This window comes from Pezoporus occidentalis, unplaced genomic scaffold (genome assembly GCF_034315485.1).
Source record: "Pezoporus occidentalis ecotype Australia unplaced genomic scaffold, CSIRO_AGI_Poc_V1 ctg76, whole genome shotgun sequence".
Classification (NCBI taxonomy): domain Eukaryota; kingdom Metazoa; phylum Chordata; class Aves; order Psittaciformes; family Psittacidae; genus Pezoporus; species Pezoporus occidentalis.
The window spans coordinates 601,064-889,421 of NW_026916115.1; the positions used below are offsets into that span (position 1 = coordinate 601,064).

Sequence of the window (288,358 nt, forward strand, 5' to 3'; positions counted from 1 at the left end):
TCACTCTGTCACTCATCTTGCCCTATTATATTTAGTGATTAGAACTTGGCCTCAAACACATGAACAAAGTGTCTTCTGTGACAAGTAACTGTTGCACAGGAGATGGCAGTGCATGACTTAAAGTCAAAAGCAGAGAACAAATGAAATAACACTGTTTTTTTCTAGTCTAATGCAATGCTTTCCTTGCTTGGGTCTACTCAGGTCAGTATGACATCTTGGGAACAAAAGATTAAGTTTGCAGAAGTCTGAGTTGCAAAGGAAACAGTTTTCATGACACATTCCCTTACTGACTCTGCTGACAGGTAATGAATAACTTGCAGAAATTTGCTTGGTAAGGACTTGTGAAAGGGTAAAGTTAGGGGAAAAAGTAAAATAGTAGGAAATCAGCAGTAGGGGAAAGTACATGGAAAAGGTATGTATTCTGCTGTGAACTGTCTCGGAGCAGTGCTAAGGAATAGCACACCAGGTTGATTGGTCATCTGCAAGTAGACCCTGGGGCTGAGGGGGTTGACTTGAAGGGCTGCGTATAGGCATTATGCAGTGACCTCCCAGAAACTGTTTAGGGCCAGGCTGTTTGAAGGTGTGAATGATGTTAGTGTTGCGGGCATTTTTGGATCCCCAGCTACCGTATCGCCCTACCCAAATATGGCCTCAAGGCCTCAGGGAGCAAAACGTGTTGATGGTGACCTCTCTGCCTCATCTTCATACACGGACAGCTTGGAGGCTGAGTAAAATGGTGAGGTTGCAGTCATGGCTCAACTCGGTTGAGGTTCCTGATGGCTGGAGGGTAGATATAATTGAGCTAATTTCAGGATAACCTAGCTGGGTAGCAGTAAATAGGTATGGCAGCACAGAGCTCAGATTTGGGCTGAAATGACTCTACCTGGTTATGGTTTTAAGTTCAATTCATGTCAAGCTTAGCTTTAGACTAGCTACTGTGAAGAAATCACAGCTTTTGTGTGCACACAATGTGCCTGAACACCTTTCATCTTGCCACAGAGCCATGACATTCTGGTAAAGTGAAAAACTGCCTCTCACCCAAGATTAGTGCTGAACTCTAGGCACTCCCATGTCTTTTTGGCCTGGCATGGTAAGATGCTGTTGGCCTGAAGAGCTATCTGAGGGATGAGAGTCACATCCATGGCACACCTTTATGGAATGGAAGTTACCTTTCCACTGCAGACAGAGTGTGGCTGGCCTTGCTCAGCAGCAGCTTGGCTTCATCTCTCCTTACGTATGACAATTGGAGGGTTACAGCTTGAGGTAGGTCAACTTGGGAAATTGCTGATACTCCTGACACAAGGCTCATTTCTCTAGTGTTTCTCAAACGAGTGCTGGTGGGAGAAAAGCCTTGCAGCCCTGTGGCAGCATCCCCATGTTTCCTGCTTTGGGGTAAGGCTGTCCATCAGAGGGCAGAAACATTGTCTGCCGCACCTGAGCCTTGTGAAGGTTGTGATGCTAATACCAAACATGCTTTTCTGCCTCACCAGCACTTGTGTTGGGCTATACCTAGGCATGGGGCTCAGCACTTCTCTGTAGTTGGTGGTGAGGGGACAGATGGCCCAGATTAGGAGCTCTCCCTATGCCAAAGAGAAGTTAAATTTGGGTGTAGAAATTTAGAAGGAGACCTCAGTGGGGAAGAAAGGGAGAAATGACAGCTGTAATAGGCACCTGGCGTGCTTCTACCCCATGCCCTGATGCAAAGCAGGGTGAGCTCTGTGCTTGCCCAGCCTGCACTATTTTCCAGTGACCAAGACTACAATGGTCTCCTGGAGCTGCTATTTGGGAACTTCCCCAAGCCTTTTTCTGTGCTCCCTTCCTCCTTGTAGCAAGAAAAAGGAGACAGGGAACAAAACCAAGGAGAAAGCTCCCTGCTGAGGAGGATAAACTGCAGAGAGGGGAGTCCTCTCTGTGCTCACCCCTGTGGCTGGGGAGTCCAGGAAGACCTTTTCACCTCTTCACTGGGGCCCAGCTCTAGGGGTGACCCGGGGTTTGCAGCACTGGTGAAGAACCTGGCGCTGAACCATCCCATGACCCTGGGCTTTTCCAGCCTCCTGGTGCCCCTTTGCCATGAGGATGGCACCACAGCTGTCCCTCCCTGTGGCACCTCCACTTCAGAGGTGGCCGCAGTAGCTTGGTACCTGCGTGTCCCCTTCCTCCCTCTCCTTCATTAAGGCACTGATCTCTTCCCAATAACAAGAGGGCTTCTGTTCGACAAAACCTGCCAATTAGTCATTCTGGCTGGGTATAAACGTGGCACTTGAACAGCTGAGGGGACGGCAGGCAGTCCTGCCCCTTCTCGCGGTGTTGCCAAGCTTGCCATTAACACAATGTGACAACTAATCTCTCTATAGCATCTGACTGAGCAATTTTAATTAATAGCTCTGTACGCTTGCACACACACCCCTACCCCCTCTGCTTCACACAGGTACCGCATGCCTTTAAAGCTCCTTCTCTTGCATAGCAGCCATGTGGACAAAAGGAGGGGGCTCATATGTGGTGAGCTTGGATGCTGCTTTAAGCAAAACTTAGCTGGAGAATGCCTGGCTTGGGCCTCTACTCTGTACTGCAGTCACTGCTATGGCTGTAGGAAGAGTGGGTCCAGTCCCCAACATGGCCAGGTGGGATGCAGGAGCCTGGAGAAGCTATGCTGGGCTGTGTGGGTTGCTGCAGCAGGAGCAACATAAATCCCCCACAGAGGGGGAGAAATTGTTGTGGCTGGAAAGAGAACTGAGCCTTTCTGCTAAGGACTGGCAGAAAAAGGTGGATACAGGAGAGAAAGTGGGAAGACTGGCAGAGTGCAAGGCTATGGATGGGTCCCCCTGTTCTCCCTTCAACACCTTAACTTCAGTATTTTGATGCTTCTGATCCAGGTGCTGCTGGCTATCCAAGACGTAAGGTGGTATCAAGTGTCTGAATATCCTGAGCATGATAAAATTGATCAGGCTTTGGGCCCTTGGATAACACATGGAATTGTCTCTTCCCATGGTGATGTGGCTCCATCATCACCCATTTGCAGCTCCCTTCTGTTCAGGGTCTGCTCAGCACTCTTCCTTCAGATCACCAGAGCAAGTCCTCAGTGGTAGTGAAAAAAGCACCACAGGGTGTTTGGGCAGAACATCCATGCTTTCTGCAAGTTCTTGCTCCCATGGCACACGTGGGGGGGGGTGTCTTGCACTGTCACCTTGGCAGAACAGCTGCAGTGGGTCATGCCATGGTATTGGGAACCCACAGCCTTGAGCAGCGACCCCATAAGAATGTGGGGAACAGAAGCCACAACTGATGGTGATCTTGCTGGTTCAATTTGATGCTTAATAAATGGGTAGAGCCCTTGCACTCAAGAGGGAGCTATACTGTTGCAATACTGTTGGATAACACATTTCTCTCTGGGAATGCCCATCTATCCTGGAAGCATTGCTTATTATGGACAAATGCAGGGTCTTGTACTTTGCTTTGTTCCTGTCAAAAGCATAGGCTTGTGTCCCCCGGAGAAATGCCTCCCACCCTGGAAAGATAGGAGCTATATGAGACACTGGGGTGGTGTGTAGGAATCACTTTCCTGGAGGTGGGATCTGGGATGAAATGACCAGCTGGCCTCACAAGCCTTTTGTTCTGTTTGTGCTCCTCCTTTCTGGCTTGGTCCTTGCTGGTGACACCTGGCTTGGGCTCATGTTTTTCTTGGTCCCTCTCCTGACTTTGGGGCTGCCCAGGCTGTATCCCAGAGCTCTGGCTGCTGTTGCTGGAGGATGTCTCTGCTTTGCTCTGGCAGAGAACACATCCTGAATGTGGTAAGGGTTGGGACTTTCTAAGAGTACTCTTGGTTTCTAAGGTGACTTCTTGTGCACAGCATCCTTGGGCAACCAAAGCACAGCACCAGGCTGCCTCACAGTGAGATGTCTCCTCATCCTAGGACGCGGGCCTGGCTGCTTTATGCTCGGTAAATCTGCCTGCGTGTTTTGAACATCTTGGCCCTGCAACAACCACTGAGGCTGCTGCACTGCACAGAACTGTAAGCACTTTCCTGCCTCCTGCTCATCCTCCTGGCTGAGACACCGAATGCCAGGACGCAGTGGAGTTGCCTCAGCCAGGCAGCTGATGAGCGCTGCCACCCGTCTGCAACCTGGGAAACACGATGTGGACCAGCCATGCCCCCAGCCAGCCCTGGGCAGAGCATCTCTGCGCTGCAGTGGAGACCAGCGGATGTAGGAGGAGCGGCGCAGAAGCCGATGCTCTCTGGCACCCCCCAAGCGCGGCAACGGCAGGAGAACATGGGACCTGCCCATCTGCCCACACGGCAGCGCAGTGGGGAGCTAATGAGAAGCAAGGTGAGAGGCAGGAGATGGGCTGACAACTTACTGGCTCCGCAAGCTGCTGGTGGCATGCGGGCGGCAGAAGGACGGCATCTGCCCCTGCTCCTCCCCAGCATCTCCAGCCTCATAATGAGGTTATTACTGGCCCGCTGCTTGACGGCCAGCACCAGCAGCTCTTGCCTCTTCATCCTCCCAATTCCCACTTGTGGCTACGGGAGCGGTGAGTCAGAAAGAAATCACCATGTGCTTGTGCTTTGGTTTAGCCCAGGGCTTCTGTGGGAGGGAGGTATGGTTTTGACCTTGCTTGTGGAGGAGATGGTGCTCCTGTGCTCACTGCCTGTCCGTCCCTGTTATATTGCTGGAAGGTTTCTGGCCCGTTGCAGCCTGGTTTGACAGGGGGAGAAATCTCCAAGATAATTAAGTTCCTCCAAGTTTTGTGAAAATAGGCAGGTAAAGGAGGGATGTGATGAGGGCTTCTGCAGTGGGGAGGGCTCCTGATTGGGAGGCTGAGCCAGGGAATGGCAGCTGCCTTGCTTGTGGAGCTGTGGAAAGCCATTCCTGAGACCTGACTCAGGAAATTAGGGAATGATGCTTAATTAGGTTTCTTTCCCACTTTGGGTCTGCTTGGGGAAGAATGGGATTTCATAGGATATGCCCAAGGGTGGTGAAATCCCAGTGCATCCAACGAAGGAACTTGCATGGGGATAATGAAGGCAGGACTTGTCCCATCAGCTCCCTAAAATTTTCTTAAGGATAATAAGCTATGTCTGGGTGAATGCTAGTTACCAGTACAGCGCAGTGTGTGCCAGCCATCTTTCTGCCTGCAGAGCATGGGCTAAAAGGCTCCAAACACTCTTCATCTTCCCATTCCATCTAACAGCAGCTGCACACAGCTTTGCTGAGCCAATCACCCCCAGCATGCTATTAACATTTGTATTAATCACTAATGCAGCATGAGAAACCAGTGTGTTACCAAAGTCCTCTGACATCCAAAGGTTTTGCAAACTGGGGTGCAGAATGGCTGCTGCTCACCTGGCTCTGCTCCTCTCCTAACATGGTGTAAGGGGCCCACTGGGAGGGACATGTAAGTGTCACTGCTTGCTGCTCCTGACCTCACAGCTGATCATGGGGATGCACTACCAGGTACCCACACAGTGCCATTGCAGGCGCTTCTGCAGTCAGGGTGCTGGACAGGGACTGGCCGGTGGTTTTGCCTCTCAGAGCAGCTGGCACAGATGTCGCAGCCGATCACATCGGGGAAGGAGGTGAGCAGGAAAGTGGTGACACCTCACTTATGCCGCCCTGCTGTCGAGGGGAAGATATGGAAGCAGACACATGTTTGCTACCACTGCAGTGCTAATTAATCGCCTCCACCACAGGGCCACAACGGCACCCTTCCCCACACAAAGGATGAGGTGGCTCTGCTGGGGTGGCAATGGGTGTTTCTCCCTGCACTGTCCCTTTGAGCCACACTGTCCCATATGTGAGAGAGCGGGATGATGGGTCATGCCAGCAAATGTTAATGCCATTGGCTTCTGCCTACTGAAAGAGGTTGGAAAGTTAGGGTGCTTCATTCTTACCCTTTTCATGGATGTAACTACTCTATAAATCAGTGGAATGCCTCCCCACTACCCCAGCTTGAGCACCCATGTGAAATTGGACATCCTGAGACCCAAGCACATCGACAAGGCAACAGGGTGTTTGTACTTGAAGCAACATACAGGAAAGAGAACTCCCTTCTCCCTGGAAGGACAAGCAACTTCTAAATCATACAGAGAGCAGGTCCTTTTTTCCTTTCTCTTCTTCTCTCCTCTCAGAAAAATGATGATCCAAATGGGACTTCGCTGTGTTTTCCTGTTTGCTCTGACTTGTGTGGCAAAAGCCAGGCATTGTTCCAATTCATCTCAGTGAAGAGGCACAGGAATAGCAAGCACCACCCAAGACCACTTTTCCACAATTTTCCTACTAACCGGCTGGCAGAAAATAAGAATAATTACAAGTGGGGAGTATCACCATTTCGCTGGGAATGTCTCACTGAATTTCCTGACAATTTTGCCCTAGACTGAAGCGTCTTGTGGGGAGTTGACCACACCAGCCCCACCTTGCATGCCCAGCATAGCTATGTGCTCCCGATGGGGACAGTGGTGCTGAGAAGAGGGGCAGAAGCCCCCTCCTATCTGTTAGCTTCAGCTTTCCACTGAGTCAAACAACTGGCCTTTGCGGCAAACCCTCGTAGCGGCCTGGCTTCGGGAGTGGAGGATGCGGATACAGTGGTCACCTTCGGGCACGCTCCTAAACCAGGCCCCAATCCCTCCACCGGGCAGTGCCCGCGCAGGAGACAGGGACAGCGGCTGGGGATGCCGCAACCGGCCGGGACCTCCGCGGGGGCTCTGCGGGCAGCCCGGCTGCTCTCCGCGGGCAGAAGCCTCCATCTCGTGGCCGAGTCCCGAACGACAAAAGCGGGGCGGGACGGGACGGGAGCGGTGGCGCCCAGGACCGTGTCCGAGCCCCGCTCATCGCTGACCGTACCATTGGCTTCCGCCGCTGCAAAATCATCCCCTATTTGAGCTGTTTATTTCTATCACTCTTGATCTCTTCTGTGCGTGTGTTATTTCAGCAGCCAGAAGTTTTCAAGGTTAAAAAGTCTTTTTGTTTTGTTTTGTGAGGGTTTTTTTTTAACTAATTTTCCTACCCTCTTCCCCTCCTCCCCCCTTCTAATTCTTATTTCTGAAGCTGGGCTCAAGGCACCCAAGGAGGCAGCAGGGTAGGATTAGACAGCAGAGCATCCCACCTCTCCTCTGCCTGCTCCTGGGTTATGTGCTGAGGGGTGAGAGGAGAAGGGGGGAACCTCCATAAGCATGAAATAACTTTTCCCCGTGCTGAGGTCCCTATTGGGCTCTGCTGGCCCTTGTTGGGAATCGGGAACTGGGTTGTGCCTGGGCAGGATTTGCCCCTTGTTTAACAGCCATGTCCCCTGCCCCAGCATTCCTGCTCTCTCATCCCTTAAATGTTAATGCGAGCAGAGCTTTATTAGCCCAGGGTGAGGCAGGCCTGCATGCCTCTGTTTCCTAATTTCAGGTGACCTTGCTCTGCCTTTACTTCTCTCTCAGCCTGCCCCTATTTCAACTCCTTTAATTAACACAGGGGTAGCTCTGCCCTACAGCATCCAGCAGGTTTTTCACCTAAAACCCTCAGCTCACTTAACTAATGAGCTCTCTAGCTTTTGTATTCTAAAGCAATGGGGCAGCTATTATAGGGCAGCTCATGCCTGACTTGGCCACCTGTGTGGCTTTTGCTGTGTGGCTCTCTTGGAGCTGATTGGAGCCATCTCAGTGGCTCTCAGGAGGGGTCACACTAGCAGGAATGTTTGTCTGACCACACTTGCAGGGGAAGGAGACCATGGTGCTACACATTTTCTAGCCTAATTCTCCCTTGCAATTCTCCCTTTGCCTCCAGATTTGGCAAACCTGGTTAGGTAAAGGACACTCCCATGGCCCTGGGAATGAAGGAGCCTGTACTAACCTCAGCAGCTGATTTCTGCCTTTCTTCTTCTTTTTGACCTTTGATGGAACGAAGAAAATCGGGAGAGGTGATCCAGGTTTTGTGGTGCTTTTACGGAGAAGCAGTGTCTCCTGGTTCTCACTTTTCCCCATCTGTTACCAGTGGTGCAGGTACAGCACATCTGCCCAGGTGCTTCCAGGATGTCATTTCATTTAAACAGTTCCCAACTGCAGTTCATCAGTTTACCCACTGACATTGGAGATGGCTGCAAGAGACAGCACTTGGCTGGGAAGTCCATTTTGCACAGATCAAGGACAAAGTTTGACAGAAAACCAAAGAGACGTGGCAGCAAAAAGCTAAGCCTGCTGACCAGAGCCAGGAGCCTCTGCCACTCATCAATTAAAACCCTAGAGTCCTGGGGGAATAACCCTTTTGTGGCCAGTGAGGACCATGGGTAACATAAGGTGACTTGCAACAGGCCAAGCACCACCTTGCCATGGGAAACGTCTTGCATGTGTCCTCGAGGACCATGTCCTACCCCAGGGTGGAGATCTCATCAGCTGTGTCCCCACCATCACTGCAAAGCTCCAGCCAGCAGTGCCAGTCCCATGCCTGGAGCTCCTCCTCACCGCATTTTCCCAGGCAAGTGTTCAGAATGATGGCATTTCTCTCCATCTCTTTCATTTTCTTGCTTTTCAAAAATTAAGATCTTATTTCAGCATCAGGGAAGGATATTTTTTTTTCCAGTTTCAGAAATTCCACAGGGAATTTCAAGAAAAATAGAAACATTTGACATGCCCCAGGACAGAGAATTGGGCTGTGAGCAGCTTTCATCTGGTGCAGCATTTGCTTCCTGCCCTGTGGGATAAAAGTCACAGCAGAAGTGACAAAGACTCATAAATTCTGCAGAACAATTTAGCTTGTTCTGGAAAAAAACTGGTTGTTCCCCGAAGTGAGAACAACCAAGAGCTGGGTGCGACATGGGGTAAAGAAAGTTACTGCAAATGTCTGTCTCTTAATTAATATTAATACCTCTCCAGCTTTTTATCTCTGCTTTAAATAAAAGGAATCCAGCCATGGCAGAGTTCCCACCACATTAAGAAACTCATGAAAGTGGAGTGATGGATGCTTTGGAAGATGGCTTTCATTAATGTCTAATCCTTTCCATCAGCCCCACTTCTCCCTGACACTCAGAGCTTGTTAACCATTTTGGAAATGGTTTCAGGGACTTGTGAAACTGGGAAGGAGATGGCATTGTTTCCTCCCCTTTGGTGACAGTGCAATGAAAAGCACGAAAAAGTAGTTTCTGGTTTGGGTGCAACTAGCTGCTGCTCTTTCCATCTGCCTGACCCAAGTTTATTGCAGGAGGTCTCTCCCAGGCACATTGTGAGGCCAGAGCCTGCTGGAGGTACTGAAAAATGTTTCTGTTTCTTTATAGGCTAATAGCAATCATTTTTGAGGCTGTGTGTACTTTATAGCAGTTGTTTCTGAGTGCAGGGCCGTAGGGTGTTAAGGGGCCAAGGACCAGGGCCTCTGCTCAGACTGTAACTGCTGCCTCTTGCTGCTTTGCTGTGGTGAAGGGCAGTCAATCTGGGGACCTTTCGGAAGGCACCAGCTCTTGGATTCATGGAATAAGTAAGTAACTTTTTTTTTCTTTTTTTTTTTTTTTTGACACAAAACCACTTTAGTGCATGTAGAAAATACAATAGGTTTTGAGGCTAAAAAGGAAGAGTAAGTGGATTTGGTCTTTATGGGTTTACACCTAGAAAATCCAGTGAAGGGGCCTCTCCCCTGGGTGCAAATAGACCACCAAAGAACTTTGCCGGGAGAGGAAAACTTGTTGTGATTGTGTGTCCTGGGTTTAGGATGGGATAGAGCTAATTTTTTCTTAGTAGCTGGTACAGTGCTGTGTTTTGGATTGACTATGAAAAGAATGTGGGCGTTTTTAACTCTTTACAACCATGCATCTTTGCAGCAAGGGTGTGCTTATTGCAATGGTGATAGTGAAGGCTTCTCTGCTGAACAGCATTTTTCCTCATTTATATCCAGGTTGCAATGCTATTTGAGAATATGTGGCTTGTGGTAGCACAGATGCTCAAGGAGAAAGGTGCTCATCCCTCTGTGCCAGTCTTGCTGAGTGTTCTTACAGGGAAGTCACAGAGCCCTGCCAGACCTCAAGGGATGCAGTCACCTATGCTATGTCCCAGGAAAATGGGCCTCTGATCCTGCCTTTGGTCCTGCAAAAAACCCTGGCCACTGCTGAGGAGGTGCCTGAGATATCGGACTGTCAGGAGCAGCTCACTGAGGTCTTGCACAACACGGACCTGCTACACCCAGCTCGACTATGCAGGATAAGCAGGTCCTGGCCTTTCTGAAAGGCCCCCAAAACCAGGACAGTTGCTAGACTCACTCGCATACACCTATGTCTGGGCTCAGAGTGATGGGTTGTAGTGTTTTACTCAGCTAAATATTGCAATAAGGATTCCCAAGTAGGTGGAAGCGCCTTGGAGTTGACGAAGCCCTTGAGGAAACGGTACAGCCGAGGGCGGCCGCTTCTGTCTGCTTTCCACTAGAGGTAGCTGGAGCCACGCACAACCCTCCCAACAGCCCCGCGATTTGCACATCTCCAGCCCTAAATCAGCATCGGTATAAGTGATTAGCCTGCCATTAAAGGCATATATCCCAGCGCAGGGGTTGTTCGTCCGCAGGTCTCCCTTTTCCTGCGTGTCTCCTCTCCCCTGCCTGCAGCCCCGCATACCCTGCATCACGAGAGCTGCAGGGTATGCAGGCTGCATCAACACTTTCTTGATGCAAACCCTGTAGTTTGGGGGCTTTTTAAAAGCAGAGGCAAAAATCCCCACTGCTGCTGCAATTCATCACACAGTTTCTCAGCCTTGGGGACAGATGTCTGCCACTCTGGAGAAGAGTAAACTGCTTTTAGCTCTTTATTCTGCAGAGGGGCAATAGGATAGAATTTTGGTGGTTTAAGGCAATTTTTTCCCCCTTATCCTCCCCCCCCCCCTTTTGCCCTTCTGGTAGGTTTAAGATGTATATTGCCAGCTGACTCTTTAGCTGCTGTTTAGGGAGAGGCAAGGAATAACCCCTCAGGCTGGACGGGGGGCAGTTGGTTCCAGCCACAGGGACCCCTCTGCTTGAAGGGATCTTGGGGTGGAAATATCTTTTCCTTTTTTAGTTTATTTTCTTTTTCCTTCTTTTCTTTTTTTTTTTTTTTCTGGAAGGGAAAGAGTGTCTCATGTAGAGCAGCTATTTCTGGGGAGCTGCAGTAACCTTGCAATGCAAGGAGGGAAAGAAGGTCAGGAGGAGCAGGGATTATCTGCCTTCTCCACTCCCAAAGGGATTTTAGCCCTGACTTTTAATAATAGCCTAGAAAGAGGTAGGCTTCATGCTTACCCAGAGGAAAAGGCCCTAACAGCATAAAGGATTTACTAGAAAAAGGACTTTTTATCTCTCTTTCCCATCCCCGTGGAGACTGCTGTGCTGAGGACCGCAGTCCCCCACCCCAAGCTTGCCCTGGACCCTCTACAATGGGTCAGGGTCCTGGCTGGCACAGAGGATTCTTGTGCCACTGTGCTCTGATGATGGTGATGGCGTGACTTCCCTGGACAAGGTCACTGGTACAGCTCTGTGTGACATGAGGGGCTCACGCATGGGATGGAGGGAGAGCCCCTGGGGCCCCCTCTGTAGCCACCATGTTTCCCAGTCCTTGAATGGGCTTAGCACATATGTCTCAAAACAAATGAGGTTTCATGGAACTGAACGTATGGGAGGAAGACTAAATCAGGGTTGCATGGTTGGGGCCATCTGTAGCTCCTCAGAAGTCTCCCAAGCCTGCAGCATGCCACATCAAGAAGGGTTCCTTGTCTTTTCCTGATGCCACTTAAAATATGGCTGCAGGTCCTTAGCTGCATCTTCCTTTTTGGTAAGGTCTGTTGGTCATCAGGTCTTGTTTGGTTTGGCCAAAGCCAGCAGCCACCTTGGCATTTCCCTGGTCCCTCAGGCAGGAGGAGGCTAATGAGTCAGGAGACTTTCTGAATGGGGAGGGCTGTTACCTTCTTATGCTTCAAACTTCTAAACCAGCGCTGGAAGATGATCTCAAACCCATCCTTAGCTTCTTCTCCAGAGGGTTTGCTGAGGTCTGATGGGTGGCATTTGGGGACGGTGGAGCACATGCCCAGCCCCACAGGATGAAGGCAGACATGTGCAGGTGAGCCTTGACAGATGAAGACCGTTAATATTGAACGTATAATTATGCTGGCCAAGGCCGAGAGTCCTTCCGCAGTGATGTGTATGGAGGGCATCAATATTAAGGTGAGTTACTAAATGTATCTCAAAGGTGAACTGAAAGGCATTTTGGAGGTCCAGGGCTGAGTTTCAGGACTCTGCTGTGCTGTGGCCAGTGCTGAGAACGTTCTTGCTGGCAGTGTAGTGGAGAAAATAGCTGCTTTTACTGAGCCTCTTGAGGTATCTTTGTGTTTGACAGTTAAAAGAGGAGACAGGCACAGTCACCCCATGCTGCCGAGCTCAGCCTTTCTGAAATCAGTGAATTGGCTTAAAATGCTTATTTTTAAAGACTGCATGATATAAATGAATCAACCTAATTAAAATAAATCCTCCCAGGGTTGGGGCTTTTAGGGTGCTTAGCTTTCTTCTTCCACCATACCGCTGGAAACTTTGTCATGGTTGATTTCTAATGCAAGTTATTCTCACTTAAGCCCTTGGTTCCCACTGCTGGGATGCCAAAAGGCACTTTGGGTGCCATGGGGTGAAGCTAGGGGACCTGGAAATTGTGCTGGTGAGCTCCCAGATTCCTAGTGAGAACTTTTTATATATACTTATGGAGGAAAAGGAGTAATTTCTCGCTATCAAAAATGAATGAAGTCTTGAAAAACCTCTACCAGGTTTATTTATTGCCTCATCTATTAAAATAGCCACATGTCTGTTCAAGTGTGGGGGCTGTGCTTTACCTTACCTTTTCCATGAGTCGCAGAATATGTTTTTTTTTTCAGGGAAAAGATACTGCCGAGTTTCTCGCAAGGGGAAAATGAGCTGTAGGACACAGAGAGCACAACTTGTCATTGAAGGAGCCAGGCAGCACCACTGTCCTTCTGACACCTCTGTTCCACAGCCCTGCAAATGCCTCGGTGGCCAGTGCCAGCCTGACAGCCCCTCTCCATGATCACTGGTAAGCCAAATCCAGGGTTTTTCTCACTTCCAAAACAGGAGCCATCAACTGCTGGTGAGTGTTGGTTGAGTTAAAGAAGGCAGGGATGCTCTGGGACCCCTGAGACAGCAGCACACCTACCTGCACTGAACATCTCAAGGGACTGACAGGCTGTTTGTAGCACATTTGACCATTTGTGCCTGTGTTTCTTCGTGGTGGCATGAAGGAGACACACACATGTGTACATACAACCTCCTGTACCTTTCTAGCTTTGCATTCAGTGAAACTGCTCATATTCAGCATAAGCTCCAAGTTTCTGCTAAGCCAACCCAATGCAGGAGCTGATCTATTTGTGCTGGAAAGGACATGCTTTATTATTCGAGCACCAGATGCCCAAAAATATGTTAATTCAAACCCCAGAAGAGAAATCCCCTCCATGTTTTTTTCCCACTTTGTCTCACACTGAATTACAAGCTCACAGCAGGACAAGAAATTAAACCTGCTTCCCACAACTGTATCCCTGTGCGTGACTCTGCCTAGGACTTAGCTGCACACCTTGGCATCCTGGGCTTTCCCTCTGTCCCCAGAAGCCATCGCACTGAACAGATGCCACAGGCTGGTGGGTACCTGCCAGAAAAACCTAGCGTGGGAGCTGCTGTTGAACCAGAAAACTGATGGAGGTGTTTAACAAGGTGGTGACAAGGAGGGGCAGCCCCCAGGACTCCTGCCAAGCAAGCCCTTCTGGGATGCTCTGTTCAGGAGTCTCCTTTCCACTCCTTACTGTGAACAGGTAGGGACACCTTGGTGAGGGATACCAGCAGATTTACTGGTCAATAAACTTTATTTAGAACTTATCCACAATACTGCAGATACTATTTGCTGGGCTTGACATTATTCATGTTTTTTACTGTGTGCAGTAAGTGCCAGTTTTGGAAGAGTTGTGAAGACCCTGGCAATCCACAGGGATCCGGTACCAATTTCCATTACATGGGGCTGGTTTTAACTTTTCATGGTATTTTTTTTCTGCATGAGCCAAGCCACAGGCATGGCTTGGGACCACTGGGGCCAGTGAGTGAATGTGGCTTTTCTGGGGCTGGAGGGAAGCCAGGGTCACATTGATGGAGACTTTATTCCTTAGGGAATGGCAGGAGGGGAGGCGTGGGGCAGAAGTCATCACTTTATTAGTATCTTTGGTAAGCACATCAGCCTGGGGCTGGTGAAGGGCCTGGCTCAGCAGGACGGACAGTGCTTTCTCCTGCTGTGGGTGTTTTCCCATGGGATCCCCACAACAGTCCCATGAGCCCCTGCTCCCCCCACACTCTTCCTGCCCATTCCCTGCCACTGCTCAGAAAAAGCTTTATTTATACTCATTTAGCTGCTTGCCTTCTCCCTAATTGAAATCATTAACCTTCTCGCTTAATGAAGAAGAGAACCAGGGGGACGGGGGGGTGCCAGGGCCAGCAGACCCCCTCCCGGGCTGCTCTGCTGACTCCCCCGACTGGCTGAAAACATGATTTTGAATTTGGCCACCGGGAGCTAAAGAAAAAAGCCCTGAACAACTGCGCTTTGGTCGGGGGGCTGGCGAGGTACAGCTCCCTGTGCCCCCAGGGCCGCAGCGGGGCTGACGCCGGCATTTCATCTCGGTGGAGAAGTCATTGGCTCTGACCACGGGGGGACTTTGCCCGCCAGGTCCCACTTTGCTCCCCTATATTTAGCCCATTATGAATATGGAGGAGCGTTGAAAATGATTCGCCCAGACATCCCTCTGTCCAGCTGAATAACGTCAAAAGTGGGAGCAGGGACGGGAGTTGCTCTCCCTGATGGGGCCCTGGCCCCCGCCTGGCCTCATGGGGCGCAGAGTGGGGTCTGTGCAGCTGCATGGGGGGAAATTCACTCTTGTGGCTTCAGGGATGCCCATCACAGGGTGCTTTGGGGGTGCTTTGGGCGGACGCTATGAGGTGCTGGGTGTGGGAGAGCTCCCCCCGCCACAGCGTGCCAAGCAGGCGCCCGGGGTCTCAGCTGGCTTTGGAAGGGGCTGCGGCGGGGACGCCGCACAGTGCCCAGCTGTGCCCAGCGCTCTCTGAGGGCACAGCAGCCCCATCCCTCCCTTCCTCCTACCACCCGACACCCCCTGGACAGCTGGGCACGGCCAGTGAAGGGCCATGCAGCCTGGGAACTGCTGGTGCTTGCTGCTTCCCATTGAGCTCCCTCTTGGAGTGGAGAAGAAGGATGCTGCAGTCCTGGCTGGGTTTGCCGATGCCCCAGCATTCCCACTACACTGTGCTAGGTTCTGGCATCAAAAAGGTGCTGAGTGTCCTGGATGTGCAACCCAATAGCACATGACTGCTCCTCCACTGCGCTTTGCTGGGCCACCCCTAGCATTGAACACCTTTTTCCAAGGAGAGTCTGTCTTCCTGCCCTTTGGGAGCAACAACCTGCCCCAAAATCATTTGAGCATCCTCCTGCTCTGCTCTGTGGCATGGATACCCCTCCTTGGACATCTGCCCCTTTTCAGCCGCTATTTTCCTTGCCTTTGCTCTGTCCCAAAAGCCATGCCCTGATAGGGAGAGGATGTGGGGGGCAACACCGTCCACAGATGTGCTCCCCAGCTTGACTGGGTTGGGTTGGGGTTTGAAGAGCACTTTGTGCAAAAGATGACTGTTGCTTTTGGGCATAGCAGGAAACAGGGAAAACAGCTTTATTCAAGCTGTTAATGAAATGTCATTTGCAATTCACTTCCATGCTGTCACGTGGCAGATCCACAGCACTCCCGGGTTGCACCGGTTCACTTGGATAAGGGGGGGAGGTGCTAATTCAGAGAGAGGTTTGGTACAAAATGCACAAAAGCATCAGAACTCAATTGCCCCATCCATAGAGTCTCTGTTTGCCATGGGTGCTGCTGCTGGGTGGCATGGCTCAGCCTTCCCTGCTGGCTCATGGGGCAATAGGTGGGGTCAGGAAAGACCTGGCAGAGCAACGCACCTTTTCTGTGGAATCTGACCCCAGAAATATCCCTGGATTTAATTTTTCCCCTCCTCTCATCACATATCTATATCCCTCATGTAGCATGTGGGCAGCCACCAAAGTCCCGCTGCCTTCTCCCCTCGGGGCTTGGTGGCGCTGTGTGGTCTCCCTTTTCCATCCTTCCTCCTGTTACCTGCTCCCACTCCTCTCCTCCGCCCTTCCCAATTTCTGAGCGATCCTCCGCAGCTGTGAGCACGTTTAACTGATCTTTCTGTCAATGGGGTACTTTATGGAAATTGGAAACTAATTAACGTTCATCTCAGCAGCTAATCGCATAGAAAACCCACCACCTTGGCCTCCCTCATCTTAAAATCATAATGGCGCATGAAAGGGAGCAGGGGAGATCATGATCAAGCCCACAGGTGAGGATGGTCCCAGAGACAGAGCTGGGATGCCTCCAAGACCCTGTACCTGGGGATGGGTCACCTTCTGCTGGTGCTGGAAATGGCTCCAAACCTGCTGAACCCATCTTGCCTATCCTTCCCTATGGTTAACTCAACCCAAAAGGTGGGGAAAGTGCATTTTGGGGCAATTTAGGGACAGGGGGTGGTGTGGGGCTGGGGCCAGGAAGGAGGTGTAGATGTGTGGTCAAAGATGCTCTCTCCCGCACTGACTCATTCAGCTTTAATTGCTCTCTGAAGTTGTTGGCTGCTGGCGGTACCACATCAGAGATGTCATGTTACAGTCATGCGTGAAAAGCTAATGGTCAAGGGTGACACCATCAACAAAACATCCTCCGGGAAGCTGTCAGCGGCAGGGGGGATCAAAGGGCAGGGAGAGGGGAACATCCCACTGCCAAGGGTCAGGGATGCTGCTGGAGATGCAGGTGCCCAGCACAGGGGTGATGGCAGTGCTCATGGGGCTTTGTGGCCAAGAAATGGTCCTGCCACATGAGGAACAATGCAGGTAGTGCCTGAGCTGAGGGTCCTGGCCCCCTTAGAATGCCTGGGAAAGATTTTCCTTGCCTTTGGAGCTTCACACCAGCACGATTTGGGAAGGCTCATGCTGGTGGTGCTGTTGAACCAGTGGTCTCTGCTGTCTTCTGTGCCAAAGGGTACATACCCAGCTATGATAAACCAGAACATGAAGGTGGATCTTGAATGCACAGCTCCTGTGTCAGTGACGGGGGTACCAACCTGTCCCTTTGGTCATCTCTACCTTTCTTTGCCTTGGTTGGGATGCTGCTGTGCCCAGGCTGGTTGGCACCTATCAAGAGTTGAAGGGAAGACATGGATGAGACCCCATCTCACCAGTGCAAGAGGTTAAGTGGTACAGCATTGTGGGGTTGCTTTTTTGGATGCTCTCAACAGGACAGGTCCCAGCACACAGGTTCACAAACTGTGCTGCACTGGAAGCAAGGTGCTCTTTCCGATGCCCTCTTCCCCAAGGGCTGCAGAAGGACACAGGCTGCTCCTCTGTTTCACAGCAGTTCTAGGATAGTCCCGGTTTGTATTTGGCTCAGCGGTCCCATTTCCAGCTGCTTCCCACTGTGCTGCTGTTTGGTCCAGCATCTCTGCCCCCACCATTGCTCCAGCAGGATGGGGCAGCATCTCCCTGCCCTCCATCATCAGGAATGGTTTGCAGAAAGTCAGGCGAGACTGCCACAGCGCCGGGGCACACAGATCAACCTGCCGGAGAAGAAGCCCTGGCTGCAGCCATCCCACCGAGGAGCACAGCACGGGAGGAAGAGTTATTGCTGCAGTCACACACCAGCTATTACCTCCCAACAAAAGGCAGTGTCTGCACAGCCGGGAGAAAGCCTGAGGACAGGGACCACCCTGATGACCTTCAGAGGACACGCAGCAGACAGGCCGAAGCCCTGATCGCCCCAGACAGGTATGCCTGCAGGCGCCCCTCCACCTGGCCCTGCGCAGCAGGAGCCTCCCGGGATGCTCCCCACAAGCCTTCAGCCGCTATCAGCTTCAAAAGCTGCTCTGCAGCCCCTGGCCTCGGTGGATTTTTTATCCCTTCCAGCACATGTCAAGATTTCAGGTTTCTGAAAGAAGGCAGAGGCGAGGTTGTTGTTGGCGCTTAGCTGCTGTGAGGTGCCAGTACCCAGTACAATGATGGAGTTTGGATACAGCCCTGCAACCCTGCAAAGCAAACATTTTCCAGCCCCTGCCTGGCAGCCAGTGCTTAGCCAGGAACCTGCTTATAATAACTAGGGATCAAGGGTAAGGTGACAGCACCAAAGTCCTGGGGGAGCGAGCCAGGGCCATTAGTGTGAGACAGTGGGTCAGGATCTGCTGGTTGTATCCCCAGCCTGAAACGCCAGCACAGGTCAGAGCTCTGGGACTGGAGGGTGATGTCCTTGTACTGCCTCTTGCCCCAGGAGTGAAGGTACCCGAGGGCACCCTCATGCCATGGTGAGAAGCCGCCTGTAAACAAGGAAAAATGACTGCCTAGCTGGGTTTTGGGTCTCTGCCTTTAAGTGGCCCAAGTTCACCTTGGGAGGTGTTGGGGTGTGTGTACTATTTCACTGCAGTTCCCTCCTGTTTTTCCAAGCATTAAATGCATTGCTTGTGCTCACCAGGATTACAAATCTCAGGGGGTTTATAGGTCCTGGGAGGTAGCACACTACCAAGTCACTTCTACCTACACATGTATGCACATAAATACATTATATAGATGATTATGTCTTCTATTTCATACAGAGGACACAGCTGTGTAGCCGCCAGCCCTCTTGCACAGCAGACTTTTCCACAAGTTCAGCCATGCTGGAAGCACAGGCGATTTATTGAGACCCCTGCTTGGCACTGGGCAGCTGGCAGCAGTGGTGGCTGGGAGCCCTTGTCCCAGCACAGCCCCATGGTGGCTGGGCTCCAGGCAGTGCTCCCCACTTCCCTCACAAACCTCTTAGTCCCGGGTTAATTAATCACCATCAAATAACCTGCATGGCTGCAGCTGGGACAGCAGCTTCTCCTTCACTCCTGCTCACGCCTGCAAGGCTGGACTTGGTCCCAGGGGTGGTGATACCTTTCAGGGGCCACCTGGGTGTGCGTGCCCAGTGCCTGGGGTGGCTGTTGCTGAAATACAGCTCCTGGAGGGGGGTTCTCGCTATGAGAGGGGTCTCAACAGAAGAGGAGGGGTCTTGAGAGGACAGAGGTCTTGAGAGGAGCAGGGTCTTGGTAGTTGGGCCCTTTTTATTTAGCTCTGAAAGGCAATAGCTCAAAGGATGAGTTTTGAGGCAGCTCAATGGCATTAACCACCTAATGCCGCAGTCAGGCTCAGGAAATGCTGCAGACCATGGACACAGCATTCAGGAGCTGAAGTTCCCTGTGTTTTGCGGCATCTTCCCATTGCCCCAGGGGCTTGCAATAGCTCTGCACTAGCAGACACTGGTGGGGACCCTCCATAGGGTGTCCCGTTACAGTCCTAGAGTCTTGCTGCTGGCCGCTGCCTGGTAGAGGCTAGCAGGCAGGAGAAGCAGCACAATGCCTGCATCTGTCTGCACCACGCTCTGCCTGAACAGATGCTTCTGGGCCATAATAAAAGGTTAAATATTTTAATAAGCATTAGCCACATGTTGAAGGCAAAATGAGCTGCTTGCTTTTCCTCTCTTTCTTTTTTTTGTATGCAAATGAACTGGAAGCTTATTAACAAGATGAGAGGCTGGAGTCTAATTAGCTGCAGGATGAGGGAGCTGCGCTGGAGCTGAGTCAGCGAGTGGGAGAATCGCTGGCGTGGCCCTTAGCAATCACTGCAGCGGTCCCTGCCATGGCCGCTTCCAAATCACTCCCAAACCCAGGAGAATTGGGCAAAACCCCCATGTGTCTGGAAGGGTTGGGGAGACGAGCTTTGCTGAGGGTCTTGCTCTGGACAGAGCTGTGTGGGTCACCTCCATCTTTAGGTTCTTCTCCGTGCTGGGTGCACTGCAGCTTGGATTTTACAGGTTGAGCTAGGGCAGTGTTTCCAAGAATATATTGAATATTTAGGGGCAACGCCACGAAGCCATGTCGTGATGGATGGAGCAGAAATGAGGTATTTGTGGCGTGGGCTCAAGAATGCCTAGTGCCGCCGGCAGGGGACAGGGCTGCTTTAGTCCCTGTGTAATTTGTTTTAGCAAGTATTTGCCTAGGATGTTTCTTTTTTTTTTCATTTTGAAGAATTATTTTCATACAAAGAGGTGGGAATGAAACAAAGGAAAACAGAAACAAAAACCCCACCAAAAAAACAGGTAAACTTTTTTTTTTTCCTTCTTTTTTTTTTAATCAACTTTATTTCCCCTCATCCTTCCTTCTACCCCCTTTTCCCTGCTCTGGAGGTTGCTTCAAGGGGAGGAAAGACAGAACCTGTTTCAGCTGTCGGGTGGTTGCAGTGGTGAGGCAGGGGCTGCCCGTCCTTCGAGGCCGGTGGCTGTGGGAGACTGGGATGAGGCTCTGAATGAGAACCTGCCAATAAACCCTCCTTGTAATTTGCACCTTCGGAAAGTGACAGCAGCCGCGGCCCCATCGTTCATTTGCATTTTTAATTAGCTCGACTCTCCCAGCCCCACTCAGCTGCTCTGCCCTGGGGCCAGCGACAGCTGCAGGCAAACTGGGCTGATTCTGGGGGTGAACGAAGCCTTTTGGTGGCCGCAGGACCTGGCAAGGAGGTAATTTTACATGTGCATTTCTTCCACCAGGGCTCCGTCGAGCCCTGCCTCTGTGCCATCAACACCTGTGGCTGTGCCGAGCCAGTACCCATCCATCTGACCTTTCTCCGGGCTTCTTCCTCACCACCCTCCTCCTCTGCCAGCATCAAGCACCCCTGCACCACTGTCCCTGGGTTTCCCCTTCCTGTGCAGCTCCCAGGGCAGGGCACCTTGAACAGCCAGCACAGAGAAGGCCACCACAATTCCCCTATAAAGCTATTAAAACTCTAGCTCATTAGCAATAATTAAAAGGTGTAGCACACATTCCCAACAGCTCATGCCTGTAGGCAGGGTTATTCTGTTTTATTTTATTCTACTTTTTAATCTTAATTATTTTAATTAGTTTCTAGGCTGCTGCACCCACCATGCCCAAAGAATGGGCAGCATCACCCCTCCACACCATTCCCATGGTGCTGGCAGAAGAGGGACCCAGGGATGGCCACCATCCCTCTGCCCGCCCGGAGGCAGGGGGCTGCTGCATCTAAGGCACAATAAAACATTTTACTACAAAGCAGAATTACTTCAGAGACTGATGGGCTGACTTGTGAGACCCACTCACATTTATGGAGGTTGTAAGTTATAGACTCCTGGTGAACTGGAAGAAAACATAACCCTTGCCTTTTATAGGTGATACTTCCTGCTGTATATTAAACTCTCCAGCGAATGGATAGGTGCTTTACTGCAAGCAGTAACTTTAATGCCTCCCAACCACTCCGTCAGTTTGGAAGGATTATTAACAACTGGGCTGCGATTGGCCAGCCCCAATACACCGATGGTTTGCCCCAGTGATGGCAGTGGCTGGTGCTGTCTCTCGGCTGGAGCCCCCAGCATAGGGCTGGGTGGGAGCAGGCAGGCAGGAGCCAGGGCATGCTGGCAGCTGCCTATGAGGAGAAAAAGCTGCAAGAGGCATTGTGTGGATCAGGACATGTTCAAGGGAGCTTGCGGGGACTCAGAATGTCCCAGGCACTGTCACCAAGCTGCTGGTTTCTGCTCACCAAAAGCATTTTGAAATTTCTATGGTGGAAATCTGAGGGCTGGGTCCATGCCATGTCTATGCCATGCCTTTCCCCACCCTTTTTGTCTAAAATATCATAAATATTATAATGTGAAATAGAAAAAGTGCAGGAGCCTGCCTCAGGGTTTGCTCTCACCAAACTTCATTGCCCAAATGTGGGGGAATTAAGAAAAACAAAAATCCTACTGATAAGGGAATGGGAGGGGGAGAAGGAAAAGGTGTGGATGCAGAGAGAGTTAACAAGATGATAGCAACAAAAACACAAACAATCAAGTCTGGCTCCTGTGGGTTTAGTTTCTTTCAGCCACAAGCAACCCGCAAGGGGGGGATGGAGGGAGGAAGGATGCTACACCCAGTCAGGCCCCTCCAGCTGCCCCTGAACGCTCCAGGAGGTCCCATGTGCCCTTTTCCCATCATAAAATTATCTGCTTTTGCAGGGAAGGGGAAAGACTCGAGCTGGGAGAGGTGCAACATGCTCAAACCCACCCTGGCACCGAAAGGATGTGTGCCAGGAGCCACCAGGCCAAACAGCATCATATCCCCTCCTCCCAGAAGCACCTCCCGCCATCTGCCTTTCTGGGGCAATGTTCTCACTGGGCCCGGTGTGACTTCTTAGCATTTCTCTGTTTGGAGCTGGGATGAGCATTTATTAGAATTAAACAGCTGGGAGCAAGATGATATTTAAACTGGTATTAGGAGAGCACTGGTGGAGAGAGATAATTCCTGGGGCGGTCTGGCAGCGCAGCGGCCGGGGATCTCCTTGGGTCTCCTGCTGGAGGGCGATACAGTTAATTTGCAGCCGGGGCTGGAGGCTGGCCCACGTTGATATTGCCATGTTATTTAGAAGAGAAAGGTCAGTCTGGAGATTGAATAATCATTGACAAGAAATCCAGCATCCCTGTGCTGCCTCCCCAGGGGTTTGTTCCCTCTGCTTTGCTCCCTGTGGGGTGTTGGAGGCATTTGTGGCAGGTTCTGCCGTTCTCCAGGTTGGAGCTGGGGAATCACAGCCACCCACTTTTTCACCTAATACCACCAGGAACACGGCAGAGCTGTTCTGGTTTTTGTTCCATGCACAGGCTCTTTTGAATTGCAAATTATTTTTAAATGTAAAATGGGGTTTTGCTCAGAAATGTTTTCAAATTCTTTTATTATTTTTTTTTTTAAACTAAAACCCCCAGGGAAACAGAAGAAACCACCAACCCTTCCCCTGCTCTCCAGCCCTGCCCCGTGCCTGGGTGTGATAGAAAATCCCCATTGCAGCTTTTTTGGAAAGAAGTGCACTAAGAAGTCCAAAAAAGCAGCGAATGAGCAATGAAGATGAAAGACTGAAAATGTGTTTTGCACGGACAAATGTGTGTGTCCAGCAGCACTCGCTTCCCCTGGCCCGGGAAACTGAGACATGGGAGGAGGCGCCGGGAGCAGCAGGAATGCTGCACATCAGGCATCACCCCTGAATCGCATCCCTCCAGCTCCCAGGTTCACACCACCAGAAGCAGGACCAACCATCAGGCTATTGCCTTTGCTCCCGCTGCATCCCAAACCCTTCCTGCCCCCCCTGCACCCCCATGGGGAAAAGCCCCAGGGAACCTCGCGTTCCAATTTTTCCTCCCCAAAAAAATGCCAGGTTTGATTTCTTTTTGTTTTGTTTTTTTTTTTTGCAACAAAAGAAACTATTTATTTGGAATATGCATTACCAGTACAAATCAGGAAACTGTAAAACCTACACCTTGTTAGTATCGTCATAGAACATAAAAGTCTCAATTGGGATCAGAAAGACAGAGGCCTTTTTTTTTCTTTACAGAAGCAGAAAAGCTTAAAGTTTCAAAACCAGGTCGGAACAGAGGTGTTTTTTTTTTAGGGTTTTTCTTTTTTTTTTTTTTTTTTTCTTTTTTTAAATATTTGGAATTTATTAGGTAGAGAAAAAAAAATGGGGGAAAAAATAGAAAAGAAAAAGCAACTCAGAACAACTGGATCATCTTTACAAGGGATAGAAAGGGCTTTGCAAGAACAAAAAAAGCAAACCGACAGAACCAACCCCCCAGGCAACGTCTGATTTACATAGTCTTAATAATAATAATAATAAAGGTGTATGAAAACAAAAGGACTCTAGGAAACCTTGGGATTAAAAATTATACCCCAAACCCTAAACCGTTCAGTGATGTGAAAAGCTGTTTTTTTGGGGGGAGGGGGGCACAGAGAGCCTGTTTTTAAGAGAAAACTGAAGTGGTGCCCACCAGCATCTTCCTTAGCACTTCTCCTTGAACCCCACTCTGAAGCCACTGAGATTTCAGGCTATATTTGGGGGGCATTTTGGCTGTGTCCCACCATGGCTGGGAGGCTGCCATGTCCTGTCCCTTGTCCCTTATCTTTCCCAGCAACCCTGTGCCACTGGGCCTTGAGGCTAGGCTGTGAGACCCCATCCTCAACAAGGTCCATGACTGAAATGAGGTTGGTACCTTCTTTGCTCAAAATTAATTTTTCAGCCAAGAGCTGTGGTTGGGCTCATGGGTGCCTCCAATCCCAGGCTCTTGCAGCAAACCCTTGGGTGCCACTGGGATTCAGGGCAGAGCATGAAAGCATTGAAGCCCACTGTCTACATATTTGGGGGAGGATTCATGCCCTTTCATCACTTCCAAGCAGCTCAGCACCTGACTCCCCATTACCCCACAGCATCTACTCGCCAAAACCCCACGGGACTACATGCTTCTCTGGAGACGTAACTCCCCAACTCAGCCCCAAAGCAGCCGCCTAAGGATCTTCTGGGTTGGGTATCAAAAGGAGTGGGGGCCTCCTGGAGGAGAGACAATTCCCCCCCCAAACACCACCATCACTTTTCACATCACTTGGGGCACAGCTCAAAAGCGCAGGGGAAGCAGCAAGGCTGATGTCTCAGACAGGTCAAAATAAACTCAGCATCATCATCAAAGCCCCAACCCCCCCCTCAAATAATGCCAAAAAAAAGGTAATTTCTGGGTCTCAGCGTTAAGAAACATAAAGTGTTAGACTGTACCTATTAATGCTCACTATTCCAACCATTTTTTTCTTTTTAAAGTTTTACAAAATGAATTACTGTCACTTTTTAAACATTGTGTAAGAAGAAATGAGTGTGCACAACTCTACATTTTTCTAGCATTCTTGAACTAATTCACAAATGCGAGAAAATGGAAAAAAATAATGGGAAAAACAAACAAACAAACAAAAAAAAGATGAATGTAGGTAGTTCGATGTTATAAACTATACAGGAATGAAGCGCTTGTTGCCACAGAAAGAACAGGGATGGGACCTTCCCCCTGTTCAATTTTGCGTGCTAAGAGGGTCATTTTTTATTCTTTATTATAAACACTATTAAATTCCGACTGCGTTTTTGGTTTGTTTTTTTTCTCCTTTATCTGAATATACAAGAACATTCATTATCAAATGTTCGTTATCATCAATACTACAAAGAACGAGACACAAATCGCAAGAAACAATGGAAAATGTTAATAAAGCTGAAAGAATCGTCGAGTTTTTTTTGTGGCTTTTTTTTTTCTTTTTTTTTTTTTTGTTTCTGCAGGTTTTTTGATAGTTTTTTGTTTGTTTTTGTTTTTTTTGTTTTGTTTTTTTGGTATCGAAGTCAGGTTTTTCTGGGCAGAAAAAAAAATTAAAAAAGAAAGAGAAAAAACCCCACAACACTTGGGGCTGGGGGAAGGGGTGAAAGGGGAGGAGAAACAAAACCCAAAAATAAAGAAAGCAAAGGAAAAGGCAAGCAAGCAGCTACGCCAACACAAACCGGAGGGACCAACTAGGGAACCCAGGAGGTGATCCACAAAGTACCATGGAGGAGCAAGCACCCTGCCTGCAACAGGGGTGCTGTGGGCAGGGAGTGCAGGCAGGAGGGGCAGCAGTTGCAGGGCAGGGGAAGGCAGCCCTGGCATGGGCCGGCTCCAGTCAGTGGGTGGTTCTGGATTGTTCCCGGTTTATTTCCAAGAGGTACCATGGCATTCCCACAGGCACAGCACTGCTGCCACTCCCCAGAACAGACCTGACCCAGTCCTGTATCCCTGAAATGCTTTGCCAGAATGGTTTCATATAAAATAACCTAGAAATGGTGAAAAGGCTGCACTGGGGGAAGCCACGGGAGGAGGAGAGCAGGAAGGTGCACAGCTTGGGAAGATGGGCAACACCTCCTAACCATCCTCTTGGAGAAACCAGCTTCTCATTGCTCTTAAGATATTCCCAGGTGGGAAGCAGCCCCAGACCTCACCTGTTGCATTATGCTCTGCAACACAGCCCCCAACCCCAGACATAGGACTGAAAGGAACAGAATGTTTCAACTGGAGATATAAAAAAACAAGCAAAAGGCAGCTTGTGCTGTTTCTCATCTACCTTTTGCATCCTACTCTGACCCCACCAGCTCAGAAGGAGAAAATCTAATGAATTGGCACCTCTCATATCTGGGGAAAGGTCATAAATTTCAGAGCAGATGTTTTGAAGCCTTCTGGGCTTGTTCCCCATGGAAAGGCAGGCTTCATCTCCACTTCAGGCGAGTCACACTGCTGGCCCCAAGCTGCAAGGCGACAGCATGTCAGAGCTGTGGGCATACCACCGCTGTGGCCTGCAGGCCAACCATCGTTTTTTCCACCAGAAGGGTAGAAATTTTTTTGGCAGAGCTGTAATTTTATGTGGTTCCTGCTTAAGGCTGCTCTGCACTGGCAGTTCCCATCTTGAGATGGCTGGCACCAGCATTGGCAGGGTGGGCATAGATGCGCAAGTGCATGAGATGTAGCCAAGAGGTATTCAGATCCATTACAAGGTGCTATCTATGCTGCACCCACAGTGACCCCTATGACACCCAGGATCTTGCCACAAGACAGCTGAACCTGCTCGCATCCACTGGAAGAACCAGTGGCCAAAAGTACGACTATGGCACAAAGCTCAGCCCGTTGCCAGAGGCGGACTGGTGCCTCCTCACCCTGTTCTTCAATGAAAGCCATGTTCTCCCAGCATCAGCTGCCTGAAGGAGTGTTTCAGCCATCACCAGCTGTTCAAAGAGCAGACCAGAAAAATCTGGGCAGAAAATCCCATGAGTTTTCCTATGGTATCGAATGCCACTGTCCAGAATAACTGGGATAAAACCAGGAGCTTTATCAGAAAGATACCCCCAAGAGGGGCACCCCTTGTCCTACAGAGCTGTTGCTTTAACCATTACTGAAAGCACCCACTGTGCTCACCCCACCACATCAAGCCCCTTGAATCCTGCTGCCCAACCCTTGCTGCTTGCCTGGCAGGGCTTTGGGAATACAGCAGGTGCCACCATCCTCTGAGGGTCTTGCCTGCACTGGGGAACCCACCTCCTCCTCTTTTGCAGTGTGGCACGGTCCCAGAAACACACGCAAACAATCCGTGACACTTTCACTGCCAGGAACACATCCACCACCAGCCTCCCTAGGTGCTGTGAGAAAACTGATTAGTGTACACCACCGTGGAGGTGCTCAGTGCCTTCGTAATTAGTGACGGTCATTTCTCACCTGCCTCTGCCTCATTTCCTTCTCTCCTCTCCTCCCCTCCAACAGCGGGCAGAGAGGATGGGAGGGTTTCATGGCTCATTCAGCCCACAGCAGCCAGTGAGATTTGTGGCAGGGCAGGGCAGGGCAGGGACCAGGAAGTGCTGTCAGTTTACCCAGGGCTGGGAATGCGCTGGTACCTTTTGGAAGCAAAGGGAAGCATGCTGATTTCTTCTACATGCACAGAGGCTGTGTCCACCCACCCATCACCAGCAGTGCACAGCAGTCAGCTCACCGAAGCAGGGCTGGGCGCAGGGAGGCGAGGTGCTGGCTGTGGCCAGGGCCGGCGCAGATGAGGTGGCAGCAGGGCTGCGGTGGCGTTTCCCTACGGAGAGGTAGCATGAGACAGGAGGAGTAAGGGAGGCTGCCTGCTAGTAAAGGAGTGAGAAATGACAGAGGTACATTTGTGGCTCCTCAGAAAGATGCCCAGCATGAGGCTGTACACTGCTTTGGGGTTGTTTTGTGTGGTGGCAGTTGATTTTTGCTTTTCCTCCTTAAAATCCTTCTACCTGTTGACATATCCTTCGGTGGGAAGGGGTGAGGGGAAGGGAGTGGTGTTGTGGCGGTGGCAGGGAGGGAGCGGCTTCTACCCAGAAAAGAAAGGGAAGAGAGTATAAAGAAGTGTCCAGATTGGCTGAAAAAAGCATCCCGACGAAGAGGAGAGAAGAGAAGGAGTCTTCTTGTGTGTGCTGATTGGGTTCACCTCCAGTCTGACTGCTGCGGTGTTAGGAGAGGCCCCCTCCCCTCCTGCCCCGCCGGGACTGGCTCAGCCAGGGATGCAATTTGCTGGGAGATCAGTTGGAGGTATCAGAGTGAACGCTGCCAGGGCCTTCTGTGGGGGAGGTCACCGACGATGGGGTAGTAGCGTCTTGCCAACCTCCATTAGCCTGCAGGAAGGGAGACATGAAGATGTCAGTCACCCAATAGCACACCCAACCCTGCCCAAGCCACCTATCCAACTCAGACTCTCCTGCTTCTCCCCTAGCAGGCACTGATGTAGGAGGCAAAGCTGTCCCCTCTGGGTTCCCCATCCCACTGCGGACAACATGGCTCCATAAGTGGGATGGGGAAGAAACAATTCTGTTGAAAACAGAGGTTTTGCTAAATGGCAAGTGCTCATGAAAATTCTGGCCCCTAAAAAACACATCTTTCTGCAGAAACTCTGAGTTCTGGTTGTATGATTTTTTTTTACCCCCAAATATGACACTTTCCCTTATGCAAGGAGGAAAACAGCAAACACCACACTCCAGAAACACTGTCCTGAGATATTATCTGGACTCAGGTGCTATGAACACAAAGAACAACAGGTCCCAAGAGACTGCTGAGCTGTGCTATGTTCTCCAGCACAGCTCCATGTTCCCCTTCGCTGCCTTTCTAGGCACCCCTCCTGCTGCATGACCCTTGTGCAAGCGAAGCCATCAGCTCCCAAGCCTTGTTGCAGGAAAGACACATTGTTCAAACACCTCTCTTGCCACTGTGAAAGTTGTATTCTGGGATCTGGGCCACATCTCTGCTTCTAATGCAAAAGCATTACTCTCCTCACTTTGTAAGAAAACCAGAAATATATTTCTGCCACCCGGGGCTGACCTTCCATGCTCCCTGTAACCACTCCTTGAGGCATCCTAAGCCACAGTGCCACAGAGGTGCTACCACCATATCCCATCCCAGGGTTTGTAGAGCGAAGTGTGGCAGACAACTTGTTTCCTCTCCTAAAAACAGATGCAGAGACAAATTCTCCCATTTCTCAAGTGCAGAGCTACTGGAGGGCTCCACTGCTGCAGGCAGTGCACAGAAGCTGCTCCTCCACAGTTGCCATCCACTTTAGAGAGGAGCAGATGTCGCACCCAACCTCCTCTGCTCACTCTGACATTGATTCAGTGCTCAGTTAATGAATCCTTTCCAACCACTGCCCAAGCTCAAGTCAGCAGCAGTTGCTGTCACAGTTCAAATGTGCTGTGGCTGCTTTGTCCTCTCTGGCTGCCTGTCCCACTGCCTCCTGGCACAGGTCATCCACCACCAGCCACACTAGTTGGGGTCTTGCAGACCCTGAAGTGGGGTAAGGGTAGGAAAAGCTTCATGGCCCTAAGGCACAGAGCAACTGTCTAGGACTTGCTGGTGGGCTGCCCATGCTGCTGACCAGCTCCTGCCTGCCGGAAAGGCAGCTGAAATGGGAGGAAAGAGCTGGCCACAGGTGGACCATGGGAACCCATGTTTTGAGGAATGAAAACACCGCACAGCAGGGCATGCACAAAGCAGAAAAGACAGAGGCGTGCACACACACAATGGGCTTGCGTGTTCTTCCATGCATGCACAGAGTTCCAGCAACAGCAAGTAAGACAGGATATCGTGACCTAAGCCTGCTAGCAGGTTAGCAAATCCCACTGCACTGTGGGCACAAGCATGAAACCAGACTATGCACAAACATTACCAGCCCCAGGCACCCCCTGCCTGCGCAGACCACTGGCTCACTGTGCCCACAGCCCATGTGTACCCAGGCCCTGACCCACCATCCAAGCACTCGTGAGATGCAATATCCACCCTTACACATCTTGGACCGCTGCAAGAGGCAGCAATTACTGTAGATTATCAGCCTGACAATGACAGGCCACGTAAAGAGAGACACAGAGCCAACTCCACCGCCCCGAGACTGGCATATTCAAGTACACTTAGGACATTAATAGCAATTTACGTGCCATCAGTGAGAGAGAACCACAATAGCTATGCTGGCAGCCTCTTATTACCAAGCCTGTTATTTGTTGGAGTTACAAGCTATAATCACAACAGAAACTTTCAAAACCCTTATCTTCCATGACGCACCAAATCTATTTCAGAGCTGTAATTGCTATGTCACCGGAGAGTTTGCTGCTTAATGCACTCAGATGCCATTTAGTGTTTGCAGGGTCATTACGGCAAGCAGGAGGGGGGAGAGTGGAGGGGGCCGCATGGAGCAGGGCTCTGTCCCTATTGTGCTTAACTATTTTTAGTGAGGCTTTGGCGTGCCAGCCATGGCTGGAAGGAATGAGAGGCAGAGTGTCTTGCAGGCAGGGACTGCAGTGCCTCAATGCTTAGCACCCTGCCTCCCACAGTGCTGGGGAGCCCCATGGCTCTCCAGATTGGGAATCAGCCTTCATGTGTTGTGGGAGTTCATGCCGTCAGTTACCATCTTGGTTGCATTCAGTTAGAAGCCAAGAGGATGTTGGGGAAAGGCTGACCTAGATTAGGAAACCTTCCACATATCCCACACTCTCCTGCTCCCTCAGCCTGGGAAGGCCCCAGGGTTGGCCATGACCTTATCATCTTAATGCTATCTTCTGGTATGGACAAGCCTTCCATGAGGAGGCAAGACTCTTCCCAAAACAGAGGGCATATAGGCACCATTTACACTCCCCTTTCCTGGAGCTCACCCTGTTGCTGCATGGACCAAGACACATTCAGGATGCATCCTCAATGCATCCCAGCTGGGCCCTGCCTCCTTCTGGAGCAAGAAGATGCCATTGGGATCTGACTGAAGTAAATGCTAGGGATCTCCTTCAAAAATGAGGGAGTCTTCTGAGAAGGCTGCTGCTCCTCACAGACTTTTCTGAGCAGCCCGTGCATGCAGCTGTGACTTCTTCAGGAGACAGGAACAGAGCAACGGTCTCTGGGACATCTCTTCATATGTCAGCTTATGGTGCCAAATCACAGGCAAGGCCTTGGTGGCTGTCCAAGTGATGGAGCCTCAGTGATGGATGGCTGAAGCAACTCCTTTTGCTGCCCATTTCCACAAGGTTTCCCAGAAGTTTGGTCACCTCCAGCAAGGCTGGATGGCTCTCTGCCTGGGCCTCCAGCATGGGCTTGGGAAATGACTCTGCCAGTTTTTAAAGGCACCTCCTGCTGTGCACAGAGGCTGTCTCGCCATCCCACCTTCTGTGACCAAATCCTTGTCCCACCATCAACAACACAGGGTGTTAGGTCAGCTTCCAAACACAGCAGACATGAGCAAGTCTGACAGACAGGCAGTAGCCTCAAAGAGGTTTCAGACCTCTGCACTTTTAAGAGCTTGTATCAGAGTCTCCTTATGATACACGCTGAAACTCTTATTAAACACCAAAGACTCCAGCTTTGTCTGGCTATCACTTTCCGAAGTTCACAGCAGCAGTCTTCAGAACACACCAAGGCATCCCTGATGGATGGAGCTTGGGCACTGAAGCCCTGCCAGGCAAAACTTAACATATCCCAGGTTGTGAACATGGTCATGAACCATAGCTTGATCATGATGGTGAACTGTAGCTTGCTGAGGAAAACAGAAACAACTTTCATTTCAAGGCTCAAGTTCTTAGTAGAAAAGGGTCTCAGCATATGTGAGAAGGTCTCACCTCCTACAGGTGCCAGAGCCCAGAGATCCTCATCAACAACAGTGGATGCAAAACTCAACAGCACACCCTGCTGCTGACCCCCACCATCATGGTCACAGACACTGCTCTGTAAATAGGCACAGATCTGCATGACAACATTTTAAATCAAAACCCTTGTACTCTGATGACCTTTAAAAATTGCCTCTCATTTAATTTAAATGATCTATAAATTAAATTAAATAAAGTCCAAAAAGAAATTTCTGAAATGGTTTTTCTTTAAGATTACTATAGCTCATTTCATTCATTGGGAGATAGGGGAACTAAAATGCTTGGTGGATTTACAGCCACAAGGCAGTGGCTAAAAGGGTGATGTTTTGGGTTGGAACCCTCCAGAGAACTATGGTACTAAAGATCTAGCTTCCACTGGAACCCACAAAAATCTGGACTTCTAAATGCTTTGAAACCTTTATCTTGGGACCTCCAGCTGGGTACAAATGCAGGACACCCCTCTGTGGAGAGGGACCAGACACTTAACACCTCTCACTTTATGGTGCAAAATCCCCCAACCTCAAAGCTTGCAAAAAGGGCTGGATAAGGCTCCAGTCACCCCTTCCTTTCAGGTGGGAGGGTCCCTCCTTCTTCTCAGTGCTACCCAAGGCTGGGTATCCTGAAGATGTCTCCAGCCTCTATCAGCCATGCATCACCAAGTGCATCCCTGTCCCTTGCCAGTACAGGTGATACCTCACACTGTCTCCACCTGTGGAGTAGAAGGCGCCTGCTCTTGCTCTGCCTCAGTCATCACTGTGGGTTACGGGGATCGTGATGGCTGGGACATCACCCATTATCCTGCTAACGATGCAGAACTGGCTCCAGCCCTTTTTGCCCCGCAGAGCGGTCTGTCAGCCGTCAAGCAGCAGAACCACAGAGGGAACTGGGCTTTGGGTGCATTCCTGCTCTCAGCTGTCATGACTTACACGCATTTAAAAATTCATCCTCCATCAAGTAAGGCAAACCCCGAGCATTGTCTCCCCTGCCAAGGTTTGCAGTGGTGGAGCTGGGCAACCTGCCGCTGACTTCTCAGCCCTGACAGGCTCTGGGGATGACTTAACCTCAGCCCCGTGCAGACATCGTTGTGACAGGGCTCTTGACTAGGTTTCGGCTCATCTCCTTCCAGCAGCTCACGGGGATGCTCAGATGACGTGGGGATGGCAGCTTTCTGTGTCACTAGCAGGTTTCCTCCACATCCTGCTGCCCTTCCTTGGCAGTTAACGGGTTCAGGGGAGAGGCAGGGAAGCCCTGCATGGTACGAGACAGCCACCCTGCCTGCACTAAGCAGGCACCCCAGGACATTGCCAAGAGTCAACACTTCCTAGAGGATGGCCACACTTGAGGAGTAGACAATCTGGGGTCCATCAAGAGACCTAGCTGGATAGGAAACCATTAAATGACAATAAAAGCTACAGGCAGGAGCATGCTGGTCAGGATAAGGGGGAAGAAAAACATCTGGGGATAGAGAGACAACCCAGAAAATACTTCCTAAACTATGCACTTAGCTCTGGACTCCCTGCCTTCCTCCCCATGTCTACTACACATTTACGGGAAAATGAGCCATCACCCCTGAACCTGAGCTGTCTCTTTGCCCACTTGCTACCCTGCTCCTCTTTGAACAACATACAATTTGAGCCTATTTGGCCTCCTGCCCCTCCTGAGAACCAGCCTGAGGAGCCAAAAGATACCACCATGCTGGATCCCCATTTGGGAAGCACAGGGGGAACCACTGAGCCCCTGACACTCTCAGCTCACCAATTCCCAGTGCTGGTAACACTGGTTCTCCCGTTACCACAGCCAGAAACACCAGCCCAGCTCTCCTTGTCCTATACAGCTTCTGAGTTTTTACTACCTCTTTCTTGTTCTTTTCTCTATTGCCCCCGCCCTGCCTTGTAATCCCCAGCAACAATCCCCCCCCCCAAATTTTGGCTTACCCAGCCCACTGTGATTTTTGAAGCCAACTGCAGCTATAATCTGCTCAGCCTCTTTCCTTGGGGGTATTTTAATTTATACAAAAGTATCATCTCTTATCATGATCAGCCTGCGATTCATTTACTCTCCAAGTATTAAAAAGCCAGAAAGGGAATAAATTCAGCGCATGGAGAAATTAATGCAGAACGATAGGCTCTTTCATGTGGCATTTCCAAGTGCCGTTTTTGCAATGGGCTTATGTAATGAGACATAATTATCTGCACATGTTCAATTACATTACTTCACAAATCCTCCTGCCTCTGCCTCCTGACGTCAAGCCACCCACTAAGCCCCAACACCCGCAGGACAGGGGAGCACAGTCCCCCACCCCACTGCACCCCTCTCCCTATACCCTCTCCCTGTGCCAGCAGTGGCTGCTTGCATGCCAATGGCCCAAAGATGGTCACACGCAAGGTGACGTATGGCATAAGCCCTGTCCAGGATGGTGATGGGACTGGATGGTGCACCCTGCTGGGGTGCTCACCCACAGGACCACCGCCCCACCTGGAGGATCACTGCCTTCCTGCCCAGTTTGAGACCACACCACCTCAACCTTTAGGCTCCTAATGGGGACTGCAGCAGTCAGCCACCCCCTCCTCTGTGCCATCCCTGGACACCTCTGCCACCACCCACTTGGCGCTCACAGCCTCCTTTTCCAGGCTGCCCTCTTCTCCCAGCTTGCTGTCACCACTGCTGAGATGGCAGACGATTGATCTGAGAAATGAAGTTGGATTGCTGTCCCGAATCTACACTGGGTTCTCCTTGTGTGTGTCTGATCGATTTCCCCCTGTGCGACACAGCTTGTCGCTACGAATTTTCATGCTAGTCAGAACCCGCCAGCACACCCAAGAACAAGGAGAAGATGCTCTGGAGACCGCCCTCCCCCTCACATCCTCCCCCAGCCCAGTTGGATGAGGTTTTCTTGGGTTGACATTGGTTGGCTTTGTTGTTTTGTTGTTGTGGTTTTTTTTCTCCTTTTATTTGCATTCGTTATTGCCACCAACCCCATTGTCGCCGTACTTTCGGATGCTGGCCAGGGATGGCTTATTTTTAGACGGTAGCTCAGGGATGGTGCCATTGGCCTCTGCGTGAAGCCATCTCTGGACTGGGCATCAGCGGTGACATCCTTCACCACAGCTACACAAGGTGTCACCTGTTTAGCAGCTCCTCTCGGCCGAGCGCGTGTGGCCGCAGGTGCCAGGCAAACGCTGATCAGCTCTGACAGTCCTAGACGCCAGCTGCCTGCACAAAGCCTGCCCGGTCGCCACTTTTTTTGTGGGCAAAGCTCTGCCGTTGGCGTGACCGATACAGAAGCAATAAACTAGGTGACCGTAAAAGCAAAGACAAGTCCTACTAAGTGGCATTCTGAGCCCTATGGCTTTGAAATAATTGGCAGTGAGAGAACAAAAATGAATAAAAAAGCCACCCAAAAAACAAGAACTCAAGCCTATTTTTTTTTTTTTCTTACACTGATGCCCTGCGGACTATACATCTGACTTGCTGCGAGTCCATCACTGTATCCTCCTGTCTGGCTGATAACATGGCGAAGGGTATCCACCTAAACAGACCAACGACAACAAAGACACAAATTAGAGTGAATGAAAGGTTAGTGGGCAAAGATGCTTTGGTTCAACTTTGGCAAGATAAAAAAAAAAGAGTCGTAGTAGTAATAATAATATTTATACTAATAATAACAATAATAACAATGGTATATATTTAAAGAGGGCAAAGAGAACCACAGTTGCTCTTGAAGCCAGAGCTGAGCCAGACGGCTGCTCCTGCCTCCCTCACCATGACCCCCTGTCTGCCCTGGTGGCCCCATCATGCACTCCTCAGTCCCAAGTCTTTCAATAGAAAGAGCAGAGAGGGAGAACAGCATGGCAAGTGTGGGGTGGGACCTCCTGGAGCACACTGATGCAGCCAGTTGCACCATTGTGCTCAAGGACACACTTTCTTACCCCTTCCACCCTTTGGCCCCAGGCACTGGGAAGCTTACAGCAGTGGAAGCTGATCCTTGGAGTCAGCTGACTGCCTTCATTTTGGAGGGCCCAGAAAGGCAACATACCTACCATGGCAAACGCATTGGCAGCTCTCCTCTGGGCACCCCATTACTCTCCCTTCTCTCACCCAGCCCAGCCCCAGCAGCAGCATGCATGGTGAGCGCGTCTCGCTACCCATGGATGGCATGCTTGCTCTGCACCCAGCACTGTGAGTGGGGCAATCTTGGCTTTAGAGAGCTTCCTTGCCCAATGCAGAAGTGTCAGAGTAGCTGTTGTCTCACACTACAGAGCCTTAGATGCCAGAGAATAGACTCATGGCACATCTAGATACTGGATGGGAGGTGAGAAATCTGAGTGACTTCGTGGCTATTTTAAATTCTTTCTTTTTGCCCAAAGCATGGGTTGATGTTTTAGTAATGCTGTTCAAAGCTCCCATGCTCCGTCTTGCTGGTGTGTACACGGGTGGCATTGAGTGCCTGTGCTTTGGGGAGGTGGTGAAATGTTGAAGAGTGCCTTTTAATTTAAAAAAAAACAAAATAAACAACAAAAATCCTAGCTGTGTATTTGAATGTTTCTTGCCTTTCAGCAGACACCTGGTTTGGCACCAAAGGAGTAAGTGGAAGCCTTCCTTGCAAAATGAGACACCAGTCCAAACATCTGGGCCCTTCCCTTGGAAGAATAAAGCAAGCACAACCTAAACCTCAGGTGCTTTCATTTGAGTTCGTGCCTGTTCTCCTAAACCTCCTCTCCTTCTAGTACAACTATCAAGCCAGAGCCAAATGCATTCACAAAGTGTGGGCAAGTCTCCTCAAGACCATGGTTGTTGGTTTGGTTGGGTGTTTTTGTTTTAGTTTTTGTTTCTTTTGGATTTTTTTTTTTTTTGGGTGGTTGTTGCTGTTGCTTTTTTTGGTTGGTTGGTTTTTCAGTTTGGTTTGCCTTTTTTAAGTGTTGGTTCATTTGTGCTGGTTGAGATTTGTTCTTTTCGGACGGGAGGGAGAAGTGCCAATACAGTCAAAGGCTCCTCCAACACTAATGCATTCACTGGCAGTACATCGGATGGGTCCCTACCTGTGACTGCACGTTGGCTCCAACCTGGGCCCCTTGGTAAGAATCCCCATTGAGAGACTGCACGCTCATGAACAAATCTCCAGAGTTTGACATGTTAAAAGAACTGGAAGAACCTGGAAAGGAAAGAGTGAGGCACCTGAATCACAGAAAGGAAAAAGATCCACCCCATGACTCTCAGCCAAGAGGAAGGAACAACATGCAAAGCAACCACAAAAACAAAACACAGAGTCAGGTTAGTAGCATGAAGAACAGAGCAAGCAAAAAACAGGATGCACTCTTGAGGTTATTCAAAGCCACATGTTGTTACAGCTCAATGCCAAGAACATTCTTCAACAGCTCCTCAGCTGGAGGAAGGATTCTTCATGCTTTTGACCAAGACAAACAAAGCCCAGCCTGGAGGACTCAGACAGCCTTTCCCTTAATTTCTGGGCATCCAAATCCTCCAGGCAGCTTTGAAAAATCCTGGTTGCTGGAGGTGTCCACCCGGCAGACTGCACTGGAGAACAGTTACCCAAACAAGCCTCACTATCAAGAGCAGGAGACTGCTCAGCCAGGTGAAGCAGACCCACATTACTGCTGCTTCTGAGCTCAGATCAGGGTGGGTTAAGTCTACACTGCGCTGCTCTCTGCAGGGTGAGCACATCCAGTTGCACAGCTGGAGCTCCCACTGAGCCATGGGGAGCTCTGCAAGGGAGTGGTGTGTAGGGTTTGCCTTCAGGACATAAGGAACCCATCACTGGTGCGAACCAGGAGCGAAGGCTCGCAAAAATGTGAAGACACCTGGGCTAGACTCCCAGTACCCACCATGCTGGCAAGTGTCTTTCATCATGACGGGCCATGAGAGAATGCAAGGGTGTCACTTCCCTTCTGGGCCAGCTGCCCCAGAAGAACGAGCTCTTTAATGAAATTCCCCACTGCACGCACCAGTTGTCAATGTTACACTAAAAAATTGTCACAGTGAAGACAACTGGGTGGGATCATGAGGAAGAAAATCCACAAAAAGAAAAAAAAAAACATCTTTGCAGAAACAAGGTTTTCTGCTTCCAGCTTTGAGATATCTGAGCACCTCCTCAGCTACTGAATGGGAGAAACAAACCCATCACATAACTGGAAGGCAGGGAAGGGGATTAAAAATAAATAAAAAGGTTTTATGGGATTATTTCAGATTTTATCGTGCAGATCAGCGCGTTAAGTGTGAGACAGCTCAACGTGCAAGGTTTGGTTATATACATGACGTTAGCTTTGGAAAGGAGAGACTTCAGGGGCCCAGGTCAGCTACGTTTTCAACTCCAACCCCAAATACACTCTCATCATCTCCACTGCCACTCCCAACCTTGAAGACTGGCAACCATAGTCCTGGTGGAATTGCCCAACTATGGCTCATGCGTGCACTCTGAGAAACACCTGGCAATCCCCCTTCCTCTGCTGGACAGGGAAGAAACACTCTGGACAGACACTAGCTTAGTCCTGGAGGTGGATCAGGAAGGCTCCTCTGAAGGAATTCACCTCCAAAAAGGGCAGGGAGGAGGTGGGAGGTCTATGCTGGAGACTTCAGGTTCACTAAACTCTCTGCTGCTCTCTTTGCAACTGGCTCTTTGTCAGGTGCTGGTAATTCTCAGCATTGAAGGAAAGCAGAAACATCACTGCTAGATACAATGTCCAAGACAGTCAAGAGAAAGACTCATCTTGAGCACAGTCAATCTTGGATCCGGACCCTCCCACTGGTGCCTTAAAAGAGCAGAGCCAGGAATAGCTTATTGTCTGTGCTCATTGTGAACTCTGCCCAACCTGTTCCAGAGATCAATCCCACAGTGCTGCTGCGTAAAATAACCGGGACTAGTCAGAAGGCAGCTGTAACTATCACCTCCTCTGCTCAGCTGGCAAAGGCCTCCTGTCATTTCACAACCTCTCAGGTTACTTGCTGTTTTAAAAGCAAAAAACCTAGGGAAATGAGCTGGCAGACTGAGGATAGCCCACCCTGACACTGCTCAACTTTAAGCACAAAAATGGGCACTTTTCACATACATCTTTGGATGCTTCCTACTCAGTTTTCTGAACGATCAGTTTGACCACTGGTATAAAAGCAGAGGTCATGAATTAACTGTGGCTTCATACTCCCGCAGTGGCTGAGAACCAAGGGACTTTGCAGCTACTGCTCGCAAGAAGCAAAGAATACTCTCCTGTTCTTTTAAGGTGAGCAGAAACCTTTGAGATCACACAAATGATCAGTGACAGAGCTGGGAAGAGGACTTGGGAATCCCTGAGCACCTGACAGGGCACGGCTATCACTCTGCCCCCAGCAGAGCAACATCTTACCCCACCTTCCCCTACCAAAAGAAAATTGTAACAATAATAACAGATAAAAACGCCATAAAGTTAACTGGTATTTTATTGAAACTTAACAAACCTGCCTGTGAAATTGAGACTGGGAGGGAGGAAATAAAAGTAAACAAACAGCCACAGATTCTAGTTCTGTAGAACGCTGGTGTCTTGGAAATCATGAGGAGCGCTGGAGATGTCACTTACAAGATATACACTGCTATTGGCACAGGGTATTTTTACAATATATGTGCATATCTAAACAGTGAATATGTCTTGTTGCTGATGTGGATGCAAAGATAAATATGCGCATACCAATGGCCCTGAATGTATGGATGCATTTGTATCAGAGCTGTAATTGCAGAGAGCCCTTCACGCTGCCACTCTGCTGCTTCAGCACTCTGCTATGTACCTGCCATGTATGAAAATTATGATGGCCCAAAGTCTGAGAGACACAGCTAAGAGGGGCTGATGCACTGGCGTGGGAGAGGGGGCAGGAATGTGAAGAGCCCTGAAAATTAAGATTGGTATATTCCACAGAGAACACATCTGGAAATACAAATCAAATCCTTCGGTTAGAGAAGGCTTCACCATAAATGTAATCTGTCCCTCTGCAAGGCTCCACTGTGAGCACAGTAAAGGTTTTCAGTGGTCATAATTTGATTGGGGACTCCTTAACAACCAAGAAGGAACAACCACCTTTGACCTTGGGAAGCCAGAAGGAAAAGGCTCTGATCTTGGCATGGAAGTCCCCTGATGCTACTGTGTGCAGACCAACCCCCCCCCCCCCAAAATACCAGAAACCCCAGCACTTTTTATGACTTGTAGCAGTGAGGAACAGTGGATCATTTTCAGCATCCAGATTATTTTACTGAACCAAAGACCTACCACCACTATTCCTTAGTGATGAATTTCTATCATTTCATCACCAGCTTCAGAAAGAGTGCTGGAATGCTGTGGCAGTCAGATCTTGTTACTGGATGAAATCCTACATCAAAATAATGCCCACAAAGAGGTTTCTTCCATCCCTAACATTTCTGATGAGCACAACCCACTTCAATTTTGCCTCCAATTCAAAAATCTTCACAAGCTTGTCTGCTGGCATTTCTTGCACCACTTCTCCAACTCTTCAGAGAGTTTATTCTTCTCTGATGTCTTCTCTAGCGTTTTGTCAGTCTCTACTTCCACCTCAGATTTTCCAGGAACTCTAGTAAGTACTTTTCTCTAACATACCTGACAAGTCAAATGGCACCATGGATAAACAGACAGTAATTATGTTCATTGGAGCTGAAATCAAACCATCCTCATCTGATGCCTCATACCACCTACCACTAATGAGACACAGATACAGCACACTAAAGCATTTAAGTAGACTGTGGTCATGTATAGAAGGCTCCTAGTTGAAGACAATGGCAATGACATATAAGCATTGAGAATACCCCTCCTGTAACTTTTTCCTTGTGTTTGTACCATGGCCAAAGACAAGGGAGGAACGTGATGGACCATGTAGCTCCTCAGCTGGACAAAGCCACTGAGTTTGATAGCAGGTCTAAAAGCCAGGGATGAACTCAGCAGTGCATTTGTTCTTTTTCACTTGCTAACCAACACTTAAGACAGTGAGACTATAAGTAGGGCAGCTTCTCTACTGACGAAGGGTCCTCTCCCATGCTGTGCTCTGGAAAACTGACTGCCACAAATGGAGGAAGGCAGAGAAGAGAAGATACAGCCATCAGGCCTGTGCCTGATGACATACATACACTTCCAGACAGCACAATCCCCTCCATCAGCAGTTTTGCGCAAGATATTCACAAAATAAAAGGGTAAGCAGGAGCAAAAAACATTTCAGGGCAATTTTGGTTGCTCTGCATGGAAGATTTCACTGGATGTCATCACCTGCATGTGGTCCTTGAGGACCCTGGTTGGCAAAAGGGTCTGCCCACATAAAATAACTTGAATTTGCCATGTGTTTTTTGTGCTGAGATTGTCCAGGCAATCAAAGTGAGGATGGGGAGTTGTTAGCCCAAATGAGCCAGACATCTCAGCTTATTTGAACATCTGGCTGATAAAGCCCAACTGTGCGCATTCAGGATGAAAAGGTGTTTGACATTCAGGCCTGGGTGACTGAGGATGGGGGACCCTGCTTTGAACGTGCCAGATGGCTAGACAGATGCAATTCTTGCCCTTGTCAATGTGTGGCCAATCTCTTTGACTGACTGTAGCCATTCACCGATCTCCGGTAACATGGGCATCAATGCAGAGAACAGATGGGCCTGCGCAGCCATGGCAGAAATGAATTTAACTCCTGTCCCAGGTCCCATCACACCCAGTTCCACCTCCTCTTCCAACATCATGGCCCTCCAGGGACTACACTGCTGGTCACTTCTTTCTCATGCCCTGTCCTCTGCCTACACTCTTTCTTTCCACATGCCCTACAATGTATTTAAACCAGAAGGTCTACATACTCTCATCAAATCCCATTATTTGTTCAGGTTCCTTCCTCAAAAACCTTATAGCTGATGATCTGAAAGAAGACCATGGTGTAAAAGGAGACGCGTCATCTATCTTAGTCCTTCACCTCTTCATCCACTTCCACATTCCTCCCAGGGCAATTCAGCACAACTGGATGGCTCACGGCCCTCGACAGCATCCTCCAAATTTTTCACAGACAGGTATTTCAGACCTAGCATATACAGGTGTGCTTCTTGCTGCTAGCGCCTACAAGACAACCTGCAGCAGGGGAGGTCACTCGACTCTAGATGTCCTCAGAATGTGCCTTTAACCCACAGCTTGACTGAGCTGTTACATCTGCATGGTTCAGCTGGGGAGATCTCAACCTGGGATGCCACTGTTGGACATAAAATCCTGAGGCTCTTCCAGTATCCAAATGCACTATCTCTGCAAGCTGCCCTAGAGACTACTGCAGTGCTGACAGCAAGGCCTCGCTGCTGCTGGATACAGGGAAGATGGTGGGATCTGGGCGAGGTTACAAACACTTCTAGCAGAAGAAGGATCAATATGGCCTGCAAGCTCCCCCCACACTGATGTGCTGCTTTAGAACCACCACATTAGACACCTGAAAAGAAGTCAGTGTTTCTAGAGTGCAGACAAGTGAGCCAGAAAGAGGATCCAGGATCTCAAGTCTTACTCGTTAATAACAAGACTGTTTGTCCTTCGTTGAAAGCATAGTGTTATCCAGGGATTATCTTAGCTGTTTACTGCAGGGTACTGGCCAATTTATCTTTGAAACAGCTGTCTTACTGCCTGTGGGGAAGGCAAAGAAACAACCTCACACCAGAGCACTATTTAACTGGGCAGGCACTGGGAAATGCCTCTTCCACTGCATGCAGGCCAGACCCAAAGCCATTTAAACAATTGGAAGCTTTTCCCTTGCCATTCCAGACCTTTGGATCTGACCCAGTATAAGAAAGAGGAAGAGAAGAAAAGCTGTGTCTAAGCTGATGTGGACTTCAGGACAGCATCACAGGCAGCAGGCATCTCCCCTCAACACACACCATTCTGCTCTCTACTCTCCAGCTTTTTCTACAAGGGGGTGTCAACATCAGGAAACCCCACCTGAACAGGTATTTCGAGTGAGCTGTTTGGAAAGGACAACATTGTAAAAACTTCAGCTAAAACATCAGCAGTTCAAACAACAGAAGGAAAAGGGGAAAAAACCTAAACAAAACAAAAATAAAAGAATCAAACAAAACTCCTGCAAACCATCTGTCCCTAGAGAACTCTGCTGCATCCACCAGAGCCTTCTGAGCACCTCAGTCGAGCTGCAGCAGGCAGCCCTGTGTGAGGAGATACCCCCCAGCAGTGTTTCTGACTTGCGACCAAAAGCTGCACCAGCTCTGCTCTAGGTGGCTCTGGGGGGGCAGACCCTTAGCACGTAACATGCCCTCTGGAAATGAAGAGGTTGTGTGTAGGGACTTCACTGCCCAACTGAATAAGACCTCTACCACTTGCTTCTGTGCAAGCCATCCACATGAGTCCCTGCAAGGTGTGGATGAGCTCCCCAGCACAGAGCAATGAACCACCATTTACTACATTAGCTCACAGATAATGGACTGCCTTTGCCTTCCCACTGAGGGACTGGTTTGGGAGATCTGCCAGAGACTCATACCACTGGTTTCTCTCCTTGTATGACCCCTGGGTCTCCACTTTTCACTCAAATCTTACAGATCTGGGGGTGCTTCTGAGGTGCGATTCCTCTGCTACCTGCCACAGGCAGGACTGTGCTCACTACAGAAGCATGTCCTGATAGTAACCAGCATTTGCACAGTGTACCACTAGCACTCTAACATCTAGCTTCTCCTGCTCCCCACCATTCTCTTTGCTCTTCCACCATTTCCTTCCTCTTAGTAGCCTACCTCATAAGAGCAAGGTCCACACCCATGTGAAAGGGTACCATGAGCTGACACCAAACTGACACCAAGCATGGCACATTCCCACTCTCCCTCCCACCCCTAAAAAGAAAACAGGCACATAGATATTTGCATCGATAACAAAGTACATGGCACGCATGAAGTTCAGGTTTTTTCTCTCCTTTTCAACAAATTCCAATTTTGCATCGCTCCTGGGAGCAGAGCACAACCAGTCAACTGCAGCCCAGGATCATTTTTGGGTCGGCCATCCTTGTGGCAGGCACCACGCATGAACTAAGCATCATTCTCTAGCAGAGGAGTTGAAATCTGGGCCAAGTGCTCTGTGCCTTTGACCCTCAAAACAAACAAATGTAAACCACAGCAAATGGGCAGGAAAGGGGGAAAGGGAAGGGAACGACCCATGGATTTCCCTGGATCGTGCTGACACAGAAGGAAAATAAAATTCAAACAGAGCACACACTCTTGCAGATGATCCAGACACTGTTGTCACGTAAGCAATCAAAGGTAACCACAACAGAAAGAAAACCAAAGATAGACCCAAAACAACCCTCCAAAGTTCATGAATTAGGACATCCTAAAAATGCTGGGGTTTAGCCATTCGGGCCACTCATGCTTCCAGCCCCAGCAAAATAAAATCATTATGCAACGAGTTCTTAATTATTTTTTTTTTCACCTCAAAATGCAAGCAATTCCAGCAACATTTTATGGAACATATTTCTGGTTTTGTGTTTACCATCCATGCATATAACCCCCAAGGTGACATCAGTTACAAGGTCTTATCACATCATTTTCCCAATGAAAACGGAACAGGACAGGGGAAGAGAAAAAAAAAGAGAAAAGAAAAAAGAGGGGGGAAAAAGGCAAAGAAAATAAAGTACCCCCCAAAACAACCCTAAAAAACACATCCCATCTCTGCCTTTTTTTAAAGACCACAAAAGTGAGCCAACCAAAACCAGAAAATAAAAATTCGAATAACCAGAAGGGGAAAAACAAGAGAGAGATTAGGGGGAGGGGGAGAGCAAACAAAAAAACCAAACACTAATGACCCAAAATAAAAAATAAAACAAAAACTAACCAGCTGAATTGGGAGTTGAGGGTGAGTTAGCCTGGCTTCCATGGGCTGACACATTGGTAGCCGTGACAGCCGTTTTGGCAGCATAAATATTGGCTTCCTCTTGAAATTTACCTATGTTCTTCTTGTACCGGATTCTCTTATTTCCAAACCAGTTTGATACCTAGAGCAAGTTTAAGAGAAGACAAAGACATTAATGTTTCAGCTCTGGCAAGTGCGGCTTGGTAAGGAAGGTGGATTAGTTCACGTTAAGTAGTGAATATTCTTTTTTCCCCTCCCACTTTCCTAGCTGTGGAAGGAAACACCTTCTACCTGTGTGTGCTATACCAAGCTCAGGAAAGGTGGTGAGACCCTCTTGGGAGGACTGGGTTGTGAGAATATATCTGGTTCCTCTATGAATGGGACATCCACTAAGGGGATGTTCTACAGGAAAAGCTAGAGCCACCCCATAAAAATACGAGACGAGTTTAAAAAAACTGAGGAAGTCAAATGACTGTAAAATTGCACAATATCTGAAAACAGGTATGTGTCATTTTGGAACTTTTTATTTGCTTCCTCCTCAGTATCCCTTTGACAGGGACAGATCCCCTGATTCCCAGCTGCCCCTTCTCCTCCCTTTGGACAGTGTGGTTTCCAGGGAGAACACTGAATGAATTTACTTGGGCCTGGCTGACGCACAAAAATACCTTGGTATCACTGAAGCTCTGCTTTTGATCCAACTGAGTGAAATTGGTGCAAAAGGCCAGAAGTGGATGCTCTTCCTCTAGCTCATCTTGGCTTTGTACGGTTTAGCATGAGCCACTACATAAACCAGGAATGCCAGGGGAAGGCTAGAGAGGGAGCACAGGGCTCACTCTAAGACCTAACTTTGGTCCCAGGGAACAAGTGTGTTCCTTGGAAAGGGGCAGGAGATTGTGTTTGCCCAGAGACCAGCGTGGGCCTGCCTTCAGTGCCTAGAATTGTGCTGAAAGGGATTAGGGGATTTATTTAAAAAAAAATTAAGAAGCTGTATGAACTTCTTCTCAAATCATGGGGATGGCTGAAAATTATGGGCCAGATCTGAAGGCAGAATGAAGCTGCGCAGCTCTGGTCATGCCAGTCCTGGTGAAAGCTGTTTCCCTATGCCTGCAGCAGTACAATGCATGAACCTCAGAAAGCCCCAAGGTGACGTCTGAGCAGTGATCTCTGCAGACTGTCAGAGTGATATCCTGGGATCAGAAGTATGAATGTTTGAAAGAAAAGATTGCTTGGTCAACCTGTCAGGTGTCTGAATAAAATACCCCAAAGTTTGCATGTCAGAGATTCAGCACAGTGATAGGGTAACTCTGAAGTCTGTGGAACCAGGCTGTGGTATCTGGCCAGAACTGCTTCCCAGGGAAAGTATCAGGGTACCTCCCAAACCACCATGAACTCAGTGTTCCCCAAATCTACTCAGTACCCTGCTGATGATAATCCTGTTCACATGTGGGCACCATGTCACACTGAACAATTTCAGAGATGTGGGAAATATTCAACCTATGGTTGGGGAAGCAAATCTCAGCTTCTTTTTTGACAACACCAAATACAGATAACCAGGGGTGTGTCTTCCTACATGCAGCTCTCTAAGCAGAAGACAACTTCCAGTCACTACTGACCTTGTTTGGAAAAGCTCAGCAAGATGAAGAGAATGAGCAAATGCCAGAGGATGCTGCAACTCTAATAAAACACTCTAATAAACCACTAGCTGTTCATTCTGGGAAGCTTGTGATTTTTATCTCATCTTAGGAAAATTGTTTTAGCTTGGGCGTTTATAACTGAAACCCATATGCTTTCATTCCTACGATACTTTCTATCTGCAGTGATCCTAGAGCATTCAGCAGCTTCTATGCAGAAATGGCTTCTTCTACCAGTTTACCTGCTACTGAACTGCAGGTATTCAAGCCTGTGCTGCTGCAGAGCAGGAAGAAGAAAACATAACCGTCAGAGACTCAGACCAGCACCCAACCCAGATCTGGGAGCGAACATTTCTATGGCACCATAAGGTGCTGTGTGCAAGGAGCTCAATTCCATTTCTTGGTCCAGCTTTCCCATTACTGACAAAGTGCTCCTTCGTGAACTTCCCACCTGGCCATCTCTGCAACAGCTCATCCAGCTTCAAATACTGGAGCCAGTGGCTGAACTATGAGTACCACAGGGAAGGAAGCTGGGATAGATGACCACTACAATTGATCTTCACCTTGAAACTTGTGAAGCAAAGAACCTGTCTACCCCTGTCAGCCTTTGATTTCAGATAAACTCTGCTTATGACTTGCACAGATTCATATTGTCCCATGGTCCCACTTAGCCTCAGCAAAAGCAGAGACCCAGATGAGTGTTTGTTTCTACCTTCTCTGGATGAAGAAGCGAGATTCTGAAGACAGACAGAAAGCAGCTTTGATATAGCACAGCCAAAAAATATCTTAAGTGCAGCATTTCTCCTGGGCATCTTCTCTTTGCAAGGTAAAAGTTGTTAAGTGTGAATAGAGGAATTAGAAGTAAGAGAGGAAGCATCAGGACAGCTGTAGTTTTACTTAAGCCACTATCTGCTCTTTCTCATCGGTAACTCTGGGCAGAATCAATGTTTGGGTCTTCTGACCCAGGGGATGCAACTGGACTCACTCAGCAAGCATTCAACATGGTGACAACACCTACCCTTGGATGCTGTTGCTCCTGCTGAAGGCAGACATGCTCTCACAAGGACATCAGATGCTACTGCTGTCTCCAGTTTACTCAAGTAATGAATAGGCATAGGTCTGGGGCTGGAAAGCGGCCCAAGATGGGGAAAGCAATGGGATCCCTGATGGCACACTAAGCTCACATGAGGACAAGACTATCAAAGGCTGCACAGATTTGCTTTCAATCAGAAAGCTTGCCCCAAAAAGAGAGAAAATAAAGAGAGGCAGGCATGGCCAATGTACAGCTGAACACTTCAAGGACTGACTGCACTCCTCACAAATTCCAGCAGCTCCCAAGTCAAAGCTCCAGACTCCAGGAATTACATGGCTGCCTTGAATGTATGGAAATACTTCCATTTGTCTTTACTGACCACTTTTCTTTGAGGGTTAAGCAAGTCAGGGAGATGTCATGTTCTGCAGCGCAAGCGTAAAAACAGAGGGAAATCATCCCGAGAAAGCCCACCCTCCTTGACCACAAACTATAACCATTAGCCTGTTTGACCCAAACCATTCCCATCAGGACCTTGTTGATTATACTTTATCGAGCAAAATCTGCACAACTCTTTTTACTGCCTTCAAATCCTTGGCTCAAAGAATGGACTGTCAGCTCAAACAAGCTCTTCTTGCAAGCCAGCTCAGCACTAATTCCCTCAAGAAAAGACTTTGACCCTGTGGCTCATGCCACATCATTTCTGGGTTGTTAACACCTTGGCTTCACACACAGCCATCACCCTATGTAGTCTTTATCCCTTCTGAATCTTCTCTCAAACTCTCCTTTTTCATCAATGGCTTCAAACTGCAAGCCTGCTGTCTCCTTCCCCATCCACTTACACAAACTTGTGCTAAACTAACTTAGAAATGAAATGCTCAACACTGGGACATGACTGACTTGACTGAGGTCTGGAGTGTCCTTCACTATGCTAAGGCTTCCCAATAGCAGCAGCCACCTTTACTGTATTTCTGAGCTTTCTCACCTGTGAGACTGTGATGCCACATTTCTTGGCTAGCTCTTCTTTGGCTTCCTCACTGGGGTAAGGGTTGCTGAGATGGGAATAGAAATACTCATTCAGGATTTCCGTAGCTTGCTTGTTGAAGTTTCGTCTCTTCCGCCTAAGAAAGAGGGGGAAATAGAAGGAAAAGAAATGCAAATCAGTGTCAGGGATCCAGAAACAGGAATGCAATTTTAAACACTCTTGACTTTCCTTGCTTCCCTCCCTCCTTCCCCTGCTCCTGGGAGCATGGAGTGCAACAGACTCACAGCCAGGAAGCTTCTCATCTGCCCTTTGCTGGCGACTCTTCTCTCAGCACCTTCCTCAGCAAATCTCTGTCTCAAATTCCTACTGCAACACAGAAGAGTCTCAAAACTGGCACCCAGCTCCTCCACCTGGGAAGGTGACTCTCGACACCTGGCTGCCCTGGCCAAAGACATCACTGCTACTCTGCAAAGCTCCATACTGAGAAAGCAGTGCTGGGGATATACCCCTGGTGAGGACTGTTCCATTTGCACTTGGGAATTACTTGACTGTTCATCCCCCAGTGTAACTGCCTCTCCTCCCCATCCCAAACTGCAGCCCAAGCCACAGCCTGCATACAACCAGCTTGGGCAGTGAAATAATTCTACAACAAATAAAAAATCTGGGAAAATGGAAACAGAAGGAAAAGAATAGGAACTAGAGAGGATAGGATGGGGTGGAGGATTAGGTTTCATCCCTAACTGAAATGCACATTTTCATCACAGAGGTTTGTTGCAATATGCCACAGAATTCCGTTCTGCCACAGCAAAGCCTGGATGCACAATTCTCAAGGTACAGCTGGAAGCCTCCCTGAGACAGAGGCTGGATGTCTGGAATTGCTATCCTCTCCCCTGCGGAGCCATAGACAACTAAAGGATAAAGAAAGTAAATGGCCTCTGTGCCTCAAGACCAAGAGACATGGTCCTTCATATGAACCTGAATTCACTCCAGAACCTCAAAACACCTCTCCTAGGCTGCAACAATACTGCACAGTGGGTGGGGAGAAAGGTTTGGTGGGATGAACTCACCGTGCATCCAGAAATCGGGAGCGCAAGATCATGACAGCTTCACACGTGCTTTGCTTCAATTGCATCTGGATGGAGCTGAACTTGCGGTGGATGATGCTCACCATCCGCTCTATCTCCTTTGGTGAGATAGGTCGGGTCCGGCTCTGCTCACGCAGCAGGTTCATCACGTGGGTGGTGAATTCATTGCATGCCTGGGATGGCAAGAAAAGCAAAAGAAACCCCAGGATCGGAAGGTCATTCGATAGCGTCAAGGACAGTAGAGAGGCAACGCTGCTAAGGAAGGAGATGAAAATGGAGACCTCAACGGCTGCAGCCTTTTAGGGCAGACTCAGATCAAGAGTGTGCTGGCTCTCAGGGGAGAGAAAGCAGAGGGCATGAGAGACTCCCAACAGACATGCTGAGAAAGGCAGGAGCCAATTTTGTTGCTCTCAGGGATCATGGATGGAGCTGAGGCACATGAAGTCCTAGCACTCATGTAAAGCATGAAGAAGTCCCAGCCACTGGTTTTCCAGATAGGACTGGAGGAGCTATAGACGTCTCTCTCTGAGGAGGACCATGAATCTTTTGACTCACCTCCCTTCTCCTGCTGCCCCAGCTGGACCCCAGCACCATGCGTCCCAGACACAGCCCTACTTTGTGCTCTTAACACATCAGATAAGAAGTAAATAATGATAATTAATTAAAGTTTGAATGAGGCAGGAGCCCTGACAAGTAAGGGCAAGCAGGTAACAATCCCAGTTTGCTGCTGGCACAGCACTGTCTGGCTGTTCCTGCTGTCCCCAGGCTGTGCTGTGAGGACACAGCAGTGACAGGAGTCGAGGGGACAAGGGAGGGATTTTAAGGCTGGATGGAGGCCACTTCATTGCCCTCTCCTCCACCCCTACCTCCTCCATCCTCCAGTTCCCAGCACCAAGGCCTGAAAACCAGGGGGCACTGGCGCTGGGAATCACATCATTGCACTGATGGTTCAAGAAGCCTTTGGTGCTCCTGGGACATGGGCAGCTACTCTAGGGGCAACGTCCACAATTCCCACCCCATGATGGAGAAAAATGGGCTAGCAGGGGAAAGAAATACTGATTTTGTGGACTGGCGACATAGTCTTGACTTACCATTTCCAACCCAACCCTTCCAAGCTGAATCCCCACCCATGGCTCAGACCCGAGGAGATATTTCCCAAGGCCAGCAGAGCCCCTCCAATTCATCACCAGCTTCAGCTGACAGCTCCCAGGGTAGAAGAGCTCTCAGCTGGGTACCTCTTCGCTCCCAGACACCCAAGCAATTTCAGATTGTCTCCTTCCTTTTGGTGTGAAGTAAAGAGCATTACAGGAAAAACTGCCAGTGAGCGCTGTGCTGTCACAGCAGCAGCCCAATGCCATGAGAAGCCAGGCACTGAGCTCCCCCAGCCTCCAGCAATGGGACCGGAGAAAGGAGGGTGGAGGCTGAGAAACCCTGAACCCTGCTCTTTTGCAGGACTGTGGGTGATGATACAAGAGATGTGGACCTACACAGCCATTTGCAAAGCAACTCAGTGGCAAAACCAACCCCCTCACTGGTTTCTGAGAAGCAAATATGTGGCCCACCTCACTCATGGGGCTGGGGTAAAGGCTTCTCTTACCTGTGTGCCCCTTTAGGCAGCCAAAATGATGCAGAAACAAAATCAGGAAAGCAAACAAACAAAACTCCTGCCCAAGAGGAGGAAGGAGCGGAAGGTCCTTCCCTGAAGCATGTCCTTGGCTGTGCCAAGGGTTTCTCCTTGGGCTTGGGTGGCAGAGGACATGGGGTATCTCTCCCTGCCTCTTCAGCCTGGGAGCTGAAAGATAAGCCATGAGACCCTCTCCACTCCTACCCATGTGAGAAGGCTGAGGCTCCCTCATGCCACACTAACCCATCTCCATCACTCAAGGGAGTGCTAGCAAGGGCTGAGGACAGCCACCAAAGGTCAGCCTGCTCCCTGGGCCCTGCCACCTCCTCCTTTTCTAATGCTCTGTCAAAATGCCTTTCATGGTATGACCACACACAGCTTCTCCAACACCAGAGCCCTACCTGGCCACTCTGGCTTCAGCTCCAACCCAGGGTCATCTGAGGCAGCTCCACACCACCCCTGGGTGCAGGTCTGAAGATGCTGACCAGCAGCCTCAGCTTGGCCAGTGTGGCAACTGAAGGGGTGACACATCCCCCAGCCCCATCCTGCACCATGCATCCATTTAGCCAGGTATAATGGGAGCCAGGCTGAGGCTGCTCACAGCCCTATCACATCAGCAGAGATGGCGCTAAACCAGAGACCTGAAACCCCGCCTGGCTCCTGCATCCTGCACCCAAAAAGGAGGGATGTTTTTTTGCTTGCACTCCAGTGCAACCTTGGGGTAGAAACCACATTCATCACAAAGGCAAGCTGCGCAGTGGCGACAGGAGGTCTGCAAAACATCTGGAAGCCTTCGCAAAAAAAATTGTTTTGAGCATCAGCCTGCGAAGCTTTTCATGCAATTGAATGCAGCTATTGGTAACGCCGACATGACCCAAATAGTTTTTTGTTTTGTTTAAGAATCATTTTTCACAATTAAAAAGAAACTTGCTTGGTTTTGTTGTTTTTTTTTTTTCCTCTGGAAAAGGAACTCTTCAAGCAGAAAAAGTATTCAAGGAAGATTTTGATTCAAGCCCTGCTTGGAAAACTGCCTTCACTGAGGCCAGCACCTCAAAGAGGACTCCCACTTCAGAGGGCTAATTTTTGGCAAGGTATTAGGGGACGACTGAAAAGTGAAAGTCAAAGGGGCAACCCATGCCAAGCCTATTCTCGTGCCACGTTCCAGTGCAAAACCCCAACCCTTCCAACCCTTAAAAAAGTATGTTTTCACTCCAGTACAGTCTGCATTTGCCTGTACACTCCTAACAATAGATGTCAGTAGCGATCCAGGCTGTGCACATCCACTCCAGCTGCTCTCCCAGCCTCTTATCTCCTACTCCCACCACCCCACCACAACCACCACTGGGCAGCCCTGCCTTCTTCCACGAAAGAGCCTGTTACCTGCTCGTACTTCTCCAGCTCCGTGTGGTAGATCTGCCGGATCTGGGATAGTTTAGCTCTGTAGTCAGAGTGCTCCACTGAGTTGTCAGAGCCGGCTCCTCCTGATGCTGCAGCAGCAGCTGCAGCAGCGGCTGAGCCACCTCCTTTTTCGGGGCCTGCTACCCCCTCAGCCAGGAGCATGTTGTCTAACCGCATCAGCTGGGGATCCGTGGGCTCCTCTTCCTGCGCTCCTCGGATGCTCAGCACTGCATGAGACACAAAGCAGAGAGGAAAGCCTGAGCTGTGCCCGGGTCTTAACTTGGGGAAAGGGATGTTCATCTAAAAGGGGATGCTCATCCCAGGTTGCTCAGTCCCCATCAACCAAGCTTTTCTTCCTTTAGAAAGGGTACCCCAACAGGTAATTTGCATCCTGGTTCTCCCAAGTGCTCATCACCAGGCACGGTTCCTCGGCTCTCCAGCCAAGCAGCAGCGACAGGGGTACTGCAGCTTCCTGCTCTCCTCCCTGCTTCTTCCCCTCCTTCCTGCAGAGAAGAAGTAGGGCAGAACTGGCAGAGAGCTCACCACAGAGGTAACTCAGAAAGCCATGGTTTGTGTTCAAACACACTGCAAAACTGCTATCACTGGTCAAAAAAAAACAATGAATGTACTCATTCTTGCTGCTACAAATGATAGGGACTCTATCCCAACCCAAGCATAGCCTAGGAAATTGGGAATCTCTAGCCCAGGCTTCAGATCACCCAGATAGCCCACACTCATGTCACCTAACAAGTAGTTTACAGCTTGATATTGCACCATTTGCACCAGCCATCAAACCCAGATGGTAGACACACAGATACCAGAGCTAAACATGCCTCAGTTTTTCCATCTTTAAATGCAGGTGGAGAGTGCTTGCAAGGCCATGCTTTTAGCCAGTACAGTGGAAAGGCAAGTAAGAAATGTATGAAATAAATTTTGTTGTTCCAGTCATTCCAGTGAAGTCTAAACCATGGTAATTAGAGGGGCAACAATAAATTAATCCTCCTGAAGTAACTTTCCAAGGAGAGAAATTTCTTCCCCTCTTTGTACTCTCCCCATCAATTACTGCTTCAAGTAAAAGTCCTTCTCCTGTGAAGGCTTTCCTGGAAAAACATATGGGAACATCCTGCCTGCTGGGAATGTCCCAGGTTGGAAGGATGGAGGTGGCCTAAGTGTCCCTGTGTGACACCTCTGCATGCACAGGTGTGCACAGCTGCAAAGTAAATAAAATAAATCCTTAATAAGTGAACAAACAGGAATTTCTTAAGAGAAATTAACTGCATTTCCCCGTTTTGTCTGGCACAGGAGCTCAGAGCATTTTGCAAACACACACACCCCAAACACATCCAGAGCTGGGTAATGTGGGGATTTTACTAGAGCCATGCCCACTTACACCCAAGATGAATCTGACCCCCCAAATCCGCAGCACAAACAAGAGCTAGTCTAAAATTAGTTCACAATAGGAAGTAAACTGGAGCAGCTAAAAAATGTGGGCAAAACACCAAGTATAGCCTCCCTCACTCTGAAGTAAGTTAAAGACATAGCTATTATCAGTATAAAATGGAAGCAAAAGACCCTGTTGAGCGGTTTAGCTAACACTATAAAGACTTTTTTTAAAGCCTCAAACTCTGCTGAAATCCTGATTTTTAGGACTCCAGGATTTATTGGTGTTTTCTGTGATTTAAACATTCATTGTCAACAAAGGAGCAAAGTTCAGGGGGAATGAAAAGACAGATAAAAGCCCAATAATGGTACATTTGCCAATAAGATGAGCTAATAATAAGTAATTCCATGCTAGAGAGGATTGTTTCTTTATGGAGGGATGGGGGTAGAGTGCCAAATTTGGAGCCGGGTGCAGCTGCTAAGCCCCAAAGAGACAGTATCAGCATCTCCCCTCACTGTAGGAGGCCTCCCATGGCACCACCGGCACCTGGCCACATGCTTCGCCGATGAATAAATCTGAGGAGAGAGGTCAGACTTCATCGAGAAAATGGTTTGAGGTCTGTGGCCCATAAAAGAAACAAGAGGTAAAAGTGGCCAAAATCTTTACAAAGAGGAAAGGTGACAGGTTACAAGGGGGAGGGAAAATTGCTATGAAAATAAAAGATAATAAATTCCTTTTTTTCCAGGAAAAAAAAAACCAACCCCCCAAAAAACCACGCACTAAATTAAAGCACATCAAAAGCCCAAACACAAACGGAAAGCAACACAAGTTAAAAAAAAATAAATTAAAACCCCTCAAATAAACAAATCAAAAGCGGAGCTGCCGAAACAGGCGCATCTGGATTTCAAAGGGGAAATATTTTTAGATTAAAAATCTCAGGAATCATTGACCTGACAGGTAGGCACCAGTGATTAATTAGTTTATGTTTAGAGAGCTGCTTCCTGATGAAAAGCGCTGTATAACCCCTGAGCTTTATTACCGTGCCACACGCACAGACCAGTGCGTGCATCCTGAGCATCCAACAGACGTATGTTCCCACAGCAGACACCCAAACCCAGCCTTGAACTGCGTGGAGATGGCCTGGGCTCGTCTGCTCGTTAGGAATAAGGCTAGGGAGTAAACAGATTGAAAGGCCAATGTGTCTTAGCAGAACTGATGCTGCCTATTTATCCCTGGAAGGCTGTGCTCAGATGAGGGAAAGACAAAATGATTGTTTAAAAGCTGCTTTTTTATCTTCCCGGCGCTGTCCCTGGCTCCAACACACAACTCTTGCCAGGATGCCTGGGACACTGGGCTCCTTGGAAGCACCAACCCTCTAAAATGCCCACTGAGATGGGATGTGGCCCCTGCTCCCCTAGCTGGGGAGCCTGGGATGAACCAGTACAGGCAGCACTCAACCTGCAGTGCCTGCGCAGCCAATTGTGAGTGGCCCCCAGTCTCCCCAGGCTGATGTTTTCACACCAAATAAAAATAAAATAAATGAAGCAGAACGATCCTCAGCAGTCTGGCAGCAAACCGGAGTCAAGAGGCTGCGGGCATCCTCCTGCCTGTGCCTCGGAATCCCCAGGACCTGCCATTTACTGCTCCCGATTAAAGAGAGAGGGAAATAAAGGAAGAACAAAAAGAAAGATAGCGACTGGCAGCTGGGGGGAGGAAAATTCATGCAAGACTTTCTGTCCTTGGCCGCTTTCCTGCTGGCTCGGCAGCCCCCAGAGCCATGGCAAATGCCGCTAGAGGGGGCTCGGACCCCACAAAGGTCCCCCACTGCCTCAAAATGCAGTTTTTTTATATATATATATATATATATATATATATATATAGGCACAGATGAAAATACATATATACGGGTTTATTTAAAATGCAAAGACAAGCCACGCACCTTGTCCCCGCTTGCACCGCTGCGAGACACTGCCTGGCTGACCGCAGAGGGGAACTGAGGAGCACAGCCATTGCAGGGTCACTGTCACCAACGCCAGCAGCAGGAGCAGCTGGGGACCGTGAAGCCACCAGCCTGCGGTCTGCTCATGGGTGCCATTAGGGTCACAGGGACCTGTTCCAGCAGCTCAGAAACGGCTCTCAGCTCACCCACTCGCTCCTTCCTCCCTCTTGAGGAAGGTATCACAGCCATTGTGTGCAGAGAACACCATCCAGGTCCCAGTCCTGGGCTGGCTCAGTGGTGTGGCTGTGGTGCACAACACAGGGAGAGTTGGCAGGACTGGCCTCGGAGAATCAGGAAAGGAGACAAGCTGAAAATAGCTCCTTGGCTCCTTGCCTCTCCTGCGATTCAGGGACGAGGAATGGAAACTGCATCGAGTTGCCAAAGGTTTCAGCTGCTCCAAGATGTTTCCCACCAACCTGGGCATCTCTGAGGAGCACCTGCAGAGCAGCCAGATTCACACTCAAGTAAGATGGGCAACCAGCACCCCACATGTGTCTGTGTCCTTACACTAAAGTACCTGTGCCTGGTGTCCCCACATGGCAGGGTGTCCACACAGCCTGACATACAGCCAGGGTGGGGGGCACAGGGCAGGAGAAACAGCCTTTGCCAGACACGGTGCTGGCAAGGCCTTTGAAAGAGACTGTACCCTGCAGATGTCCTGGAGCTGTGAAGACACCCAAGAAATCCACAAAGGTGGATACCAGACTCCTCCTGGTCCTCTACACCACCATCCCCTCCCTTATTTACTCCATTTTCCTGACAGCATTTTTCCAAAGGGACCTAAGAAGCCAGCTCAGTGCAACAGCTGAGCACCCAGCCACTTCTCCTCCAAGGCCACCCCAAAAATTCTTCAGCTTAGCAACAATTTGCTCTCTACCCATTCCAAACTCTCCAGATGAGAGGTGCACAGTCAATACAGGCAGAATAACATCCTGAAGGTATTCAAACATAATGAGGGTGAGGGCAGCTGTTTATCAGGAGACTGTGGCTCAGCAGTGACAAGAGAAAAGGATGCTCAAACCTCCAAGCTCTACTTTCCTTCTAGAAAGGGCAATTTTTCCTACTGTGGTCAGCTTCCTCAAGCTGAGGAGACGCAGAAAGCAGGGGCTTGTCCCAGACAGACTTCCCAGCATAGGATATATCCACTCACAAGGGTATGTAGGCTGTGGTGGTACAATATTCCCCACCGTTTTTCATCCTCATGTCTCCTGTCATGCATGTGCAAGAGCCCATTCCCAGTTACGCATCAGCCAGGACTTCTGAGATGGAAGCCGAAGACCAAGCAGAAGACACTGGAGGAGGCAAAGGCAAGGTGGAGCAGTGGGAAAAGCCTCTTCAGGGATGCAGTGGGGACATCTTGGAAGACGATGAGACATTGAAAGACAAGAAGCCAACCCAGGTTTGCGATGATGAAAGAAGAGATCCCCAGAACTGGTGTGGCCTTTGGTTCCTCAACTCTCCACTGACTTCAGCAGTCAAAAGCGTGGTCCTGTGAAATCTGCTGAGACTGCCCAGCCAAGATCCCCTCCATCTACATCAGCGGGCAGTTCCTCTACAGCTCTGTTTGCTGACACCACCAGCCAAGGACTGGTCCCAGTACCTGGATGCCTAAACAAATCCACCCTAAAACAAAACTTGCTGTGTGGTTTTAATGAGTACTCGAGGAGTGCTTGCCCTGCCACCCAAGCTGGGCTGTGTCTGGATGGGTTTTCTCATGGTTGTTTCTGCCCATTCCCAACTTGATGAATTGCCTTTCCAGGGGGACATTTTAAAGAAGAAGGAGATTTCAAGTAAATGATTGCAACTTATCGAAAATAATATGCTACTTAGCATCGGAGACAAGCATCCTGGCAGGCAGAAATGGGAAGCAGTGCTGGAGCAGATGGGAGTAATTAGGTTGTGATTTTCAGAAGGGTTTTCTTTCCTGCCTCCACTGTGCCTAAGATGTATTGGGGCGGGGTGAGGGTGGGAGGGAAACAACCTACTCAGCAACAGCTTCAAGAGGCGGACAATTCCTCTGCCAGGCTGTGAGCTGGCCTTTGGCGCGCCTTTCCCATTGAGAAACCAGGGATGCCCAGCATGGCAATGCCACTGGTGGGCCACTGCTGGCTGCCCTCACTGTCCTCTTGGCACAGCCACATGCAGGGCAAGATGCTTCCTTCCCCACCAAGGTGCTCTTCTGCCACCAAATCACAGATGCCTTACCTGTGTATTGGATAAACAAGGTCTAGTCCAAATCCATTCCTGGACCAGTGTATGCCCCTGCAGGGTGCTATGGACAATGATGGCATGGCAGCTCCTTCCCAGGAAGCCCAAAACTCCTGTGCAGACACATGCAGCAAGCAGCCAAGCTTTAAAACACATACTGAACATCAGCCCTCTTCAGACCTTTTTCAATTTAATCACCATCTGCAATATTTGCTTGAAGTCGTGGAGACCCAGCTTCAGGAGTCGCACGAGCTCACCAGTTTTCTTTAAACAGATATTTTTACACCTCTGGATCTGAAACAACAGCCAGCAAACAGAGGGACAGCCATGGTGCCCCTGCTAACAAGACCAGTAACTAATCACATCATTTTAAGCTGATCTCAATATTCCCTTGAGCCTAAGTCTACATTTGTGGACACTGGAGTTCAACAGCACTGGATATACAAAAATACTTCCATCTGCCTCTTACTTGAGGACAGTTAGGCATTAAGTGGCTTGTGGCTGGCTAGCTGCATCTGCCTTGTGTGTAGTCACAACCAAGTCAGGACACCTGGGGTTTGCTTCCTTGGCCGATCCATGATGGCATGGGCTTGAGCTGCTCTTCCCAAGCTTTCTTTGTGCAGGAAAGCTCCCACACTCCATTCACCTACCTGAACTCCTGTCTTTTTTCCTATGAAAGTGTATTTGCAGCACACTTTCTTTTCCAACAGCAGTTCCTTCCCCCGCAGGAAAATACAGTGTATTGGATCTCATCTTTGAACACAAAATCACCTTCAAGACCCTATGCTCAGAAGGAATAAACTCTCAGAGCTTTGTGAAAGCTAGTAAAGCACCTCCACCTGTGCCTTCACACGATCACTTCAAGGGTCCATGTGACAGCAATTCAATGTCTGCTCAGCAAAGCGTATGGCGTCCACCTTAAATGGGTATCAACAATCACAGTAACCAAGGTGCAGCACTTCAATGTTAAGTAATCACAGGGAGTTTTAAACCTTGGTTCACCATGTTTACATAAAGCCACTGAGAAAAATCAACATCAAAACACAAATACCTACTTCCAACATCAATGGAAGCTGGAATTTCCAAACATGCTGACATACACCCTTCCAGGATGCGGGAATTAAGAGAAGTTGCGTTTTTTTCCTTACAACTGACATAAAGGTTCCTCTTCTCACTCCAACCTTTCCAAATCTTACAAACGGATGAACAGATTTTTGCTCAGTTTTTCCAAAACAGGCTGCCGTGAGATGAGGCATGGAAAATTTCAGCTGGCAAAATGGCTTTATGTGCATCTACTTATTTATTTATTTCCCAGAAAAGGGAGGAATATTGTGAAACTGATGGGCTGTTTCTGCCACCAATTTTCATTGCCTAAAGCCATAAACCAAGCAAAAAATCCCAGCCACAAATCAAGAGAGAGGCTTGTACCCATAAGCATTGCAAAGCTACCCTGGACCCTCACAAATCCACCTCCTCTCCCAGCACAGGAGTGTCCATAAGGGCTGTTTGGAATAAAAGGACTGAAACTATTTTGTGAGAGATGATCTTCATAGAATCATAGAATCATTAGGGTTGGAAAGGACCTTAAGATCATCTAGTTCCAAACCCCCTGCCGCGGGCAGCGACACCTTACGCTAAATCATCACCCAAGGCCTCGTCCAACCTGGCCTTGAACACTGCCAGGGATGGAGCATTCACAACCTCCCTGAGCAACCCATTCCAGTGCCTCACCACCCTAACAGGAAAGAATTTCCTTCTTATATCCAATCTAAACTTCCCCTGTTTAAGTTTTAACCCATTATCCCTTGTCCTATCACTACAGTCTCTAATGAAGAGTCCCTCTCCAGCATCCCTATAGGCCCCCTTCAGATACTTGAAGGCTGCTATGAGGTCTCCATGCAGCCTTCTGTTCTCCAGGCTGAACAGCCCCAACTTCCTCATCTTAAAGGTAAAATGCTCCTTCAGCCCATAAAGCACACAAAACTGTGACATGAACTCCCCCAGAGATGGGAACAAGTCACATCAGTTCAGAGTAATGGTCCATCTAGACTCAGAGGCCAACTTCAGCCATGGCCAAAAAGGTCTAGTGGAGACCCAACCAAGGCCATGACCAACAGCAGAAGCATCAGATTTTCAAGGCAGTGGCACTTCCCCAGCACCCTCTTACCCAAAACCAGTTTTGTGAACTTGCATTACAACCCAAATTCGGATCAATCAAAACTGTTTCCTGAATCAAAACCGAAATCTTCTCCTCCCATTTCATGTTTTCATTTTCCCCCTTCCTCTTTTTTTTCTTTTTCAGTAAAACTTTGCGTCAATTGCATAACAACCAAACTGAATTAAAAAACAGTAAATTCCCATCTTTCTGGGGTGGAAGAGTCCAAATTATTTGCTGAATCCAACCCACATGAAAAAAATAAATCTTAATTACCCTCAAACCACAATTTTGGGGTTGGAAATGGGCGAAGGGAATTTATCACATGCCAGAAAGTTTCTCAGCTCCCAGCAGCAGCTCTCCATCACTTCAAGAAGATGCAGCTTGCATGTGCCATGGAAGCTACAGAAGAGAAACATATTTCATAGCACTGGCAAAGAGTCTGCACCAGTTTTCTCCTAACCCCATCCCAAATGCCAAATGGGTTTCCATAGTGAGTGAGGATCTGGCAGCAAAATGATCAAAAGGTCTGGAAAATGATCACAAACACACTGGGGTGGGAAAAAATTCCCCCCAAACTGGAAAATTACCTAAAATAGCCACAAAAATACGGCCCAACGTTGTAGTGATTACTGAAAACAAGATTCCCTGGGAAATGTGACCCCCCGGGAAGCTGAATGAACACAGATGAGCTCCTCTTTCCAGTCCTTCCCAGCATCCTGCTCCTGCCAACCAGTTTAGCTGATGGCTAGTAACCAATGCGAGTACAGAAACTTCTGACCCTGTCCCTGCCTGCCCAGCTGTTGCTACGTTATCGTCAAATGAAACACTGCCGATCAAATTTAAACGTTTTCTGGTTTTCTTTTCACAGTCCTGATGCCACAAGCTGTGTCTATTCATGGGTGCTTCACTGCAGGCTGGTGGTCAACTCCCATCAGCTTTGGCAGCAAAACTCTTAGCTGTAATTTCTGGGGCAAGCAGCACTCAGAAGCCAGAGCTGATTGAACCTCTTGCACCACAAACACTGAATAGAAGCAGTTTAGTGGCAAAAAGCAGGCTGGAAGTGCTTGCAAGCATGAAAAACCACTCAAAGCCAAATGCCCCACCGGTGGACAGATCACTTTCTCCCTTCCCAGTTACAGCAGCTTCAAGCCCACCTTTGCTATACCCCATGGAGCAGTAAACCCTCACAACTCATTCTACTTAATCCTCACCTCCCCCAGTAACTCTGCAAACAACCCATCAGAACAGAGCCAAACTCTGGGTGCTGAGGGGTCAACCCTGTCTTATTGGCACTCTTCCCTTGGAAGAGCTTGGATTAATTTTGGTTGCACACACGTCCCCTCCCCACCCCACTGAACACCTCACACATCCCCAGGCCAGACTCATGGTCTGGCCACAAAGCAGGCTAACACTGGGGATCAATGCTGAAGAGGGCTGCAGCAATCCCACGTTCAGTTTATCTCACAGAGCAGTTTTTTTCCTTCCTAAGCAAGGCAGGATTAGCAAGCACCAGTTTTACAGCTGTGAAGCGTAATCAATCCCTTATCTGCATAGTCAAGCCAGGCACATCTCAAATTCTCCAGCTGCATGGACCACACTGTAAGGGAGAGGTTGTCTGCGGCCACCCACCCTCCTCCATCTCACCCCAGCCTTCACAGCAGGCAGGGATTGGGGACCGGGACTGATCTCTAGCTGCTCAGAGCATCAGCTGAAGGAGGCAAAAGGAAAGCAGAATGAGATTGAGCACTGCTCTGCTGCTGAGCCAGACTTGAGCAGAACATGTAACCCAGCTAATTGACCATAGGCTGACCTGGCTCAGGGGAGCAGCATCTACCATGGGGAAAAGCCAGTAGCTGCAATGGCAAATTGGCAGTGGAGAGGAGAGGGATAACACAAGCATGCACATGTGACCCCATTCTCACACCTCTTGGAGAGCGTTTGGGGCATTTTCCAACCCCAGATTGTGATATAGGGCAAAAGAATCAGATTTTGCTATTTTGATGACAAGAACAAGTGGTTAAACACAGGGCTCTGCCTCAGTGCTTCCAAAGGCAGCACCTACTGTGCCAGGACCTCACCTCATGGAGTTTGGTCGACCAGAGTCCCCTCTGCAGCACCAAGAGAGCAAATTGTCACTGAGAGACAAAGTAAGCCATTGTCCTTATCCTAGGAGATGGCTCAGACCTGGCATTGGTCATGCCTGGAGACATATCCCAGTCTGGAACATGGAGGCGAAGCGGGGCTCCCTAAGCCTGCATGAACAAATCAGCAAACAAAAGATAGGATTGCTCCCAGGACAGGTTTAGGCATAAACACATGCCTTCCTACAGCCAGTTGGGCTGGGATCCGTGAGATGCTTTGCATATGAATTCTCCTTGCTGAAAAGAAAGGGTCCTTTGAATGAGCTGAATCTGTTAATGAGAAGCCAGGGCCTCCAGAGCCTCTCTGAGGACAAGGGTCCCAATTTGACTGCCCCAGGCCAAGCCCTGAAATCCGAGAACAAACAAAGAGAGGTTTTTCCCCAGAAGGAAGCTGCTTTTCCAGCTTGCTCCCCTCTCATGAAAGGTCATCTCCCGTGGACACACAGCGCCTGCGATCTGCTGTTCAATGCACAAAGCAGACAGGACAAGAAAGTCATAGGTGAAAGGACTGGCAAGAGCCCAAGCTGAAAAGCTGTATTTCAGACTGCTTTCTCCTGCCTGCTTTCAAAAAAGATGACCTGTGAGCCTCCATCCAAGGAAAGCTGGTTTAGAGCTCATTAGATAGCAATGTCCCACTCAAATCTCAGGTTTGCTAAAGAATTTGAGGGTACCCACTGCCCATCATGCAGGCTACAGCACTGCTGCTCTTTTGCCAAGTTTGATGGCCTTGCCATGGGCTAGACTCATGACTTTGTGCAACACAGGAGAGATTTTCCAGGTCTCAGAGCCAAGTCACTGTATGAAATTAACTGTTGTTTTACTCCCTTTCTCCCTCACAAAGGAGGCAGTGCTGAACCATAACAGACGTCTTTACCAAAAGCTAGGGACAGACATGTAAGAGCCTCCCACTGCAAAGTGCCCTGGGCCATGTCCTCTCCCTTCACTGCCAAGGGACATCCCTGCCTCCTGCTTACTGGCACACTCTGCCCAGAACCATGTTCCCATGAAAAGGTTGAAGTAAGCTATATGCCTATGATACATGTGAGTCCAAACCACAAAAAAGCAATCATAACCAACGGTATCAGAAAACCCATCCCAACTCCTCTAGTATAGCCACCTTTTAGATACAACACTGGGCAAATTCAGGCACCTACTTTCAGTGATGGCCTGTACTGGGACAGCATTAGACCACTTCACAGTGTTATACATGTAACCTCGATGACAGGACCAGAACCAGCCTCCCTGGAGCCCATATGCGTGTCACCCTAGTGTTTTTCTGAAGTACCACAGCTCTCGTGGACTAAATGTTCCTCTAAATCCTTGCAGACATTCCTTACACATAAGGTCTTTCTCTCTATGCTTTACACAGATTACACCAAAGCTCCGCTTCCATCTGCTTGGTTTCGAAGCTTGCCCCACTCCTGGCACTACAGAGAGGTCAAGTCTGCCCAAGCCTAGATGGTCCATCAAGCTCCCGCGGCTAAGACATGCTATCTTGAACCCAACCTTGCTGGGATTCAATGATCTCAGGCAAATAAATAAGCATGGTTTTTGCACGATGCTCAGTCCCTCACGCTACTGTGCCGACCTGCGGAGCCTGGCTTCAAACCTGGTCCTTGAGCGTGGCAGACAAAGCCCGACTATTTGAAAGGCAACAGCCGGTCGGCAGTGTTTTAAGGCCAGAAAACAGCTCTGAATGTTCAGTTCCTTTTTTAAATAGAGGCCCCTTCTGTAAACGATCTGTTTGGACAGGAGAGAGAGTGCTGTAAGAGTCCAAGAGCTTGTGAAATAGGATCAGCTGCCTTCATTCCCGCTCCATTCAAAACACATGGGGGGAAGAAAGAAACCCAAAACTGGCAAGGCAAGAGGGGAGGAGAGAGCCCAGCAGAGAGTGCTGCTGGAAGGGTGTGAGACACCAGAGAAAAAGGGAATAATAATTAAAAAGGATCAATTAGGGGCATTTCTGTTTTGAGGCATCTGCATGTGTTCAATTATAATCCATGCAAGAGGTTGCTGAGACAGATTTCCATGCTCTGTGGTGGTGGTGTAATGGGATCTGTCTCTGCCTCTACCTTGGACAACCTTGCCCAGGACTTTACTATCAAGCTTACCCTCACTGTTCAGCAGCACCCTCAAGCAGAGGAGGGCTCACACCCAGCCCCACAGCACTAGCCAGAGGGCTGGCTGCACAGCTCCCCCCTGCTCCTGCGAGAGAGAGGCCTCGGCCATGAACAGAGAGAAGATTTAAAAGGGAGCAAAAAGAAAAAAATATCTTTGCCTGACTCCGGCTGTGCCCCAGATCAAAGATCATCTCCAGCGAGGCCATCTGGTCCTTGTAAATGTAAAACCAAATTGAAAGCCCTGCCCTCACCTCCTCCGACTCCCTCGGCAATATTGCTTTTACCATCCGGGAATGGTGAAGGAGCTTGCAAAAGGCATCTGTATGTAATATAGAGCCCCTGTGCAGCTGGGCTATAGGGTTAGTGACCCCCCTTTTTATTAATCATGAAGCAGAGGTAAATGTTTTCTTTGGAGCTCCAGGAGCCCTGTTACTCCCAGGGGTTTTGGGAAGAGCTTATAGCAGCAACTCTGGAATGGATGAGGACTGTTCTGCATCCCCATCACTCCTTTCTCACTAAAGATCAGGTTGTCACCTCTGTCCTAGTTTAGAAAAGGATTCACCAGGAGCAGAAGACGTCCCCACCATCCCAGCAGTGTCCTGACCATCATGAAAGCCATGCAGCACACTCCTTCCTCAGCTTAAGCATGTTTCTGCTACCACTGCTCCCTGCCTGACATGCAAAAGGGGATGCAGAGGCCAGCAAATAAACAGAGAGAAAGAGGAGGACTGAACAGAGCATTTCCAAAAGGGGGATACAATGTATCTGAGGCAAAAACAACTTGTGAAAAACACCACCACTGCCAACCCAAACACTCCAGACCCGACTTGAAAGGCAGGTTGGATCTGCTATCAAGAGGAGAAAGCTACACCGGAGACATCGCAGGCAAAGAGAAGGCAGCTTGAGGAATTCCTACCCATCAAGCTTTATTGTGTTATTTCAACTAAGCAGAGACAAAAAGACAAATCTCAGCTCCCTACTTTCATTTATAATTGAACCCAGTCCAGAAGGATGGAGCAAGTACCATCTGTAATGCACAGTGCATTAGCAGCCGGCAGAATGAAATATTCAAATTACTGTAGGCTACCTCGCATTTCAATGACAGGGTTACAAAAACCTGACTTGTAAGTAGAGATTGGACTGGAAGAACAGAAAGTTTGTTTTTCCAATGCATGAATTAACCTAACAAAATGTTACTTTCAAGGAGAAAAAAACTACCAAACATTTGCATAGGTAATTCTGCAACATATTCCAACAGGCTCATGAGAAAAAGAATATTACCCCATTTAGCCATACTAATTGATATATTGTCCAGGGAGATGAAGAAACTCAGGAAAAAAAAAGCTTTTTCCTTTTGGTTGAAGATACTAAATAAATAGACTTAGGTGTGCATGAACCTTACCGACATGTCCAGGTCCGGTACACAGGGATGAGTGGCAGCACATATGTGCATCCATAGGGTATGTTGGTGCAATACTTGCATGAGCCATAGTCTTTGGATGCCATGCACCATTTAAATATGCAAATCACCCCTTGATTTTCCTGCTTGTGCCTGAGCCGGGATCCATTCGTTTTGATATCGTTAATCAGGGCTGCCGAAAAGCCTGACACAGTAAGTGGCTGTAGCCCCTAGCAGTAGTCAAGATAGAGTGACAGGCTCCATTTAAGATGTCACAGCATATAATAAAGTGTAAAACTATACTTAAAATAAACGAGATAGAAACAATAAACTTGGCTCTGGGTTTGAACTTTTGGGGAGAGTGGCAGAGAGATGTGAGCACATTCGTGAACAAGCGGGCACAGGGCTGGGGTGGCTGGAGAGGATGGCCCCCCACCAGCCTGCCACCAGATGAACGTGAGGAAGGCTGCCTTCTACATGCTCCAAAAGAGCAGAGTGCCTCAGCAGCCCTACGATAACAACCAAGTCTGCATGTGGGACATCTCTGGAGCTTCTGGAGGTAGATGCTAAGGAGGAAGAAGACATGAAGCTGTAACTGGGATCTGCTGGGGACCAAGGGGATGGCCTGGCCATGACAGGCATTGCAATTCAGGTGATGAGCCCACCGAAGGGGCTGAGCTTTGCTTCCAGCAACTCAGTAGAGAAGAAGGGACATACCCACCGCAGGTGTCACCTCCAGGCACCTGAATGAAGGCTGAGAAAACCCAGCTCAAATCACCCTTTCCTCCTGGGCACCCAGGGAGCATCATCAGCTCCTGGCCACACTCCTGAGGTGTCCCTTCCTTTCTCTCCATCCCCCCAGGTGGTAGTGCCAGGATGGGATGGAGAGGAAGCGATGTCCTCAGCATCTCCAGCCTGGGCATGGCCATATGCCCCAGGACTAGGAAGCACAGGAGACACTGGAGCCCTTCCCTGGCAGGATGAGGATCAGGATCTGGCCCATGTAACCCCCTTCTCCTCTCCCCCCACCCCCTCAATACTAACAAAAGCCCTATTTTGCTCCCAAAATCACTCCTCTGCCCCTCAAAAGCTCCTGCGTGCCCAACAGCAGCTCTCTGTGCTGAGACAAACCAGCCACTCTCCCTCCTGTTAAGCAGTTAAATTAGAGAGTATTCAATTAATAACAGCTGAATATTCTGTCACATTTAGGAAGATGTATGGTAAGACAAGCGAGTTGTGATGTCTGTGACAGAAATGATAAAAGTTCTCCCGACACAGCCTGGCAGATACTTGGCTAGAGGAACTGCTTGCTCTCATGGACTCCAACGTCAGCACAGACACCAGGCCCAGCGCCACCTTCAAAGGAGAGACACTCCAAATTGAACAGAAGAACCACTGCCAAATGGTTTGCAGGCAGCTCCCTCCCATACTCCTTCTGGGATCCATCTGAGATGGAGGGATGAGACCCTGGAGAAGACTTTGGCTAAGAAAATTCTGTGACAGAGCCTGTCAGCCCACCACGTGGCAAACATCAGTTAGCAGAAGCTCAAACCCTTCCATGTCACCTAAATGACATTCCATGACTCTTCCACACTTCCCTATGCTGCCTCAGTTTACCCATCTGCAAAAGGGACAGTGATCACACCTTAAGCAAACCCAGCCCATGGGGGAATTCAGGGCAGCACTTGCATGGCATCACAACCATGAGCAAATGCCTAGCATCCAGCAAGATGTTCTCCATCTAATTTACGGATGCAGCACGGGCAGGGGACATGCGGGAGCAGTGCTCTTGAGGCCGCCTCCTCTTCTTCTGGGGGGTTGTTTTTCACCGGTGTTGTTTGCGAACACAGTTTTGTTGCTAAGAAACTACCTTCGTATTGCTCGGAGAGCAAAGACAAAGCAACCATCAAAATAACACTGTATTTTGACAGTAGCCAGATCATAACCATAAATGATCCATTTTTCCTGCTCTCCTGTATGCTCATTAAACGTGGTACAAACACCATATTCCCATACATAACCCACACCTTACATGTACACAGGCAGGCACTGGGGACCTGTGCCCCATGTGCAGGGGGCTTCATCGCATCCATTCATCCTCATGTGAAAGCTAAAGTAATCGGACCTGGGAAAAGGAGCAAGCTCCCAGGGGAGGCCCCATGGCTCCCTTCTAGGCAGGAAGATGGCACAAAATCTTTAAGCAAGATACAAGAGAAATAACAGGAAGAAGGCAAGACCTCTGCCCATGTCCACAGCAGCTAGCCCTGAGCATCAGCCCTGATTTGGGGTAAAAAGTAACTATCTGGCTTGGCATTTGGTGGGTGGGTTGGCGTTGCTTGTTATGGGGGAGGTTAAATCCCAGGGAGAAATGTGAAGGAAAAATTAGAATCCTTCACTGTTCAGCTTCCAAAGTGCTCTGTGCCTCTTGGTTCTTTCAGGATAAGAGATCCTGCCACACAGGGAAGATCAGAACATACCCTCACCATCACCTTGACACAGGTATGCTCCCAAGCCAAGTCCTCGGGATCCTGAAAAGCAGTTTGCCGACACATCCACCTCTTGGAGCAGGAGGATCTCTACCTTTCCTGCCTGAGCACTTCTGGCCCCTCTGCTGGTCCCACTGCCTCTGTAAAGATCTGGATGTTGTAAAAAGCAACATATCTGACCACCCCCAAGAGGTAGGAAAGGGGCAAAAGCACCTCCAGGGCAGCAGCAGCTGCAGGAAGATACTTCTTGTGCTGGTCCAGGACCATCCAGGATAATGCATGAAGCCAAAATACTTGGTGGATGCAGTGGCACAGTGATGTCAGCAGTGCCCTACTTGCATCTTAACGCTAGAAGAAAGCAAAAGGCCTGCTTGCAGACATCCCATTTGCCCAGATGGCCTTGTGGTAAAGGCAGGGGGAGAATAAAAGACTCAGACTATGCCCACCAACAACTGGGAATGAAAATTGCTTCCCTAGAGAGCTTTGGTGTCATGGGAGGTGCCCTGAACAGAGAAAGCATGCCGCAGTCAGATGCCAGTGAGACAAGTGGAGCAGAAGGCAACCACCACACAGGGAAGGACACAGACCTCACCACCCTGTACCCACCCTGCTGCAAAAGCCCCCTGGGGCCACAGGCCTGCTGCCACAAACTTGCCGCAGAGAGAAAGACAGATAAAGGCAAGGCTGAAATTGCAACTGCAACCTGTCATGCCAAAACAAACCAAGGGCCCCACGCTTTTGCAAATCCCCGGTGTAAGAAAGGATACCCAGAGTCACAGCGTAACTGCAGCAGCTCTGACTGCCCCAGAACAACAACAGACCTCATGTCTTTGACTGAGACCCTCCCATGGCAATCACCAGCTCAAGAGCTGATCAAAAACATGGACTTACTGCCAGCAACAGGGCTTGGGACAGCAGTGCCCTGCCTTGGATGCTTTTTAGGGCAAATAAGGAAGAAAGCTGAAGCTGAGAAAAGTGACCCTGCAATATCTGCATTGTTTTGACTCTACCCCTGGGCCAGCTGGATCATGGCTCTGGCCAATCCCTTGCTCAAGCACAAGATGCTTCTGCACATACCCAAAACACAGCCCAGGACTGAATGGCCCATCTCCTGCAGAGCAGCAGCTTGCCACGTGTGCTTTCCCTGCCAAAAACCCGAGTTCCACCCCACAGTGGAAGGGCAAAGAAGAGCTCTGTTGAAATACACCAAATGCCAAACAATGTTTCTCCACAGTAGAACAAAGCCTTTGGAAATCTATTCTCTGCTTGGGTCCCCCGACCCACATGAAAGCAGCATTTTTCTGGGCTAATTACACAGCCTGCTCTGAGCTCCTGGCAGAATACGAGCTGCAAAGGCAGACATCAAAGGGCTCCCAACTTTAAAATAAATAGAGCGCAAGGACGGCGTGGTCCGCAGGAGATCTCTCCCCATTGCCTGCGCTGGCTGCCTGGGTTGAATGTTGGAGGCTACCTCATTCATGAGACCCCTGACAAGGAAAGCAGGAGGGCAGCTGTTTTTTATTTGCATGGCACATTCCCAGCAGGCACAGGCAAGAAAAGGGAGGTTGGTCCTTGCAGGACCAGCCATGGCCACAGAAAAGCTTTCTGAGGCCTCCATCCATGGGAAGGACCTCCTATGGAGCCTGTCTGCTAGCTGGCATGGCATGCTGGATGGAGCAGCCAAGGTTGGGTTGTGGGAGACAATGGGACAGGAGTCACTGCCACATGCCAGTAGTGGCAATGGTGGCTGCCATCACAGCTGGCCTGAGCACCAGTACCGGGCTCATGCCTCAGTTTCCCCAGAGCTGAAGGCACACACTGCACCTGAAGCTTCTGAGATTCGATATTTCAAACAGGCTTCTTCTAAAGGAAGCTCAATCCTGCTCAAGCAGAGTCACAGCCTGTGCTTGCAGCTCCTGATGGACAAGAAACCTGAGTTCTGCTGCTTCCTGTTCATTTAGGAGAGAAAGAAGATGCCTTTACTGTCCCTCCCCAGGAAAGGGGCACCAGCCCCAAAACACCAGCACATCACAGCCATCCATCACCCCTCCTGGACCAGAAAGCAGCAGATTCTCTTGGTTTTCAGCAGGACACCCTGATGCGCCAGACACAATTTGCATCAGAGATAAGATGAAGCCATTTTACCAGCACCTCTGCCCCCCACCCCTCACCCTCTCCTTTGGGCTTCATAAGTCCTTGCAGCAAAGCCAGTACATGCTCCACAAAGCAACCAGCCCTCACTCCTTCTTGCTCATGAGCTCACAAGAGACACCTGCAAAACAGCAAGGCAGGACCAGAAATCATCTGGGGCTTCAGGTTCTGGTCCTTCCACGGGCAGCAATTACCCAGCAGAGCTGCCACAAAACATTTCTACAGTGCCTTGGAAAACGACAGGGGCAAGGAAATCACAGGGGGTGCTCCAACATTCAGGAAGATCAGTACACGCAGAACTGTCACACAAGGAATGCCAACTGTGATCCTGAACCCAGGCTGGTCCAGCCCTTGGTCCTCCCACTTTTCCCTCAGCTTTGGCTCCAGGGGTGCAAAGGAGAGCTGGACTGCACCCCGCTTCCTCCTAGGGAGGAGAAGGAAGGTGAAAGGAAGGGTGAGGCTGGGATGGCTGAGCGTGGGATGCGAGGGGAAGGTGTCAATTAAAACAATGAGGCCCTTCCCATCCCTGCGCCTGACAGCCAGGCTGAGCGGAGCTGACAGCTGGAGCACCGGCTGGTTTCCCCGTCTCGCTCACCGGAGCACGATTCCCCTGCACACCCCTGCCTCCAAACCTGCAAGGCCGGGACACACGGACACCAGCAGCAGCATGGTGTCCTTACCCCTCCCCCCAGACTTGCTCCTAATCATGGGAATTACCATGATTTGGGGCTTAAGCAGGCTACAGCCAGCCTGGAGGTGGATGGCAGTGATGCAGTCGGGGCTGGGTGGGATGGCAGAAAGAGGCGCTCGATCATGCAGAAGTAGCTAATGAGCACTGCAAGGTCTCAGCCCCTTTGCAGGGGGTGCTGGGATACAGGGAAGGTGGCAATCCAGCAGACACCTGCTGGGAACTCACCCTCCAAAGCCTCCCTGGGTGGCCAGCCTGCACCTCTGCTCCTCCTTGCTTCCCCTTCGGAATTGCTTCTCGGGAGCCCCTGTTTCACCCCCTGCCTGCCCTCCCTGCAGGCTCAATCCGATTACCACTGATACACATCTCCTCCTGGGCTCCAAAACACGCTCTTCCCAGCTGAAGGATTCGCACGGACACGGAAAACTTGTCCTGATTGCGGCGTTAATGGTCATGTGGCCCATGTCATCACCGAAATGGCCTTAGGGGGAGAGTTGATGGGTCTCTGAAGTCATCAGGACTACCCCACCTCATCTTGCTCCCCTTATTAAAACCATTCATCCTAGGAGCTAAATGAATATGTTTCATCTTCAAATGCTGAGACACAACAGCAAGCAGGCAGAGATCTAATAGAACAATACCCATCTAATCATGCCGATTTTTCTCTCCCCATCCTGCCTTCATATTACACACACAGCCATGAGACCAGCTGGGGCCGCAGGCAATGGGTGAGGATGGGGCACAGCCTGCTCCCGGCTTTGCCACTGCCACTGCACCTCATTACCCCCATGCCAGGGTCTTCCTCCTTTTGCTGCGGTGGAAAAAGCCCCAGGACTTCAAAAACTAATAAGCCCAACAGATAATGAGCCTAACAACTCTAAGGAAGCCAGGGAAGCAGGGCAGGCCCTCTGCCCCCAGGAATACTGCACGCTGTACTGTCCATGAATCACTTTGGTGCTCCTGTCCACACCCACTGCAGGTTTTCCATGCTCCTGTTCCTTTAGATACAGGGCTCATTTCTTCTCTTCTTTGCTAAAGTATATTTTGCACAGATGATGCTGGGGGAAGCATAACAATTTTGTGTCTCCTGCATAATAAAGGTCTCCAGCAAAGTCCCTGACTGGGAACGAGTAGTGAAGGACATGACAAGTGGGAGCATCAGGAAGGGCTGGGAATGGGAAAAGTGGCTAATCCGCTGCATCTTTCAAGAGCCTGTTGGAGACGCTGCTGGCCTCCCCTCCCTAGCCAGAGTTTGCACAGCAAATCCCTGCTCTATCTAATTATTAACAATAATAACGGTGGCTGGCTTGCTGGATGCCATCTGGAGCCCTGCCACGTGTGCCCGCTGGCCCCGGGAGGGCCGGGAAGGGGGTGACCCGTGGGGCAAGGGCCAGGGCTGGGGGCAGGGCAGGCGGTGGGTACCAGCTCAGGATCGCCCTGAGGACCTGGTGGGCCCACCCAAGCTGCCGTGCTCATGTTCGCTGCTGTGGCAGGCTTCATAAGGCTCCGCTCTTTGACTGGCGTTGAGTTTATGTGAAAGTAATTAACAGTAATTAATCCTTAATTACAGTAATTAGCCAAGTCGCAGTAAATTAAACCACATCTGGAGCAGATGAGGGCTTCCGAATGGGAGGCTAGTGCAGGCGACAATCGGAGAGATGCTGAATTCATCTGACAGTATCTGATTAAGGCTACCTGTTGCAAACGGCTCATTTACATCATGTTTTTGTTTGTACTTGGCAGTAACCCTTTCAGCCAGGCTCCCACTCCCCACCTCTGGTTCCCCCTGCCCTCTTCTACCTCTCATGTGCCCCCATACAGCTGCATGGATCTGTGAGGAGGAGGGAACAGCTCCAACCCAAGAGGCAAGGGTCTCCCCATTGTCCCTCCCCCAGCCAGTCCTGGCTACCCCAGGGTGGTGGGGATGAGGAGCACGGGGCCAGGGAGCCATCAGCCTCTCTTGCAACCCATCAGAGAGCAGGAGGAGGTATATAAACTACCCACCCCACAGGCAGGGGAGGACCAAGCAGGATGGAGGCAGAGCAATGGAGGCACTCCTCAGCTTCCCTGCGGCCTCTGTTATAACAGCTACAATAATATTAACAATAATAATAATAATAAAAGATCTGGACTACAAAGGGGAGCACATTAGCAAGAAGGGGCAGGTTATTATTAATACCACTCAGCATTTACCCAGTGCCGCGCAACCTTAGAGACCTTTGCTGATGTTTAGCCTTGCTCACAGGGAGAAGGCAATCCTTCCTTTCCCTTTCTTTCTACAATGGAGAAACTACAAGAGTTGACAGGTGAAACAGGGCACAAGAGACTCAGTTACTGCTTGTCATGTTTGAATGCTGAGAGAAAGAGCCCAGAGAGCAATTTGTGCTGTCCTGACTTGGTTTCATGCCTTCATCCCATGTGTCCAGGATGCATGGTTGGCTCTGACCGATCAGAAAACCAAAAATATCTTACACTCCTCTGGTCCTCTAACTGTACCACTCACCAGCACCCCCAACCTGGGATAAGGATTTCCATCAAGGCAGGGAGATGCCAACAGGATTTCAGGAGCAGAACGACAACCATAATGATCCAAGAGCAATTGCCTGATTTCAGTAAGCATCACAAAAGCTTCAGGGCTTAATTGCAGGCAATTAATGAGCATGAAGGTCCTGTGTGTCTTGCCTTTTCATCATACAGTACAGAGTGTATGGATGGTGTACGTAGGCTACCGAAGCCTTGGCAGGGAGTGTTAAAAAAACCTTCAATACTGAAATACTGTCTCTCCTCTGGAACTAAAACTGCTCAGGACTGCCAAAGCAAACAGCTGCAACATGTCCTGGAAATGATCAGAAGAACCTCATTTTATGAAACACGGATAAAAGCTACTTTTGCCCCCTGACTGCAAAATACAAGCAACCTTTCGAGTTTCCTGTGCACACAAGAGCCTTGCAGAAAAAATCTGTGGTTTCCCCAGCTCTGCTTTGACTCCGCAACAGGCAGATCCCCCATGTACTGTTGAAACCCAGCCTGAGCACTGCAACAGCTCCTGACCAGCTGACGTCTAATGCACGTTCGGACCAGAAACTCACTTTTGTATCTGTGACTCAGCAGGAGAAAAGCAAATTCACAGTTTGCCTCCCCTCCCAAGGAGAAACACGGTGTCCCTCAGCCCCAGGGCCACCAGCTGCCAAACACAGAAGGAAGAATTACATAGACCGAAGTGATGCTACACTAAATCTCACCTGATCTCAGCAGGTCTCTGAACATACATGATACCTTGAGATAGCTGCACCTGGTGCAGGACCAATGTGTGCCCACCCTGCGAGGAAGGATTCTGTAGTCAATTTAAACTAGTGGGGAGGGTTCCTGATTCACACCCCAAAAATGAACTCACACTGTCCTTTCTGCACAATTTTGCTGTCATTTAATAGTTTTCTAAAAGGCTGTTCCAAGAGCTTTGTAGTTCAGATCCTTCACAGCTATGGCATTTACAGCAAATCACATTATCTTTCTGCAGCCAGATTTTTGGCTTAAAAAAAAAAAATTCATATGAATAAAAGATTCCCTCACAAATGTCTTCAAGAAATACACCCTCCGAATCCACAATGCCAACATTCTGTCTGGAACAAAAATAACATAAATTGGGAAGCTGTAACCAAATAAGCAAAGCTTACTACAGCCAGGCAAAAAGATTATCCAACATCACTCCACTACAGAAGCAGCAATGACCTGCTGCAGTGGTAGAGGCAGAAAGCCTGGTTGGGCCAACAGTTCATACAGACCACAGATGATGAAGATTTGGCCCCCTAAACTGCAAACTATTCAACATCTCAACTTCAGTGAAAAAACAAGTTTTCACTGCATGGGCAGCTCAACGCTCTTGGGAAGACAGAAATTTTGGACCCAAACAGGTGTTTTATTTCAGCTTGCATGTGTCTTTGTATCCAAATTTCATCCAATCTCTCTTGGTTACAAAGCTGCTTCTCTGCGCACACAAGGAAGCTCCTTCCCCATGCACTGAGACACTTGAGAGAGATGGCTCCCAGGACAACTGCCAGCTGTCTCACCTTGGATCAGGATGTGATGAGACCCCTTTCCCCAGGAGACAGTGCAGGTGAAGTGGTGCAACCTCCCCTGCTCACCTTCCCATTGCTCCTCTCAATGCTAGCAAAGGCTTAACAGGAATATGAGGACTAGGTCAGTGCCTCCTACATGATGGATCAGTAATGTTGCTGTGGGTCCAACTAGACCCAAAGCTAAAAGTGCCCTAAACCTCCAGTGTTGCTCAACGCAGCTGCCCTACCTGCTTGTAACTGGTATATCTCAAACTTCCAAGCCTACGTCCTTCATGGTGGCTCTGACCTGCCTAAGTAGCGACATGAGCCCTTTTGGCTTATACTTCTGTGAATGGGAACACATGTCCCTGCTCTTTGTAATAAATTACTAGGAAACCCTCCCATGTTGGTGGGGTGACTATTTACTCCATCAAGTTGACCCCTTCCACCTTTTCAAGCAAAAACAACCCCTTGGGACTTTTCACTGCACAAATCCTTCAAAGAGCAACCCAGTGGTTGCTCCATTTCCCATCATTTCACAGCAGACCAAATGAGAAAACAAACAGAACCACAAGAAAACTAATGACAGCATGAAGGGTGGAGGCATATCTTGCTTCTCTCCAGGGGAATGGAGACATGGCCATAGCCAGTTAGGTGGCCAGGCAGGCTTCCCCAGACATCAAATAACATTTTTGGACCAACGCTAGTGTGGAAGTTTTAACCTGAAAACAGAATGTGTGAGTGGGGAAATTCCCCAATAAAACCAGCTGAAACCAAGCCTCTATGCCTTACCATCCAGAAAGGCAATATGGCCAAGGACCTGCAGCTGGGAGGCAGATCTGCCCAGCCTTGCCCGGGACCCAATACGGATGTGCCCCTCAATGCAGATCAACATGAACACGCACGTTTCACAGACATGTGTGCGCTCCTTTCAGGCCTAAGACTCATGTCCCTCCTCATCTGCACAGTTCGAATTAATTATACACTTTAATTTCATGAATTATTAATTTGATTCTGACTCGGCAGCTTACGATTATCCAGCGCTACAGACTACGCAATTCCAGCTTCATTAAAACATCACCAGCTGCCTGAGAGACAGACATTAAATAGCAGAGAGTAATAATAAAATTAAGCTCCCTGTGCATAGCAACAGTCTTCCCCAGCCGCACGCAGCGAAGGCCCAACTGGTAAATAGTTCCTTTCCAGGAGCTTTATTTTCTTCCCAAGGCTGGTTCCATCCTGTTTCCTTGCCAGGAGAATGCTACTGCCAGGACGGATGGCAGTGGAGGACCAGGGGTTTTCAAGAGAATCCCTGAGATGGAGGGCATGGCCAGGTGATGAGGACCAGCAGCATACCCCTCCCAACACCCTCCTCTGCACCCACAACAAGGACAGGGAAGGCTCCAGGGCTAACATCACCTCCAAATAAATAAAGCTGGAGTGCTGCCTCTCATCGTCTCCCTGGCAAAACAATTTATAGAGGGAAAATGTCGGAATTTAGACATTCCATTTAGCTGCTTCAGAAATCTAAGGACCCCAAACCTTGTGGGATTTGAGAAATCGATGGAATTAATTAAGGGAGATGTCCAGCGGTCTCCACTAAGTAATCAGCAGGTACAGTAGACCTGAAATTCTATAAAGAAAAATGGGAAGGGATGACATTGAAGGAGGCAGTGGGGATTAAAAAATGAGCATCCAAGTGGTAAAGGCGCACACCCATTGATCGCTGCATTACGGATTAAGGCTTCAACGAGCAGCCAGAAGATTCTGTAGCAGAAAATGGTTACAGAGGATGAGCATGAACAGAGCAGATATATATAACCTCTGACAGTTGGGAACAACTGAGACAGAGGACAGCTCTGCAGTGAACCCCAGAGCAAGAAAGTTTTGGGGTAGGGGGGGAAGGGGAAGCAGGGGGGAGTTGGAGGGAGCCATTTTGTGCGAGGGAGACCTTCCCAGGAAGAGGGAGCAATGTCTCCTGCCCAGCCAAGAGAGAAAAGGGATACCCAGAGCCAGTGCCAGAGAGGGGGACATGAGGGTGGGCAGTGAGGTGCGGAGGAAGCACTTGTGTGCTGGCCTGGGAGGTCATTCCATCAGCAAACAGTTAACGCCTGGGAACGAGATGCAGCCCAAGCAGACACATATTCACAGACAACACCTGCCTGCGTTGCCTGCCTGCGTCACAGGGCTCTCCAGGCCGTACTTCACCTCTCTGCGCTGCCACGAGCTCTCCAGGGGACCACCACTTTTAATTCTGTGCTCCTTAGCAGTCCTGTGCTTTGGTCTCCCAACCATCCCACCCTTCCATGGGATGACCATATCTGAGCGCAGGAAGGTACCATCACCACTTGGACCATGTCCATGTGGCAGCAGCTTTCCCAGGTAGCTCTGTCCCACAGTACAGCCCCCGGATGCGCAGGTACCTGCTCCTGAAAGCCAGGCTGGACCCTCCTCAAGAAGGCAGCTGCAGCAGCAGCACTGCATTGGAGGGCAGGTCACCAGCGAGCACCATCCACCCGCAGGCAGGAAACAAGTAGGGCACAATAGTGTCTTCAGACACTCTAGGTATGTATGGAAGAGGGATAAAGCAAGATCACCCAGGAGCTGCTACTGTTAAAACCTCCAGCAGGCAAGCACCCAGCTTCACTACACTAGCATCAAAGTTCTGTCACCATCTGGGACCAATACAGACAAGATACGCTTCTCCAGAGGTTCCAGGCATCACCCAGACCACAGTACCCGACAACATTTCATGCTGTCATGTTGGCATCTGGTTCAGCAATGCGGTGAACTCAATTTTCTAAGCTTAAAACAGATCCTCGCTGTGAACATTACAGCTGCATCCAATGCCTTATGTAAACAGAGCTGCTACCTGGAGGAAACCCTTGGGAAGCAGCAGCACTCCACCCAGCTATCCAGCCTTTCAGGCCAAAACTGAATTGGGATTGTTAGAAGGTTTCAATCAGAAATTTCAAATACAAAACAAAACCCTCCAGAGCCACAAAGCAGCAGCTCCATATCTGCGAAGGTCGTGAGACCAGGGCCAGCCCCCTGTCACACTCCCGTCTGCTTCTCATACATATGCATTGTTGTAAGCCAGTGCAAGCTAAATGTCAGCGGTGCCAGCATGTGAACACAGCCAGAGGGGACCCTCCCTTGCAGGACAAAGGCAGGTATTCTGGGGTACAGGAGGCGTGGACTGGCCTGGCACAGCAGGGAGAAGGGCTCACTCCATGTATGGATGCAGCCATGGGCACTCGGCTGCTCTGGGAGGCAGCTGCAAGCTGGCAAGGCTGGTGAAGCTGAAGCAAGTTTCCAGCGAAGGGCTGTTTGCATCCCTACACGTGCATGGATAGCTCCAACAGCTCCTGTGCCACCACTGCTGCTCCCACAACCACGGCTCATACACACAGGAGTATCTCACCTTTCACCTCTTAAACATCTTTCAAAAATCTGGTAGTGACCAAAAAAACCATGCCTGAAGGTCATGGGCATTTTGAGCCAAACACAGTGAGAGCATCATGGCTGGGGAAGGGTCTGCAAAAACATCTCCCCTTCCCACTGTGAGCTGGCCCACCTTCCCAAGCCTGCAGGAAACACAGAGCTGTGCTTAGATGTGCAACCTCCATAAAGCATCTGGGTCATCCCTCTTGTGTGGCTCTGGGAGACACAGCAGGTCACCAAGTGGACCTTGTCCCCTTTATCACGGGGAATACAGGGTCACCTTCTCCACTGCTGGTTAAGGGACATGTAATCAAACCCTGGTCTCTGCCATGCAAGCCACAGGGATCAGGGGACACAGGATGGGCAACTGCCTGTTCCAAGCTGAAGTGAGATGTTCCTGCATGCAGAAGGCTGAACACCATGCCTTCAGACCCACCATGACAAGACACCAGCTTAAAAGGCCATGACCACATGAGAAAGTCAGGTTTATGCAGCAGCATTATCACAGCTCATCCTTTCTGCCCAGGAAGACTTCCTTTGTGTCCAGGGTGAACTTTGAAGGCTCTCTCTGCCTCCACATCTCTGCACATACTTGGATCAAGCCCTTCCAGCTCCAGCCCCAGTTTCCTCAAGCCAACCCCAACCTGCCCCCCGTCAGGAGCTGCCAAACCCACCACCCAAGCAATACCTTCAAATCACACTGGGGAGGCCTTACGGGTGCCCAGCAACACGCCAGGCGATGCGTGTTTTACAATCTATGTGTTGAAGAGCCCTGAGCAAAGGCTGTAGCAGATGCAGAGTGTTCAGCAGATTCCCTCCCCTGGCTGCATGACAGCGGGAGGCAGGGAGCAGCCCCAGCCCTCTGCCCCCCGCCTCCCTGTCTCCCAGCAGGCATTTGGCATCCAGCACCACGAGCTCCCAGGGCAGGCACGCTCATCACCACAAACATCCTCCCTCAAAGCAGGACGCCTTCTCCCATGGGGCAAACATTAGTGGGACAACTGGAAACGTTCAACTTGATTATAATGCTTTAAGAAAAGGTCACGGTGAAATTTCAGTGCTTTACCTTGAGCTCTGTTTGTTCTCTGTGGGATGAGATGGGAAGAGTCAGCTTGCCCTGGCTCGTGGCATCCGCATAGCTCTGATTGCATTTCACGGGCCGGCAGCCGGCTGTTGAGCCACAGCAAAAGGCCCAGCCCTGGGGACTGAGATAAGTCACTGCGGTTGCTCTTGTAGGGGCAGGCACTAGGCCACTGCACCACAGCTGGACCACCACACAACTGCTGAAACACGTTTTCACTCAAAAAGCTGTCCAACCCCTAGCTGATTGTGCACTGTGCTTGCACTTCTGCTGTCAAAACAGGCCAAATACACCCAAAATGCATGTGAAAGCAGCCAGTGATTCCTAGACAGCATCTCCCTTGGAGTCAGGAAGGTTTTCCAGCACATCATTTGGCTTCATCATTTCAGGACTCAAAAGGAGCCATGGCCAAAATCACAGTGAGGCAGGGGCACTGCAGGACTCAAGAATCACAGATCCATCACTGAGACCATGGGTGACCCTCAGCCAACTATGCCAGCCCCACCAGCATCTTACCCTGCTCCTAGAGAGGAGGGCGAAGCAAGGGCAGCCAGTACTTCAGGGCTGACAGGCTACTGCCAGCACTATGAGCAGGACCAGGTCTCAGCCTCCTGAGAAGCATGTAGCTCAGGAATATTCCTAGCTTACCCAACCCCTATCTTTGCACTCTGGCAAGGGTGTTTTGTGGCTCATTAACAAGACATTTTGTTCTCCAAGCTGAGGTACACAAGGACAATCCACCAAAAGTCCACAGCTGATACAGAAAGTGGCCAGCATTCCCTCAAAATGGATGGGCACTGGAGAAAAGCAGGCTAGCATCCCTCCTCCTCTGTGCATTGGAGTGGGAGCAGCTCTGACCCGCAGCAAAGGGTTTGCTATCAGCTGGGTAAGGGGAAAACCAAGGTCAGTTTTATTTGTGGCCAACTGCCCCCAGCAATGTTCCTGTTGTAATAATTAAAGCTGTCGTACAACTATTTGCTGCCAGGGGAGTTCTCAAAAGGTCTCCAAGAACAGCCAGGAGACAAGTACTAGTGGAGATGGAGCCTGCTGTACCCACTGGGATCCAGGCTGCCAGGCCTAGGTGGGTAAAGGGAGGAGTCAAAGCCATCAGAAATTACCTTCAGCTGGGACGTCTCCCCAGGAAAGGGCAGTCAGCAGAGGGATTTTTGGGGAGATTTTAAAACTGTCACTTCCAGTGAACTGGACCAAAAGCCTGAGCTGCCTAGTGCTCCTGCAGTATCTGAAGATGGCTGGAAAGAACTCAGCATCCTTCGCCCAAGGCAGCTGCACAATCCAGCCTGCAAACCATTTTCCAAGGGGAAATGGCTTGAGATGCTACCACAGCACAAACAATTGTTTCCTAATGCCTGCTGATGCAGCTGGAGTGGAGGGCAACCATGACACTTCTCCACTAGCTAGGATGCAGCTGGCTGCATCCTTCCACTGAAAGCCAACTTCGGCAAAACAATGCCTGCTTCAAAGCCAGGGAGGACAGAATCATTGCTCTGGTTTGTCAGTGGGGCCATGGTGGACCCAGAAGGCAGACAGACCCTCATCCCCACAATGCTTGCTCTCACTTTTCCAGAGCATGCAGACACACCTGCTTGAAGAGCCGGGATGCTGTATTCCCACCACTCTGGCAGTGCCACTCGCAACAACTCCCAGCTGCTGCCAAAAGGTATTTTTAGCTGCATTATTTATTTGAACACCTGCCTGAGACTTCAAGGCAGAGTACAGAGCCTGAGCAGCAGAGGGAGGGAGGGAGGAGCGGCACTGGATGATCTGGACCATTTCCACTGGAAGATTCGAGAGCAGAGACACAGGCGCAATGGAGCAAGGCTGTGGCTAAGCTGAGAAAGAGGGTGGCATGGCAGGGATCACACATCTGCATAGCACCAGGGTAACCCAGCTATTGAGAATAGCCGAGTACCAATGAGCACTGGGAAGATGCTCTAGCCACCCACACTGAGGGGCCACATTTGGGTAAATTGGGCTCACTAGTTATCCAACTGCATGTAATTTCAAGATGTTCTGGCCCAAACATGGTTTCTGCAGCAGGAATACTAAGGTCTTGCTGCCACACATCATCTTTTCATGTAACCCCATTTTTTTGAGAAAACTCAGAGGAAAATGCCCTCTTTCAAAATGCCTATCCTCTACACAAGACCAATTCTAGCCCATTTGCCCTTTTTTGGAGAGCCAGCCCCAGAGAAAAGAGGACGAAGTGAGCAGAAAGCAAGAGAAGGAAGGATGCTGTGAGGGAGGACAGACATACTTTCACACTCTTCTTCCCAAAGATGGAAATGCCCTCAGAGGTGTAGGGTGGGACCATGGGGTAAATTGAGGGGCACACGGAAAGCAATGCAACACCCCTGCACTGTTTTTGCGCTCCCTTCTTGCTACCCCATTTACAGATGTGAACAAAACCTGCCAGCTCCCTCCCTCCCCTTCTTCTGAAAGGATCCCCCTTTTTTCTCTGAAATCAGCCAGGAAAAGGAGGGGAAAAAAAAAAAAAAAAGAAACAAAAAAGAAAGAAAAAAGAGAAAAGAGCATCTAAAAATAAAGGCCAGGCCATAGTATACGCCTCTTGGTTGGGCTCCTGTGCTCACAGATCTGCTTATTTTGGCCTATCTCTCCCCAGCGATAAGGCAGCTAACAGCCCGTTATCAGCCAGTCGGTGAAAATGTGCTCCAGCCTGATTAGGGCTCAGTCTTTGCCAAGGTTATAAACAGCCGTTATCGTTCTCCCAAACAGAATAATCCGGACAGTATCAGCTCAGAAACATATGGGCCACACAGCGAAGATAGCCGCTGACGGACACTTCATTTTAATTGTAACGAGTGGTTAGCAGCAGCCTCCAGACAACAGACACAACTGCCCAATTGGCAGTGGGTTCACATCTCCTCCTGCATCCCTCCTCCCTCCTGCTCGCAGCTAGTTTTCTCCTCTCCCTGCTGTCCTCCTCTCGACTCTGTAAACCCCTGTGCGAGCACCCCTGCAGTGCTGGGAGAGCCCTGCCCAGTCCCCACGGGGCTTAAGAGAAGCAGGCAGGCAGCATCCTCTTTATCTCTGCAGGCAGAAAATGAGCAATTGGTATTAGTGCCATGAATCTGGCCATGTCACACCTGATGTGCTTACGGCCACACTGGCGTGGTGTGGCATGGTGGGGAGCAAGCACAAGGCCACAGTGAATGGAGACAGTGCAATGGGTCCCCACCAGAGAGCACGGCACCCAGGCGCGTGGGTCCCCCCTCCATGGAGCATCCCAGCGTTTCCTTGCTGCTTGCCCGCGTGCCAGCTCAGCAGCAGGCAGGGCGCAGGAGGAGGGGCAGCAAACCCTCATTTCACATTCTCCTGGTGTCCCTTCTGTGTAATACTTTTTTTTTCTCCCCCATTTCCCCCCCTCCTTCTTTCCAAAAGGGGTGGTTTAGCTCAGAGTCTTACACACATTTGCATTCCCAAGACAAGCTCAGGCATAAATTCATCTCGGTGCAGGGGTCTTTTTTTTTTTTCCCTTTTTTTTCCTCCCTACCCTCCTTCTTTTCCTAGTTTCTCCTTTTCTCTCCAAAGCCACAATGAATTCGGTGAGAAACCTTGCAATTCCGGCACCGTTGTGCTGCGCAAGGCAGGATTACAAGGGATCTGAGGGCTTTCCTTCCAACTCATGGCGTGCAGTGTTGCAGCTTGGTTTTGTTGTTAACAATATGCAGGGATAAGGCTGTTAGCCCCATTAGCTGCACTAACATTCTTCCCACTTTCTTCTCCAGCCAGCCCTGGCTCCCAGAAATTGCACCCAAGCTCCATCCCCTTCTGTAGGGAAAAAGCAGGAAAAAAAAAGGGAACCCCCCTAAAAACCAACAGCAAAATGTTAATATGGAGAGGCAAAATGTTAATATGGAGAGGCAAGCTAAAAAACCTTAGGAAGACCCAGGACTGAGCTTCAAGTCACAGATGCTTTCTCAGATAATCTGTATTCCTATCTCGGTGCAAGCAGAGCTGTGATCAGAATATCCAAAGTCTCATAAAAGATTCAGGGCTTATTGACTTCCTTGCCTTCACTGCCTGTTTGTGGTGCTCCTGCCTGCTCCTGCTCAGCCTCCAAAGCACCCGCTGCACCTTGCAAGTTGCCATCACAGATGCCAAAGTTGAAGGCATCTGCTTTTGTGTCTTTGCTGGACCAGCAGAGCAAAGTGGTGGAGACAGGCTCTCCTCCTGAGCTGGAGGATGTATTCCTGGCCACTAGTCCTGGTGAGAGGTGCTTCAGGAGAGCCTCTGCCCCAGTGGACATGCCACCACAGAACAAAACCCTCTCAGATGTCCCCCAAGCCTCCCAGCAGCACCAGCCACCGTGGTGGGCAGGCAATGCTCTACACACAGCATGCAGAAGAGCAGATTTATGAGTTATTTTAATTCAAGTCACACATTTAGGTAAAATCATTCTCAAGCTGGAAAAAAAAAAATCTATAGCAGGGACCCCTCAAGAGCAGGTTTCTCCCCAGATTGTATGCAGGATGAGCTCTCCAAGGGCTGTCTCCAGCAGCACTGCATCCTGGTTTTGCTGCATAAGCAGTCCAGAGCAAATGTGCCAACCAGAGAATCTGGTCCCAGCAAATTTATGATCAGTGTTACTTGGCCACAGCCCAAAGGAAAAAGCAGAGGATGGGGGCAGGCATACAGCCCTTTGGAAACTGCCATCCCACCACCACTCACATGCTCACTGGTTTTAGGCACAAAATACCAGGTGAATGGTGAACACGGTATAAATTGTATAGTTTAGATACTGGAGGTCTTCATACATGAGTTAAAATGAGGTGCCTGTGAACACCACATAAAATCAAGCATGATATAACCATCACATCCACTCAGATACCCCATTAATTGTATTTCCATATCAACTAAAAGCCTTACCTGTGCACTAAGACTCCATACTATAAGGCACTGCACAATACAGGAAAAAAATCCATATAAAAATAAAATAACTACACAGGAGCACACAGGTTTATATATACATATATGCTCAAACACACATGCTTGTCTGTTCACATATTGTATGTGCACACACCCTCATACAGCACATGTGCACATACCCCTGCAAAGACATACCCAGACACGTACATATATGTGCATCTGCACACAGATATGGACTACTTATACATACACAAACTATACAAACACTCTACACACCCTACCCAGTGACAGCTCAGATTTTCAGTAATATCATAATATTATTTTTTAGCTCAGTTAAGGTATAAAATGCACGCTCTCTCAGTCTTTAATATTAATAAGTCTTGTAACTAGCAGTTTCTCGTAGCTCCGAATTCTTGAGCACAACTAGAAAGGGCACTTATCCTGAAAAATCTAATAAATTTACAGTTTTATATACTTCCTTCAATTGTAAAAGTCTTGTTCAATAAACTTTAAAATGCCACTATAGAGCAATAACACAGACAGTATAAACCCAGCCCTGGGAAAGCTGTGCAACCAGAAATTGTTCCCCTTTCTGCTACAGCAATAAAGTTTTATATGTTTGAACTGACTGTAAAAAGGTTTGAATGTTGGCAACTGGGGAATAATCTGTCTTCTTTATAGTTATTATCATATTTCCCACAAGACCCTTTGGTCTGTGTCAATCCTTCTCGTATATGACACCTTTGTACTGTCAGCGAAAGCAAGAATACTTAACTTTTTGCGTGCATGCATGGCTGTGACTGGAGGTCTTTCACTCTGCTTTTCTTCAGATTACAGCACCCAGGAATAAATTCCCTGTGACGTGCTGTAATAGATGCCATTTACCAAATCAAGCTGATTAGGAGCACAAAGCTAAAAAAAAAAACAACAAAAAAAACCACACAAAACCCCCACCAACCCAAACAAACAAATCCAAGGGGATTTGTGGACCAGTTCTCATAGAGCCAGGAAATAAGAGTGGCTGCCACCACCAAACAGGAATGCTGACATCCCCACAGCTACAGACCACTGGGGCTCCACCTGTAGGGCAGGCAGTGTTCCCCATCAATGGCATCTCCCCATTACTCTTTCATAAGAAAGAGATTTTGGTTTGAGATTGGCTCCTTCTGCCTCTCCCCCACTGCCTGAAGGCAAGAGCAGCTCCAGCGGTTGGAGCCAACACACCCAGATGCCTCCTGAACAGAAACGTTTTGGGGAGTCTCACTGTATCCCAAAGAAATCTGACCCAGACCCCAAACAAGCAGCAGACAAATACAAGGAAATTCCTCAAGCTCACCCATTTCACAAACAGATGATGCTTTAAGTGGTAGCAATTTTTAACTATCTGGGAGCTCACAAACCAAGATGAAGATGATTTTTGTCACAAGACGTACAGCAAGCCTGGCCCTTGCCATCACCCCTACAGAGGTAATCTCTGGAGGAGCTGCTGTAGTAGATGCAGGGAAACATAGTCCTCAGCCTTCAGCAACCCAACACTATGCCATCTCTGACCATGGGCCATCTTTCAGGTGGAAAGATGAGACTCAAGCAGAGATTGAAATGTCAGAAGAAGTGATAGTAAAGCACGCTTGGAAAATGAAAAATGAGGAGTCACCAGGACCAGATAATACCTGCCTAAGAGTTCTGCAGGGACTCAGAAATAAAATGATTGCATATTTTCATTAGCAGCTCAATCTCTCATTACACTAGAGGACACGAAGTGTCATACCCTATTTTTAAAAAATGGAGTGAGATGAGCCACAGATTCACCGACTTGTGAGTCTCACTTCAGTACCAGCTAAGATGATAAATAGATAGGATAAAGACTCGAGATGGACATGATACCACTGAGATTAACTAGCCATGCCCGTAAGGAAGACGAAATTGTACCTCACTAATCTATTACAATTGCTGCACACCCAGCAACCGAAGGCACAAAGCACACTTGGCCTTGTTTGGAGTCCCCCAGGTTTCATCAGCTGACAAATGTAACTCTTCTCCCAGCAAAAGCAATGACTAAGGGCTGGTTAAGATGTGGAAAAGAGTAGAAATAAATGGCTTTTTCAATAATGCCATGGGTCTATGAGGCTGACCCATTGCTGCTTAGTAAATTTATTGCCAGGTGAAGAGCATGAGCAGCAGTAGGTTTGAGGAGAACATGAGCAGTAGAGGTTAGCAAGGACCCAAAAATGCTGAAACACTCCTTCAAGGATGTGTGAACGAAGCTCCATGAGCTGGAGATAAGATGATGGGTAAAAGTCAGCGAGGGTAAAATGCACAAGGAAGTAATTTAATTACTCACACACACTGACTAGGACAAACTTTGCGCACTCAGGCCGGACGCCTAGTGATGCGTGAAAGGAAGGGGCAGTGAGAGCTGCCAGGGCTGCACAACGTCCCACATCTAGGCTGCCCCCTGCCCTAAGGCTTCTCACCCACTGCAATCCCATCATCCTTGTAAGGAAGATGGAGAAAGACTTTTTACCAGGGCCCGTAGTGCTAGGACATGGGGTTACAGTTTCAAACTAAAAGAGGGTAGATTTAAATCAGATGTAAAGATTAAATGTACGATAAGGGTGGTGAGACACCAGAAGAGGTTGCCCAGCAAAGCTGTGGATGCCCCATCATTGGAACAGTTCAAGGTGAGGTTCAACAGGGCTTTGGGCAGCCTGATCTTACGAAAGGTGCCCCTGCCCATGGCAGGGAGGGGGACCAGATGATCTTTGAAGGCCCCTTCTCCAACCCAAACCACTCTGTGATTCTGTGGTCCTGCAGGCAGGAGGTAATACTGCCCATGGGGTCTCCCTGTGGGGTTGCTACAGAGAGTCTGTGAGGAGGAGAGAGGGAAACAAGTACCAAACACTAATTAGCCTTCAAAATACAATTTGATAGTTAAGTGGATGACTGGAAAACCCATCAGTGTGAACCAGAAGTGTTGAGACATGCAAACAGCCTGCCTTCCCCAGACATAAACACACAGCTGGAAGGGCACCAACCACCACAGCTTCTCCTTACCCAGCCCTCCCAGTGATGAGAAACAATGTCTGAAGTACAAACCAAGCACCAAAACCATGGGACTACAGTTCTGGACCCCAGTATAGCACCTTGTGCAAACAGTCACAAATGAAGGTGAAGCTCCTCAGCTTCCCATCACCTCTGCCACCAGTGAAAGGGTAAGACCAAGTTGAGGGCCACCTCTTCATCTCGCCATCTGAGCACCCAAGACTTCTGCACCCACACTTAGAAGGACCCTGAACCTGAAGCCACCCCAAATGAGCCATCAGGCTGCTGCTTTTTCAAAGCTGCATCCATTTGCACCTCTGAAGCAGCACAGGTGCCTTTGCTAATGAGCAATAAATAAATCTCTTGGTGCTCACCATGAAGATGCCCCTTCAGGACTTGTGGCAAGCCCAGCAAGCACTGCTGTGCAGGATGAAGGCCTGTAGAGACTAGCCAGTACTCTCCTCACTTCACAGGGACAGCCTGGCTCTTCCTATCACACCTCAGCATCCTACAGGGCCAGAAACAAGCAAAGCATGTACCCCGCATCCCACCCCATCCCAGCAGCAGAGTGGCAAGGGTTAAGTCCAGCCAGCAAGGCACATCTCTGTTGCAAGAGTCCATTACCTCCCGCCACATTACCTCATTCATTTCTTACATGCGGATGGTTTATTCTCCCATGAGCACCCTCGCTGGCAGACATGGCTAGTGTAAAGTCCCCTCCCTCCCCTGTATTTCTCTATCCATCACATTTAACACTCTGACAGTAACAGTCTATAATGTTTCTATTCTACAAAACCGCTCTGTCAACTCCGGGCTTCCAGAGCAGCAACTGAGGAAAATAAATAACATCAACGCCAGGCCCGACAGTATCACAGCTTGCTTTCTGCTGGGGGTTTATTTTGGATGGTTTTTTTTTTTGCTTTATTTTTTTTGAGGAAGAGAAAGGAAGGGAATGAGAGTAAGTAAGAAAGGGGAGAAAGTGCAGGCATGTACTATGCAGAGAGACTAGCAGGAGTTTCCTTCCCACCCAAATGAAGGGCTGGGAGACCCTCACAGAGATGAGCACAGCACTTCCCATGCAGAGGAAGGAGAAGCCTACACCCACCGATACCCCTCACCCCTCTCACCGTGTGCCAGTATTCCCCATTGACACAGTGGCTTAGGGGAGGGGAAGGCAGGGGACCATTTCCCAGCTCCTCTTCAACAGCAGTCTGCCTTCACCAGCCGAGGGTGAGCACAGGCAGGCAGGCAGCTGCCCGCACCCAAGTCCAGGAATGGGCTGGGCAGCTTGCAGAGGCTATATGGGGGATAGGGGCTGCAGCTCTTGGAGGTGGAGGATTCAACCCACCATCACCCACCATAACCCTCCCACAGACTCTGCAGCAGGCCAAACCCCATCTGTTCCATACCAGCCCCGGGTCAGAAATCACTAATCCACTTAAATAACCCACCCCGTCTCATGGCTTAGCAGCTTCATGGTGTTTTCCATCTCCTTTCACTCCTGTGAAATTCCCTGGGGTCAAAATCAGGCACATCGCCACTGCTCCAGGGTCTACCTGCTCCTTTCTGCAGCTGCACGGGTGACACAGCACCCAGCGGTAGGGAGGGTGAAGGGGTTACTGCACCCAAATAAGTACTGCCAGCAAATCCTAATACTAAAAATAATAACTAAAAATAATAAAATAAATACAACAAGAACCACCTTAAGAAATTGCCTGGCACTTTAGAAAGTGAAAATCAAGCAGAAAGCCTCCACTTGTATCAATATCTTTGTTTTGCCTTCAAAGGACTATGTTGGTGTTTAAGTCCCTATGTGCAAGCTCGCCTGCCTTCCGCTTAAGCTGCACAGGCCTGACAAACAGAGACCTGCTCAGGTGGTGGTTTTCACTGGGAGAAAAAAAAATAAATACATGCACAAGAACTTTTCCAATCAATTGGAGAGAGACACAGCCCTTGACAGCCCTGCAGACTGGGGGTGGGGGGGGGCTGTGCTCAGCAGGCAGCTTACAGAAACCAGCAGAGATGCACCCACCCGTGGCAGAAAGATGAGGAAGAAATGCATGCGAGGGCCAGAGGGGACGCTCAGAGGAGAGAGAGAGAGGTTTGGAGGACTCAGAAAACACAGGGAGCAGGTAACAGTCCACGCAGCCCCCCAGTTATTCATCTCCCCAGTCCCTTTGTGTCAAGCAGTTCTGGAATCAAGGTGACACCCTCCAGCTTAACATCACAGGTCCACTGCCAGCCTTGGATGGGGCTACACCACGCTGCATGCATATTCCTTCAAGTAAAAATATTTAAAGAAAAAAAATAAAATAATAAAAAAAAGCAACGAGCAAGCAGAAAACGGTTCCCTCTTTTGTTTACATACCTGCCAAGGGCTGACGCTGGCTGCTGTCAGTCATTTGTATGAGCTGATGGTTTTCTAGCCGATAACAACATAAGCAATACTAAGGCAAGCAATAAAGGGATGGATCCTGCTCTGCGAGCCACACGCCACCTCCCCAGCACACTCTGCAAACCCTGCTCTAGGAAGAAAATGCACCAAGCAATCAGAAAAGCTTTAGTTTTGGAAAAGGAAATGTGTGTTCCTTCAAGGTACTGCCTCTGCAGGAGGGATCACGGAGCAATGCCTGCACTGAGCTCTGTCGAGCACCCAAAATTTGAAGAACTCAGATGGACAATGTTTGCATCTGAGCATCCTCCCCAGATTCCCCGGAGAGGGGCAGCTTACACTGCACCCACCACAGATCAGGTTCACTGGCCAGACCCTGCCTGTGCTCTGCAGCACAAGCTGGGCTTTGCTGCAAAGCCCCCATAGCCACTCAGAAAACTGTGAGCCAGGAAGGATGCTAATACAATTTTGGCTACTGTCTGGAATGGGTTAAAGGATTAGGACTCCAGAAGCAACTATCTTTGCCACAGTCCTCTGCCGGGAAGGGCCTTTATTTCACTGAGAAAAGAAACTTCCCACTTGCAAAAGCAAGAATAAAGCTTCCTGCAGAGGCCTGACAGCATAATATGCATGCAGGCCCATGTGTACACACACACCCCTATGCAGGCATACTCACAAGGGGAACGTGCAAGAGCAATAAAAAGAATTAAGGAGCAATGAAAGGTGCAAACCAAACTCCAGGCTTTGATGTGGAAAAAAACCCCACACAAACGCAGTTTTTTTTGTCAAGCTGTATTATTTTCCATTCATAAATATCCCCCTCAATAGCTATATACGTACCCAGATAAAATTTGTATTTAGCTAAGCCCTGTCACCAGGAAGTGTGTTATTTGCTCTCTGATGGTTGCTGGTACTCCATTTACAAAAAAATCCTCCCTTTGCCCAACATGAGAGGAGAAACTGGGCGCTGGGAGCAATCACAGCATGACTGGGGAGCAGCCCTTGGAAAGAAATGTTTGCAAACAGTTCACTGGCTGAGATTGTTTCTGGAACCGAAGCATGTTTGTATGATTAACCCGTTTCCTATTTACTTTCGCATCAGGATCGACTGACAAACAGTTCAAAAAGCTATAAAGTAAAAGCTCAGGGTTTGGGAGCAGGGCTAAAAAACTCTGAAGAGAAGCAATGCCCTGTGGATAGACACAGATAGTTCAGCTGTTTTGTGGAACAACCCAACATTCCAGATTTGCTGCTGCCAAAGTTCAAGGCTAGAGCCGTACTTGCAGGACCAGCAGCATCTTCTACTCCTGCCCACAGCAGAGTCCTCCAACAGCCAGAAATGACAGAAGCAGTGGTGCACAGGGTCAGGGAAATCCATCCTTTCTAGCTTCAAGAAACATAAGATTTTCGGCTGGTTTCTGCAGGGAAGAAGGGAACTGAGGAAGCAGAAAATCCTCAAGTTAGAGCAAACACAGCCTTCCTGGGCTCCCCAGGCTCAGAGCCCCAGGCTACCCACAGAGCGGCTGTGGTGTGCACCAGAGGGCAGCAGTGCCAAAGCCACCCACAGCCGCCCTGCAATCTGCAACCCAACAACCACCCAGCAGAGGACAAAATGCCCAGTCCCTGTCAAGGTATTTCTCACCAGGCACTCACTCCAAAGGGGGAAAGAGACAAGAACACAAAATCACCAGCCATTTGATCCCTTTCCTTTAAAGAAAACTTGGTGCTGCTTACCAGAGTCAGGAGTAGCTGTGTACCAAACCAAAGCCCTTTTGGCAGCTGCTTTGAGGACATCCTCAAACACTGCAAGCTTCACTCAGGCACAGATGGCTGCTTGCAAGGGGCTGCTCTGCCACAGTGCTCCACATCAAGGCATGCCTGTCTGGGACTCACAGATGGTCCACACTCTCAGGCATTTCTTCGGATCTGAAAACCCCTGGCGCTACCACCAAGGGAAGGTAAAGAGGGTTGTAACCGAAATCCATGGGGGAGGCCTGGCATGGAAGCAATGCATCCCTGCATTGCTGTGAGCACTCTTACATCACTGTGAGCACCCCTCCCTCCCACAGCCTGCTTGCATGAGGCCACAAGGCCAGCTCAGCTATGGATAGTGCAATGGTACCCCATACACCCTCACCTCAACCCGCACACCATCCCTCTTGCCATGCTCCTGCCTAAAGCCCACCTCTGGAGATGATAACAGCTAATGAAACCTGTGGCCCACCGATAACAGGAGATCAGGCAAAGCAGCGGTGGTGGCAGCAGCAGCCAGGCTGCAGAGCAAGCTGGGATGCATGTAATCAGAAGGGTTATCTAATGCTAGTTTCATTCTAATTGAGTCACTACCATATGTCACCCTGCAATAACAACGCAAGCAGCATGCAACTGAATACATATTTAATTCACATAATGGGTACAACAGTAGAAGTAATCAAGGCAGTTTGCCATAAGCCATAAAGAAGCGTAGCGTGTTCCTATTGAGGAGCAGCCTATGCTCAGGGAGAAGGGGATGGCAGGGGCATCACTCCACTGAGAAAGCTACAAAGGAGAGGGGGAACCCCCCAAAACGCACCCTGGCAGGGATTGAAGGCAAGGTGTCCATTTGGTGTGAATGGAAATCTATGGCGGAATATTGTTGACAGATCGTTAGCCCCTTCAATATAATTAACAATAATGGATTTATTGGCAGAAATTTAATGATTTGAATGTTAAATACCGGCCTGGAATTGTGGTGTGTAGTCCAGCCGAGAGATGGACGCTTTGTTTCCAGTTTCAAGGACCAAAAAATTGTAAAACTCTACACAAACCAGGAAAAGGTACAGCAACAGAGGCAGAGCCAGGCAACAGCGGCCTCCCTGCTCCCAGTGTGCCCCACTCTTCCAGTGGCACCTGATGGCCCCACTCACCACCTTCACTTCCTCCCACAATGAGAAGATTAATACAATTGAGGACCACTCATCAATATCTTTGGACAGATCAACCGGAGTTTTCATTAAAGCCATATTAATGCTTTTGGATACACAGCTGTGGACAGGTTAGGCTTCAAAACTAAGGCCTAGAGAGGAAAGAAAAGAGGAAAGGAGCAGTATTTGCTCCCAGCTGGGAATTAATGGAGAGCTGGCCGGTTCTCTCATTAGCAGCCTCTCCCACCACCATGTTTTGATGTATATTTCATGAGGATAAACAAACATTCATTTCACTTTGGGAAGGTGCTTGCTGTAATGTATTGGCAGCCTCACCAGCAATGAGGGGACATTAATTTCAATTCTGGTGTTTAAACACTTTGTTGATTCCCAATCATTCATCCCTGGCTCAGCACAGCCCTAACATGGGGAAGCAACGGACAAGCAGAGCCCCAACCTCACATTTCTGCAGAAACTGCTGGAGTTTATTTGCTATTCAAATGACTTAAGAAAGATCAGACATTATGAAAGAGGCAGCTCTACCTGGCTGCTTGCATTGGGATGCAGCCTTCAGCCATCCCATGTATGATCAGAGAAAGGCTCCCAGCCTATGTTGGGAAATGCCACCCCTGGAGAACAGGCTCCGATGAGTATCTGTAGCTATGATGAACCACAGGATGTGCCAGAGATGGAAGGAGGACATCTGGAAGATTCCTGAGTCTTTCAGGATTCCTCAGCCTCCACCTCTGTATCCCTGTTAAGTAACAGCAGCAGCTCTTTTCCCAGGGGGTGCTGCAGAGCAGTCTCTTAGGGAGGATTCTCAGTCCAGCGCCAGAAGACAGACCTCATTTAGAAAACAGCTTGCCCAGTTCATAGAGCTTGCCTTGCAAGGACAGGAAACCAGGTGTGGTGGTGAGGATGTACCTCCTTTCCAAACTACATGCCACTCTAGGGTAACCAGCTTGCATCTTTAACTGTTTGGGCGGTTTTGCCTGTCAGTATCCTGCACCACTCAACAGTGCTTTGGAGATTCACAGGCCATACGTGTGAAAATGCCCAAAGCATTCCCCACGGAAATGCAGGTAGGCATGCAGGTAGCTGTGTCTTCTCTGCATCCCTGGCCCTTGGCTCCCCACATGCACTGCTGAAAAAACAGAGCTGGCAGAAAGTGCACAGTGGAGGAAACAAGGGAGGCAGGGCCATGGAGAGAGGGGACATCTGAGAGTGGGAAAATGAAAGCAAATATGGCCAGGAAAAGGACACGGGGTCTTTCTGCACAGCAGAGGAGAGCAGGACAGGCTGAAGAAAGCATGGTGGGAAAGAAAACACCTCATATTACTGTCACGTATGTGTAAGAGGTGATGCTGCTCGTGGAAAGCCTTTTTTTTTTCTTGTAAACAACCCGTGGGTTAAGATGCATGGAAAAAGCAAAACAGGAAAATGATGCCTTTGTGAAACAATGAGATGTTGGTTCTGTGAATGCCAAGTGTTTTGCTTATCCCACCCCTCCCTGAACACACCACCAGCCAAAGGGAAGAGAGGAGCTTCACCAGTTTCCCCACTTCCAAAAAAGAGAAAGATCCCATCAAAAGACTTAAGAAATATTCACCTGAAGAACCAAGGCAGAGGAGGGCAGGGAGGAAGATACTGCACACTGGGACAGCCAGAGCTGCCCCCTTGTTTTTCCTCCCACTTTTATTCTCCTGCTTCTTTTTGTGATCACCAAATACGCAAGATACCCTACATAAAGTAGACTTAAAAGAAGTTACAGTATCTGACACCACATCAACAGCTCTCTGGGAGCACCGCAGAGACATTGTGGTTGCTTTGTATTATGAAGCATGCACTGAGACAAAGACACGCTCATACTCATACTCCTATCTAGCATCACATAAATGCAGGCAATGCTACAAAAAACATTTCTTCTTTCAATTTATTTTGTGTGATCTGTTTTGTGGGAATATTGTAGAGGCAGCGGCACTGTCTCCCTTCTCATCTATGCATCTCCTTGTTTCTAAGGGTAAAAAGCTGTTCTAAGCAGAAAACACACTAATGCCTAGAAAGGAGCTTAGGAGAGCTACCATGATCAGGGCCACAAGGCAGCCAAGCACCAAACATCTTGTCTCCAAACACCTTCTAGGGCATGTTGCCAAATGAAAGGGTTTTTGTCAATATCAGGTGGCTCAGGAGGCACAACTGTCCCTTGGTACTGAATGACTAATCCAGCCCATCAGAAGTCTCCTCCTCACCCTTCATCAGAGGCTGATGAAGGTCTATGTCCCTCCCAAAAATTCCCCCAATGTCTCTGCCTTGACTTGTCCAGATAAATGTTTCCACTAGCATTGCAATGGACATGACTGACCTGACAGCAGCCCCCTTGGAGATGCATCCAGCCTTCATGCTGCTTGGATGAAATACATGTTTCCTTGTGGCAGGGTTAAAAACTGCCAAACGTCCCCTTTCAGCTCCCCACAAGGAATACGTACCATCAGACAACAAGGTCTCTATCCCAAAAAGCTCCTCATCTAAGCAAACTGGCTGAAAAAGTGAAAGGGAGGGAAGGACCCGGTCAGACTTCCATGATTCCAATTGTCCCACTACAGCTCACACACTGACATCTAGCAAAGCCACCCCAACTCCTGCAGCTTCCTTGTCCTGCTGAGGCCACTGGAAAAGAAAGATCCATGGTCTCAAGTCATATGAAAAATCCCAGAGTCTTCCTCCCTCTGCCCCCCTCCAATGTTCAATAATCCTGTTAAACTGAACCCTAGCTGGATTAATCTCTTTCCCCAGACAAATGGGTGATTATTCAGGCATCACATTGGGATTTTTAGGGTTTGTGAGCATTTCGACTGATCTCTTGGCTTCTTTTGTAAATGGCTTTTACAGCTCCCCCGACAGCACACACAATTCAATTCAGTCTCTCTATTAACATTTCAGATACAAATACCTGCTCCCCAGGGCAACCCGCAACAAATATCGGCAGAGATTTGGGGAATCCTTCCCTGCTTCACAACCAGTTTGGTGGCTAGAAAAACCTATAGCTACTCATACTTGTCTTTTAAGTCCTCTCTAAAGCTTGCTGAGAGAAGCTCTGCAAATACTCAACCCGCACAGCCTAAGGCCAGAGCATTCAGAAATCAATCTCCTAACCAAGCCTAGTAAAATCCAACACATGCCTCAGGAAGTCATGGATAAGGAAGATCCTACTGAAATCAATTTGGCACCCAAAAAGCTGGGTGTAAACACATAATCTGACTAGGAAACACTCAGGCAGGACCATCACATGGCTGTTGTGCCTCCTGCCCAAGAGAATAAATGGAGACTCACTAGGAAAAGCAGTAGGGAAAGCTGAAATGATTGTAAAGATGGTGCTCTGGGGTAGACTCGGGTAGAAGTAGGTCCTTTTCAACCCAGCTGATTCTATGATTCAGGTTATTTGCCTGGATAATAGAAGACAATCACCCGCCACTCCAGGGAACTGGTCCTGGGTCCCATGTGGTCACATTTTCATCAAGGTCAGTCTCTGTTTTTTCAATAATCAAAGAAAGGATTTGGGATTGGGACACATGGTCCCTACATTGCACAAAGAAACATAACCATGGGGCTCCTTTACTCCCTGGAGCACCTCTTCAACACAGCCACAATCCACATTTGCATTCCTATATATGCAATTATGAGTGTGCATATACAGATATATGCATACATACACATACAAACATGCATTTTTGTAATCAGCATGGAACTAGGCAGCATTAAAACACCTTTTCATTCTTTGAAGAGCAAGTTCTTTGAAGTGCTTTTCTGGTTGCTCTCTCCCAATCCCAAATAATGCCATCACATAAAAGCCAACAAGCCTTTCTGCACTGCCCAGATGTTTTTTCTGCATGTCCTTAGCTATATTTCTGTATTTCAGTGACTACAATAAGTTGAAACTAATTTATGGTGTGGCTAGCCCTGTCAAGGCAAGCTGGCTAAGAGGAGCCAGTTGGACCGTGGAGCTGCAGAACTGTTTAGCAAGCCACAGACTGCTCTGCCCATCCAAGCCCAGCAAAGTTGCAGGTATGCAAATGAGTATGCTGTCCCCTGGATGCTAGCATTAGCCTTCAGCCACTAGCAAAGAGAAAGGGAAGAAATCAGAAGAGGTATCAGCTTTGCGGCTGGAAGGAAGCACTCACTGGCACTTACAGTACTGCCAGCTTCCACTTCAGCCGGAAACTCATATTTTTGGTCATTTTTTCCCCTCAAAGCTCCAGGAGTCTTGGGAGAGACGAGTCTCACAGCATTCAGTGTCAGAGAAGAAAGCAAAACACAGAGTAGTGCTGATCCTCATAAAAGACAGCCTCAACAGTGAGGCTTCCCACATTGATTAAGACATCCATAGAAAACACAAATCAGTACTTCCACCTTCTCTGGGCTATCTGGTTTGTGGCACTCAGAGCATATAAGACACTTCTCAACACTGCTAGTGATCGAGGATGCTTTGCCAGTTCTTGCCCAGACTGGGGACCAGGGATGGCAGGGGCAGCCTGGTGAGCTCAGTGCTGAGCCAGAGAGGCAGTGATCCTAAGGAGAGCTGCAGAGCATGGGAGGAGAGGGATGCTCTGCAACTCTCAAGAAATCCTTCCCATTCCCTTTGCAGCCAAGTACAGCCTGGGGCACCAAACAGAACAAAAAGACACAAAATCCAGGCACTCACAGCCTCTCTTTCCTAATCAGGATGGAGATAACCCAGGCAAAATTCCCATTAACCAGCTAATGTGTATAGCAGTGTTTCCCAATCAGGGCTCCTTGTGGCTAAATAACAGTCTTTATCCCCCAATTTCCCTTCATCATTTGTCATCTTCTTTCAAATCAACTCAGTATTTCCTGAATCTTCAAGTACCAACAGGCTCGGGGGGGGGGGGGGGGGGGGGGGGGGGGGGGGGGGAATAAAAAAAAACAACCTACAACAAAAAAAAAAAAGTAAAGTGCTTATGCCTCACAAGAAAACTGGTTAATTTTTCCCACCCCTCTCTCTTCTTTTAAACTTCCCCCTTTCCACCCTGGGCCTCCAAACACTTCCTGGACAGACAGGGATCGGCTCAGACACACTGGCCTGGGGGAGGAAACCCAGCAAGCAAGAAGGCAGATGGGTCACAGGACTAGGAAGAAAAAAGCACAGTGCATCAGGATCTCCAGCAGATGCATTTCCTGTTCCCCCATCCCACCTCAAATCAGCCCAGCATCCCTGGGACAAACCCAGCCCTGCACCAAGCAGTGCTGGGATACTTTCACAAAGGACAAGAATCTTTCATAGGAAAGCAGCTAGGGATCACAATGAAAGAGCATCTTTTGTTCAGCACGCTTTCCCCCTCTGCCAGCAGCCCCCTTCAAGCTGATGTGAATGAGGAGGGACATGAGTTCCTGCAGCAAAAATGGGTCTGCAAGGATGCAGAAGAGAAGGGCTGTGGTGAGGGCTTGGCAGATGTATATGAAAACAGAGGAAAACAGAGCACAGTAGTGTTTCACACTCAGGGGACTCTTCCCCCTCCACATTCATCTAGTGGCAGGGTGGATGGCATGGGTGACCAGGCCATGGCCCCATATGGCACTTAAGGTAACTCCACCTGCACCATCACATTATGTGGCACCTCCATCACAGATGGAGACCTCCAGCTCCTACAGAAGGCAACCCAAGCTATCACCCAGATGCAGCCATGCTGCTTGCCTCCCAAGTGGGGCCCATCCTACAGTTTCCAAAGCAGAACAGAAAGAAATTAATAATTTTTTTACACACACCTTCCCCCCTCTTTCAGTGCTTCCTCTCCCCAGGTTCTGCTCCCCCCCTTTGGTTTCTAACACACGGCCACAGCCCCAGGTAAATTGTGTATGGGCAATTCAGGGGCAACCCAAAAGCAAAGCAGAATGGCTGCAGAGCAGGGAAATAAGGAGAAAAAAAAAACAAAACAAAACAAATTAGAAGAGAGGGGTTTTAAAAAGAGACAGGACTAGGGAAAAAGCAATGGCAGCACAAGGAAAGAGGAAGGGAGGGAATTCCTCTGGAAATCATTAATACTCCAGAAACCTTCAGGACTAAACCTGAATACAGACACTTAAGCTCTCAGCTCTGCCATTAACGCTAGGGCCTAAATTATTGATCTTTTGCCTTTATCAGCATAACAGTCACGTCCTGGTATCAAGATCTAACTACACTGCGGTCCCTCTGCTGCAGCCACTGAAATAATTAGGAGAAATTCTCATTAAAGGAGAGTGAAAGGTTCAGAGATGGAGACAGAGGAAAGGGCCTGGGAGGGTGTTTAATGTCTTCCACGGGGTCGAGAGCGCGCCCTGATCAAATCCCTTTGCGGGGCCACGGGATGACAGCTTATCAAAAGGATAAGTCCAAAGCCTGGGCTGGGCTGCGCCATACCAGCACCCGCCCGCAGCCACCATCACATGCCGGTGAAAGGGGGAATAAAGGAAGATAGGGGGAAAATGTATAAAAAAAATAAAAAGGGAAAAAAATTAATAATGGAACGGCTGCTGTGGGCTTGTTTGGAGCCTGAAAAATTCAGCCTGGGGAAAGAGAAAGGGTGTGGGGAAGGGAAATGGACACCAGAGACAGCCAGAAGAGGAAGGAGCCCAGCCGGCCCCCCAGGACACACGGCTCTCACTATCTATTTCACTGCAGACTTCACCTCTCAGGACGCTGTGAGGAAACCACGAAACAAAAAGGGAGAGTGGCAAAACCAGAGCAAAACCACACACACAGCCAAGAGAATGGAGGGAAGAAGCAAGGAGGATGGGGGAAAGAAGCCCAGCCTGGCAGCAGCAATGGTCCCAGTCCCAAACGCTGTGGAAAACATTAAAAAATAAAAACATAAATTTATTAAAAGAAAGAAAATGCACCCCCACCAACCAAACCCTGCAGGAAACACTTCACAAAGCCCAGGGGCCAAAAAAAAAAATCCCAGTCTAGTGGGTAGCAGAAAGAAGTTGCTGGAGATTTTGGTGCAACTGGGGAAGGGGTGATGGGAAGTAAGTCAAGTGATGGCCATGAAGGGAGAAGGACAGGGATGAATGTAAAAAGCCTGTCCCCTCCTCCCCGTGCACACAAAGTTTGCCTATATCTAATGTCAATGCGCTGTAATTTAAAAGAAAAATTCCATTTCACTCAGCTAATCAGAATGGTTAGAGAGACCATTACCACAAACACTGGGAACATCTGAAATTGATTATTTTTTACTTCGTGCAGTTAATGAAATCCTCAAGCGACCGCAGGCGAGTGTGGTGGAGGGGTCCGTGCCCAGCCCTGGGGATGGAGAGCAGGATGCAGGTGCCACACCACCAACCTCCCTGCCTAGGGCTGCGGGGAGAGGTGTGGGGCTGCCGGAGCTGAGCTGGGCTCTCTGCCCAGCCCACCATTTTGCGAAGGCTGGGGATATTTAGCATGGGCGGCACATCCCGTAAGGAGCACCACATCATTAAATGTCTTGTGCTGGTGCGGCGGGGAAGAGAAATGCAGGATGTCACTGCCTGATAGGGAGAAGACTCAGAGGTTATTTATTAGCCGACACTTACCACAAACTGCATTTTCTCCATTTGCATTCAATATGCTGCAGCCAGTTTAGCACCAGGAAAAGCTGGGTGGGATGGAGGGACTAGCACCCTCACCCTTCCTCTGCTCTCCCTCTTGCTCTCCACCCATCTCAACCCCTCAAGAGCTCCCGTGCTCCTTGCCAGTGCCACTGAAGCCACCTGTCTACTTGCTTGGCATGACCCCATCACACCAAAGAATGCTATGAGGCTTCCTTGTTGATACTCTCCATCACCATAGTTTACTCAACCAAGCTCTGGGGTCCAGCCGCCAAGTCCTGGGGCTCTGCTACAGTCCCCAGAGCTCTACAGTGACTGTTTGGCCACCGATGCAGGACACATCCCTTCTGCAAGACCATCCAGAACAGCATACCAAAGAGCCCACAAACACTAGGACACTCAGCCTGTTGCTGGCAGGTACCAAAATTCCTTCTTGGAGTGTCACAAGGGCATCCCCACTTCAGATGCAGGCACATGCAGAGGACCACTCTCCCCCCCATCCCATAGCCACAGCTTCGCCCCCACCTCTGAAAAGTGGCCGAGTGTAATTACGCAGAAAGCTCCTCTGGAGCTATATCAATAAGACAGACGTCTGTTGTATCATTCTCTCTCAGTAAGGCATTTCTTCTCCCCAATTGCTCATATAGAATCATAGCCTAATAGCATGCTATTAACATAATTGCCAACACAACTAGTGTTCCGTGTCTCACAGCCATTTGCTTATTTTGCCATAAAGAATATCAAAAACCAGCCCAAAAACCTGCACCCAGGCTATGCGGCCAAGGGAACCAGCCGCTCAGCTCCACCAGCAGTTTCGGGACCCAGCAGCACCAGTGGCTGGCCCCAGCTGCAAACCACAGCACTGGCAGCATGCTCCAACCGGGTTCCTGAGCAGACGTGTGCGAAGATCTAAACGGATTCTGCCAGGCGAAATGAAATTCCCATTATTTTTAATTAATCCTTAATTAAAATATATTACTCCGCAGATTCCGCAAATCTCTCTTAATATGCAAATGCGGCCCATTCAAGGATATTTACATATCATTAATTAAAACGGCACATTCTTTCAGTCTAACAAGCTGGGAGCCGTGGCTGTTGCCACACTGGCAAGAAAGCCCAGCCCGCACTGCCACATTCATCCGCGAGAAAGATGTTAAGTGTCACGACAGGGGTGAGAGCACAGGATGAGGCTGGGGAAAGGAGACAGCTCTCAAGGTTCTCACCCATCACCAAATGAGGAACTGAGTCCAAGAGATCCTGATCTGTGGCAGAAGAACCCTAAGCGGTGAGTGTGGATGCACGATGGCACAGCAGCACCCAGGGAGTAAGGAGAGATGTTTCAGCAGAGCAAGAGGCATGGTTCAGGCGCTGAGCGCAACGTCAGTGCTCACCCACACATGATGTTTGAAGTCAGACGGTTACCCATGGCCTTCATTGCCAGGGACACTGTGCTATCTCACCAAGATTTCTCACCAGGGAGTACTGCTCTCCCTCTCTGCCTCAACCTCGGACCATGGAGATCTCTGTGCTTCAGAGCTACCAAGACACATAGAATCATAGAATAGTTAGGGCTGGAAAGGACCTTAAGATGATCTAGTTCCAAACCCCTGCCATAGGCAGGGACACCTCACACTAAACCATGTCACCCAAGGCTCTGTCCAACCTGGCCTTGAACACTGCCAGGTATGAAGCATTCACAACTTCCCTGGGCAACCCATTCCAGTGCCTCACCACCCTTACAGTAAAGAACTTCCTCCTTATATCCAATCTAAACTTCCCCTGTTTAAGTTTTAACATCATCTGCAATAGTTGAGTTGCCAGCACCAAATCCACTATGGGCTGCTTCACATCAAGCAAGACAAACTGCCCTATCTAAAGGGTCAGACCCTACAAGACAAGCCAGTGCTACAGCTTTTCAACAGGTAAAAGCACATAGGTGATGATGAGCTGGCTTGAGGGATGACAGTTTTCTGTCCCTTACTAATTTCTTCTTCCATGTCTATCTGTGCCTCCTTCCCCAAGTCATAAAGGACATGCTCTTTCGGAAGCATCACAAACATGGATACCTGCATGCTCTGTGCCCACAACTCTGACCCCAACTGCCAGTTTAGCACAGCAGGGCTGAGGATCCCGAGATGCATGTGAATCAAAGCAGAGTGTGAGACAGCCAAGACATTAATCACTGCTCCAGCATGAGCCTAATAAGACACAGAGAATTTTTTGTTTTATTGTTCTGGAGAGGCTTAACAAGTAACCGAGTCCAGGTACTCATCAGGCACAAACCCATTACCCCAAAGAGTCATCAGTTTTGCAGAGGCAATGTCAACTCTCTGTTATTACCAACTGACCTGTGCCTTAAGTGTCCAATGGGCTGGTATCAATAGACACATCAAGTACCCAAAAGCCAGCTAGCAATTCCTTCCCAGAAAAGGAAGGCCACCACCAAACATGCTCATGGCTCCACCAGTGCCTGAAAGCAAAGGCTGACCAGGCCTCCACAGCAACGTGCCAAAACAGAGCCTTACCTCCCATCACAACCTGGATGTACCACTCCTATAAACCTGGAGGTTTTCATCCTGAAGGACTGATTTCCACAAGAATGAGAGCCCCACTCTCATTGTCTCAGTATTGTCACTACATTCTCCTAGACAGAGCAGGCAGCAGAAATTCATCCAGCAGCTCCTGACGCAAGACTGACAGATATTCTCAACAACAATTAATAAATAAGACTCTGTCCCTCTCCAGAACTTTTCATTGGTGTACTTCAAGTTGCTTGAATAAACTTGTCTCCACCTGTCCTGGGTTCAGCAGTAGCAGTCATTTTTCCCCTTCTTGGTAGCTGGTGCAGTGCAGTGTTTTGACTTTCGGCCTGGGAACAGAGCTGATAGCGATGTTTTGGTTTAGCCAAGGACTTTGTGAGCCTCATGCTCTGCCAGGGAGGAGGGGAAGCCAGGAGGAAGCAGAGACAGGACACCTGACCCAAACTGACCAAAGAGGTATTCCATACCACAGCACGTCATGCCCAGGATGTAACTGGGAGTTAGCCAGAAGGGCTGGGAGACTGCAGGGTTGGAGGAGGTATCGGTCGGAGCTTGGTCGGGCTTGGGGGGGGGGAGTTATCAGTCAGCTGGTGCTGAGGTGTTATAGTCTCTTCCCTTGTTATTTCCTTTATCATTATTATCATTGGTGGTAGCAGCAGTGATTTGTGTTATACCTTAGTTACTAAACTGTTCTTATCTCAACCCGTGGGAGTTGCATTCTTTTCAATTCTCCTCTCCATCCCTCCGGGAGTAGGGGGAAGGAAAGAAGGGTGGGGGGGGTGAGTTAACGAGTTACCTGACTGGGTTTAAACCACGACACCACCACACTCCAGAATGGGAGCAAACGCATATAAACCTCTCTGCCCAGAAACTGAGGCACAGCGTAGGAAAACCTGTCCCCTGTCACATAAGAATGTTTACAAACACAGCAAATCAAAAGCCACCCAGCTGGGTGAGGGAACTTGTGCTGAGCATTGCTAGGTCTGTAACTGCTCACTGCCTGAGTTTGGGAGGGACACCAGCAGAGGAGCATTTTTACTCTTGACTTGTTCCTTCCCCTGGCAGCTGCCACCAGGCTTTGGCAACAAGGGCAGCCTGATGGGTACACTTTCAGCCTGACCTGATAGAGCCAACCCAAAACCCTCAGAGATACCTACACCACACAGGTACTTGCCATGCAACACCTTCACGCTTTCCCAATAAAGGAGGTTTTTCAGGTCATATGAGCCTTCGATCTCCCAGGTCTTCAGAAAAGGAGATGGTTGCACTACTGCCACCCAACTGAGAGGGTATGATATGAACTGCTCAAATCAAGATGACTTGGCTGCATTTCAATGCCTCCTGTGGTTGGGAAAAGTGGCAATATCTCTACGTACCAGGGTGATACCCACACTGAGACCATTTCCGGCCACGCTTACCCCTTTGTGCTGCACAGGGAGTCATTCCTTCCTCTACTGGGATGAGTGTTTAACCAGAGAAGTGCATCAGAGGGGATGCCTGCTTTTCTTTCTTGTTTTTCCGGACAGTGCAGGGAAAACATTTCTGCTTTATCATGGACTGCCCTTTCAGCAAGTTTCATAACTTCTTTCCATATCTTCAGTGCCATACTGGTCCAGGCAACTCAACAAAGCCCATGCAAACAGGGCAGCTCCAGATGCTGCTGGAGAGGCTTGTCATGCCTCCGCAGCATCTTTCGTCCTAAGTCCTTCTCAAGAAGGAAGTGGAGTAAGGTAAAGGGGAGGATGTTTGGGCTGGGCTTGAAACACCCTCTGCCACCCTGCTGAGGAAGTGTCTGACGCACCAGGAGCTACAGACAAAACCCACCAGTATTGCTTTCCTCACCTGTAGGCAGTTTTGGAGACACTTCTACCAATCCCCACCACTGCACCATGTTTTCAACCACTTTCAGCAGTTTTCACCCATTTACCAGAAAAGCCTCAAAGCTCCCCCAAATCCCCCCAACCTGGAGCATGAGGACATTAGGTGGACAACGCATCACAAAGTGCCAAATGGTTGATGAATTATGCCAATACTCCCCTGGCATCTCTTGAAATGAAGAGGTGCTTGAACCTTGGTAGTCATGACCCAGGGCCAGCTCAGGTGATTAAATCGTGCCTCCCTCCACTCTCCCTTTGCAGTTCCAATTGCATGTGAAATTGCTCCTCACCTCCATGTGTACCCATCTGCATCCTGGCTGGCCACACAGGGTTAAAAGCCACCACCACAAGCCACAGCTCCATTATGGCTTCATGCCCAGCAAGGGCTGCAGGACAGGAGGTCACTGGAGGGACCACATGGTCACTTTGTCATGTAAGCTTATTCTCTCCAAGCCAAATCCTCCCAGCAGCATCCACAAGTGGCCCTGAGACGTCAAACCTGGGGTGCAAAAGGGCCCTGGTTTCCCAACATCCTATAAAGGTTCCTCCCCATTCCCCTTGGATTCTGCTCTGCTCCTCTGTCCCCAGCAGATACTAGGCACTTCTTAGGGCCTCGGCACAGCCTCCAATCAAGCCAGTTTGGGGAACAGTGGATACAGGCACCAGTCGAGGGGGTTGTCCCTCTCTCCCCACTTCTAACACATACTCTGCCCTGGCACTAATTCCACATTAACATGCACAGCTGAAGCAGCCAATGCAATGAAAAGCCCATCCACAAGGAGATAATTATATTACAAAACCATTTTAAATCAATAAGAGCCAAGACAGATGGGCAAAGGGGGCGGTGGGACAAGCTGCTGTCACTGTGGATGTCCTGCCACAGTGCAGCCACCTCTGAGGCCTGGACTGTCTGGCTCTGGAAGGAACTCCCCAAGCCTCCTGTACCAGGGGCTGGGCAAAACAGAGGTGAGAAACACTAAAGAAAAGCAAAACGTGTCCCAGAAGAGCTTGGCCTTGGAGATGGCAGGGACTTCTGGCACGGCTTTTGGCACCCCGGTTCTCAGGATGGATGGCAGCTCACTCCAAATTCACCAGCTCCTAGAGATGGGGGATGGCAGCTTTCATCTAAAATCACTTGCAAAATTCATCCCAGCTTGATGGCATAACCCAGGAGAGCTGAGAAACAGCCACCTGGCTCTTAAAATGGCACTGGCACACCCACCACTGTCTCCCATGTGGGCACAACTGAACAGGGGCAGAGGATGCCAACACATGCTCTGCTGTGGGGACAACCACAGAGGACATCCCTCCTCCCATGTCAACAGAAGAAGACCCATGGCCATGGACAAAGTCACCACCTCCAGAGCGACAATGTATCCAGCCTCAAAGAGAAACCCCATCTGTGAAGGAAACAGCTTAAAAGGAAAATAGCTGAAATAAGGGGAAACCCTAGAACCAAAGAAACCCCTACAATACACGTCCTCCCCTCCTCCTTCTGAGCCTTGTTCTCTCTCTCCTTTCACTGGCCAGGTTTAATTTGACACCTTGAGCTTTGGTAACGAGGTGGGGAGAGAAGAGCCACAGCGGAATTCATTAGGCTGAGCACTGCAGGGCCCACTCTCGGTGCGCTAATGACATCGGAGGATAGGGAAACGAGACAGCCGCCACGCTGGATGAAATAAACATGAGCACTGTCAGCCCTGACAGCAAAAGGGACAAAATAAGGCAGGTAGAGACCTTTCCCAAGCTGTGCAATGCAAAGCGACAGCTTCCAAAGCCCCCTGCCCACAGATCCCCTCTGCCTGGGAAAGGGAAGGATGGACAAGAAGAGGATGAAAAGAAAAGTGGCAATTAAGCCATCCTTTCCTTTATTAAACCACCCTTTCCAAGGCACTCTCACTCCTTTGGTCCCCTTCCACAGCTCAGGAGGAATCTGCGGCACCTCCTTCCAGCCAGCTAGCACTATCATAAACTCCACGCAGCTGCCCCCCAGGGTGGGGGTTTTGGGGATCCTGTCTTTGCCTAGGGTACACCTCTCCCTCCCCCAAACAGCACAGGGAAGGAGGCAGCAGGGTGAGACAAGTATTGCACAAATCCCCCAGGCTCATCACACCAGTGAACAAGCTGGAGAAGATCAAGTTCCAGTGTACCACAAGCCTGATACTCAGCACAGGGGCATGCATGCAGACAGAGACAGTGCTCCTCGCATGTTGTGGTGCTATATGAACTCAGCACCATGGCTCTGGCACAACTGCCAAAACTCACTGACTTGATTCCGGAAATACCCAGGCCGCCAGCAATGCTATACTTTGCTCAGTTGCAAAGTTTCATCCCAAGTACATGACTACCCATGTATGTCAGTCTTACTGAGACAATCATTTAAAAGGCAAGTTGCAAAGGGCAGCAAAACTGCAGGCTCTAGGAAGAAACTATCCATCTACATTACATCAGCTCACCCATTTTGATGCTGGACTGCAGGGGCACTGGGCCAGGATGGTGCCAGCCTGCTTCCCTCACAGGATCTGGGCCTGCAGGACCATCAAGCAGTGCTAAGGCCTCCCACTGTGTACAAAATGCAAGAGGATGGTTGCAGAACCGCTGCCCACCAGCAAGGGGCCAGAGCAGCTGCCCAACTCAGCATTCAGTGCAGCCCCTGGCACAGCATAGCCCCTATTCCATCTCCAAACACCACTTCCAGCACCCTTCCCTCCTAGCTCCTAGTCTCTTCCTGAAGGTACTCTTCAGGAGGACTAGAGTTTTCATTATTTTAGGGCTGGCCCAAGCTGCACAGACGACAGGAGGATCAGAGAAGCAGGCATTACTTACAGCAGATCAGGAAGAAGCACACTTGTTTTGAGAAACCAGACCTTGGGGAACACAGGGACACTTAACTGACCTGCTCAACATTAGTTGTGCCCAATGTTAGGCTGAGCTCAGGGCCCAGCATGGCTCCCCTTTGTGCCTTGCTCTGCTCACCACTACTACAATTCATAAACCAGTGCAACAGCCAGGTCAGACTTTCTTTCAACACCCCAGATGTGGAGCAAGGTAAAATACTTCACAATCCTAGAGCAACTGGCATTACAAGCAGACTTTTCCTTTCTCCTCCAAAAGAGACCTGTCCCATCCCTCCACTACAGGAAAAGACTTCTTCCCACATGCACCAACACACAGCTGTTGCGCTGTGTTGGTGCACATGGTCAGATCACTTGGATTGACAGATGCCCTCTTTCCATCAGGAATCTGAATTTTCTGCTTGGGTTTGACGGCAAGTTTTTCTGGCTAGGCAGTTTCCAGAAGGCTCTTTTACAGCATCTTCACTCCAGTGCTCTTAGTGCTCCCAGTTGTTGGCACTGCTCCCAGGACAGAGCAGCATGCAGCAGGGGAAGGGCATATGAGGGGAAAAAAGGCAAACTTCTAGAGCACAAGAGCCCCAAGCACTGCTCTTGTATCAGCCCCTAGCCTGTAGCTGACCTGAACAAGTCACATGCGCACACCGCCCTCAGTTTTCCTACCTATTAAAATAACCAAACCCTCATCTGGTCCTTTTCTCCTCCTGAGGGAAGGATGGCACTCAGACAAACACACTGCTAGATCTGCTGCATCTTCATCACCCTGATTTTCACTCCAGCAAAGAAGCCCACACATTGATGGGAATATGGAACCCATAATACGGTTTAAATGACCCAAGGCTGTTTTTCCCAAGTCCACTCAAAGGCCAGGAACACTTTCAGGCTCAGCAGTTCACCCTCTGCTCCATCCTCTGCTTTTATTCCCTCCTTCCCACTCCCCCAAGCATCCCTTGAAAGCAAATGGCAATTGAGTTTGTAAGTCCCTATTCATCAAGTAAATTAATTCCTTATGCATAATTCATTTCTTTTGTCAACTTTTCTTTCCCCCAAATGCATCAGGAGTGGAAGCAGCAATGGGAGAATGGGAACACAAGAGGCTCAGAGGAGGAAGAAATGGTCTTGCTGTAAACTGACCAGTCTTATGCCCTGCACCAGCCCATCGCTCCAACCCTGGGCTCCCAAAGTGTCCCCATAAAATGCCTGAGGAGGAGAGAGGCCATCACAAAGTCTGAGCTACCAATAAGCAGTCAGTTTGCTGGTGGGACAGAGAAGGTCTGTGGGGTGAAAGTTTGTGCTTTATCTATGTCATTGCCCATGACTGGAAGCAGTCAAGCTGAAGATAGTCTCACTGTAGTTGAGCAAATCTCCAGTGATAACTCAGAGCCCAAAGAATGGTCCAGGGCTGGAATGGAGCAGGAGCACTATGGTGCCCAGAAGACCAAAAGAAGCAGCTCTGAAGGTGTGAAATCACAGTGCTCTGGTCCCTGAATCAAAGGGGGTGGCAAGCCTCCAATCAGGCTTTCTGTCCTCCTCATAGTATGTTATGCTGGCCTCGAACTGCACTGGATGGGGATATCCTTCAACAGCTGTCCTCTCCAGGTTCAGAGCAAGCTATCCAGCCTTCACCATACGTCTTGTCTGTAAGAAGACATCCATACATCTGGATTGTTTATGGAGGAGAACTCTGGAGCCATGTCAGAGCCTTGCTGACTACAGAAGCTTCACAGATATGTATACCTTGCTGGAAGCACAAATCTCGAAGGAGGCCTGAAGCTCACACCTTATCAGCCCTTGGAAGGGCAGCCCAGGAAGAAAAGCCCAATTGCAAGAAGAGTTGGCCGGAGATGAGCTACTGCTGCTCTCAGAGAGGATTCTGAACCCCTAGCTCCTCCCAGTGTTAGGATGGGGCCCATTCCATCAGCAGGATCCAGTCTTTTATGTCCCTGTAGCTTTCAAGCACAGCAGAAACAGACCAACTCTCCCTGCCAGTTCCATCTTGCTCCTTTCCAAGGAGAGGAGATCCCAGCTAGCCCTGGCATTAGCACAGCTCAGCTCAGACACGGGGACACCACCACTGAAACTCAGCCTGGAAGCTCTGGGGCCACGTGCAGTGCCGTTGTCCCAGCAGAACACTGCCAGTCCCAGCAGGATGAGGTACAACAGCAGCTTGGGTTACACAGCTCGGTTTACTGCTGACCTATCGACATTTACACTCGCACGCAGCCAGTAAACCGCCTTCAGATACTTGACCAAAAAAGACTGTGGCACTTGGCCCATGCTGCTAATCCCCAAACTTGAGATCACACCCACGTACCATCACTTCGCACCCTGCAAGCTGGGAAACCCCATATAAATAAAGCTTAATTGCTGCTACTCCGACACAGCGCACACAGACAAAACGTGCAGTAGCCAAACAAAGAGCAAAGCCCCAGGATTCCCTGACTCCCCCGCTCCTCTGCAGACCAGACCCTCCAGCCGATGTTCAACCCAAGTCAACAGGACCATCGCCTTACCTGCAAACCTGGCATCTTGCATGACTGAATTTCTCCCTCTGCTAGGGAGGAGAAGGCACTTGTATAGTGAAGTTGAATTCATTTAGTGCTTCTGCGCTCATGACTCTCAGTGGCACTAAAGAAAAGGGAAAATTAAGTGATGTGCTGAGACACCACTGCTATCTCTGACTCTGCAGAGAGGACACAGCCCTGGCTGCATCCCACCCCAGCCCACAGAGCAAAAGGCAGCAGTTCCTGTTGTTCCCTGTACTAAATTTGGACAGTAAGTAACGCCACCTTGTCACGGGGGTACAGAGAGCATTTGCAACGCCCCATTTAACTCCACTGTACTCCTATCCAAAGGCTTCATCAGCATATTTCGGCAGCTCTTTGATGGATGAAGATAGATGGGAGAACATCATCCTTGTTGAAATCACTGTTTTATCAAGGTTAAACCATCCTCACGCTGCAACACCTCCCTTTGTTGCTTTGTTTCCAATCATACAATTAGTGGCAGGCATAACGTGCATTTGCATGGACCCCATTCCTCCCTCCTCCATTCAGCTCTCCCTTCTTTGGGGTGGGGAGGGAGGGAAGCATGGGGAAACCTCTCCCATGTCCATGCCTAAATCCATCCAGCTCTGTTGGCTCTGGGGACCCATCAAAACCCAAAATCCACATGGATTTCATGAAGTTGCCTCTGACATAGGAAGGGCCAATGAAAGCGACAGCTGTGTCATCCATCAGGGCTCTTCAACAGCTCAACTTCTCCCTTCACCTTGGCACAACACATCTATTGGCACATTTCTGTGGGCTGAGAGCTAAAGCCACGGTGAGCAGAGGATAAAGAAGGAAAGCAGGAGGCAGGTAGGCTTTTGGTGGAGCCAGATGGCCACATGGTGAAGGTACCAAAGGGAACAGGATGCTGAAGGGCAGAAGCACAATTAATGACCCTTCTCCATTGTCAGCCTGGTTGGATAGGAGTGAGAAAGCCTGGGCAATTCGACGGAAAGAGCACTGGAGCCAGGGAGGGAGGGAAAGGCCTTTATCTCCAGGTCAGAAGTTCAACCCCAGCCCACATCAGCAGCGATAGAAAGCTGTTGCCTTCTGACACCTCTCTAGTAGCCAGCTGGGCAGGCTGATGGATGTCCCTGCAGCTCCCAGCACCAGCACATCCCCACCTGGCAGCCCACACACATCTCCTCCAGCTCTTCCCAAGAGACGTCCTCTCCACACTCATGGGACATGCCCACAGCAGCTGTGCTGGACTACCAGGCAAACTCAGGTACCCCCTGCAAATTCCAAGCACACTCAGGTGCTCTCTATCAAACCTCTTCCACAGAGCCCCTCTGCTGAGGAAGGCTTGTCCCCTTGCCTTGTTTTACCAGAAAGAATTGATGCATGGCCTTGAGCACTGTCCCTGGTGAACCACCTTGAATCACCCCATTTTTCCAAGATCAGACATCGTATGCTTGCGGTGGAGAAAACCTTGTGCAGGGTCAACATGGCCCCAGCGCATCTTAGGCAAACCCATGAGATAAGAAGCCCTTGTGCCTCCAAGTGCTGGTCCCACTGGAAACCCTAGATGCCAGGCCCCCAAGTCACCTTGACCCAGATTTCAGAGACATTTCAGGGCTGTCACCCCTGCCTGAGGTAAGGCCTCAATAGAGGAAAGCACCTGTTATCCCTGCAGCCTTAAGCCAGGCACTCGCAGGAGCAACATGATCCTGGTGGCGTGGGAATATATAAGGACAGACGACCAAGGTGGGCAGCATGCAGCTTTTAAACAGTCCACAGGACCCCCTCTTTTCTGTAGCCCTGGGCTCCTATATACCTTTTAAAAAACCTGTACCCCCTTTATAGCACTGTTTGTCTCTGCAGGGTGCTATTAAGTTACAAGAATATCTCTGGGCCCAGGGCCAGCTGCCGTATTGTGTGGTCCCCATTAAACACAGATGGGTCAGAATGCCTCCTGCAGGGAGACCTGCTCCAGCCGTGGTTTTGCATCCCCGTCATGAGGAAGTTAGCTTTGGTGACTTTCTAGCTTTCTAGCTAGCCTATCAGTCCTACATGTTGCATAAGCCCCTTTGTCACCTTTCAAACAATGCTCAGTGGCATTCTGCACCCAAGGGTAAGATGACTTGCAAGATCATTGGCTTTACAGTGGGGGAAACTGAGGCACAGACACCTGGGGGGCCAGCTCAGTCTTACTAAAGGTGGCACTGTGATTGCTGCGTAGCTGCCCCCCTTCCCTCTTCCCACACCTCCCCTGAAACAGCTCCAGACACAGCCAGCACAGCGGGTCAGGTCTGCCAGCCCTCCCCTCCTCCAGTGGGATCTCTCCTCTGCTCTTTCACAAGCAGGGAAAAGCATCCCTGATATGCAGCTGAGCAGCCAACTGACCCTGGCAGGCAATGACCCAGGAGAAGGTCACTTACCCAGTCCGGCTGCAGTATTTTCTGCCTCCAAAGTCACCCCAGCTGCTGGGAGCACCCAATTCCCTTGGCAGGCCGTGGGTACATGGCCACACACAGACACCCACAGACTTTATGGGAGAGGTGTCTGGATTCACACTCCAGCTCCCTCAGGGCTGCTTCCCCACATCAATAGCATCCAGCTGCTGTCAGGAACAGTGCAAGCCTTGCTTGCTCCCCTACCCCCTGCCTGTCCTGCCATCCCCTTCCTGGTACAGGCAGCCATAGTTTGCAGGTACCATCACAACAAACCTGGTGGAGAATGCTCACAGGGAAGTTTCCTCTGAGCTCAGTGTGCAGTGGTTGGCTTGCACTCCAAAGCACCGTGGTTTATGGCCCTTATAAAAACATTTATATCGAAACTGCCTGTTCCTACGCATATAAGGCCAATGCCTTCAGACTTGGGCAGGCCCCAACACCAAATTCAGGCACAGGGAATAACCCAGCTTCTCAGTGAGCGAAGCACATCCAAAGCTGGACAGAAACAAGCCAGCATTTCTCCAAGAGCTATATATGGATTTTGTAGCCCAGTCACAGTTCACCCTGGGAGAAGAGGCCAGGACGGGTGTGCTGACCAGCACTCTTGAGACACAACTACAGAAACGCGTTACCAGAAAACTAAAGAAAGGGTTTACAGCAGCAAAAAGCAAAGCAAAAGGCAGAGGTCTCCTTCACCCCATCCCCAGCACAGGCAGGTAAATGAGAACATGGATTAAACAGATGCAGCTTACGCTGGATCCTCAAACAAAACAAAAGCAAGACTTTCTGCAGTATAAATATGTCATTAAAAAGCACAGCTCTCGGCAACAGCACTGCAGCAGCAGATGTTCACAACAGCCCAGATCTTGCTTAACGGGAGACATCCACGTAGAAAAAAGCTCAGCACCTGAATCTTCCAGTTTTGCAAGGATCCCAATCCATGCACAGTAGACAGGACCAGTTCCCTTTCTCCCATTTCATACCGATTGCCTCCAAATCTCCTTGTGTCTCCCACCAGGAAGAGCAGAAACATCTTCTCTCAGTTGCTGCTTCATATGCTATCACCAAGAAGATCCCTCCTTCAATTTCCCCGGGTACCCCAACAAAGTGCTCAGTCACACAGCCAGCCCAGCCCAGCCCAGAGCCATCCCCATAGCAAACTTGTCCCATCCTCCCAGTAACCACCAGCTTGTTCCAGGCCCATGCAGCTTTCATTAAGAGCTCACAGATGACACTTGCCCCAGGCTTCTCCACCAGACCTCAGCTGGGCTGTCCTCTGCCTCAGAGGTGGCAGCACCTCAACCACAGTGCAGTCGGGCATCTGCCAAAAGCAAGAATGCTCTGTGAAGCTTTGCTGTCTCATGGGAACATCCACTTCTAAGACTCAGGGACATGCAGACTTCAGTTCCTGGAGACAATTAAGAGAAATAAATCTGGTTGCTTTAGCCCCAGCACTGGAGGAGGAAAGATTTTCCCTAGTGCTAATGGAGGTACTCTTCCTTACATATATATCAGCTGAGATGATGTCAAGGCAGAGCATTAAATTAGCCAACCTCTATTAATTACAGCACTTCTACAGCTCTTCCCATCTTCCAAGTGCTTTACAAACAGCACTAATTCCTGCACATGTTATCTCCTTTCCAAAAACCTCCCCGAGGAGCTGGCAAAGTCCTGCAGCCTGGAGCAGCACTGAAGTGAGTGGTCCCCACCCAGCCTCGAAGTGCCCTGCACAAGCAAAGGCACAGTGGGAGCCTGGACTCAAGGCCATTGTTTGGAGCAGGAGTCCAGCTAATTTACGAGTCATCAGAAGGGCAAGGACTCCCCAGCGAAGTCTGTCCCCAGCTGGTCTCCCATGGGCTGGGACTTACTGCTGTCCTCCCAACCCTGAGGGCTGCTGGCACTCCAGCATCTCTGCCTCACGTCTCTCTCTGGCTGCAGAATCTCTTCCACCATTAAAATTAACGAAGTGGGTTTGCAGAGATGTGGGTGCTGCAGAGCCCCTCCTGTTCCTGGAGTTTGGGGTTGTTTTTAAATTGAGTTGCAGCCCTGTAAGTGCAAAGTTATACCAAGCGTCATTTACTTTACTGCTATGCAGTGAGGAGCGGGGAGGAAAGCAGGGCGCTTCCCTCCCGGCATGCTGTAAAGTGCCCGGCACATGCCGGCATACAGACACTGCCTGCAGTTTTCTGCTCCGGTCCGGCAGCACTCTCTGTGCCAAGAGCTACAGCCTGGAAAATGGCACTTGTGCTAAAGTGCCCGCATTAATCAAATCTTCATTCACACCAGCAGTGAGAGAGAGAGGGAAAGGCAGAGAGCGCCTCATCAGCTCCTCGAGCACAGTTTTCAGTCCAGCCAGGCTTGGGAAAGTGCACTACAGTACTTTGCCAGCCAATAAGCTCCATGCAATGCAATGGAAGCCATTACACCAAAAAAGGGCAGTGAAAGCCTCTGTATCACAGCTTTCAGAGACCTATGTGTTCCCAGGAAGGAAAATTACAACTTCCCAAACTAGATCCAGCAACACAGACAAAAAGGACCTATGGCAGAAGGGGGCCATGGAATTCCCAGCAAAATCACCAAGGTATGTTTTGACACGATGATTGACTACAACTTTCCCTGGGACCACTGATCCAGCATGCTACAAAGACAAGTTTAGCAACAGCAATGGGGACATCATGTATTAGACTCCCAAGGTCAAGGAACCCATGACAGCAATCACTAGATATGGGGCTACCCCTAATGCTATCCAAGTATAGGGCAGCCTCGGCCTCTTAGCCACAAACTGCGAGGAGCAGAACAGATGCTAACCACATCAGCACCAACCTTGCACTGGGAAAACCCAACACCAGGCTGGCCCCTCACACCCCACAACAGCAGCGCAAAGGGTGGACAGACATGTACAGACTGACCTCTCCTCCCACACTGGAAGAACAGTATGCTTGATGGGTATTCGTCTAACCTGTTCTTGGACACTCATTACAAAGGTGAGTCTACTACCTCCCCAAATGGACTTATACTTGCACACACAACCTGAAGAGATTGAACAAATGTTCAAACCTTGCTTGAATGCTGTGTTTGTTACTAATTCTCACCTGGCTTTTAGTCTTATATTCACTATTTCAGTCTGCAAAGCAACAGTACGTTTGCTGTCCTGTTTGGACTAAGCAGAGCAAGAACCACTTTGATTTTAGTCTGCCCAAGAGCTTAACTCCTGTACACTCCCAGCTAGGAGACTATAAGACAAAGTCTTGTCCAAGCTTACACAACTATCTGTGCCACTGGAAAGAAATCAAATACAGATCACCCAAAACCCAAGTGACTGCACTGCCAGGTAAATCAGGGAAAAAAGCACTGAATACAAAGTGCAAAAAAGGGACGGTGGAGGAGGAATTCCCCTCCCTCCCATTTTAATAACCCAAGTTTGCAAGGACAAGAGCAGCTCTTCAAACTACACCAAGCTGGGTGCAGCAGCATCATGACCTTCACCAGTTTTCCGCTCATCGGAGAGGAAACGAACACAACATGCTCCAGTTTCTTCCGCTCATCTGCCTTTTTCTGCTCCTCATGGACCCTCTGGACAGCCAGACAAGACAGATCTAATGCTCAAAGGGAAAGTCAGCAGAGCAAAACCCTGCCAAGATTTTGAGAAACCTGCCAGGCAGACCTTAGATCATACCTGTCCCTTCCCTGCTGTGAAGGTACAGCAGGAACCAGTACCCCAGCCACCAGAAATGAACTGAATCTTAGCAAAACCCTGCCACCTATACTTGTCAGACACTCATAGCTTCAGCATCCCTGGACAAGAGATGGGAAGATGCCCTGCAGGTATGTTGGGACCTTGTCCTCCCAATATCAACAGCTGGTTTCAATCCTTCTCCCCTCTACCCCATCAGGGGGCCTAGGGCACAGGGCAGCAGCAAAGGGCAAGGTCTCCTGCAGGGTTCAGTTACAAAGTAGCCTGGTATACAACCTACAGCAACAGTGGCAGGTGGCACTCAGCAGCGCATCCCCTCCAGAGCCATCACCTCCCAGATCCCCAGCAAGCGGGCCAAGACAGCCACAGGCTTCCCCTGAGTGAGTTGAACCACGACACCTTCACTCAGCACTCAGGAGTCTATCCGAAGCCACCTTCCAACCAGCCTTAATAAGTTAATGCAGAAATCTTCCCAAAGAGCCTGGCTATAGGAGACATTGGTCTCCACTGAATCAAGATCTGTTATGTTGTAATATAATAGATGTAAATTAAAACAGAAAATCTATCATGCCTCTAATGTAGCCTGATAGCTGAACGTGTGGATCCGTACAAGCAGAAGCACAGAGAGGAAGGGTGATATATGGCGAAGCTGGATGGAGGGTGAAAAGCGTGGCGAGACGAGCCGGAGAATGGTGCAGCCTGCTCTACGCTCCTCAGACCCAAGGGCAAGAGAGGAATAAATGTTGATTAGTGTTGATTTTGTCCGACGAACGCTTGTCGAGTGACAGTTGGACTAAGCTGCTCTGAAAGAGAAGCATTAATCTTGGTCTGGTTTAAGTAGAGTATATTAATTTGTGTCATTTTTACTAAGTCGCACTGAGAAAGGCTTCTTACTGCTTTGCATCTGACTGCTTTGGTGGTTTAGCCTACTTTATTTTTTTTTTCCTTCCTTTTTCCCTCCTTCTCCCTTTTAAACAGATATGGCGGCAGCGGCAACATATTCAAATAGCTCAGCAGGAGAGCGGGGGACCAAACGCCTCACTCCTGGATTAAGAAAATAAACTCCCAGGGTGTTGGCATAGCAACAGCATTTCAGATGAACTGCTATATATTCCGTGATTAATAAATTAACATTTTTTTTTTCATATGGTTGTTCCTCTTTTTCTTTCCCCTCCTTCTGATGGCAGGAACAAGAGCGGGAAGAGGGTTGGCAGCAGACAGGGTAGGCCAGCACTGACGTCCCCATGAGCTGGGGATGGGGCTTTGCCCAAGTAGGGTGGCAGGGTCTCCCTCTCCATGTGCCCAGCTGTAGCATGGAGCTTTATGAAGTCTACAGAGGTGCAGGAATATGATGGGAAAGTGATGCCCCACATGTACGGGCAAAGGAGAAATGGACCTCAGGTGGATTGGGATGTGGCATAGACAAGGAGACAGGCACAGGGGTAGGACGCAGCCCCAGGGCAGGCAAACCTCCTCGCAGGCAGGGCTGGAGGTGCTGCCAGTGCTGGGATGAGGCCCATTTCAATGCCCCTTTCAAGGGCTGAATAGCCCTAGCAGGCCAAAGAGCGTGCACAGTCTTACAATGGAGTGAAGCACTACTACAGCAGCAGGCACCAGCATGGGCATGGGTTGCCTGTGCTGCCAGTCCTGGTTTGCTTATGCTCCATTCCTGCTCTTAGGGGGACTGAGGGCTTCACAAGCAGGTGTATGCCCCTTGCTGGCAGACTCGACCTTTTGCAGCCACATTCTCCTCTCCGCTGCCTGCCTTCTTTCCTTTTGCTTACTCTTATGGAAAAGGGACTAGAGGGAGAAGCTAGCGAAAATACTATGAATTAAGAGCAAAAGACTGTGAAGTTCCCCAGAGCAAACTGCATGCACAGAGTTAATTTTCCATGGCTGGAGCAGGTAACAAGAGCTCCAGCACATTTCACAAGCCTTTCTGAACAGAACTGGGGATCCCATTCTCTAACAAACAAGAACCAGAACTTCCCTGAGGAGTACTGGTGAGGGATTGACCCAAATTCACTTTCTTCCTCCTGCCAGTGCTGGAAAGTGACCGGGTACTGCCTGCCTTCAGGTCCTGGCTGTGCCACATCCCCTAAGAGCCTGAACACAGGAGGGAGAAACCCAGTGAATTCAGCATTCATTATAGCCCCCTCCAAAATAAGAAGGTACAAGGATATGAGCTGGAAGAGCTTTACCACGATGGCAGGCTTTCACTGGGTGAAGGCTGGTGGCATAAGCCATGCCCTGTATTCACTCATAACAGGCAGTCCGCATGCCATGGAATCTCCATGCCAAGAAGGTCCAGGCTTGCTCTACATGCTGTTCCCACTGAATTCAGGAGGTTTCAAGTTGTTGGGTTTTTTGGTGTTTTTTTTTTTTTTTTTTTAATTTTACTGCAATACCTCTCACATCTGCAAATATGCCCTAAACATCCCACTTCCTGTGCTGCTTGCAGCCTCTTTGGCACCACTGCAATCCTCCCCCAGCTCCACCACCCAAAGCTGCTTTGTTTCAGACACCAACCGAAGTTGAAACATTTCCTCTTATTACCAATATCTGAATTTGCCTAAGTTTCATTAAAGCATTAAATCATTTTGATGAGGCTTGAGTTACAACCAACACAAGCTGAACGTGCACATAGGCACACTGCAGGCACACACTCTGCACACCCCTGAGAATTAAGGTCCTCAAGAAAAATCAGTATTTGTAAAAGCATTTCAGCTGTTTGAGACCCCAAGATTGCTTTTCAAACCTGGCTAGGAATGAGGCTGCTCAGCTTCTCCCAAAAGTAACACTTGTGCAATCCAGGAACATTACCAAATGGGTTTAAACACAAACCAAACCCATCAGTTCCACACTTGCTGCCCCACACACAGCTGCAGGCATGCAGCATTAAAACAGGGCAAGTCCCAGCTGGTACAAATGGATAAAGCTCTTTCAGCACCAGCAGGAATACCCTGGTTTAAGCCCACTGCTGATCCCTTCCAGTATCTTTCGAGGTCTTAACATACACACTCCCCCCCCCACCTCCTTCATAGCGTTATACCTCCAAGCATGGGAAGCCCTGGCACAAGCTGTGCCATTGCGTCAGGTCCCTCTATGTTCTCTATACCACAGTAGCATACAGCAGGGTCTCCACCCATGCCTCGAGGGCACCCTCTCACCCAGGAGACCTTCCTCTGCTGCTGGCAATACTAAAGAAATAGAAGCCTTTAAAATTGGAGCCATCAGGGAGAAGGAAGCAGAGCATGGCCCTGCAGCACTTTCCTCCGCTCATTATTGCTGCTGCTGGGGATGGCAGGCAAGCAGCACCACGTCCTTCCCTTACTGTTATCTTACACTACTTAGAAGCACAAAGGACTACTTATAAAACCCTCACTGGTGTAATGCTGTTTCTCAATGACTATTCTTATGGATCCTGGAGGATAAGCCGTATCAAAGCATTTCTACAGCTGCATACAGAGAGCTGGGGGTAAACTAAGCCTTTTATTTAAGCGACTGCCAGCCTCTTAGCCGAGCACCGGTAGTTTTTAGAGGGAAAGTGAGCATGAGCCCATGGTGACATCGGATCACCAAATTTCAGAGGTGTCTTTGGATATTGGCACATTCCTCATCTAATCCCATTTGAAAACATACCCTGACTTGCAACATGTTTATTAAACACACCAACAGTCAGTCTACAAGTAAGGACTGAGTCCCAGATCCAAAATATGCAGAGCCTGGGATTTATCTGCACCTGAAGGTGGGAACATTCCTCAACCCTCTCAAACACCATTTGTGAAAGCCTGCACAGAGTCACTGCAGCATCAAAACTACCCAGTCCTTCACTAATGCCTTCCATCTAACCCAAGAGATTTTAGAATAAATCAATGCACCAAAACACTGAGTCAAGTGTCTGCCCCTTCACTCACAAGAGCAAGCAAGACCCCAGCAGGCAAAGTGCACACACACATCACAGCTCATTTTCCCAGGGCTGAATTGAGGGAACTATGGTCAGCACAGGAAGAGGTGCAGCCCCTGCTTTCCAAGGTGTATGGCCCAGCATAGAAAAAACAAGGCACTGCTTGCCCATAAAGGACGACAACTTAGGTGCTTTTCCAGCAGTCTAAAATGGTACAAAAAAGATCCTATTGGTCCTGTCTTGATATCTGAATGCTGCCGATTGCAGAGGCTGTGTCCCTCCAGCACTGTCCACTTGCTGGTGCCCACATGTCACACTAGTCCTTTACATGATTAGTCTTTGTCGGCTGGACCACATGGTTCTCAGCATCCTCATTAGGGACAGCATCAAGCATGAGATCCTCTCCTAAAAATCTAAGTGGTCAACTAGCCAAGAATGGGACAGGGAAACCCACAAACTAATGTAAAAAAGAAAACAAACCCCAAACAAAACAAAACAAAACAAAAAAACAGAAAAGAAAAAAGAAACAAGAGAACAGCATCCTGGAATTTGTCCACGATGATCTGCACTAGGTTATCCTGCTTCCCCAATTTCTCCAGTTTAAAATGAATCCGGCAAAGAATCGAGAGCTCGAACTAGAAGGGGAGATATGTAAAACAGCACCAACCACACAGCAAGATGCAAAGTAACTCCAGCCCCTTACAGCTTTTGCCCCCTGCAGTATAATCCCCAGCAATGCTATTCAGACCCTGTTTCTGGCCTCACTTTTCAATACATCCCTTGTTCAACCTGAATTTCACCGCCCAGTTCCTAGTCCAGGAACTGCTCCGTGTGACCCATTCGGTAGTTCCTCACCATCTGACATCCACACCCCTCATTAGTTCATCCAGGGAGAAGCAAAGCAGCAATGCTTGCTCCCTGAACATGGCAAGAAAGAGCTTCGGGACCTTCCTCCCAAAATCTAGAGGAAGGTCTGAATACAAACTCAGATCAACATTCCCAAACAGAAGACCAATCAGACCATTAATCATTAATTCCATACTGCTCAAAAGTCCCAATCCAGAGTTCAGCCCTGGACCATGTCCACTCACATGCCTGGTTTAGGAGCGCCTCTAACCTCCTGGGCTCACCATCAAGCTACCCACATCATGCTTATGCAGCAAAGTTAATGCACACTCATACCTGCTCTCCACAGTTTGCAGCCAAGGCCACAAGAGAGATGCCTGGAAAAGGTCTTCCACTGCTATTACTCTTGCATTTACAAAAGACCTCACAAAACTCCAGTGCTGTGCAAAGAAACAGTACAAATAGGTAAAATGCATTCATCTAACAAGCTTCTAGCCAGCATTCTGGGAGTAGCTCATTAATTTCTCAAGTTTCTCCTGAATCAGGTATCCCCTATCACATCCTAGCATCTAACATCCCCTTGGAGAGTGGCTGCTGGTATGTCTCCTGGTCTGCCATGGAAATTAGTAAGGCTCCACCACGAAAGGAGAATTTCACTCCCTAGCTCCAATTCCATACATCTAGAGTTCCTGAAACCCCCTTTATTTCACCAGTGCTGTTGCATTAATAAGATGTCTGGAGACACATGCTATAGCCAGTTAGGAAAAGGAACTAAGATCTCTCCTGCTCCATCAAGTGTGGCCTCTGCAGCCCAGAAAGCCCACTGCTATGCTTTTTGCCAAACCACACTGCAAATAACACATCTAATTTACTCTCCGCTGTGCTCCTTAGGTCTTTTTCAACATTACTGATTTCCAAGAGCTTTCTTCCCACTGAATCTTTCCGGTTTGGATTGTGAGGGTAGTCTTTTGCAATTCCTTCCTCACACATTCATAAAGTGTTGCTGTTTGCCACTAAAAAGCTGCTTGCTGGGTGCTACCCCAAAGGCAGCTGTGTTTCAATGGTCAGGAAGCTAATAATGTACATTACCATAGTGGTAGGCAGGGAGAGACGTGAACTGATGTTTATATCTTCCACACATGACCAATGCACAGCAAGGACAGTTTTTTTCAGAGGATAATTGGGAGACGGAGGGAAGCGCGTGAGACCACGGGAGCGAGCGGCAGCGCGCCGCCAGCACCCTGGCTCCCGATCGATAGGCCATCTGTAATAGAAGATCAATCGCTTCCATTTCGCGAGGTGTTAAGTGTGACGGGGATTGAATTAAAGCCAAGACCATAAGAGCAGCTATAAGTTATGCCTTTCTCCTTCCCCCCTTTTTTTTTCTTCTAAGAAACAAACCCATAAAACAGTACTTTTTTTCTTTCCTCTTCCCTGCCCCCTCCCTTTTCTCTCTAAGATTTTCAATTAGGTGAGTGGAAGGACAAATGGTGCAAATACATTTTGCTGGAGTTCTAAGTGCTTTTGAAACCCCCGTCAAAGCATTTAGTAACACAAGATTTAAGATGCCCAATTAATTCTTCCCCAACAAGGAGCCAAAAGTAGATGCAGGAGGAGGTTAAAAGCTAAGTGTTTAATTAATATTAAATTTATATGATTCTTTATCACCAAAAGCACTGTAAAATTGAAAAAGCAGTTAATTTTATGGTCGCTGTGTATTCCTCTGCTTTGATCTTTGATCCATGGAATGAAATCGCAGAGTGTAAAGATTCTCCTACTTTATTATACCTGTGTCATGGCAGGCATGCTGGGTGAGGTGAGCTCATCGAGCCTCAACACAAACTAGGTAGGGTGGTACCCAGGCACAAAACCCAAACGCAGCACTTGGGGCTGCACAGTTTGCAATCACCCCCAAGGGGAACTTTGTGCCATTTGGCCAAGGACTGCATGAAACTCTTCGTAAGCCACCACTGCCGATTCCTGGCCTCCCCCATGCCTACCTGCCAGCAAGACAAAGAGCTATTATGCAGAATGGATTGCACTGGAAAGAAAAAAAAAGGGGGGAGAATAATTCCTGCAGGGTTTTTTTTTTAATGTGTTTTTTTATATTTTTAAACACCACTGGGAGCCTCATTATAATTTACTTGTTAGCAGAGGGGAAAAAAAAAAAAATAAGTAAAAGAAATTTAACGTCTTAAAAAAATATTTAAAGGGAGGAAAAAAAAAATAAAAAAAATCAACAGGATGAAAGTTCTCCAAGCTTCAAAGCAGTTGCAAGATTTCCAAATCAAACATTTCAGGCAGCCTCATTGGCAGCAAGCTGCCTTGGGGTCAGCTCCCCATGACAGATCCATCACTGCTCCCAGCCAGACAGGTATGGTCCCTGGACCGCCAATGCCCACACTGCCCAGATGGACACCTGCAACAGGAGCGTGTCTCCACAGTGAGCAAGACCATCTGACCCTGCTCCTCTCACCCAGCCCTCCACTTAAAAACCCTTTGGAAGATCACATACATCTTTCCCTGTCCCTTCAATTCAGTGCCTCCTTCCCAGAGAGAGGTATTGTGCATATATTTATATAGTAAGAAAATGAGAGTTTATATGGGAATTTAATCTTCTTAAAGTCTTGATTTTAGGGCAGGTACATAAGTCATACCTTATGTATGAGGCACAAAGTAATGAATGGTGCAGCTCTCAGGATACAGATGAGAAAACTGGAAAGTCATTAAGGATGGGCAAAAATTAGGCTTGATATCAAGAAATAAGATTAATAATTGGCACTGCTTCATAAGCAATGGGAATTAATACTGTTAACCCTTTGCCCCCACTGTTCAAATTATTTTCAGTTGCTGGCAGAGGACAGTCAACTTATCCTCATGAGAGGTTCCAGCACACGAGTAACACAAGTTGCCCCAGGTCATGCAGCAGTGATGCAGCAGATCCTGGTAGAGAAACCAGGTTTCTCCTCTCCCATGGGATGCCAGAAGAAGGTTCCTCTTTTACTAAGCCGAAGAGACGTCAGACACACAAAGAAACAACCTATAACCTCAGGGAGTCTGAAATGGGACTAGTAAGAACCTTGCTGCTGTTAGCAGGGCATCTCTGTTCACATCCATGACAGGGAAAGTACGAGACAGAAGTGTTTTTAACATTGCCACTGGAAGGGCCATTGGGTCCAGTCATCAGAGATGCTGGCCACCAAATCACACCCTCCAGCTGGCACTTCGCCAAACCCATATTCAGCTTGTATTTTTAAGGGTCAAACTACCCTTGGTCCAGCCAAGACAAGAGGTCGGATTTCCGAACACTCAGGCATGGGCTCGAACCAGATTACCAGCTTTTAAGCCTTGCACAAGGCACATCAACCAAAAAAAGACCAACTGGGAAGTATCGGCAATTGTCTATGGGGAGGTATCTACAGCCAGACTGCTCTCTCTCCCTTGTTCAGGGAAGAGAAACAGGTGCCAAGAGCCCATGTCCTGCTAACATTCAACTCTAAGGTGGTGCTTTCAGGATCTGCTTGACAGAAGTCCTACACAACTTCTGGTCCTCTCCCATGAACCAGAAGTCATGTATGCTCAAGCACAGCTGTGTATCTATCTTGGGAAGAGCTGCCGTTAAGCGAGATGTTCAAGGAACACAGCACATAGAGAGACCTGCGCTGCTCTGACAACTCCTCTGCCTCCTCCAAAGTAGGAGAGAAAGCAGGTCCACCACAGCTATGCCCATACACAGAGCAGCCTCCCCACACAGACAAACTGACTGTATTTTATACGTGTGCATGCAGATATCGACAGATGGGGAGAGAAAATTACTATGTCCATAAATTGAAGCTTTGGTCACATCAGCTCAAGAAGCAGAAAAGAAAATTTAGAGCCAAAACCCAGCTTGTGTCAGTCAAGCTGATGAGTGCAGGCGCCAAAAAACACACCCCTTAGCACAGGGAGGCAAGATGCAAGCACATGCACGCACAGACCCTGCTTCTCTTCATCTATTCTCAGCAACTGTTTGTCTGAGGCCACATGCAACTGGATTTGTCAAGCCCCCTTTTAACAACTTCTTGTCACAGTCCATTACCAAATTGCATATAGTTATATATTCCACTAATTAGGCTTCTAAAATATCATTAACATGTCTCTTGATCATTAGCATAACGTATGAGGCGTCCTCGTTAGGCACGACTCGAGTTTGTTAATGCGGTAATGAAAGGCACAGGGCTGGTACTGCAGGAGCCATGCAGAGATAGGAGCTGGGAACATCAAAAGCATCAGTGCCAGGATTAAAAAAGAAAAAACAAGAAGATCAGCAAGAGGCTGGGGCAGAAGCCAATAGTTGAGAAACCAGGGGGATGTGGAAGGTCGAACAAGCATCTCCAGGCAGGCAAATACTGCACATACACCGTGCCATCTTCCCCAGACTAAAATAACATTCCCATGATCTGGGTACAGTGCAGATCAGAGATGAGTCAGGACCACAGATCTGAATACACCATTATCAGGGTCTGAATAAAAAGGTAGTGATGACCACAGTCTATGCGAGACTTCAGCTCTGTAGCACAGATAACTGTCCCCATTTGAACCCTTCCTGTCTGGTTGACCCTGTGACACTCCTCAGACCTACTTGGGCCAGCCCTTCTACACACAAGGACATCCCACACCCAAAACCCACATGTTCCTCCCTCCACTGAAACCAACATTGAGCACTCCCTCTCCCCAGTCTCAAGATAAAACTGGTCCCATGCAATGCTAGGCACCACCCTCACCCAGCCAGCTCAGACTATGCAACATTGAGCAACCACCCCAGTTAAACCGACAATGAAAAACCACCACCCACCAGGCATTACACAGCAGGAGATCAAGTGCGTTAGAGACAGCAGCTGGGATGGTGCAATGACATGGTCAAGATCATAAGAGAAAGATCTGAAAGGTCTCTGGTACCTAAATGTGACCCCCAGACACCAGTATTTACATATGTGCTTCAATGTATCCAGGGCTAGGGGACGAAGGATGTGAATTAATAGCCAAAGGTTTGACCAGGACAGATGCTTCCACATCCAAGCCAGCTCATGTATCAGTGGTTACCACCACTGCTATAAATAAGCAGGAACTTCTTTTATTTTTTTCCTTTGAGCAAATAACTCAATAAGTCACCGCATGAAAGATATTGTAAATAGCTCCAGCAGAGTGCAAGTCAGGGCTGCTTCCAATTAGCTTTCACTTACGCTCTTCCTGCCTGTGCCAAGTTTGCAGAGTTTGTTCCCAACACACTGCTTGCTGTCTGGGGAGAGGTGGAGAGCTAACCCAACTGCAAGCCAGGCCACCACTCCTCCAAGTTAGAAATGATCTTTTCATTAAAGCTGTGAGGGTGTCACAGCAAGTGAAAACAGCCCACATATACATTAATCTTTGTCCAGATGTTAATGCAAAGGGGGGGGGGAGGAAACAACCAAGAGCTTTTCTTCAGCTGCTGAGAGCAAGCACCAGCACCACCGCAGCAAAAACTATGAAGCAGCATACAACTTTTTATTAGAACAAAGACATAAAACATGCTTGGTGAAGGCAGCCCAAGGGCTTTTACACATGCATGTTAAGGGAAGCCCCCACACATCCCTAAGAAACAGGTAGGACGCATCCTTATGGGTTAACACCACTGCCAAAATAACTGGGGAAAGAGAGATGATTTTGTGACTCTTCATCAAAAAAATTCCTCTTTCATGACATAAAGGCAGTGTTAAGGCTCTTTCCAAGTTTTTGCTCATTCATACACACAACCTCTGTCTCGTGCACATGCACATGCCTTCACGCAGCAGCTGGTCCCGATACAAGGGGAACATCACAGCCAGGAAACTATCAGCAGGAAGATGAAATACAGGGCAGGAGAGTGCAGGATTTGTTGGTAGCCTATAGGAACACGAATTCTGGGCAAAGAGCTTAAGTCCTCACTACCTCTACCTGGGAATGGCTCTAGGAAAGTCACAGGGTGTCCATGCCTCACCTTTGCCATCAGGACAGTGTTACAAGTGCCTAACCTGTGCCGGGATGTGGAGGGGGACCAGGAAATCAAGACCTGCTCATCACGTATTTCACCCAAATCTCCCTTCTTAAGTCACCACACAACTAGGTATCATGCCCACCCAGGCATCTTGCAAGGAGGTCAGCAATACCCTAGAGCAGGACCAGGAGGTCTACCTAAGTAAGCAGGTGCGTTCTTTCACACTCAAGCAGATTCCCTTTCCTGCCACTCCAAACCATATCATTGCATTGAAATATGAACATTGGAAAACAACTACTGTTCTGGGGAGAAAGGGTTACAGCAGTAAGCACAGCACATACCACTTCAGTTTGCTTCCTGCCTTTCAAGCCAGAAGTAACAATCACAAAAAAGAAAAGCCACTAGAACTTGATAAAGATTTTCAATTTGGAAGGAATCAGGAAAAAGTTCCAGGCAAGGGAAGGGAAACAACCTTCTTTTAACCCTCTAATGCAGTGAGAATCAGCTCTCACCAGCTACAGGTTTATATTTTTCCCTTGTGGTTTTTCAGTCATCTTTACCCCTCTCTATGCTCATCTTCCCACTCCCTCCCACATCCTCAAATGGCGGCAGTGCTCTAGTAAAATGGCCAGAGAAGGTCTTCTCCCCTCCCCATGCAGGAGGGCACTGGGTTGACCTCTCCACATCTGGACATAGCTGCAGCCTCCGGTTTTCTACAGCAGGCGCCGGCAGCACAGCAACTTTCCCGAAAACACAGTCCTCTGACCTCCTTTCTCTGACCCAGCCACCTCCTGTCCCTCTGCTGAACTCCACCATCCTCCACCCAGCCCAGGATGGGGACAAGGCACTATCCCACCAGGGGCGCAACTCCTCCAGACAGGGCCTTGACAGCTCTCACAGGTCCAAGTCCTGGGTGTATTTGCTTGGGAGACTGAAGTGGCGTCAGAGAGAAGAAAAAGAGAAACCAGACAGCGAACAAGCCAGATTTAATTAACTAAAACAAACAACCTCAACAGCAACAAATCCATTCAAATCCTAGAGCTGTTTCACTTTTGATCACCTGGAGGGTGCTTGCCACTGCAGTCTGCCTCTATCCAGCGCATCTATTATATAACCAAGCCAGGAGGGATTACAGACCTATCAATATCTCTGTTGGTGCTATGGCCTTCATCCTTCTTGTGCTGCACAAGTCCACCACATCTCACCACGTTATTGAGCCATATGAACACGCCTTAGGCTTCCGTGGGCAGTCCAGCAAAAGGTGGCCCATACTCTGGCTTTTCCAAGCCACACATGGTCTGGATGGTCACTGATAACCACATCATGTTCCTTCCCTGTGGAGGTCCAGCACTCCCTCCTCTACATGCCCTAGCTTTCCCATAACAAACACAGCCACATTTCTCTATGGGACCTGCCTCTCCCAGAACAATAATATTAAGACACTGACACATTGCTGGAAGACCACAGCGATGCTCCCATAGAACACGAGACCTCATCCCAACAGGGGCCACAAGCAACCATCCTGTCCATGTGGGATAGTTTTTCCAAACATCCTCCCACTCAGAGTGCATCTGCCCAAGGCAACCCAGAGCTCCCCTCACCTTGGACCATCTTGGTTGGAAAGAGCATAACAGAAAGCAGAGCCCATGCTAATGGTGAAAATGTCCTGTGACTCAGGGCGATCACAGTACCAACAAGAAGGGCTCACACCAGTGCCATTACTTGCTCCCAGGCAGAGGAACAGATATTCTTCGTAGGGCACAAACAGCTTTCCCCACTTACATCACCACCACCAAACACTACTTTTGCAGCTTCCCCAGCAGCAAACCTACTGATTTGTGGCCCTCCTTGCTGGGTAAGTGTGGAGACCCCACCCTCACCCTCCCAGTGTGGCTGGGGGGGAATCACATCGATAAGAGACTCACAAATGCAGTGAGACACAAGCCTCCCTGCTGCCTGCAATCAACTTCATTTGTTTATTTTTATTTGAACAAAACTTTGGCTGGGCTGGGGGGAGGCTGAAAGGGGGACAAAACCCTGGAAAGCCAGACTGTGCACTGGTCTCCAAAGGGACTGAAACCGAGGATGGGAGGAGGGGCCAGCTCTCCTTTCCAAAGAGCTTTCAATAGGAAACAGATGTTGAGGGCCCAAGCACCAAAAGCAGGCTCTGCAGGCTCTCCATGCTCCCAACAGAATCCATTTTAATTAAAATATTTCGGTTTGCGCACGAGGCAAGAGTTACGGGGAGCAGGGAAAGGTCCAGGGGTGATGTGCTTGTTACCTCTTTGCAGGCAGCAGGGTTTGGCAGGGCTGGAGAGGGTGCCAGGGTATGTAGGGGCAGAGAACCCATCCCGTACCCCCAGCCCATGATCCCTCCCTTCTTCCCTCCCTTGCCTCCAGCAGGGCTCGACATAAATTCTGCTGACCTCGAGTGAAAAATTGCCTCATTTCAGTACAGAAAAAAAATAACATTACATCATGTAGGCTGTGTCAGGTTCTATCAATGCCCCCTTCCCACCCACCCCCAAAGTGAGGGGGATGTAACCCAACACTATGAAAACAACAGCCTGGAGAAGAAAAGGGGCCTTTGTCATGGACCGTCAGCTCCCTGCTCCTGCCTGAGGTGAAGAAAGATCTCTAAAAATGTTAGGCTGGGAGGTACAGACTCCAGACATGTCGTCCCCCCCCCCCCCCCATGGCCCCTTTGCTTCCCCATCTCCACTTTCAAAACTCCTGCTTCTCCCTTACCTAAAAACTTACACCTTTACTAGGATCCAGAGCTCCCTTTCCTTTTCCCCCAGCTGCCTTGGCAAAGGTCAGTCTCTTGAAAAAAAAACAAACAACAGGGTGCCAGAAGACTGAAAGCCCAGCCATAGGATCACTAAAGCCTGACATTAAGCCTGGATGAGTCAATAGTATCCTCCAGGTGAAGATCTGTTCTGGCTTTTTTCTCAAGGTCATCCAAATCCCTTGCAGGAGGGAACACAGACCAAAGGATACACACCTACACCCAGCTCCCGGAAGAACTAGTGAAAGGCCAGGACTCAAACAGTAAGGAGGGGAGCCAGCAGGGCCTGTGCCATAGCTACCTGAGAGAAACCATGTGCCCTGACAGAGCAGACACAGAGAGCACCTGCCCATCCCATGGGGACAGGCATGAGCCAACAAGGAGAGGAAAGGAAATCAGGGCCCACAGGACCTGATAACCAGCATCAGCAACACACTGTGTTAGGGTCCACAAGGCTCAGAGTTCAGCGGGGCCAGGCACAGGCTGCAGGGCTCTTCTGTGGCTGCTCAGGGAGCAATGTGTCAGGTAGATGGAAGGCAGGCTGTGCCATTCACATCCATAGCTAGGGAACAGGCCCTAACCTGCTTTATTTACTGGGAGAAATGAGCTGCACAAGCCGGAGGTCCCACAGGCTTCCAGGCTGAGCATGCAAGTGGGAATACAGGGGAGTGCAAATGGAATAAGCCCATGACCATGCACAGGGCAGGGTTGTGGGGTTTTTTTGCCTCCCTGCTGGGATCATGCTTTCCGTTGTCACAGGTTGGGGGAACAGGGGCAGGCACCCCAGCAAAGCATGTCTTGCTTAAACCACACTCATTGGCAGTACCCCAGCTCACTGGGCACAAACCACAGCAAAAGGGAAAGTAGCTACTGCTGCCCACAGGCAGCACAGCATCAGGCCACGCGCAGGTCAAGGGGAGAGGGAGAACACCCAGCTTGCCCCAGGCCCTCGGCTCTAAAATGTATTTTCTCATTAACGTGTAATACGGTTTTATTGTCTCAAACAATGTCTGTTTTCGATCAGTTCCTTTATCCCAGACACTGCCACGCAGAGAGGCCGAGGACGCCAGATGGTTCATGTTGCAGGAGTCTTCCCGCTCTTCCCTGCCCGCCCCCTAATTCCTTACAAATTCCTGGAATGCCTGCGCCCCCAAAAGCCAGCCTGAGGCAGGGGCAGGCATCAGCCTCCGGAGCACCAGCAGCGGCTGGGGGCCCTCCCCTCCTCACCAACATCAGCTCTTACAGGGCAGGTCCCTGGCACCAAGCAGTGGCTCCTGTCTGTCGTCTCCTTCAAGGGGCTGCCAGCAAGTTGTTTGCACCCAAAATCAGAGATCCTCCTTCACCAGTGTTGGGGGGGTCCTCTACTTATGGGGGGATGCCCAAGCACCCAAAACATCCTAGTCCGAAAGGCACACCCAGCACTGAGGCTGCAGAAGGCAGGGAGGACATCTGCCCATAATCCCCACCACGTGCCCAAGGCCACCAGGCCCCTGCCGCAATGCTCACAGTTCCAGCTTTCACCCACGCCGCCCAGCGTTAATCCCCACACCGGCAGCTGGATGCAGAGATTCATTGAGCCTTTCACAAAATCCAAGGGCCTATCCAAGCCTCGGCCAAATCAAAGGGAAGGCTCCCGCTGACTTCAAGCAGCCTGCCTCCCCTCTGTGCTGGCTATCCAGACAGGCAGCTAGGCTGACGGCTCAAGCCCACCCTGAAACACCTCCTGGAAATCCAGCAAGGCCCATGCTCCTCCTGCCATCCTTCCAGCACCCTTGCAAGCACCTTCTTCTTCTTCTTCGGAGGGACAGTACCAGCCCTAGGAAGAGGCTCTGCTGAGCACAACGCAGCAGCAAGGGAGAAAAATAAGAGATGCCAAAAGCGATTGTTCAGCGTGGAAGAAGGCCAGGAGACCAGTGTTCACACCCTTAAAACTCAGGAAAAGCACCACAAGAGCACAGATACTCCCATCTGGGAAAAACCTGGATCTGGTGGAAAAGATGGCACTTTCTCCAAGGCACTGAAGCACAGCACGGCTGGGCTGTGGGTCATCCCAAACCAGGCATCAGATGCAGGGTCCTACAGTCTCTCTTATCCTGCAGAACTTGTCCTGTCTCCTGGGAGCTGCATATGATCCATCTTTTCCACCCATTCATGCTCCGTGGCAGCCACTGCCCATTGAAAGTCTCCACTATCTCTCAGTGGGCTGGAGGGGACACGCAGCACACAGCATCACGGGGCTGACCACCACTCTCCAGGGTTTGGATGCCACAGTTTTTCTCAAGCTTCTCAGAGATCTACCAAGCAGATGACTCTGTGCTCCCAAACCAACTGAATTTTCACGAGGACACAAGACAGTCCCACTGCCAAGTTTCCACAGCTCTTCCAGAGAGAAGGAGCCAGAACCAGAGCCTAAGCCTTGAGAGGCACTTCAAAAATCTCACACACACAACCAGGAGGACACTTTTTTCCTCCCCCCCCCCCCCTTTTTTTTTTTTTAATTTGCCTGAGCCAGTCAGCTCATTTTAGCAAGCCCTATGCCAAACCTGCCTCCACCCAGAGAAATGCCAGGGCACTCAGTTAAAGTCCTGCCAAGTTCTAAGTGATGAGGAAAAAAAGAAAGGGGTTGGAGGTTTATAGCTCATAGATTTATACCTGTAGGATCATGCTGTCTCCTCCAACACCCTTCCTACACCTTGCCCATGAGCACTGCAATGGAAGAAGCTATTCTTGCCATCACACGGTCAGATGCTCAAGAGGCAAAGCATCCAAAGCTGAAAGCATCTGAGATGTCATGTTTCCACCAAAGAAGCCCAAAGGCAGAAGAAAAGCTGCTAGCGGCCAGAACTGAAGGATTAGCAGCCTTACAATATCTGAAGGGGGCCTATAGGGATGCTGGGGAGGGACTCTTCATTAGGGACTAGTGACAGGACAAGGGGTAATGGGTTAAAACTTAAAACAGGGGAAGTTTAGCTTGGATATAAGGAGAAAATTCTTTCCTGTTAGGGTGGTGGAGCACTGGAATGGGTTGCCCAAGGAAGTTGTGAATGCTCCATCCCTGGCGGTGTTCAAGACCAGGTTGGAGGAGGCCTTGGGTGATATGATTTAGTGTGAGGTGTCCCTGCCTATGGCAGGGGGGTTTCAGCTTGATGATCTTAAGGTCCTTTCCAACCCTAACAATTCTATGATTCTATGATTAAGGGAGTCCTTAGACCCCAGGCCTGAAAGAACCACTAAGACGGACAAGTAGCAGATGTGCCCTTGGTACAGTGGAACAAGAGGGCTGGAAATAAGTGATGGTGAGGGATACGCAAGCATTTTGGTGATTTTTGCACTCCATAGCGGAGAAAATATCACCTGTCATCTTTTGGCATTCCCAGTGCTCAACTTCAGCTCCAGCTAGCAAGAAAAAACACATCAGGAAAGAGTGAACTGAAACCTGATCCCTTGAAAGGCTGGACTCCACGTCTGGCTTTTCTTACCGGCCTGGCCGACCTGTACGTGCCAGCCTGGGAAGGCATAATGGTTCCACCGACAGAACTTCATTAACTTTTTATACACTTGGCCTCTAATTTATAATCATTAGCAGACAAACAGCCAACAATTACACAAGCAGCACGTTAAGAAGAGAGGGAGAGAGCTTGAAGGAGTAATGGTGGAAAAGTGCTCCTGGTCAGCAAGGAGCAGGAATGGCGTGATCCCCATCCCAAGGCTGGCCTGTGACAGAAGCAACCTCTCCCAAGATTTACTGGCACCCTATTTCATGAGCTGTAATTAAAGCATTGGACAGGAGAAAAGCAAAAGGTGCAGGTGAGCATAGGGAGGGGAGAAATGTCACAAGCCCTCTCACCTTCAACACAAAAGAACAGAAAAAAAGATGGGAACAGGAGGAGCACACATATTCCACGTTTCCAGCTCCTGGAGTAGGCAAACCCCCTTGTTTGCAGAAGAATGGGAAACTGCACACACAAGCAGGAAAAATTCCACCCTGATTTAATGAAACCTTCAGACACAGGTCACATAACCCCAGTGCCCTTCCACACATCTGATCTCCTCCTGCTGGAGGCAGCTCTGTGCAGGAGGTAGGAGATGGTGCGGCAATGCACAGCCCTTGCACCCTGGGTGAGCAATGCCTGCAAATACCCAAATCCTGAGAATACGTCTACCTTGAGAATGGAAATGTGAAAGTGGAGAAAGGTTTCAAACACCTCTGTGATCACTAATCTTGATCCCCAGAAGAAAACTCAAAGCTAACTCCAATATCTCTCTTGCCCAATATTCCACGCAGTCCCTGCCAGGAAAGATGCATGACTTGTGTCACCCAGCTAGACCCTTGCTGCACAACACAAGGCCACAAGCAGAGGACAACAGGCATGCTCCCTTCCTTTGCAACAACCCGAACTGTAAGATCCGCAGATACAGACATTGCCACCACGCAGGCAGGCCAGCAAGGAAGCAGAGTGACCTGATCAGGATCACTCAACAATACATGATGCCCAGAAAACAAATCTACAGCTTTTTTTTGGCTCCCATGCAAGGGCTGAGCCTGATCTCCTGTCCCACACCAGGCAGGCCAGCCAGTCCTTTTTCAAGACATAAGCTTCCTGCTAAACAGGTCCAATGAACGCCACACACACCTTGCAAAGTATCTGCTCGGGCACCTCTGAGCAGCCAGCACAGCTCAGCAAAGCACCCGCTGCCTCTGATCAGGAAAACTCCTTTCCAAAACTCCATGCAGCAGGGGGGAAACAGCAGCACTCACTGAGAAAGGCAAATGAAACGGGTGGCTGGCCACAGCCCACCCAGTTCCCCTCCAAAGCAGGAGAGGGAGCATGGAGCAGGTAATGCAGCTGGCGCGCAGAACCTGCCGTGCCTTGCAAGCCGCGGCTTGCCAAGCATGCGGAGGGCAGGTAGGCAGATCCCCGCGCTCCAAGCGCACGATCCCGGGCACGCTCGAAGCTGGAAAAAGCTGCCGCAGCCCACCAGCTCCACCCGCTCCCCCTCCTGCTCCCGCAGCAGAGGTGTGCAGAAAGGTTCACAAGCTGCTTTTGCTCACAGCAGGGCCTTTCGCCGTCCACACTTGCAAGAAGAAAAGTGCAGGTCTAATGCATGCTATCACCATGTCAAGAGACCAAACTGTTCAGTCAAGAAGGATAAATGACTCTGAGATTACTAGGGAATAAACCCAAATTTCTTATGTGACAAGCTCCCTTCCCTCTGCAGCAGCTTAATAACCATCCAGCAACTCATGGCAATTCAGGGGATCAAACAGTAAATCTGATTTCAATGCAAATTCAGACCATTCATCCTGGCTGGGATAGCCCTACAACTCCACCCACCTGGAGCAAATCATGTTGCCTTACCTACACTGGAGCAAGCTTTTAAGAAGGCCTCTACCTAATCTACTAGGAGTATGTTGCTTATGTTATTTTTCTGTGGCTGTTCGATACCCACAGTGACATGATACCCTCAGCCTGTGCATCTAAGAAAACAGGGGGGGGGAAGGGGGGGAATCTACACAGTAGGCCATCATGCAGTCCATATGGGGTAATGACCACAGATCAGTAGTGGAAGAGAGAAGAGGAGGGGAGGTTGCTCTTGCAGACTTCATTTTGGCATTCCTTTGAGTAACTTTTGCACAGAATTGCCCAAATACCTGTCCTTTCAGGACTTTTTGTTTTGGGTTTTTTAACAGCATCAACTTGAGAACTGAATTTATCATTAAGGTATTTGCAATATGAAACTGAAGACAAATTTCAGAGAAATACTTTTAATGAAAAAAGCAAAGGTTTTAATTTTAAAAATGTAAATACAAGATGCTTCCATCTCTTTTATGCTTCCTAAAAGCAAAGCAGAGAGACTCTTTGCTACTGAAACATACTGGGAAATTGAGCTGCACAAATGTGTACAGCATTTCTGTCAACCCAAATACATATTACAATTACTTCTTCTTCTTGAGATCTTTTAATTTAGGAGGGGTGAGAGCGTGGGGAAGGTGTGGCTGGGGGAAGACCTCATGTAGCCCTAAGGATGCCCTCACAGCATGAGGGGTGAGCACAGGACTCAGCAATCCTGGCGCTGATCCCTCACCAACCCAAGCAAGGAGGTGACAGTCTTTTAAAGTAAGGACATAGTGAGCTGGGCGAAGGGAGCCTGGCAGCATCCATTGCATCGCAGAAGCATCAGCAGCATGGCCTCATGCCTGGGGGGCTCTCCTGGAAGGGCCTTCACACAGAGCAGGGCCTGCTCCCCTCGCTGCAAGTTTGGGAACACTCCCCTTTGGCTTTCAGCACTCCATTATCCAAAGACTCCAGCAAACAAGGCAAGACCAGCAGTGGCACGACTTGATGCCTCCCTGTGAAGGGGCCAGCCGCATCCACCTCCAGCTTCCCAGTGAGCCACAGGAAGGGGAAAGAGGCGGGGGGCGGTGTGAAGGGGGGGCTGACAGCACCCCCTTGTCACAGCCAGCCCCATATAAACCTCATCCAAAGCCTTCCTCTGGGAGGGGGAAACTGCACAACCAGCACTCCTGTGTGCAACCCTCTCCCCACCACCCCCTATCCCTTTCCCACCCCCTAAGCTCACTCTCAGACCCGTCTTCCTGAACAATCTCACTGCAGGCTGCTTTTGTAAGCTTCCAGCCCCAAAAAGAAAAATGATGGGTTTGAACTCTTAACCCCACCCCAGAAAAGGGTTGGAATTAAAAGGGGTTTATGACTAAGTATGCAGATGGGAATACTGTAATAACAGGCAAAATGTTTGCCCAGCAGTTCTGGGCTGGTTTCGGCTGGAGGGAGGGAGAGTGGGGACAGGGCGGCTTCTGGCTGGAGGATGACGGCATGGAGAAAGAATTTGGCTTCTGGGAGGGAAGGAAGGTTGCTGATAAATGCTGGGGCAGAGGCGGGGAGGGGGGCCAGGATCCGAATGCCGCATCAGTGGCACTTCAGGGAGGCTGGCTGCGGCGCACAGGTTTCTGGCTGGCTGACAAAGGCACCACCATGGAGGAGGCAAGCAGGGGCAGAGGGAGATGGTAGGAAAGTTCAGCTCCGGCTTAGTACTGAGCACACGTCTTGTGGGACATTGTCACGCTTGATGTGGCTGGAATGCCCAACAGGGAATGGATAAAGGCAGATGGCAATGCTCCCCTACACCCCAAATCCCTTCTGACAGGGAAGGCCCATGCACACAGACTGTTGCCAAGGGGGAGCCCACAACCACAAACAAGTGGCTAATTTTTACTAGCCCTGGGACTCTAACTGTGCTGAAAAGATGGCAAAACATCAGTGCCTAAGTCACCTAGGAGGGCATTTTCACGACACCACTTTCCCCTTTTACCAAGAACTTGCACTGAGGCCCTGCAAGTGTCAGGCTTAGGCTAGGGGAGACCCAAACTACAGCCACCGTCCCAGAAGAGCATACCCCACCATTGGCTTAATCCTTCTGCAAGATGGGAGAGTGCTCCTTCTCCAGCCCCCAGTCCTGCACAAGCCTACTCCCACTTCTTGGGCACACAAGGCCATCCAGGATTCCTCTCTCTTCAAGCAACCAGCTAGGTGAGGTGCCCTGACAGCTCCCTGTCCCACACAACAAGGAGCCATCCCGACACCACTCAAGAGCTCAAAACACCTCCCTGCCACTCTAAGCAAGGTTGTTTGCTCCACAGCTCACTGGAAATGAGAGTCCTGACTGTACAAAATGAGCACCTGCCTGTTCTCTTGAGCTCTGAAAGAGCTACCCACAAACTTCATTCAAGATGCAAGTCGCTTGTGCAACATCACATACAGCCTGGCAGCCAGCCACAGGCCAAGAAAGACACCAAACACACAAATCTTGCAAATCACCAGGACCCAAGGGAGAGAAATTCAGGTGTGGCACATGGAAGCAAGCCACAAAACCAGACCTTCCTAAGCACCCAAGAGGAGCTACAATACTTAACTATAACTGAACAATGCTCCTGTCACAAGCCTGGGGACCTTCCCCCCATGCACACTGGGCACAGCCCTGCCTGATGCAACAGCAGCCCTTTGCCAAACCAAGCACTTTGCAGGGATATGAGGTTCCGATGGGAACACACCCCAGCAGCTTCCCTGCAGGGTAGTGGAAGAAAAACCAGATGCAAAAAAAAGTTATGGCACAACTAGTAAGCCAAGCCAGGAACTCCAGCAGACCTCCCCAGCTTGCAAGGCAGGGGGTTTCCAAGCATGTCTTACACCCACCTTTGCTCAACACAGACCTCAGCTTGCAGCATCATCACACAGAGTTTTGACTCAACTCTGGTAACCTCCTGCTGACCCACTCCATTAGCAGAGATAGGGAGTGCTGGAAGGAGCCTGTGGATAGTAAAATGTTCTCCTCCAGGTCCAACCTGTTGCATTTATGAACAGAAACACAGCAGCACTACAGCAACCAGGAGAGAGGAAAGCAAACCCCCAAACTACCTCCTACGGTACCCAAGTGCTACTGCTACCTGCAACACAGCACAGGGGACAGGGATAAAGCAAAGCCACAAAGCCACAAAGCTTGCTCTTCTTCACAAGCAAGGAGATCTTTATTTTGCCTCTCTAACAGAGCAATTGTCTCTGTAAAGACATCTACAGACCACATACAGGGTCAGGAAAGACAGTCTCTAGCAAAAGGAGCATGCATTGCAAAGGGTGACAGAAAAGACCCAGAGCCCAGTCCCAACACCACATGCTGCAGCAGCCTGCAGCAGACACAAGCTGCACAAATGCACGGCTCCCTTCACAGCCGCTGCTCCACAACGGCACAGCGGTGAGAGCCGACACGCCGGGAAGCACTCAAATCAGGTAATGGAGGGTGTAGGAGACTCACGAGATGATTCCTGTGAGTCAGACAAGCTGGCCAGGGCCCAGATCAGCAACCTCTGCAAAATCAGCAAACAAAAGAAGGCAAAACCTGGACCCCCCAAGCCCCTTTCCTGCTGCTTTTGAGATGACCCCTGCAAGCGGCCTGAGCAGCAGGCTTGATGACAGCGGCCAGAGCCATGTGGAATGCTACAGCCAAGGCTAGGGCCAGAGACTCAAGCTGACATGCCCTGGGGTGAGCTGGTCACCCCAGCTCCCTGCTCAGTTCTGGGACTGCTGAGCAATTTGTTTTTTCCTCTGCCAACAGAGAAGCCAGCATTATTCTTGCTCATTTAAGCTGTGAGCAGTCTCTCTCAACATGTAAACTGAACCCAAGAGATCATCCTCTCACCCACAGCTTCCAGGGCTCTTCCGAGCCTTTGAAAGTCCTTTTCTGACAGCAGTGTTTCCACCCTGCCCAATCACAAGCCCGTGCCTCAACAGCCAGGAGATTCACATCTCCCTGCCAACAGGGTGGCCCTGAGCAGTTGAAACCCTGCCTTGCACCACATCCCTGGAGCTTGTTCCAGAGGCTTTAACAGATACCATGTTCTGCAAGGCTGCAGCCACTTGCCTGCACCAGAACGGTACCCTTAGGAGATCAAGGGGAAAGTCCTTGCTTCCCAGAGACAGATGTAGGGCATTCAGTCACAAGATGATCCTGGACCAAAAGCCCCAGCCCAGCACATCTCTGCAGGATTGCAGCACCTCCTGAGAAGTAGCCCCAAGCAAAGGGTTACCATACATTTTGTGGAGACCTCCTCTCCCTGGAGGCTTGAGATCCTTACGCTCCAACCTCTACCAAGCTTTGTGCTACAGCACCAATGAAAGCCCCCACAGAAGCTCTGGCATAAGGTGCTGTCTTTTCTTCAACTGGGACTTCCAGACCTTCCAGTTGCCATTATTTTTCATTTAAAAAGGAAAGAAGGTGAATGGTGAGGAGGACATCTGGAAGAAGGATAAATACCCATCAGGAATCTTCCCAATTCTGAGTCAGAGATGTGCTAACAAACAAGATAAATAGTTTCTTTCCCTTGCCCTTTCCCTTCCTGACAGGCAGAACCAAGTCTCCCGAGTGCCCCAATTGCCAGCTCAGGAAATGGTGCCTTCCCAGCTTTTGGTAATAGGGAGAAGCCCAGCCTAGGCAGTTCCCTGGCTAAACCACCCTGTGCCTCCTGCCTGCCAGCACAGGGAGGCCTCCAACATTAAATCCCACCCCCCTGCACCCTCAGTGGAGTACTACCCACCCACTGCTCAGAGGGGATCCCTGAAACCAGGTGAGATGGAAGACTAAGCCAAGACCACACCAAGCCACCTTTCTTAGAGAGATGGAAGACCAAGCCAGGGCAATGCAGCCTTTACAAATGGATGGGGATGAGGACCATGCACCCCCTCTTCCCCCTGTTCCAGCAGAGAGGTGATGCAGGCAGATCTGTAAGGGCCCATAGTCACTTCCTTCCCCTGCTCCTGACAGGAGGCACACCCAGTTCTAAACACTCCATCCGGTTCTTCTTCCCTATGTCTATTGATGCTAAAAATTTATCCGGTTTCTGACAAAAAAAAAAAAAGGGGGAATTAAAAAGAAAGAAAGAAGAAAAAAAGAAATCCCTTCTGCCCTTCAAAGTAAAAGCAGCTTTGCTCTTTATCGGGGGAGAGGGAGAGGAGTTTAAACACAAGTCCCCCATCTATCCAGCACTGCTGCACTCCTCCTCCTCCAAGGACTTTCACACAGCCCTGTCCCGTCAGCCTGTCTGTGGCATTTGATTCCTGTCTGTCACTAAGTGATGAGGACAAAGGGTGAGGAGTCAGGAAAAGGTCTGAGCTACTTTGTTCATCGTCTGGATACGAACTTTGGATGAACTCCATGGGGAAAGAGAAAAGCCGCATGGAGCGGGACGCACCGTGCATAGCACTCGCTCTCCTCCATGAAAAAAAAAAGGGAGGCTTGAACAAGGGGAAGGGGTGGGAGGGAAAGGGAGAGGAGAGCGTTCCCCATCCCCATGGCGGCAGGCAGTCCTGAGAGCTCCCTGCTCAGAGAAGACAGAAGGATATTCAAACTGCCTTCCCAGGAGGCATGTTCAATAAAGCAGGATGCCAACGCAGCCTTTTCTCAGACAAATCTGTTAGCGGCGGGCCAGGGGCCAGCCACAAGGGCTTGCTTTTTAAAGCAACCAAATGGGAATTTCCTAATAAAATAAAATTTTTAAAAAGCCCCACCGTGGCACAGTGAAAAGGAAGCTTGCTGGCAGCAACAAGAAGTATGCACAGACCTCTCTGGAAGCATAGGAAGACGAAATACATAAGGATGGGGAGCTTTGCTCTGCATCCAGGGTGCCAAAGCACCCACCTGCCCAAGCTGGGGGAGATGACAGCCCACAGCAGTTACATACCGGGGTGAAGGTTTACAAGAGCGATTTCTGCCATACTGAACAAGCAAGGATGCTCACCTTGAGCTGCAACAGAGGCAATTCCCCTTGTGTCAGCCTCAGAGATGCAAAAAAGCCACCACAGTGCACCATCCACTCTTTTGCTTCACTCTACTTTTCAGAGCAAAACCAAACCAGTTTGCAACCAGAAAGCCCTGTGGTAGTCTTGCAAACATTCATTAAATCAGCCCCTCCTGGGCAGCAAACCCACACAAACTTTCTCCCCAATGGCTCTTGTGAAGCAGCTAAGATGCCGGCATCAGACACAGCCTCCATCAAGGATTACTGGCAAAGCCTAAGCACAAGATGTGCCGAGCCACACAGGAAAATGGTTGCAATTGTATGTCAATTGTGTGTGCAATTCTGCACCATTCACAAGCAGCACCCTGCTGAGTGCTGCTGGGAACACAGCCCTGGCACCTCGAAAGTCTCTGCCTGAGGCATGAGCAATTGTAGATCTAAGGATCATACTGGAGGCTGTTCACCACCAGCCTTCCCAACACATCCCAGTAGAGTGGGTGAACTTACTCTTCAGGATGGGGAATCTCACATCAAACAGAGATCAAGAGGGTTACAAAACCAAAGAGCAATCCACTAGAACATGCCAGAAGTTACCTTGGATCCCTTGTCCTTCTACTTGCCACCAGTAAACAGAAAACAACTCTGTATGAGAAAGTTCTGCCTGGGACACAACCACAACAGCCCTGTATGCTGCAGCAGCCCAGCTGCAGAAAGCACAGTTGAGACCTCCCTGACCGGGCAAACAGCACCATGCAGGGCACACGTTCGCCTTCAAGGTGGGAGAACATCATCCCTTGTGAGCTGTCCAGCAGAGGACATTGAGAGCTGCAGAGATGGTCATGGGAATCATTAATCCCAACTTTAGTCTGGCCTTTCTGTTTGGGAAGAGAATTACCACCAGGACTCTGGGAAGTGGAAGGGATCAAAGGGGTCAGCTTCATTGACCCATAGCCGCATACAGAGCCAGCCTGCCCAAGAGCCACCTGCTGTGCTCCAAGATGATGACCAGGGGAAAAAATATGGAAGGAGACACATTTCTGCAGGGAAACAACCCATTCGTGGAGGCCAGAAGGGCAGGATCCTTCCTTGCCACCACCGCCACATCCCAGAAGAGCACATGTTAGGGGGCAATTCAGGCATTTCAGAGGCACTGCTCAAGTTCTCCAGTGGAGAAACTTTTATCTCCTCCAAGTATGGCTAGCCGCTGTGAACTGTCTCTAGAGTACACAGCAGAGCATGCCAGGACAAATTGACTGTACAGAGAAAACTTCAGCCTGTTTGGAGGAGTTTGCAGATAGCTCCTCCGGAAGTGGGAAGGACCCATCCCAAGTAGCCCAGCCAAGGCAGGTAACAAGCTCCCTACAGGGAGAACCAGACAGGAGATGGGAAAAGACAGTCAAGATGTCAACTGGACTGGCCAGTAATCCCATTTGCAGAAGGTGGGAACTTGGGCAGGAGATGCTGGTGTTGCGGGATCCAGGGCTGTTTTGAGAACAGCGAGTAACAGGAAAAGAGGGGGTGGGGGAGGAGAAGGTAAAAGAAAACAAATCTGCTTTATTATTGCCTGAAACCCAAAGAGACTGATTAAAGCAAACAGCCCCCCCCACCCCTTCCAAAGGGTTGTCTCGTCTGCTTCCTAAATCTGATTTCCATTTGTCTTTATATGGTTTTCATTTGTTCTTCATTTAGGTCTCCTTCACGCTCCTCACCAAGCCTAAGAGAGCCTCTGGAGAGCCACAGGGAGGGGCTTTCCCCAGGAGCCTGTGAGGGCAATAGCTAACCAGGGTCAGACCCAGCACCAGTGCCTGCATAGAGGGAGGAGATGTGGCAAGAGGGAAGGCAGCAGGCTCCTGACTACATGCAATGGACAAGAGCCCAAGATGATCCTTGGAAAGAACTGCCCAAGGGAGGAGAGCATCACTACCCAAGGGTGCTGATGGAAGCCTGGCTGCTGCTGGGGCAGCAGATTCAGCATCCCCAAAGGGTGAGGCAAAAGCAGCTAAAGCAGAAAGGACCAGGAAGAGGGAACGCAGCATGACAGGAGACCCACCACACAAGCATTGTCCCTCTTAAAGAGCAGACAGCCTTCTGGTGAAGCAGGAGCTTAAAAATTATCCTAATAGAGCTCCTTTCAAACACAAACCACAGGCACCTCTCCAAATTCCACAGATCCTCTCTCAGCTGCAGCCTATGGATGCTGAAGCAGGTCCATCCACCACACTTGCCCACAGCCACATGACTCAGCACGCAGAACCAGCATGCTCCACCAACCATGCCCACAGCTTCCGACCCTGTGTTGGGGCTGGAAGCACCGCACCATCACAGCACTCCTGGCACTCACCTTCTGCCCCGGCCCCTGAGCACCCAGCCAGCCAGGCATGCTGCTTTTGCCAAAGGACGTTTCCAGATCTAACCAAACATGGCAGAAAAAGGGAAATAAAAATCTGTCTTTCCACCTGCATGGACTTTGCCACATGCCTCGAGAGCATGGGAAGACCAGGAACTTCCCCTAACACCACCCTTTGCTGCCTTTCATCTCCTTCCACGTGCAGGTTTCTCATGGTAAACAATTCCTGCTGGCCCTTAGAATAGTCTCCCTAAACCTCCAGCCATGCCATCACACTGCTGCCCATGTCACCCTGCCCAAAAAAGCCCATCACTCAGAACGCCACAGCTTTTTAGACCTGGATGCAAAAGAGTCATTTCTAAGGAGAAATCGCACCCTAGGCTGCACACCTCCCTAGCACACACTGCGAATCCAAATGGAAATATAGCACCCTTTGCCACAATAAAAATCGACCAAGTACCTGCTGCCCAGACCTGCCTGCCCAACCGATCCATCCACCGTAAGAGGAAGCTAAGCAGGGTCTGAGCTCTCCACAAAGAGGGCCAAGCCCAAGTCCACCCAACATCGGATATGGGTCCGTATAGTTGCACAAATAACATAGTTTTCCCTCTCCTGCTTGAGCCTGGGTAGAGGACACAGTATCCATCAGCTGCTCTCCCTGCTCCCTCCTGCCCATAAGGAAAGCAGAGACCCCTGACCTTCTCCACTGCATCCCCCCAGCCCCTCCGCAGCTTAAGCAGCCCAGGTGCGCAAATGTTACCCAATGCCCTCTCCAGGCAGAAAGTAAATTCCACCGAACAGGGGAAATGCCAGCTGCAGTCAGACACTGGGATGTGCAAATAGCAGCCAGGGACCTTTGGGAGAGGAAGAGCCCTGGCCCACGCGCTCCTACCAATAATCCGTCTTGGGACGCCCCTGCCAGAAGCTCCTGTAGTAGAGGAAGGATGCTAATTTGACTATTTGAAATAGTGGAGGAAAAAAAAAAAATAAACGTTTGCTATTACGCTAAATGACCTTTTCAGCCGCTTGGGGACAGAATTGCACTGGGGCTTTGGAGCGAGCTACAACAAGCAATGCTCACTCCCTGCTCCCATGCTCAATGCTTTGTGCCTCCAGATGCATGTAAGGGGTCCGTGTCCCCTAGCCACCTCCGTCCATCCAGCAACAGAGGCAAGAAACAATCTCTTTGAAAAAATCTGCATAAAGTAGGAAGGAAGAAGCAGTGTGCTAAAAGCTTGCTGAGCAAAGAGCTTCAGACGGCTTCATTTCATGTCGCTGAAAGCATAAATCACAGAATTGCTCCTTGGGTTTTCCTCCATTAGCAAAGTATACTGCAAATCCTCTTCCCACCACCAGTACTGATCCAACACTTCACATCTGCTGACCAGACCTAATAGCCAGGATTTTCTGGGGGAATAATACACTCGCTGAAAACACCATTCCTGCCACCTGCTCCCCCCCTGCACCAGGAGCATGGCCACAGCAGGCACATGCACAGCACAGCAGCAAGAAGGTTCACAAAGTCATACCAGAAATAAATAGGTAACCCCTTGCCAAGCAAGGGTCATAAACCCTTCAAAATATCACCTCCACCATAGTGGTGAAACATGTCCCACTGCCTGCAACTTTCCTACACTAAACGCCCTTCTGGAAATCAACACCTTTACATAAAACATACCGAGGAGGCTGTGCCCTGAGCTAGGAAGTCAGGACTGACAGCTGCGACTCCTTCCGATTCATTTCTTTTGCACTGTGAACTGTGTCTCTTGTCTAGAGATTTGCAATGATCGTATCATTGCAATATTTGCAATTATTACTGCAATAATGATTTTGCATACAAACATCCCCCTCACCAAAAAAAAACCAAAACAACAACAAAAAAAGACCAAGTTAAAATACTTGCAACCTTTTCAAATTAAAGACTTGGAGTTAAAAGCTAAATTCAAAGCATAAGGCCAGGGCCTAATCCATCCAGAGGCTCCAGGTATTGTATCATTTTGAACATTTCACCAGAGAAATGCTGCACAAGGGGAAAAAAAAAAGAAAAACCAACAAAAAGGATGTGTGTAAACAAGCAAAGGTATACGCATTAGCAGATTGCATTTTGAAACATTAATGTTGAAATTAGAAAGCACATTTCAGAAAGTTATGGGCAGATCCACTTTCATTTTGGCTCCAGCCTTGTAAATATCAAATGTCAAAGGAAACCATCACACTGAACTGAGAGAAAAATTCCCATGCTGGACACATGTCCAGGATTGGGAACGCTAGAGCTGGGAAAGAAGCAGTGACCACGAATGAACACTTCACAACTGGAAGGGTATTTTTGTCGGTTAACCTGCCACTGCTAATTCTGCTAATCGACATCACTCTGGAATTTGAAAATGTTATCCAACCAGGAGAGAAACATGATTTTCCTCTTCTGATAACAAGGACGGGCAGGCCAGTCAGGCTGGGCCAAACGCGGCATTACAAAACACTGCCTGTGAAACCAAAAATGGGATGTGGAAATGATGAACTGAATTTCTGGGCTTGCACACCAGTGAGAAACAAAAATCCAGCCACCAGCGTTTAGACAGGCTGATCCCGCTTGCAAAGGCAGCTCCGCTCGTTTTTCACCAAGGCTGAAGTAAAATGACAAAGTTATCATTTTAGATTAGAGTGGCTCCTCACAGCACTGGCTTCCAAGGGTTTTAAATTTATCAGTATATTTAAAAGAAAAAAAGGAGGGAGGTGGGAAACAGCCCATCAGCTTAGGGAAAGCAAAAAAGCTATTTTAGGTAAGGCTTCTCCTATAAATAAAAGACTGGGCAGGGAGAGGATAGTGACAGTGTGCAGCTCGCTCAAGGTGTTAGAGGGGATTTCTATTCTCTGTGCTGGTGACCTCCCTAAAACACCAAGAAGCAGTGACAGCACACAGTTCTTCGGCAGGCACTGCAGCCCAGCGAGGAAGCTTCCCCAGACAGCCATTCCCTCCACTGGACTACTGGCTCTCCAACTTAAAATAAATAAATACACACACACACACACACACACACAGAGGGGTACAGCTCACAAACACAAGGCCAAGAGACTTAATTCTTTAGTGCTTTTATGTATTATTTTTTTTAATCAACATGGTTGCAAACTGCTAATTCCAGCTCAACCAATCCCCCAGCATCAGAGCAAGCATCACCCGAGTTCCTCCCCAGCTCAGCCGCTGGCCTGAAAACACCACACTTTAATGTATTCAGCCCACAGCCTCCTCAGGCCATGGCTTTCTGTAATTTATCCCTACACTGCATGCCACCTTGTATTATTTAAGTCACCGGGCAACACAACACCTCCAAGACAGTTTTCAACAGAAGCTGCCAACCACCTAGCCCTCAAACCCATCATTTTTTGTTCCAAATGGGGCTCCCAGCAGATGCCCCGCAAAGGCAATGTGATAACAGAAGGGATTTCCTGGAAAACCCATGATGCCAGTGCCTCTGGAGCACACCGGGGAGGTGACAGTCTGCAAAAACACCATGCAGCACCTACAAACATCCAGCACACCCAAAAAGCAAGGGTGCTCACACAGGCCAGGCTCTGGTGGAGGGCATAGCCTTGGCACCCAGTACCCACTGAGAGCACTGGGGTGCCACATCTGACCCCAGGCCAGCAGTAATAGGGCCAGGCACTGTTCACAAGCAGTTTCTCCCATCATGGGGAACACTTACTAGTCCAATCTGACTGGGATCATCTCTGGGTAGACATTTGGGGAAAGCAAAGGACACAGATTGAGGCTGGTTTATTAGATTATGGACAGCCCCATGCAAATAGGGCCATATTGATCTGGTCTGCAAACACCTGGCTGGGAATACAAGCAGTCCCTGAGTATACAGAAGCTGCTGGAGATTATTAACCAGATCCATTGCTGTAAATCACATTACCTCCTTCCAAACCCTGACCCAGCACAGAGTCCCCCTGTTCTAGGCACTGTACATCCTTGCAGTGCATGGGAGCATCACTTCTCCCAGTCAGGCACCCAAAAGCCCAAAGATTCAGCTTAAAACGCATGAAGCATGGCAGGGGCATCCTGCTCCAGGCTGCATGGAGCCAAGGCTGCACAGCCCACCTGCCCCACAGAAATTCCCAAAGCAAAGCATGTGTTACAAGGAGGGTTGAACTGACTGTATGGGAAAACTGGCACAGGAATGCAAGGCAGGAATTGGGGGAAAAAAAAAAAAGTAGAAAGAAAATACCACATCTTCAGGTGGAAACTCCCCCCTTTGCTCCTACTGGGTACCTGGTATTTTGCACTGCCTGCACCGAGAAAATACAAGAGGCTCTCCTGCCTCCCAAAGCACCCCAATTCCAAGGAAAGGAAGGAAAAAAAAAAGTAATAGAATGCTTCACAGCAGATTTCCAAGAGATCCCAAAACCTTTTGCGGAGCTTCATTAGCAGAGAAGGCAGTAGCTCCCAGATTAAAGGAGGAACTGGGGAATGAGGTGAATCAAAGGCAGAGGAGGAATCCCACATTCCTCCCTTTTCCCTGCCAAAATGCCCAGCTCTGATTCAGCAGAAGCATCACCAGCAGCATAGCCTAGTGTATCTGACTGCAAACTAAGCCATTTACATTTAAACCACCACCCTACTCCCCTAAAGAACTGCTGCATGCAGTAATTTCCTTGTGACGGAGAAAAAAAAGCCAGATGAAATTGTCTCAGAGTTCCCCTGCATTTTGTTTACAGCCACTGCCCTCAAACCAAGGGCCAGCAAGCAGCGTGAGCTGCTAACAGGAATAAAGCTAGCATTTGAGATCATTTAGAAAATCTCTCCTCACAGACAGTCAGGGCTCCGAGGGGGAAATCCCTCTGCAGGTCTCAAATAAGGGAACTTGAACCATTTTTCCCCTGGAGAAATTTAGGCCTGAAAGATCTTCCGAGTTTCTTGTTTGGAGCTACAAGGCCCGGTAACAAGATCTCTTTCCCTGATCTCACCCACAACACTTGACTGCTGCCAAGACCGTGCAGAGGCACGGGGAGATGGACTGGAGGGAGACCCATGGCAGCAGCGAAGACACCTAACATTCACATAAGACAATGCTCTGGTTAGTTGTTATTTATGCATGCATCTGGTTAATATAGCTATCTTTCCTATAATAGGCATGCATTAACTGAACATGAAGATTCCCCCTCTTCCAGTGCTGTTAGCAGGCAGCATCCAAAGAGCAGGCTGCTGGCACAGCAACTTTCCAGATCCCTCCTTCCCAAAATACATGCACCCAGTGGCCACCACTACCCAAAACCTGGGGAGGCTGATGCAAGCAAAGGCTGGGGGACATGGAAGCATGGGATCAAGGGGGGGAGGAAGATGAGCTCATCCATCCCCCAGGAACAAACAGATGGGGCAGGCAGTGATGGGACCCAGCAGACCCTCCAAGAGCATCCTCCCAGCCTGCTGCAATCACAACAAAGTTTACTTAGCATCAGGCAAACATAAAAAAGGCTTGAAACAAAACCAAACAGGTTCGCTCCTGTGCTCCCCAAATTGTGGGGAGACCCTCAGGAGCAGTAACGCTGTGCCAAAGCTGGGCCTGGTTTCTCTGCTTTGCCAACAGGGCTGATGGCGGGGGAGAAATGGGAGGAAGAGCCCGCTGGCAGCCCTGTGTTTCCCACCTCCTCCCCAGGAGGATTGCAGGAGACCAATTTTGATTAAACTAATTAAGCCTGCTCCATTCAAAGAGCTCCAACCACACGCTACCAGGGGAGAGGAAGAAAATATAAAATTAAAAAGGAAAAAAGAGAAATCTCCCTGCAAGCATGCTCCTCCAAAGCTATCCGTCCCCAGCAAGGCCCTGATGGACAATGCCACACTGGAAGAAGAAAGCCCAAAAAAAAGGACTCGCTGCAGGGACACAGGTCCAACCCTGAAGACCTTTCTCCTTCCAGTCACCAGGACCTACTGGGACATGTCCCACTTCCTATCAGGGTGACTGGTTTCTATCCCCTCCCGGCCAATCCCCAGAGGCAGCACCTGCTTTTGCAGAAATACAGCCCTCCACCAAGCCAAGGTCTCCCAGATGCTATCTTCCCCCCTGAACCATCCCTATCTTCCAGCTCCATGCACATTCCCTTCCCTCCTTTCCCTTGAAGGCATCAGGTTTCTGGAAGCAATTTAATTGTGAGCTGCAAAAAGGCTTCCTCAGGCAGTGCTGGCCAGCCTTCACGAAATGTTTTGCTTGCCCCAAGGGCAGCAACATCAGCGATCTGCCAGACTATCCCTACAGACCCTGCCCCTGTAGGAAGCCTGCTCTGCTGGGGGAGAGAAGGACCACTTCTGCCTTCAAAGCCTTTCAACTGGATGAAAAAAAAAACAAACACGAAAAATCAAAGCAAGGGCAGGAGGGAGAGCAGCCGGGTGAGAGCTGGACCTGTCGAAAGCAGATCGGGAACCCGACCCTCCAAGGCTGGAGCAGCAGCACTTTCATTATGAGCTTTTACAGAAGCAGAATGAAGCCTTAGGTGCAATAATTGCATTGAAATTCAAATCGGGGTGTTTAACTCTCCCCTGCGCCTTGGGAAACCTCAGTCGAAATGCAGGGTAAGGAGGAGGGCAGGGTTTGAAAACCCCAGAGAAGGGCTGGGGGGGTGAGGGGCCAAGGAAAGCAAGCTGCCTATCCTGCCCTGTGAAAAAAATCACCCAAAAGGCCTTGGGCTTGCCAGCATATCCTGCTTGCAGCTCTGCCCTGGACCCCAAAAACACCAGCACTGCATGCACCACAGCTGCCCCTCTTCTCCCTGTGCCACTCCTGGTGGGGCTGTAGTTGAGGGGGGAGAAAGGGAAAAAAAGGGAGGGAGGAAGAAAGAAAGAAACCCCATATCGTAATTGCTATATTAAAGAGAAATAGCAGGCAAGAATAATAAGAGAGGTGTCAGAAGTGAAATACAGTAACAGACATTAAAAAAAAAAAAGAAAAAGAAAAAAAACCCTACAGTTCTGCAATGGGGGTGTTAATTGAACACAGAGCTGGAGAGAACAAAGGGGTGTTAAGGAAGAATAGAAGGGGAAAAAATCCTACCTCCTCTAAAGATCTGATTTGAGTTAAGTTTGGTGAAGATAATGCACAGGGAAAGGTAGCTAAGAGGCACCTTATATAGCTATTATGTTCTAAAAATTTAAAAGGTAAAAAAAAAAAAAAAAGGAAAGAAAACACACCAACAAATCCCATTATTCAACAACATTTGCACAGCTGATCAGTGCTGTCTATAAATATTCCACTTTGTAAATTCCCCCCGTTGGTGGTATGTACATTTTTCTTTTAAACCTGAATTCTTTCAGCACAGAAGGGTGATGGAGGTAAGAAAATAAAAACTGGGGTATTTCAAATACGAAATCAGGGTCTTCTTAAGAAACAGAAATTGCCCGATGCCCTCACCTCCCCCAAAAGAGCAGAGAAAGTGAAACGATGGGAAAAGCTCTTAAGGAGGAGGAATCAGATTAAATAGTCATATATCCTGCGCTCAGCCTCTCTCCGCCAGTGCCCGCCGAACGAGATGGGAGTTGAGAAAGGCTCACAGCTGAAATAGATGCTGCTGCATTTTGACAGCAGATATTTTCCAGTTTGCCATCCAAGGACCCGACGTCTGTGTACGCCTTGCCTGATTCTTCTGCTTAGCTATTCTGCTCATGCAGAGAACAGCTTAAAGAAAAAAAAAATACCCACATACCGAGAGAGAGAAAATAAAAAAAAAAAAAACAAAGGGGGGGGATGGGGGACACACATAAAGACAGAGCCCCTGCCTTCAAACTTTTTATAAATCAGCATCACCATTTCCGATTTCAATCCCTATTGACAGAGGAATCAACTGTATTTAGGACAACAATGCCTTCCATTTCCATAATTATTATTCCAAAAAGCCAGCCAGCCATTTGAAGGCCGTCCTGCCCCTTCCCTCACAACAAAGCGACCAACAGCAAGTGAAAACACACCAAATGCACGCCGACAACTTACACATATATTTAAGCCGTGTTTTTTCCCTACTGCATACTCCTGTTTCGATCAAACCTCTCAACTTCTATTACTTTTAAACATACATCAAAAGCAGCAATCTCCAGGTTGCAGACAAAAGACAACCCACTGAGCTTTTATTATTATTATTTGAAGTGTTTATAATGCTTTAAAATAACTGAAGAGCTCAAGTGCAAAAGGAAACTCTTTGGCCAATACAGACGACCTCTTTTTCTAAGAACTTTATGGACACTTTGGGTTTGCTTAAGACAACGTTAACTCTATGAAATATTAGCCATAATGTTGCAAGAGGCAGTGGTAAAGTCTCCGTAAGGCTCTGGAGTCACTTAAATCAGGCAGTGGGGTAACCGAATGCACATTTCTCCACATCATAACGCCAGGGGGAAGATGTACGCACGCACTTTCAAACACCCACCAGTGACCACAAACAATCACCAGGATTTCAAACGCGACACATGCAAAAATCTGGGAAGCAAAATGGAAAGTGGAAAGAGAGAAGTTGGCTCAACTTTCATGCTCCTGCCCACAAGGAAGGGGTAAGCAAACAGAAGCAAGCAGTACCCTCAGCCCCCCCAAAAAGCAAGGCTAACTTCCTCCTAGCATTGGGCCCACAAAGCAATAATAATAAGAAAAGAAAACAAAATCATTTGGCCATTTGCTTCCCTACAAAGTGTGACTTTCGAGGATGCAGATGGGGGAGAGGGGAGGAGGTCTTTGAATTTGCAAAGTAAAACAATCCACCATAAACATATCTGAGGGTAGATAAACAACACTCCTAAACCCACCTCAATTCATACTCTGAAGAGGCCTCTATACAGAAGCCCCATAGTCAAATACCCCAGGCACAACAGCAACAAATAAAATTTAAAAACACGTAAGAAGCCCCAGTCCACACCTGAACATTTTTTATTTCCAGCAGCATACTTTGCCCTACACCATTCTTCCTCAATTTTCTGTAGTAAACAAACTATCCTACCCAGTCACTATGGCTCTCCATCCCTCTCCAGCTCACCAGGACCCTACAGCATCCCCAAGGTCACCTGCATTTCCGACCAGGCTTGGTCCTAGCAGATGTCCCATGCATTCCCCTAACTTTGGAACTGCACCAACAGTAAAACCAACCTGGGATTAACCGGTTACCCTGCCAAAAAGTACCTCTGCATGGGCAACGTACACATCATTACACACGTGGAGAAAAGTCAGACAAACGTTTCCTTTGCCTCACACAAAGTAAGAGGATGGAAAAGAAAAAGGAACTTGGTGGCTTCTTTTTCTTTGGGGTGGTACACAGGGTTAAAAGGCATAAAATTGACTTCTAGGCAGGCTCCCTTACATTACATCATATGAACCGTATGGAGGTTCCCATACTGAACCCACTGCTTGATATTATGGGAACTCCATAATGAAGGACTCCTTAGGAAGATCAGACCCAGCCATGCAGCCATGAGGGCTTCAGAGAGCCGAATGCCATCAGTAGGTGCTTTGTCTGAGCTACATGCTGCACAAACAACATTTAACAAAGGGTCCCCTTAGTCTTTTTATATATATTGCAAGAGTCAGGTAATTGTATTTTCAATCAGCTGCTCATGCTAGGAGGTTTTATATATATATTTAAGGAAAAAAAAAACCAAACAGATTCAGGTTTCTGAAAGCTGTTTCCCTTTTATGTGTAACTATCAATGTATATCAACTGGGTGTGCAATCATATTTATTGTCACTTTCATTCATGTCATGCCCTTGCTTATATGGCTTAGATATGAATTATTGACTGTTACAGTCCTTGTTGAAAAGGGTTGGGGGGAAGTCAAGTACTTGCAGTGTGCTAAAACAAGGCAGCTACATCAGCATGGAAAAGCTGATCAACTCTGGTCAGCTCAGAAAGCCAACAGCAGAGATGAACACTGCTACCCTCCCACCACTGAATTTCCATCATTCTCCCCATTTTTTTTTTTAATTAAGAAAAAAGAGATTCCAACAAATACATAAGTGGTGCATGTTGCTAAATGTCCTTCCCCAAGCATCTGTTGTTTAAGATCACCCTTGATTGATGACTGCTATTTTTTAATTGTTGCTTTTAAAATTTAAATGCCCCCCTGGGATGTGTTATAAGTGTGTTAGTACATGGTAGGAGGTCTGGAAAGTGGGAAACGGCAGAATCAACGCTCTCATGCCATTAGCTTCTTTAGAAGCCTGAGAACACCCCATGCCATAAAACTACAGTACCCTAAAGTAAGTAACAATCTAATATATTGCTTTCACTAAAGGCAACTGACAACGCTCTCTTACATGAACTAGCCAGGATGACTGGCAGAGAAGAAAATTTTAACCCTTCCTTTAAAAAAGTAAGAAACCTTTATGTTCACCTGAATAATAATAGTAGTAAAAGTGCACAACTTCATTTTGTTGGGTTTCCTACCCTACTCGGTACTCAGATTTATTTTTTTTTTCCAAACAGAAGAAATTGCAAGGCTTTTGATTTTTTCTTCTCCCCAGAAAAAGCAATAAATAAAGAGGCTGTATAATAGAAATTAAACCACGGTATTTTCCCTTCCAAACACAAACCACATCATGCAAGTCCACTGCCAGAAGCATTAAATACCTGCAAGTTATTTCTTCTCACTTAAATACTTCTACCCGGGGGGGGGGGGCAAAGGGCGGACAACAACACAAACCTGGTGGAATAAAACCCTCAAAGACCAAAAATAAACATAAAGAACCAACAGCATTGATTTCCTACCTGTTTTTTCTTTGATTTCACACAAAACATTAAAAAGGGCTGGCTTCATCCTGTGGCAGTTTAAAGCATGTTTCCTGAAGAGAAAAGAGGGGAAGGTGAGATTACAATGTCACCATGAGGAGTAATTTTCCAAATTCAAACCGCTGGCATATGCGTGCCAGAGGTTGGGGGACAGGTCTGAGCTCCCCCGTCCCCTCTAACATCCCTGCTAGGACTTGAGCACCAGTGCTGCAAACAGTCACCTACTTAACGCAGAGGAGATGAATTATGCCAATTTGGGAATGGCTTGAAAATCGCCTTTGCCACCGAGCGGCTCCCACCACCACTCCAAGCCAGGCGATGCACTGAGTGGAAGCCAGCAGCATTTGGGAGCCAAGCTGGTTTCAACTGTCTTATTCAATAGCGAGAGTGCACTGAGCTCTCTCCATCCCCCGCCTTCGATATTAAACTCAGCCATGTGCTTTATTAGGCTCACCCTGCAAAGCAGGGGGGAAATAAGCCCCCCATTGCCCCAGCACTGCAAAGATCTTCTGCTTAGAGCTGTCAATTCCGGGAATTTCAGCGTGCAACTTGGAGCACAGAGACAAGCGCACCTATGGAGAGAGAAACCTATTCCTCTGCCTCCATGCTAATTACATCCAGCTTATTTTCAGATGTTAAAATTTAATTCTTTACAATTGGGACAGTCAACATTTAAAAACACAGCCGGCTGCTTCTGGGCAGGGGAGGGCATGCTATTCAATGCCTTTCTTTTTGGCTGCTATTATTACAGAGCTGACCGTTCTCCTGCGGCTTTTGAGAGTCTGGGGGAGAGTTAATTGGCTGGTTTTAAAACCCACCATGTGCCTGTTGAGGCAAAGAAACTGTATTATTTTATTTCCTCTTAAGCTATACAATCATTTAGCCAAGGGTTTAGTTGTATAAAGGGCTGTTGCTACCAGGCGTCGGCTACGGGATTTCTGTTTACCAACCGAAATTACACGCGAAAGACAATGTGAACATCTGGCAAACATTCACACTACTTACCCCGCCACCCACAACATGTTAAAAAGATTTATACATCTGATGAAGTCTCTCAAAGGTGTATACCCCTGCAGAACCCACAGCGTCCCCTTATCAGCACCCCCAGATGGGTGCAGACATTTGGGTATGCACAAATCACGTACGTATGCTGTAGGAGTCTTCTTACAAATAATACTGGTAGTACTTTGCATCTTCCAAAAACTTCATTTAAGAAAACACAAAAAAAAAAAAAAAAAAAAGGGCAGCAAAACCACAGTGCAATAGTAGAACGGATGGAGGAAATGCAAAGCCAAACATCACTGATAAATACAGCGCATTTGGCAGCTCAGCATTAAAAATAATAAAAAATAAGTACTGTGAGGAAACAGCTGAAAGAGTCCAGCAAGGCAAAGCCATATAGCCTTCTCCCAGTTTTGTCCTGCTTTGGGTTTATTGATTTGGTTAACTACACTAAATTACCCAGGCAGGAACGCACACAGTTCCTGCAACTTTCCGAAGGAAGCTCCCCTCTTCCCGGGACCAGCCGGGGAGAAAGGTCATGATTTCCTCCTCCTCACAACTACTCTGCCTCTGCAAAACCGCAACAAAACTAGTCCAGCAAGCAGCTTTTTTGGTAAGCGGGAGTTTTACCCAAGCTGGGGAGGCACAGAGGATGTAAGCTGAGGTTTGGGAGATACTTCTATCCTTCTGAAAGTTCTTACTAAGCGAGTTTCGGGGCTAAGAGATGCATTTTTTCCAGGAACAATGTATTCTAGAAATCTGCTCCAGCTCGGGGCACGAATACCAGGGGCAGGACACCACACCTAGGAGCTCCGCAGCCCAGAAGAAATCTCACATGTACCCCAGGCAATTCAGAGCAACTTTTTAATTATTTATTTTAATTCCTTCAACTGCACTTTCAACTGGGAGATTACCCCCCCCCCTTAACTTTTGCTAGCGCCTTTGAAGGTGCATATTAGGTTTGTGCTGCTTGTAGCCGGGGACAATTCGGTTACCGTCTTTTACAGCCTTTTTCTTTAATCTTTTAAAATACCTCTGCAATTAAGAAGAAAGATAAGATATAAAGAGAAAGCTTCTACGTGCATCCTTCAAGAACAAAAAATGACGGCCTTAAAAATATCACCGCTAAAGGGCCCTAAAGAACATTATTAACGCCTCTAACAAACGGAGCAGCACTTTGTGCCCCGCACGCGCAGCCTGCCCCAACAACCATGTCCCTGTGGAATTAACCCCCACCCCAAAAACGCTGAGAAAAGCCAAGCCGCCCGCCCGGCCGAGCAGGAGTTCGGGACCCCGCCGAGGATAAGCGGGAAGATGGGGAGAGCGCGGGCTGGGGGCGCCGCGACCCCAAAAAATCTCCACGAAGTTGGACGGAGGCGTGGGGCGATTAACCCATCCCTTTTTTTCCCCTTTTCCCCAATTTCCCCGCAGCAGGAGCCCCATTCTCGGCTGCGCCTCACGGCCGGGCGCGCTCCCCCCGCCGGACAACAAAGGCCGGGCCGGGGCGCGGGGGAAACTTCCCCGGCACCTGTCCCCCGCTTCCCCCCGCCGGGACCGGGCCGTCGCTCTCACCTGGCCTGCGCCTCGTCCAAACTCTGGTCCGTGATGGTCATAATCTGCTGTAAGATGTCTCCGATGTCCTGCTTCCTGCCTGCCTCCCCCTCCGCCCCGCCTGGTCCATCCTGCATGTGCTGGGACAGGCCCGGGTGCCCCGGCATCCCCACCCCGCTGTGCGTGTGCATCAGCCGCGGCTGGTCATCCATCGCCGGCCGCCGGCCCCCACTCCGCCGCCGCCTCCTGCCCTGGCTGCCGGGAGCGGCGCGGCTGGGCTGGCAGCCTGGCTCCTCGCTTTCTTTTCTTGCTCGCTTTCTTCTTCTTCTTTCCTTCTTCCCCCCCACCTCCTCCTCCTCCCCCCCAGCCTCTTCCTCTTCGCTTTTTATTTATCCTTCACGCTGGCGCCCAGCTCCGCGGCGGGGAGGAAGAGGAGGAGGAGGAGGGAAAAAATGAAGGAAAAAAAAAAAAAAGGAGAGAGAGAGAAAAGAAAGGGGAAAAAAATCCCTTTGGCTGCTGGAGGAGGAGGAGGAGGGAGGGAGGGAGCGAGGGAGGAGGGAAAAAGGGGAAGGGAGAAGGAGGAGGGAGGGTTCCGGGGAAGGGAGGGGAAACGGCGGCGACTCCAAAAGGAGGGCAGCTCAGCCCCGCGCCCGGGAGGCGGCGGGCGGGCTGGTGGGGGCAGCGGCTGCGCCGGGGGAGGAGAAGGTAGCAACGGGAGGGGCGGAGCGGAACGGCCGCCCGCGATGGCAGCGCCGCAGCTGCCGGGGCCGGAGCGCGGCGCAGCCCCCCCCGCGCTCCGGGGGAGGGCTCCAAACTTTCCCCCACCCTCAGGCTGAGCTCGGGGCTGGCTGGCGGCAACAAGGGCCCCCCTCCTCTCCACCGGGCCTGCGCGCACCGCTCCCGGCCCTCGCCGCCTGCTTTTGTTCGGCTCCGGACTCCTCAAACTGGCACGGAGAAGCCCGGGGGGCGGGGGGAGGAAGGGGCAGCGCCGCCTGCCCGCCCCACCGTCCCCATTGGCGGCGGCAAGGCCGGCCCCCGCGGCCGCCCCGCCTCCTCCGCGGCAGCCCGTCAATCTCCGGGTTCAGAGGTGGGCCGGGGGCCTCGCCCCGCCCGCGCCTTAAAGCGGCCTCGGCCGCCAAAGGAGAGGGGCAGGGGTAGCGGGGTGCGGCGGCCTGCAAGGGCCTGACTTGCGGAGTGCCCCATGCACCGCTCTGAGTGCATCCCCCGGCCCCGTCCCGCCTTCCATCTCCCCTCAGAGCTGCGCCCCTCAGCCTTCCTTCGCCCCCGGGCTTATGTCTGCCCCCACCTCGGCTGCTCCCCTTCCCACATCTCGCCAGTCTTTCCTCAGCCCTGCTGCACCCCACTCTCCTCGGCCTCCCCGTGCCCCACCGCCAGCCTTCCCTTCTCCCACAGCTCCCCTGTGCCCCTCAGCAGGCGTCTCCTTGCCGTCCCCTGCCACGCAGCTGGCTCTGACTCCCCAGGTGTCCCCACACCAGCTCCATGTTCTGGGTGGGAGCAGTGACCCCCTCTGATGTAGCCCCCCATGGAAGAGCCTTCCCTCTTACCTCTTCACTGACCTACGTGATTCGTACCAGTGGGGCCACAGGACAGTGGTGCCACATCCCACACCTGCCTGAACAGGGCAGGGGAAGCCAGCAGAAGTCCCAAGGCTACCAAGGCTGCTATCCAGACCTAAATGTCACGATGTAATGCACTCTGGAGGGGGAGGACTTCCCCAGCCTCTTTGAGCATTGCCAGTCATCTGAGGCTGTCCTGTGGCCAAAAAGACCTCTGTAGGCATCAGCTGGTGAGCAAGGGTGGCCCTGAGACCAGGCTTGCCTGCAAATTATATTTAAAAGATAATAAATAAAACATTTACGGTGATACAAAAACTTTCTTGTGTAGGAGATGATTTCATCAGACTGTCCCTTCCTCAGATCAGAAGGTTCCCAACCCCAGGACCCCCATAACACAAGGGAAGATGGGCCCAGGCCCGGCTCCTGACCTCAGCACAGGCTGGGGAAAGAGCCATCAGGCTGACTGGAGAGTAAAAAAAGGCAATTGTTTTGCTTCCACTCTTCCATACTTTCCAGTGTTTTAAGCAAAACATGACTTTTCATTTTGAAATTTCCTTTCGAACCATTAAAATGTTTTAAAGTGGTTGAAGGCAAAGTGAGATGTTTTGATTTTTGTCACTTTGAAATGTTTCACTCAACACATTCTTCATGTTTCTCCATTTGCCAAAATTTCATACAGGTTTATGCTTTCTCACCCAAGATATATCTATTTTTTTTTTTTACTTTTTTGAAAAGGAAAGTAAGGGGAGATAAAATAACCTTTATCTGTACGGCTCCACAGGAAGCAGAACTTTATCCAAGAAACAAAGAGGCAAGGGCCTCCTTTCCAAAGTCCAAACTTTCAGACACTTAGTCATCCCTTCACTTGCTTGCTCACACACCAAGTCTAGACATACGCTGTCTCAAACTCTGATAGGGACTCTCGCATCCCTGGAGGTTGGTCCAGGGTCTTTTGGCTTTGATTTTGAGTAGCTCTGAGGGGAAGCAGCGCAGCAGAGCTGAACATGCACAGGGAAGAAAGCCACCAGTGGCTCCGCAGGGACAGAGAAGGACAGTAGGACATGGTGGCCTGCTGACCCCACAGGTTCCTGTACTGCAGATCCTTCCCTCATTTCCCAAGTCACAACGTGGTGCCTCTCAGCCCATCAGGTAGACACGCAAGAGCAGGAGCCAAAAGACCCTTCAGAGAGCTAGCACAGGTAGATTATGAGCACACATGGGGGTGAGGTGCGTTGTGTGTGGGGCCCCAGGCAGCCACACGGTGTCTCAGAGGGAGAGGAGCAGAGCAACCTGAGCCGTTCCAAAGGAAGCATAGCCTTGGAGGAGCCATCAGACCAACACAGAAATGGCCAGAACTCTGCCTCTGCTGTCTGCTGGAGTCTGTAAAATCCATCTTGTCAGAGATAACTAATCCTGAGGCCTTTCCAACACCTCTCCTAAAAAGCATATTTCATCCCTCTGTCTTCTCCTGCTTTCCAAGTGCATGAGATTGCAATGAGTATTACTGAAAATATTCCCCATGGGAGCCGACACTGGGCTCCCTTAAAACCCAAACACCATCACCCCTCCTTCCCCAAGTCACAAGCAAGAGCTATGCTCTATTATCTCTACACCCACTAAATCTTTCTGAAATAAAGAATAAACATTTCCACCACACATAGTGTAAGTGTATATGCCAAGCTGCATCGCTTCCTCTCCTCTGTGGTTGTTATAAAGTGGTTTTGTTTCAATGGTGAAACAGATGGACAGATTCCAAGTCTGGCATCCCCACTCTCTCCAAGTAAGTCTAATGCTATCTTTGGTTTATCACAGATTCCTGAAGAAAATGTTTACGGGAGCCTCTTGTTTAAAATCTTGGCTCCAAGCAGCATGATTCCTATTATTTATTAAATGAAAATCAAGCTGTTATTAATGCACCATTACTGTGGCAAAGTGGAGCCCTGGAAAATGAAGACCAAACACGCTATTTCTCTGAGCATGAAGGAAGCTTCTCCCCATAAATGTCTCTCAACACTCACACCGCAATGGGTGAAAAGCAGTTTCCTGGCCTGAGAGTCCTTCAACATATTCTTTTTGGTGAGGAGAGCCATGGACTCTTGATTCACTGTCCAAAACGTGACATCCCAGAATCAGACAGCATACAGATTGTACATAATACTGTTCGAGGGCCTTTACCTAAACATCTTTGTAGCAATTCCCTTCTCTGTTCACCATGACCGAATTAGTTTTCCTTCCTTTTCTGCAATTTTCCTCTAACATATTCCATCAGAAAACCAAAGCTATTCCTATTTCCCAGCCAGCCACAGCCCCCATAATACTATGAGCTCCATACAGATGGTCTCTCTTTGATTGAAGCACAATACAGTTTAACATTCCTAACCAGTTTTCAGAGGAGATTCTTATGTTTTCCTAGAAATGTTGTGTTGCTGCTTTGAACTGATTGTTTATTTGTCAATTTAGTCATTAACCTTCTTTCTCACTCCTTTGGCTTTTGGTGAGGCAGAAAATGTCAAAGGGAAGGGAAGTAGGCTCAGAATGATTTCCCCTGGTGAAGGATCCCAGTCCCCAGAAGCAAAGGGAGTTTTCTCATCAATTTTAGCAGAGACACAGCTTCACTCACAGTGCCAGGTTAAATCAGCGTTCACGTTTTTTTGCAGGGTTTGCATGTTAGACTTTAGCAAAGTACATGGGTCTTCAGGAGTGATCTCAGTCTGTAGATCTCAAAGCCCTTTCAAAATGAGCTAAATACCTAATGATTGCAGTTCAGGCGGGAGATGCGAAGAACTGGCCAGACAGTGGGAAAGCCAGAAATGGATTCTGACTCACCACACTCCCAGACTCACTTTCAATCCCCTGCATCACACTGACTTTACATGGTCATGGACTATTCTATTAAGAAATGCATATTTTAGTTAATGCATTGCTTATTAATATTTCCTGATCATTAAAGTATTATAAACAACCTGAACACAGGTAAAATACTACTACCAAAGGAAAAGGGACCAAGTTCTGTTCACGCAAAAATTTGTTGCATCTAAACTTGTTGTTTGTTGCTTATTCAAATGCAAGTAACAAAATTCTTACCATCAGGAGTTTAACAAAAAGGAAAACTGCTTTTCCTGATAGCTGACATAAACATGTAACTGCTACAAAACATACTTACATATTTGAAATAGGTGGCATAATAAGTTATAGTCAATATTCAGTCTTTCCCTGCTTTAAATGCTACCTTCTGATATAGCACAACACATCCTTTAATTGTGATCACATGTTCTTTCTTAGAGACTGCTGCATTTTTTTTGTTCCACAAAAACATCTATAATTGAAAAGAAAATGGCAGTGTTTACAACAAATTCTTTGCCCTCCTGGAAATAAAAATGTGACTTCCCTTACAGAAGTCCTGCATCAGAGCAAGCCACCTGCAAAATCATTTTGGACATTTTTCCAGACCCCAAATTTGAATTTAAGCAAGTAAATGCAGGTTTTGAAGACTGAAAAAAATCCACAAGAATTTTGAAAACAAGTCAGGTAAAAGCTATCAGAGCAAATACCAACAAAAGCAGTATGGAGTTCTCCAATAAAAGCAGGTCCACTCCAGGCTCAACAAAAAAGGTCTTTTTCCCTCTTTCAGCCAATACCGATGTTCCTCAAAAGATACAAAATAGCTGTTAAATTCATTTTTATCTAGTGTGTCTCACATTCTGTTCAGCACTTTAAAAAAACAGAAAGCCACATTAGAGGGACAAACACATGATTGTATTCTACAGCTTCTCCCTGAGATCTCACAAGTCAGGCCCCCAAATGAGACCTCGTCTTCACCACCAGCACTATGGGCTCACTTTGTAATAATCCCATTTTCAGATAATTTACCAAGAAGGTGTATCCCTATTCTTCTTTTACAGGTGGGAAAATGGAGGAAGAAGAAGAAGGGCCTTACCTCTGTGGACTAGTAGAAAGATCCAAGGTTATCACTCAAAGGTGATCATGTTATATCTACCTTGATCACTGTGTCTGTGAAAGAAATCCTTGCTTCCTCATGTGAACTATAGTAGCTAGAATGACTTTGTGTCTCAGTTGCAGACTTGTGGTTTTGGAATGTTTTCCACCACAACATCTACCTTCAGGTGGTCTTTATGGAGTTTATCTGCAGCTCTCTTGAGATTTCCACAGATTTACAAGGCTGAGAAAGGCTGCAAAGGAAAAGGCTCAGCTGCAGGCTTCTGATTTCACTTTAATTAAAAGGAGGGTTTTAAGGCTATCCCCGAAGACAACTTTCATCACACCCAAATCAAATGATAGAGTAAACATCCTCTGTCCCTTGCAGCAGTAAAGTTGATGTCCCCGCATGCCGAGGTCTGCCAAGAAAACCCTTGCTATGCTCTGAGATAGAGCCCTACCATCGCATGCACCTCTCAAGCTGGCCATCTCCACAAAGCAGTGAGCAAAGAAGTCACAGTGAGACTTAGGTCTATGGTGGTAAGCAAGTCAACAGCTCCAGTTTGCTGACTCACTTTTCAATAAAATCCCACATTCCCCCACCCCTCTTGGCTTGCTTACAGATTCCTTCAGTCTCTCTCTCAGGGGTTTTGACCCAGTGTTCCTTCAGGCTTTCCTATTATCAGCTGTCCCATCCTTTCTATACAGCTGCTGAAGTTGGACCTTAGCCTTTTATTTCATTTTCATTTGGCTTCTTCCCCAACTTCCCATATTTGAGCACTTCGCCTATTATCAGTCTGGTCCCTCCTGCACTTTGCTCAGCTTCATTCTACTAATTGGCTCGAGTGTGGGCCCAGCATTCCCTAAAGCAGTGTCACTTCCCCTTGCACACAGTCACTGCCACACATTCAACAACATTTTCAGGCTCCCAGAGCAGGAGAGACACTTCATCTCCAGAAGGTGCTGATGTCCTTGACTGAAAGGGTCTAAGGCAGTGATCGATATTATCATTGATATATGTGATTGTGTCCCATACTGTTTTTTCACAGCCCAGGAAACACGTCTCCTGGCAGGTCCTGGAGGTTGTAGGACAGAGAGGTTTCACAACCAGACATCCGTTTTCACTATTGTTCTTATCAATGCTTTTCCCAGTAATACCCCTACCTCATACCACCACCTTGGGAAGACCAAATTTCAAATAGCCAGCAACCTAAAACTAGGGTGTTCACTTAATTCCTATGAATTGAAAATATCTGGATTCTCACACTGTCAGACAAACCAATTCCACCACCCGTGTTGATGACCTTGTCTTTCCAGAATGCAAGTCACCACCACTTCCCTGTGGCTCCCAGGTCATAAAGAGGCATCAATACCACTTGCCTCTCACTTGGAAGGAGGCAGTCCTGCAGAGAGAATAACCACAAATCACAGCAGCAGCTCTCCTGCCCCTAGACCCAACTCAAGTTCACCAAGGACTTTATTTTCCCTGGTTGACTGGGCAGAAAACCTGCAAAGCTTAATTTCTTACCATGCTTTCCCAGGAGGAAAAAAATCTCACCTAGATATGCTGTCAACTCGCATCTCTTATCTCACCCCAAAAACACTTAGGCAGGTTAAGCCTGGAAGAAAGAGAAAATATCAAAGGCTGCTTGTTTGATAAGGTCACATCTGTACTCCAGCAGCACCTGGTTACTGTGGGACACGTGGAGCTGGAAGCTGGGCTGGAGTGCAGGTTGCCCTGCCTAAGCACTGTTCTCTCAAGAAAAGCCAGAAAGGACAGGTTGTCACTAGCTCTGAACAAAATGCAAAGCCTACTGAGCAAAAACTGTTCTCATCTTGCAGTGAGCTCAAAGCTACCTAGCACTCACATTCAGTGGTTGTCTCACTGACCCCATCAGCTCAGCTCCCACTAGGGAGGGAAAGCCACAGCCCTGAGAATGGAAAGTCAGGTTAGCTGGGATTGTGGCTTTGGAAGGAGGTCCTGTTGGGCCAAAGGAGGTAAAGGTCTGAGACACTGCTCTGGAATGAGCCTGCAGCCTCCCACACTGGTCTGTTTAACAACAGCTTCAACTTTACCAGCTTCCATTTGATGAGTGCAGAAGTCAAGGTGTCCAAGGGATGGGATCTTTGGGAAAGCACTAGAAGATACTTGCCAGAGGGCTGGAAAAAGCATGAGGGTGCCATGGTCGCAGCAATGGGAAAGACTAAAGGACACATGAAATTTAAAAAGCTACCCACAACTCTAACATGTTGCTTTTCCTCAGTCTCATACTGGGGAAGTTCCTCAAAGGATGTAAATTAATAAACCTTGTTTGAAGCAGTACTAATTTACTTACAGTAAAGACCTGGCTTTCAAATTTTAGAGGCCTCCTGTAGGTGTTGCCCAGAAACCTGAATGTCAAGGACCACACTGGGAAGACCCCACTCAGCTCCCACTGCTCTGGCTTCAGAGAAAGAACTGAAACTCCTCCTATGTTCCAGGCCACTCAGCCCCTTCCTGCAGCTAACTGTTCTTTCCCCATTTGGATAGTCTAATTCTGGAGCAATACATGAGTCAGGACAGAGAGAAACACACTGGCAGAGCCCAAGGAGGATCAGGAAGAAGAAGAGTCATCCCAGGTCCCTACTGTCCCCATGGAACAGGCAGTGTAATGCTCCCAGAGGCAGAAGGGATGGGGTGGGAGGAAAGAAATGGGAGCAGTGTCCTGAGAGATGCAGAGTGCCATGAGTGGAGGGGAAAGAGAAGAGAGGCAAAGAATGCCACAGCCTTTTGGTTTTGCAGGGAGGGAAACACTGGTATTCTATAGTCATCACACATATACTTCCTGTCCCGACTGAAATGCATGACCTGTGACACACGCAAAGGTGGGCAGGAGATGCAAAAGCAGCAAAGGGATGTGTGCTCACTCAAAAATGCCCTGTACATTCTCCTCAGAGAACGTCTCATTCTCCTCAGAGAGCAGCTTTTGGCATGTTAAACCACCCCCAGGCCAGGGTCCATTTCCCTTCACAGCCTGCTCAGCGCTGGGAGCTGAGAATGTAAACCATCCCACCAAGATGTGCTCTCAACATCCAGCTCTTTCTATTTCCACTTCTTCCTCCCGTTTGGCTGAGACAGAGACAGACTGAGAAGGGTCAGACTTACCACATGAGCCCCAAGGCTCAATGTAAACAAGGGAGAAAAGTTCCCAGGGCTTGGGCTAGGGAGTGGGGAAAGGATAGACATGCCTCCTGAAATGTCAGAAGCTTGCCAGTCTTGTGACCTGAAATCAAGGCCATCAGGGCCTGCTCAGAGCTAATAGCAGTGTTTACTTGCATTTGAGCTAAGAGGCTGGCTTGGAAGCCTTAGGCAGTCACTGTTCTAGTTAACAAGAAAGGGTGCTCCTTACATGCACACTCTGGACACATCTGGCCAGCTGCTGCTCCTGGGCACTGCCATGTGGTTGAAGTCAAAGACAGAGCTCTGTGAGAAATAGTAACATCTATTTCTTTCATAACCTCCAACTCTGCTGGTAAAAGAGAAATGTAAGCTCTCTCTTGGGAGATGGAAGGGCAGAGTGATGCAGGTAGCACCCTGCATTACTCCTTGACCAGGTGTTATTTAGCAAAGCATGCTCAGCCTGTTTTCATAGGCTATATACTATAGCATTCTCTAAGTCAGTGCTTGGCAGATAGACTGCATGCGGACTGGAGTCCACAGTGCTGCCCTTAGCTCTGGAGTAACATCCCAGAAGAAAACAGCTTCTGGGAGACTCCACTGTCACAGCCTGCTTTGGAAGAAGATAGCCTCTGCCAGATCTTCATCACAGGCAGGACAGGAACCTTCACTGCACAGTGCACAGTTTGTCTGTCAGTGGATGGACCTAAGCAACAGCAGGAGAGTCCTTCGCCAGGATCAGCGTTCGGTTCACAGCAGTAAAGACATATCTGCATTTTGATACGAAGTTATCAAAGAGTCATTTCAATGACAGAGCAGGCTAAAGCAATGGCTGCTGTGTAGACATGGTTAGGCTGACTCCATTCAGTCACAGGTCTGTCTCTACACCAGAAACCCCAGCTATACCAGTGATACGAGAATGGCATTGCACTAGATTTGCTCTGTGGAGCTGGGATCAGACTCTAACCCCAGGCTTTTACACAGCTTTTTCATCATCTCCCCTCACCACCACTTAAATCCAACCCCAAGCACTGGAATAACCAAATAATATCAATTAAATTGCCTCAGAGGAAACAACATGTGCATTTTTACAGGGCTGAGCCAGAGCTCTGTTCTCGTGCTCCATGATGAAAGGAGTTCTTTAAGACACTTGCATTAAAAAGCAAATATTATAACTTCTTGCTTTTTTTTTCTTTGGAACCCAGAGCAGATAAGAGAGAATTTGTAATGTGGAATCAGAGGTGCCCCTTAAAACAAGAAATTAATGTATCTAGTCCTCAGCCAATATAGACTGGGTGGATCCTTCTTAAGGGTAGAAGAATGGTCTTGGCTTGGTGTTGGAACTGCAGCAGGAAAAGTCTGTGGTGGGACACAAGAGTAAAGAAAAAAATATATTAAACTTCTCCATCTTCCCATTAGGGAAGTGTTTCTGCACTGAGCATCTCTTCCCACTTTCTCAAACACCCTTCCACTGCCTAAAGAGTGGCAGTGTTTGTTGCACACACATGCACACACAAATCCCATGTGTTCTTACCATCCCATTTGAGACATGGCTTCCCAGACTGTATCAAGTACAAAGTGAAATCACCTGAAGAGTGTCGCTTTAAAAGCCATGGAAGTGCAGAGAGCAGCACCAGCAGCAGTCAATAGCAATTTCCACTGCCAGGTCGATACCATCTGATGGCTGTGTAGCTGTAAAGATTGTTTCACACACATATCAGGAGGTGGGCAGGGGCAGGAAAAGTGGAATTGGTTTTAATGATTGCAGGATTCAAAGTACTCCTGGCTCCCTCTCCCTCTTATTTCACAAGAAATACATGCACAAAGAGTCAGAAATCAAATTTCCAGCCCTGTCAGTTCCTATCACACCAGCTCCCCAGCTTGGACTCCTTCCCAGTTTGCCAGGGAAGCTTCTCCTAATCCACTGAGGAGTGCATTACCGGGAGACGGAGTTGCAGCCTGTGTCCAAACTTCCCTGCAGTTTCAGGTCATTAGCTCCACCAGTTTGGACACAGAGCTACAGCAGAAGCACAGCACTGAATTCAAACCCAAAGGGTTTCCACATGAGGTTAATTTGCACTATTTACCTCCCCACACAAGATCAGCATCTCATTTTGCTAGGTGCTGTATGGGCAGGGAATAGTAGGCAAGCACAAACAGCTCAACAGAAAAAAATAATAAAAAAAGGAGGGTACCCATTTTGCAGAGAAAATGTGTGAATGGCTATAGCCTAAAATATAATAGCACATTGTGTTTCTGTTGCCTCATAAAGTGCTTTTCAGACAGTGACTCCAGGGGGAACACATGAACAAACATGTCTTGGTCAATGTTAGGAGCATTGCGGTGGGATGAAGGAGGCCAGTTCTAAGCCCTGGGATTCCCAGGGCTGGCCCCACAGCCCCAGCTCTGCTCTTCGGCTCCTATAAACGTGCTGAAATACCAGTCACTGGTTCTGTTTCCCTTGCACTGTCTGCCTGCATGCCTCCTGCCTGAGGCATGGATTCTTTCTTACAGGGTTTCACTAGCTGGAGCTCTGATCTCTGCTAGGAAAACCTCTCAATTGCTCCTGCAGTAAATGAAAGCCAAGACTGTGTCTGCTCTTCAGAAAATAGAGAACATTAGTTTGATTCTTTGCCTTCTAATTCATTAACTCACCGACAGCTAAACACAAACTTTTCCCTCTCCATCACAAGAAGATGATTTTCCAAGAAGCTGAGCCCCCACCATTGTATCTCCTGACCCTTAGTGCCTGGGTACCAGGGTAGGAGCAGAGCTGGGTATCTTCCAGCATCTCTCTGTGACAACTGGGGCAAAGCAGCTCCCCCACAGTTCATCAGGTTATGCCAAGTAGATACAACCTACCTTCTCTGTTCCCCAGATCATTTCATAAAACACAAGTCACTGGTGTCTTACATGCTCATCATAGATTATTTTGACACCCTCATTTGGGCCTCATACAATAACTGAGATGCAAACACAGTAACTATAGGTGTATGCTGCCAGTGAGTCTTTCATCCCGTAGGATTCCCCATGAACCTGTAGATGTGTAACACACGTATACACACATCCTTGCTTCTTTTTCTCCCAGCCCCTAAATCATCAATCCTGATTTGCTGCAGCTTTTTTTTTTTTTTTTTTTTTTAACACATACACAAGCATTTTAGGGCCTGACCACCAGCTTGATTCTTTTATGGAAGGCGCAACACATATGCACAGTGGTTAGAAGCATGCTCCCAAACTCGGGGTCTCCAGAGTCCTTTCAGAGGCAGAAATGGCAGGTAACAGTATCCAAATCTTGAAGCCTGGAAACAGTGAAATGAGGTAAAGCTTCACTGCAAGGGCTGGAGAAACTTGAGAGGGGGAGGCTCCAATTAGTAGGGCTTGCTTAAGTTTTAAATCAACAGAAAACCAGCTGGGTTTCAGCCACCAGAGCCGCTATTGCTCTGGATCCAACTTCACAAGTAGTTTTTTCCCTGGGAGGAAATACAAAGAGAGGAATGAATAGAGGGGAAACACATAATTTCAATATTTTTAAACACAGCATCTTGCTGTTTCAGTTTGAAACACTCATGGTTTATACTTGCCCCTTTCAGAGGATCTGCCAGCTTTTCCCTGCGTGTGCTGTGCTCCATCCAGCAGTGCTGCCAGGAGACACAGGGAGGGTGACAAACACAGTGGAAGACGAACAAAGCCCAAGCTGTGAGATTATTGAAGCACGTTAGCTCAGCAAAGGAAGGTCAACACAATGCAGTGGACATCTGACCTTCTAAGGAAGCTGGCAAATAAACTCAATTTCTCTACATGCATGACAGTGATGCTGAGACCACTTGTGCCCTTCAGTCTGGCCAGCAGTGCAGGAGAACCTGCAGATAAAGGCTTGAACTTCAGAGTTGTTGAGGTCAGACAGGCTGCCAGCATCAAGTAAACCTACTACTGTGCAGGTGGAAGAGCTGTAGGAATTTCAGGTCAAGGTCTGCCTTGCCTGCAGAAACCACACATACATGCAAGGAGAGATCTCCTAAGCCTCATGGTGTCTCCTCAGTGAGTTCATAATTTTCTAATTAGTCACCAAACCAGCACCCACCACCCGTCTGCTCACGATAAACCAAAACATCACAAAACACTTGATACATTTAAAAAAAAAAAATCCTCAAATTAGTATTATTTTTGTGTTTTGGGTCACATTTTCAGGTTTCTGCAAAAATAAAGTGGAAAGCCCTTGTAATGGTGCAATTCCAGAGGCTGGGACATTAAATAAAATCCCCCACACTGGGAGATGCTCAAGGCAGTATCGAGCACAGCTTCTGCTTTGCCTGTGCTCAACCCTGCAAAAGACTGAAAGGGCTCTGTCTGCTCAGCAGTCAAAGAAAATCTTTGTCGTGATTTGATCTCAGATACCCACAGAGTGAAAATAGCTGAGATTGGCATGTTTGTTAGGCTCACAGGTAAAAAGCTCAGTAAGCAGCAAAACCCAAAATAAATAGTGAGGGTTGACAACACTGAGTGAGGGAACCTTGTATGGGAAATAAAAGACAATTTTGAACGGTGAGGGTAGTTAATCACCAGGTCCGGTTACCAAGGGAAATGGCAAATTCATCATCAGTCAAATGTTGTGCATAGAGACTGGATGTCTTCCAAAAAGCAGCACTCTGGTTCAGGATCAAGTTTTTCTGTTCAGGAGCATCTCTCAGAGGAGAATAACACCTTTCGTCATAGCCTCTGCAGGTGATGCTGGCCTGAGCTGCCAGGCAAGCAGATGAGGGCACAAGCGCTGCAAAGCCCTCACCCCACAGCCCAACCTCTCCCTCCAGCCTGGATCCCCCCAGTCGCATCAGGGCTGGTTTATGGGGCCCAGACAAGCGCCGAAACTTTGTAGTGACCATGGCCCTTCTCCAGACACCCTGCCTGAGCCACGATCCAAGTACCAGCCTCTGTCATGCTCAACCGCAGCATGGTGCTTCTGGCCACCATGGCAAAGCTGTGCCACCGACCTCCCTGCACCAGAGCACTGACTGCCCAAGGCAGCCAGGGAAGCATTATAATGATCTCTTTTTTTCCTTTACTTCTTTTGGTCTCTGTATCTGCCCCTTCCTTCCTTTAGCTGCCACACAAAACCAAACCCACAGTGCATACTCTGGCTCCCATTTCTTATTTCAGGCAGTTTCCTTGATGCCCAAGACACTGATTTGAACTAAACTCTCTCTCAGTGCCACCTTACCACCAACCCAGCTCCACATCCCTCCTTGGAAGCAGAAACAAAAATCCAGGGGCAAAGCAAAGTGGCCTTGGCATCCCTGATGTGCTCTAGGACCTTAATCTCCCAACCATCACATGGGAAAAAAGCAAAGTGGGTCAGGGTCTGACTTCCAGCTTTGATTGTGGACACAGAGAGCAAAATGCCAACTAGTGCATCATGATGTTGCTGTTCCTACACGGAAGTGACTCCCCAGATCACAAAGGGCAGAGCTGTGCTCTCTTTCCTCCTTTACCAGTCAATACAGCCAATTTAAACAGGTTTCAGAAGAAAGCAGGTGCCTGCAGCTCATGCTGCTTCCCTCACCCTTGTAAATCCAGTCTCTTGAGTGAATGGCTTGTTTGGAGAGAACCCTCCATTTGTTTGTCTGGGCTCTAGTGATAATAGCTCTAATTTATCTCTGAGCTGGGCAGGCATGTCTAATGTGTTTGAGTATTTAGAAGCATTACGGAGGTTTCATTTGGTCAATTGTTCCTTGAAATCCTTTCCCACACACAAAACAGCCCTGCAAAGGTGTAACCACTCCACTGCAGGCAACCCCAAGAGCCACAGCCTTTGCTGCCAGCCTGGGAGGGGCACCCATGCCAGGGCTGCTGGATTCATTGAAGGGAAGGCACAGCAATCCCGAGCTCTGTAGTAGCCAGCCTCGGAAATTAAAGACCAAGCAGCTGACCTTTGAAAGGGGCAATAACAAGATGGTCTGGAACGTGCCACTACACCTCCTCCTGCTTAGACCTTCCAAACCTGTTTGCTTTATCATCTGTCTCCTCCATGTAGACACACTCCATCTTATCTCAGACTTGATTAGGCAGGGTTAGCTTAGCATCTGCATTGGGAAATACAGCACAGTTGGCCAGCACATTGAATCTAATCTTAAACTAACCCTTCCTGCACTGCATTTCAGCTATAACTGGACACCAGCTGAAGACACTAGCTGCTAGGTCCCAGCAGAAGGGGTTAATCTGAGTCAGTGTCGGAGAACGGTGGGACCAGGCCACTGGTTGAACATACTGTCTGGCTACTGGGTTACTTACAGCCCAAGCTTAACACACTACTGCACATCACCTGTGCTGTGCTACCAGGCCTGTGCATGCTTCAGCCCGTGACAAATGCAAGGTCACGTGCTTTGGCTTAAATCACTTTCATGGAGGTTTCAGCAATTCTTTTCATGCCATTTCAGCTAATTTTAGCTGCGAGCTGAGAGGCCATTACAGAGGTTCAGCTGACTGGAGGCAATTTATCAGGTCACCCTGTTGGCGTTGGAGCTGGGTCCGACTCAGCTCTGCCCTCTCTGCTCTCCTTTATCCTAACACAGGAGCACAAGCATTGAGAACCAGACCTGTTGCACAGCACCTGCACACCCAGAGCAACTTAACAGAGTCAGCATAAGCAAGTCCACATCGCTCCCCATGTCTGTACTCCACGCCACCTCACACACCAAGGTGCAACTGGTGCCCCGCTGGAACATGCTGGACATCACACACCATTCCCCAGCCAGGAGGAAATGACGCTGCAGCTCCCCGGTTGCGACCACAGGGCTAATTTATGGAGGCCAAATGTAATTACTTACCCTGGCACACAGCCAGGACACCAAGGTTAACACCCTTGCTCTCCAAAGAGTGCCAGAGGAATGTTAGAGAGATGCTGCCAAGTCATTTTATATGCCTTGACTTCAGGTGTTGCAAACAGCAAGTTCTAGCAAAGGCCAGTCAGGAGAAAAAGGGCAGTCATGGAATTATTTAAAAAGCAAAATAAAAAAAAAGGGGGTTGTTTCCTGCTTGGCTGATTGGGTTTGTTATCTTAAACTTTACTGTGCTGCACTAAGGACCTCATTACATCAGCCCTGTAGAAAAGTTAGGGCTCTCAGATGCATCCTTCAGTTGCTTTGGAAAGTTTCAAGCCTTTCTTGGCCTTGCTAGGAAAATCTTATGAGGCCTTGAAAAACTTCATCTCTGTCCCTGAGCTCCCTGTCCCTCTGATGGCCTTGGCAGTGTCTGAGCTGTCATCTCCCGGAGCAGGGGCTGGCACAGACACCACATCTGTGCTGTGCTAGATGGAGTGAGTACTCGGCTCGACAGTCCTGCAGTGCTGGGAAAAGTTTCTCATTGCCCCATTTATTATTTTTACATGGGTTTTAAACAGATTGAAATAGCCCTTGTTAAAAATAAAAGCCACCAAATTTAGCCTTCCTTCCCTCTTCCCCGCCTCCTGTTTCCTGGAGTATTTGCAACAGGCAGCTGGCTGGGAGGTTTTTCCCCAGGGGTTTTGTCTGTAATTTATAAGGCTTTGATGAAAAATGCAAAAGAAAGGGAAAGAAAAAAAATACATCAACTTCCAGGTGACCTCTCTCCTTCTGCAGCAGCTTTGCTCCCTTACAGCAATGGGGCATTGCGGCAGCCATGGCTTCAGGGCCCACATCCAGTATCCTTTAGGGTCAATGCAAACCTGCCCTCTGCCTTCCCTGGCGATTATTTCCAACCCCCCTTGATGGATGTAGCAATGAGGGATACAGTTCCCTTCATCTAGAGTTTACTAGTTCAGAAAAAAATGTCACAAATTCCCACCTCTTAGCAGCACTGTGTTACTGTCAGGTGTCCCTGGAGCTTACTGGTCTGGAGGACTTCCCAAAAACTGTTAGCACAGGACCTTGAAAGATCTGGACTGCTGTCCCCTCCTGGTTTTAGGGCAAAACAAAGACAAAGTGCCACAAATACATCCATCCTGACTACCAGGATGAGAGCAAAGCTAGTCCCACAGCACCCAGAGCTGATGTGATCATTTCATATCTGCTGATGAATCAAAAAACCCAAATAAGTGAAAACCTCTCTGGCCTTCACCTTAGTAAACCCACACAGGAAAGGGCAAGGCGGAATGCCAGTCCCTTTACCCTCTGCGGGTCACCTTTCCAGCAGGAGAGCAAGGACAAGCACAGCTAGAACAGCAGCTGTGTGGCAGCAATCCTCTTTTACAGGGCTGCGATGGCTGCACCCTCTGCTCAGCCTGACATGGGGCTTGGGATGGTGCCTAATGTGGGAGCACTACTCGATGCTCCCTACTCCTGTAGGGGGGAATGCTGCAGCAGTGCATATGCATGTATTTATATACATACACATATGGGTACATACTACGGCATGCATACAGTGCATATTGAGATAAATAATATTTTGAGAACAAATATTTCATTTGAAAAGTCACTGTATGACAACAAGTTAATTATCTATCATATCATCTCTCAAACCCAAACATTTTGAAAGCTAGGAAATATCTAATTAAGATCATCATAAATCTTACTCTGTCTTACAAGCCCATTTTCCTAAGAAATATATATTTCATCACAATGCAACATCCAAAACTCTGACCTATAAGATATTAATGACTAGTTCACATGGTTTCTCTATCTAAACACCTTCTTGCAGAGGTTACCATGAGGTAGCACAGGATAATTATTTGGTAATGCTTTCCTGGCAACTTGACTTGCAATAAATCTGTAGACAGAGAGTTAAGAGAAAAAAACCACACACCAGTACTGGGATCCTCTTGCCTAGCACAAGACTTCCTCAGATCCATTTTGCGTTGAACCAGGACAAATCTTATAAATGAATATAATTTACTGCTCCCAGTTAAAGGCTCCTCATCCAGACAACTGGTCCTAAAAAGCTTCTTATACCCAGGCCTCTACCCATTCCTGGGGTTTTCCTCTGATGCCCATTTAGCCACAGGTTTGGTGAACAGCTAGCCATTTCTAGAAGACAATTTTCGTTTGATCCTGGATAGATAAATCAAGCTCACTGAAGAAGATGCCCAAAGCTAGGCCAGAACTACAATGCTATTAACATGCTCAACATGACTGAAGAGCTTAAGGATTTGAACATGGAGGAAATTTCAGATTTTTTTTAATTAGAGTGTGAAACTTTAATGGTGGGGCAACCATTCAAGTGAGGCTTTGAGCCTGAAACCATGTTTAATAGGAAAAAGGTGTTCAAACTTAGCATCAGGACTACAAAGAAAAAAAGGATGAGGTGGAAGAGATCAGGAAAGGAAGACACATCTGGAAATCAAGAAATACAGGAACAAGATGAAACTTGGCAGGACTCAGGCAGAGTTAGACCTTGAAGGGGAGACAGAAACACAGCAAAAAGGGATATCATTATAAAAGGAGAGCAAGGGACAAAGTACAGCTGCTCTTCACTCCTGGTGGAAGGTCTGTGTTAGGGCAGTTTGGACATGGCCTCAAAACCAAATTAATGCTCAGTACCTGGTAGGGGCAAAGACAAGTAAAGCACATGTAGAAATGGCAGAGATTCTCATACGTGTGATGGTCCAGAGCCGAGGGAGGCAGATACTCCACACAGGCCATCACTCAGAGAGCCAGCATCCTGGAGCCTCCCTCCGTGGCTGCAGGGTAGGAGATGCAGCACGTCCATTCAGCTCTGCAAACCCAGTGGGCTGATCTCATAGTCTGCAAAACCTCAAAACAAGTTTTGAAGCTGGGATCATTTGGGACTCAGAGCTCTCTACAGGGAAAATGAGCCAAAATGCAACATGGCTCTTGCACATTTGGGTCTTGGTGGGAAAATACCCAAACCAGCTTTCTAGATGAAATGGAGAGGTTCAGCTGGAAGGCACTGAATAGTGCCTCATGGGACACATCCTGTTGTCGTGGGAGGATGGGGATCATGGAACAAGTGACTGGGAAGCAAAGTGGGGTAGAGCAGGGTTAGGCTGAAAGACTTTAGAAGTGCCCCACAAGGTCATGTGCTTCTGTTGGGCATGAAGAGCCACCTCCAGCCCAGCCCTGCCAAACAGCAATCTACCTCCATGTCCCTGAGCCAGGGCTATGGCAGGAGCAGAAACCCTGGCCTCGGGATAGAGCAGGCTTTGATACAGTCTATGGTGGGAATTCAAACAGGTCTGAACATAATGCTAAATATAAGGAGGCTCTTACACTGATGAAGCAGGCCCTGATTTTGTGACGGACATTTGCAACTGAATTTAAGCTAAAGGAAAAAAAGGCCCTTTTTATACTGGAATTAAGGTGTCTAGACAGAGTCTTCCTGGTGTAACTTGATCTGCATATACTGATCACGATACACCTGATAAAACTTCCCATGTAGACAGGGACTAGGAAATACTCTAGCAGAAATTCCAGCAGGAGCCATTTTAAAAGTCTTTAATCTCGAGAATTACTTATGCTATGTAATGAAGCCTGCATTATGGCTGTGCATTACATAGACCCTAAACACTGAAAAGCAAGAGGATTTTCTTTGGCTTTATGGCAGGAATCCACAGCGTAGATAAGGCTGGCCCTCAGCGTGAGGTTGTATCTCCCTCTAGCTGCTGGTCCTGGGGACTCAGCAGCCTTTGACCACCCAATGCCCGTACAAACTCCCCTCTGACCTCTCCTACATGCCAGAGCTTCCAATGATGCAGGTCTTGGGGTCGCTTCTTGCTGGCTGCAGTGTTCCTCCAAGGAGTGCAAAATAGCTCAATTTTTTGAGAGGAGATACTCCAAAAGGGAAGAGGGGAGGCCAAGAGTAAAAACCACAAGGTTGATGGCTTCTTCAAAATAAGGCAGCATAGATTAGTCAATGTGGCATGCAGAGAGCCCAAGGCCCTCTGCAGAGGAGATATCCTACAGCCAAGACACTGGTAGCTTATGCTCCCTCTTATCCCAGCTAAATCCTCAAAAGACCTTCTAGTCTCTTTTCTCCCTTCAGAACACAGCAGGGTTCAAGCAGTGCTCAGCATCACACTGGTCTTCCCAAAGACATGTTCCCCATATCTTTGGAAAGACTGTTCCCTTGTCTTGAAAAGATATGTTTGCTTTGTCTTTTGGGAAGACCAGTGGCTCCAGGTCTCTAACCTGCTGTTATGATGTTGCTACATCACTCCCATCTTCAGGCCTAGCAGCAGACCTTGCAATCAAAGTGCCATAATCTTCACCCAGAAGAGCAATCCCAGAGGAGGATCTCATCCCTGGGTCCTTGGAGGAGCGTTGCTTGAAGATACTGTGTTTTCCTAGGCATGACTAGGTAGGAAGATCAAAGGGAGAAGGCAACTGGCTCCTCTGCAGTGTCCATCTGCAGTTCCTGGGGGAATGGCTGGAGGAGAGAACCCCTTCCAGAGCCAGCCAGAAGGGAGACCAAGAGCTTCAGCCACGCTGTAATGCCTCACAGGGTGGCAACGGAAGCTGCTTTGCTGGGAGGATACAAAGCCTGTTTAAAGAACTGGATGGGAGCCTCGATTTAGGGGGCTGGAGTCTGGTGGCTGAAAAATGTCTTTTGTCACATGAGTCAGAGTTGGCCTGGCTGGTCCCACTGGCATTTTCAAGTTAGTTTCTTCCTTATATGTTCGGGTCTGAAAGGGAAAACTTGTGAGAATCCTAGCCTGATGGTCCCCTTCAGCCACCCACTGCTTAGCAATGCTGAAGAGATATGTACACATGAAAGAGGGATTTCTCCTCCTGCCACAAAGCTGGCAGTAGGGACTCCTTCTGACAGATGCCAGCCAGTAATCCATATCATCCTCAACAACAGTAGCAAAAAACCCCACAACACACAAACAAACAAACAAACACCTTTCCTTGACTGCACCTCATTTTCTTCAGATGCATATGGACATGTAAGTACTCCATAAGTGTGAAAGGGCTTTGGGAAGCAAGACACAAAGAGCAGCAGGAAAGTCAACATTTCGATGACTAGAAAGGGTCCAGCTAAAGCACAACTTGTGAACCTCTGAAAAAGTGCTCCTGAGGCAGAGCAGGAACCTTATCTGGTCTCCCCAGCACAAACGATTTACAGCTCCAATCACTTTTCTGGGCCAAACCCACAAGAGAACTTAAACCGGACTTCATCATGCAGCAAAGGACAGCTCTGGGGCTCCTTATTATCCCTCCAGTCAAGAGGGTTGTATATGCAGGAGCTGGCCTTTGTGCTATTTCCAGTGCTGGTTGTATCAGAGAGGCACCATGGAGCAAACATTATTTCAAGCCACCTTCAGTCCTAGGGCTGGGGAAAGTCTCAGACCTTTGTTGAATTCACCTTGCTTCTCCCAGCATCTGAAAATAGAGCGTCCATATGGCAAGGCAATGGCCACAGCTCGGTTCTTCCCTTAAGCAACTCCAGAGCCCCTCTGAAAGATCTGTAGAAATCTAAGAGAGCCTTAACATGTCACCTGAAGGTCCCTTTACGTTACCAGTGTAATATAGAGGGGCTCCAGGCTGAAGCCAACTGCAGAACACATCTGTGACAGACCCTGGTAGGAGGAGTGTATCTGAATAGCCACATGTGCACATGCACAAACATATACACAGTGTCCACCTTGCAAAGTTTCCCCTGGATTTTTGTTACCATGTCATCTATTAATTACCTAATTACATCTTCTAATTATGGGATTCCTCCAGTATTTATACTCATTACATAAATGGCAGCAATTACACTAATTAGGTTAATGATACAGGATAACAGTCTACAAATTGCTTTAAAGGGACACTCTCAAGACACATAGGCCAGGGATGCTCCCTAGCAGGTCAGCTGGTGGGTGGCATGCAGACATGCTCCCTCACCCCACATAGCTCATGCTGTTGCTGCATCATTGTGTAGCCTCTTCCTGAGTACCAGGGATGCTACTACGGGGCCTCACAACAGAGAGTGACTGGAAAGAGAGCAACCAGGAGACAAGGGAGCAATGCTCTATTGCTTTGCTGCTAAATTGCTTCCACTGAAAACTGGTCCACTATTTAAGTGTGACCCTCTCTAAGCTAGAAAGCTGGAAGAAGGGTTGCAAGTATTTCTTCTCTGGCTGTATGGAGACCTAGAAGGAGGAAGGCAGAGCACCTGCATGTTTCCAGGCTCCTTAGCATCACTTCTGAATGTAACCCAAGTCCTTGAGGCCCGCTCAGCTGGTTGTGACCCAGTCTCTTGCCTATAGGCATTTCCAAATTGGCAGGTTTGCAGGGAGGAAATCCAGCTTCTCTTCTCCAGCACGATCCCTGGAGCTCCAGTGGCACCCTGCAAAGCCAAGCATGTCCTTTGAGTGAAAGGAAACCCACAGGAGGCTGGAAGGAATCTGTTTTGCTCAGCGCCATACTTACCCAGATTTGCTGAAGACTAAGCAGCACATAACAAGGTGCTTGCCCCTATATCTCACCCAAAAGGATCCTAAAGAAATGCCAAGCTCCATTACTCTCTGGAGTGGCCTTGAGCACAGAGAGGAAACTTTCTCTCTTGGATTCAAATACAGGCACTTCTCAGGGTGGAACACGGGAGCCCTTTGCAGCATTTTGGAGTGTGATGAATGGCCCTTTGTCCTGCAGCCACTACAGAAAGAGACTGTAATTACCCAAACTGGAATTCGGCCAGGACGTAATTTTACGCTGAATGAATTTCTCTCCCCCTCCTTAAAGTGTTTGCAAATCCCCCTTTAAAGATAAAATCCCAGAATAAAATCCAGTGCTTGCTTCAAAATTGGCCCAATTCCATTATGAGTCAACTGAACAACTCCATTTCGCACCTTTAAGGCCATGGAGCTCTCTCTGTTGCGCAAGAGATTCCATTATTGGCAAGATTGAAGAATGCTGATTTCTGCTGCTGAAACGCTGTCTTAGCCCTAAACTATATCCTTGTGTCAGCTGCCCAAAGACATGTGTAACCAGGTCCATTTTCTGAAAGATATACAGCTGCATCCGGCTTTATAGCCTGTTCCAGCAGGACATGGCTGGCACTTCCAGTGGAGCAGGCTGACCGGTCTCCACTCTAACAGGCAGGGTCTATGGCTCCAGCGGGAGTCTTGCAGGAGCGTATATCGATTGTAAATAATGTCTCAATAACCTATAGTAGGTCATAAATCAAAAAGGGGTTGAAATATCTTTTCTCCAAGGGACTTTTTTTAAAAGGAGTCTATTTCTTGTTTAGTAGTTTTCTTTTTAGAGTTACTGCATTGACCTTTTACCCCAAGTGCCAAGTTTGAATCGTGGCCAGCGATCTCTGCTTGACCTTCCCCACGGACATGCAGCAGCTCTGAGTCTAGGTCTTGAGCATCCCCTGAGAGAATAGTCACATCTCCCACCTGGGCCAAAGCTCTCACCCCAGGTGGTGCCCCTTGCCTTGCATGTGCCTTGCTAAGCAAATCAAGCCCCACAGCAGCCACATCTCTGGCTGCAGACTATGGCCTGGGGAAGAGTCTCATACCTAGCAGCATTAGAGACACTCACCATGGAGATGGGCAACTCGTAGGGGGTGCAGGAAGCAGGGAACCTCCCTGCTGGCTATGAAGCAACACTATCTTCAACTTCTGTGGAGCTCACTTGACAGATCCCAGTCCCAAAAATAAAAACAAGCTTTGAGCCAGTGAAGACATCAGCCTTTCTCCTGTTCCACAGGACATGAGAAATTCCTCCGAAAGCCTAACCATCAACCCAAACCTTTCCTTTCCTTCTTTGGAATACAACTCCGTGTGCCTCCAAACCACATGTGCTGGCACAGGAATGCAGCAAAAGGAATAGCCTCAGGGTTTTGTTCTGCTGGACATACCACTGACACTGGCCCAGGGCTTGCACCCACATGTCATCAATGTGAGACATAGGACAGATACAGCCTCCAACACATGGTGCACAGACCCGCATCAGTCACCTCCTCAGTGGTCATGACTTGCAGACCCATTTGACATGGCTCAGGACAGAGACACCTTTTTTTGTCACATCTGTATTACAAGGGCCTTTTTGACTTGCAAAGTGCCAGTTTCTCAAATTGCTGCACTTTTCTATGGAAAAAGAAAAAGGAAAAAAACCCAAACAACAAAACCCACCATAAAATAAAAAATCAACCCAAAAAGCCTATTTTGGGCCACTTTTAAGGGGTATTGAACAGAGGCAACTGAATACCTGGCACGAGGACAGAAAAAAAACAATAGTTTGCTGTCTAGAAAGTCCTCTAAAGTGATCCAAGCTGAGCTTCCCTGTTGCATGATGGTATGTAGCACCTGGGGAGACTTCCAGTCCCTCTTGCAGTATCTCTTGTGTGCCACCAGCACAGAATAGGAGGCAGGTCACCCTGGTGGCCATGGACAGCAGGACACGTCCCACTACTCCCCCTCCAGCACTGCCTTGGCAGGACCAGGGCAGTATTGATTTCTTAAAGTCCAAGTATTTGAGCTTGACTGGCAATAAAATCAAGCCCAGAGAAAGATGTGACAGGATCTCTTGGGACTGAAACGAGAGCTATGATCCTTAAAGAAGCCAAGAGGGAATAAAAGGGAAGGAAGGGTGGGAGGGGAATAGCATTTACCTGCACAAAAGCAAGAGCATTGACAGTAACCCAGTTCAGCTCCAGCTTGCACAGGAGACTTTGGAGAAGGGGGTGGGAGGCAAGGTGGGAAATTACTAGGAGCTTAAGAAAATATATATGTAAAAATTAAAAAAATAAGATAAAACTGTACCAGCATTGACTAATAATTTCCGGGCTCCGCGCAGATGTCATTAATGACCCTTTTTATTCATGCAGGAGTTCCCAAAGAGGAGCATAATGTTCCATTAGTAATAATTGAGAAAGTCTCCTGTCGGGATTATGTCAAAACCTAGAGATGCTGCTGCTGCCAAAACATTTTGGTGACAAACGTGTGAAGCGTTTGACAGAAGGTGCCACAGCAGGTTGAGGCAGCTTCAGGAGGGGAATCCTAGGAGGATAGAAGAGGTGGGAGACAGCAGCAGGGTGAGAGCTGAGCACAAATTTGCTCAGGGAACACAGTTCAAGGGATGAGGCCACCTACTGCAACAGCTTTGGGGTCATGATGGCACCTCAGAGATACTGCTGGGGACTGCTTAGGGTTTTGACTGACCCATCTCCTCCCCCACTCCCAAGATTTTGCAACACATCTGCAATATATACTCTGCCATGGCTCAGTGTGGCTGAATCCTTTCGTTCAGAGATGACTGTGTCCTCAGCCACTGGTGGAAGGGTGTTGCAACACACTGAATGTTTCTTGCTCTTTATCAGGGCCCACGGGCTAGTGAGGCCTGGGGACCACTTGGTCAGTAGCACAAAGGGCAAACCTGGGACAAAGCTGCTGCAAGCAATTAACCCAGCCTTTCCCATGCAAAGAGGATGGGGAGAATTTCAGGCAATGAAAGTGTAGTTTCCTCCCTCACTTTTCAGCTGAAAGTAATGCTGGACAACACCTCTTGAGCTACAGAACACTGGCAAGATTTAGACAGATGGGAAAATATAGTCCTTCTACAAAATCTTTCCCATTTAAAATTGGGCTAGTTCCTTTTTTACCCTGTTTGACTGCAGCTGGTGTCCAAGTACAAGCATTGCACTGTTGCTGCACAGACACCACTAGAAAACACAGGAAGAGCAAGAGTTTAGCTAGTGCCTTACAAAAGCCAAAATAATAGCACATTTCCTCCTCAATTCTCACCCCTTCTCACCAGGCCCCTTTTGGGACTGGAGCCCCCAGTACCTACCATATACACTGCTCTTCTAAATCAGAAACCAGCTACTGCAGCCCATGGCTCAGGGAGTCATGCTGCAAACTGGTATTGCCGTGAGGTGCCTGGACCAGGCACTGTGGTGCACAGAGATCTGTGTTGCACTGCTGGGGCTGGCACACCTCAGCTCCATGACATCCTCAGGCTTAACAGACGCAAGTTATGGGGCTTGAGGAGTAGGCCAAGCTCAGGAAAAGAGCATCTGTGAGATACAGGAAGGGGTTCCCATGCACCTGGGAAATGGGGGATAAGCTAGGCAGACGGGCAATGAAAAGAGCTGGGGAAGCTGTCCTGGCTCCCCATCCCCAGCAAGGGAAGCTTTGTCCCCCTTGAGCATATCTCCTCCTGCAACATAGCCTGGCATGGGGAAGCACCCATAGGTCAAGGGCCACGAGCCACACATTCCCAGCTTGCTGCACAAAACCAGGCGAGTCACTTTGCCAAGTCAGCACCTGCTACCAGGGGGGTGAAAGAAGGGATTTAAATGCGAGCATTGTCCTGGCTGCAGTGATGCAGCTAGGGAAGCTCAAGCCAGAGCACCTTAAAGTCAGCATTACACAGAGCCATGGACAAAAAAAAAGTTTGTCACCACTCTATTATTTGCCTTTGTAGAGCAGGGGGATATTTGGAGGTATTTGGAGCGAAGACATCGATTCAGGCAGCATGTAAAGCCATGAGATTTGGACTTGGATCCAGAGCTGGAGTCTAAAAGCCATCCCAGTTTGCAGGGTTTGGTTCAGGCTCATTTCTAGTCCCCAGACCACAGCAGAAGGGCCTCTCTTCCCTGGGGCAGGAGCAGAGCAGCTGGTACTCTTCAGCCCAGTTAACAGACGAGGTCTGGCCACCACAGCCGAGGGCTGCTCCAGATTTGTTTTCTAGTGGTTTATTCATTGAGAGGCTGCCAAAGTGTTAGCAAAGAGAAATGCACACTGGCCTGATTCTCCCCATCCCAGCCCTGCCTTGCACCAGAGCAAATCTGCTGCAAGCTGCAGTGAAGACCCTGCTGAACAGAGCATTGTTAGAAGATGGAGCCAGGGCACATCCCAAACAGTTCCAATTAGGGCAACCTCCTCAGACAAAACCATGGGCCTCATATACCGCTTTGCACGCTCACCCCACAGAGTCCTGCCTGCAGGTCTGATGTAGCCAAATTACCCGTGTCCTCTCCCCCAGTACCTGTGGGAAAGCTACTACTTCTGGCCCCATCACGGTGGCCTTATGGAGTCAGAGGCAGAAGTGCTGTTGAAAATAGCGTGAAGGCTGATTGCTGTAATTAAGCCTGCCAGGGGAATTTTGGTCTGTGGAATGCACAGTACATCCCACCCTGCAGGAACAGGGGTGGAGAATATCTGAGCTGTTCCTTTTGAGGACTAATGATGATGGGTTTTTGCTAGGACTCAAGCTGGCATGGATGAGAGCTCCCACAGAGCACAGAGTCAGCCAAATTAAGTGCTGGTCCTCCCCTGGAGAAATTCAGTCTAGGAGAGATATTCACAGGATGTTGCCAGCCTGGGTGCAGGCTATGCAGAGAAGGAAGCGGCAGACGAGGAACCTGCATCCTTGATGGGTTCCTGCTGATGATTCAGCTAACACTGGTCTTTCAGCCTGGCTATTTAGGTGGCAAGACCTGAGTGGTGATGACAGACTGATTCAGGAGATGTGGGAAAGATGATGCCACTAGGACACACACGGTAGGCTTGCCTGGAATTAACAGTTGAAGAGGAAAAATGCATAGCCCTGCACATGCAATACATACCTTTGTGTGTGCAAGCACATGTATGTGTGTCCGTAGGTACAGAGAACCTGCACCACAATCAATGCCCTTTTTACCATTTGGCCCCTTTCTTGGGTTCTGCTGGGCTTATAAAATTTACTTTCCTGTGTATAAGCTTACTCCAACACATGGTCAGATATGTGGAGATCATTTAGTAACCATTTCTAACTGGCTGAATGTAAAGGATTTCAATCCTGACTAAATGGGAGATGCACATTTCATCTCAGGGGTCTGTGGTCTGAAAGGTGAACATGGCAAATGCACTGCTTTCTTGACTAGCTTAGAAAATTACTACTAAAAGATTTAACGTGACTGTAAAGAATTCTGTACCAAACTGATTCTTCATAACTGAATCCAGAGAGAAGAAACACATGAAACACATTGCTGGTACTTGTGGTTAATTGCTGCCTTTTCTTTTGGGTCTACTTGGTTTGAAATATTAAATGCAGAAGAAACCATCTATTTTTCCTCCATAGCCTGTCAGTAGTGGAAGTGAAATATGTTCCCCCTCCCCTTTTTTTTCTTTATAAACAAGGAGTATAAACTGTTTTATAGTAACTAGATAAAATTACACAGTATTTTACTCAGTGGGAAAAAATATGGATCTCTGCATGGCGGTATTTCTCCTATCTTTCTCGCTGACTGTACATTAACATCACAACTCTCCGTAACTCAGTTTTGCAGGGCTGTCATGGATATCTTAGAGCTCAGACACTGTCTGGTCTGTCCCATCATTACCACCTCCAGAGCCGCGTGCTGGGGACAGTCCAGAGCGGGTCATGCTTTAAGGAATTCTGCACCTCAATGCCCTTCCCTAACACCCCAATAACTTGGGAAAAATTTGGACTGGCAGTCACAGATGTAAGTCTGTATCTCACCTCCAGCCTGCTGTGGTATACAGTCAGCCTTTACCCCACAAAGGAGCTCTGGTCCAGTGAGCACAGGTTCAGCCCATGTTATTACATCATCACTTAGAGGGAACATCTCTTGGAGAAGAGCAACGACAATAAAGCAGGAATTTTTCTCCTCAGTACCAACAAGCCTATAAACCAGTACCTTTTTTGTGCTGAAGGACCAAACCTTCTGCAACCAGCATCAGCTCTTTTGCCTCAGCTTTTTGAGCCTCTGTTCTGCACTGCAAAGTGCTGTGACGGACCTCCTGCCATCTGCAAACTCTGTATCTTCCACAAAAGCAGGGAATTTTGAAGCAAGATTTCACAGACACAGTGTTTCTCTTTGACCCTGAATCTGCTCTAAGGACATGCCAATATTTCAGAATCAAAATGTTTCTATAGCATTTTATGCCCTTTCTGAGGGTGACTGAAATTTTGCCTCTTCATCGCCATGCTAAGTAGAAGCATTTTGCAGATCTTTCCCAAGGGATTAAAACTCAACATTTTCCATCACTGCCTAGCAAACAGCTGTCCTAATAGAGTTCATGCTAGCATCTGGGGTGGGAAATTCAATTTATTCCATATGAGTCTGTTAAAATTTGACTGAACAGTCAAAATCAGTGTGTCTGTAGGACAGCACACAGCTGGGAGTTGGGCTGCTGTCACCCCACATCGTCCTATCTGCTGTCCTTAGTTAGCAGGGTATGGCTGCCACTGCTCGGCTCCTGCCTTGCCCTGGGAGATCAGCATCAGTTTTGGTTCAATCAAGCTGAACATCTGAAGCCACCACTAATTTTGCCAGAGCCACTTGCAGTCAGTGAGAGAACAGATGCATTGGTATCCTTACCTCTGGGCCCCATCCTGCCATCTATGCTGCTTGGTGAAAGCTCTGGTGAAGGCAGAGGTACCGGTTCTCCACTGTGGCTGTGGTGGGAATGCAGAGTAAGCTCACTGTCAGTGCCTTCAGCCCTTTAGCACATGCATGGCTGCAAACCCATTGAAAGGAGCCCAAAGTGCAGAGGAAGAAAGTGTGTAAATGGCTTTAGCTTTCCCCACCAGGAAACAAACCCCCACCTCCTTTACAAGCAGAAATTCAGAAACCCTTTCCTAACAAAGTAAGCAGGTTTGCAGGTGTTAGCTGTAAAAACACATGATGAAGATTATCACTGGGAGTTGAACGCATCCTTCCCTTTTCAGGGTGTTCAGAGCCCCTTGCATCCCATGCCAATACCATCCCTAGTGCTATCAGAGCATCCTACTGCTTCAGATAAAAATTAAAGATTTTTGTGATTATTTTTTAATTCCTATTTTTCCAGGGAAGGAAAGAAAAAAAAAAAAAAAGGGTTGGTGTTGAGAGAATGTAATCTAAAAGTTTCACAGTCTGGAAGTCTCAGCTTCTCCTGCAGTGTTGCCACCCGCTGTGCGAGGCCAACCCATGGGATTCCGGTGCAGGACATGGCTGTGGCGCGGAGCAGGAAGCAACGCTAGCGCAGCATCACCCGTAGAGGGAGCTTCCTCGGGGAGCCGGCATGGTTGACATCCTTTCATCAAAAGTGTTAAGCTGCTAAAAAACAAAAAACAAAACCCAAACAACAATATATATATATATATATTTTTTTTTTTCCCAGACAATATGAAGTATTGATTTTAAAATTCTTGGGTTGTTGTTTTGGGCGTTTTTATATTTTTTCTGCCCCTCCCAGCAAAACAGACAGCTCTGGGTTAAACCTACTGGGAAAAGGTATTTTGAAAGAAGGGAGAAAAAAGAAACTGTGAGAGAAATGCTTTGCCCAGCACCGAGTGTTTGCAGTCAGTTTTCAGTTGGACTAAATCAAGCAGATTGCAAATGGTCACTTTTCCATTTAATTTTGTTGTAATGAAGGGGGGGGAAAACCTAATATTTTAGTAAAAATATGATTCTGCAGTCTCCCAATGCTCAAGTGTAAACAGCTTTTCAGACCTACTGGGTACCACTCTGGGTTTGAAATGCGAAGCCCAACGGCTGTTTTTCTACACATTTTTAGTTTAATTTCCTTGCAAACAGGCTCCCAGGCTCCACTTACTTCTCTGTGAGATCCCCCTACCCTTTGGGCACAGCCACAGGATTCCCACAGCTCCAGAGCTGGTGGAAGAACATTCTTCTAATTCACTCTGTGGATGGCCCAGTTAGCATCCAAGTAAATTACTACCTCAGGGAAAACTGGGTCTCAGGACTCAGCAGCCAGCTGTGAAGGCAGCTGGCATGCGCCCTGCTTCCCAAGTGGCACGGGGAGAGCCAAGAAGATGGAGGGCATTTTATCCATGAGGCAATGGCATTCAGGTGGCCGGGCAGTGCAATTAGACAAGGAGAATTGTAGATTATCTCTGGTTTATAGTTCCCTGATAGAAGGGAGGGGAAGAAGCACAATAAAAACATGAACAAATCATTTGTTCTGCTGTTCAAACTTCTGGACAAGGTGAGAGATAACACACAGCTCCAGCACCAGCTGCATTTGATCTGTCTAGCTTTGAAATTAACTATTCTCCCTGCAACAGGCATAATTGGGTGCTGGTGAAAGCTGCTTCTGCAGGCTCTCCAATCAGTAGGGGTTTGAGGATCCTTCCACTCAGCATGTTAAGCACGAAGTCCCAGAAGCAGCTGAGACACCTCTGGTTTGATTCACATGTAGCACAAGCAAAGGATGGTCCTTTCCAACTTGCAAGGCAGAGGCAAGAGCTCTTGCCTGCTTGGGCAAGGGGACTGAAAAACACCAGGGGACCGGGCCATGCACAGGAGATATATGTCTCAGCAAGGACGCAGCCCAGATGTTGACACAGTCCACCATGAAGCTGTTCTTGCACCTCAGTAACCTGTTGCTACCTCCTTCTTCTTCTGAAGATCCCTCTCTGTGTTCTTTCTCTCCAAAGTGCTTTTGCAATTCATGTGAGCAAGGCACAGACAAAAAAAAACCACATAGAGCCCATGCTGCAAACAAAACCTGCTACCCTGTTGAATTCACTGTGAAAAACAGGAGGGGTGGTGACAGGTAAACTAGCCATTTACACTCTGAACCTGAAAAAAAACCTCATTTTACATGAATAAATTTGGCGCAGGTATCCTCACCTCAGTATGTTTTGGCTTCAGAAGGGCCAGATGGAGTTTCTCTCCTAATTTCAGCATCCTGAAGTTCCACCTCTGAAGGTTTGCCAGCTTCAATATTGCAACAAACAGCTATTTTCATGGAATTATTTTCCAATCTATTTTCAGCTGAGACAGTACCACCACACAGCTGCCAGCACCTAGCCAGTGATGTTTTGGCTTCATGAAATCTCTACAAGCTTCAGAGGATGGTATAGTATTTATGAAATGCCATTTTTCAATAACCTGGCAACTTGGGACACATCTCCTAGGCTCTCGATGTTTCTCAAAACTGGCTGTCAATGTTTCTGCAGTGGGACACTCACACCTTTTACCAGCTTTGGATTTATACTGTGGTATTTCCATTGATTTTGATAGACCTACTCTTGACAAGGTCACAGTGGGAAAGGGGAGAACACCATCCCTCCATCATGCACCTACTAGAGGTTCACTGTTGTACTGAAAAGATTTGTTGACTAAGTATGCATAGGGCAACGCTGGCATCTGGTGATGTTTTCATCAGTGACCTGGTAACTGCGTTACCTGTTCTCATGCCCTTATTTTCTCCTAGGTTTTCACAAGCTTGACTATAGGTCCCAATGCTTTTCTGTGAACTGCAGTTAGACTGAAAGCTGCATAATTAACCCATTCTTCCTTTGCTCCCTTTTTAAGGATAGGCGTGTTTTTCCCCAGTACTTGACTAGGATAACAGCAGACCTTCTTAGGGGAAAACAAATGTGATGCCATTTCTTTGGCATCATCTGCTGAATGCTTCCCTGTCCCCAAGTGCCAAACCAACACCTCTGTGCTCCTCCTGCAACTGCTGATGTACTGCTAGAGCAATCTCTCGTTACACTTGATGTCCCCTGCTAATTGCATCTCACCATGTGCCTTGGCTTATCTGATCTTGTCTCTGCATGTGTGTGCTGCACTTTTGTACTTGATCCTCATGGCCTGACCTACTTTTAATTTCCCCAGCTTTCTTTCTCAGATCAAGGTTCTTTCCCTATGCTTCCTTTCTCCTGCACCCATACTCTGAACTGTGCCCACAAGAAGTTGTGATTGACTCTTATTAGCAACTTTTCCCCCCTTAAGGTCAGCTTCCCAAGGGGCCTTGCCTCTGCATGATCGGCCTGTGCTGGGGTTCCCAGATCTGTACATAAATCCAGCACTCTCCTTACTCCCTCTTGCTCCTCAGCACCAGTTCAGTCATTTCCCAGCAACTCTAACAGTCACCTTTCACATCCCTAGCCAGTTTCTTCTGCAGGAGTTACCATCAGAAACAGGCTCTTCCTTGTTCTTCCATCCTTGGTGATAGGGATGGTCACACCCCCTCAAGACTCACTGAGTCCTCTGCATCTTCTATCCCCAGGAACAGATATCTCACATCAACTAAATGATGCTGCTAGCTGCTCACTAAAGCCTTCTTTACCTGGTGGGCTTGAGACCCCCTTGTGTGGTAACTGTCCTGGTGTCTTTCCTTTCACCCACCAGCTGAAGACATGCAAGAAGTGTAATCCCCCCAAATTTTATGGCCCTCCACACAAACACATGCACCTTTGACACATGAAACCCACCTTCTCTTTGATGCCCCTGCCTGCCTTCACTGATCCAGCCATATCCTTTTAACGTTGCAATTCCAGAACATGACTTTTCATGCTAATTAAATCTTGTGGCTTTGTTGAAAGCCGAAGTCCCCAGCTCCCCCCACTCCCATTCATCTTGCATTCAGCTATTGGGTGCAACAACCTCCTCTGCTCCTTCTTGGCCCTCCTTTGATCTTGCTTTGAATAGAAGAGGTCAAGCTACATGACCACGGTTTCTTTCTTCCCTCCTTATAGCCTGTGACTCTGCGGTGATGGCTGGCACACTGAGCGCCAGGGGATGGCACTTCCAGTGGCGGGTCAGGGCTTGAGCACCACAGCAGGCTGCCTCTGCAGGGGAGCACCCATCCCCAGCTATCTCCATCCTTAGTAGGACCCCGACACTCAGTGCTTTCCCTCTGCCACAGCAGGAAAATTCAAAGCCCATTGAAGGCTAGAGAAAGGCTCCCATTAGCTACAGCAGGCTTTGGATCAGGGTCGTGAGCCACAAAGGACAATAGTTTTTACACTGAGGCTGCCAGATCAGGTTAGTAAATTGTCCTTAGCAGTCAGGTGCCTGCCAGATCCTGTGATAACACACCTCAAGGCTGTATGCCCTGGTGCAGAAAGCAACAGACCTGGGAGTTCTACTCTGCTCTGGGTTTGCTCCTCAAGAGAAGTCCTTGCTAACCACACCAGCACCCACAAGCGCGGTATCTAAGCCAAGAGGCAGGAAAGAGAGAGAAGGGTGAATTACTCTGGTTTAAATCCACTCAGCTGCTCTTACCAAGAAGATTTACCTTGTGAGACAGGATCCTGATAGCTCTTGGAACTGAATCCCCAGCCTGAAGTGTATGAGGTTTAATTACTGCAGCTTTGTTAAATCAGCTCAGTTAAGCCCCTGTGTAATTGCTTTCTTATGGCCCCAGCAATGGTTTATTTGAGGACAGCCCAGGCTGCTTTTCAAATGACTCAAAGCTGCTCCTGTGCTGTTAACATCATCTCCTTTAAATTGGTTTAAACCCACACCTCTTGAGAAAGAGCCCTCAAAGAGGTGGGGCCTCAGCCTTTACTCTGGTTTGTGCTGGGAGAAAAAAAAATACTTATTTTTTTCCCTTTAAATACATGAAGCCAAATTGTACCCAGTGCTATTGGTGTGCCCTAGACAGTATGTGATACCATCACCCTCAGGGAGAGTATGTAAAGAACCCTCAAAGAGAGAAATGGCCAGGGCTCGAGGCTGGGGCCAGGGCTTCTGCCTAGAGAAAACACCATGGTGCCCACAGGAGCCACATCCCAAGTCCTGTTGTGCTTGCCACCATTCTTGCCCGGCTGGGAAGAAGCCCAGGACACGTGGCACCCTGGCAATCCTCCACTCCACCCCGGAATCCTGCATCTGTGCTAGTTGCTACGGTTACAGGAAAATTGGTGTGTTTTGCAGGGTGGGAGGGGGTGGTGGACAGGACTGGGGTGATGGGGGCTGTAAATGAAATGGCTTTTGTGGGAAGGAGGTCCTTTGCCCAGTCATCAGCAGCTCCATGTCACAGAGCCGACCCACTCTGGCTGCGGGCGCCTTGCACGTTTGCATGGAGCTGACAAGATGACAAGGTGCAAATGCGCCAGGCTGCTCGGGAGTAATTTTTACGGCAGCTCTGCCTTGTGCACGTTTTTATTGCAAAGAGGGTAATCGGGCCTCTTCATTATTGAAAACATATTTACTACCCCTTGGCCGCTCTCTCCCATTTTTGCCAGCCCCTTCCTTTCCCCCTTAAGTACCCTGTCCTCCACGAGATATGATCTCATAAATTTACAGTGTACTTGCTGTCTGCAAAGTGGATGTTCAGTTTCATTTTTATTGGACTTTATGATACAGGCGGATTGCATTTTATTTGTTGTACTGCTACCAGAAGGCCTGAAACCGTAGGTAAGTGCTGGTTGCAACAGGGATTTGGCCTGAGAAAGGGCTGCGGGATGGGGCTCCACATACTCTGTGAGAGCTGCCAGTATGGGACACGTTGGCTGCAAGCAGGATAGCTGCAGGAGAAGGTAGTGCTTTGTGGAAAGGCTGCCTTCCTCCTCCTCTGCTCTAGGAAATGCTGCTCCCTCTGCCCTGTGGTCCTCCCAGCTCCTCTTAAGAGGGATTGGGATCGATGTGGGAGCTGTGCCTGTTTCCCCGACAGCCAGTGTGATTGACAAGAGATGCACAGAAGGAATACAGCAGCAGTTTCTCATCGCTCACCACTATTTTTGTAGTTTGTACCCTTCCCAAAAATGCCTTTTCCAAGGCTGCTCTCAAGCTAGACAGGTTTATCCAAACTTGCCTGTCCAGCACTGCCCTTAGCATGACACTAACATACCTTAACAAAATTGACAGAAACCACAGGGAACAGCAGCAGTGTGTGTGACACCAAGGAGGTCAGCATCTATGAAAACATCTATCGCAGTCAGGACATTGCTCCAGATTTACCCTACTGTAACAGTGAGCAAAGAATAGCCTCATCCCTTTAACTCCAAACCATTCAGACGGTTCCTACTTACTGCATGGCACACAGGCAAAAATACCCCTGACACCGAGGGAGCGCTGCCTGAGGGGCAGAGGCAGACAGAAGCCCATGCCTCTGCTCCCACTGACAGCAGCTCCGGACTGACTGCCGAGCCAGCGTCTGCCATCAGGGATGCTGCAATCAATCGCTAGTTCATTATTAAAAAGCTGTCTCACTGGCGTACAAGGAATTTGTTAGCATGCAGAGAGCCACGTGCCCTCTCGGCATCAGGTGGGGGGGGTGGCACCACATCTCACCACAGAGCTGCTTTCTTCCCCATGGGAAAAGGCTTTGCAGCCCTTTCAGCAGCTGCCCAGCGGGCCAACAGCACTAGGAGCCCAACACACTGTTTCCACCTCATCTTGGTGCAGCACAGTGGAAATAATAAACTTGTGTCATTTCAATCCAAAAAAAAGAGGAATTTTTTTTCTTTCCCAAGGTAATGGGGAGAGGCCAAGCAAAGCACTGCAAAGCAACATAAATGATTTAGCACCCAACAATTTTGCCAGGGAAACACTAAAGATGGAGTCTAATCTTTTCATCTAACCCTGGTCCTTCTAAAGGTTTTAAGCTAGGAGTTGACTCAGCATGTCAGTGCCAAAAAGATCCATTGACCTCGAGTTCAGTGCTGAGAAATTGAGAAATGTTCTTTTTAATGTCTATTCAATAAATACAGCATCACCCTCTCCGTGGGCTGAGCAATCCACTTCAAATCCATTACTGCACGTTCTCACAGACTGACAAGTTGTCCTGAGACAATAGTGGCTGCCAGATGAGGTTAACCCTTGCCGAGGGGGTGTAAATCTTTGTAGCCACAAGCCTTTTGCTCTCAGAAGTCCTTGAGAAGAGGGGAGGGGGATAACTGAATTGATGACGAGCGGCTGCTGTGTGCACTCCTTGCTGGACCAAGGTGATTTGCATTGGTAAAATATATGCCCAGTCAACAAAGTCGGGCTTCCGAACATCTTGATGGCAAGGAAGAGAGTGTTGCTGCCCAGTGGCAGCAGAGTGTTACTCCTCAGCGGGCTGGTGATGCTCCCAGGTAGTGGTGCTCCCAGCATGTACTGGCCATTACAGCCCTTTGGTTTGGCAGTGGGATGGATGCTGCTGAACCAAGGTTTTGTTGTGAAGCACTATCAGGCAGCTATACCAACAGCCAAAAGTGACCCCTGGAGCTTGTGGTGCCAGGGCAAATTTGGAAATGGTTTGGAGACCTTTAGCACAAGCACACTGGGTGTGAGCTCCATGCTCAGCTCCCCTGGGGACACCTCCCAGGCTGTGTGGCTATGCTCTGCACAGCACCAAACTGGCTGGATTAAATACACAGTCAAGGAGATGACAGCACAACTCACAAGGCAACTCAGCTCACCTGAGCCCAACCACTCCTGGCAGCAGTCCATGGCCTCCACTCCTCAGAAAACATGCATCTTAACAAAGTGGCTTTTCCAGAGACAGCCTAGGGCCAGCAGCAGCACAGGCCCCCTGCACAGGGCATTGTACCTGCAGGCTAGACTTTGTGTCCAAAAGCTCATCCATGCAAGGAGTGACAGCAGTTTGACAACCACTTTACCCACCACCACACACCTGTAACTCTGTCCAAGGCTAGCAAACACTACTTTTCACTAGCTCCTGATTCCCACGTGCCCTAGCTGGTGGGTGCCTCATGGCTGCCTATAGATATTTCAACATTGGTTGCCCTGGTCCTCTCTGATTCATCTATGGTTTGTGGAGTCTGACCCAACCAGAGGGCTGCTGGCCTGTCCTAAGGTCAGAGTCACAGATTACTGACCTAGGCAGACTGGAAGGAGTGCTGGCCTCCCTCCATAGAAGACACCTGCTTAGCCAATGTAGTCCATCAGAGCTCAAACTTGAGGAGTGAGGAGTCCCTGCATGGCCCTGAGGGGACCCTGCAGCCAGCTAGACCTTCTTTCTGATGGAAAGTCCTGGACTGCTGCAGCTTCCCGCAATAACTCGTTAATGAAAATTATCACCTTAGTAATGGTAATAATACAATAATTCCAAAATGTAAAGCTACTGGTGCACAGTCAATCTGCAAGAAATTGGAGCAGAGGCAGCAGGGGAGCTCTTCATGTTCAGTTTTACGTCTGGTTACAGGTATTTTATGGTGCCCCTTTCCTCCTCCCTTGTTTTAAGCTGCTGAGCTTTGGCTCAGTGACACACGACGATGCTGGGGCTGTGGTAGGTTTGAAGGGATGATGGGGCACTGCAGCAGCCACCCAGCCTTTGCAGGCCTCTCCAACACACAGAGTTGTATGAGGTCGCATCAGCTGGCATTTGAAGGTCTCTGCTGACGGAAGGAAGCCATCCTGCACGTGTATATCTGGGCCACATTTACAAATTCTCTTTTTGGTTCTGGAGGCTGGAAGTTCCCATTTTTTCCCTCTCTCCCTTTGTTTGTATGTGCCAGATGAAGGCAGCTTTACTAAGATCTGCAGCGTACAAAGGGCTTGGCCATGCGATTGCACTGGTAACTACTGCGTGCTGGTTAACTAGATCATGAACAATAGCAAATATCTTTTATTAGATAAACAATCTAATCTAATCAATCTAATCTGCAAAGTCTTCAAGATGGCCTTCCTTACTCATAGAGTCTTTAAAGCTACAGAATTCTGCTGGAAATTAGCAACAAACTTTTGTTTATAGAAATAAAGCTTACATATACACTTGTATAGCTGCTGAGAAAGACATGGGAAGGACAAATGCCTGTATGGACCGGAAGACTTGCTTTGGCCATACTCACATTGCACTGGGATGGGGGACATGCTAATCAAGATGCTACATCCACAGCTGTGTCGGAGCAGCCTTGCCAGAGGAAATCTCTTGGAGAGACTTTGCAAAGTGGGAGCCCTTCAGCTCACTCTTGGCTGAATTTCAAAGGGAGATGCAAAATTGAAAAATTAGGTATTTGGGCAATGATTTCCAAGTGTGAGGTCTCTATGCAACTCTGTCTCAGGAGTGTTTCCAGAGGTCATCCAAGGTGAAAGAAAACAGGCAGGTAAATTGTGAGCATCATCACCAAAACAAAACCGTGCAGGAGGAGATATAAGGATGGTAGGGAGACACTATTCTGCTGCTGTACTAGGCACAGCCAATTCATTTGAAGACAAGTTTCAATGCCAGGTTGTTACCCTGTGGTTAATACTCCCTTCTTTGGTCACCAGAACCAGCTATGTTTCTGGTGCTCCATAAACCCTTGGCCCATTAGGCCACCTTCTGCTGAAGAGACACAGGATGTCTCTCTTCCACAGAGGGACAGTAGGCAATAACAAAACCATGGAAGAGCTGATGGTGAACCATCTCTGTGGTGCTGCTGAGACATAGAAAAGGACCAGGATGGCAGCACTCAATGCACCAATCTTTGCTGCCACCCTGACCCATGCACACCATAGTGGCTGATCGGCCACAGGCTTCATTTTTGGGTCCAGGCTTTAAAAGTCTCCTCCAAGACATTTGCTGACACTACTAAATATGGCTGGGCTGACAGTGGCTTGGTGCACCACAAGAATTTCCTGATTGCTTTTTTGGGGAGGGACAGGAGCTTTCCTTCTCCCTTTGTCTCTGTGGTGAAGGATGTACTCTTGAGCTGAAGTCCTGACAATCCAAGCTGCTGAAATGAATCCTCTTCAGTCTATTTACTTGATATTTACCAAAGTCTGCGATCAACAAGAAAACACATCTCAGCAGCTCACTTGGCAAGAGAACGAATTGAGGCAGCACTGCAGCTGTCATATTTATTTCAGTGGCAAAGCAGGTCAGGAAAATTGATAAAATTAATCATACAAACTAGCAAACACCGAGAGTGAAGGAGAGGGAGAACGAAGGGGAGAGAATGAGAGTGAAGGAGTGTTTGCAGCACCAGCCTGCACCTGCTTTTATTTCTTTTAATGGATTTTTTTTTTTTTATGCAATGTCACAGATAAAATTGGTGCAAGGTACAGTATTTTATAAGTAGGTTTGGGGAGGGGTGTGGAGATTACTACAAGAGATGCCTATTACACAAGGGCTGAGCCCTAGCCACAGGGTTTGCAAAGAAATAGGAATTCAAGGGCAGAAGTGATTTTTCAGACAGTCCCCATAGACCAGCTGGGAAGGTCCTTGAAAGCAATATCTAGAGGTGCTCTGAGCAGGCTGGGGTTTGGGCCAGGGCTCCAGGTGGCTCCTCAAGGTGCTCCCAAGTTTGTCCTCAGGGCCATGTCCCTGTGACCTCTGCCAGCTGGGTGCAGCTGTGCCCGGGGCTTGTGGCAGCTGCACCCACCAAAGTGCAGAAACATTTCTGCAGCCGCAGAGTTCCTCACCCCTGCAAGCAAGCAGCTCTGGGGACGCCTCACCAAATGCATCCCCCCTCAGTTTCTCACCTTGATCTCAGGAAGCCTGGATGAGGCACAGCTCCAACAAACTCCTGTGCTCCCTAGACAGTGGTCTCTATAAGCACCCATGCTGGGTTAATGCAGACTGAGTCTGCTCTCAGCGACTTGTGGGTTCATCTGGAGAAGGAAGCTTGCAGAAACTAAAAGCTTTTTGCTATGGGCTACTCTGAGTGGGCACCTGCCTGAATTCAAACTAGGGGTAGCCAAGTCAAAAAGATCCACCTGACTCTGGGAAAACCTTTGGAGAAGGTTTTAAGCAGGGTTTCAAGCAGGAGGTTCAAGCGTTAAGCATCTCCCCTCCCTTCTCTCCCCTCCCCCCCACCCCCCCCCTTTTTTTTGGATGAGTTTTTAGACCAAGATTTAAATTTTAAAACTTGCCATTTCAGAATGAAAAGTGGAAGAGTGCATTTCAAGGATGTTACCAAATGGCATTTTGTCATTTCTACTCTTTAGTTTTCTGTCATAAAAATAGCATTCACAAATCTCAACCCAAATTCAAAAATAACATTGGTCCCTCTGAAATGTTTCCTTCTCTCTCCCCTTTTCTTTTCTTTTTCCTCCTCTCTTTTCTCATTGTCCCTCTTACAGAATGAAGAGTCACTGAAAAATGTCTCTGCCCTAATTTTGAGTCCTTTTTCTCTGGCTTTCCACCCTCCCTCCCACACTTCTTCAGGCCCTTGCTGCACGTCCCTATTCCTACCGTGAATTACTGTTCTCATTGCTCCAAGCACATTAAAAGTGAAGCTAATTAACCAGCAGAACAATTTGCCTAACGATGTGGTAGATTCTCCATCACTTGCAGCCTTCAAGTCAAGCCTGAAAGTCTCTCAGAGCTTTAGCAGGGTGGGGAAATTTTAGGAGTGAGGGTCTCTGATCCACATGGGGCTGCAGGACATATGAGGTCACCTTAAAGACTTTGGGACCCTAAAATAAGGTCTGCATCCTGCATCTGAGGAGGGCATCCATCAGCTCCTGCTTGCTCATCTGCAGCATCACACTTCTGTCCTTGCGAGGGATGCGGCTGCTGAGGGTGGTGACAGTGATCTTTGCCAAGCCATGGCTGAGGAGGGATAGTGGAATGGACCCTGAGGTGGTGAACCCTTGGGGATAGTGACAAACCAGCAAGAGGCCACCAGAAACACAAACACTGCCATGGAAATCACAAGAGTTAACAAGCGTTTCAGGAAAGAAATCCCTCTATAAGATCTTGCTGACAAGCGCTATTAAATATTCATTCTATAGAGTGCAGAGACATCATTAGACACATACGTTCAAGCTCTCCATACTGCTGGCTCTGGCATTTGTTTTACGTTGCACTGATGAGCTGAGGGGACCTCAGGTGGGCTGGTGCCAGCCCCCATTAGTAAAGCTGGGCTCCACAGGGGAAAGTATGGCTTGCGAGGAAAATCCCGTCCTGGAAGCTCCAATAACACCCATATGAGGGAGGCAGGAGTAAGTGGATTTGTGAGATTACGATGTTTAAAGCACATTAACTTCCCCAAGGAAGAGCAGCAGCAGAGGTTGCAGAGATAGCCATGCCTATGGAGTCACACTGACCCCAAGGAGCCACAGTCTTACCACGAGCATCCTCCCAGACATCCCACATGGATGTGAGGGTGCAGGAAGGAGGTCTGCCTTGCCTTCATACCCTGCCCTGAAGGCACATCCCAGCACAGGCAGGCACTCCCTATCCAGCAAACCCCAAATGAGCCCTCTCCAACTAGTTAACCCCACCAGGGATCAAGGAGAGGTCACACGGGCACCCTGGCAGATGCCACAGCCCTGCCATCAGCCACCTTGGCAGCCTCACCAGACCGATGCTACCAGCCACGTGTCCCCTTCCCAGCTCAGACCTGCCTCTCCCACACCTATGGGAAACCCATGTGCTCACCCCAGCCAAAGTTGGTTTTGCCCACAGGAGACAGGGCTTGCACACACATCCATGTATGTGTGTGTGTGTGTGTGTGTGTGTGTGTGTGTGTGTACGTATTTTTCCATACATTTGTGGTGAAGGTACCATTTTTCCTTAAAACAATCCATACATAAATGTCACCAAAAATCCTGGTCTCCTTTTATTAGACCTGAAAAATGTGTATAAATGTAAATAACAAATGACTGATACAGGAACCAGAGCGTCTGCTGGCGTCACCCACCCTCCCTCTCTCCCTCCCTCACGCTCTTTCCTCCTCGTGTAATTTGCATTAATAAAGAGGCTGTTCCTTGTCGGAATGTGTTTCATCCGGTTTAAAATCCCAGGGCGATCCACCAGGAACAGCTCTGGGAGAATCCGACTGTCAGAGCCGACAAGACAAATGAATCCTGGTGTCAGGAGCGTGTGGTTCAACGATGACAGATTGAGAAGAACTGTCCCCCTCTCGACAGGCGGGCTTCATTTTCAAATTAATAAATCTGAATAAAATATTTTCCCTTTCATTACGAGCCGAGCCCGGATGACAGTTCCCGTGACAGGAGGGAGTCGCAGTGTTGATGAGGAGACTTTGCATGAATTCCACCTGGGCTTCTTCAGCTTTATTTTTACCTGCAATTGCATCCCTGTTTACTTCTCTTCCTTTCCCTCCTCCCCTTGCCCTCTCTCTCATGCTTCCCCCTCCCACCCGCCTCTTCCTTCACCTGCTCTCAGCCCCTTTCCTGTTCCTCTTCCACTCCTCCCTTCCCCACCATCCCCTGGTGATTTGGAAGGCGAGCCCTGGATGTCACTCCTGCAACACACACAGCAGCTGTCTCACACCTCGAATGCATACATGTATGAGACGCACCAAGGTTTCATGTTCTCGCTGTGTTCACACTGTTTTATTTCCACATGTGCATAGGTGCCTCAGCCTCACTGAAAACACACAGCCCACACACCTAAAGAGAAAACCCCCACTGGGTTTCCATCCTTTGTACACAGAGGTGGAACTTGGCTTGGGGATCAGCCACCAATGGCTGCTCCCAAGGGGGCTGGAGGCAGTCACACCACAGCCCAGTCCCATGGCACGGGCAGCTGGGTCAACAAGGGCTGTGCACATCTGGCAGCATGGTCAGCCCCAGTTAAAACATACAGCTCCTGGTCTGTTGCACTCACAGTACCATCACACTGCTCAGAAGGTGGAAAGTATTTACAGACAGGTTAATAATAACCTTTTCCGGGCTTGCTGCCTCAGGTACATTAGTAAGACTCCCAAGCATCTTTCTTTGAGACAGCAACATGCCAACCATGGCTGCATGCTGTGTTTGCACAGCAGTATGACCCAAGTTGGTATCGGGCTTTGCCTCGGCCCAGGAGCATGTTTCCCCTCTGACACCAGCAGCCATTCCCAGGGACATATAGTCTGCAGCAGCACTGCAATGTCCCTCTGATCTGCCCCTCCATAGCAGGCCCACCCTTTTTCTATGACTGCTACAATACCCAAACCACTCCTTGCTCCAGAATACGCCTTAGGATGATGAGGGCAGGCAGTTAGGCCACTGCTGAGCACACATGACACTCAAGTTTCCAATCTGCCTCTGGATCCCACTGTGACCCACAAATATGGCTGGAGAGCCCACAGACTTTTTTACTGCCACGTAGCCTCCAGGCAGTGATGAGGCTGACTTCTCTAGGATGCAGTGGGGATTATTCAATGATGCTCCCTGTGCAACCTCAGCACAGCAAGTGCTAGCTGAAGGTGAGGGCTGGAGAGCTTTTTTCCATCCATGAAGGATGTCCTGGTTTAGGTAAACCTCCCAGCCCTCCTGCACAAGTGTTGGTCTTCAGTTTGAACAGTCCTCTGGATCATCCCAGCTGAGGAGTGGCACCCATGGAAGATCACACAAACCCAACCCAAAATTTGGACTGAGCTGGCAGTGGCATGGAGAGAGCAGAAACAGGAGAGACCACAGTAGGGAAAATGGAGTGTTTGAGCTGGCTTGGGAATTGCAGTGACTCCAGGGCATGTTATGGAGAAAGCTGGCAGAAATGGAGGCACCGGCTGATTCTTTGCAAGCCCAATAACCCCCTCCAAAGAAATTAGAAACATTCCAACAGCTATAGCTGTTCCTGACAGTAAATTTGATTAACTTGCCCGTGGAGTTAATGATATAGAGGGCCGTGTGGATTTTGTTGTAAAGAACACAGAAAAGACAGATGAGAAAATGAGAAAACAAGAAAGTAAATTTAAGCAGCTGGAAGCTTTAACAACTGGCATGATAAATCCAATAAAGAACTGCTCGATAAAACCCAACCACTGGAAAGCCAAACATGGGCTGGGGAGGGAGTGGATGTAGATGTGCTTCGGATTCACAACTGAAGCAGAGCATGATTCACTCACAGTGGGAAAATGCTCTCAGGTCACTGGCTGGGCTGTCGCAAATGAGAGGAGGCTGCAGCCCTCCTCAGCTGCTTGCTCCTGGAGCACAGGGCAGTGATTCTTCTGCTATGGCCATCCTACAAAGACAAGGCAAAGCCAGGGACTTGCTGCCCAGGCTCACTCCCACCCCTTTTCCACTCTCGTTCCAGTTTCCTCTTCAGTTCTCTCAGGACCCAGATGAATCTGCTGAGGCTGACGAGAGCCTGGGGGATTCACACCTACTAAGCCAAACCACACTGACTCTGGAAGGCAGCACAGTATCATAGGCACACTTGCCAGTGAAATGCAGACCAGGTATTGCCAAAAAAGCCTGAAGTAAAACCCAACATTTGGACATCCATATTCTTAAATTCTACCTTCTTTAAAATTTAATTCTGCTGAACCCTGCTGGAAGTCACAGGCAAGAGGAAACCTTGAAGAAAATGACTGACGAGGACACACCTCTGCTTATCCCAGTAGCAAGGGCTGTGGATCAGCGTCTCATAGCACCCTATTATTCAAAGCATACTTGGAGTACCACTGTAACAGAGATGACCCTGCAGGATCCTTGCTGTCTGTACAAACTTCCTAGTTTTGGCATCCTCACACCAAGCTCATTGATGTTCCCCATCCAGTTGACTGTGTCACGTAATTCCGGAGATGCCAATCTGGTCCAGCCACACCACTGTACTCATGCAGGGGGAAGGCAGAGACACCCTCCATGTGTATCCAAGAATCAGGAGAATTGGGAGTGCAGGGGAACAGGGACCAGGGCCACCCATGCAGTACCAGCTGTAGCTGGCAACAGTCCAGCAGCTGTGTTAGCTCTGGCACAGCTTCCCCAGGCTTCTGCATTGTGGGAGGTATTAGCTGGGCACAGTCTGGCTGCACAGAACTGGCCTTAAATCCTAAACAACCAGCCCTCCTTGGACCAGCTTGGCAGCATTTAGTGCATTGGATGCAGGACCATCCAAGTATCTTGACCTGGCATTTCTCACCCTCCGTATCCTCCAGCACCTTCATTTTTCCAGCCTTCTCTGGCCATGGGCAACAAAGGACCTCTGTTCCCAACCAGGACATTCAAGCTGGCCTGTTGACCTGGATCTCAATTTGGTACTTGGACTTTGACAGTGGACCATGGCTTGGATAATATAGACCAATACCTACATTGCTATACCACCTACATCCAACTTTGGTGGGTCACGGTCAATCTGAAAATATTTTCTACATACAACAATGCAGAACAATAGCTCCAGATGTTTTCCATGCATTCCTTAATGGGGCAAAAATACAGATGGAGCCCGGTTCCCTAGAGTCTTAGTTTGCTTCCATTACCCTAATTACCATGAATATCTCCCAAGTCTCACTTCAGATTTGGAATTGGAGACCCAATGGGGGAAAGGCATCATCATGAACTTCAGCTGCAGGCTATCAGGGCTCTCTTAAGCAACCTTTGGTGAACAAGGAAGCAAAGGAGACCTTTGGAACCATCTCCCCCATCCCCTGCCACTTTCCTGGTGCTCAGCCGCCTGCAAGACCAAATGGCTGGAAATGCGCAGAGTGCTCTGAATTGAGCTGTAAAGAATGAAGGTGAAGTTTTAAGCCGCTAGATTCATGGCTGGGATTTTTATACACACATAAAATATGAATCTCAGTTGTATACAAAGCTGAGCCCATCGTGCCAAAAGGATCCCAGTCAAGCAGGCCTGTAAAATGAAATCCTCTTGGACTAATTTAAGGAGACCTGAGCAATATAAATTCTGGCCTGCTCAAACGCAGGACATAAAAAAAAAAATCTGACTTGAATACAGGCATCTCTCTCACTGCATTTGGCAGCCCCAGCGTGCAAACGGGAACAAAAAACAGAGCAAGAAATTAGCTCTGGGGTTGTGAAAAACACTGTTCCAGCTCCCAATTTATACCACTCTTGTGGGCCTAATGACACCCTCTTCAGCAAAAATTTAATGCAGAGATAAACTTTCCAATAAATAAGGAATGCTCGTATTTGCTGGCTCCTGATGACTTTCCTGACCTGCACGGTCACTTCCACTGAGCTGCCACACATGGAGAAAACACTCATAAAGATGCTTCTTATAAAAGAAAATATTAACTTATCTGCCAGCTAGCGAATCTTGACTTGCAGACCTTTTATCTCCTTGGGTTTAGTGGAGTAAGTCTCCTTCAACAAGTAACCTCCCCAGAGGCTAGAGAAGGACTTGCTCGTCCTTGCTCCTGCTGATGAGTGCAGCTGGAGGAAAGTCACAGGGCTGGAGGAGCTTGCTCCAAGCCATGGCCACCAGAGTTCAGGTGCATTGGACAGTTTATGGCTAACCACCTTTGCCAGATGGGGCAAGGAGTGGGTGAAATAAAGCATCCATGTCCCCTTTCCTTAGGGCTCAAGAGGTGCTGAAGAGACTGCTCAAGGTCAGAGAAGCCTCCTGAGTTCTGGAAAATGCACCCAGATATCCCTGCAAGGGCCAGAGATAGCATCATCCTTCCCAGCAAAATAAGGAGCCAGGTAACATCTAATTACAGGATTAGAAATGCCTTAGCTGAAAACACTGTCTCCTTTTTCTAGAAAATGTGCATGGCTGTTTTTTGAGGGCAGGGAGAAGAGCATCATTTAGACTTGCCTTGAATTATCTGCCAGCTCGCTGGGACCAGAGCATAGTTGTTGGGCACATGCCGCCAGCTTCATGGCATGGTGTATAGCAACTCCCTCCCAAGCAAAATAGCCTGGTGACAGCTCAAACAAGGCACCTATGGCTGTGCTGCAGTTGCTGATGGTCCCTCAGCACCTCTGGAGTTCACATGTCCCGTGGTCTCCTTGTCTTAGCACCATCACTACCTCCCCTGCTACAGGAGCCCTTACCTCCCTCCCATGCCTGAGGTCCTCCTCACTGCACCAACCCGCCCTCACCATGTCATAGAGGCCTGAAATGAGTGGGAACATTGAGGAGCCTTTCTGTAGCTGACCAAAGGCATGAGACATTCAGCAAAGCTATACAATAATGCAGAGGATGCCTGCTGGTGGCAGGATGATACGGTAGCAAGCTCAGCAAGTTTTCTGGGGCTATTTTTACAAGCTTTCTCCATTTAAAAAAAAATAAAAAAAATAAAAAAAAAGAGACCCAAGCACTAGCCAGGAAAAGCCTCCCTAACGAATGCATCAGCTTCAGCTCCAAAGCTGAAGGCGACTTCCAGCCCAGCCCATCTCTGTTCCTCAGGGTCTTGGAGAAAGATCTCCTCTTGGGCAGCCAAGTAGCAATTGGGTCACAGCGCAGGATTATCTGCTAGTAACAAGCCGCAAATGTGCTCTGGGACCAGTGATTCATTAGTGCAGTTCATGGTGACATATGAACCAGAACCCGAGGGAGCCTTTATTTCTGCCCTCTCTATCCATTCAGTTGAAAGACAGGGAAAAAGGTTCCAGCACTGCACTGATTTCTAACACTGATCAAATTAGCACTACCCTACAACCAAGGCAACTAATCAAGGACATCAGGGAGAAGGTGTGGTTTGAAGTGCAGAAAAACCCTGGGTCTCTGAGTAATGTTGCAAGACAAATCTTCACTGTTTATAGTGACTAGGAGGAAAGAGGGCTGAAGAGGCAGGGATGGAGGCTTCACAAGAAGACAGTGCTGCAGGGAACCTGTTGTGGACTCTTATGGCTATGGTTACAGGGTGCAAGTCTCTTCCATCCTCCCCCAAAACCCTTCCCACAGACCCTGAGGCTGCCAGTGGTCCTTGGGAATTGGGAGCACAGATGCTCTTTCAGAGATGCGCAGTCCCTCCAGAGGCACATCACCCACCCACACCACATACCACCACCCTGCTGCTTTATTCTAAAAACTGAGAATGAGAAGTGAAAACGATCCTAACAACAGGAAAACTGATACCCACTGCCTGCCTTTGGCTGCACAAGTTGACTGCATTTGAAGGCACACTGACCGCACCATTTTAAAATCTTTGAATGGCAGCTGCCAGATATTTCCAAGGAGGCACACGTACACCCTTTCAGGCCAACCCTTGGAGGATTTTCAGGAAAAGGCCCTTTCCTGAGGCCAGGATCTCCCTGAAATGCATGGGGAACATACCATCTGAGGCTTGGCAAGTAACCCAAAAGCCAATGTCTCCATAGCAATGCTGAAGGGCAGTCCCAGCTAGCCCGTTCTGTGGAGAAAATCCAGAGCTACTCCAGCCTTATGGCAGTGTGAGAAACAGTGAGGTTTACCCCAGGCATTGCTCATCACGCAGATGAAAGGAACAGCTCCAATGTCCAGGGAAAACAAGGCTGATGCTACATAAATACAGTCCTCACCAATTCAATGTTCCTGTAGCAGCTTTAAATACTTTATTTCCTGATTTATGCAATTTGATCCTTAGCCATAATAATTCATTAGCTTTTTTTTATTATTATTTTTATATTTTGCCCTCCACACCGCCTGTATGTGCAGGATATAAAAGCAGTGCAAGAGGGTGGATTCACAGCTGGTGAGACCAGCGCCACCTTACCAAAGCCCACAGGAGGTGCTGACCTGGGGAGTGCTATCCCAGAGGTGTTGCCACTGCAGGGCCCCCCTGCCCCACCTGTGTCCTGGCTGGCATGCATATTGCACTGCCCTTTCCAACAAGGGACCTACAGGGGGTGAAAGCTGGCAGCATCTTCCCATCCCCACCTGGTGTGGCAGGTGTCCCTCTGAGCGAGGTTGCAGCAGAAGATGGGGCAGCCACCCCATGGACATAGACCTGAACTCAGCTGAGCATGGCAGGTGACTGCAAGCCCGAGGAGGGGGAGGATGGCAGCAGGTCCACAGGGCTGAACCACACTGTTCCTCCACCCCAACTGACCATGGCAGGATGCACACCCTATCAATACAATGAAAAGGTTAATGGGATCATCTCCTTCAACCTCTATCACAGTAAATGTGGGATTTATAGCAATGCTAAAATACTGACCTCTATCTGTTTTATGCTGATCATTAACTAAGATTATCTCACACCAGAGATTTGCTATACCACAGAGCACTGACATCACTAACTGCTATTAAGTGTATTATACTTAAACTCCATAAAGGGGAGCAAAAAACCACTGTCAGCAGCATGTGGAAAAGGCACATTACAAGGCACACTCAGATTAAATACAAAAACCAAAAGAGCAGTTGCCTGCAGCTTTCTGCGTGTGTCTGGTATTTAGCAATCGCAATATTGAGAAGAATCCTTGAAAATGTTTTCAGACTCGGAAGCCCTCTGCACACAGTCACCCAGATGAATGCCCTGTAGCTAACAGACAATGGTGGGTATGGCACACACTGCATGAGGTCTCCAGAGCCTCACTGCAGTAGGTGCTATATGTATGGGGCATAGAAAACAGTGCCTGGTCTGGGAGCGGTGGGTGAAGGTACCCTGTGTCCCCGGATGCCTCTGGCTGTCTTCTCCAAAGCCCATCACCCACACCAGCTCCGCTCGCCGCCCTCCTCAGCTCTCCCAACCACATGGCTGTTTCTGGGCAGTGGCATATTTGTTGACTTGCTCTTTTGGTGACATCTTCTTTTAATAAGGAAATCTGTCTCTTAGCAGCTTCTTGCCTAAGGCTGTGCTTAGTTAAAGTGTAAAATGTCAAACTTTAGCAAGGATGACAATAACCCTGCTGGGTGAAGAAGAGCCAACCACTATATTATTAGCTACTCAAGGGAGAGGGGAGGAATATTGCCCTGTTCCATGAGGAAAAAAAAATCCACACTAAAATCCCCCAGTCTCCTCACCCAGCCCCTCCCACATGGAGACCAGCCTCAAATCTGCTTCCACATGATATTTCCAGCAGCCAAAGCTCATAACTAAAGCTGAACAACAAACAGTACACCCTTCCTATTTGATCAAATACATGTACATACACAACTATAATAGGTCAAAGCATCCTGGCCATGCCCTTTCATCTCCCAAAATTCCCCAAAGGCAGATAAGGAAGCAGGCACGATGCTGGCGTAACACGTGATGAAGAAAGTTGTGCCGTTGCTGAAAAGCCTAAGGCAGAGAGTCGGGCAAAGCCCCCTGGTTCCCTCGACAGCCAGTGGCTTAGGCGGAGGAAGGAAAAGCCAGTGGGCACTGTCGCAGGCAATAACCAAGGGCAGCTGCACAAAGAGGGAGGCCTGCCAAGGGCTCACAGTAGCAGCCGGTAGCAGAGCAGAGGAATGCTTTATCAGGCTTATGGGTCTTTGGGCAAAACTTCTGTGCTGCTGAAGGACTCCTCTGGACTGCATTTACCTTCACACACACACAGTGTAACATATGTAGGTGCAACCTTTTCATCTAGAGTGCATGTGACTGGTACAAACATAATTTTCTGACTAGTCATTCCCTGACCTGCAGCAGAGCAGCGCCATAAATTCACATCTCCAGACTTAGGAAGGGAGAAGATTTTTATCTTTAAGATCTGAGACTGGACAATATTCACCATTAGATCCACTTTTCCTCTAGTGGGTTGCAGTGAAACCCTGACACACAAGTTACGATGGGCTTTGAGAAACAGAGTCCACATGTGGATCTAAATCTGTATTCCAGCTACGTAAGAGCAGATCTGCTACTGGCTTTGTGCAGGAAAGGTGACCTTCAGATGTGCAGAGGTACTAGAAGGAAGTGGGTGAAGTTTTTACTACTACAGTATGTCCCAGTGGGTACCAGCTCTTGTACCCCTTCATGTGAGCACAGGACCTCCTGTGATGTTCTCCCCACCAGGTGCCACCAGAACCAAGTCAGGTCAGAAACACCACCCTGACCAGTCACAGCACCATCCTTGCTCCTTCAAGCCTCCAGTCCCTGGGCCACAACAGGTCACCACCAGGGTGCCCCTCTGCTCCTCAGGCCCTTAGGAAGGTCTCCTAGGTGCCAGGGCTGGCAGGGAGCCCCAGCACAGCCCTGCCCTTTTCTCTTGTATTCTTTTGAAAAATATTATTTTAGTAACACTCCCCCCACCCCCCAAAAAAAAACAACCAAACAAAAAAAATCCACCAAGCCAAAAAACCCCAACAACCAACAAAAGCCACACAGTGCAACACAGCTACATCACTTACCCAGGCAAAAAAAAAGGTTGTAATTCTGGCTTGGGTTAGAGACTGACCACAAGCCAGCAGGAGACTGAGATCCAAATCCCAGAGATTGCCAGAAATTCAAGTCTCCCCTGCTCCAACCTGTAGCAGAGCTACAGTGCCTCCGAAACCAGTGGCACAGGCTGGATGAGACAAGCCATTTCCAGCAAGCCCCGTTCTTTGGAGACATCTCATCAGTCTCCAGGAAAGGAAGCAATCTATTCCCTCCTCCTCTCCATCTCAGGACAGAGGCGACCCAGGGGACTGCCTATGTGGTTCTTCAGCAGAGCGACCGCTTGCAGCTCTCACCTCTGCTTCCTAAAAGCAACCATCACAACCCATCTCCCTCTCCATTGCATAACAGTCCCACCAAGTAAAGAAATACATGTGTGTGTGTGGTGCACACATGGCTGTGTTGTGTTTTCCCAGCTAACACATGTCAGGATCTGTTTAAGCCTCGCTTTATGCTCAAATGTCACCCTGCCAGAATTCATTACGTCCCATTTATTAATTAATTAAAATATATTTATACAGAACAGGCTTTATGAGAGAGAGACAAAAATAACATTTTGAGAGCTGTCCCCTGGACGGAGCAATCTGATGGCAGCAGCAAGGACAGTAGCCACAGCCTTCCCTGTCAAGTGCTGACTCGCAGGGAATTGATGATATGGAAATTCAGTAATTAAGGCTGAAGAAAAAAATCAGAGGCAGGCTTCAGTGCTGGTGCTGGCCATGCAGCAGCTCCATTGCTCCATCCTCTCCTTTTGGTTGGGCAGTGGGATAATGTCATCTCCTCCTCACACAGAGGAACCCAGTGTGTAAAGCAAAGGCGCAGGCAGCACTTGGTCTCCAGTACCTGTGCCACCAATCCCTGCAGCTCAGGGCTTCTCAAAGGTGAAGGGATGCATAAGTTTCCACAGCCCCCTCCTCCTGCTCTACCAGGTACCCACACTGGAGCTTGCAGCTGTACTCTCCCTCCCAGCTCATGACAGCAGGGCTCCAGGGCTGGAGAGAAACATTTGCAGCCAGAGAATGCGGCAGGCTCACCAGTGAGCTGGTGAGGGACACCCAGCACTGTCACAGCATGGCAGCAAGCGGTGATGGCTCACTTGGCGATGCTTTTATGGGTTAAAAGCTGGTCTTTCCTAGCTATGCATTGCCTGACTTACATTGGCAAATGGGGGATTTCCGCTTTGCTTTCCAACTTCCTCAAGAGGTGCCACAATCTCCTTGGGACTCAGATCTAGTGGCACCAGAGTGGACTATGCTGGGAAGAGATCAGAGGAACCCTGGCAAAAAAGGGAAGGAGAGGGAGGAAAAGGGAGTGCAAGGCTGGGGAGGTGACAGCTGGAGGGGACCAACTCCAACCAAGCCCCTTATCCAGGACCAGGCAAAGGGGGGCAAATGAGCTGCAGCTCAGTGGGCCTGCCCTCTCTGCCACAGCAGCAGCCACTTCACTGCACATGCTTTGGCTCTGTTATCCTTTTGACAGAACAATAGTGACATTTCTACTTAAAACTCTCTATGACCTTTCCCTGGGAGCCTCTTGCGTTTCACTTGTTCTGGCGTCTCCTGCCTGCTGCTCAACCCCCCCCCCCCCCCCCCCCGGAGCACCTTGCTCTCACTGTAGGGAGAAGGGGAGGCATGGGCTCCATCCTGGCCATGGCCAGGACCAAGGCTAGTTCTGGGTTTTTGGTGTCCACCTTTACCTGTCAGTTACCAGCAGAATGGGGATCAGCTCATCCTGGCCAGCAGCCAGCCCACCCCATGACCCTGGTTTGCACACAGAGGGGCAGTGAGTGGCAAGTCCCCCTGCCTCTTCCTAGGCACCAGCACTATTAGCTATCTAGCTATGTCCTGCAGCTCCCCTAGCTGAGGGGACCCTAGACCCATCAATACGCATTAGTGGATGTGCTCACCTGACAGACACACACACAGCTTCAGTGGGCACCCCAGGAGAGCACACCTGCAGCAGCTCTGCATACTAGCCCACTTGCTGGGAATTGTGGGGCCAGGCAAGGCAGGGATTTGGGTATCAGAAGGTAAATCAGCTCTGTTGCCACTGCAGCAGCTGCAGAGACAGCACAGGTTTCCCCAAGCTCTGCATGTCGCTGTATCAGCTCAGAGCCACAGGGCAGGGAACAGCACTGCAGTTGGGGCAGCTGTCCTGTGCCATGAAGGGGTATTAGCGTGCAGAGAGAAAACAAGAGCTCTGGAGCCATTGTGTCATGGGAGCCTGCAGCCAAGTCTGCCCATCCACCAGGCTCAGCTGGCACCTCTCGCTTTTGTTCATTCAGCAAGGAAAAAGGATAATCACTTCCTTCCAAAAGCACTGAGATGGTAACAGAAAGCACCATGTCCCACAGACCAAGGAGCACTCCTCTGGCTATGCTCAACCCTGGTCCTCTACTGGGCACCACCCTCAATGGAGCTGTCAACGTAGTGGAGGTATGGGAGGAAGAAAGATCTTCGGGTACCTATTGCCTCAGGGAGGAGGTGGGTGCTGGATCCAGAGTTTGAAGATAAGAGATGGGAACCGGGGACAGCTTGTCCTCAGCACAAGAGTCCCATGCTCCCCAAAGAGCACCTTGATTTAGCCAAGGAGCAAACCAGAGTATCAAAAGACCAAGTGGTGCTGTAGCAACTGACCCACCTCCCACACTACCCAGGACAGGCAGAGGAGCCCTCCGGAGGTGCCAGTCTCTCCCCATTGACTGAGAAGTGGTTTTCCTCCATCAGCAGGCACAGACTCCACCTGTAGCTGAGATAACTTGTCCCACCTCTCCTAGGACAGACACAGGCACTGCAATCCAGACCTCCAAAACCCTCCATGAACAGGACTACCTTCCTTTCCATCCTCACCCTATGCAGCTACTACACTTCCTTCTTGGAAGGACCAGGTTTTTCCCCAGGATATCAGCCAGCGCAGCTCTGCTGACCTTGGAGGAACTCTGCCAGCTTACCCTGGCTGAGGACATAACCATCTATTATTTAGATAAGGAAATACACCTGCAGGTATAAATGGAAGTAAATCCTACCTTTTTTTATGTAGGCAAATATATCTGAACAGATCATTACCGGATACTGTCCGGAGATTGTAGCAGCAAGGGAGGAAGCCTGCAGCTCTCTTGTCCTCCCTTACAGAAACAAGGAGGCAGAGGGGGGGGAAAAGCAATGGCAGGACAAGAAACTTATCCACTGCAGTAGCTTAGGCAACAGCCAAGGACTGAGCCTCCAGCCTCACAGCTGTGAGGACCAACCTTCAAGGCTCTCTCTTGCCTCTGAGCATCCTCCATCACCCAGTGGAGTATCACACACCAGAAAGCACACATGGCCCCTTCACACAGCCCAAATTCAACACAGCCCAACAGCATGCAGCTCTGCTCACAGCCCACACAAAACCCTTGCTTGTACCTGGCATAACCTGCCAAATCTCAACCAAACAGCCCTTTTCCCTGCACAGGGATGGCTGTGAAGCATTTGTCATCCCCAGGCTGGCAAGGAAACCACACGCACAAGAAAAGAGCTTCCCTGACTCAAATGATTCTCATTTTTTGAAGGGCAAATTTCCTTAGTCTGCCCACTCAGTCTTGACAAGGACAGCAGGAGACCCACCACATGAATACTAATGGCAGCGGCAGCAGCGACACATGGGGACAGGAGCGCCGGGGCTGGGCACTGCTGGTGGAGTGGCAGGGAGACAAGGAACGAGGGGTATCTGAGATGCCACAGAGAGGGATGCTGGGATACCAAGACCCCTAGTGCAACACACATAGGATGGTCAGACCCATCCTTGCTGTGGAGGGCAAGGAATGAAGGCAGAATTCCAGCAGCAGCCAGGAGGTCATTACAATGTATTAGGTGTGCTGGATAAGGCCAACATGAGGGCATCACTGGTGCAGAGGGTGTAAAAGGGCTATGGTCTCCCCAACCCCATCTTTGCCCTTGACCCCTTCTATGCCCCCCAAGCAGTTGCAATATCCCTTGTGCTGAATTCTTATTCAACTTCAAACTGACAAACTGTTTTTAATCTTTTCCTTCCATCCAGCTTGGAGATTGGGAAGCAAAAATCAATACAGGCTGGCAGGTGATCAAGTTGCTTGACAGTGGCGCTGAGGAGAGAAACAGAAAAAAAGAGAGGGAGCAGAGGGGGGGCAAGGACAGGCAGGAGGATGGGGGTAACCATGCACCCTGTATTAGTGACCCTGAGTGGGAGGGTTTCACTTGTCCCCATCACCACTGGAGTTGCTTGATAAGACAGCTGGCATGAGGGTGTTGGTGCCCGTATGCAGCTGGTGGGGTGGAAGAAGAGGGCACTGCAATCACACCTTGTTCCCACTCCTCTGTGCTCCCCAGCACTGGCTGCCCAGTGTCCCATGCACCAATGGGGCCTGGTGTAGTGCCTGGCTGGCTCCCAGCCAAAATCCCCACCAGAGACCTCCCTTACATCACCTCTCCCATCGGACCTGCTGCAGCCTGGTGGCAATGGCAGCTCAAGGGAGCCTCTTGGCATCTAAATGTGGAGCCTGAGATGCCTTGGTCCTCAGGAGAGCAGCACTTTTTTCCCAAGCCTGCTTTTGGCAGGGAGGGAGTTGTTGAGGCTGAGAGGGGAGCAATCACAGCAGAAAGCCTATTTCTCAAAAAATTCAGCCAAACTGTCACTCCTGTAGTCTCTGCTCCTGCTATGCTCCAGCCTGGTCCCCACCACCCTCCTCCATCCACTGCCCAGGGGACACCCCAGAGGCCAAGAAAGGTGAGGGAGGCCAGAGCTCCCAAGCAAGGAGCTGCTCCTGGGCTGCTCAGAAGATGCAGAGAGAGGCACCACTTGAAGGAAGAGTGGCAGCACCCCAGGAGGCACCCAGCAGCTCCTCAAGTTGGCAGCACCAGCACTGGGTTAAGAACAAAACCCCACGGAACCACCCAAAAGGAGCAAAGACTCTTCAGCCCTAGGGGACAAGTAGGACCAAGCTGGTCTCCTACCCGCACACCTCCACCTCAGATACCTCCTGGCATTTCTCTAAGCCACAGGCTCTACTCCCAGAGCCGCCAGAACCCCTGAGAGCAGAGCTGACATTTGAAAACGATCAGTTTAGGAACTTCCCCCCACTGCTTTCCTTCGCATCCCCCTTCCTATTGTTACTGTTCCTCCGAGCTTTCATCGTCTAACTCAGTAAATCTCCGGGAAATACGGCTGTGTTTCTGTTGTCACTTCTGATCAGAGGGATGCCAGCGGTGGGGGAAGTGGGGAGAGGGAAAGGAGGGGGAAGGGAAAAAAAAGACTGCCTGGGGCCCCACACAGAGCCGGCATGCAAATGAGTGCCAGCTCCGTAAAAATAGCCCCAGCAGTCACATTTTATTACAACCAAATTATTGAACCTGGGTTAGTGGGAGCTGGCACTGGGGAAGGCAAGAGAGGGAACGGGAGGGAGAGAGGGAAAGGGTCAGGCGTCTTTTATTCTAAAGATTTGAACTTCAAGAGCACCAAGGGGTATATCCCCCTCCAATACATTTGAGCATCTGAAACCGATGTGCCACAGCCTCCCTCAGCTCCGGCATGCTCTGCCACCCTGTGAAGCACCAGCAAAACAGATCCAGCGGTTTTCAGCCCTGCTGGACTTCACACCCCCCCTTCAGACCCGTGCCGGTTTGCGGCAAGGACACCCGCTACAGGCGCTGGCACTGCTCCTGGAGGTGCTCGCACGAGGGAGCCCACTGCCTCCCTCCCACCTTGGGCTGGGAAACAAGGCTCTGACCCTGCCCCCCGTTTCTGCAGCACCTTTCAGCCACTGCCAGTGTTCACGGGGCGGCTGAAGGTGTTTTACAAGACAGTGTGGGCCGCCTGAGCTTGGAGGTGCCTCACCTCCTGGTAACATGGCGGTGGCGAGGGGATGTTACAGACCATGGCACAGAGGGGAGGTGGAGCAGGAGCTGCTCCCACACACACCCCAAGGGCAGCAGCAGTGGGAGACACACCAGTGGGAGACTACCACCTTCCCCTGGGGTCTGGTCACCTCCTTGCGTGCCCCCCTGCCCCGAAAGCGCTTGCTTAGTCAGCGTTTCCCACGCAGGGACAAGGCACATAGGGACTCACTTTGTCACCCTTCACAGCCACGCTTCCTGGTACACAAATGGCAGCAGTGAGATGTGATGAAACAGTTTTCCCTCTGAGGGAGCTCCTCACAAGAGGGCTGAGCAGGAAAAAAAAAGATGTTGAGGACAAGTTAAGGACTTTGGAAAAAGCCCTCTGTGCCTGCATGCACTCGAGTCCCAGATGCTTTCAAACCAGAGCAAGCCAAAACACTGCTTTTCCACCACCAAACCCCTGCCCCAGCAGACCGGTCCAACGGTGGTATTTTTGGTTGCAAGAGCAGTCCCGAGCTCCCAGGGTCGAGGCCACGCTGGAAGAGATGATGCCCTCCTCAGGACAGATGCATTCTTGCACTGCTTTCTTGAGGCAGGCGGCTGCTCAGGTTGGCAGAGCGGCATGGCAAAGCTTGGCAGGGACACAGCACTTACTAAATGCATTGCCTCCGAGTGCTCCAGAGGAAACTGGGTCAAGATTTTCTAAAGACAGCAGGTTGATGCTTGCCTCTCCATCACTGCAAGCAGCATCCCGGCAGAGCAGGAGGTGAGCAGGGACAGTGAGACTCTACCCCCAGAAGAGCCGGACATGATGGAGCAGAGAGAAGATGTGATATCCTCCTTTCTCTTCCACAACCAGAGGTGCTCCAAGGATGGCTGGTGCTTCTGGGAGAGCCACTACCTATCCACCGATTCCCACCAACATACAAAACTCTGAAGAAGCAGACGGAGTCACTGTTCAGGTATCAGCTGGAGGATTTGCTGTCCCAAGCACATTATGGAATCCAGCAAAGTCCTACATGACTGCGCACCACCCTAGGCAGAAGGATGACGGTGTAAACATGTGCTGAGGTGCTTACCATGACAAGCCACAGAGAGAGACCCTCAGAGGTCAACTTGGCATGTGCTGAATTATAGGACCCTGAGAAAGGCTTTTCACACAGCCCCAACTCAACCCCTAAATCACCCCATGTCCCATGGCTGCAGGGCTATTTAGGCAGCTGCCACCTTCCCAGCTCCCCTGAGGGTTCCCAGTGTGGGTTTGGCACAGCCTGTCACAAGACAGCAACTCCTTACACCCCCCAGCATGGACCACAAGCTGTTCCCTGCATCACTGCCTTGCCATTCTCACAGCAGGATCTGGCCCCTTGGCCCCCAGATGGACTGCATGAGCAGGAGGGTTGGACACATTCCCTTCTGCACAGCCTTGCAGTGCCACCCCCCCATTCCATTGGGATTATAGTTGTGTGATGGTTCAGGGCATGGCTATGGGGTATAGAAAAACTTAAACAGGGGAAGTTTAGGTTGGATACATGGAGGAAATTCTTTCCTGTGAGGGTGGTGAGGCACTGGAATGGGTTGCCCAGGGAGGTTGTGAATGCTCCATCCCTGGCAGTGTTCAAGGCCAGGTTGGACAAGGCCTTGGGTGATATGGTTTAGTGTGAGGTGTCCCTGCCCATGGCAGGGGGTTTGGAACTTGATGATCTTAAGGTCCTTTCCAAGCCTAACTATTCTATGATTCTATGATATGCCTTTCTGGGAACATGTCTGCAGTTTCTTTGTCTTCTCTCTCATTTCCACCCCTCCTCCCAGACCCTCACCCCCTAGTTTGGTAGATGTCTAAATTTTCACAAGACAGGCATTGTCATCACCAAATCTCTGTCTGGAATGCCAAGATCTTCATTCCTGAGTGCATGTGTTTGTGGGAAAACATCGATTTTAAAAAAGTTCCTTTACTGCAAAGCTCAAAGCCCTTCAGAGGGATTAAAGACAGGAGAGCAGAGCTCCACCCTAGGCCTTACAGTTCAGAAGCTGGGTTTGGAGCTAATTTGTGTAAGGCCTGGCTCACTCTTCTAAAGTGCCCAGGACTCATCTTCTTGCTGATGCTGCAGGAGCAGAGTAGATGCCAGCCAGCTCCTGTTATCACCTCTGTGGGACTGGCTTGTGATTAAAGGCATATAAGTTGCAAAGCACGGAGGGAAAAACATATGGACAGGAGCAAGGGACTGCTTTTCCAGCCTCTCTTTTTTAGACTGTAACTGTATTTGCAAGAGGATCCCAGAGCCGCAGTGCAGCTCTTATTCAGTGCTATTAAACTTCATTAACTGATATATCGTTTCATGTTGACTCAACAACTCTTAAACCTTCTTCTGAGAGACTTCCTCAAACATGCTGTAAATTGCCAGTAACTGCCTTCCACCAGGAGCAAACGGGTCCAGCCCCAGCGTGGTCCCACTCCTCCACCCCAGGATGGAGCAGCAGCACAGGTGATGATACTGCCCAAGAGCTCCTGTGTTTATTATCCTCCTGCAAAGTGGGGAAGGCAACCAGAGGGGCAGGTACTGCAAAAAGCCACTCTCCTGACTCTGCTCCAGATGCAGAGAAAACCTCCCTGGCAAGTTCTAGATCCTAGTGGAGAAAAAACTCAAAAAAAATTCCTCTCCCAGTGATCAAAGCACTTTTTTTGCCACAGAATTGACAGCTCCGCTTCCAGCTGAATGCTTTCAAGGTTCTCATTGTCTTACATAAACTATAATCCAAAATGATCTCAATCCAAAAAAAAGCTCTCAAAATTAAAACTTTTGGACCTAAACCCAAAAGGGTCATTTTGGCAGCGTATGATTCTGATTGTTAGTGTTTTTTCCATCACTCCCTACACCAAATTCAAATATAGTGAGACCGACCTCCTTTCAGAGAGCTCTTTGATGCTGTGGCTTACACAGATGGAATATATTTCTTCATATTCCAAGACACTCTGGGATAGCTTTGCTCACATAATTATTCAGATAAGCTAACCTGAAAGCAAGAGTGTGCACTGCTCATTTGCCAAATTTGAATGACTGCTTTCAAAGCATTATTAGGCTCTTCCCTCATTGCAGGTGACAGCTGCCAGGCTGTGGTCCCCAAACTGTTCCTGTGTGGGTAGTGGGAGCCCCAAGGAAGGTGAGGAACAAGGGGCAGCCCATAACCCAGTGCTTGCCCCACCAGCCTCAGCCCTTCCAAAGTGGGGAGGGATGCTGAGGGTGAGATACAGCACTGGTGAGAGGACTGGGTGTCCCCACGGAGAAGCTTGCATTGGTGGCAAGTCAGTGCTATGGGTTTGGCACACGTGGGTGAGGCAGATGAGATGAGATGCATGAAGGAAATCCCCTCCATGACTGCAAACCTGGCCATTCACACAGCCTGAACTGCAGCAACTGCCTGTGGGGCACCTTGCACCTCTGCTGCAAACCAGCGCTCACTCCACTCCCTATCCTTTCAAGCCAAGTGCACTTTAGGAGCAATTTTGAAATGACTCTGAGGTCGTGAGAGGATGGCTTTACTTTTAACAGCAAGGCATGACCAGAGCAGCATCAGGCAGGATAATAGCAGGGCTGCGTGACTGGCAGGTGGGCCACCACATCATCCATTTACCACTCGCCTCAGCCAAGCACAGGGTGTAATTATCTCAGGCCACCGTATCGCCATAAAGCGCCTTTCTGCTGAAATTATAACGTGTCGCCTTTAATTACGCTAATTGTTAATAGGGATTCTAATTTTGGGTTCATTTTTCACTGTTAAAAAATAATAGGCAAGGCAGCCCAGGCTTTTCTGCCTTCCCTGGGATTTCTCCCACCAGCACTAATTGAAATGTCCCCCCGATCCATGCTGCTCTGCACTGACAGTGGTTTTGCCCCTTGTCATAAAATCAATGGTCTTCCCCTGCCCACTCTGTGCTGGCTTCTCTCCGGCTGCTTGGGCTCCTTTTCCCACTCACCGGCTCCCTCAGATCATCAGGGTTAAATGATCTTTTCATACCGCCCGGCCAGACTGTCATGAGGCATTGAGTGACTTTTGAAAATGAACCATGTTAAGTGGACTTGATGGGGGTTACAACCGCCATTATTGCTATCACCACCATGATAAAATGGAGCTGTAATGACGGGGGAAGGTACTTATCACTGTCTTTTGTAGATCACTTAAGATGGTTTGGGTCTGAAGCTTCTCCCCGGAGATAAATGGAATGTACTGAAGACAAATGGCACCGGGACAGAGCCTCCCACCACATTTGGGACACATGACAGGAGTGACACGGATGCAGTGGCCATGTAAAATGATGAAACACCCAAACCCCACATTGCCTTTTCCTGCAGGAGCCAGAGGAGGTGCCCGAAACCACCTGGGTGACAAGATTTGTCCAGGCAGCCGCCAGCGCTAGGTGCAGAGAACCAGGATGAGAAAGAAATGGGAAATCAGCTCCTTGCCTCCCAACCTGACTGTGGGAATCAACAGTAACGCTACCCAAAAGCTGGTCTAGCAAACCAGGAGGTCCTTCCTGATTCCCTGAAGCCTTCCCCAGAGAGCCTCTGCTTCCCCAGCCCCTCACCAAGCTGTAGTAAGATACTAAGGAGCCCCTTCTCTTCTCTTCACCAGGTTTTTCCCCATCCACCCTGTCCGAAGCTGGACCGTGAGCAACCCTGGCACCAGGGGTCACCACCCAGCCCTGCTGGCACCCTCCATCCTTTCTTTTATCCTATCCCCAGAACAGGTGATTTCAGCTTCAGCAGGAGAAGCCCAGCAAAGCACATGCCTGTCTGCTTCAGCACTCAGCTGAAAGAATCCCGGAAAAGATATTTGTGCAACACAAAGTGAGATGTGAGCTCATGCTAAAGGATTTCTCATGTGGCATTGCTAGAGATAGACACAACAGGAGAAAACCCACTTTGTGTGTTTACTGCTGTCAGTCCTATTGCACATCAGACAAAGCCAAACCTGACCTGCCCCAAAACTCTTGCAAGAGCTGCAGCCTGCCTAGAATGGGCAGAACAAGCTCCTGCTTACACTGCCTGCAGGGGAAAGACCAGTAGGAGCCGAGCACACCGCAGGGTACCAGAAAGCTCAAAGAGGGCCTCAAAGCACCAGCAAAAGCAGTGCAAAGCAGCTCCCATCAGCCCAGCCTGACTCAGTCAGGGCAGCACCAGCAAGGCAGACTCACACCCCACTCACCAAAGAAACCCAAACAATACCAAACTCTTTGAGCAGGGAATCCCAACATTTAAAACAGGCAAGGAAAATATCACATGCTTAGAAGACACTGGGTGAGTAAAGAAGCAGCGCCCCATGGCAATGCCGTCCTCCTCTCCCACCCCCCAGTCCCTGCAACACTCACTCACGGTTTGTGACCCACAAGTAGGAGAGTCATCCCCAAGGGGCCTGATGACTCTGCTCTCCAATGCTGCACAGAGAAAGTTCCCAGGACACTGAGCACCCTCAAAGCACCCCTCTGTGCTCCAAGGAAAAGGAGAAATAAAAAAAAACAGGGAACCACTGAGCATTCCTTATATCCCCTTCCCATCTCCTACCTTCCTCTCAGCCACACCAAGCTGAGTGGTATTGTATCATTATCACTTAGTTGAGGTACAGGTGTTTCCCTTCCCTCCCTGGCCACCTGGCAGCCCACGTTGCTTTCTACCTGCCCTGAAAGCATGGGAGAAGACACCACCAAGGCCAAGCTACCCAAAAGCACCACCTCCAGCAAAAGCCCTGACTGCTATTACAAGGGAAAGGAGAGGATGGTGGGAGAGGCAGGGATGTGGAGCAAGTTGGCAATTCCTACATGGGTGGGAAGGGGAGGTGCCCCCAGGCCATCCTGCTTCCCCACTACCATCAGCATTTTGTGGACTTGAAGGTTTCCTCTGCAAAGAGGCAAGACATAAAAGGGAATCCATCTGCAAACTGGCTGAGCCCCCAGGAGGATCTTGCAGGCAGGGAGAGGATAGAGAAGGGCTGAGGAAAGAAAAATAAAAGGAATAATCTGTCTGGGAAAGTGGGGAAGGGGAAAGAGGTGAAGCAAAAGACATTTTCTGGGAGCTGCAAGAATGCCATCGACTCAAGTCTCATCACGCCGGATGTGTCAGCTCTGGTTGGGTGCGAGGCTGAGACGCCAGTCCCGGGGTGCACAGTTTCTCCAGCCCCCCGCTGCCCCCCCTTTCCTTGTCATGGTGATGGTAACGCCGCTGGCAATATTGACAGCCAGAAGGATTGCTCATTTCCCACAGCCCCACAAGGTAAATTAAAAAAAGGAAAAGTCAAAGCTATCTCTGGCTGCTCGCACTCAGGGAGTCCCAACTCAATACATCTTGGTTACTCAGAAAAGATGCTTATTAATAAGCTAGAAAGGCAAAGTTAGTTCTGCAGGCTGTGGGGTCACCGGTTAGAGGATTTCTTGGGTGCCTGGACCAAAACACGGGCTCTGGCCTCCCCTGCTTCTGCAAACTCTTGACCATGTGGGTATTTTGTCTTGCCACATGTAAAGCTATAGAGATGAAACAGTATTGCCTTCATGCAGTTCTGTGATACCAATTGCCTGAACACCACTTTCCAAGCTTGTATAAATATGGCAAACATTTAGCTTTAACTGCAAACCAGGCACCAAAAAAACTGCAGTCAGAAACCAGGAAATTTTAGTCTGTGAAATTTTATCCTCCGCAAAACTCTGTTTCCAGACTGACTTCAAGGCAGCAAAGCCTGTGCAAGTCATACTGGTGGCCATGTGCCTTTTATTCAAGCAAGGATTTCCTGCTGTTTTCTAACCTCAAGGCAAAAGAGAAAACATTCATCCTTTCACCAGCTTTATTTCCATTCCAGATGAAGAGCTGATCCTCTTTTTTTTTTGGTGTCACAAGACAGTCCCTGAAGTGTTGCCTCCAAACAGCACTGGTGGGAAGCCTCTTGCCCAAGCACAGCCAGATGCTACCTCACCAGGGCTCTGCAGGAGAAGCCCATTTGGAAACCATGGCTGCAAATACTGGATCCTTCAGTGCGAGGGGTGTGGAGCAGGAACAGCGCAGCATGCCAGCCCTAGTGAATTTTGCTCTGAGGCATGGACCAAATACGTGGTTTGGCAAACAAAAAAAGCTGTGAGGACAGAGGAGGGCTTTTGTCTTTGAACATGTGTTTGGGTGTCCCACACTGGTTGTCCAACTATCTTGGTGTGATGAGCTTGTTGAAAATTTTTGCTACAAGGATCGTTGTTTGCATTAAAACAAAGCAGGGCTTCCCAAATACTGACGTGGGATCCCCATTCCATCAAACCCCAACTAGGAAATGTTCCCAAGCCCCCAGCCCCAGTCACCAAACATGGGATGTTTAGCTGTAGAAATACTCTGCTTTCCCTTTTCTTTCACTCTGCAAAACAACACGGAGGAAGAAAAGCCCTCGGAAAGCCAAACTAGATCTCAAGGTTTGCCTTCCACTAGTGAACTGCTTGGAGGTGAACAGAAAACAAGGTGAAGAAAACTATAGGGTTGTGCACAAGAAAGGAGGAACCACACAGTCAAACTGCCCCTAGAGAGCTGCTAGGACCCTTTTGCAGATGAGGTTATGCAGGTATCACTAGGCAGAAGGTGAACCATAAGCACGCAGCCCAGTGCACAAACCCTTCTCTGCCTCCAGAAACCCTTTTTATGACAGAAATGGTTGTCCCAAAAGATTTAAATCTCACACTAGTGAGCAGCAGTCCTTTGAAGACCTGGAAGAGCTGGTGGGTGTTGTCCCACTGGGGTTGGACCACCACATTATGGTCTCACTGGACCTCTGCTGGATGGTCTTTCACTAAAGCCGCAACCTTTGGGCAGCATAGAGTAGCCAGCAGCAACAACATCTCCATCTCTCCCGGATCACCAGAAGCCAACTTCCACAATGATCTTCTTCAGCAAGGGACTTTCACAGCTCTCACAGTATCATGCCCTGGCCCACCAGACATCTTCCTCCCAGAATTTTGCTTATTTTCCCTCGGCTGCTCAGAACTCTGCTGCAGAGCAATAAGCATCCAAACCGCTGAGGCTGTGATTTTCATGACACCGCTGCTTGGCTCATTTCTCTGCTGTCCTCTCAGTTTTGTGAAGGTTAAAGGCATCCTTCCTCAGTGACTGTCAGACTGTTATCTGGGCTGGAACTGGATACATGAGCTCCACAAGGAATATTTTATGCAGATTCTCTGCTGCACCTCAGATAGCTCATCAGTATCTAACCTGCTCCTGGTGTTTCATGGCTTCATTTCCTCTGAGCCCACCTTTTGCATCCTCACCCCTTTTACTGGTATAAAAATGAGAATTTCCGTGTGCATAAAATGTAAGGGCTTTTTTGTTTGGGCTGATGCAATGCAGGAAGCAAAGGTTGCTCTGTGCTGATCTCAAGGGAGAGATTGGAGTGAGCTGGAACGGAGATAGGTTTTTTCCCCTCTGGAAGACCAGAAGATCAGGAGATCCCTACTACTCTGCATCAGGATTTGTCTCTCAGCCCTCTCCTCCCCAAAACCATGCCAGGACAAAGGAGTCCCTGTCTCTTCTCTGCCTTCCTCTCGGGAGCTGTGAAGAGAGCAGACAGGCAGCACCGGGCACCCAAGCTGGTCTCCCTGCCTCCTTCTCCTTTCAGAGGGATGCATGAAGAAAGGGAGGAGGAGAGTCCAGCTTGCTCAGATGGCTGCAAATCTGAGAACGATTTTCACACTCATGCGCCTGGCAAGGCACATGACAGCCCATTGCCATCCCAGCTGGCTACATGCTTTTTGGGTAGAGAATTGCCCAGAATGGGAGCTCATTCCCAGCTCAGCAGCTTGAGCACAGCCTGGCCAGGTGAGCCCAGGCTGGAGGAGTTGGAGGGCATGCACCCACCAGCATCCCCACAAGCCCACCTGGTCTCTCTGAGTACAGGGACAGAGCGTACCACTCAGAAGGCTTTCCACTAAACACTGATTATAAATGTCATGATTTCAGAGGGAGAAAGAAAACAGCTGGATTTGTCAGACAGCAGCAGCGGCAACTAAAAAAATACCATCTTTTAATGTGTGAGCTGAGTACAGAGAGTGCAAGAATAAACAGGAGACCCTGTGGTAACATTTTTACAAGTCCCCTGGCTGACTCTTAGAGCCCTTTAACTAGAACATGACTGAACATCCCGGTTTGGGGATCTCAGCAGCATGCCCAGCTCCTCCGGGAATCACAAGGCTCCAACAACAGATGGATCCAAGCAACGAAGCTCCTGTCTGGATGGAAAGTCAGGAGGACTTGCTTTTAGACCCATTCCCACATCTAGTTTTAAACTGCACTGGCATGAGAGGCTGTGCTTCTTTGGCCATGCTTCCTCACGGCCATAAATCCAATTTTACGGCACCCAGTCCAAACCTGAAAACAATGCAAAGCGCTGAACAGATATAAACTCTTTCTGCTGCTTCACAAGATCTCCAAAGGGGGCAGGAAGACTTTCTGCTGAATCAGGTATTGTTTTGTGCTCCCGCCGCTGGCGGGCAGCCAGATGCACACCATATTGTACGAGCTGGGTAATTTGGCAAAAATGTGATCATGTGCTCACCCCTGATTCAGACCCAATTCCTCCCATGGGGTGACCGGGTAATGTGCAGATCTGGTATTAATTAACAGGAAACCACAGCCCTAGGCAGCGATCTGTCATCCTCTTTTGGATGCAGCTTTTGCCTGCTAACGGCTTTCCCACCCCAGTCTCCCCCAGCCTGTCCCCCTCTCTTCTGGCAGGTACCACCCCTGGTCTGGGTAATCCCCCTGCTCTCTTGAGTCAGATTGAAGATCAAGCAAACCCAGCGCCTTGTCTCTGAGAGCCACTAAATCTGCACTCCTGCTCCTGGGCATGCCTGCACTCTTCAGTGCTGGGTAGGAGGAATTTGCTCTTCTGGCTGGGAGCAGGTTTGGGAGCCGCAGCAGCACTGAGCTCTCACCCAGATTCCTGTCCATGGCACAGCATCTCCACTCAAGCTAAAGCTCATACTACACTGCTGACGGCTCCGACAGCAGAGCCCAGGCAGTGCCAAATGCTTTGAAAAAAAAACTAATCTCCCAGGCTCCAGTGGAAAAGGCGGCACTGGTACCCAGCGTGCCAGAGATTAAGCAATTTACTGAGTCAATTGTCTTTTTTCCAAGGACAAACATGTATGATAGAAGATCTCCAGATCTGTTGGCACACTGCGAGCTCTGGGCCATCAGCCCTTTCACTGTCTCAATTCATCTGTCAATAAACCACCAAGCCCATTAAGGCTGGAGTAATGGAAAGGGATGTTTGTGGTCCACCCAGCAAGGATCAAATGCCATGCTGCACAAATGATGGTTATGATGCTGCACAAGATTTCTCAGTAGAAGTGCTGAAATTCCTGACCGTGACTCAGGCTGCCCTCCTAAGCAAAGCAGGAGGGACAATAAACAGCAGGGACATTATTTGGAACGATAAAGCCCTTGCAAGAGGTGACGTGATGAGGATAGGATCTCACTGCTTCATAGAATATCTGGGTAGGAAAATCATGTGGTGCTGAAACAAAGAGCAAATTCCCTCCAACACATGGGGAAGATGCAAGATGTGTGGTGGAGGTCAACCAGTGATGTTCAGCTTTGTCTCCAGTGCTAAACAGCATGTTTAGACTTAGCCTTGGACACTACTTGGGCAGTTAAGCTCCGCTCACCAAGTTTGCCCTGGGTGTGTCCCAGTGCTGGTGGCCTGGGGAGTGTCACTGCCACCTCCTCTGATCCTATTCATTTGATAACGACCAGTAGGTGAAGTCAAGATCCAGCTGGTAGCTTGGCAGGGCTTAGTGGAAAGGCTGCAGGGGAAAGACAAGAGAAGCCTCATCTCTGTGCAGGCCAGTTCCAGGGCAGTACATTCTCCCAGGCTGCCCCCTTAACCTGTAGCATGAGCTGCACTGAAGAAAAACCCTGGGGAGATTCAAAGAGAGAACTGACATTTAAATGGGAAGAACATCGAGGGTTGCCATATATGAAGAAATACGTTTGGAAGGACACAAACCTTTCTAGGATTACATTATTCTCTAATGGCAGCCCAGGATGGATTTGGCAGAAAGATGGGTAGAGGGATAAATTATCTGGAAGATGCTCATTCTGGGACAGTTTGGGTTTATTATTCCTTATTTTATTATTATTATTTTTTTAGCAGCTTCCTCCGGGGCATATCTGTGGGACCTGCTGGAGATGAGACACAGCAAGAGGAATAATTCAGACCCGAGCCTCACCCTCAATGCCATCGTTTCCCATAGCTGCCTTTGCAGACCCCTATGCAGCTATGCAGCACCCCTGCCCAGTGCCCCTAATTAAAGCAAAGTGCAAATTGAAAGTCAGACCCCAGTCAGGCGCTGGGAATGGGGGCTTGCTTACTTGATGGCTCAGAGCAAATGCTTATGGTACTTCGTGATGGTAGGGGAGCAAAGCAAGAGAAACTCAGTACGATGTTTGCTTTTGTCTGTAACCTAAATCCAAGGCTCTACCCTTTCCCTTGCCAAGTGCTAAAAGAAAAAAAAAAGGGAGTGGATTTTTTTGGAGTGCATAGCAAAATGGCTAATTTAAAACAATTACGCAACAGCTAATTAAAATCATCTCTGCATCCTAGAAAGGCGACTGGCCAGGTACTCAGCATGAAGCGTTTGGCTTTACGGAGCAGCATCTTGTTAAAGCCCTTCATCCTGTGATCCCGTGGCGGTGGTGGCTGGACCCATCCCGCGTGTGCCTTCGGAGAGCAGCTGATGGACTTCCCAGTGTCAGCCAAGTGAGTCCTCCCTCCCCTCCCACCCGGCTCAGCATCGCAATGTACCTGAGGCACCGGCTGTGCTTTATGAAGTCTAAAATTTTCAACTGGTTGTGTCTTTCCATGCAAACTCATTAGACACTATTTACACCCGCTGCAGCTGTGCAGAGAGAGGTTTTGAACTCTGGCATTCTACAGTAGGCTTTGTTTCTCATTTACATTTGCATATTAAAGTGTTTGCCTGAAATAGGCTATTGAAATTAATTCAGGATTAATTGGTGTCTTTATCTCATTAGGACAATCTAATTTAAGGATGATGAAATTGTTTAGCCTCCCGTTTGCATAATTAGATTGCTTTGAATTGCTGTCATTATTGTGCTCTTTAGCATCATCTGTAGGCCTCAAACAGACAAGAGTTTCAACCTCATAAAGACCAATCATGTGTTACAGCAGAGAGCTGTTAACCCCTTTTAACCCAAACTCCCTCTAACACACTGGCACACAATGGAGCGGACGCTTTGCGGCAGGGCAGGGACACAGAGGTCTCCACACCCGGTGTAACAGAGCGTCCCCTCCTTCCCTGTACACACTTAGGGCAGTGAGGTGTAACTCCAGGAGCTGCGGGTGGGCAGCTCTGTTTGGCCTGGGCTTCCTATGAGAAGGGCAGGGGGCTCTCCTGGCTGGTGCTTGACCCTTCGCGGTCAAATGGGGCCATGGACTGCTTCTTCCACAAGGCTGAGTAGAGCCAGAAGTGCTCACTCAGCCTCTCACATCACTGGAAAGGGCTGGTAGGAGCATACCTAGGGACTGCCTGATCCCATCCCTCCTGCATGGCTTCAGGAACATCCCTTGGGCTGATGGCTAAGGCATCTGGTGACAGCTGGGCTCCCCATCCATTAGAGCTGGAGCTGCCAGGGATGCTCATGGCCATGGGCACCATAGTGTTTTGTCCCTTCGCAGGACTTAGCAAGCTCCATCTCCTTCTGCAGTTTGAAAGCTGTTTCTGAACCTCCAACTGACAAGCATCCCCTGAAGATACCCTGGCCAACATGTAAGGTCCAGTAACAACATGCTCCTACTGCTTCAAATAGAGCTCTCCCCTCTGTGCTTACCTGAATGCTAAAAGAAGTGAGGAGACCTGCCCATGTCAGCGCAGTGGGAGAACACATGAGGAAGTACCACCAGAGCTCTCATGGGCTGGGAAAGAGTGAAAGAAAAAGTAACTGTAAGGCCAGATCTCCACAGTGGATCATCTTTAAGGCTAGACTCACCCTGCAACACAGTGAGCTGATGCTGTGAAGGACTGGACAGATCCATGCCAGCCCAGTGCAGGGCTCAGTCTTGCACCCAGGGCAGCAGGGACTACCAGCATTGGAAAAAGGAGATCACATTGAAAAAGCACTAGCAGGATGGTTGTATCCAGGGATTACAATCAGGATGTGGATCCCTCTGATGCTTAGTGCATGCCCCAAAACATTACCCAGTATGCATGCACCAAGGGATATGAGGATGTGGGTTGCAATGGTAGTATGTGCAGAGGACATTGGCGAAAAGCTGCAGCTGTCCTGAAGACCCTCAGAACGCACGAGGGGCACATTCCCTGCAAGTAATCCTTTACCTGCTTTTCAGTGAGACCTTCCCCAGCCCCAGCAACCTGCCCACCCAGGGGATTTGGGCACCTGAGAGCCATGGGGACATGTAGGCTGGAACCACTTGGAAATAGGCATCCCAAGTCAACACTTTCTTCTGGCAGAGGGTACCAGTTAAGCATCCTGAGCTAAGACCTCGCTTCCCCATGGGTCTCTCCATTACAAAACAGCCTGTTCAGGCACACAAATGATCCAAAACATGTACCTCAGAAGTGTTTTTACATGATAAAGCATCATACAGCATTATAACCAGCTTCCTTGCTAGCAAGGAGGACCATGGCCTTGTGTGTTCCCCCGCTGTACCACCCCAGACTATCTTTCCAGATGGCTGCCAGAAGCCAGTAGTCACTGCAGTGCCTGAATCCAGCCCTGAAGATGCTCTCTGGGCACTAAGAGCAGGAAGGGGGTCAAGATGGCAGCTCCACAGTTGCTCCTGGGGATGCTCTCCATCTGTCCTGGTCCAGCTCAAGGCAAGAGACCTGCTTCTCATTAGCGGGCGGCTGACTCTGGAGGTGGGGGCTGCGCCAGGCAGGCTGCTTCGCCAGTCGCTTCACGTATCCCAGCATCTGGTTGTGTCTCATCACAGTACAAATTTATGACCCTGGAAACAACATGTTGATGATGCACCGGGAAAAGGAGTCAGAGCTGTAATCCCATGTCCAGAGCAGGAATGAGGGGAATCTACACCTGAGGACTTAGGTGGAGAGAAAGAGGTGAGGAAGTGCAGATCTGCGCTTCCCCACATGATGGGGGTGGAACATGGGAAGGGGATGCAGCTCCCGATGATGCAGCACATAGAAAGCAATGTTTCCCTCTCTAAATCTCTCTCCTCTGGGGAAAAAAAAAGTGCAAATTCAGCAACAGCCAACTTTGAACAACTTTAACTCAATGAATTGCCAACTTCCAAACCAGCCAACAAGAAAGCTTCAAGAAAATAAATGAAAGATTTCATTTGAACGCTTTGAAAATGAACATTTCCATTTGCAGCGACTGGGCAGTTACACTTTCCATTTTATGGTTAAAATTATACAGACATTTAAAATTATTTGAAATGGAAATGACAGATTGCATTTCAAGTCTTCTAAAGGAAGCTTTGTTTGCCTAGGATAAGTAAATGTTTTATTATGTTTTTCAGAGATCAGATGTATCAGTTGAACCAGAACAGAGTGGGACTTGGAAGTCTTGTTTGCAGGTTCACACTAAAGATGTTTTAAGTTTTCAGTTTAGCCCAAACAAGTGTTTTTAGTTATGTTGCTTTGTTGAAGCTGCAGTGGAAAAGAAAGGAAAAAAAAACAGCTCTTGCCACCACAGGCAACCAAAGAAGAAAAAAATAACCCAGACATAAGAGTGCAAGAGAAAAGTCTTAGTGTGGAAGAACTATGTAAAGCTTGCCTAAATCTTTCTGTTCTGCAGACTATTTCTTAGACCTTTGGTACCGCTATTAGGCCTTTAATATATTGGAGAGGAAAATCCCTGTATGGTGCCACACACATAAATCACCATAGGTGTACTTAGTGCAAGGCAGAAGTAGAAACAGGAGAAGACATGGTCACCAAAAGCTAGGATGCTATTCAGGAGAGGTGGAGTGCAGTTTCTTCCCTTGGCTGTCCAACAGCAGGAGAAACGGCTGGAAAACAATGAAGAGAAGAGGAGCAGCCAAGGATCACACTGGACCATGGGCAAATGAGATTTGAACTGATGCAACAAAGGCCACTGCTCCTCAAACAAGATAAAGGACAGCTGTAGCAAGCTGGAGGAGGGAAGGGAGTATGTCTGAAGGTCCAGGAAATGGCACGAAGGGGAGTCATGATACAAACATGCCTTCAAATACACCAAAGGCTTTTCTTCATATTGTCAGTAGCAAATGCATAAGAAGTCATAGCCCAGAAAACCTCCACAAAAGCTGAGATGAGATCTCAGGAAAAGCTGCAAGTGGTGAGCACCGTGGGGCAGCACACAGCAGCCCGGACATGTAGTCTGGAGCATCCACAAGCACAGCAGACACCCTGGCAGCAGTACCAACATACCTACCATGGCCTTCCACTGCTGCCCATTTGTGAATCCACATGGCTTTATGGTGAACACACAGGTCATGGGTAGAGAAATCTGAGCAGAGCAACTCAGTTCCAGAAGGTTTCACAGCCCGTGGTGTGGACAGCTATGGAAATCAGTGGCACAGCTCCCCAGCAGATTGACTTACCTTCAACCAGCTACACTGGCAGAGAGGTCTTAAGCAAGGACATGGAAATCACTGGCAAATGGATCTTTCTCTGTTCCCTCCAAGCTGGTGATCTCCAGAAAGCATCTTTTTTAACTCTGCTTTGGTATTGCAGGTCACAAGGATGATCAGGGGACTGGAGCACCTCCCGTATGAAGACAGGCTGAGGAAGTCGGGGATGATCAGCCTGGAGAAGAGAAGGCTGCGTGGAGACTTCATAGCAGCCTTCCAGTACCTGAAGGGGGCCTATAGGGATGCTGGGGAGGGACTCTTCATTACAGACTGTAGTGACAGGACAAGGGGTAACGGGTTAAAACTTAAACAGGGGAAGTTTAGATTGGATATAAGGAGGAAATTCTTTATTGTGAGGGTGGTGAGGCACTGAAATAGGTTGCCCAGGGAAGTTGTGAATGCTCCATCCCTGGAAGTGTTCAAGGCCAGGTTGGATGGAGTCTTAGGTGACATGGTTTACTGCCAGGTATCCCTGCCCATGGCAGGGGGGTTGGAACTAGAGGATCTTAAGGTCCTTTCCAACCCTAACTATTCTACGACTCAATGAACCTTCCACAGGAGCCAAAGATGGTTAAACCACCTGGAGGTGCAAGGGCAACCTTCAGCTGGCACACACCAACTGAGGTGGCTGAAGGCAAAAGAGATATACAACCCTTACTGCTGGCTGCTCAGACAGTGAAGGCTGTCTGCTAAGAAGGACAAGCGTGCCTCTGTCATCTGCTGGAGTACTCTGATCTGCTGTACTGAGCAACAGTAGAAAGCACAGTGCTTGCCAGAAGTCATTGAAAGTGTCCAGCAGCCTTTCATCAAAGACCTGTAGGAGTTTTAAATACCCTTTAGAGGAGATGCAAAATGCTGTCAGGAAACCTAAGCTGGTTAAGGGATAGAGTAAATATGCTAGTACGAAGTAGCCAGCTTTCAGCTGCAAATCAGGTTGTGACCAGTAGTAAAAATCTACAACCAGTAGCCACAAACAAAAGTGCAGGGCTGTGAGGAAGAGCTTATGCAGGGATTTTGGTCAATGGTCCTACACAAGCCGCAGCCTGGCTCCAGGCACACTGCTGGATGAGGAGCACAACACCACGTATTTGGAGGGACTACACTGTCTCTTGGCTCAGCCTGGGGCTGCTTTGTGGGGTTAGCAGGGGCCAGATGCAGATTTACAGCTACTCAACCTCTATCAAGCCTGTGTACTTCAGCCTGTGTGGTTCAGCTCTTATTCCCAGGAGGACTTTGTTACCAGAGTTCAACATCAGATCTTTACGTTCATTTGTAGGTTGCTTTTTTAGAAAAAGAAGGAAAAAGAAAAAGAGATAAAAAAAGAAAACCCCCAACATTTCAGCATTGGAGGCTATGTAGGACATTTGCTTTGGTCTTGAGAGTTGTCAAGAAAAATTAAAAAAACACCAACAAAGCAATTTCAAAACAAAAAGTTTTTTCAAATTAGAAAAATCAGGCAGTCCCTTTGAGCAATGACAAAACAGAATCTTAGGACTTCTTCTAAATTCACACACACATGCACATATATACTTACCTATGTATACATTCACCAATACATACATAATTGCACATTGCTTTTACCCCATGGGAGGGTACCCTGCAAAACTCATCTGAATGAGGAGACCTCTGGGGTACTCCCAGCTCACATCAGGGGAAATGTGCCCCCACACTCCACTCAGGTCCCACCATCACAAGAGAGGGTGCCTGGAAATGGGTGTCCTGGCCACGGCAAAGTGATTTGCACCATACACCAGAGGGGAGGGGACCAAATCCCGCCTGGGGCGCCTAGGCTCTCTCCTGCCAGAATAAGGAGGTGCCCAGCCAGGAGTCCCACCCACCTTCCCGGCTCAGATATGTGCCAATGGACCACAAGCCCATTGATCCTTTCCCATCCACACCAGCGCCCAGGCACATGCCCCCAGGAGTGTCCCCAGACCCTCACAGCTCCCAGGGCTAGGGGGTTAGCATGCTGAGCTGTGGCTCCGGCGTTTGGTCAGCAACTCCTGACCCATGTAGGTTATCAGTCTCATAACCACCCAGCTTCTGTTTCCAAGTGCCAATCAGGCCTCTCTTGTGATCAGTGTTATAATCAGATACAGCACTCCAGCATGGATTATTAAGTTTCAACAGTTGACACATCATTTCTGATACCGTAATCTGGCAGCACTTTACAATAAGTGACAGGTCCTCACTAATTCCTTTTGTATTCATTGTAGCAACGTTAATCATGAGTGATGAACTTTGCGTATTCATATGGATGTAATAGGCAGTTCCCAAGGACTGAGACTGTAATTTAGCTTTAACCTAATGGGCACTGATTGTAACAATAAGTAATTATGTCAGCTAAATGCAGTGTTGATGGCAATTGATGACAGCACCAAAAGCCACGACACCATTTTGGAACTAAGCTTGGAATAGTCATTTGTAAAACCATAATGGCCAAGACAAGGAACAATGTGTCCTCTCCTGCGTACCCTATCATCCAGCTACCTTCAGCCTGGCAAAGACAGTCCCAACTGTGACAAACAGTCTGTCAGCTCCCTGTTTTACTGTCTGGCAGCTAATTTCAGGGTAGCCAAAAATCCAGCTCACCCTGAAGCTCAAGTGAAAGGGGAGAGGCATCTCATCTTAAATGAGACGTTAGGATCAATCCCCTGGATCACCTTCAGGTCCTTTGGGCAAGTCACATCTGGTGACACCTGGCCAACATCTGGTAGGGTCACCTTTCCACAAAGCAACATTTGCTGCTCCCCACAGCTGCAGACCCTGGCTCTGTACGCAGCCAGCAAAGCAGGGACAGGCTGCAGAAGACTGAAGACCACTGCTGAGCTCAGACACAGCTGAATTCAGCAGTTGTACAATTAGGAAAACACAGGCCTGAGAAGTGCACTTAGTAACCTTAACCACAGCAGAAGTAAGTCCATAGAAAGATGTTCTTCTATTACCCAGAAGGGCTGGTGTGACCTCTTTTTTGGTTAGAGAAGAAAATGAGGATATTTTTAAGTCAGAATATTTGGATTTGAACTGCTTTCTTTAGAAAGGGGGAGCATGGCAAAGTCATAATAATGATTTTGTTAATGACAGTAATAAGACTGTAAGTGCTGGTGTCATCTTGAAAAAGTGATTTGTGCTGCCAGTAAGAATCCTGTTTCACTGTAATCATTAATGTGATCAAAACTTGGAAAACACAAACACAAAGTAGTTATAATGAGGTAGAAAGGACGTCCTCAAGGAAACAGTCTGGGGGGGGAAGGGGGCTCTTGCAAGATGATGTCCCTATGAGACTGTGAGGAAGAAACTGGCTTCCTTAGCAGGAGCTTTGGGATCCCAGCATCAAGCACCTTTTTAAAAATATGCAGTGGGATGACTCAGGTGCTCAATTTACTTACTATTATAGTTAATTCCCCAAATTTGAAGCAATTTCCTTTCTTTTGAGAAGGCGAGTGAGAGGCTTGTAGGTAGACAAATGAGAGGTTGGAGAAATGCCTTGGTGTTCTGTTAAGCTCATGGCACTCTTTCTAACCTGTCCTTAGCATGACTGCAGCCAACACACGAGCTGTGGGCAGGCAGCTGCCCACAGACCTTGCTTACTTTATGCACTGGAGCAGCCAAGGCAAGAAAAGGGCAATGCTGGACTTCAGGCTGTTGCACAATGCTTTTGGCACCATAGTTATACTATAACTTCCATAGTTATGGAAGTCAAGAATAAGATGGGTCCCTCTTGAGCCCTGAAAGTCACAGGGCTGTCAGCTTCCCCACATGATATAACTATTTGTAATATCTCAGTTTTGGTGTAGAGGTCCTTGCCATGATTTCTAGTAAATGGGGAGACCTAGCTGGAGCTCAAGCTATGCAGAAAACATCTTTCTGTAGTAAAACCCTCCTGTTCAGGGTGGCCTGGCTGCCACCACCACAGCTATGATGAAAACAGGCTCCTCAGTTACACTCCTTTGCAATCCAACTGCTTGGTCTCTTGGTCCCTATTTCTGTTCCTGGGGTGACCAACCACATGCAATTCCAGAGTCCAGCTCAAGGCACACAGGAGAGAGGACCCTGGGGAAAGTTGAAAGAACAGGTGATACAGTCGGGTCTTGTGATTGTGCTTTAAAAGGATAAAATCTACCTGGCAGAAAACAGCAGGGCAATGCTGTGCTTGCAGAGACGTGCACAAGGCAGGGAGCTGAGCCCTGGCAGCCTCAGCCCTAAGAAGAGGCAGCACAGCAGCACTTCCACTTGCTCAGGGAGTGGGAGCTGAGCTATGATGGTCGAAGCCAAGTTTTTCAGCAGAGCAGATGCATCAGCAGGGCTTTGGTAGCCTCCTGGGATGCCAAGAGCTTCAAGGTTTGCACTTTTAAATGGGCTGTTTGCCAGGTTTTGGTCCCAGAGGTTGCATTGTAAAAGAGGGATATTGTAAAAACCTGCACTCCAGATGCCAGGAGGCCTCATGGGAGGGAAGGTTCCACCAGTGGAGGAACCACTGGGGAAAGCACCTCGACCAAGGAGAAACCACATAAGACTTCACAGTGATCCCAAACCACTGACATCCATCATTCACTCCAGTACTAACCAAGTGTCAGCCCGCACCACTTGCCACAGAGAATGGTGACAGCATAGCAAAAAGCATGAGCAGATAAAGCAAGAAACTTGCTTGATGCTTTCTCTTGATGACCAGCTTCAAAGCCAAAAAGAGATACCTAAATCCCCGATTGCAAGACACTGGGTAAGATACCCAAGACGAAGCTGTTATTGCTGAAAATGAGTAGAAATGTGCAGCTACAGGAATTACAGATGTGCTGTCATGGCGGGATGCATTGCTCTTTATGCCATGCAACCAGCTGATCTGGAGCCAACAGCAGCAGCAGCCCTCATGAATGCAAGGAAGGCATCATATGCTGTCTCCCAGGAGGTGGGAAGATGAGAAGGGGGTGTGGCTGGCAGCAGATTAGCATTCCAGTGATGGAGAAGACAACATTCCCCACGTTGCTGGTCAGCCCCAACACCAAAAAAAGGGCTTTTGTCGCTATTGTAATCACTACTGAGATACATGGCCCCCACACTGCCAAAGAGATGAGGAGGTGAGAGGAGCTGGGGAAAATACACAAAGGACCCTTGAAAATTACAAAGTTGAAGAAAATCAGAGAAGCAAGATCTACAGGGGGAATGATGAGGAGAGGTGAACTCCAGCGCTGATGTGAGGATTGGCACACCAGGATTTACAGTGTTGTTCCTGTTGCCATGAAACAGACATCAGACCCTCTGCAGCAGCTCCATTCTTCCTCTAGACACACTTGGCTGGCATGCAGGTGCCCTTTCCCAACTAAAAGCAAGACCAGACCCTGTAGGAATCACAGGCTGCCAGCAGAAGCTTGGTCATGCTGTTCCCACAGAGACTGACGGGGCCCATTGGCACATACAAAGCAGCAGCATCATGCCCAGTCCTGCTGCCAGGGCACTGTCTGGCAGCAGCATTTGCAGCCACCTCGGCAAGGTGTCAGCCACACCTACAGCAGGCAGCTTTACAAGTGCATTTAAGCATCTCTAAAAGTGTGTGCCAGACCCCTTTGAGATATCTGCAGCCTGATGCTTCTGAAAACACCCTCCGAGTCGCCCCGCAGCTCCTCCACCTTGCCTATGGCTGGTGCAAGCTGGCAGGGCGCCGCCAATTTACCATTTTACCCCAGATGAGGACCAGGGTCTGTGACTGCCAGAGCATGCCCACTGCAAGTGGAAATCAACACCTGGCAGGTCTGTCTCCGCGTGAAATATCTCAGTGCTGGAGCTCTTCCTTGGATGGCTGCAAAGTCACTTTGCTGCTTCCGCTATGGCCTTGGCAGGACATGCAGTGGAGGGGGGACCCAATTATCACTCGTCACTGCTGCAGCATGGTCCAGGTGTCAGGTCGATGTCAGAGCAAACCGTGACACAGCTGATGCGATGCCCAGGAGGAGGAGAGTGTGGGGTGATTGGCAGCCTGCAGCAAGTGGTGCCGAAAGTACTAGCCCTCTGCAATTAATGCCAGAACATTTTCCCCCTCCCCATGCAAGGAAGGAGATGAGAGCAGCTCCTCACTAGGGATGCATCCTGGGTGGTGCTGAGCACCAGGCAGGATTCATGCTCCAGCCATGCTCTGGATGAGGGGCTGCTATGCGGGTAGCAGACAGCACGGAGATGGGCAGTAAGTCCTGACTGGCAGCAGCCTCGGAGGCCAGTGCTAATGACAGCACTTGTCACAAGCTGTACTTCCCCCCTGCAGCAGATGTGACAGCCCCAAAGTAAGCAGGTACCCTCCATGTCCCTGCTTCCTCTCACACAAAAGTGACAAGAGGGACAGGTAATAAAAGTCCAGGCCAAATCCTTGACAGAGATCTGATGGTTTGAGCTGGCTCAGGATGCTCATACCTCCATGCCAGCTTTGTTCCCAATAAATAGTCACCCTAGCAGGAAGGGTGGCTGGCCAGAGCATGTAGCATATCCCCAGATGCCATCAAAACACCCCAACTCCAACTCCTCTCTTCCCTTCAGCTGGTCCGCAGGCTCCCTCTCTTGACACTGAGAGGGGAAACTGAGGCACAGCTCAGCATCTCCTCCCAGTTACCCTCATCTCTGCAGCTCTGCTCTAGGCTAGGCACAGGGAGCCATCCTGGGAGCAATGATAGCCCAATGCACCAGGGGAGGCAGTGAAAGCCTGGCTTAGACATGTAAACCAGCATCTCCTGGCCACCCAGATGTCTTCCTCCCAGGTGGTTTTCCACCAGGTAAAGTCAAACATTCCTCTCACCATAAGTCCTGCTTAGTGCTCTTTTGTTGACTGAAAAACCCTCTTTTATTCCATAGCCCAAATTATACAGCATAAAGCAGAATTGTGGTGGTAACAACATAAGAAAGCAAGAATAATAGCATCAAGATGCCAGTGGCTTGGACAAGGCCACTTAGCAGCCCTGCCTGCACCCCCCTTGCCTCTGCACAGCTGGTGCAATGGGAAAGGTGGAAGATGGGCAACAGCAGGAGGCCAGCAGCAGTGAAGGTCCCTTGCTGCCCTCCACTACTGAACTCAGCCCACTGCCAGCTTGGTCCTACCACCATGCTGCTGACCACCCTATGTCCCAGCTGTGTTACCTCTGCTCACAAGGTTCGCTCTTCACATGTGCCATGAGATCCAGGGAGAGCTCTTTCTTCTTGCTTTGACTGGATCTGGGCAGCCACTGACCCATGACTGGAACTGATCCTTCCTTTTCCCACAGGACAAACCTCCTCTTCCACTGCTCAAACACCTGTAAACTCTGGCTAGTTTACAGCAGCAAACCCTTCTGCACCTACCGTTCACATCTGCTGTCTCATTGCTGACCTGAATTCCTCTTTCACATCAAATTGGAGCAGTGAGCACAATTTTAGTCTAGATATAGGCTCCCTCAACAGCTCTCATTCTGTGTCTGCTCTAGCTTCCTTCCTGGGAAAGCTCTGAGGGTTTCTGTTCTCCCACAGGTCTCCATCATTTGGTACCAGGAGAGAGCTGGATTTCCATTACAGAATTGTGTTATTTCCAATGCTGTCACTAGTCATGAACTTCTGCTCTTCTTTAAGCCTTAGGAGATACATCTTAAAACTGAGGAAAGACTGCTTACCAAAAATTCAGCCTCTAAAAGGTACATGAAATGAAACAGAGGGTCAGAAACATTCCGGAGCTAAGAATATTCCCCTACCAGATAAGAGCTGCATCCCTGTGAGTTGCATCGCTGTGGGTCACAGGAGGTGTCAGCTGGTGCTGCTGCCTAAGCCCCTGCTGTGCTGAGAATAAATAAAGGACTTTAATTTCCAGTGCTGGAATTCACACAAAAAGCTGGAAGTTGGAGCAAGCTCAAAGGCAAAGCTTGTTGCTCTCACATAAAACCTCCTTCTCCCCACTTTCACTTCCCTGCAGAACATCTCCCAGCTGACAAGCCTTTGGGCCAGCACAGACCCTGCTGAGATGACACCAGGTTTCCAGCAAGGGGGATGCGCTCCTAGTGCAGGGCAAGCAGCTGAAGTGCTGTCAGGAGAGACAAAGGCGCCTTGCAAACTTTGAGAAATGCCTCTCATTATTTACAGAATGACACAGGAAAACTTCAGACTGAAACAAGAAAGGCAATTAGTTTCCTGTACGGAAACAAAGAGACATCTGTGCCAAGTATGCTAACATATACACAAGGGGCAGGTATACAGTACATGAGGAATTTCTTCCAGCTGCAAATCCACCCCCAAATTCTCAAGTCAATCTTGAGTACTACGATGCTCAGCAATCCTCTTTAAAGTGTCCAGATGCTTTAATAACTTAATTCTAATCTTCTCAGACACCATCTCCCATTTAACTGCTGAAGCACTGGAATAAGACAGAGGGGTCAGGACTGAAGAGTCACAGTGGGGAATAGCAGGCTTGCTTTGGAATTCCAAGAAGCCAAATCCAGTTATGTCGGTCCCCAAGTCATCACAGGTTTTACAGGGTGCACAATGCATTGCCTGGACTTAGAGATCGTGAGCAGGTTTATGCACCCCAAAGCATTCTCTCCTGCCAGCACTGCTGGCTCAAAGCTGCAGTGGAGTTGGATTCACGACTGGACCTTGCAAATAGGAAGAGATGAACTTCACTGGTGGATTGGGCTGTCGGGCACATATCTCAGCTGAGTCAGACACATTCAGACCCCATCAATGACAGCTTGGGTTTGTGCTAAAAATGATAAAATTGCTTGAGGTCTCATCCTCCAGAATGGCTTGATTAAAGCAGCCTCTTCCCTGGGGGCTGAGGGCTTTGGTGAGATTTGCTCCAGGAGCCTGAGGCAGCACTGGAACAGGCTGCCTTGAGTGGCTGCTGAATCTGCGCCTTCAGAGGGCTGCAAAGTTCAGCTGGACCAAGCCATGGCCAACCTGATGTAGCGCTGGGGACAGACCCACTTCCAAGGAGAGTTTGTGCTGGAGACCTTCAGGTATCCTTTCCAAACAACATTTCAATGAGTCTAAGCCTGGCTTTAAGTCAATGAGTCTAAGCACGGCTTACCTCCATGCTGCTCTGGGCAGGCCTGATCCAGCCTTGTGGCACATCACCCCCCACCCGTGGATACCCCCAGGCCCCACTTCCAACAGTTCCCTCCAGACTTCCCATCTCAGCCAGCTGCCTTTTAGACAACATTTTCTCAAGATTGTTTTAAACAAGTGAGGAAATTTTGGTGACACTTTTTAATACATAAAGTGCTCCTTATTTTCTCTATGCCAAAGAGCAGTGCTTTCTAACACACTTTCTGAGTTAACATCAGGTGTTAAACAGACGCACACGTTGTTTTAGCAGAAGCCCACATTTTATAATAGGCTTTCTATCTAACAGCTTGATATAGCCTCTTCCATTAAGCATTTATTGCTAATGCATTGCAAAGTGTAACATGCTATATACGCTATTAAAGAATGAAGCTGCCACGTACTTGCCCCTTAATAATGAAACACTTATGAACAGGAACCTTAGGTTAAAGAGTTGTGAATTAAGTTTAATCTCAAAGAAATCATCTAGCACACTGCCAGTATACTGCAGTGTGCTGTCAGCGGGACCTACGGCCTCTGGGAAAGTGTTCCTTGGCTTTGCTTTAGAGAAGACCTTGGTGAAAATGGTCCCCAAACAAGAATTTGACTAAATTCCATCAGACTGCTGGAGACCCAGAAGAGCTAGTTTGAGCTGTTCCTCAGAGGGACTCCCAGATAGCCACATGCCCTGGTTATTGATTTTCTAACAATTCAATATAAAACCCAATCATTAGAAACCCTTTTAGATGAGATACATCTCCACCTGAGCATTATCATAATTTTTTTCCTTACTATTCAATAAAAAAAAAAAATAACCTTTTATAATGGAACAAGCCCCCTTCCCCTGGCAAGTAGCAGGGTTGTTTTTTTTTACACAATCTGCCTAGATAAGTGAGCCCTGGGCACAAAGAACAATGACTTTATAGTACAGGGTTGAGCCACAAAAACAAGCGGCATCGAGGCTGTTCCTCTGGAAAGAGAAATCATCTTGATCTCTTCCCTCCTGCTGGTCTCACCCTCCCAGGGATCTATTTATACACATGCTGTTGCATGGCAAGTCTTGCCTTTGTTCCTTTCTCCTGTTTATGACTTGCTAAAAAAGCAAGCCCCACATCTCCAAAAGCACTGGCCTACAAAACCTACAGCATGATCTTGGATTAACATAAAGTATGAGAGAGGGACTTTCAGTTAGTGCAAGAAATTCACATTTGTCACACCCACCTGGCCCCTGGCATTCAGTGGTGATGGGACACCCAACTCCTTGGGTGTCCTGGAGGATTTATACTTATTGGGGTGGGATTGACCTTAGGCTGCATTAGATGGTGTGTTCAGAGAGTGCTCTGCAAGGGTCAGCTAGGGATAACTCAGTTTCCATGCGGAAAGAAGGAGGACTGGTCTGCAATGGCACTTGCTCTAACCAACCAAGCTCGTGCCTGACAGGTTTTTGCCCCACATTTTGAAATTAAAAAACACTGGCTTTTTCCAATGACAGAGCTAAGTGACAAACCCAAGACCTCAGTGTCATCTCTAGGGCAAGCCAAATGGCAAAGCATTTTGGATGGTCTGGAGATTGGTACCCACTTCAAAATGCTTTTAAAGAAAAGCATTCTGAGTGCTTAGAACACCCCCAGAAATACCCTCAGGTTCTTGAATAGGTTTATATGTGGTGAGGAAGGCCAGTCCTGTGCCCATTTGCTCTCCCTCTGCATTACCAGCAGTTGTCTCAGTGCGAGTTCAACATGAAAGCCCCCATATAGTATTTAGGGAGATCTTCAGCACATGGTGACAGTTGTGTTCATTGTGCCAGCCCTCATGCAGCCAAGATGTACCACCTTAGGACAATCTGCATCTTGGCATGGAAGAGCAACAAGGGGAAGACATGTAGCTTCCATATAGCCACAACAGCAGTGCTAAAGACATAGCAGTACAGGTTTCAGGGACAAAACATGTACCTCGAGGGATTAGTGTGGTTTCTAGCTGTGTTCCCTGATGCTGCTAAGACATCCAAGGGCTCATGTACGCAGATGGCCACAGCTCATGAGGGAGAATACAACTGGGGTGCTCCACCTCTCCAGGAGTGGCTCACACCCATGCTCACCAAGGATCTCCCGAGCCCATCAGTATCGGGTGTACTTCAGTTATACACATGTTCAGTTGCTGTGATTAAACAGGGCACCTAAACTTACACAGACCAGAACACAGTTGGAAGAGACAGAGGGGATGAGCCCTCTTGTCACTTCCAAAATCTCTTCCACAGTCTGCAAATATTAAACAGAAGAGGCCTTCACAGCTGTCTGGTCCTTGTCTTGGAAGTCAGATATAAAACGTCAACAGAAGTTTCCCCACACCTCCTCTTTAGGGTGATGCATTTCCTAAACTTCTTCCAAGTTTTTCAAATGAAGAGGGGAAATGTTCACCTCAGGCTGACATACCAGTGCCCTCACCACCCACAGTGGAGAACTCAGAGGGGCTCACCCCTCTTGGCCCATTGGACCCTGCGTGAGTGTGGGTATAATACGACCCTATAAAATTTCCTTGGACGGAGCTCCCTGAGTGCCAGGTCTTGGGAAGTGTGCCACAGTGTTGCCTTCCTCCCCCCATGACAATCGCATTTCTTTTCAGTGCCCGTGGTTTCCTTTGTGTTTACGATAACAGAGGGATGCTTTATTGCATTTCGCCCGGCCCGCTGCCATGGCAACAAGCAGTTGCTGCGCGCTGTAAAAATAACCCTCCTTCTTTGATAGATTTCACTTGAGTGAAAATAACCCTTAAAAATAGGTTGAAATTTCCATACTAACTCTTCCAGGAGGCTCCAGAGAGGCAAGGATGAACTGCTGAGAGAATGCATGGCACCATCCCATCACCCTTCAGCCTTGGCACCAAGCTCTTGCAGAGAAGCCTGTGAGGATGCTTCTTGGGAACCACTGCAAGCCAGTTTCCCTGGGTTCCGGTGATGCTGATGACAAGGGGGAAGGGCTGTGTCCACCATCATTGATGTGGCCTGTAGTGAAGTTTCTGCATGGCCACATCAATGGACGGGCCAGCAGATGAGGTGGATCTCCAGGGCTTCTTAGTATTTATTGCAAGAAAAGAGTTAGCGTCCCCTCAGTGACTGCTATGGGGGCTTGGTTGGGATAAATCTCAGCCTTATCTTCTCAGCTGCTGAGCACGATGACCTGAAGAAAAAGATTTTGCTTTTTCCAAGGCTCAGGGACCCTCTGGTAGCAAGCTGGTGCTCTCCAGCAGCACATAAGCATTTTACAGTTGGCCATCACCAGGAAGCTCAGCGTAGGTTTTGGATGAATAGATCAGAGCACATGAAAAGCCAGCATTGGATCGCTCCCCAAAACAAAGCTCCTGTCATACCTGGGAGTGATGTAATGGTCGTCTCTTCACAGGTCCCATGCCCAGACTCTCAGGGTAGCAATGCAGTGAGATTCATGGGCACGAGACATGCTGATGTTAAGAGAGGTTCAGGTCTCCATTCTTTGCTTTGGAGCATCTGTAGTGGTCCCAGCCAGCATAAAGGTACTTACAGCATTGCTCTGGAGCAATGAGGGTATTGCTTTCACTCCTGTTCTTGACTCATCCTCAGTCAGCCAGGTCTTTTATCTGGTTTTTTGGCTCATTTCTTTCTTTTTTATTCTCCCAAACATTCAACTCTTCTTCCTCCAAATAAAAGCCAATTCACATTTTAGAGGTGGCCCCCGATTCCTCCCATGAGTTTAGGTGAGTCGAACCATAAGAAGTAATGAGATTATGATTAAAAGCACACCTTGATAGTGGGGTATCCATCAAGCTGTCATAGAAATCGTATCTCGGAGGCTGCTCTCATCAATCTGACCTTTCAATTATTATCCAGAGTTCATGACTCCAAGTGTATATAATTCCTACCTCAAATCCGAGAATACACGCCTTTGGTTTTTTGTGTGCCTTGTGCATGGCTGTGCAAGGTTTCCTTCACCTGCGCATCAGCAACGCTTCACGATGTAAATTGACTTAAAATAGCTCTTCTCTCACACGAAAAATTGTGAACAAGATCAAGACACCACCAGGACACCAGAAGAAGGCTGAAATCTTTATCAAGTCTTTTTGGCTTTACTCAGCTTCTTTAAAGCCAGTGACGACCAAGGCTAACTCTAGTAGTGCTCGCAGCCCACACGCTTCTTTGGTTTATGTCCCCAAAGAGGAACAAGGTGGCTGTAGCCATGCTACAGCACATCCACAAAACAGGGAAGGCTCCTCCAATCCAACCAGGACAAGCTTAGCCAGACATCAGCATAGATGAGATTTCTGCCAAAACATCACTGAAAAAGCTCCTTTTTGTGAGCTACACCCCAGCCAGCACAGTATTTCAGGAGTGCATTAGAGCCTAATCCAGTTTTTCTTCGGCTGAATCACTAGAGTGATTCTTCTACATTCTCTAGGACCAGAGCACCACTCGCCTCCAACCAGCTCCACGCATCCCACCCTACCATCTGTCCAGTTTTGGGCCTCTCGGGTGGATATAAGACAATTTGCTTGATGCCATCTTGGTACTTTTCTGGATCCAAGTGACTTTCCATAGAGCACAGAGTTACCAAGCAATAAAATCCTACTCAAATCTTATTTGTACCTTAACACATGTAGGACATCAAACTGTTCCCACAGAAAAAAAAACAACACAACATATGAGTTGTAGGAGAAAAGAAATCCCTGATTTGTAGAGAAAAGAGGAAATAGAAATGCCTTGATTTGGGATCTTTGACAAATCGAGCCTTAAAGATATTTTGCTGGTATTTGTATTATTGCAGGTTCTGCACAGCCTCTGGTCACAGCTTTCTTGTGTGAATAAGAACTGAACGGAAGATCTTTTGCAAAAATCTCTGTGTGGCTCATGTGAGTGAAATTGTAAGAATTTTCACAGTAACAGCCTCAAAACCAAACCAGAAACTTTTAGTGTGACCCACAGTTCTGCAGCAAGGGTATCCAGGTGAGGTCAGGGGAGACCAGAAGAGATTTTGTGAGTCAAAAAGGACACTCTCAACAAAAGAAGCAGCCTACACAAGTGATCCTATGGCCAACTGGACATAAAGGCATTTATCTGCCAAAACCTGTTAATCCATGCAGCCCCTCCTAGTGAAGCTGAAGATGGACTGAATACCTGCTCCTGTGCCATAGGATAAACCTCCCTCCATGTCAGTCCTACCCAGCTGGCAGCACTGCGGACTCATTTTTAAGCCACTGTCTTTACTGGCAAACAAAACATCTTCTCCAGGGAGAAAACAGAGATATTTCAGGCACAATTCTACTTTAAAAACCAGTGAAACATTAAAGGTAAACAGTAATGCATTCACAGTGCCCAATTCGGTGATGGGTGAGCCAGCCATCTTCAACTTCAAGACAAGCACAGGACAAGACTATATCAGCCGTGCAGCCATCATGGTCTCTTTTCTATCATAGAGTCATGGAATAGTTAGGGTTGGAAAGGACCTTAAGATCCTCTAGTTCCAACCCCCCTGCCATGGACAGGGACACCTCACACTAAACCATGTCACCCAAGATTCTATCCAACCTGGACTTGAACACTGCCAGGGATGGAGCATTCATAACTTCCTTGGGCAACCCATTCCAGTGCCTCACCGCCCTCACAGCAAAGATCTTCCTTATACCTAATCTAAACTTCCCCTGTTGGAATTTGAACCTGTTACTTCCTGTACTATCACTACAGTTCCTAGTGAAGAGTTCCTCTCCAGCATTCTTGTAGCCCCCTTCAGATACTGTAAGGCTGCTATGATGCAACCTATTCCACCAGTCCCATATTCTGCACTGCAAAGCTCTAAGAAGTATCCCACCCCACCAACTCCAGTTTAAGTGCCTCCATATCATGGACTTCCAAAAGCCACCCAAGAAATTTCATCTAGCTGAAGGACCAGATGCCTCTGCATCACACTACTCAGTGTGAGCCTTGCAAACTTCATCCCTTTTGGGACTGGTTCCATCTTACTCCTGGAGATCCACTGCAGGTTTTCCTCTGTCCATGGAACAAGTCATATAGCCAGACACCACACTGCCATTTCTCTCCTATCTGATAGTCACATAAAACAAGCAGTTTGGAGGCCACTAAGTCTGCATTGTGGCCACAGTTTGCTCCCTCACAGCCTGGCCTCCCCATGTCTCTCATGCCAAAAGAATAATGAAGGTCCTGATGACAGCACCAGCTGGTGCACCTTTGCCACAAAAAGGAGATGAAACCTGCAAAAGCACAACTTCCATTTTCCCATTCTCCCTCTGCTGTTTCCCCAAACAAACTCTCAGCAATCAAGTCTTTTCTGCCTTAGAGAAAGCCATTTCATTTACATCTTCAAAATATCCCAAAAGGAAGAGCCTAATCACAGTTTTCACCTCTGGCTGCCACACAAAACAAGCTGATGGGCTTGTGCATGTCTGAGCAGGGAGTGTCCACCTCATCCACCACAAAATTTGTCAGCAGCAAAAGGCAGCCCCTTTAACAGTGAACAGGTAGGGAGGAGAGGCCACAAGTTGTGCTGCTGCTGAGAGTAAAGTTCTCTTTCACAGGAGCAAAGGGGCCAGCAATCTCATGTTTCAGCTTCATTCTTCATCATCATTTGTGCAACCAAAATGATGCTTAATGCCTCCCTTAAGGTGGTAACCACAGTTGAGCTATGCTGTGCAGGAAAGCTCTAATCCTGTGCTAATTTATTTTATCAAATTAAAAAGACGAATATCCATGGAACACCAGAGACCTCCTGTTCTCAGGGTCCAAGCAGAAAGCTGCATGATCCCCTTGTAAAGAGGGTTAGGGGGTTGTTGTTTTTCTTCTTTTTTGCCAAGAATATAAAATTAATAAAACAGGATTAAGGGAGATATGTTTTTAACCGATTCCTTAATCCCAGAGAATTATTAATGAGAGCAATGCACCATTTGGCTCAACTCTCCCCACATTTGAATAATAAATAGCATCCACAAAAAAAAAAAATAGGAGGAAAAGAGAGCAAGAAGAAGGTTGAGCTGTAAATTCTTATTACAAAGAGCTTTTGCCATATGTATGTGTGCATCGTTTTCTGGTTTTGGATCCAGATAATAAAGTAGAGACCAGTTCTGGCCACACAGAGATGCATTTAAGCCAAGATTTACAGTAATCTCCACACATTTAAGAAACAAAATACCACTACAAGTCTAGATAAATTGCCTGTGTTAGGCCCTGCATGCTAACATCAGCCAAGACTGACTTAGATACTATAACCCCAAAGCAAGGTGCTATCCTCAGCCACAGCCACAACTACTCTCTCATAATATGCCAATCTGTATAAAATACCTAACTTGAACTCCTGCAGCACTCATCCTCATGTTCCCAACTACACCATGTGCCAAAGGCAGGTCTGGTCTACTGCAGAATAAGCTCTGTAAAGATGCTGCAGATGGGATTTTCAGGCCACTAAACTCAAACCACGTAATAGTTGTTCAAGCATATACTTATCTGTAGGGTCTTCTAGTCAATGGATCAAGGGTACCTGGGGTCCTTCAACTTTGGCACCTACCTTATGGTCAAGAGGAACCATCTTTTGGAAGCATCCCACAGAATGACAGGGAGCTCTCTGAGACTGAACACATCATTTAAGTTCAGTTGTATCCCTACTGCCTTGTCTTAGAGATGGAACATGCCTTCCTAAGGTTTACTCCAAGAATTCCCAGTGATCACCATGTCCCACAAGTATCTCCCAGCTTCTGGCCGCTGCTCACCTAGAGACCAAGCACACGACCCTGCCCTAAGGAGTGTTTTGTCCCAGCATGCATGAAGAGGGTTTATTGTCTGAGAGAAACACGGCTTCTCAAAGGTTGATCTCATCACTGATTCTTAAGCTTCTTGACTCAAAGGGGAACCAAAGATGCTCTTTGAAGAGTCATTTTCTAGCTGATACATAGATACCAATGGTGGACCTATGTCAGACTTTCATATGACATCACCTTGATCTAGCCAAGACCAAGGCAGCCCATGTTTGAGGGTACAGTGTCCTTAATCCTCAAAAAACACCTTAGCTTTGGAGGCCCACACCAGCTTACTGGGCAGGAGGTCAGAGACATAAGGAGGAACATCTGAATAAACATGGCCTCATCCCTGTCTGCAGCCCTTGTTAAGACAGGCCTTTCCTTTGAACTCCTTCCTGATGAAATGATTAATGAATGTCATGCAGACCTCTTCCCTTCCTTCCTCTGCTTTCACCTGCCACACAAAGCAATACCAAATGAGGTGATCATGACAAACACAGCTCTTAATTCTTTATTAATATTAATCAGAGGCAACCTTTCCATTGACACCAGAGCCCAAGAGTGTATTGGCAGGGAGGGGATAACACCGCTGCAGTGACATTTCTTTTTTTTCATTTTTAATTTTTTCTAACTTGTACCTTCCCTTTCTCCCCTTTAATATGGGCTAGTGATACCTTGTACAAACAGAGGAAGGAAGAAGCTGATTAAATAGCAGAGTTGGAGCATAATGAAAGAAAAAGCCTACTGCAAACATGTGCTGATTGTTTTAAACAGGAGGCACAGGGAGGTGGATTTCAGGTGGCTCCTTTCATAATCCTGGCTAAGGCGGCATTACAGTTTTTGAGCTCAGAGTGAATTTCATCCAGTCCCTGCTGGTGGGGAGAGAGGCTTAAGCAGGATAGCAAACGCCAGCCCCATCTCGGGCAGGAACCAGAGCAGGGCTGGGACAACCACAAAGCCAAGCAGCTCCCCTTAGCCAAAAGAGGCCCTTTTCCTGATGCCACCACACCAAAATGGAAGTATTATGAGTAGCAGTATGGACACATCTGTCTTACCTTCAGGTACGCAACACACATATCTGCAGCTCACATGTGGCCTGGCTTAAGAGACAAAGAGGGAGAGCAGGGTCATTCACACTCCTCCAAGATTTGCACCCTTATGTGGCAGCTGCAGGTGAGTTCACACAAGCACACACTTCTTGGGATCTGCACTAAGTGGACAAGCATAAGGTTTTCAGGGGAAGAAGAGATGTTTGTGGGAGAAGCCATCCGATCCACATCCCTCTCATTATCCTGCGGGAGCTGGGGCACTTTCCTTCAGCTGGAAGGAGGATCATTGAGTATGGGAAAGAGCCCTGGGCAGACAGGCTTCCTTCACTGTCCCATTTTCTGGATTTCTCCATCCTAATGACCACAGGACTGCAGGGGAATTTGCACAGAGATAAGCCCCTGGTTCTCAGCTGAGTACAACTTCTCTCTCTCTCTCTCCTTCTGTCTCTTAAAACAAATAGATTTTCATTGAAATCAACATATCTTTCTGAATTGAATAGGTTTTCATGGGGACAATAAATTTCTTCAAAACAATGCATTTTTATTACAACATATTTTTGTTCAAACCAATACTTTTTGACAACCAGATATTAATGACCAGGCCAAAGCCATAAATTTGCCTCAAACTATGTGTTTTCTCATGGAAGGAAATAATTTTTCTCATACAAATACATTTTTATTTGAATCAATCCTCTTTTTTTCACCCCCCAAAATCAGAAGTACTTCTGGAAGGGAAGCAGGAAAGCTGCATGCCCAGGAAAGCCCTTTCATTTCAAGAGGGATTGAGTACTTATGAGGACTGTCTTACTCCCACCCTCGCAAGCCCAGAAGCTCCACAGGTCACTTGAAGCTTAAATATAAACTCTGCTTTTCCCGTTGCAACACATCTATCTACACCATCACCCGGTTTCTAGTAGGTCCTACAGAAACACAGCTTATGTCTGGCTTCCCTTGCTTTGCTGTTTGCTTTCTGTTTGAAATTGTATTTACACAGCCTGGTTAAGTAATCATCTCTAGGACTTCTCTCTGCACCAAGGGCCCCTGCGGCAACACAAACACTGTCACAGCGACTTGCTCAGCTCACCTGGGCAAGTCCTGCTGCACACACTGGGCTTGCTGGTGTAGAGCCAGTTCAGGTACATGTCTTACGAGCATAAATCACAGCCACACTCAGAAAGCCTTTTCCTTAGCAGATCATCACCATCACCACTGAAGAACCATTGGGTTGCTCTTGGTTTTGGGAGACAGTTTTATCTGAGGTAGCCACTGCAAATCAGTGGGGACATGCACAGGAGACAGACATGTATCTGTTTAGTCCTGCATCTTTCCTTGTAACTCACCTCTCAAACCTCCTTAAAGTCTATGCAAAGGACCTGAGTCCCCCAGGGACAAGGCCTAGGACACCAGGAATGTTGGTCCTGCACAGACCCAGCCTTGCCCTTCGGTGGCCTGAGCCCAGCAGAGCTCAGCACTTACCCAAAGCACAAGATATCAAACTAATCTCAGACAGAGATATGTAGCTCTAACAGCATAGGCTGGAGAGGGGCAGGAGGAACAGGGACAAGAGGCTGGCGCCAGGGCAGGGTTTGCTAGAATTGTGAAGGCTTTGCCTGCTACTCCTGTTACCGATTTAAAGCCAAAGCAGGAGCAAACCTCTTATCTCCTCCAGACCCCTGTTTCCCCAGCTGACCATGCATATCAGACATGGGCTCCCGACTTCAGCAGCTGCCCACACTTGCACATCCCTGAGCCCTAATAGAACAAAATCACTTTTTTTGTTAGCAAGTAGCTGTATTCAACTGCTTCAAGCCACATTTCCAAGCTTAGGCCTGGGTCAGAGCCCGGGGATCCCGGGGCACTTAGAACATCAGGGCCTGACAAGGGTTCATTTCCCATGGCCCCCGTTGGCCACTCTTTGTTGAGCTTCCCCAGTCCATGTAAACATGCTAATTGCTTGGGCTCAGCACAGGGCTGGATGCTGCGCTGTTTGTTTTCCATTGAATAGGATTAGGGATTCTGACACCAATGATTAATCGCCATGCTGCAGACGGCTGACGAGCCCAGGGAAGGCGTCCTCTCTGAGCGGAGAACACGTATAATCTCTGCCAAGCAGCTGCTGCTGACTTCTATCTAACTCTCTGCATCTTGCCCTTTATCTTCCCTCTTCTCTCCAGATCTCTCCCATTTACCAAGCCAACCCCAGGCTCCCCAGAGGCAAGGGGAGTGGGGCCTGGGCACCCCCAGGAGTGATGAGCAGCCCTCTGCTCAGCCACAACAGTGTCCCATCCCCTGTGCCACTTTCCTACATCGACTCATCCCCTGCATCCTGCACTGCCAAGAACCTCCCAACATGCTGCAACACCATGGCCAGCCCTTCTCAGCATTCACCTGGATGGCCAGGAAGATTCACACAACTCTTCCAGCTCCCTGGCATTGTGGCATGTGTGCCAATAGAGATGTGGAAACATCTCTATCAGCACACAGCAGCCACACCCCCTCACCTGGCTCTACAAAGCCACTGAGAGCAGCACCAGTGCTTTAGCCCATGGACTGATGTGTGTGTGGAGGACCCAAGCCCGAAGGAGGGAACAGCCCCCTTTATAGTGCAAAATATCAACCCCTCAACTTTCTGCACTCCCAGGCATATAGGGTCACACAGGGGGGACTCACTCCCTCTAGATGAGCCCAATGCTCCATATTCCCAGCTGTTAAGAGCTGTCTGTGCAGCATTTCCACAGCACCAAGCTGCCCCCATGCATGCCAGCAGCCTGTCCCTACAAATAAAAAGAGGGCACCAGCAAGGCCACCCAGTCTAAGAGGGACCATGGTCAGGCATTATGGTATGAAGTAGTTGTGCTCCATGCTGCAGCTCTAAGTCAGCTTTTTGGGGATGCTCCCAAACACAGCTCCAGAATCCCTTCTGCTCATGATCCTGGCTGCTCCTCATACTGCAGCCCTTCCCCTCCCACACAGCACCCTGGCACACAGGGGTTCCTTTGCTTGCACAAATGTCACCTTTCAGGGTCTCATCAAGGCTCCCCCTACACTTGGCCCTACTCACTCTCCTGCAGACATCTAGGGTTAAAGGTGACCTGCAATGGGCAGAGGGCCCCCAACACTAGCCCCCAGCCACCTTCAAAGCCTGAAGAACCACCAGGGACCTGAGCAAGGCAGAGAAGAGCAATGGGAGCACCAAAAACTTTGCTACCTCCACTTTCCTCTCATGCATGCAGCATAACCTCTGTACTCCTGTTTTGCCCAGCAGCAGGTGAAGGGGTGGCAAGGAAGAGGAAGGAAAGGAAGAAGGCTGCAGAAAGCAGCCTTGCAGGGGGAAAAACATGCCCTCAAAAAGTTGCAAGCTTTGGAATTGCTTTTTCTCTTGACCTTGCAGAAGGAGTGCTGGAGTCAAATCCACCCATCTCTGCCGGTGCCTTGTGCGACATACTGTCACTCAGACAAGTGACATTCTTAATGGGTTTGTGGGAAAGGCCTGGCCTGCCTTTCCATCTGTACCTTCTGCCGGCTCCCCTCTCCAGCACTGCCTCCCCATACGACATTCCCTTGAATTATTTAGACTGGTAAATCTTCCTGCATCTCACATCTTTAGTCCATCTGTTAGCCGGGGCTTTGCCTTTATAGGAACTGTCCTTTATGCATGCCGGCATCTGTCAACAGTACACTTGCCTCTTTTATTCATGATCTTCCGTGGGAGATGGTACAAGCTGCAGAAATGCCTCATTTCTGGTATGCATTTCATTTTAATGGAAGATTACATGACTGGGGCCCATTTTATTACTTCTTGCCCTGCACATTCATCCATCATGAGCCCCATTTGCTGAGCCTGCACTGGGACGGCAGCCATCAGCCTGCTCATGTCAGATTCCTCCCATGCCGCTTTCTCCCCGCCTTTGGGATGGGGAGGAAATGCATTGCATTTGAGAAGGGGAAGGTTAGCAAAGGGGAAGCAATCCACCGCCGGGGCTCAGAGTTAAGCCAGAGCAGTGGCTAAGCCAAGCAGGTTCTGGGAAATGGGCCTGGGAATCTGACTGATCTCACCCCAACGCATGTCCCCTGCACCCGTATTCCCTTTCATGCAGTCCCTTTCCCACCCACATCACTGATGGGTATTAGGAGCATGGCTGTCCAGTATACCAAGGCTTTTTGGAAGACCCCACACCCCCCAATAAACACATACACACTCCTTGGTTCCCCTCTCCAGTGATTCACAATTCCCTACACAACCCACTCTTACCTTGCACACACACTGCACACACGCAGCATCAAGAGGAGTATAAATAAAATCAATGCGAACCAGCAGTGATAATTAAACTGCCAGTGGTATTTGCAGTCTCTCTCTCTTGTAGGGAAGGTCACATGCAATTAGTGAAAACATTTTGGACTGGGAACACTGCCAGTTTGCTCTGTCCTTTCTTTCAACTCCCACAGAAACCTGAGGACCCCTGGTTATCCTCTAGACAGCCAAAGTAAAACCCCAGTAAAATTATCCACATCTTCACTGTGTTTCCCTGCATTCAGGGCTTACTGTGACAGGAAGCAGTGAGCAGGGTCAGAGGGGCCAAAGATGGAGGTGATCTCTTCAGAGATGTGGGAACTTTCTGCAGCCCACAGTCCTAAGACATCATGAGACAGGTTGCTATTTTAACCCAGAAAACAGTGCCTGTCCTCAAAAATCCCAGCCACAAGACCTTTCCTTAAGAACAATTGCTTCACTATCTTGCTCACATGAGAAGGTTGCACCGTTTCCACCCAAGACATGCTCTGAAAGCAGGTTAGGTCAGGCCTGATGTCTGATGAGGATTAAACAGTACTTCTTGTTTAGAAAAACAGACTAAGATGAAGTAATATGAGACTGAGACAGTCCTCAGCCAAGACTCCAAGTCAGTACTTGGTGGGCTTCAAAGCATGGAAAACTTGAACCATAATCATCACTTGTGGCTGGGATGCCAGTTCTGGCTGAGAAAAAAAAATGAACAGCTTTTGGATGAGAAGGAGTCCTATGGAAAAGTCAATATTCTTGTGCAACTTACAATATTAGTATATACTAAAAAAATGGGAAAAAAATTGCCATAAATAATGTGCCAACTACCACACTGGAAATTCAAAGAGATATAACTCAGATGTGCCTGGAGAAGAAATACTTAAGGCAACAGTCTCCAAACTGAATAGGATGAGCTAGAAGAGGCCGAGCATCTCCTGCAGAGAGCGGACAAACCTTCACCAGCAGCCACTCCGATACACACATACAGCACTTCAGAGTCAGTGGAGAAACCTGCTGGTGATTGCTACTCACCCACAGCTAAGAGGAAGCAATACCATGTGTATCCCATATGGCAAGAGAAACCGAGAGTCTGGGCAAGCAGCTATAGCAGAGACTAAGCAAAGCAGAGAAAACATGCTCAGAAATGTTTTATGAGGTTGCTTAGCTATGGTCACCATAATTTTAATTTAATATTCAAAATAACCTTAACTCTGTCTCTATTTCCCATCCAGCACCCCCCTTTAGTAGTTACCCTCCATATCATAACTAGTCCACCCTGATGGAATAACTCAGCAATTTCCTTTCAGGAATCAATGAGAACAAATGAAAATTTAATACGTTCTCCAGACAACCCAACTCCCTTCTCTCCCCCATGGTAAATAAATAATGTGCTAGTCAAATGATGGATGGAGTGCTTGGAGATTGGTGGCCGAGTGCTATTAGGGGCTCAGGAGGTCGACAAAGTGGAGATGCGGTCTAGCACAGGATGAGGTGGTGGCCATTGGTGATTGGAGCGCATAAAGAAGCTGGGAGTGAGATGGGAGATGCAGGGAGGTTTCTGGTTGATTCAGGAAGGGAGCATGGAACAGACTGGGCTGTCTCATTATGGATTACTGCACAGGGGGCTATTTGGTTTCTCCACTGCAGACACAGCTAGATCCAGAGCCCAATGCTGTTGATGAGAAAAACCAATCTAAACTCCTCCTCTCTTCAGCAGGTTTTGGATCAGGAGATTTTGCTGGATGAGGAAGGTGGATGTGAGATTTTGGCCTGTCTGGCTGGAAGTGGATGGAAGAGGTAAAGAATGGTCTGGGGGATCTTCAGCCTGCACAGGAGAGGGACAATTGAGCACAGATGCACCACAGGCCTGTTGGAGCAAACAGGGAAGGTGTGTGAAAAAATGAGACCAAAACTAATGCACTATGGAGGGGTACCTGACCACAGCATCAGCCGGACGGGAAAGAGCTGAAGTTTCTTACTTCTCCCCAGCATGGGTGATCTTGCATAACCTGCATTCTGGGACACATGCTTGTTAAGGAATTACATTTCACCTTACACTAAATAGAGAGGTTTGCCTTTTCCTTTTGCCTATGAGATAAGGCCATGAGGATCCCACAGGACATGGCCAGGTGGGGTCAAGGCTGTCTGTCTTCAAGGGCTTTTGAAAACAGAAATGGGATGCACTAGCAGAACCTGCTGGAGAAACAATTGCCAACCTGCATATGCTTTCAAAGCATATGGTGGACAGGACAGATGGTGGCTGCCAGGAACATTAGCCTGGGCCAGACCTCCACATCTTCACTAGGACAAGCAATGGATTCCTTAACTTGTGTTAATCCATACCTTCAAATCCAGGTTTGGGGCTCAGGTCTAGGAACATGCAGGAATTTTGCTGCCCCATTTTTCACTGCAAGACCTGAACTAACACAATGTCTATGCCTTGTGGATGCTAGATCCCAGCTGGTATGTGTGGTCCTGATTGTAGCCCCCTCTCCCACACCACACAGCTCTGGCTTTTAATCCTGTTGAACTTCAGGATGCACAAACAACAATGCCTTCTCCGCCTCATCCCGTAGTTCTGCTTATCTGCTGTGTACCTCCTTATCTCTGGGGAGAGCCTCTGTGTAAATATTGCTGTAAATTCTTTGGCTTCCCTTCCAAGTAGTGCTGCTCTTTAATGCCTTCCTTGTAAGACCTGCTTGCCCTACCCCAAGCCATTAGCTGTAACAGAACGTTAATAAGGAGGGGGTTTGGTATCTCTCAGGGATGTTGACCTCTTTCACTAGAAGCAAGGCACCCATTACAGAGCAATGATAAATCACAAGCTTTCCACTCCTTCCCCAGCAGACACTTCTTTGCATGCATAAACATAGTCAAGAGAGGCACACACACTCCCTGCATTAACTCTGGCAACACCCAAAATCCCTGCCAAGGCAACATGTACAGGACCTGTGGCCTCCCCAGCCCATCCCCTTCAGTTCTCCCCCACCTCTGTGCCCTCACAGCACAGAGCACTCTCCAGCCTCTGGGTCCTGGTGTGGTCCTCGCATCCTTTGCATGGGTCTTAGCTGCATCCATGTGCGGTTCCCATACAATGAGCAAGAGTGTCAACACTTGAAACCATGGTGCTACCAGAGACATCATGGATGTTCATGCAGACCCAGATAGACATCCAATGGACCAGGGCAGGACAAAAAGATCGTAACTGTGCTCCCCCTGGGGTGTGCCAGCAGCTGTGTCCCCATCACCTTCACTAGCCATGCTGCCCACTCCAACCCCCATGGGACAAAGCACAGACCCTATCTACAGCTTTCCTAAGCAAGCAGCATTTCTCCAGACAGCCTGTTTTCCATTATATTGAGGAGCTATTGTGTTTAACGTTGAATGCAAACATTGCCAATTGAGCTGCACCAGCAAGGAAGACACAGCAGGCCCCACAACCGAGGTATAAAACCCACACAGAGAATGGGACAAGCCAGCAGGGACCTCTGGATGTCAACAGTCAGGCTGCCACTGTCCCTGTTCCCAAGCACTCTGCTCCATCTGAACCACTCCTAGACTCGCAACTACAGACCAGGAGAGAGACTTTCAGACACCAAGCCTCCAGAAATTTTCCTGACATCCTTTAACACACATTGTTCCACCGTGACAATCAGTTCTTAAAAACCTTCTTCCATTCCACTATTTTTTCTTGACATAAAAATCAACAATACATTTAGAGACCTTGCTGGCTTGAGCTTTCAGATTCAGACTTCAGTAGCTGACAACCATGTTGTTTTCAGTGCTGCTATTTAAGCAGGGAAGAAAAAATAGAAAAGCACCAAAAGCAAAAAATTTGGCTGAAAATTGACATGTTCTAAGAAAATTTCTGCTCTGGAAGAAAAGAAAAAAAACACTGCCTGTTTGACAGAGAATTGTTTTTGACAGCAAACTATTGACCAAGTCTAACAAGCAGTCTCAGACCTGTTAAAGAAGGAGCATGGGTTTCCTCATCCATCCCACAGCCTGCTTCTAACAGGGGAGTGTTGAGTCAAGCCGGCCACTGCCTGCATTAACAGCCAATTTGCTTTCAGCCCTTCGCAGCGGAGCTGGAGAGCATCCGAGCGCTGTGCACATCCTTGCCCAGGGGTTATGCTCTGGTGCAGCAGTTCAAGCAGGGGAATGGAGCATCTTCCCAGCATGCCCTCCTCCACGCTCGTAAACAGCCACCTCCTCTTGCAGCCATCTCTGTCCATCCTTTAATTACATTAAGGGAAGATTTGTGCTGACTCCAGCACAAAGCTGGATGCATGGCAGCATGGGGAGAAGTGGGGGCTCCTCCTGGTCCTGGTCCTGCTCACCCCATCCTGATGCTCTGCCTCAGTTTCTCCAGTTTGACAACAGTGTTCCTCATCCCCTGGGGAGCTGCCACATGCTGTTGTTATCATCTGCTTGGAATTAAATACTAACCCCACAGCAAGTTGGGGTTTTTTTGGTTTGTTTTCTTCTCTTTTTTTTTTTCTCTTTTTTTCTTTTTTTTTCTTTTTGCTTAATTTGAACAAAGAAATTTAAAAAGCTCCAAACCATCATCAGACAATTCAGAGCAACAAGTCTAATCAGAGCAGATTTTGATGATTGAAAGGTTGCATCCAAACTGCTGGGGATGGATGGAAAAATCCCCTCCATTTCTGCCCTGCTGCCATGCCTCCAAGCACGGCTGCTTCCCCTGCTGTTGCTCTGCTCTTGGACTCCCGCTGCTGTATTTAAAACTTCGCTGCTTTTCAGTACTCACCTCCCTCCTGCCAGCTCAAGGGCTCTCGCTCCCTGGGGCTGTCATTAATCGGTTGTGATCAGAGGTCGGCTATAACCCTTTCACAGCAGCCTATTGACTTCACTCTCACCCTGGGGGATGCACTCGGGGACAGAGCAAGAACCATGGTGAAATATGGCTCTTTTTTTCTTTAACCCTCCCCTACTGTAAAGCCCTCACTGTCATCAGAGCAAGGAGCCGTTCACACTTGTGACACAAAGCCAGGAAATCAGGGAGTTTTTACTCCAGAGTCAGTAGCTGGTAAGTGACCTTGGGCAAAGGGCTCTATCTCTGTGGCTTAGCTGTCTGTGATACTTAAAAAAAAAAAAATGGGGAAGGAGGGTAATTATATTCCTAATATGGATACTGGCTCCAAAGATGAGACCTTGAGGGCAAAATCTGGCTGTGACACCATAGGAAGCCATGTCACCAGCTCTTGGTAGCAGGGGAAGTTCTGAAGCTGTAGGATGGGAAGACACAGGCTGACCCTGAGACATGGGATGGGCAAGGCTCACCAGCCCCCCCACGGAGCACGGTGGTCACTGAACCACTCTGCAGACGCGGTGATGTGAGTGACAACGAGGAATTCGCTGCGGGATTAAGCTCCATTTAACTCACTGTTAAAAGGAGTGCATGCAAGCAGCCAGATCACAGGAACAGCCTCTGTGGTAGTTCAAGCAGCCCTATAAGGGCAAACATGATTCCAGCTACACGTGACTGCAGATAAGCAGCTTGGTACAGAGGGGTTGGCACCTATGCAGAGGTAAAGACCCCCGTGCTCTGAACCTGCAGCTGCCTCACCCTGTAGCCTGTTTGCCCTCAAAGCATTTCCATTTCCTGCCCCACCTAGAGCTACTTTGCAGAGAGAGATCTCTCTCTCACGGCGCAACAAGAACCAGGCTTCTGCTAGGCACTAATGCAATATAAATAACCACACAGCCATCAGAGGTGCAAATCCACTTCACTCATCTACATGATAACACGCTTATAAAGGGATAACTCATTTGACACATTATTCCCAGCCACGATGAGGGGAATGATAAGGACATTGGCTCTTTGTTGATAAACTGATAGGAGGTGGATTCCCCAGAAAAACCATAAAATTAAGACCTACAGATCAATCTTTCTTCATCTGTTTTCCTGCAATTACCTGGCAGGCAAAAAATATGCACAAGTGCTGATGAGGTGTATCCAATCTTCTGCTAGCGGGAGGCAGGTTTCCGTTCAAGGCCAAGGCTTTGAGATGCCCATAAAGGCAAGCCTCCAGCCTAGTGTGAAAGAGATCCTTTTACATCTCGTTACACAGACAGGTAAATCGTCCCATGATAAGCTAATGTATCTGACCATCATATGGACACAGGTGGGTTGACACCTATCTACATGTTCAGCTGCCCAGCCAGACCCTTAGCAGGTGAAAAGTATAAAGTTTTAGCCCAACCCCATGGAAAACTGGAGCCTTACCAGGAGCTTTGTCTCTCCTGAACACTTAAAACTGCACCTCTGAGAGGGAGGCAGTACCATCCCCACTGCAGGGTGAATGAAACAGTGGGTACTAATGGACCCTGGTAACAAAGCTGTGAAATTATGTCCAGCATACACCTAAGTTTTAAATCCATTTTATCTGGACACCTGAGTGCTGCTGCAGGCAGCAGAGGAACTCAGAAGTAGGTTTAGCAGTGGGTGGGAATGACACGTTTGCTAAGCACAAATGCAGGGGCCTCAAAGATGTGCTTGTACTGGGGACAAGTTCATATTGGCTTTGGAAAAATATCGGGCATGGTACCTGATGGAGCCAGGGATCCTCTCCAAGATGGGGAAGGCCTCAGCATTCAATCAAGCAGGAAACTCCTTCTAGTATTAATTATTAATGCTACAAATAAATTAATTCACTGGTCACTGGTGGCTGAGAAGATTGGGGTGAGAGGCAGGAATCAAGAGGCATAGGCACCACATGGCGCAGAGTCAGGGCAGCTCAGGATCCTGGAAGGGTCCCCTTCTCCATATCACAGCAGGGAAAGGAGTGACTGGGGCAGGCAGCATGAGAGGTGAAGGCCAGGCAGAAGATCCCTGCAAGGGGGATCAGAAAAGTGCCAGAGGGTGCAGAAATGGACAAGCAGTAAGCAAAGGGCATTCAGACCAGCTGGGAAAGGAAGGGTGGTTGCAAACTCCTCCTAGAAAGCCAGATCAGCCCATGTTTTTCCCACTCACACAGCTGTTCCACAGAGATGCACCCTCAGCCACTGGAGTCAGAGGCTACAGGTCATAGGAAGCATCTTGTAGAGCTGACAGATTTTTTGGCTATAGCTCTTCTCACTGATCCCTGCTTTGCTGGTAGGAAAAAGCACAAAAAGCAAAGGCTGCTGCGTATTCTTTCCTAGTAGTATGCACGTATCTATCCATCTGTACACATCTGGAAGTCAGTGGAGTTCAGCCTAGCTGTACTTCCCCCAAAAGAAGACATGGTTTTATGAGAAACAAGGGCATTTATAACAGACTCATTCTGGAAATCATTTGAGCTGAAATCCCCAGAAGCCCTTGCATGGGTTAACTTCCGTTAAGACAAGAGTGTCAGTGAGCAAGGGCCACTGGGACCTGAACAAACAGGGCCACAAAAGTCTCACTCCCCAGCAGCCAAAATTTGGGCTTTTTAACAGAGTTACTGTTCTGGCCATGTCAACTTCATTCACCTTCCTGGCCTGGACACAGGACTTGAGCAGGTCTCCTCCTAGAGACCACCTTATGGTCCAGCCACCAAGTCCTGGAGGCTGACAAAGCCCCTAAACCAGATTTTTTAACCTAAAGGGGGACTTCAGCCTCAGAGCAGCATGTTTGTGCCACCTCTCCCACTTACACCAGTACCAGTTGCCTAGTCCCTGGAAAGTTAGACCCACTCTGTGTCAGAGCTCAGCCTTCCAGAGCTGGGTTTGAGCACTTCTCTCCCTGGACCCTCGCCTGAGCTGTCAACAAAGTGAGGGGGAAGGAGAAATGTACTGTCAGGGAATGTAATCTCTGAAAAGTGCAGAAATCCAACTGTGGGAGGATTTACAGGAGTTTAAAACTATGGGACGCCAGGAAAGACAGCTAAATAAACACATAGATCATGCATCTTGAAAGCTGATGTCAAGATCATAAAAAATCAACTTGATTATAGGAGCAGACAGGTGGCAATTGGTGCAACCCCTACACATCATGTCCTGGAGCCTTTGGCTGGCCCTGTCCACTGGAAAGAGCACCAAGCAGATGTTTTCCTGAGTATAAATATTGTCTAATTTATAATCCACAGCCTTGCACTTAAAATAATCCTGAAGCTGTTGGAAGACCAAAGCGTGGGGAGGCCAAATCCTTCCCATTCCTTAATGTAACCAGTCCCTATCACTCCCTAGTGACACAGACTATACCCGTGATGTGTGCTCTCAGCAAGAAGTACAGGGGGCACCTTTGAGGACTGGCTTGGTGCTGTCAAGATACTACTTTTCAATCATGCTCCAGAATCACCAGCAACATCCACCATGCAATGGAAGCAAAGGTGTGTTGCTCCCAGGAAGAAAAATCCTTCTTGATGCTATGCCAGGCTCTGCTATGGGCACTTGTAAACTCGCCTCATCCTTTTCTCCCTCTTCAGAAGTTGACTGAGTCTTGCCAAGGCATCCATGACAAGTTAGCAAGTGTTACACCTCATGTCGCTCAGAGTTTGGAGAGCAGCACCTAAAAATGGAAAACACAGCCCTTCTTCCCCCTTGAGAAAAATCATACATAGGGGCCCATGACAGAAAACAATGAGCTATAAAAGCATTCTGAAAATCTCTCATCTTGGCACAAAGTACTGCTCTGGCCTTTGCTAGCAAAGGAATTTCAGCACCTCAAATGCCTGGTTTCAGAGACAATAAACAGACTTGCTCCTCGTCAGCTGAAATTGCTCCAGCGCCAGTGATCCCAGCAGCCTGATGTTCCTCCACAAATCCCAGTGCCTCCTCTTCACCAGCACCCGATACCATGTGCTCTGGGCTGGACACACAGAGTCTTTCCCCCACTGTCACTTTGCAGCCACCTTGCACGAACCAAAGGACACGCTCCCTGTTACGTCATGCAGGAACACCGCATGAAGGGAGGGATTTCCACCCAACAGGCAGAAGACCTGATGGGTTTTTACACAGAGCTGCTTCAGGTGGTTTCAGGCTTGCGTGCGAGCAAGATGACTGTCTTTGGGTGACTACAGTTGTCTCCCAAGTTACAAAGTGTTACTGGAGCTGACCTGATAAATCCACTGTGGGCTGGGGCTCCCCAGCTTGACTTCCTGCTAGCCCAGGATTGCCAGCCCACATATCCACATTCCCATTGCAGGAAAGCAGAGTAGACACAGGCAGAATGTCCTGGCTTGCAGAACTGACTTTGCCAAAGGAATTCCCACTGAGGTTGGGAAAGATGCTGAAAACACGCTGAGGGCAAGACAAGGCCGGGCTGGCTGCACACCGCGGGGCTCAGCCCACAGCCCCCGCCCCGGGCTGTCCTGCGCTGCCCCAGCCCGGGCAGCCCGGCTGCAGGGAGCCCAAGCCCGCAGTCTCTGACCCCCCTCTAGTGGCTATAAAACATAGCAAAGTTCACGAACCCCCTACCAAAGCCGCCTTCTCCGAGTGCAAGGCAGGGGCTGAGTGCTGGGACACAGGGTCTGCGCCAGCTGTCCCCGCACAAGGCAAAGGCAGGGCTCTGCACCAGAGACCGAGGCTCAGCCCTAGCTCCAGCTCCTGGCCTCAGCCCACCCTCTAGCCCTGCTGCGGGGAAGATGTTGAGCAATGGAGAGAAGGTGATATTAGGGCCGCTTTCCAGCCTTCCTCCTCCATTTATTAAAAGACAAATACATTAAAAAACAAAAGCACAGCTCTTCCTCTAAGTCCCCATAGGGTGGTGCAGGGAGACACTGGAGGCAAGCTCCCCACATAGCACCGAGCTCTTTGAGGCTCTGAACCTGCTCTGGAGCATGGGACATTCCTGGGTGGAGCAGCCATATCTGAGGGCTGCCTGCACAGCGAAGCTAGGAGCAACCATGCCCCTGCTTGACCTCAGCGGCACAGCATTCTCCAAGGCCAGTGTTGCTGCCACTTTCAACAGTCAGTGCAAAGGAACGAAGCAACACTTCCCTGCTGTAAGGTCCAAAGAAGACCCCATTCCCTGATCCTGAAAGGATGCAAGCTAGAGACATAACCGTCCCGTGGGGAAGCAGCAGAGGGGTAACAGCATCCCCTGATAGCTTCTTCACCCCCAGGAATGCAACAGAAGGACCAAAGCTGGATTCAGAAGAGGCTGTAGGTAACAACAGGCACAGCCACATCAGTAGGATTGACAAAAGCTTCTCTGCAGGGCCAGGATCCCAAACCCTAAAGACTTTTCGGCTGCAGTACGCACACATCCACATATGTCCTCTAAAACAAGACCATCAGCTATGTACCCCTCCAGCATTCCTGAAGTTCATGTTCGGATGGAACCATGAACATTGAACTAGATACAAAATGATTGTTTTAATAAGTGCTATAGAACACACTGACACTTCCTAGCTTGGTTCCCAAGGAAAGTGGCTTATGCAATTATACTGTAGGCTTGTGTGTTCCACTTTGGAACCTGTCAGCTAATTTTAACCCAATTTAGAAGAGATACAGAAAACTCAGATATAGTTTTAGTTTCACTGGGCTGTCAGCTGAAGGACAAACACCTTCTTAGTATCCTCCCTTGAGCAAAGGCTGCAGCATGAGCTCAGCTTCTTAGTAGACAGCAGAGATGCCCATGACTTTAACAAGCAACCAAGGACAGAAAAGGGAGTTTATAAGAGGTCCCATCACTCACTCAACCTCAAGACAAAGTTGTGGGAAAGCTGCCTTTCCTGCCTAGCTACCTGCCTCACTTCTAAACACTAAAACCCATCATATTTCATTTTTCTCTGGGAAGTTTAATTCTTTTCATCCTAAGTTCCCTGTAAACTAGAAAAGTTCAGTTTCCTTTGGCCAGTAACTACAATCAAATACCATTAAAAGAAAAGCTTGAGAATGCTTTTCAGTAGAAATTGCTGGCATTTTTTCCTGTTTTTATTTTAAGTCCCCACTAGACAAGAGCAAGAAAATAAATAGAGCATTTTTAGACAAAAGTGGGAAAAATCTGATAGAAAAAAAAAGACAATCCAGTCTCATTTGGATGGAAGGAATGTAGTACCAGCTACAAACAGTTGGCACCTGCCAAACATCTGACCTTGAAAGATCAAGCCAGCTTTAGTATGCGCAGTACAGACAGGATTTTAATATAAGAGTTTCAGCTATATATAGGAACAGATCCATTTCATTCTTTAAAACAAAATGCAGAAGAAAAGCCTTGGTGGAGCCAGGGTGTTTGGTAGGCAGCATACCCTGGCAGCGCTGAAATGCTGACGATGCAAGAGAGCACGAAGGAGGGAGCCCAGGAAACCTCTCCAGGGTACGTGGTGTGAGACCACTGTTAGTGGTCAGCTCTCAAAACACACTCTGCTTGTGTTTCACTGTGGGTGTCAAGATGAAATTAATCTTGCCTGGACAGTCAAAGTTTGGATCTGCCTTCTGTAGGCTCTAATGAAAAATGCATAGTGGCAAGCACTGGAAAATCCCTGACACTCAGCACCAGAGGGTACATTTAAATAATTCTATGAATATAGATCAATAAAACTAATGTACTTATAGCTGCTGTGTGAAGTATTCAAACTAGAATAAAAGTCATCTTGTATTACAAATCCCTGTATTAATTCTTAGCACCTATTGTTTTACATATTCAATTAATCTTAGTCAGCAGATAGAACCTCATACATGATATTAAAAGCACAAGGCATGTGAATCTGTATTAGAGAGTCCAGACATCTTCATAACCAAGAGTGAGCTTGGAGGAAGATGTCACTTTAAGAGCCCACTGCCTGCCTGCAGGCCATGGGATAGAACACCTCATGGGATGGAGACGTGAGAGGACAGCTACAGTCATGCCAGCACCTCCAAATGAATGTGCGTGGTCTCCAGGAGAGCACACAACTCAGGGCTTCTGGAGAGAGAGATCTCAATGAATCAGGAACTGTACAAAGAAGCACCTTCACAACAGAGATGAAGATGAAATGAAGACCTAGAGCAGACATCCCTGGCCACTAGAAGACCCAACCATTTGCCTGTCATTTACTTTCAGTACCAGCCAGAGGAGCAGAGGAAGGGTGAGATAATCTGTAATGTTGGACCAAGAGCCCTTCCAAGTCTTTGTCAGGCTGGCTTGCCAAAACCTCTCTATTGCCAGCACCTCTCTCACTCAGCTGCAGGGAAAAGCTATTCATTGAACAGTTATTTTGGAGAGCTCCCCAGGGAATTTGGAACAGAAATCTGTTGGACCTAATAAAACATTATATTAGAGGACTAGACCATCAAACCAATTAGTCTAAAAGCTGTCAGCCCAGACTTGCCAGCTCCTACAGTTTCAAAAACAGCTCCTACCTTGGGCCACTTTGCATCAACCTGAGACCCCACAATGCCACATGACTGTCAGCATTTGAGTGTCCCACACCCCTGTGAAACCAGACCTGCCTCAAAGCCAGGAAATCAAATTCAGCAATGTCTTTGGAAAAGTAGGCCAAGGTGACTCAGGGAGAGGCAAAGGGCTCTAGTTAATCTCCCATGGAGCTAACAGAGGGCAGCAGGTGTTGACTCCAGCCACACTGCAGGTCCCCTACTCAACAAGCTTATTCCAGCAAAACATCTGGCCCTAACTTTTTTGCTTCATGATGTTTCAGAGCATGCACTGTCCAGCTCTTCAGAGAAGGCTGCAAACACTGAGCAGCCAGATATGTCATTGCTGCTTCCCCCATCACCACACAATTACTTCAATAGCATTTGGGTCTCTTTCTTCAGCAAAAGCCATAACCTTTATTGACACTCTGGCTGCTGTGACTTTCAATAAGTGAACATTGGACCTCAACACACTGCTTGCTATGATGAATCTGGTGTTAAAGGGCTGCTCTGCTCTCAGTCACTGGGCAAGACGGTGCCTTTCACTGGCACAGCAAGGTGTGGTCACTGGTATGCCACCACTGGGCTGAACCACCCTCACAGCTGCTAACAGTGTTTCACTTCTGACTTACTCAGCACTTTACAAACCCGTCCTGGACTGTTGACCGGAATGACAACATGCTGAATATGAGGACCAAAATGTATTCAGTACCTGCAGAAAAGCCCTAAATATGGATCTCAGAAGACAAAAGAACACTTAAAAAAAAACCCAAAAAAAACAAAACACACCCACCCAAAACACAGCATCCAGCATGATCTAGTGAACAGAGAGTACCATTGATAGAGATCTATGTTCGCCTATTAATAACATGATGCTACGCTTACATCTGGACCCATTTTGCTTGTATATTAATCATGTATGTTCTATATAATAAGCCCTGCGTGTTGCCACAAGGTAGGACACCTTTATTCCCACATGGCAGGTTTTATGACTTTGCAGGGCTAACAAAGCTCTGCTTTCTGAAAGGAGGCTGGAGTTGGGTCTCTACCAAAGTGAAGTTCTCAGGAGGTAATAAAACACCAAGGAGATGCTATCTAGAGGATTTGGAGCATTTCACTCCCTTGAAAGTCAAGTCGACAGCTGATTTAAAGTTTCCAGCTAGGTCATACAAAAGTCAACAGCGGCTGCATCCAGCCAGGTTCAGAGTTTGAATATTTATGGTGTCAATCTGAAATCCAGATAACCACAAATAATCTAAACCCATTAACTCCCTGCCCCCCTCCTCCCCCACCCTCACACCCTGCCCCCATCTAGAGGAGAAAGCTCTCTGGACATTAATGCCCATCTTGCTGGGGTTACCATGGGATCATGGGCAGAGGGTTGTTTTTTCTGTTTGGTTTTTTTTCTAAATAAAGGTTATTACGCATTGATGGCAATGTGTCAGGCAGTTCCCGCCAGATCAGCCTGCCTTCCAGGAAAGCCGGCATGGGCGCCACGTGAGTGGAGCTGGTTGGAAGCACTGAGACACTCTAGCGTTCAGGTCAAATCCAGTCCATCAGGGAATAGCCTGATAAATTGCAGTCATCACTACACCGCAGTGCAGAAGTGCAAGGTAATAATCATCGCACGCTGGCCAGCAGAGCTGCCCACAGCAGAGCCACAGAACAAGGCATGCACGGCTCTGAATGCATGCCACCATGGAAGCACACTCACCCAGGAGATGAAGAGATCTCTCTCCGTTTTCCTGGAGAAATTTGTCTAACTCACCGTGTGTGCTTGCCTCCAGAACCTCATGAAGAGTGGACGTAGTAGGTGCCCCAGGGCTGGGCACCTACAGTTAGTGGGGCAGAGATGGGTTGAGCATATGACTAACATACTGCATCCCAACAAAGGTAGAGTGGCTTCCCAAGGGAGGCCTAGAGATGATGTGGGCTAGCAGAAAATGCAAAGGGAAAAAGAAAAAAAAAAAAACCAAAATACCAAAAATAGAGACCCTTCCCCTGGATTATCTGAGCCTGAGCAAGGTTGGGATCCCAGCAGAAAGAGTCTTGCTGAACAGAGCTGCACGGGGAGCAGAAAGCTCCTTTCCTACCCACCCAACAGCTGGATCAAGCTGAGAAATTACATTATTGTGACATGCCAGCCCTTGGGGGCGGTTGTGCCTGAAGCATGGTGTAGATCCTTCTGCAGACATCCCACAGCATGCAAAATACTCCAGTGGGTTAGAACAAGGGTTTCATGAATAGGAATCTGCAGTACTATCCCAGACAAGAGCCATCCCAGGAGGTCTTGGCACACTGCCTCTGGCCTCTCTGCAAAAGTTCCTGAAGAAATCAATCTTAGAGCTTTCAGTGGTGCCTTTGTATCTCCATTGGCAACTTGGATCACTCATCCACAATGTCAGCCGTTAAACCAGTTTTTATGACTTTTCCATCCCATAAAGGCTTAGAAGAAAGTCATTCTTGAAAGACAGAAGTGCTGCTGGTTACCCAATGTGCTCAGGAGACCTCTGTGCAGTATCTAGGTATGTGCATGTCCAGGGGCTGGAAACAAACACCTGGAGCAGCATGCAGGGCATGCACAAGCAGCATCATCCCAGATTTTAACACGACCACTACAGTGACAGCTCCACACAGATGTGTGCTGGAACCTATCTGCAGCACATCTGCGGGTGCTTGCCAGAGCCACGAGCAGCTCAAGGCATTTGCCAAGTCCTGAGACTTGCTATGGCAAGGTTACTGATACTGCAAGCCAAAGGAATCAGCAGGATGTTGGCAAGAAGGGCAGAACAACTTGAGATGAGAGAAGAACCAGAGTGAACTGAAGGGGTTATTCTGGCAAATATCTTCCTATCCAAAAATATTCCCCTAAAGACCTGAGTTTTCCTCTGCAGCAGAAAAAGAGTTAGTCCCCCTCGGTGAGTTTTAGGAGGACTACTGTAAGTATTAGAGTTAAAAATAGTTTTGTGACTGTCTTCATGGACATACAGGAACATGCCTAAATATAACGTTAATTTCCGTATGTCATCCAAATGGCTGCTTAATAAAAGCAGAGACCGAAACAATGTGAAATGCAGTTTTCCCATCTACTCACACGGACTACAGGGAGCACCATATTGCATAAACGAAGTAGCTCCTGGTGAAATCAGCAAAGTTGCTGTAGGCTGGAAACATTTTGCTTTTCTGCCTTAATTCTTCTCTTGTTTTTACTGGCCCAGCTACCAGGCAGCTTTAGGAATGGTCTCTACCAATACAATGTTGGATGTTACGAATTGCAACAGTTTGAGTTTTGTTTTGGTACCCAAGACACAATGCTGAACTTGAAGGTTTGGGCAGGTAAGATTTTGAAGAGAAAGGCAGGTAGAGATTATGCAGCAGTAAATCATTATACCTACTGCATGATCGTGAAATTATGTTGAAAATAGATTCACCTGAAAGAAAAAGGTAGTTTGGTCCCCCTGTCGTAATAGCAATTTGCAATGTTGATATGCATCTCTATTTTGACAGATTTGTGGGCAAAGTTAAGTTTGAGTGGGTAGTGCAAGTCATTCAGGGTGATAATGAGCAAACAATAATTATAAGGCAAAAGGGGGAATTGGCTGGATACCTTAATTATGCATTTCCAGACTTTCTAAACATTAAAGGATCTTATTAAATCAGTATGCTATTTTCAGAAAGGAAAATATTATTGTGTGGTCAGAGTGCCATCAGAGGAGTGCATGGAAATACCAGTATGCAGAGTGTAATTACACTTCATTCCTTTCAGGCCCAGCAACATTAAGGAGAAGAACTTCCCCTGTTCTCTCACCCCAGCAAACAGCACCACACAAGGTGCTACTAGGTTTCACCAGGGTTGCCTGCTCAGAACACCAGGCTGGAAGCAAAGCAGGGCAGCAACAAGTTGCCTGGACCTCAAGCTGCAGACCCTCAGGTGGAACATTTTCCCATTTTTCCTGGATGCTTGCAGAAGGGTCACACAATCCTTCAGGAGTGAAGAGTTCAGACATTGGAGAAAAGGTTGCCAAAAACATCGTTCCAACCCTATTGAAACACATCACCCACTTACTCCTTTTTATCAAACTGTTACTGCTAAAAGAAATAATTTTTTCTTAGAATGAAAACCGTCTACTTCAACTTATAAATATTTCCATCTTCAAATTCTTAATTTCTGCTTATAGCAAATCCTTAGCTTCAAAACAAAATGCTGCTTCTAGAGTGAAACTAAAATGTTTCAACTTGCCAAAAACTTTTTCCCCAAAAGAGACTGTTTCAGGTCAAGCCAAAACATTTCTTGGACCTGCCAGCAAATTTAGCGACACAATTCTTTGTGCTGTTGTAATTAGTATGAATGGGCTTCCTTAGCACCATTGTTTCAGGAGCAGCTGTGCTACTTTGATGAATACCCATATTTTTGTATGTCACATGCATTTGCTATGGCCTGTTTATAAAGTTTCAAATCATACAGTCAGGGAGCGGAACAGAAATATTATCAGGAGACTTAGGCAATTAATCACAAACCGTGAACAAAGAGAAAAGACAGGGATCTTGTCATGGGACACAGGACAAGGACTCAGAAGACCCAGCTTCAGTTCTTGGCTTGGCCAAAGACTGAGCTCGGCAAATGAAAAATTACTCTTTTGATGGCAGGCAAAAGTATCCAGAGGTGAAATAACTTGCCAGCTTGTCTATTTAAACACTAAGGCTCTTCACCAAAGCACTGTGCCACCTACTCATTTACTGTAGAAGCAGGTAAGAAATGTTCCACTACCATACATACATACTATGTACACACCCTGGGAGAAATGCAGATACAGCAACATGAAAATACTTCTCAAATCACTCTTGATGTCTTCACATTGAAGGCTCTTCACAGAGAAATGTTTAAATTTTGCAAAATTAAAATGTCTAGCTGCAATATTTCTGAGCCTAACGGTTCAGTCTTCCTCATCTTGAAATGCCTTTTGCTTCAAATTCAATTAACATTATATTTTGAAAGAAACATTTCAGTGACAGCATTTATTACTAAATATTAACAAAAATATAAGTGCTGTTGTCCTATCAAAAAATCTATTAATTATCCAAAATGAAATGCTATGTTTCCTTTTGGCTCAAATCAATTGTAAGCCCTCAATTGGTTGTTTTCCTTCTGAACCTGAACAAATTTGTAAGATTCAGACTTGCAAAGGAGCCAAGCTCAGCAAGGCAAGGTTCAGCTTTACCAGAGGGGCTGCTGTAAAGAAGACAGCAATAAATAATGCAAGTAAAAACCTGAAGTAGGATTGGTTAGGGAGGTAGGAAAGAGTCTCAGGATGTTGGGGGCAAGAGGGGCTGCAACATTATCCAACACATCTTTCTCCAGAGACCTAGGGAGTTGCAGGTAACTCATTTAAGTTAGGAAATATCAACAAAACTGACCAGCTCAAAATACGGAGGGGCTTAAGAGAAAATATTAGGTATCTGCTACATTGTCACGCCTCCCCTTAGCAGGTGAAAGCACTTAGCAGGATAAACAGAGAGTTATCAGCATAGTATTTTACTTTCTACAAGGACAGAGGCCACACAACTGGTGATCACATACACTCATGTCCCTGAGGCAGCCCTCATTCTGCTGTGGAAAGAGAGACATGCTTTTCTTTGCCATACTTGCATTCCAGCATCTAAAGAGAAGTACCTTCACAGAACTCCTTTCAAAGCATCTTTCAGAAGCACTAACAAAACCTTTAAAGAAAATACATGGCCCCATTCAGCTAAATGCAGCCCTGCAGCAGGGTCCATCTTGACTCCTCACTATGTACTTAGCTATCAAAAGTCCAAGTCCAGCAAGTCACAGGATGAAGCAGACTCTGCTTCTCTTGCTCAAATCAATAACCCTGCAGACATGGCCCAGACAAGATCAACCACAGCCACTCTGGCTGCCAGGGAGTCAAATGTGACACCCCCAGATCTCATGTGGGGACATCAAGTCAGGCACTACCCAGAACCAGGTCAGAGTTTGCAGCTTTGTCAGTCCCACCCTAACTCCATGGAAAACACCAGCCACAGCAAGAGGCCATGGCTGCAAAATGAGGGCCATCTGCCACGGTTGACAGGTACCCACCATTTCAGTTACACATCCAAGCCAGCTGTCTGCCACAGAGCCTACGCTCTGCTCCTGGGCAAGCTGTCTTCCAGCTTTCAGTACACCAGAGTTACACATCAAAGAAAAAGCACACCTCACATAATCTCTTTTAATTACATTTTCAGCAAGTATCTTAAGCTAATCTGACAATTGGTTAATGACCCCCATTAAAACGAGATGCAGACAGCACAACTGTGGAGTATCCCCATGTTCTGTAGAAGGGTTCTACCACCAAACTTTCTTACAATGTAGAAAGCTGGGATGACAGCAGGAGGTGACAACCTTAATGGATGAGGGACCAATAAAAATAAAGGCAGCCACACAGAGCACACGGCTGTGCAGCTAACATTTCATTTCTAAGCAGGATGTTTTTCCAGAGGGCCCCATTAATTTCTCCAAGGTCCATGGGCCTCACTGTCTCCCATCTGTCTAGCATGGAAAGAATATAGTGCTCTGCCTTAAACACTTGGAAGACCTCAAGTCCCCTCTTTGCTCCCTGCTCAACCTACTGGTTAAGTCACTAACCCTCTGCAATATGGACACATTAATACTCAGAGCTATGAAGGGAGTTCAAGGCTGATTCATAATTCACCTGGCCCCAAAAGACACTGGGTTTCTTAGGCCTGGGGCCATAACTTTAAAATGTAGAAGCTGTCAAAAAAAAAAAAAAGAAGGAAAGAAAAAAAGAACAGCAAAAGGCTGTTAAATTTGCACACAGCAAAATTATTTCCATTTTGCAAGGTTCATTTAAGAAGTTACTGTAAATAGTTCCTGCAATTCACACGCAGAACAACATTTCCAGAAGCGTTAATGAAACATTTTTTAAAGCCCCCCTTCCCCCCAAGTTATTCCTGGCAGAAAAGGGGAAAAGAGGCAAGCTGTGGAGTCTGTGACTGCATAAGGGAAGAAGCTGTCGGATCCCATCTGTCGATAAGGAGGATAAACAACCACACACATCTCTCTTCTGTGTTAGTTCTTAGCCCGTTTGAGAAGGAAGACTCCCAGGTCACAGTGTTTGGCAGAGTAGGCAGGGATGGCAGCAAGAGGGAGTTTAATCCACAAAGTAGGTCTTCTTTCACATATTCCTGCCATCCATACTTTGGAAGCTAACAGACTCCAGACTGGGCACAAAATTAACTGGCGTGAAGGAAAATGAGTACTCCACATGGCAGCAGGGATGGCATGAAAATTCTGCACCACCAAAAGACACACTCTCCTGGCAAACCTCAGTGGGCTACACTAGAGGCAGACCCTGCCTGTGAGATCACCCCCATGCCACCACGGACGGACACTGAACCAGAAAGAGCCATCTGGGTCCTGAGTCCAGAGGAGAGGGTCAAACACCACATCCCCCCAGGGAGAGACAAGCTTTCTAGTATCCTTCAACACTATTGAAGGAAAAGATTCGAAGCCACAGGGCAGTGCAGATAAGCACTGGCTAGGACAACATGGGTCAGTACTTCAGCATATGCAGGACTGGCATTTGACGTTTTGGGATTAAGAGCCTGAAAACTGCAGTATTCCTCCAAGGCTGTCTCACTGGAAAAGAGCTAAGGTCAAGAACAGGAGATACCTAGAGGTCAAAGTGCTGCCAAGAAAAATAACTGTACAAAGCCCAGGATTTCTCCAGTCAATTGCCCAGTCATATAAAGGCAGCATTAAACTTAAAGAAAGAAATGTGCAATTCACTTTAGACATTTTCCTTTCTTATTTGAAGTAGGCTTTTCTCAGCACAAACGCTATTTTTTTCCAGTAGCCAACTAAACCCAGCCAACACTAAAGTGGTCCACAGTTAGTTTTCTTTCTTCCTTTCGAAGTGTTTTTGGTGGATTTTTGTTGTTGTTTGGTTGCTTTTTTGGTGTTTGTTTCTCAGGTGGGGTTTATTTGGATGGTTGATTTTGGGGGTTTTGTTGTTGTTGTTGGGGTTTCAAACATGTAATAGATATTTGACATATCTGTGTAGAGTTCTGGTGGGTTTATTGCATAACTGGCCTACTTCCACCCTGCAGCTCTCAGTAAAATAGCAAAGTGAGATCTTGTGTTCAAGCAAGAGGTGGCCAAAGCCTCCATCATCTCCACTTCCACAGGCCCATAGGCAGGTAGAGGCAAATCTCTGGTAATAAGAGCAGCCACAACTCACTTCTGCTAATACAGTCTCAGTCTAGTCTGCAGTTCCATCCCAGAACTACAGGTATTGGGTTAGTGGCTCCTGAAGTCTCTCCAGGACCCAATATGCAGGAGACGTTTTCTGAAGGTGTTTGCCCATAACTACAGCCACAATACTCTTCCTCACAAGCCAAGCACATTTATACAACAGCTGCTGTCATTTCTTACACTGCTTTATCTACATGCAAATAGCAAGACAGACTTTTATTTAAACAGTTCCCAGCCAAAAGCCCACTTTGCGAATAAGGGAATCTCTCTGACAAAGCTCTCTTGCATCAAAGTTGTGATTTCCCAAATATTCAAGTCAATGTGTGTGCATACAGGGCCACAGCAGCATGCAAGAGTCCTCAAGCTGTGGCCTTGCTGGAACAGTGACTGAAGTTAAACCAACCTAAGCAAGTTAAGCTTTTTCCTCCTCCCTGTGCATTTGCAACAAGGAAATAAATGCAGTTTGCATGAAGGAGAGACAGAGCACCTTGTTCCCTAATCTTCCAGGACATTCAATACCAGGTTTCTGAAAATCCTTTTGCACACTGAAGACAGTATCTCATAAAGAACCCAAACAGAAATAAGCTCTTCTCCCTGTTTTGAAGGTTACCAGTGAATAGAATTACCTTTTGAAGGTTGGGCTCTACTGGATTAAAAAGAAATATTGCAACCTCTATTGCATTACCAAATAGAACCATTACTGGTTTCTCAATGGCCAGTCTACAACCAGTTCAGCCCAGTCCTAGCTCAGACACCACAGATAATCTGCAACTTTGCAAACTCAGCAATTAGCCCCGGAGCCCAGGGAGAGTTTGTCAAGATCCCATTGCAGGCAAACGGTAACACAGAAATGCAGCTTTGGGGGGAAGATGATTTATCAAGCTGACCACAGACATCTCCCTCATTTTTTCTTTAATAAATCCAGCCTCGCTCTTGGCTGTGTTCAGTATCTTGTCATTACTTTCGTCTCCTTTCAGGAATGCCTCCCACCTGCAGTCTTCAGGCCCTGTGCAATCCTGGAGCCATTTATTTTCCTGAACATTTCTCCATAAAGAAACCCAGACTTTTATCCCATGGAGAGGGGAGAAACTGAGGCACAGCAAAGCAAGCTGCCTGGCCCAAGGTCAGGGAGGGGGATGAGAATACCTGCCACTCATTTCAGCTGGGCTGATTTGTACTGGTTCATTTCTTCATCTGCACAATGAGCATCAGGAGGCTTTTGCTCTTTCTCATGAATAAGCTGTTTAGGAATTACTTGGATACTCTTTGCCATCAGATTTTAATCATCAGAGTGCCTTCCTTGTGGGACTCCATGGGGCCATTCAGGCAGCCAGCCAAGCTCCTGAGAGCCAGGCTTCATCTAAATACATGCACCGATTATTCTTAATAATGGCAGGCAGGCACCAGCTTGGCTCCAATCTTATCTCCATCTCTTATCACCAGGGGGGGATTCCTATCACATCCCAGTGGTCCTCCCAAGAGGGCAACGGTGAGCTCCAGGTGCAATTCTCTCCTCCAGTCCTTGAAGACATTCCTGAGAAGAGCCATGTTGGGAGACATGTGGGTCGAATGCTGAGGTCCAAACAGGAAGGTCCACTCAGGTATGCTAGCCATCAGGAACACTGGGCATCAGCTCTGCAAGGCTGCGGGCAGATGCAGTTGCCTGTGCTAATTTCATGCCCATCCTCTTCACTCTCCACAAAATTCCAGGCAGGCCTTCAACTTTGGCTGACATTCAAAACTGTCACCTCTCTGCAGACATTAACTTGGAGGCCTCTGTCATCTCTCACATTAAAATGCTATCACTGGGAGTCAGCACAGCTCGACTCAGCCAGCTAAAGGGCTGGCTCCGGCCACACAGTGGGGACAGCCAATTCACACTTGACACCCATGGTCAATTTGACAGTGATGGACACGCTACTTAGGAGTCATTTGCTGATCTCATTTCCCCAGGTGGGAGGTTGTGTCATGGAGCTGCCTTCCCTGGGTAGGAGAATTGGTGATGCTCTCCAGCCTCTCCATTGCGTGGAAACACATGGGCTCCTCCATCTGCTCTCTGAGCAGGAGACGATCCACAGAACCTGCCAGGAACCCAAAATGCAGCTACCCCATCCTCCACCTATGAAGGTAGCTTTGCTCACAGACTAAGTCACCCTGAGACTTTGCTCACTGCTCTTGTGCCTGTCCCCCACAATCATGCCCATTTCTTTGGATCTTCCCCACATCCTTGCCAGAGTTACCCTTTCCCTTCTTGGTCAGGAGAGGGAAGAAATCCTCAGTCTTCTCAAACACTGCTTGTGTTTTCTGAGCACATTTGCTGTTGCTACATATGCTGTCAAAGGCTACAACAGATTGCTTTCAAAACAAGACACACCTTTGCTCCCAGATAGGGCCTAGTCACTATACCCTGACCTTCCTTATAGCAAGGAGAGGCAGAGGCGTGATGCTCATTAAGCTCTAAGTCAGTTTTTAATGGACACATACATGCTCCTTTTACCAGGTCATGTCTCAGTCTGGAGGGGCTCACCCTGTCACTGTACATCCTTCCAAACAGGCATTGATAAAACAGCCAATGGCCAACAGTCCTCACAAGCCACACGGAAGCAAAGCTGCAGGAAGGAGGGCTTTATATGCCTTCACCCCCTACCATGAGCCCCAGGCATCACAGTAAGTGGACACAGCCCTGGGATGGGTTAGCATGGCATATGTTGACTTCGGAGCATTAGATCCTTGGTGCCCACAGGCCTCCTATGCACTGGTGATTAACTCAGCAGATTCTCAATCCAAGCTCAATCACACTCCCCATTGACTGAAGTCCGCTCAGCACCTGCATCTGCTGATGCTCAAGTACATTGCAGCCATAGCTCTGTTTCTGAAAAGTTAGACATCATAGTAGTCTCCTGTACCTCTCTGTTACAGACCAACTGATCAAGGAGAACCTGCGGATGAAGCACTCCATAGACAGATAGGAAAAGCCTCACACTCACAGGCCCTTGTTCTCATGGGTGACTTCAACCACCCTGACATCTGCTGGAAGGACGGTACGGCCCGGCACAAGCAATCCAGGAGGTTCCTCGATTGTGTAGAAGACAACTTCCTTCTGCAAGTAATAGAGGAGCCGACAAGGAGAGGTGCCATGCTTGACCTCGTGCTCACCAACAGGGAAGGGCTCGTTGGAAATGTGACTCTCCAGGGCAGCCTTGGATGCAGCGATCATGAGATGCTCGAATTTGAGATCCTCAGGACAGTGAGAAGAGCGTGCAGCAAGCTCACTGCCCTGGACTTCAAGGGAGCAGACTTTGACCTCTTCAGGAACCTGCTTCGGAAGGTTCCATGGGAAACAGCCCTAGAGGGCAGGGGGGCCCAAGACTCTTGGTTGATATTCAAGGATCACCTGCTACAAGGTCAGGAGTGTTGCATCCCAACCAGAAGGAAGTGCAGCAGGAGGGCCAGGAGACCTCCTTGGATGGATAAGGAGCTGCTGAGGAAAATTCAATTGAAAAAAAAGGCTTATAAAATGTGGAAGCAAGGACAGGCGGCTTGGGAAGAGTACAGGGATGTTGTCTGAGAAGCTAGGGACCAGGTTAGGAAAGACAAGGCCCAGTTAGAATTAAACTTAGCTAGAGGTATTAAAGATAACAGAAAGGGATTCTACAGGTACATAGCAAATAAAAAACAGACTAGGGAGAACGTAGGCCCCCTCAGGAAGCTCTCGGGAGAACTGGCTACACAGGATTTGGAGAAGGCTGAGGTTCTGAATAACTTCTTTGCCTCAGTCTTCACTGGCAAAGGCTCTGACCGTACCACCCAAGTCTTGGAAGGCAGACACAGGGACTGTGAGAATGAAGACCTTGCGCCCACTGTAGGAGAGGATCAGGTTTGAGACCATCTTAAAAATCTGAATGTGCACAAGTCCGTGGGTCCTGATGAAATCCATCCGTGGGTCCTGAAGGAGCTGGCACATGAAGTTGCTAAGCCACTGTCCATCATATTTGAGAAATCATGGCAGTCAGGTGAAGTTCCCAATGACTGGAAAAAGGGAAATATAACCCCAATTTTCAAGAAGGGGAAAATGGATGACCCAGGGAATTACAGACCAGTCAGTGTCACCTCTGTGCCTGGCAGAATCTTGGAGCAGATTCTCCTGGAAGGCATGCTAAAGCACATGAAAATCAACAAGGTGCTTGGTGACAGCCAGCATGGCTTCACTAAGGGGAAATCCTGCCTGACCAATTTGGTGGCCTTCTATGATGGGGCTAAGGAACTCATGGACAGGGGTAGAGAAGTTGATGTCATCTACCTGGACTTGTGCAAAGCGTTCGACACTGTCCCACACGACATCCTTGTCTCTAAATTGGAGAGACATCAATTTGATGGATGGACCACTCGGTGGATAAAGAACTGGCTGGATGGCTGCACACAAAGAGTTGTGGTCAATGGCTCAATGTCCAGCTGGAGACCAGTAACAAGTGGTGTCCCTCAGGGATCGGTGTTGGGACCAGCTTTAACATCTTTGTTGCTGACATGGACAGTGGGATTGAGCGCGCCCTCAGCAAGTTTGCCGATGACACCAAGCTGTGTGATTTGGTTGATACCCTGGAGGGAAGGAATGCCATCCAGAGGGACCTTGACACGCTTGTGAGGTGGGCTGATGCCAGCCTTATGAAGTTTAACCACGACAAGTGCAAGGTCCTACACCTGGGTCGGAGCAATCCCAGGCACAGCTACAGGTTGGGCAGAGAAGAGATTCAGAGCAGCCCTGTGAAGAAGGACTTGGAGGTGTTGGTCGATGAGAAAATGAACATGAGGTGGCTGCAGTGTGTGCTCGCAGCCCAGAAAACACACCGTATCCTGGGTTGCATCAAAAGGAGCGTGACCAGCAGGTTGAAGGAGGTGATCCTGCCCCTCTACTCTGCTCTTGTGAGACCTCACCTGGAGTATTGTGTGCAGTTCTGGTGTCCTCAACATAAAAAGGACATGGAACTGTTGGAACAAGTCCAGAGGAGGGCCACGAGGATGATCAGGGGACTGGAGCACCTCATGAATGAAGATAGGCTGAGGAAGTTGGGGCTGTTCAGCCTGGAGAAGAGAAGGCTGCGTGGAGACCTCATAGCAGCCTTCCAGTATCTGAAGGGGGCCCTATAGGAATGCTGGAGAGGGACTTTTCATTAGAGACTGTAGTGACAGGACAAGGGGTAATGGGTTAAAACTTAAACAGGGGAAGTTTACGTTGGATATAAGGGAGAAATTCCTTCCTGTTAGGGTGGTGAGGCACTGGAATAGGTTGCCCAGGGAGGTTGTGAATGCTCCATCCCTGTCAGTGTTCAAGGCCAGGTTGGACGAGGCCTTGGGTGATATGGTTTAGTGTGAGGTGTCCCTGCCTGTGGTAGGGGGGTTGGAACTAGATGATCTTAAGGTCCTTTCCAACCCTAACGATTCTATGATTCTATGCATGCTTCTCTAAAAATAAAGCCCACCTGCAGGTCAGGGGGTGACAGCTATAAACCAGCTTGGATATTGTGGTGCATAAATTCCACTTAAACCGGACTGATTCTAGGTAAACTAAAAAAAAAAAAAAAACACAGGGAACTAGTTAAAGCTGAACAGAAAATACAAGTTTTCATACAGACATGAAGCTATAAGCCACCAGACCTGTGGCCACCTGCATCTTTATGCCACAGGAGAGGACAAAACACTTTTTTTTTAAACACACAGAGCAGTTTAGAGTCTAATGACCTAAGAACTCCCTTCCACTTATTGCCCTCACACAGTGTCATTGCTAACACACTCAAATCCCAGGCCTGCAGAAGATAATTACAGCAGGGGAACTCAGCCAGCTACCACTGGGATCTACTTCCCAGCCTTTTCCAGTTCTTGGAAGCCTGAGCTGAGCCCCATCCTAAACACCCTGTAAAACAGATGTCTTATGCAGTGTGCCCAGAAGGCCTTCCCCAGAACTAGGTTCTTTTGGATCAGACAAAGAGAGCAAATTCCAGCATCCTCCAGCGCTTGCAGTGAACATGGCTCCTTTGAGAGCAAGACGCAATCAAGCTTGGAGAGTGCCTTTCCCCACAGCTGTGGCTGCCTGGCTCTGGGACAGTGGTGCACTTTATTTCTGTCATCAGTGCCACCTGTCTCAGATGAAGAAGGAGAATGAGGAGTTTTATTCCCCTCAGAGATGCCCACAGACTTTCTCTTGAAGGTGACCAGGCACCAGGGGTGCAGCAGCAACATCTTTACACAAAATACATTTGTCTCTTTCCTCACCTCCAAGCAGCAGAACCAGCACAGCTGCCAAGCTGGCCAGGGTGGATGGAAAGGGACCGACTGACAGACCAATCACAGATCTTATGGCTTCAGAAACAAAGTCCAAGGCCCTAACATTGCTACCGCTCTCCCTGCTGAAGAGTAACAGCCTCTGATGGCCAGGGCAGCCTGGCTTTGCTCCACCACCTCCCATTCCCAGCCAAGGCAAGATGAGGACGGCACTCTCCTCCCAGTTACTTGTTCGGTCCTTTTATGGGGAAGAAAGATCATTTTATAGCAGGGTCTGGTAGAGTACTCAGCTTTCTCTTCCAGACTCCAGCAGAAAGAACTTGACCTGTGTCCTCAGAACCTCTTAGTCATCAGGCTGAGCCTCCTTTCCCCTCCTCCCACTATCCTCCTCTTTTATGGAGTAGCAGCAGCAGAGCATGGGGTGAGAAGTCAAGGGAAGGACAACTTGACTGATGGAGCTCAGGTTGTGGGGTCAGCACAAGGCGTCGTGATCCAGGCTCAGACAGAGCCATTTCCTCTGTGATTTTATCCGCTGTGATTTTTATCTTTCATCTGTTCACACGTCATGCCACCTGGACATAATACAGAGCAAGCTGAGCGCTTGGCTCCAGGCTTAACCCCTTCACTGCTTCCCGGGAAAGCAGGAGGCCCCAGGCACGGCACAATTCTGTGCTTGTGGCTTTGCCTAGCAATGAGGACCTTTTCTTTACAGGCCCTATTTATTGCCTTGAACATCTGTAAGTGGCAGGTTTATCCTCTGCTGACCCCATGGACAGCGTTATGATTTACCCACAAAATTCACATTCTTGATGGCAAATCATTGGATGCAATTTTTGGTCCTTGTTTTAGGAGAGACATGATGGTTTCAGTTACTCCTCTAAGCTATGTGAGTGCAACCCTGTAGGTTCCAGCAAGGGCTACTCAGGTGATAGCACAGACATAAAAGGCAGGCAGAAAAAATTTCCTCTCACTGCACAAAAGGCATTCAGCCTTAGCAGCTGCTTATGAAGGGCTGGAGTAATGAAGACCAGTCTTCTGCTCCACTGCACCCAAACCAAGACCAGGGGTGGAATTAGGTGGCATTTGACAAGAGTGCAGGTGTTCAGACCAAGCTATACTGACTTATACTGACTTGGTGAGCAAAGAACATTTTGAATGCCTATGGGGAAATTGGCAACAACCCCCTACCAAAGTCTCATCCATTGAGCACGCCTGACCTAAAGCCCTCTAAAAGGCAGATGAAAACCTTCACCCCCATTCTATAGGTGAGGACCGACATGAAGAAGGAAGGGAAGGAAAGGGATATTGAAGTCACGAACTGTCCCAGGTGCCATATCCCCAGCCATAGTTCATGATACCATTTCATTAACCATTTAATTACCAGACATCCTCTCACCTCCACAGGCCAGACAACCATCCAGGTGTCCTCACATGACATTCATTGACCTTCCTTTCAGGTCCATATAGCATCAGATCCCATGGTCCAAACAGGATGCAGCTCCAGTGGAGCTGCATGGGAGACCCAGCCTGCGAGACATGGTGGAGAGGCCTGCAGGAAGCCTGATGACCCCCATAACATGTATCACTATCCTCCTCCAGACGGGACCCAGGACCCTCCTTCGCAGCCCTCCGCCTTTCCTGGCTCCTCCAAAGAGCAGAGGGCTAGCTCCTGCATCCGCCTAATTCCACTGTGATAAATTACCACCGGATGGGACAAAAGTAGAAACTGCTTTGAGCACGGAATATTTTAAGGCACTTATGGGTTTGTTGGGTTGGGTTTTTTCTCCACAAAATTTCCATATTTATTTCCTTTCTTGCTTCTGGTATAATAGAAGAGACAGCTGGAAACTCCCCGTTGTTTATCTAAAAAGTCTAGGGAAAAATACAAAATGCATCTAACTACAAAAACTATAGGTCTTGAAGTTACTTTGGTTTTAATTTGTGGCTTCTTAAAACCAGTGACCTTACTGTCTGAATCTGGAAAAAAATATAAAATTGGACAAAACAGCACATTCTCAAATAAAACCTTTTTGGCTTTCATGTGTGTCTCCCAGCTAATGAATTTATGGGTGGCAAGGTGCAATATTTTTAATGGCCCTTTCAAACTAAACCAAAGCATCTTATAAGGAGCTGTAACAAGTTACTGCTCTTGTTCTCTTTCAGAAGGACTATGGTAGAGGGCAGGGATAACTTAGGGTTGCTTGGTTTGTTTTGGTTTTTTTTCAATAAACGGTACACACAGTGAACACATATGAATTAATTTCAAAAAGTTAAATTCTCCTTATGTCAAAACTCAGCTCTTTTTGACATTAGGAGACTCCTTTATTTAGGCCAGTCCCTACATCAAGGGCTGCCAAAATCCAGGTAGGTATAGTGGGAAGGATCTGCCCATAAATGCCCAGCTCTCATATGTTCCCAAAGCATCTGCTCTTGGCCACTTTCAAGAGGAGTTTACTATATCAGAAATAATACTTCCAATTTGGCAGTTCTTACTTTTCTTACGGGCACAGAGAGCCGGCCACACAACTGACTTCAAGAGAAGTGGCTACATGTCAATGTTCACCCAGTGGTGCATCAGCTCTTGGAGACAGGGACCTTCTGTCCTCTGTCTGTACACCACACAACACAGAGGGATGCTGAGCCATAACAACTCCCACAGCCTTTGCATATGTCCAGGTATATGAAACTTAACTCCAGTATAAGGGCTGTATTAAAAGTTTGAGAGCTTCAAGCAAATCCTCATTTGCCACAAAATTAAAATACCTCTTTTTCCCTTGCACAAGAGACTGAATGCACAAAGAAGTTCAGCATTGGTGTACCAACTTCAACATGGCTGTCAGCCTTCTGTTGTCTCCATGTAATTCCCTTTCACATCTCCCCGCTCCTTTAGCCATTTGCATTAGTTGCCTACTCACTGGATTTGCCCTGGTAGCACATCCCCAGAGACAGAAACATGCTACTCTGCACTAGTGAAGACACAGACATCTGATTGGTGGTGGTCAAATACCTGCATTCAGAATTTATATCCTCAGATACACTTCTCTCCATACACAGAAAATAATCATGAAGAATTCCCAAACAGACCATAAGAACAATTACACTTTCTCCCTCTGGACTGAGGACACTCAGTTGCTCCTGTTCCCACTTCTGCCCAAAATGACCCTTCCGGGTTAAGACCCCTGGGTTCCTAAGACATCCACAGAAACTACCACTTCCAGATCCAGGTTTTCATGGGAAGAATCATGTTCTGCCACCAAGCCAGAGGTAGCAAACTCTGCTGTGCCTGCACGTGGACAACACCCCTGAGAGAACAGGCAGCAAAGCCAAATCCAATTGTCAGACCATCGTTCTTCCCAGCAAGCTGCCAAGGGAGCCCTCCAGCAACATAAATTTTGGGGTGCCCTTGCTCTGTGGTCAGCCCCAGCTAAAGAATCTTATCACCGGCCGTTTCCCCATGTGGTACAAATTCATGTCCCTATCATTAAAGAGACACATGGTTTATTTACTCATTACCATATCCAGCTGTTGGCTTTCTTTCTCCCCATATTTCAGGGTAAGTAGTGATTTGACATAAATAATACCCCATTCAGCTATGGCCTGAAAGATATTGTAAATATTAAAAAAGCCTTCAGCTCCAATAGCTCTTTTCAAGTGCTTGGTCCAAACCCTACTTAGTATGGAAGTGGGGGGAGGTTGGTAAAGAGAAAACCCAACACCATTACTTAAATAGCCCCATTAAAAACGAGCACAGTGAATTACAGCCTTATTAAACAGATGACATTACATCAGGAATGATGAATCATAATGTTTCTTTTCAGGATCACAATGGTATACGACCTATTCAGCTGTAATCATTTGCCTCCTATTCGAAGCCCTCATCAGGTGTGCTGGCCCCTCTCCCCGTCACAGTAACACCAGCACTGGGGACCTGCTGGCATCTATTTCTCAATGACTCACAAACTGCCATACCTTGCTGCTGTATGGAAGGAGAGGGAAGGAGACAATCCCACCAGGAAGTCCAGAGAGGATCCTGGGTTTTGTTCCTAGATGGGAAAGGAAGGTTTGGATGGCTTCCCAGAGAAGAACAGAGTCGGGGAGGAGTCTCCAGATTTCCAGGCAGGAGGGTGTCTGGAGTCTCAGGCTCATCCCTCTTGCCTTGGTTTCTCCTGTGTCTGTCAGAGGAGCTGAACAGGATGAAGCAACAAGCCAGTGGCTGACCTCACAGAGGTCACCAATCCCTCCATCCATCTGCACCTCTTAGTTTACCTCCCAGCAAGCTCATGGTCAGATCTGTGAACAGAGCATGCACACCCTGGCTCCCTCCACACTACTGGCTCTCATCTGTCTGGCCCCATGTTCCCATGCATTCCAGCCACCGTGCCCCTGCAGCCTCAGCCAGCTTCTCCTGAGGTTGATCGGGGGCAGGGAGACAAAACCACGGGCACATGCAGAGTTCCAAAGCCTCAGGAGAGGGATATGTGGTGGCAATGAGATTTTGGTGGTGTTGTGTCTCAAGGCTTCTAATACCCAAGCTGCATTGGGCATGTCGTTGGGATAATAGAAGAATAGAAGTATGGGAAGTTGCACGCTGTAAGATGACTAGGATGACACAGTTTACAGCAAGAGGCTGTCAGATAAAGGATTCCAGACTGCAGCAAGACATAACCTTCTATTACACATACTGCTCTGCTGGTTTACCCATCAGAAAAGTAGATCCTCACTGCCAAAACACAACTCATCGATTTAGCGGTTTGCTGGCTCTGTCCTTTCCAGAGCTCTTCATAAACTCCTGCAATCCATCTCTTCCCCATGTGTTTAAAACCACACTGTCTCCAAGGCAGGTCATGCACATGGATCAGAAAGAAGAGCCCTCTGAAGATGGACTTCCCTCTCTGTGTCAGTCCTTGCAGGACTGACAGAGGTAACATTAGGAGAAGACCCTGGGCTCCCAGTCCCTGCAGCCCAGCAGGTAATACCATGGACCAAAACTACCACATGAAACATTTCCCACATTTTGTTCCTCTCGACCTTCTCCCAGTGTTTGCCTGCCACCTATAAATAACAGGGAGAGCGTGACATCCAAAGTCCCAGATAAAGCAGTTCTGTGCCACAGCCCCGTGCAAGCTAACGGCTTCTATTTTTACATCTTTGGTGAGAACCACGTGTCAGCTACCAACAACACACGCAAAAAAAAAAAAGCCCCTGCACTCAGATCCCCACTCCCCCTCCATCTTCTGCTCAGGCAGACCTCAGACAAGCACCCAGCAGCCCCATCTGCTCGTCACCTGCTAGCATTTGGGTAGCAGATACGTCAAACTCCCAGCTCGTGTTTTCACACGTAGGAGTTTGCTGTCTGAGTGATGAGGTTGTCTGTGCTTTGCCATCCAGAAGGTTTTTTTGAAGCCTTTCAAAATACTGTATGCCAGTAGTTCTTATGTAAGTCATCAACCTGCTTGCCCCCATTTTACAGACTGGGAAACTGAGAGATGCAGAAAGCTGAGATATCTGTTACTCTTGCATCCCCAACCCCTAGGAATCACTCCTCTTCCTCCAAGATGTTCCTCTGTCCAGTCATCTTCACATCTGTATCTGCTTCTGAAACAGTACCCTTCCCCCCCCCAAAAAAAACAAAAAAAAACAAAACAACAAACCCCAAAACAATCCAGCCACCTCCAGCAACAAAAACCTGCCAGGGGAAGTTGAACTCTGGCTTTGGACCACGGTGGTGGAAAGGTCCAGGGTCTCTTAAGTGAGCCTTGTCACACTGCAGGAGGCCAGTGGCCAGGACTCCTCATCTGCCTTGGCAGCAGCAGGTCCCTTTCAGTCCATGCCAAACAGCCATTTGCACCTCTCTTTGCCTAGATCTTTGTTTGACCTCTCACTCCCAGCACAAAATGCAGAGTCCTGCAAAAACTGAGGGCATATTCCTAGAAAGGAGTCACTAATACCATAAGGGATTTAAGTAGTCGAGGTCACAGCCATGATTCCTACCATGGGTGGGCAGCAGCATCTACAGAGATCTGTGACTAAGCTTAACAACAAAATAACAGAATTTCCTATAACTAGGAAATTGGTAAGTGGACAACTTAAATTCAGGTTTTACACATCAAAATCAACAATCACAATTATTTCTCTTTGCACTGCAATTGTTGTAACAGCATTGACTCTAATCTTAAAGAAAAAAAATATCCACCCCAGATTTCGCTCTAGTCTAGGAAAGAGTCAGCTCTCAAACCTCAGCTAGAAAGAAAGGCACTTGCTAGGAAGGATGTGGGAAAATAGAGGGTTAGATTCACCAAGCTCCTCTTGGGTCATGCTAAAATTACTACGATTTAAGTTAATGAATAGATTTCCTTTTGTTCCAGCTCAGCTTCACTCTGCAATGTTACAGCTGTTATCCCAAGCTGGTAGCAAGTACTATTCAGATAAAACAAAGCCCAGCTTCCCTTTAGCATTACCACCAAGACTTCATAATAATATTTATAAAATAGCTATTAAGATGGGAGGGGATAGTAAAACTACATCACTAAAAGTGAGGCACTCAGTTTATAAAATATCAGGAATTATATCTGCCCTGAAACAGAAATTCCCTTCCTACCCATGTTTGCTTGTTTCTAAAGCATCTTTAATGGCAGGGCCACATCCTGATTACTCCTCAGGACCTTTTCTCATCCAGGCTGGGGACTGAGCAAAGGGGTCCTCAAGGCTCTGCTGAGGCTGCATCTCCTGACACCTCACTGCATTGGGCCCCACTCTCTGCTTAGACCTGTTTGGCACTAATTGCAGGGGCCATTTGGGTCAGGACATGTCCATTTGGACAGCCCCCACCTCTGCAGAGCGGGGAGGTTCAACCATGCATTGTTCTGAGCTCTTCAGGGCAAAGAGGGAAACAGTGACAGAGGTCACAGCAGAACCACAGGCAACTAGAACAATGAGACTTGCTCCTTGGCAGGCTTGGTTTGGCACCATTTGTGCTTCTTCCAGGGAGCAGGAAAGCCTATTTTGTGCAGCCTTTGGCAAAAACGGTTTTCCAGGGACAACCTCTTATACGTGATATTCTGCTCCTTTTTTCCAGCAGACTGCAGCAACAAGGGATAGCTCAACCCGTAAAGTAGATCTGGACTCTCGTGTCTTCCCATTCTTGCCCTACATACCCACCATCACCAGGAAACCAACAGCAGAGGTTAAAAGGCAGGCTACCTGGCTGTTCTGGATCACTGCAAAGCATTAGCCCCTCAGGAGCTATTAGTAGCCAGAGCAAGGAGCTAACAAGGTAAGTACTTCCTCCAAAAGGTTAATTTGCTGAAAGCAAGCATCAGTGCAACCACCAGGACAGATGAGGGGGTGGGGAGGAGAAATGCACACAGACAGGCAGCCAACCAGCCAGCGTACTCAGAAGACCACGAAGTCAGACTTGCAAAAGGTGACAGGTTATAACTTCAGAAGTCCTGCAGATCTGCGCACTTGGTGAGACAAGGCCACAGCATCACTTCTGCTCTGAAAGCATTCAGAGGATTTTGTAGCTCTACAAGACCCTGATTATCCCAGACCAAGAACTGTCTTTTCACTGCAGCCAGCCTCAGTGCCCAGCATATCTAGTTTCTAGTGTAACCTCAGCTGTGGAGTTCACCCAGCAACAATTACATCAAGCTGCAAAGAGCTAGTCACATTGGGAACACGCAGAAGAGGGTTGCAAGGGCCAGCAAGCCAAGGACCTGAGAGGTTAGGGTCCTCCTAACCAGACCTACACTTGAAGTCTGTGGCTGAAAAAACTTTTTGCTCTTTTTGGTATCTTTATGATGAGGAGAAGATGGGAAAGGAGATATGTGAGAAGAGGAGGAACCACTGTATTTATCCAGGCTGACACACCACTTAACACCAGCCAGAGCATTTCAGCTATAACCCCTGCATTGCACCAAGCATTGACACTAATAGGACAACAGCTGAGCAGTTAAAAGGAGACCAGAGACAATGAGATATCAAGTCAAAAAAACCTCATGGACAAGAGACAGAAAGACGTAATTTCTGCTTCTTTGCTTTGGTGAATGGAATATTGTCAGACAGATACCATGCTCAGGAAAAACTACATTTCTGTGTCACCACCAATTAGTGCCTCTTCTTTAAGAGGCTGTAATCTTCCTGCCTTTTTGCTGGACCAGGTTTTTACATAGACTCTATAGAAAGCATGTCAGAGCTTGAAGTGCACAGCATCCCTCTGCACAGAGAAGTGGCTGAAACAAGCAGCTGACCCTGTGCTAACTCTCATTTAAAGACTGTTCACAAACTGTGGGAGACAAAAATCAACAGTCCCTTTGATAGGGATAGAGGCATGGGGAAACACAGAGGAGAACCTTTGAATCAGCAGGCAAACAGCAACTCAGTCTTTGTTTATGTGCTTTCTCAGCTGAGTTAACAACCATTGCAGCGTGGAAGTGTCTGTACTGGTTTTGTGGCTCCAGGTATACCTATTCTGAAATCCCTGCACATGGAATTATGCATCCCTAGCTGTGCAAGTCCTGGGCAGCCTTGGGGCCCATAGCTAGTGAGAGGGCTCCAGGAGAAGCAGGGCTGCAGGTCTGGGCAGGTGTCTCTTCCAACACATTGTTAGACAGACACATGGCAATGTAAAAAGCAAGCATCAAGAAACAGACCTCTCCAGCCAGGTAGGAGTAATGTCCCTAATGTCCCCCTCAGAGCCTGTGACCCACTGTCCTAATGAGGACTTTCAAGGTCTCATAGGAAAGTCACAGCAAAAAGCCACTGGTGAGGCTGAGGCAAGGTCAGGAAGGAAAATCAAGGGGAGGTGGGATGGGCGTGCAGCCAGTAAGCACAGACAGACTGAAAAGCCAGACATCAAACCCAGTGTATGGCAGCAATAGAGAGAGGAAGAAAACCAGGACTGGAGCCTGTGTGTCCAGTCATTACTTTCACTAGATTAAAAATGTAAATTCCCTGTGTACTAGCCTGCCTTGGAGAAATGAAGAGTAACAGGCAATTAGGAGTATTGAAGTAGCAATGACAGCAGCAACAGGCAAACAACTCTGGTAAGGGAGTGGGTTTTGGTGATAAGTGCAAATCTCCCTCTTTGAAGAATGCATGGGAAGTGGTGTCTGGTCCAGCTCTCAGTTTACTTAATTACACTGCCAGTTTAATGCTTCCTATTAAGCAGTGGTCGTATCACATTTAATCTGGGTTAATAGTATTGCTGGCACGCTCAAGGGAGACATTGCTGGGAAGAGGCACAGGCAATGTGACCCTTGGAAAGCCACAGCCACACATGGCTCTAGAGTCAGATGTGTACTTTGCAGCTAGATCCTCGGGTGCTAATGAAGGTTGATCATACACCTTTCCCCAGTAAGGTGTTAACAGCCTCCCTTTGCTACCCAGCCATGCATTTCCATGTGACCAGTAGGAGCTTAATCCCTCTGAGATTATGAGCCATCACTGCTGATGAAACCGTCAAACAACTCAAAAAAAACCACCCAAAAATAAATACATGGGAAGATGAAGCAATTGCTGAGCACAATGATAGAAATGTCACCATCTGAGAAAACCAGCCTAGAAATACAATTTGGACTGCCCTCGTCCCTCTTGCACAATGCAGCAACACTATGAGCAGCACCAGAGCTACCTTGGAAATACCTGCAAGTCATCCACTGCCCTGTGCTCTGCAAATGTAGCATGTGATGGAGTAACAGCACACAGATGTGTGCTATGGACATCGCCACTTCCACCCCCACCCAGGAAGTTTAAATGCAGGAGAAACCCAAGATTTAGACACCAGTCCAACCAAGAGAAGGAAAATGTTGGAAAACATCAAAAACCTGAAAAAAGTGCTGTGCACAAGCACCCCCCACCCCCACAAACCCAGAAAATACCAGTAAAGGAAATCTGAGAAATAAGAGGTATGGAAGTGCTGATGAGAAGGAGATGGAGCTACTTGGCGGTGACTGGGTTATAGGCAATCTTACAACAGTTTATGAAAATATCCCATTAATCTTCATAGCACAATCTTAATTGCAAAATCTTTCATCAGCCTTGTTATTTGT

General features: G+C 48.5%; 1 protein-coding gene and 1 long non-coding RNA gene across 9 annotated transcripts; both read right to left on the reverse strand.

Annotated features, from left to right (window-relative positions):
• Window positions 1-23,846: 23,846 nt before the first annotated feature.
• Window positions 23,847-157,559, reverse strand: PBX1 (PBX homeobox 1). Of its 8 annotated transcripts, XR_009961490.1 has the most exons (10): window positions 156,742-157,559; window positions 154,147-154,220; window positions 52,165-52,409; window positions 49,143-49,333; window positions 48,076-48,211; window positions 44,412-44,571; window positions 36,630-36,742; window positions 35,030-35,119; window positions 26,385-28,095; window positions 23,847-26,348 (listed from the first exon to the last, which is right to left on the reverse strand). XR_009961490.1 is itself a non-coding variant. In XM_062602410.1 (9 exons), exons 1-9 carry the CDS (start codon window positions 156,930-156,932, stop codon window positions 28,003-28,005), a joined length of 1,293 nt encoding a protein of 430 aa, XP_062458394.1. In that variant the 5' UTR covers window positions 156,933-157,559; the 3' UTR covers window positions 23,847-28,002. The 8 variants fall into 8 exon arrangements, 7 of the variants coding, with proteins under 7 accessions (XP_062458394.1, XP_062458400.1, XP_062458396.1 ...); XM_062602410.1 differs by having other exon boundaries at window positions 23,847-28,095; XM_062602416.1 differs by lacking the exon at window positions 36,630-36,742 and having other exon boundaries at window positions 23,847-28,095; window positions 156,742-157,558.
• A 10,736-nt stretch (window positions 157,560-168,295) lies between these two features.
• LOC134155241 (uncharacterized) lies at window positions 168,296-171,343 on the reverse strand. Its single transcript, XR_009961475.1, has 2 exons — window positions 169,954-171,343; window positions 168,296-169,253 (listed from the first exon to the last, which is right to left on the reverse strand). It is a non-coding gene; the product is annotated as an uncharacterized LOC134155241 (long non-coding RNA).
• Window positions 171,344-288,358: the final 117,015 nt, after the last annotated feature.

What these genes read in the sequence shown, in the direction of transcription:
- PBX1 (XM_062602410.1), bottom strand. Translation starts at nt 156,932, where the DNA reads ATGGATGACCAGCCGCGGCTGATGCACACGCACAGCGGGGTGGGGATG. An exon ending in TTGGACGAGGCGCAGGCCAG is followed by an intron (nt 154,221 to 156,741) that starts GTGAGAGCGACG and finishes TTTTCTCTTCAG; the next exon opens with GAAACATGCTTTAAACTGCC. An exon ending in TCCCGATTTCTGGATGCACG is followed by an intron (nt 48,212 to 49,142) that starts GTGAGTTCATCC and finishes CCTCTTTCTTAG; the next exon opens with GCGGAAGAGACGAAACTTCA.